Source organism: Microcaecilia unicolor, chromosome 1 (genome assembly GCF_901765095.1).
Source record: "Microcaecilia unicolor chromosome 1, aMicUni1.1, whole genome shotgun sequence".
Lineage (NCBI taxonomy): Eukaryota > Metazoa > Chordata > Amphibia > Gymnophiona > Siphonopidae > Microcaecilia > Microcaecilia unicolor.
In genome coordinates, this window is record NC_044031.1 from 630,737,328 (window position 1) to 630,981,120 (window position 243,793).

At 44.6% G+C, this 243,793-nt stretch overlaps 1 protein-coding gene across 4 annotated transcripts; it reads right to left on the minus strand.

Moving 5' to 3' along the window:
* Nucleotides 1–103,011: 103,011 nt before the first annotated feature.
* MAF1 (MAF1 homolog, negative regulator of RNA polymerase III) lies at nucleotides 103,012–222,135 on the minus strand. 4 transcript variants are annotated; one of them, XR_003943982.1, is made up of 10 exons: nucleotides 222,086–222,135; nucleotides 203,283–203,401; nucleotides 203,087–203,191; nucleotides 181,955–182,083; nucleotides 181,637–181,802; nucleotides 176,923–177,044; nucleotides 146,598–146,717; nucleotides 124,204–124,323; nucleotides 123,022–123,116; nucleotides 103,012–105,908 (listed from the first exon to the last, which is right to left on the minus strand). XR_003943982.1 is itself a non-coding variant. In XM_030220905.1 (9 exons), the coding sequence occupies exons 3-9, from the start codon at nucleotides 203,167–203,169 to the stop codon at nucleotides 105,887–105,889; spliced, it is 762 nt and encodes a 253-aa protein (XP_030076765.1). In that variant the 5' UTR covers nucleotides 203,170–203,191; nucleotides 203,283–203,401; nucleotides 222,023–222,129; the 3' UTR covers nucleotides 103,012–105,886. The 4 variants fall into 4 exon arrangements, 1 of the variants encoding a protein (XP_030076765.1); XR_003943981.1 differs by having other exon boundaries at nucleotides 222,023–222,129; XR_003943983.1 differs by lacking the exon at nucleotides 222,086–222,135 and adding an exon at nucleotides 203,627–203,707.
* Between the last annotated feature and the right edge of the window lie 21,658 nt (nucleotides 222,136–243,793).

Below are 243,793 nucleotides of genomic sequence, written 5' to 3' on the forward strand. Positions count from 1 at the left end.
CTACTTAATTCTTTACTGACTCAAATTAGGCTGGTAATGTCTCATCGCCACCAAGTCATATTACTGCAATTTGACCTATCCACAGCATTTGACTTGGTGGACCATTCTATCTTATGGAAATTTTGGATATCTTTGGCCTGGCAGACTTGGTGATTCAATGGTTTGAGGGATTCCTTAGCAAGAGGGTCTATCGGGACCAGAAGGGGCAACAAGAATCAGAACCATGGACTCCAACAGTGGGAGTCCCTCAGGGCTCCCCCTTATCCCAAATACTTTTTAATATTTTAATGACACCTTTGGGAAGGGTTTTTTTTTTTTTTTACTTTACTAGGGACCAAATATGTGGATGATATTACGATTATTATTCAGTTACTGAATTCTGTGGAAGCAGGTATCAAATGAAATAACAACATACTTTACCTTGATGAAATAGAGGGTGTCCTGGTACAAGCTGAAGTTAAACTAAGATTCTTTGTCTTACCCCCTCCCCCAATCAAAAGAACGCATTAGTGCACTATTAATGATTTTGGGTACGCAATTTGAGTTGGAATCCTCCTTGAGGGTGTTAGGCATAATTCTAGATAGTCAATTATCTATGAAGAATCAAATTAAGCAACTTACCAGAAGGGTTTTTGCCAAGCTGAGACAGTTACAGCGCATAAAAAATGTTGTAAATCAAGAATGTTTTCAAGTAGTAGTTTGTTCAGGCACTGGTACTGTCCCAGCTTGACTATTATAATTCGCTTTATATATGCTGTTCTAAATCTTCTTTGAGGCTTCTGCAGATCTTGCAGAACACTGCAGCAAAATTAATTTTTGGTAAGTGAAAATTAGATCATGTCACACCCCTATTGAGGACTCTTCATTAGCTCCGATATTGCAGAAGGGCTGTCTGGTAAGGTTTGTCTCTTTGTGGATGATACCAAATTCTATAATAAGGTGGACACCTCGGAGGGTATGGTTGACATGAGGAAGGATCTAGCGACGCTTGAAGAATGGTCCGATAATTGGCAACTAAGATTTAATGTGAAGAAATGCAGGGTCATTCATTTCACCCAGGGAACTGAACAGATTTGCAATATAGTCTGGTACTCACCTGCTGAGATAATAGCACTGTTCTTGGGGCTGGATACAAGTCCAGTCACTCTGCCCTTATGGCAGTTCTTCAACTGGTATTGTGCATATCCAGTGTAACTATCCACCATACTAAGTGTACCGTCCTCTCTGCCAATGAACAGCAAGTACCTGAGATGGAATCACAAGACTCTAAATAAATATACAGTATAATGCAAAAGAATGCTTGGTTGTTAACAATTCATATGTTGCCTTTCTGAAACTGTCAAGAGTACTCTTAAAACATACTGTTTTGTCAAGGCTTTTCCCTCTGTGAAAACATGACAAGATATGATGATGGCTATGGCTGCACATCCCTGGAACAGCAATGTTCACACACGTATAGCCATATCTACATAGTCCTCCTTCCATTTTGTATCTTAGAGCAATTATGTTCTTTACATATTATACATTTAATATTGTAAACTAGTACTTCTTAAGTGATTTTCCTTATTTCACTGATAAGGATATTTTGTAAACCGCTTAAATATTTATTTTATTTGCAATACATTAATAGCCAATAGCAGTAGGATTACAAGAGACTATTAAACAACAAGGAATATGCCCAACCATACTCTCCACAGTAACCAATACACCACATCTTTATAAATACAGTTAAGAATAATCCTATCCAATCCATCTTTTCATTATAAATGAGTTAGAAACAATAAATTAATAAAAACTGAAAATAACCATGTTTTAGAGCCTAAATACAAGGGAGAAGCCAGGTCTTGCTCCCCAGAGGGGCCAACAGTGAGGAGCAAGTAGACCAGAAATTGGTGGAGAACCCAACCTGGTACCTGCTGGAGCTTTAGCTCTCTGCCCTAGGGTCTAAGGGAGAAGGAAGGAGGAAAGAAACAGAACAGGGGTTGCCAGTCCAATTCAGAGCTGAGATTATTCAGATTTAAGATCCTTTTTCATATAAACTGCTATTGCTTGGTTCCGCTAGTCTTAGATGTTTTCAGTGCTAAACTCCTCAGAATACTTTTAACCATTGCCATAAAACTGATACTCTGTAATTGGAAAGACCTCTCCAAATTGAAGTATTATAATGGTGGAACATGGTTTGCCTGACTGTCAAGTCTGAACGTGTTGCTGCTGAAAAAAATAGGTCACTGCGCTCTTTTGATAAGGTATGGGCACCTCTGTGCTGATACTCTCAACTCCCTTATTAATTTTCCTATCCATATTTTCTGCCCTCTTTCTTTTTTTTTCTTTTTTTTTACTGTTGTGCTGGTTTTTCTGATGATGTTATTCATTCTCTGATGTACTCTTGGAGGCATATTTTCAAAGCACTTAGACTTACAAAGTTACATGAAGGGGCATTTTCGATAATGCATCTAAGTTGGACTTTGGACGTTTTGTGCTAAATGTCCAAAATCCGAATGGAAAACATACCCTTTTCAAAAAAAGAAGAATGTCTATGTTTTTTGAAAATACCATTTCGAACAAGGTTTTGTGCTTTCTGCATTTATCTTTTCAGGCCATTTTCAAAACAAAAACACATAAGTTAAAAACGCACAAAATCAAGCCATTGGGACGTAAGACGGGCCAGCATTTTTAGCAGACTGCTCCCCTAGACATCCCAGGAGAGCAATGGGGCACCCTAGAGGACACTTCTGTGCACTTCATGAAAATGCTCCCAGGTGTACATCTCACCTTTGCTCCCTTATCACGTTTCCTGAGCCCTCCAAAACCCACCCAAAACACACTGTCCCCCACTGTACACCACTACAATAGCCCTTATGGGTGAAGGGGGCACCTATATGTATGTACAGTAGGGTTTTGGTAACTTTGGGAGGGGTCACAGTTTCCACCACATGTGACAGGTAGAGGGAGATAGGGGCCTGGGTCCCCCACTGAGTACTGCACCGACCACTACACTACTCCAGGGACCTGCATGCTGCTCTAATAGACCTGACTTTAACATCTGAGGCTGTCAAAAAGGCTGGTAAGTCATAGTTTTAATCACATTTTTGGGGAGTGGAGGGGTATTAGGGAGTCACCCCTGATTCCCTCCAGTGGTCATCTGGTCATTAGGGCACCTTTTTGAGCCTTAATCGTTCTGAAAACAGTTCTATTATGGCTGTAAAATGTCCATGTGTTAGGCACACCCTAATCCCCCCTTCAAAATGCCCCAACACACCCCCTTGTGATTTGAACGCACTGCAGACAAATTGTATAAATAAACATCTGCAAAACAAGTTTCGAAAATATCAATTTGGACGATTTGAAAATGAGCCCCATAGTAACCTATGTAGCTTTGTAAGTTGAAGTACTTTGAAAATGAGCCCCATAGTCAGACAATGGCTTTAGTTTGTTGTTACTGTTATTATCTTTAGTTACATGGCTCTCTTATTATTGATACTGCCAAATCTTCTTTGTAATTTTATCTAGCATATTTGGCTTATTATATTTGTAATAATGTAGCTATTACTTATTCACACTTAAAAAATAAAAAAAATATTGAACTAAAAAAATGAAGTTACATGGAAATATTTTTTCACTCAACGAATAGTTGAGCTCTGGAACTTTTTGCCAGAGGATGTTGTAATAGCAGTTAGCATATCTGGGTTTAAAAAAGGTTTGGACAAGTTCCTGGAGGAAAAAGTCCATAGTCTGCTATTGAGACAAACATGGGGAAAGCCACTGCTTGCCCTGGGATTGGTAGCATGGAATGCTGTGTCAGACCTGTGAGTTCTTGTACCAAGTACAGCGCTGCCGAGCCCGGTACTCGGACCAGGTTCTGCTTGGCGGCCGGACAACCCCGGGTTTCACCTGTGCTGACCGCTGTTCCCCAGAGGTTGAGCCCCTAGGTGCGGGCGGCCTGCAGGGCTTACGAGATGGAACAGGAAGCGGGGTGATGAAAGTGAGGGCCAGACAGGCAGCAGGCAAGAGAGTGATCTAGGTACAGGCAGAGTCAGTAGGCAGGCAGCAGGTCAAGAGAGTAATCCAGGTACAGGCAGAGTCAGTAGGCAGGCAGCAGACACAAGAGTAATCCAGGTACAGGCAGAGTCAGTAGGCAGGCAGCAGACATGAGAGTAATCCAGGTACAGGCAGAGTCAGTAGGCAGGCAGAAGACACAAGAGTAATCCAGGTACAGGCAAGGTCAGGAGGCAGGCAGCAGACACAAGAGTAATCCAGGTACAGGCAAGGTCAGGAGGCAGGCAGCAGACACGAGAGTAATCCAGGTACAAGCAGAGTAAGTAGGCAGGCAGCAGACACGAGAGTAATCCAGGTACAGGCAGAGTCAGTAGGCAGGCAGCAGACATGAGAGTAATCCAGGTACAGGCTAAGTCAGCAACAAAGAACAAAGTAGAGGAGAAGCACACTACTGAGCAAGTAACACCTACCAAAGTAGAAGCCAAAGCAAGGAGTTTAGGGAGAGCTCAGCTGATAAAGTACTGGCATCTGACATCAGCAAGGAGAAGGGGCACAGCCATAGGACAAGAGCAAGGGAAGGAGGAACCGGAAGACCAATAGGAGAGAAGCAAGGGAAGCCAGGCAGAGGAAGAGCAGACCCAGGTGGGTGGAAGCAAAGCAATCAAGGAGCCTGCAGCCAGAGAAGAACTACACACACACATGGCTCAGGGCTGTGCCAGTCAAATGTGCATGTCGACGGGACTCTGCGCATCCCGAGGACGCCGCTTGCGTTGAGGTAGGGGACATGACATGCTGCAACTCTTTAGGATTCTGCCAGGCACTTGTGACTTGGATTGGCCACTGTTGGAAGCAGGATACTGGGCTAGATGAACCATTGGTCTGACCCAGTATGGCTATTCATATGTTCTTATGCAGGAGAGAAATTAGATTAGGAAAAATTTATGGTGTTAGTTTGTGCATTCGACATAGTGGACCATGTACACATGAGATTATTAGATCACATCAGAATTGGTGGAGCTGTGTACACTTGGTTCTGGAGCTTTTTAAAAAACAGATCATATCAAGATGTTAGATGTTTCATCTTTGTAGATCTCAGAGTGTGGTGTGCTTCAGGGGTCTCCCATCTCCCGTATTTTGTTCAATATTTTGATGGTTCCATTGGGAATGAAATTAGCAAAGATAGGGTTTAACCCTTTCATATATGCAGACAATGTGATAATATATGTTCCTTTCAGAAATGACATTTTGGAAATACTGGGTTTAATCAAAACATGTCTGGATGTTATAGAATTATGGGCAAATACATTTAAATAGGGGTTATTTATAGTCTTATTGCCATACTTCTTCTAATTTTATGATTGATCGGGTTGTGTATCCAATCAAAACTCAATTGAAAATATTGGGAGTGGCTTTTGATCAACATCTTTTGGCTTCTAGTACAAATGCTAGTTCTATCTCAGGTAGACTATTGTAATGCAGTTTATATGGGCTGCAAAGAATCAGTGATTAAAATGCTGCAGACAGCTCCGAATACAGCAGGCGCCTAATTTACAAAGTTTTACGTTATGAGAGACCAACCTCTTTGCTTTATGCATTGCATTGGTTCCCAATTAGGATACAAATAAAATTTAAAATCTGTTCATTGATGTACAAAATATTTGGATTGGCCCCAGGACATATGATGGATTTAACTGATTTATCAGTCAGAAATGCACAATTAGGCACAAGGGATTATCTGTTTTTTCATCTCCCTCGCTGTAAAAATGTGGTTTACAAATCAGTTTTTATGGCATGTTTTGGTTATTTGGGATCAAGATTAGATCAATTAGTAATTATCTGTTATTTTGTAAAGGCTTAAAAACCCATTTTTTAATAAAAGTTTTAGCAATTGAGGGTCCTTAGGCAGCCTTTATCAATGTTATTCTTTTCTTTTTTTTTTTTTTTTAATGTGATGTTAAAGTTATTGTAAGCCACATTGAACTGAAACATGTTTTTGGATAATATGGGATAAAAGAATGACTAAATGAAATGAAAATTAGCATTCTACTGCATTCTCTCCACTGAGAGAATAACATATTACCAGGGGATTAGAATTGTACTTCATGGCGATTCACCCTCGACTGAAAGGGTAACATACTACCGGGGGGGGGGGGGGGGGGGGGCCCGGAATAGCACTCTACTGAATTGGGAATCATGTTTCATGAAAAGCATTAGAACACTATTAGAGGGCTGGCACTCTACTGTATGAATGGACCAAGATGATATAGATTATATTCTACTGAGCAATCATGCTTCAGCAGGAGTTACCCGGTGCCATTAACAGAAGATTCATGCTGTACGCTGAAACCTTCTGCTCAGTGTGCTGCTGCAGCTCGGAAAGCCAATAGAATGCTGGGTATTATTAGGAAAGGTATGGAAAACAGGTGTGAGGATGTTATAATGCCGTTATATCGCTCCATGGTGCAACATCACCTTGAGTATTGTGTTCAATTCTGGTCACCGCATCTCAAGAAAGATATAGTGGAGTTGGAAAAGGTGCAGCGAAGGGCGACTAAAATGATAGCGGGGATGGGACGACTTCCCTATGAAGAAAGACTAAGGAGGCTAGGGCTTTTCAGCTTGGAGAAGAGACGGCTGAGGGGAGACATGATAGAGGTATATAAAATAATGAGTGGAGTGGAACAGGTGGATGTGAAGCGTCTGTTCACGCTTTCCAAAAATACTAGGACTAGGGGGCATGCGATGAAACTACAGTGTAGTAAATTTAAAACAAATCGGAGAAAATTTTTCTTCACCCAACGCATAATTAAACTCTGGAATTCGTTTCCGGAGAACGTGGTGAAGGCGGTTAGCTTGGCAGAGTTTAAAAAGGGGTTAGACGGTTTCCTAAAGGACAAGTCCATAAACCGCTACTAAATGGACTTGGGAAAAATCCACAATTTAAGGAATAACATGTATAGAATGTTTGTACGTTTGGGAAGCTTGCCAGGTGCCCTTGGCCTGGATTGGCCGCTGTCGTGGACAGGATGCTGGGCTCGATGGACCTTTGGTCTTTTCCCAGTGTGGCATTACTTATGTACTTATGTACTGCAAGTGTCAACTATACCACTGGTGAATGTAACTAGCCCAACCCCCTACTACACTCTATTATAAAGGTTAACTAGTACATAGAAATGAGGTAAAAGATGGTGATTATTTTCCTCTCTGGTTCTATAGTATTTTAAAAATACAACTTCCCATACTGAAACAAAACCAACTCTCCCAATATCTTTTATCCAACCGTTCAGATCTATTCTTACCACTATCTTCTATATCTGTCTCATGCATGTTTTAATTCTGTTACAGTGTTGGCCTTCACAATCTCAGCTGGTCGGCTATTTCATAGCTTGTTGCTTTCCTCTCTAGTGATGAACCTAAAGGACAGGAGGGTTAAGAGAAAGAAGAAATGATGGACCCAAAGGGGGATGTGGAAGGAGAGAGGGAAGAAAGAGTTAGAAATGATGAACTGGGGGTGGAGGGGAAAGAAAGAAGAGAGAGAGAGAAGTGATGGACCAGAGGGGGGGGGGGGGGGTAGAGAGCGGGAGGGAAAGCTAGGACTCCACGATATAAATAATGCTGGGGGGGGGGGGAGACTTGAGGAAATATGTGGCCTAGGGACATCATGAAAATATTATTTAGATACTAAGGGCACCATGAACCACGAAAGTTTGGGAACCACTGTTCTAGTGCAAGAATTAACTAGCACCACCTGTGAAGACTCAAACTTTAAGGCTCAAGTTAATTAGCATCATTGGTGGATTCTTATGATGTAGCACAAGGGTTTCTTACCACACATATCAGGTTCAGCTCTAGAACTGTTAACACAATGGGTGGGCTGGACTGAAGAGGAAAACCAAAGCTGTGAATGAATTATGGTGCTGTATCTCAGCAAAGACTGATTCTGATTAAGCTTGAAACCCCAAAAGAACAAGAAGCAACTGCCAGGTAGAAAAAAAAAGATTTTCCTATCCTAGAGTTGAAGATTATCTGCTCAGTGCACCCACCTATTCTTTTCCTCCAGCATTCTCAGAAGTTGTGCTTGGGTCTTTGGCATCTTTACTCCTTTTTCTTTTACCACCTTTGTCCACTTTGACCAGGCAGCAGAACTGTCCATGATAAAATGGTAAAGACTAAGGCATAGGGCTCGGGAGGAAGCACTCTCTGCAGCTGTTTGACTAACAATTGTCATAGGATTCACTGCAGCATTTGCCCTCAGGAGATTCCCTTGTTCTGTCAGTACAAAGAGAGTTTCTATAGGAAGGCAGTACTCTGCAGCAGCCACCTGGGTCGATCTGTCCAAAAGAAAAGTACAGAGAATCTCCCCAGACTCAGGTCCAACCAGACGCACTGTAGAATCCTCACAGATACATGCCACCCTGCAGGGGAAGGAGCCATGTTCAGTCAAGTTCACCATGCTCATGTGTGTCACTGTAGCCCCCAACTTGGTGAGGAGATGATAGAGGTGATGAATGTGCCAATGGTTTATGTCATAACCAGAGTATGATACAATAGAATCTGCTTGCCAGTGGGTTTCCAAGCTTACTACACGTGTTCCAACCCAGGTTTCATCCACCTGATCATCTGTCTCCAGATTCCAGGTACGAATGGTGCAGTCCTGGGAGGCTGAGAAGAGCAGGGACCCTGAAGGATCCAAGGCTATATCCATCACGGGCCCTGTACATATAAAAGGAGAGCATTAGAACAGAAATATTTTCTGGAGGGATGTCTGAAAGTCTGTTTGGATCCAGCTGCAACCCAACATTGAGAAGGGGAAGGTGGAAAAGAGTAACAGGACAAAATGACAGCTCTAGAGAGGAGATTGGAAATACGTATGGAAAGTCTAAAAGGGCACAGTCAGTGATTCACAACCAGTGGCATAGCCAGATATCTAATTTTGGGTGGGCATGAAATTTTCTCTCCATCTCCTCCTTTCCCTGCCTCACCCCCACAAACAATCCAGCATCTCCTGCAGTCTCTTGACCCCCCCCCCTCCCCTCACCGTCACGGTCCCACCTAAGTGGAAACAGGAATTTGCGTCAGACGTAAGGCCCTGGGGACAGTCACAAGCAGCATGTGTGAATTGCTGCTCACTGCCAGCAACCTCCAGAAATGAACAGTTTTAAAAAGGTACACTGGTGGTGTGGGGAGGGGGGGGATGCGGGATCATCGACCGGGGATGGGGAGGAGAAAGGAGTGATACTGTACCACCAGGGGGGAGGGGAGAGTGAAAGCGAGAGAGAGAGAGAGAGACAGGGGCATAGCCAGATGGCCAATTTTGAGTGGGCATTATATGTCACATCAAACTTTGTTCTTCTCAGAACTCAAACTCAGTCTTGCTGCATGCTAACAACTTAAATAAATCAGCATCCAAAGTTTAAGACATTCCTCCTCTTACCCCTCTCTAAAATCTCCCCCCCCCCCCCCTTTCTCTTTACGCTCAACATCTATGTAGGAAGAGTTAAACCGAACATTGTGAACTTAAGGTATTCATAATGCTAAAGTATACAGCCAGTGTAAGTATTATCTCATAAATGCTACCATCAAACATTCTCCCCTCCCCTTTCCTTCCCCACCTCCCTAGCCGTCCCTCCCCCTCCCCCCCCCCCCCCCCCCCCCCACACTTTTTTCCTCTTGATGCCTAGGTGGATAGGTAAATTGTATTCATCTCATGCAGTAGAAGGTGTCGCTTTATGTCCATAGTTCCCAGACAGCTTGCAAAGGATTCTTCTCTTTGACGTGGGATGTAATGTGTTCATATATTGCTTCCAAACTGTCCTAAAAGTGCTCGGATCTTTCTTTTGAGCAACTAAAGTAGCAGTCCCACACAGTTCCAAGTGCAGCAGCTCTGTCATTTTTGTTCTCCACAGTTCCCTGGTAGGTGGCTGCTCCTCTCTCCATTTGAGCAGTATCACTTGTTTCCCAATCAATGTCATCCTTTGTAGAAAACCCACTAATCCTGATGGTATGGGCTTCTCCATATGAAAGATATCAAACAATAACAACGGGTTGTCCACTACTTTCCGCTTCCAGCATTGTCCAGTTTCTGCCAGTATTCGTGTCCAAAACTGCCTAATATCCGGGCATAGCCAGAACATATGTCCCAGGTTTGCCATTGCCGCTCCACACTTGGGGCAGGTCCCCATTCCAAATCCCGCTCTGTGCGCCCTTGCTGGTGCCATGTATGCCCTCAGAGCAAACTTATATTGTTGTTCCCACTGAAGAATAAATGGTGTCCTATACAAAATTGCTAGCAGGAATCTCTGGAGCATTTCCACTTCTAGCTCAGTCCCTAATTCCTGCGACCAGCAGCTCGCCACTTTGCAATAGTCTATGTCTTCTGTGGTGTCCTGAAGATGCCTGTGATGGAAGCGCAGTGGCACTAAGTTTTGAGATCCCAGTGTAAGCGCAGTTGAGAGCATGTCCTGTACATCTTCACTCAAGTTGAACACTCCCAGGGAGTGAGCGTAATGCTTTACTTGGGCGTACGCGTAGAAATCCACGGTGAGTAAGCCATGTTCCTTCTTTAGCTCTTCAAAGGGTTTGATCTGTCCTTTATCGTTCAACAGTTGATATAGATAATGAATACCTCTCTGCCTCCATTGCACAAAGGATTGTGCCGTGGTTCCAGCTGGGAAGTCAGGATTCAGATTCAATGAGATAAAGAGAGTAGCTGCTGCAGAAAAGTCATGCCTTCGGCACAGCCATCGCCACATTGCTCTCGCCGAGCGGGTAAACCAGTTCAAAGGGGCCATTCCCACAAGCCTCCTGGTAGTATGCAATAGCCAACTCAAATGCACCTCTGGTGTAAGTGAAGCCTCCAACCAGGTATTTGTAAACTGATGACTCCCCACCAGCCAGTCTCTTACGTGTCTCATTGTGCAGGAAATAGTAAGGTATCTCATATTAAGCAAGCCCATCCCCCCATGTTCTTTGGGTTTGTACAGCACTTCCAGGGAAATTCTAGGGCGCCTGCTATTCCATAGAAATTTTCTTAATAATACTTGTAATTTCCTCTCCTCTCTCCCCCACAAGTGCAGTGGAAGCATTTGAAATTTATAAAGCCACTTAGGTGCTATCATCATATTATAGAGGGCAATACGTCCCGCCAGGGAGAGAGGGCAGGAGCCCCAAAGTCCCAACAGGTGCCTGGTGTCCCCCAGTAATGGCCCTACATTTTTTTTATACAGTGTAGATAGGTCAACCGGTACCTCCACCCCTAGGTATTTCAGCTGCCCCTCTGCCCACCTGAAGGGGAAGGGACCCTCCCACTCCTTTCTAACGTTATCTGAGATCGGAAGTGCCAAAGGCTTGGAAAAATTTAAACAGAACCCCGAGTGCCTCCCATATTTCCCAATCTCCTCCAGTAAACAGGCCACCGAGGTCTGTGGGTCATCCACCAGCAACAGCAGGTCGTCCGTGTACGCTAAAAGTTGTACCATTCCACCTCCTGCCCTCATCCCCTTTATTCCCGGGGATCTCCTTATTATACACAGCAAGGGCTCCAGAACCACCAGGAAAAGCAGGGGGGACAGCGGGCAACCCTGCCTCGTTCCTCTCTTAATCAGAATTTCTTTGGTACGGACCCCATTCACCAACAGCCTGGCCCGCGGATCCGCATACAGCGTCTCCACTGCTCTTGCAAACCATCCCCTTATTCCAATCCAGTTTAGGGTCTCTTACATGAATTGCCACCCCACCCTATCGAAAGCACGCTCCGCATCTAAGCTAATCACTAGTCCCTTAGGTGTTTTCTCAAGGACCTCTGTCACGGCTGCTATCAATTTTCTTACATTGATCACAGATTGCCTACCTCGTAGGAAGCCAACCTGCTCCTCTCCAATTATGGAAGGCAACACTTGTGTCAGCCTTTCTGCTAAAACCCTTGACAATATCGTAATGTCTACGTTTATTAACGAGATAGGTCTATAGGCTGCCGGGTCCACCGAGTCTCTGCCTGCTTTTGGTATTAAGCTGATCAGTGCCTCATTGGCATATCTAGGGAGCTGTCTCTCCTCCGTCGCCTTCTTATATAAACCTACCAAGGGGCCCACCATTTGCACTTTCAGCATCTTATAAAATTGCCCCGAGAACCCATCCAGGTCCGGGGCTGAGTGCATCTTTAACGCCTGTATTGCCTTCAGCACCTCCTTTGCACTTAGTCCCTTAAACAATCTAGGCAATCCCTCTGTACTTCTGTTAGCTGCGGCATGTTCGCTGGGTCAAATATTCCTTAATCTTATCCCGCTTCCCGGAGTCTGTGCCCTCGTCACTAGTCCCTTAGGTGTTTTCTCAAGGACCTCTGTCACGGCTGCTATCAATTTTCTTACATTGATCACAGATTGCCTACCTCGTACGAAGCCAACCTGCTCCTCTCCAATTATGGAAGGCAACACTTGTGTCAGCCTTTCTGCTAAAACCCTTGACAATATCTTAATGTCTACGTTTATTAACGAGATAGGTCTATAGACTGCCGGGTCCACTGAGTCTCTGCCTGCTTTTGGTATTAAGCTGATCAGTGCCTCATTGGCATATCTAGGGAGCTGTCTCTCCTCCGTCGCCTCCTCATATAAACCTACCAAGGGGCCCACCACTTGCACTTTCAGCATCTTATAAAATTGCCCCGAGAACCCATCCAGGTCCGGGGCTGAGTGCATCTTTAACGCCTGTATTGCCTTCAGCACTTCCTTTGCACTTAGTCCCCTAAACAATCTAGGCAATCCCTCTGTACTTCTGTTAGCTGCGGCATGTTCGCTCGGGTCAAATATTCCTTAATCTTATCCCGCTTCCCGGAGTCTGTGCCCTCGTCTGAGTATAGGTCCTCAAAATGCTTCCTGAAAATTCCTGCTATCTCCTCTGGATTTGATGTGCATGTGCCCGATGTTCTGAGGAGCCTAGTAACTACATGCGGCCTTCGGGCACCTTTAATCGGCCGCGCCAGCATACCACCTGGTCTATCCCCATACCTGCGAAGATTGTACCTGCGTACAACCGTCGCCCTCATATATCTCTCCTGGTGCAAGCTGTTCAATTCAGTTTTGACATCAGTCAGGGATTCTAACAAAGTCTTGGTGGGGTTCACTGCATATCTTCTCCTTGCCAGCTTAACTTTCTGTTCTAGTTCCACTACCCTCTGCGCTATCTGCCTGTTCCTCCGGCTCACATATGCAATCACCTCCCCTCGTATGACTGCCTTAGCTGTGGACCAGAAGAGACTAGGATTATCTACGTGTTGCTCATTGTTTTTTACAAAGCTTTCCCATCTCTGGGCGAGGTATTCCGCGAACTCAGGAGATGTGAAAAGATACGCCGGGAAACGCCAGCCCCCCACTGTGCGATAATATGGTTGGGCTTCTATATCCACCCAGACCATGGCGTGATCAGAGACCTCCTCTGGGCCCACTTCCGCCCCCAAAATCTGAGGGAACAGAATGTAGTCTATTCTAGACTGGGTTCCGTGGGCCCTCGAGGTATGCGTATAATCACGCTCCTCCTCATGTATCATCCACCAAGGGTCCACCAAGCCCAGCCCTTCGCAGAAGACCTCCAACACCCCAGGTCCCGGAATCCCCCCTCTTTGCGCCCCTGTTCTGTCTAACATTGGATCCATTACTTGATTCATATCTCCAGCCACTATTATGGGGTCTGTTCCATGTCTCTGGAACTGTGCAAAAAGGTCCGCATAAAATTTCTTCCCACCCATTTGCGGGGCATACACCGCCACCAACAGCAATGCCTGGCCCTGTAGATTTAATCGTACCCCCACGTAATGTCCCTCACTGTCCGCGAACAAGAGCTTGGCCTTTGCTGCAGTGGTTTTATTGATCAGAATTGCAATTTCCCATGCTCCTCTGGGGATAATCTCGTTTCCTGAAGACATGCTATTCCCACTTTATGCCTCTTCAGTGCGCTTAAGATTTTGCCTCGTTTAACCGGGGATGTAATCCCTCCTACATTCCACGACACCAGGCGTGGACACCCATTTTGTGACTTAGTTATTGCTATTTATCCCCATTAAATAAAGAAAGCTCTTCTTGTTTTCCTTTCCCAGGGAGCCCAGCCTCCCCCCAGGAATCCTTCGTTCTCGTATTTGTTCCACCCACCAGGCTCTCCACGCATACCTCTTCCCTTGCCTCATCTTCTTCTGCAACTCCCTCCAGTTCTTTACATCCATCCACACTCCATCCATTCCTTCTAATCTCCCCCTCCCTCCCCCCTCTTCCTCTCCCCTCCCCTCACCCCCCAATCTGTCATTCCCAATCCCCCCCTGTTCCCAACCCTTACGTCCCAGACCCATTATTTCTATGGACATAAGGGGTTTCCCGCGCCTCCTTCCCCTGCTCCCTTAAATTCAAGCTGTCGTCCATCACTGCAAATAATCCCACAGTTCTCTATGAAAGGTCTCTAAATAACACAGTCAACATACCTCAGGTATCTGCTTTCACTAGCAGTTCATCCTTTACTGGTGGATTGCTCTCCATTCTGTCCAAGCTGCTCCAAGTCTTGTATGTACTTCTGCATCTCAAGAACATTCTCAAATTGCCTCCATCTCCCTTCATGTTTTACCTTCAATGTGGCAGGATATAGCAGCATAAAAGTCACTTGTTTCTCATGTAGTTTCTGGCATAATGGTGTAAATCACCTGCGCTTCTCCTGGAGGGCCGCCGAGTAGTCTTGGAATATTCTTATCTGGTGCCTGTCGTAATTGAGCTCGTTCCGTTTTTGCCGATATCCTCTGAGTATTTCTTCCTTGTGCATATAGTTGTGCACCTTTATGATCACTGTCCGCGGGAACTGCTTCCCCTCTTGTTTTCGGCCCACTCGGTGGGCCCGCTCAAGACAGATCTTCCCTGCGTGATTCGACAATGCGAACTCATCCGCCAGCCATTTTTCCAAGACCGTCGCAAGTACTCTGTCTGCCACTGCTTCAGGCAGCCCTACTATCCGCAGGTTCCCTCTCCTGGATCTGTTTTCCAAGTCATCTACCTTCGTCTTTAAGGCGTCCACCGCGTCCGCCATGTTTTGCAGTTTCTGCACAACGGGACCCACTGCGTCTTCTACTTCCGACACCTGGCATTCCAGTTCCCCGGTTCTTTGGGTCGTGTCAGTTAAGAGCGCTTCAAGGTTAGTCACCTGATTATACAGTTTTTCTAGTTTCGGGTCCAGTGCTATGCTCACTGCCTCTCTTAGCTGCTTCAGTTGCTCCACTGTAAACGGAGCACTGCTGCTCGCTGGCGGTCTCTCCTCAGTTCCGCTTGGAGCCTTCGGGGTTTCTTTCTCTTTTTTCGCACTTCTGCTCGTCATAGTTCTCCCTGTCGAACTCAGATATTTTTCCATGTACTGTTACGCTGTTGCTCCGCTGCTTTTGGGATCGCGTTCTGAAGAATTTGCAGTGTTTTAATGTTATTTAAGGAGCTTGGGCCTAGGAGCACGCGGGACCACGTCTTCCTCTCTTCAGAGCATCACGTGACCCCCCAATATCAAAGATTATTACTCTATATGTTGTGAACAAAATCTAGTAGCAAAGAGATCTCCCCAACCAAGGGTGTAAAAAGCAGCTCAGACAACTCCTACAAAGCTACAAAAGTTAAAAAAAAGAAAGAAAGAAAAACAGGGAGCTTTTAGCACTTTAAGAGCTAGGGCAGGAGAACCGTCATACAGATTCCAAGGTTGTCCTACACTCTCCTTCTTCTAGCCTTTTGAGGACAGGATCCAATCACAGTGGAGGAGGAGGAGAGACATTAGTTCCCTTGGAGCCCTGTAGAACATTCACCTGAAAGAATGATGCTTTAGTGGAATGCAAACAGGTGAACTATTGTGTGTGTGGGTTCAGTGCAAAAACAAAGGACCTGAGTAACCTTGTTGCTGTGAAGAAGAAAAGAGAGAATTGTTGGTCCCATTAGGACATTAACTGCCAAGGTCTGAACTGACTGGTGGAACTAATTTGCATATGGGCTTACCTGCACCAGTCTGTCCTTTTTCTCTTCTTCTTTCAGAGAGAAAAAAAGACTCTGAAAATTACCAAGAACTGAAAATATCTGGAAACTTTTCAACAGTTACTTTCTTGTTTTATATTTGAATGTTTGAATTTTGCCATGGGAAAAAAAGGGAGTGAAAGTCTCCTGCAGCTGAGATTATCTTTGGGAATTCCTCTGACTATCTACAGTAGAGTTGAGGCCTTAACCCCTCTGTCCTGCTGTGTCAGTGACTGGTTTACATGAAAGCAAGTCTCTTGTTTAACTTGTGAATTAGAAAATCAAGGAAACAAATTTTCATTATTAACATTACTTATCTCTCAATAACACCCCTATAAACTGTCACTCATTCTACTCTCTGCAGCCCTGAACCCTCTTCATGACTTTTTATAACCCACCAAACTTGTCTTGGTGCTCCATGCCCTCTTCTCTATGGTCCCTCTTCAGGTCTTACCAGTGTGTCCTACAAAGATGCTCTGAATTTCCCAACTCTCATTCCAAACCTTAATAGAACGATCCCGGGATGATGTTGCAATGCGCCTTACGGCATTTGAATACACCATACTAGTGATGGGCCTGAGAAAGAACACAAACAAGTGAAGTAAATAACTCACAGATTGTATTTGCACTCCTCCAGGTAACATGTTGAGACTCCAGTATTTGTCCCCCCACCTCCACCCAAGTTGTCAGACTGCCCAAGATCCAAGAGCACAGATCTTTCACAGGCAAAATACACATACCCTTTGATCTCTTACCTCAGGTGGAGGTCCTTCTTAAGTCGTACTAGCTTCCCTTGCATCAGGTTAAACAGCGCAATTCCATTTCCACAAACAGCATAGCAGCTCTGGATCTCCCAAGAACTATCCTTGAGGGAGAGACAGCTGATAACATCTCTATTGCAAAGGCCATCTGATATCACTTTCTGGCACACCAGCTTCTGAAAGCCAAAGTGCCACACACATAGGTTGCCAGCCCCTGCTGTCAGCACTTTGTTCAATTTCTGGTTGTAAATACAGCAGTTAATGTCCTTGGGAGCTTTGACGGTGCATATCAGCTTGAACTGAGTGTTCAGCATCATTAGGTAAGTTGCATCCCACCCCACATATGCAGTAGCCTGAGAGGCATACAGCAAACCAATGATGGGGGCTGGAGCTCGGATGCTGCCTGAGATCCGTCCATCATACAAATGGGTGTGAATTCTTCCACTGTGGTCTAAAGTGATCCAAGACTTTCTGTCACAATTGTAGGTTGTCTGACAGATGGAGGCCTGCAAGTGATCACGCCACTGGTGCTGGAGACCATGGATAAGGTGCTGGGTATTCACGTCATCTTTTCGGAACTAAAAAGAAGAATCACATGTAAGAAATCAGCCACAATATGGTATATAACAATAATCCAGGTCCTTTTGCATCAATTAAAGAACATAAGAACTACCCTACTTAACCTGTATGCTGTAAGAAAATAAATTACCCCTAGGGATAAGCAATGGCTTTGATGAAGTCTATTTGTTAATAATGGTGTTCTGCCCCCATCAAGGAAGCAGGTTACACAGTCTGTGTATATATATATATATATATATATATATATATATATATATATATATATATATATATATATATATACACATACACACAATTACTTAAACAACCATTTTCTTTTAATTATACATCTTTATTCAAAAACATACATAAATAAATTGTTATGAATAAATGAGTAAGTTTGATAAGAGTGAGTGAGTATGTATGGTGTGTTGAATGGTTAGGTTTATAGGGTATTTTTTAATAATTTGGTAGACAATAATGTGATTTATTTATGTATGTTTTTGAATAAAGATGTATAATTAAAAGAAAACGGTTGTTTAAGTAATTGCATATGAGCTAATTGCAACTAATAAAAAAAGTAATAGCCTAGTATAGGAGTATTAGTATATATATATATATATATATATATATATATATATATATATATATATATATATATATATATATATATATATATATATATATATAATTTTTATTCATGAAGCACATTAACAAATATAAACCAGTGCTATCCTTATCGATCCCCGTGCTGAACCTTCACCCTCCCAAACCACCCCTACCCCTTCCCTTTGCTCCCTCCCATACACATGTACACTTATTACAAATTCAACAGACAACTGCGGACTCTAGAGGAAAGGGTTAACCAGAAGGGCTCCCAATTTTGCTGAAACTGCCTCCCTGGGGAGGTATCCAAAGAAGCAATTCCCTGTCTCTGCAGCCACATTTGAAAAAGTAACAGTGAGCGCCATCTTTGTAATATGGGTCCTTTAGATTCCAACCAATACAGCAAGCTAGTCTTAATACCAAACAATGTAGCTTTATGTAAAAAGTTTTTACATCCAAGAGGAACAGGTACGGTATAAGTATATTGACCAAAAAGAATCAACGTGTCTAAACTGACTGTACAGTTCCGGTAATCCAACAGTGATTGCAAAATTGCTTTCCAGAACTGAAATTATAAATGGACAACGCCAGAACATATGGCCCAATGTAGCCGTGGCCCATCCACATTTTGCACAAGCTGCACTTGTGGCAATAGATGTTTGATAAGCTTTGCTTGGAGATATATGTAATCAATGCAAATTTGTATAGCACTTCTCTTAGCTCCATAGCCATTGGTAGTCAATGCAGCCCTAATATGTATTGTTCCAAATGAGTTCGTAACACCTCTCTTTGGAGATCTGTAGTTCAATGATCTTCCAGGGCCGCATAGTTCAAATCAGGTATCTTTCAGGTGTTTGTGATAAAATGTGAGGGGAACTTTCTGTTGTGAACCTAGAGTATACGCCTCAGCTAATGTTTCTGTCACATCTTCTGTTAGATCTGTCCATGTCAGCGAGGCTACAAAATGGTGGAGTTGCAGATATGCAAAGTAATGCGTGCTAGGTAGGTGATACTCCTGTTTAAATGTGTCAAATGATTTCAGGCGCCATAGGCGGTCGGTGGTCCAACAGTTTGGGGAGGCTAAAGGGGGCGGGGTTATGGGTGGGGCCAGGGGTGGAGCTTAAATCCATAATTGTCTGATAACACACAGAAAAAATAAATAAAAATAAAAGTCAAAATTAATACCTTTTATTAAATTTAGATATTAGATATGTATCATATGTCAAAGAATAAAGTGGTTGCTCAAAGCATATTCTAACCACAATCGCTCAATTGCAAAACCACAATCGCTCAACTGCAAAACACTATGCACAACTTTGTCCAAAAACACACTCAGAACCTTACTGTACCATAAATATTACACTGGGCAGACCTAATACACCAATATACCACCCATACAGAAAATGCAGACTGTCAACAATATGAAACAAGGGATCATATCATCACAATTCTCATGTAGAGCCACAAAACACCCTAATTCATGTTTAATGTGGGATAAAATGCCATAAATAAGTAAATAAATATAAACTTTTAATGTTGAGCACCTGGTTCTCAAAGTGGACATATTCCAAACACTATAATGAAAATAAAATGATCTTTTCTACCTTTGTTGTCGGGTGACTTTTTCTGATCATGCTGGCCCAGTATCCGTTCTGCTGCTATCTGTCCTCAGTGCAGGTCAGGAAGTCATCCTCGTTAAATATCTCCCTGGCAACCCAGGACACCTCCAGCCAACCCCCCCTGCTTTTCCAGCAGTAAGGTAAACAAACCATAAACCAGTTTCTACAACTGCTAGAGGGCTTTCACTGCAGCTCCTGCTGTGAGGATGAAGGTAAATCAACAATTTAATCCCCTCAGAGCAGCTGGACTCCACAGCTGATCCATTCTGCTGCAGCAGGGGGGAGGCTTAGCCTCTCCAAGCCTTTCATACTGGGCGCCTATGTCAGGCGCCCTTTCTCATCTACAGCCTGTGCTAAGTACTGCAGACCTTTACTCGCCCAACTTGTAAATGTACTCTGTCCTTGTCCTGGGAGAAAAGTATGGTTATTGCATATAGAAAGATAAGGCGTAACTTTTGATGAAAAATGTGAGCGCTACAAACCCATCTCCAAACCATCTTAAGGAACCCAATACTGGGTTGTAAACCAAACTGCAAGGAGGCAGTTTGCTGGACGTATAGAGTACATTGCTAAAGTGGATACCTGAGACTAATGTGATTTCTACAGGAGTGAGGGAAAATTGTTCTGTGCCTCTATACCAGTTATTAATATGACGCATATCGTTGGCTACCGTTAGATATTGGATGCTAAGCAATCCCATCCGTACATGAGCTTTGGGAGTGCAGAGCAGAACCAGCAGTAAGCGTGGTTTTTTACCTCTCCATAAATATGTTTGTATATATTTGTTCAATAGCTTTTCATCAAGTATAAGGATAATTGTTAGAAAACATAGAGCCACCTGGGGGCTATCAGAATATTGAACAAATAAATATGGCCCCAAAGTGACAAGGGATATGCCTGCCAGAGATTCAGTTTTGTTTTAGTGTCCTCCAATAAGGGTGTAATGTTTGCCCGGTATAAAGTCCACAGGTCAATGGGTAGCCAGATGCCTAAGTATCTCAATGCCGCATCCTCCCAGGATAAAAGAAACTGCCCTTTCCACTGTTTGACCTCTGAGCTCAGTGGCATGGCATTAGATTTGTTGTGATTAAGCGTAAATCTCAAAAAACTTCCAAAGTAATTTATTAGAGACAACATTTTAGGCAAGGACTGTTTTGGAGATGTAAGTACCACCGCAATGTCGTCTGCATAGACCAGTGCCTTAATCTGGTATTCCTGCAAATCAATTCCAAGAATGTTAGGTGCTGCATTTAATAATCTAAGCAAGGGCTCTAACGTTTAAGACAAACAAGAGTGGAGACAGGGGGTACCCCTGTCAAGTTCCTCTCTGAATAGGAAACACTGAAGAGTGTCCACCATTCCCTAATAATTGTGCTTGAGGAGAATGATACAAGGTCCGTAACGCCCGATTAATCCATCCTATGATGCCCGCCTGGTCCAACATTTTATTTTTTGTTACATTTGTACCCCGCGCTTTCCCACTCATGGCAGGCTCAATGCGGCTTACATATTATATACAGGTACTTATTTGTACCTGGGGCAATGGAGGGTTAAGTGACTTGCCCAGAGTCACAAGGATCTGCTTGTGCCTGAAGTGGGAATCAAACTCAGTTCCTCAGGACCAGAGTCCACCACCCTAACCACTAGGCCACTCCTCCACAGGTATGGCCAGGTATTACCAGTGAACCTAGTCGAATGCCTTAACTGCATCTAAGCTAAGTAACACCGCAGGGATTCCATAATTTTGAAAGTGTGACATGGCCAACATTAATTGTCTGGTATTAAGTATGGCTTGCCTACCTGAAACAAAGCCCACCTATGTGGGACTTATTAGTTCAGGCAAGATCCGCGAAAGCCTAGTTGCTAACATCTTTGCCAGCAATTTCAGATCTACATTTATCAATGATATTGGTCGGTAAGATGCAACCTTTACCCGAGGCTTTCCTGGCTTTGAAAGCAAGGTGATTAATGCGGTATTCTCGTGCAAGGGAATGGTCCCTAGGTTCACCGCTGCATTATGATACTCTAATAGAGGGCCCAAAAGTTGAGGTTGTAGTTTCTTATAAAATTCTTCTGAGAACCTGTCCTCCCCTGGTGCAGAATAGGGTTTTGTTTTATCACTTGCTGGAGTTCTTTCTCCTGTAACGGTATATAAAATAATGAGTGGAGTGGAACAGGTGGATGTGAAGCGTCTGTTCACGCTTTCCAAAAATACTAGGACTAGGGGGCATGCGATGAAACTACAGTGTAGTAAATTTAAAACAAATCGGAGAAAATTTTTCTTCACCCAACGTGTAATTAAACTCTGGAATTCGTTGCCGGAGAAAGTGGTGAAGGCGGTTAGCTTAGCAGAGTTTAAAAAGGGGTTGGACGGTTTCCTAAAGGACAAGTCCATAAACCGCTACTAAACGGACTTGGAAAACTCCAAAATTCCAGGAATAACATGTATAGAATGTTTGTACGTTTGGGAAGCTTGCCAGGTGCCCTTGGCCTGGATTGGCCGCTGTCGTGGACAGGATGCTGGGCTCGATGGACCCTTGGTCTTTTCCCAGTATGGCATTGAGTGAGTGAGTTGAGCCACTAACTGGCCAAACCTCGGCTCCATTGCCTTTTCCGTCGCTGTCGTGATCTCTATAAGTTACTGCTCTGAACAAGCAAGTGACCCCTGCGAATCTGCCGCTGCCATCTTGTCTTCGCTGTTTCGCGTTTTTGGCCACTCTTTTTTGTTGCATTTTCCTGTCATTTCTCCACTTGCTTTCAGCAAAAATTTGTCCATAAAGCTAGCACACTATTCTTCAAGGGAGAGATAAGGAATGTTGGCGGTTAGAGTGGGACCCTGGAGATGGACTAACATGCGTCTGTCTCCATCAATGCATCACGTGATCCTCCATATATATATGTTAAGCCACTGGTTCCCAAACCTGGCTCTGGAGGCACCTCAGCCAGTCAGGTTTTCAGGATACCTACATTGAATATTCATGAGAGAAAAATGCATGCAATGGAGGTAGTGCATGCAAATCTCTCTCATGAATATTTATTGTGGGTATCCTGAAAACCTGACTGGCTGGGGTGCCTCTACGACCAGGTTTGGTAACCACTGTATTAAGCACTGTGTATTATGGACTACAAATGCGTGTAGTTCTGTAGTTTTCTGTGATTGGCTCTATCTGAACACATTCCCTGCTTCCAATGTCTTGTGGGCTTTTCTTATTGGCCTGCTTAGGCCACCAAGCATATTGGGTTAGGAGAAGAATCCCCCCTTCTCATCAAGCCAACGTCTGTCAAAGAATCTGCCTCTAAAGAATTGTGCTGTGAGGATCTTATTCTATGAGGATAGCAGTGTGTTGAGGAACAGAAGTACTCCATGCTCTCATAGTAACCCTGCTGCTTGTGCCTTCAAGCCTCTGTTCAAAGTGAGGTACCTGAATTGGTTTTCAAGGTTGATGATGTGGAAAAACTGAAAGAAATCTCGGTGAACCTGGAAGATGTACTGAGCCAAATTGACAAATTAAAGAGTAGTAAATCACCTGGACTGGATGGCATACATCCAAGGGTACTCAAAGAACTCAAGCATGAAATTGCTGATCTGCTGATAGTAATATGTAACCTGTCATTAAAATCATCCATAGTACCTGAAGGTTGGAGGGTGACCAATGTAACACCAATTTTAAAAAGGGTTCTAGGGGTGATCCAGGAAACTATAGACCAGTAAGCCTGATGTTGGAGCCGGGCAAAATAGTGGAAACTATTATAAAGAATAAACTTACAGAATACATAGACAAACATGGTTTAATGGGACAGAGTCAGCATGGGTTTAGCTGAAGGATGTCTTGTCTCACCAATTTGCTTCATTTCTTTGAAGGCATGAATAAACATGTGGATAAAGGTGAGCTGATTGATCTGATGTGTTTCCAGATTTTCAAAAAGATTTGATAAAGTTCCTCATGAGAGACTCCTGAGAAAATTAAGAAGTCATGGGATAGGAGGCAAGGTTCTAAAGTGGATTAGGAATTGGTTATTGGACAAAAAACAGAGGGTAGGGTTAAATGGTCATTTCTCTCAATGGAGGAGGATGAACAGTAGAGTGCCGCAGGGATCTGTACTGGGACTGGTGCTATTTAACATATTTATACATGATATGGAAATCGGAACGACGAATGAGGTGATCACATTTGTAGATGATACAAAACTATTCAAGGTTGTTAAAACACATGTGGACTGTGAAAAATTGCAGGAAGACCTTAGGAAATTGGAAGACTGGGCATCCAAATCACAGTTGAAATTTAATGTGGACAAATGCAAGGTGATGCACATTGGAAAGAATAATCCGAATCATAGTTACCTGATGCTAGGGGCCACCTTGGGGGGTCAGTGCTCAAGAAAAAGATCTGGGTGTTGTTGTAGATAATACACTGAAATCTCCTGTTTAGTGTGCTGCGGCAGCCAAAAAATAGGATGCTAGGAAGTATTAGGAAAGGGATGGTCTCTAGAATGGCGCTTGCCATGATGGAATATTGTAAGCCACATTGAGCCTGCAAATAGGTGGGAAAATGTGGGATACAAATGCAACAAATAAATAAATAAGACCGAAAATACTATAATGCCTTTGTATCGCTCCATGGTGCGTCCCCACCTTGAGTATTGCATTCAGTTCTGGTCTCCGTATCTCAAAAAAGATATAGCGGAATTAGAAAAGGTTCAAAGAAGAGTGACCAAAATGATAAAGGGGATGGAACTCCTCCTCTCGTACAAGGAAAGACTAAAGAGGTTAGGGCTCTTCAGCTTGGAAAAGAGATGGATGAGCGGAGATATGACTGAGGTCTACAAAATCCTGAGTGGTATAGAACAAGTAGAAGTGAATCGATTTTTTACTTGTTCCAAAAGTACGAAGACTAGGGGACACTCAAGGAAGTTACATGGAAATACTTTTAAAACAAATAGGAGGAAATATTTTTTCACTCAACGAATAGTTAAGCTCTGGAACTCTTTGCTGGAAGATGTGTTAACAGCGGTTAGCATAGCTGGGTTTAAAAAAGGTTTAGACAAATTCCTGTATTGTGAAGTCTGCCTTCTGGCTAAAGTTTTTACCATACTCAGGGCATGTATATTGTTTCACTGCAACATAGATTCTCTGGTGGACTGTGAGGCTGTCCTCAATGACGCTTTTACCACACTTTCTATATGCAACTGTTTTAACTTCCGAATGGATTCTATGGCTCATTGCTACACCAGTCCACCAGAGAATCCATGTTGCAGTGAAACAATATACATGCCCTGAGTGTGGTAAAGGCTTTATGCAGAAGGCAGACCTCACAATACACAAGAAAATCCACAATAGAGCGAAACCATTTACATGTTCCGAGTGTGGTAAAAGCTTTGGTTGGAAAGAAAGCTTCACATGGCATCAGAGAATCCACACGGGGATGAAACCATTTACATGCACTGAGAAGATAAAAGCGTCAGTTGCATTGGGACAGGTAATTAGGGAATATACACTCTTGCTATGAAGTATGGAAAAATAGCACTCTGGTATTTAGATATATGTAATGAGACCTCCTTTTTATCTATAGATCTGAATTCAAAGCCCATATCTACTGATAAACAATAGACACAAGGTTCAGATGTTATAAAAAGATAGCATCAGGTAGAATAATGGAAAAGTGACATCCTAGGAAAGCAATAGGGCACCCTAGGGGGCACTGCAGCGGACTTCATAAAATGCTCCCAGGTATACAGTACATCTCACCATTGCCCCTTACCTTATGGTCCGTATCCTAATGGCTGATTTTGTGCATTTTGCATTTGGACATTTTTTGTTTGAAAATGGACTGAAAAACAAAACGTTCAAATCAGAAAACATTTATCAAAACAGTATTTTCAAAAGAAAAAGACAGACTTTTTTGTTGAAAATGACTTTCTTTCCTGTTCAGAATTTGGACGTTTTGTGTAAAACGTCCAAATTGAGAATTAGACATCATATCGAAAATGCCCCTCTATGACACTCATTTTCAAAACAGAAAAATGTCTAAAAAGTGGCATAAAGCAGCATATGGACGTTTTTCTCACAAAAACATCCAAATCAGTACTTTCAAAACCTATTTTTAGACGTTTTTCTTTGAAGTCCGTCAGAAGTGCGTCCAAATCTCATGGAGGTGTATCAGGGGCGTGTTCAGGGTGGGACTTGGGTGTTCCTGAGAGTTAGACATTTTTCAGTCATAATGGAAGAAAACAAAAACGTCCAGGACTAAAACTAAGATGTTTTGAGCTAGACTTGTTTTTATAATGAATAAGGCACAAAAAGTGCCCTAAATAACCAGATGACCACTGGAGGGAATCAGGGATGACCTCCCCTTATTCCCCCAGTGGTCACTAAGCTCCTCCCACCCCCCCAAAAAAATCTGATGAAAAACATTACTTGCCAGCCTCAGATGTTATACTGAGGTCCAATAGAATAGCATGCAGGGCCCTGGAGTAGTCTAGTGGTGGGTGCAGTGCACTGCAGACAGGTGGACCCAGGCTTCTACCCCCCTACCTGTTATACTTGTAGAGGAAACTGTGAGCCCTCCAAAACTCACCAGAAACCCACTGTACCCACATATAGGTGCCCCCCTTCACCCGTAAATGGTATAGAGTTGGGGGTAGTGGGCTTTTGGTGGGGCTGAGCAGACAAGGTAAGGGAGCAATGGTCAAATGTGTACCTGAGTGCATTTTATGAAGTCCACTGCAGTGCCCCCTAGGGTGCCCTATTGCTTTCCTGGGATGCCAGGGGGACCAGTGTACTAAAAATGCTGCTTCCTCCTACATCCCAATGGCTTTATTTTGTGTGTTTTGCACTTGGACATTTTTTTTTAATGGACTAAAAAATAAAATGTCCAAATCACAAAACCTTCTATTTTCGAAAACAAAAGACAGACGCTTTTCTTTTTTTAAAATGATCTTCTGTACTATTCAGATTTTGGATGTTTTTTGCAAAATGTCCAAATTTGGACTTAGACTTCATATTGAAAATGCCCCTCCACATCTTTTTGAGATGCGATGACGAGAATTGCACACAGTATTCGAGGTGCAGTCCTCATTTTTGTTTTCCATTCCTTTTCTAATAATACCTAATATTCTGTGAAGAAACAATGTGTTTTAAGCCTGTAAAATGTATTAGCTATTTTCCTATTTTAATTATGTCCTGAAGTGTATTTCTCCTATTTGGCCAGCAGGTGGTGTTTCTTTGCTGTAAAGCTGTTATAGGGAACTGAATGTTCTTTTTCTTTAACACAAGCAGTAAGCAAGCAGCAGTATACTTTCAAATTTTGTTGACTGGGCTCTGATTGGCCCAGGAGCTAATTTCTTTAGAGTGTACTGATTTTGCCTTCAGTCTTAGCCAGGAAGAAAGAGAAACAGATCTCTTTGCTGAGGCTAGGTGAATTATATGCCCTGATCTCCCCAAGTACTCTCTAGGAAGTATGTGTTTAAGTTAGTGTTATGATTGATCCTTATTTCAGTTACCTGTTATTGCTTGCCAATTGCATTATTTTATTCCACTGTTCAATATTTTTTTAGAGAATAAACATAACTGTTCACCTTGTTTGTCTGGACTGATAAAGAATCCTGATGGTTTGTCTGTTGGGTCTGTGAGTGCTTTCTGGGAACTGTGGGACCACTGGGAGTGTGGTTCCAGTAACCTAGAAATCACTGGGAGGAGGGTGCTAGTGTAGAGCACAAGTGGCAGGTGCAGGCGGACCTGAGCTGTGCTGGGGATAGGCCCTCTAAGTGGCCACGGGGGCGGGTGGCTAGGCATTTCATGACACATTCTATTTGCTTTCTTAGCCACTGCCATCGCACACTGAGCAGAGGGTTTCAATGTACCATTAACGATGACACCTAGATCCCTTTCCTGGTCGGTGACTTCTAATGTGGAACCTTGCATCACATAGCTATATTTTGGGTTCACCTTTCCCACATGCATCACTTTGCACTTGCACACATTAAACGTCATCTGTCATTTAGATGCCCAGTCTCATAAGGTCCTCTTGTAATTTTTCACAATCCTCCCGCTGTTATGATTGGGGTCTGAACCCCTCTCAAACTTACCTCTTTCCTGGGGGTCAGCTTCTTAGCTGGCTTCTGTTTCTTTTCTCTGTCCTTTCTGAGCTGGCTCTGTCTCTCTGTGCTGGCAGCTTCCAGCAGCATGGCTCTAATTGTTTCACTACACTACAGCTGTGTGTGTGTTGCCTGAGTTGCTCTAACTCTCTTTGGGTGTACTGGCTTCAAGTGTTTCACGGTTTTGCATTGGTGTGGGTTGGGCCTCTCTGGGTCAGTGTGCTTTTGCCTAGGTCTAGGGAGTGTGACATCATCAGGGAGGGCCTTGATAAGGAAGTGGTGTTGTTTCCGTCAGGGCCTTTGCAACAGTGGTGTTTGCTGTAGGTAGGGTGGTGCAGTGTGCACTTCTGACGTTGTGTCTAGTTTCCCTGCTTGCTTTTGCTAAGGTCCAGGTTAGTGTTAGTGCAGTGTGCACTGGTGTTTGTGTGTTTGGTCCCCCTGCTTTTCCCTCTTGGTTTTGGAAGCATTGCTGTGTGTAGGGCTTTGGAAGCTCTGTTGTTGATAGAAGTACTTCAGGGTTTGGTGTTGTTAGGAACACTGCAGAGTTTGCTGTTAGAAGTACTTCTGGGATTGTGCTATTGGGAGCATTGCAGTCTTTGCTGTTGGTGTTTGGTGCTTTAGAAGCACTTTTGGCTTATGTGTTAGCTTCCCTTCTTTTTCCTTGTGGCTCCCCTGTCTTCCCTTTTAGGGCTAGGAGCTCTTCTGGTTGCTTGCCAGAGTAGTGCTTAGGAAGCACCTTGTTAGTTGTATCTAGCTTGCTAGAGCAGTGCTTAGGTAGCTGGTTAGTTCTGTGTTTAGCTTATTAGTGTAAAGCTCTGCTTGTAGCTTGGTGCTTAGTAGCACCTGTGTTAGCTTTGTGTTTAGTTCCCTGCTCTGTTAGTCTAGGGCTTAGGAAGTCCCTTTCTTGAGCAGGGATTAGGAGCTCCTGTTTAGTATAGGGCTTAGGAAGTCCTTTTGTCAGTTTACTGTTAGGCACTCCTGCTGGTTTAGGGCTTGGGAGCACGTAGATCAGTTTAGGGTTAGGAGCACTTCTGTTTCCAGTCCTGGTCCCTATGTCATCCGGTATCCAGTAAGTCCTGTCGGCTACTCGAACCCAGGAGCTCAACTCTTGGGGGGCTTAGTAGCTAAGTACAGGTGAAGCTGTTGGACCAGTCCAGTGTGCTCCAGTCCCGTGTTCCAGTCCTGTGTCCTCCAGTCCGGGGGACCAGTCCAGGGTGTTCCAGTCTGGTGTGCTCCAGTCCAGTGTGTTCCGGTCCGGTGTGTGTTCCAGTCCTGTGTCCTCCAGTCCGGGGGATTCCAGTCCATGTGTTCCGGTTCGCTGGGCAGTGCCTGCAGTCCCTGCCGGTGTGCTTACCCAGTGTTGGTTGGTGGGTTTTGCCTGCTGCTGTCGCTCCTCGTCAGCAGCCCAAGGGCTCACGTTTGCTCCAGAGCCCGGCCCCGCGGGCTCTGAACCTGAGAACCTGACACCCGCAATTTAACGAATTTGAATAACTTTGTGTCATCAGCAAATTTAATTACCTTACTAGTTACTCCCATCTCTAGATCATTTATAAATATGTTAAAAAGCAGAAGTCCGAGGACAGATCTCTGCAGAACCCCACTATCTACCCTTCTCCATTGAGAATACTGACCATTTAACCCTACTCTCTGTTTTCTATCTTTTAACCAGTTTTTAATCCACAATAGAATACTACCTCCCATCCCATGACTCTCTAATTTCCTCTGGAGTCTTTCATGAGGTACTTTGTCAAACGCCTTTTGAAAATCCAGATACACAATATCTACTACTAGTACTACTACTACTATTTAGCATTTTTATAGCGCTACAAGGCGTACGCAGTGCTGCACAAACATAGAAGAAAGACAGTCCCTGCTCAAAGAGCTTACAATCTAATAGACAAAAAATAAAGTAAGCAAATCAAATCAATTAATGTGTACAGGAAGGAGGAGAGGAGGGTAGGTGGAGGCGAGTGGTTACGAGTTAAAAGCAGTATCAACCGGCTCACCTTTATCCACATGTTTGTTCACCCCTTCAAAGAAATGTAATAGATTGGTGAGGCAAGATTTCCTGTCACTAAATCCATGTTCACTTTGTCTCATTAATCCATGCTTTTGAATATGCTTTGTAATTTTGTTCTTAATAATAGTCTCTACCATTTTGCCCGGCACCAACATCAGATTCACCAGTCTATAATTTCCCGGATCTCCTCTGGAACCTTTTTTAAAAATCCATGTACTTACATTCCTGCACCACTCAGTACTGCTTGCTGCAAGGAAATTTACATCTTCTCAGATGCTTCTGTAAAAGCCATAGCTGCAGTGGCCTACTTGAAAGCAATAGATGCAAAAGGAATATCTCACATGGGCCTCATCTTCAGCAAGGCCACGTTAGCACCACAGCTCAACCACACCATACCACGCCTGCATTGTGTAGCCCAGTGCTGGCAGTGGAGATAACAGAGTTGATCATGAGTGAATGAACATTCAAGTAGACACAGTCAACTTTTACACCGACAGTAAAGTAGTCTTGGGCTACATATATAACCAAACCAGGAATTTTATGCATATTTCAGCAATACAGTTGAGCATATATGAAATTTAACACATTCAAAACAGTGGCATTATGTGCCTACTGACCAAAACCCAGCAGTTTGTGCTACAAGAATTGTGCCAGTATCTCACTTAATGGAGACAATGTGATTGGCATACGTCCACAAATGCTGAGAACTCTTTTGAGCTCATAAATGCAACGCCAACTCAGAAGTCCATCCAGAAATGACTGCTCTGGCTACAAGCATTGTTTCTGAAAGTAGGTTGGGAGCCCATTGCTTTTCTCATTTCTCAAATTGGACAATATTCAGAAGAGCTATAGCTCACCTTAATAATATTGCATCTTCATTTCATCAATCAACTGATGAAAAACGAAATCCCAGTAACCAAAATGCCATCAGAGAAGCGGAATTGAAGATCATTAATGACAACTTAGCACCACCTGGGAACTTCAACACCAGACTTCCACAGAAGACAATAAACTGCTTCAACGGGACCATGACTGAACCAGTGGTCCTCGTACACCATGAAGAGACTCTCTCTCTCTTTGTGTTATCTGTCTCTCATTTCAGTTCCTGAAAGATAGCATTGGAGGAAGTTGCCTGAACGACAGAGGCCAGCAGAAGTTCTCCATACATGTTTAATAGTTTGGAGAGTGAAATAGTGGTATATACTAATACCAGACATGGAAGCATGTTACATTATCTGTATATATATTAAGTCTATAATGTGTATTATAGACTACAAATCCCTGTAGTCCTGTAGATTTCCTTGATTGGCTCTGTCTAAGGAAAAATTAATTCTTACCTGATAATTTTCTTTCCATTAGTCCCAACAGATCAATCCAGAGACTTGTGGGTTGTGTCCCTCTACCAGCAGGTGGAGATAGAGAGAACCTCTGAGGGTTGCTATATGTGGACCTGTGCAGCCAAGTAAACCTCAGTATGAATGATACCAAAGCAGTGGAATGGAAACAATAGAAAACTCTCCTGACATTAACATAGTAACATAGTAGATGACGGCAGAAAAAGACCTGCACAGTCCATCTAGTCTGCCCAACAAGATAAACTCATATGTGCTACTTCTTGTGTATACCTTACCTTGATTTGTATCTGCCATTTTCAGGGCACAGACCGTAGAAGTCTTGCCCAGCACTAGCTCTGCCTCCCAAACACCAGCCCTGCCTCCCAATCTCGGCTAAGCTTCTGAGGATCCATTCCTTCTGAACAGGATTTCTTTATGTTTATCCCACGCATGCTTGAATTCCACTACCGTTTTCATCTCCACCACCTCCTGCGGGAGGGCATTCCAAGCATCTACCACTCTCTCTGAGAAAAAATACTTCCTGACATTTTTCTTGAGTCTGCCCCCCTTCAATCTCATATCATGTCCTCTTGTTCTACCGCCTTCCCATCTACGGAAAAGGTTCATTTGCAGATTAATACCTTTCAAATATTTGAACGTCTGTATCGTATCACCCCTGTTTCCCCTTTCCTCCAGGGTATACATGTTCAGGTCAGCAAGTCTCTCCTCATACGTCTTGTAACGCAAATCCCATACCATTCTTGTAGCTTTTCTTTGCACCGCTTCAATTCTTTTTACATCCTTAGCAAGGTATGGCCTCCAAAAGTGAACCCAATACTCCAGGTGGGGCCTCACCAACTACTTATACAGGGGCATTAAAACCTCTTTTCTTCTGCTGGTCACACCTCTCTCTATACAGCCTAGCAACCTTCTCGCTAAGGCCACCGCCTTGTCACACTGTTTCGTCGCCTTCAGATCCTCAGAGACTATCACCCCAAGATCCCTCTCCCCGTCTGTACCTATCAGACTCTCCCCACCTAACACATACGTCTCCCGTGGATTTCTACTTCCTAAGTGCATCACTTTGCATTTCTTCGCATTTAATTTTAATTGCCAAGCCTTTGACCATTTCATGTTTTCCACTCCCTCCCTGGTGTCCACTCTGTTGCAAATCTTAGTATCATCCACAAAAAGGCAAACTTTACCTTCTAACCCTTCAGCAATGTCACTCACAAATATATTGAACAGAATCAGCACCAGCACCAATCCCTGAGGCACTCCACTACTCACCTTCCCCTCCTCTGAGCGAATTCCATTAACCACCACCCTCTGGTTTCTGTCCATCAACCAGTTCCTAATCCAGTTAACCACTTCAGGTCCTATGTTCAGCCTGTCCAGTTTATTTAAGAGCCTCCTGTGGGGAACCGTGGGGAACCGTGTCAAAAGCTTTACTTACAAATAAGTACCTGTATACAATAAGCCGCATTGAGCCTGCCATGAGTGGGAAAGCGCGGGGTACAAATGTAACAAAAACAAAAATAAAAATAAGTAGATTACGTCTATAGCACGTCCTTGATTCAATTCTCCAGTCACCCAGTCAAAGAATTCAATGAGATTCGTTTGACACGATTTCCCTTCGGTAAAACCATGTTGTTTCGGATCTTGCAAGTTATTGGCTTCCAGGAAATTCACTATCCTGTCTTTCAGAATCGCTTCCATTACTTTTCCAATAACCGAAGTGAGGCTTACCAGCCTGTAGTTTCCAGCTTCTTCCCTATCATCACTTTTGTGAAGAGGGACCACCTCCGCCGTTCTCCAATCGCACAGAGGACCCGCCTGAACCTCTCTGAGCTCCCTCAATATCCTGGGGTGGATCCCATCCGGTCCCATGGCTTTGTCCACCTTTAGGTTTCCTAGTTGTTCATACACACTCTCTTCTCTGAACGGTGCTAAATCCACTCCACTCTCATATGTACTTTTGTCAGTCCATCGTGGTCCTTCTCCAGGATTTTCTTGTGTGAAAACAGAACAAAAGTATCTATTTAGCAAATTTGCCTTTTCTTCATCATTATCTACATAGCGGTTCGCAGCATCTTTCAGTCTCACAATTCCCTTTTTAGTCATTTTCCTTTCACTAATATACCTGAAGAAATTTTTGTCACCCCTCCTTACCTTTCTAGCCATTTGTTCTTCCGCTTGCGCTTTTGCCAGACGTATCTCTGTCTTGGCTTCCTTCAGTTTCATCCGGTATTCCTCTCTGTGTTCCTCTTTTTGAGTTTTTCTATATTTCTGGAACGCCAACTCTTTAGCCTTTATTTTCTCAGCCACTTGCTTGGAGAACCATATCCAGGGCTTTTTTTGAGGGGATACTTGGGGGTACTGAGTACCGGCACCTTTTTCATTGTCTGCTAGTAGAGAGGTGTGGTAGCCGTGTTAGTCCACTCTTAAAGGTTATCAATAGAAATCAAACAAAATAAAACATGGAAAAGAAAATAAGATGATACCTTTTTTATTGGACATAACTTAATACATTTCTTGATTAGCTTTCGAAGGTTGCCCTTCTTCGTCAGATCGGAAATAAGCAAATGTGGTAGCAGATAGTATATATAAGAGAAACATCAAAGCATTACTTTGACAGTCTGACTAAAATTGACCCATGGTCCCCAAGTTTTAATGAAAGAGCTCAAGCTCTACACACCAATTCTGCCTTGTCATAGATTCTGTGACTGGTTGCAGGGGGCCTGGCTGTTGTGGGGTGGGTCCCTTAGTGATCACCCCACCCCCTGAAGGGTGGCCTGGCATTTGAGTACCAGCACCTTTTTCACTAGAAAATATGCACTGACCATATCGGTTTCCTTTTTCTCTTGCTTTTATTTACTCTCCTTACATAAAGGTTTGTGGCCCTATTTATAGTTTCTTTCAGCCGGACCACTGCCCTTCCACTTCTTGTACGTCCTCCCAGCCCATCAGCTCCTTCCTCAGGTATTCCCCCATTTTACTAAAGTCAGCATGCTTGAAATCCAGGACTTTGTTTTGAATGGCCATTGTCATTGTCAGACCAAATGCCCAACATACTTCCACCACTTCCAAATTTATTTGTTTTTATTATTTAATCAAACGAAGGAACATTCAGAACAACTAAACCCGTAAAAAATTAACCAACTGAAACAAAACCGCAGATAGTAAATCCAGGGGGGGGGCTCTGGACTGATGTGTCAGGACTAATGGAAAGAAAATTATCAGGTAAGAATTTTTCCTTCCATAGAATCCCACAGATCAATCCAGAGACTTGTGGGATGTACCCAAGCAGTCCTCAAGTAGGGCGGGACACCGACGAGCCAAACACCGCATCCTGCCGAGCTGCCACATCCACCCGATAATGACGAGTAAACATATGGACCGAAGCCCATGTAGTGTTTCTGCAGATATCTTCCAGAAAAACCAAACGGGACTCTGCACAGGAGGAAGCCTAAGCTCGCATAGAATGAGAACGAATTTGCGCAGGGGCTTGCTTACCCAATGCCACGTAGGCCGAAGTGATGGCCTCCCACACCCAATGGGCTATGGTGGCCTTGGAAACCATATGACCCTTCTTACTGCCTCTAAAAAGAATGAAGAGATGGTCAGAAAGATGAAATTAATTCGTCATCTCCAAATACCGGAGAAGAGCCCGTCTCATGTTGAGGCAGCAAAGAACCCGGAATTACTCGGGGTAATCTTCCCGGCGAAAAGTTGGCAAATGCAGAGACTGCCCCACATGGAAACGAGAAACCACCTTGGGCAAAAACGAAGGAACTTTTCTAATCAATACCCCTGCCTCCGTAAAATGCAGGAAGGGGTCTCTGCAAGAAAGAGCCTGCATCTCTGAAATTCTCCGAGCTGAAGTAATGGCTACTAGGAAAATCACCTTCAAGGTAAGATCCTTAACTGTAATCCCTGATAAGGGTTCGAAAGGAGGACGTTGAAGCGCTTTGAGAACTAGATTAAGGTTCCAGGATGGCAGAACTGGCACTTGCGGAGGATGCAACTGATTTATGCCTCTCAAAAAATGAACCACAACTGGGTGGGAGGCGATCGAAGCCCCCTGAAGTCGGCCTCTAAAGCATGCCAGAGCTGTCACTTGCACCTTAAGAGAACTCAACGAGAGTGATTTCTGTACACCTTCCTGAAGAAATGCGAGGATGCCGCTGACAATCCCGAACTCGCACACCATGAATTGAAGGTACGACACACCCTAGCATAAGCTATCGAGGTGGATCTTTTCCGAGCCTGAAGCATCGTAGCGATAACCACGTCCGGATACCCTTTCCTTCTCAACTTTGCCCTTTCAAGGGCCAGGCCGTAAGACCAAAGTGGGAGGGATCCTCCATCATGACTATGGGGAGAGTGTCCAAAATTATATATAGGTCACACAAAATATCCCATGAAATACAGAATAACTAAACATTGAGCAAGAGAAGGAATGGTCATATTCAAGTGCCTTTGGTGTCCCACTGGATGCCTTCCAATCATGCCCTTGACGATTTAAAATATACAGTACTAAAAACAGTGGACAGCGGGCAGGGTGGCAATGTATTTGAAACACTGTGGCAACGGGAACAACACTGGATTTTTCATTGGAACACTATAGAACCCCATGGCCTCGACAGAGAAGTGGAATGGTGGGCTTTTTTGTAGTTTATTAAAACACAGGTGACCCTAAGTCTTAGCTGAGTTTCTGCCAAGATTTAAGGCGGAACCACGGACTTCCAGGTTAGCCACGGCGTTTTGTGTCAGTTACTGAACGCATTGAGTGGTAAGACTTTCTCCTATAACCTTTTCCAGAATGAAATGAACTTAAACAACATTTTTTAAAACAATATTTTTACGAATTTCAATAGTTTTGAATCATTTGTGAATACATTTGGTTTCCAGGGGCCTTCACAGCCGAAGAAATACTACAGTTGGGTCTCTTGAAACAGCAGTCTAGTGAAACATGGTCCATGTCGGGACCCAGGACTCTCAAAGCTAAGTGGCATTTCAAGTAGTATAGCATTTGAAATATAAGAATGGACATTTTGGGTACACTTTAAAAATTGAAAATTTAAATTTAAATGTGTGCGATGATTAGAAACAAGTGGACAATATAAGACCTTGGCGGTCTGTGCTAGTCCTCATGAACACTAATGAGCACATCAAAAAATAATTTTACAAAGTATTTAGTTCAAGAAAAAGCTTTTCTATTAGCATTTGTATAGATGGGATTTGCATACGGTGGACCATTTACATATGCTGCCAGAGTAATACTTTTAAAATTAAGATAAAAAGAGAAAAGAGAAGATTACATGCAAATTAGTATTAACAGTAAAATAAAAAATTACAATGTACAGTTTACATTTCTGGGGGTGGCAGGATAAAATTCTGGGATTTGCTGCTAAAGGAGCCATTTCCCCTCTTTCCCCAAGTTGTACAGAGTTTTTTCTGCTCTTTCTTTTGTGAGAAGTCAGGTTTGGGAAATGTCTTTGTATTTTGCACAGTGCAAAAAGAAATGCTTTTCTGTTTCTATTTCTCCAGCATTGTGCTGTATGCAGAGTCTGGCTTCTTGGGGTTTCCAGTTCAGTTCTTGTCTGAATCTGTATTTCTCTAGTCTGTGATCATTTTATTCTGCATTTGCTGAGGGTCTGTCTGTATTTTACATGTGTGATCAAGATCAGATATTCTGCTGCTGTGTAGTTTCTGTGCAGGGATCTTTAGATTAGCTCCGCCCTTTCTGCCTCACCTCACCCTATGCTTGGAATAAACTTCCTCAGCCCATTCGCCAAGCCCCCTCCCTGCCCATCTTCAAATCTTTGCTCAAAGCCCACCTCTTCAATGTCGCCTTCGGCACCTAACCTTTATGCCTCTATTCAGGAAATCTAGACTGGCCCAATTTGACTGCCCTATTTGACTGACTGTACATTTGTCCTTTAGATTGTAAGCTCCTTGAGCAGGGACTGTCCTTCTCTGTTAAACTGTACAGCGCTGCTTAACCCTAATAGCGCTCTAGAAATGTTAAGTAGTAGTAGAAGCTTATTCAGTTTTCACAGACTGCCTCCCAATAGGTGCTCTAGGGCAGGTTGCAGTATTTGCTTGTAGACAGGGCTATAGCTGTTTATGTTCTGGGTGTTTAATATTAGTTTTATAGGGCAGTGTGAGACCCCGAGCAGGAATTGGGTGTGACCGGAGGAAAAAATACAGCCGAACAAAAGATTGGAATGCAAAACATAGTAACATAGTAGATGATGGCAGAAAAAGACCCGCACGGTCCATCCAGTCTGCCCAACAAGATATTCATATGTGCTACTTTTTATTTGTACCTGTCCTCTTCAGGGCACAGACCATATAAGTCTGGCCAGCACTATCCCCGCCTCCCACCACCAGCTCTGGCACAGACCGTATAAGTCTGCCCAGCACTATCTCTGCCTCCCAACCACCAGCCCGTAGCTAACCAGGAATAGATAAGACAGCATTCTGTGTGGTCCAACCTGCCTGGTTAGCTATTTGGGTATGGCAGCGAAAATCACCATGTGGCTTCTGTTGCAAAATTAACTCCAAAACATTCCACAACCATGCATTAAGCAATAAGCATACAAAGCTCATTGCTTAAGAACTCAGCAGTAATCATTGTAAAATAGCCTGGCTCACATACTGACAGGTAGGGTGACATTTAAAAAAATAAAATAAAAGGGAAAGCAGTAGGCATAAAAAGCATGCTGCATCACCCCCCCCCCCCCCCCATCTGAACCAATGCCCTGACAAACCAGCCCCAACCCAACTCCTTCCTCCCCCCCCCCCAAATAAAATACAATTTCAGGTGTCTAGTTCACCCTGCCCCAACTGTCAAAATAAAATCCTTGTGTCTAGTGCACCCTTCATCCCAAGGGTACCTTAAAAGATGCAGCAGAGATATCCACTCACTCCTGCCTCTAGCACCACCATCTTTAGAAATGGATGCACCAACTTCATGCAGAGCATCCTGGGATGCACCGAGTGGGTTGGTCTGCCAAATAAAGAAATTTTCTCTTATTTGGTACACTCTGACCACATTACCAAATAAGAAAAATACCTTATATAGCAGACCAAATTCACTTAGTGCATCCCAAGATGCACTGCATGGGGTCAGGTGCAGCCATTTTTCAAGATGGAGGTGCTGGAAGCAGGCATGTCTGGGGGAAGGGGCTTGGGGGAAGAAAAAGTTTGTTTATTTTTTAAATAGCTGGAGTTGGGGTGAGCTGGGGAAAGAGGGGGTGGAGGGTGCACTAGACACTAAGGACATTTTTTTCAAATACAGGTGGGAGGAGAGAAGATGCTTGGGTTGTGGTGGGGTTTGCCAGATGCAGAGCTATTGGGGCTGGGGGGGGGGGGGGGACGGGTCAGGTCAGGCTATGCTGCCCTGGACCTACTGAAAAACTTCTTGTATTGTGTCCGCATCAAAAGTTCCTGGGTTTTTTTTTTTCCTGTGTACTGAAGTGGAAATCTTAATGGCTTCATTAGCATCCATTTCAATGCAGGGTGAAGCAATGTCTTCAGTTCTCAATCCCTTTCTGCATTGTTCAATCAGTAGCATCCTGCATTAGCTGTGCAGTTAAGGTCACAGTGGCTTTCTACATTACCCACCCCCATCCTCACCCCACGCAGAAGAAGTTTAAAGAAAACTAAGGGCCCTGTTTTCTAAGGTGCGCTAGCGTTTTTAGTGTGCACTAAAATTAGCATGGACTAAGCGCTAAAGACACCCATATATTCCTGTTTCTTCACAGGACCCACGTCGTAGCGAGGGTAAACCTCTGTGGTTCAGGAACACAGTTATTGGTATTTATTTCCATGTAACCTCTTCACAGAGCCCGAGGCATAAACTGGGAAAAACTCTGGCAGTTTCAGCAAATCGCAGTATGCCAGTCTTTGGTGGCAGGCTCAAACACAATCTGCAGATGCGGGGTTGCCTTGCCCCAAACACAGTCATTCAGTTCTATTCTAAGACTTCCAGCAAACTTGCAAAGTTCAATCAATGAGCAACAAGGGTTTAGCACAGCCCGATCACAGCATTTAGATGTATTCAGTCTGGGCATACGCTGGGGTTTCTCCTCTCTCCTGGGGCCTCTCTAATCTTTGCCTGGCCCTTTCCTTTAAATTGGTCTCCAGTCCACCCAGCTCACTTTCTCCCATGGTGAGATCTGTGCTCTTAAGGTGGCCCCGGCTATCCGAGAAACTTTCCTTAAAGCATAGGCGCCCCTTATAAGAGGCTTGGGGAGGTTAAGCCTCCCCAGCCCAAATGCAAGCTCTTTTTGGAGCACTTCCCAATCTGGCGACAGCATAAGGTATTAACTGGAGCTTCCCCTCCCCGCTGCCTTTCTGCCTGAGACTCTCTGCTCCCCGATTCAGTGGCCATCAATAAACAGACTGTGTGCGGGGCCATAAAGCTCTGTACGTTGCTGACAGCTTGCCGGTTCCTGCCCGAACAGAATGTTGCATCATAGAGGGTGGGACCAGAATAGCTGTCAGCGATGCCGTGCAGAGCTCTACGGCTCTGTGCAAAGTGTTTGTTTACCTATGGCCACGGAATCAGAGAGGCAGCGGTTTTGGCAGCAAGGCAGCATGGAAGGGACGTTCCAGCTTCTTTTTCTTTCTGTGGCTAGGGGGAAGAAAAAAGAGAGAGAAGATAATGCTGGAGGCAGGAAATGGGAGGAAACAGAGAGGATGATGGGGGAGGGAAGAGGCAGAGGCACAATGTTGGACTGGATATTTGGTGGGGGGGGGCAGACAGAGAAGCAAGGCTAGATGTTTTGGGGGAGAAGAGGCAGATGGGCAAAGCTGGATATTAGGGGGAGAGAAGAAACAGAGGAGCAAAAGCTAAATATTGGGGGGGGGGGGAAGAAACAGAGGAGCAAAGCTGGATAGTAAAAAGAAAAACAGGCAGTGGAAGAAGAGAGGCTGAGGTGTAGAGTGAAGAGAGAGAGGGAGGGGCAATGCTGGAAGGTGTGGGAGAGACAGAGGTGCATTGTATGGGGAGAGAGAGAGACAGAGAAGAGATCTGTATGGCATGTGAGGTAGGGTGAGGTGGGAGAGAGAGAGGAGATCCTGGGTGCCTGGGGCAGGGGAAGAGAGAGAAGAGATGCTGCATGGCAGTGAGGGGGAAGAAAGTTAGATGGAGGGAGAGAAACACAGAGGAGATTATGGCAGGCAGGGAGAGAGACACACACACAAGATCCTGGATGGTGGGGTGGGAAAGAGAGAAACAGATTTGATATGGCTGAAGGGGAGTTGACACACACACACACCCTGGGTGAGGGAAAAAGATGGAAAACAGGGAAAATGAAGCATGGATAAGTCTGAGTGGTCAGAGAGGCAGAAAAATGGAAGAAAGCAGACAATAAAAATCAGTGTTGGAGTTGGATGTAATAGAAGATGTGAAGAAGACATGCGAAGAGAGAAAAATGATAAATGAACAGGAGATATGGAAAGAGTTAAAAGACAGAAAAGCAGTAACCAGAGATGCGACCTGCCCAATTAGAAAAATTAGATGCCAGATAGCAAAGGTAAAATTATTTTAAAAAGTAGAATGAAATAGCCATGTTAGTCCACTTTACAGGTTAATAAATAAAAATAAAACAAAAAAATGTAAAATGATAGCTTTTCATTGGACTAAACACATTTTTGACTTGCTTTCAGAGGTCTAAACCTCCTTCCTCAGGTTAGTAAACTCCAAAAAGCTAGTCAAAAAATTAAATTAGTCAAATAAAAAGGTATCACCTTATTACCCTAATGTTCTCCTGCTATTGTTCTATCGCCCTATCATTTCCCCATTGCTACATTCCATTGTTCTATTCCCAGATGATACTTGACTTTGACTTTGTCTTCCCATAACTCTTCACAACGTACCCCATAATCGTACTGTGACCAATTGTATTTCGATCATTCACAATGTATTGTAAGCCACACTGAGCCCACAAAAAGGTGGGAAAATGTGGGATACAAATGCAATAAATAAATAACTAAATCAAAGAACGCATTGCTTTCAAAATCTGCACTCTGGTTTACAAAATTATCTACGGTGAAGCTCCGGGATACATGACAGACTTGATTTACCTACCAACTAGAAACACATCCGAATTAACACGAACATACATAAATCTGCACTACCCAAGATTCAAAGGACTCAAATACAAATCAACTTACGCGTCCAGTTTTTCCTACATAAGCACACAACTGTGGAACGCATTACCAAAAGCCTTGAAAACTACATCCAACATAAATGCCTGATCTTTGCAACACAACAAAAGTAAAGAACGTAATGGACATAACACAACTCTTCCGCTGTACAATTCCTTAGTGTGGCTGTGCCACATGAACTTTATCTTACCAGAACATCACTTTGTATTTTACACCGGAGTCTGTAACGCCTCTCCGGTACTATGTAAGCCACATTGAGCCTACAAATAGGTGGGAAAATGTGGGATATAAATGTAACAAATAAATAAATAAAAATAAATAAATTATACATTTTTGTTTCAAATATTTATTCATTTTTTAATTTTGTGAGTGGAATGTGTCAGTTTCTGAAATTTATCTGCCTATTCTATAGAAATGCACTTTCCTTCCAACTATACTGTTCACCCATCAAGCTCTCAGACAGTTTGAGCAACCACTTTATTCTTTGACATATGATACATATCTAATATCTAAATTTAATAAAAGGTATTACTTGTTATTATTTTACTTTTACTTATTTTTTTTTGTGTTGTCAGATAATTATGGATGTAAGCCCCACCCCTGACACCGCCCCTGACCCAGCCCCCTTTAGCCTCCCCAAACAGTTGGGCCACCGACCGCCTATGCTTAAGGGAGAGGAGCAATGTTCTGTAGACTCCATCACAGGCATGATTGCTATATTTGTGTCAAATACATTTTTTTCCATGGTTTTGTGTTATTTCAGAGTGCCTGGAGGGAGTTTTTGCCACCATTTTAATTGTAGTTGGGGGTTGTATTTGTCCAAGGATTTACTTGTTATGTAGAGGGCTCATAGAGTTTTTTTTCTTTTAGCGTCTTTATGTTGGTTTAAAATTCCAAGATGCACTTAATCTCAAGCCAAAGCATATATAGTCTAAAGTGTGGTCTTCATCTTGTTCATTTAAGAAGAAGTAGAAATTGTACAAAAGATTTTCAGTGTAGGTAGCACTGGTCCAGCGTAGACCTCACCTATTCCTTGACATGCCTCTGCATAGCAGCCTCTCATTCACTCAGGTGATGATCACAGTAGTAGACAAATTCTTGCTGCTTTGTTACCTCTTCTGGAACAGCCACTGTCATTCCTACAAAGGATGTTCAATGAATTTGTGAAACACCATTACAAAGATTTGCCAAAAGTGCAGTTCCAACAGCCTAGTGGAATGCCTTCTAATTTGACAGGCATTACTCCAATGCAGAGCAACACATAATTTTCTCAGAAACCTATATCTTTACTATCTACTTCAGACTCCAAGCCAGCGCCAGTACATTTATTGCCAACCACCTCTCCAGTATCCAATCTGTCTCTAAAGAGGAGTTCTTGGACCCATAGATGTCCATTAGGATTTTCTCTATGAGGCAGAAGAATATTCCACAAGAATCCTTTCTGATCTCTCTCTGCCCCCCCCCCCAAGCAAGAGATGAATCTCTGTTTGACGATATCTCTTAGATTCATGCAGAAGATAGCAAAAGCACTGTTTTATCCACCTTGCCAGGATGAGCAGGTAGACGCAGAAATGATAAAAGAAATCAGAGATGCAAACAAAATGGGCAATGTGATAATAATGGGTGACTTCAATTATCCAAATATAGACTGGGTAAATGTAACATCGGGACACGCTAGAGAGGTACAATTCCTTGATGAAATCAAGGACAGCTTTATAGAGCAGCTGGTGCAGGAGCCGATGAGAGAAGGAAAAATTCTAGACTTGGTCCTTAGTGGAGCGCATGATCTGGTGAGGGACATTATGGTACTGGGGCCGCTTGATAACAGTGATCATATGAATATGATCAGTTTTGATAGAAACCTTGAAGTAACTATACACAGGAAGTCAAATACGTTAGCGTTTAACTTTAAAAAAGGAGACTATGATAAAATGAGAAGAACGGTTAAAAAAAACTTAGGGGGGCAACTGAGAGAGTAAAAACTGTACAACAGGCATGGACACTGTTCAAAAATACCATCCTGGAGGCCCAGGCCAAACATATTCCGCGAATTAGAAAAGAAAGACAGAAGTCCAAAAGACAGCTGGCATGGTTGAAAAATGAGGTGAAGGAAGCTATTAGGGCTAAAAGAAACACCTTCAGAAAATGGAAGAAGGAACCATCTGAAAAAAACAAGAAGCAGCATAAGGAGTGTCAAAGCAAATGCAAGGTGCAGATAAAGAAGGCCAAGAGGGATTACGAAAAAAAGATAGCATTAGAGGCAAAAAAACATAGCAAACATTTTCTCGGTATATTAAGAGCAGGAAGCTGGCAAAAGAATCGGTTGGGCTGCTGGATGACCGAGGGGTAAAAGGGGCTAGTGATATGCAACTTATCCTTAAAATCGAGCATGGTACTGGAAGATTGGAGGGTGGCCAATGTAACGCCGATTTTTAAAAAAGGCTCCAGGGGATATCCAGGAAATTATAGACCGGTGAGTCTGACGTCAGTGCCGGGGAAAATGGTAGAGACTATTATTAAAAGCAAAATTACAGAGCACCTCTGAGGACATGGATTACTGAGACCAAGTCAGCACGGCTTTTGTGTGGGGAAATCTTGCCTGGCCAATTTACTTCAATTCTTTGAAGGAGTACACAAACATGTGGACAAAGGGGAGCCGGTTGATATTGTGTATCTGGATTTTCAAAAGGCGTTTGACAAGGTACCTCATGAAAGGCTACACAGGAAATTGGAGGGTCAGGGGATAGGAGGAAATGTCCTGTTGTGGATTAAAAACTGGTTGAAGGACAGGAAACAGAGAGTGGGGTTAAATGGGCAGTATTCACAATGGAGAAGGGTAGTTAGTGGGGTTCCTCAGGGGTCTGTGCTAGGAACGCTGCTTTTTAATATATTTATAAATGATTTAGAGATGGGAGTAACTAAGGAGGTAATTAAATTTGCTGATGACACAAAGTTATTCAAAGTCGTTAACTCGCGACAGGATTGTGAAAAATTACAGAAGGACCTTACCAGACTGGGAGACTGGGCGGCTAAATGGCAGATGACGTTTAATATGAGCAAGTGCAAGGTGATGCATGTGGGAAAAAAGAACCCGAATTATAGCTACGTCATGCAAGGTTCCACGTTAGGAGTTACGGACCAAGAAAGGGATCTGGGTGTCGTCGTCGATAATACACTGAAACCTTCTGCTCAGTGTGCTGCTGCGGCTAGGAAAGCGAATAGAATGTTGGGTATTATTAGGTAAGGTATGGAAAACAGGTGTGAGGATGTTATAATGCCGCTCCATGGTGCAATCGCACCTTGAGTATTGTGTTCAATTCTGGTCGCCGCATCTCAAGAAAGATATAGTAGAATTGGAAAAGGTGCAGCGAAGGGCGACTAAAATGATAGTGGGGATGAGACGACTTCCCTATGAAGAAAGACTAAGGAGGCTAGGGCTTTTCAGCTTGGAGAAGAGACGGCTGAGGGGAGACATGATAGAGGTATATAAAATCATGAGTGGAGTGGAACAGGTGGATGTGAAGCGTCTGTTCACGCTTTCCAAAAATACTAGGAAAAGGGGGCATGCGATAAAACTACAGTGTAGTAAATTTAAAACAAATCGGAGAAAATTTTTCTTCACCCAACGCATAATTAAACTCTGGAATTTGTTGCCGGAGAACGTGGTGAAGGCGGTTAGCTTAGCAGGGTTTAAAAAGGGGTTAGACGGTTTCCTAAAGGACAAGTCCATAAACCACTACTAAATGGACTTGGGAAAAATCCACAATTCTGGGAATAACATGTATAGAATGTTTGTACATCTTGGAAGCTTGGCAGGAGCCCTTGGCCTGGATTGGCCGCTGTCGTGGACAGGATGCTGGGCTCGATGGACCCTTGGCCTTTTTCCAGTGTGGCATTACTGATGTACTTATGTACTTATCCACTGCAGCAAAATGCCTGAATAGGACCCAAACTGTTCCACTACTAACGAGGTGCCAGATTCAGTCAGCAACAGCAAAATATCATCAGCAAACACTAAACATTTAGGGACCCTTTTACAAAGGCGCAGGAGGGCTAACATGCTGGGGTAGCACGTGAGCCCAGCAGTAATTCCAATTTTGGCGTGCGCCGATTCCCATGGTAGAAAATAATTTTCCATTTTCTACCACGGGGGTGTTCCCGGCAGTAACCAGCAGCATGCCCACATTGGTGCATGCTGTATGGTTACCGCGTGGGTAGCATGTGAGCCCTTACCAAAAAGTGAATGGGTGGCGGTAAGGGCTCAGGCAGTAAATCCAGACTGCCCCAATTTGACTGCCCCTATCGGACCGACCGTTCACTTGTCTATTAGATTGTAAGCTCTTTGAGCAGGGACTGTCTCTCTTTGTTAAATTGTACAGCGCTGCGTAACCCTAGTAGCGCTCTAGAAATGTTAAGTAGTAGTAGTAGTAAATAGTCACACACTAGTTTTAAAATTAGTGCTTGGCCATTTCCCGGCCCATTAAAAAATCGACTTTTTCCCAGCTGCAGTAAAAAATGGCCCAGCACACACGTAGAAGACACGCCCACACTACCACAGGCCACGTTTTACTGCAGCTTTGTAAAAGGGCCCCTTAATGTGGTCTTTCCCTATTAGTATACCATGAATCTCAGGGTTCTATGGGACCAGACTCTAAAGATGTCATCTATGAGAAATAGGTCCCAAGCTGGAGTGGAGGAGTGGCCTAGTGGTTAGGGTGGTGGACTTTGGTCCTGAGGAACTGAGTTTGATTCCCACTTCAAGCACAGGCAGCTCTTTGTGACTCTGGGCAAGTCACTTAACTCTCCATTGCCCCAGGTACAAATAAGTACCTGTATACAATATGTAAGCCACATTGAGCCTGCCATGAGTGGGAAAGAGCAGGGTACAAATGTAAAAAAAAATATGAATGAGAAACAGGAAGAACCTCCAGAATCCAAGGAAGATCAGTAGTTTTTCTGTCCTCAGGATGTGACAGTCTGGTTTCAGGGCACAGCATTCTAATCAAAAGTCAATTACAACATGCCCTCTGGAGCTCCTTTTACCTCTAAGAATCCTTGCATATCTGCCAGCTGTTCAAAGTATTTTGTGGTGTTATGTTAAGTAATCCTTAGCCATGAAAAACAAGTCATACTTTATTTCTAAGGCTTTCCATGAAAGGCGTCTTTCAAGAAATTGCTTATGCTATTGCACCATGGTCTTCGCTAAATCAGAGGAGACCAGCAAAATGTTTTCTCTCTACCCTTTCTTGCTTCTTGAACCTTGCTGCCATCAGAATTTGTAGCACCTACAGGTTATCAGAGAATCTGCAAGACAACTGATCTTGGCTGAGATTTCCCTGGTAGTGAGTAGGATGGAACACGGTGAGTGCATTCAATTTCATATCGGTTCTCAAACTGCAAGTCCAGCCAGCAAGGAACAGATAGCATTTTCTAAGAATTAGATTATGTCTGTTCATTCACAACCTTCCAGCAGATCCAGAATTTTGACACTGTTCCAACGACAGATCAGTCAAATCTTGCAAATCTTCTGCACTATCTCTAGCTTTCACATTTTTACTTCAGTATCCCAATCATATTGTTCTATGGTGTATACTTTAATTTATGTGGTGGATAATCTTGGAGGAAAGGAGAAACAGGGGTGACATGATACAGACGTTCAAATATTTGAAAGGTATTAATCTGCAAACGAACCTTTTCCGGAGAGGGGAAGGCAGTAGAACGAGAGGACATGAAATGAGATTGAAGGGGGGCAGACTCAAGAAAAATGTCAGGAAGTATTTTTTTCACGGAGAGAGTGGTGGATGCTTGGAATGCCCTCCCGCGGGAGGTGGTAGAGAGGAAAACAGTAACGGAATTCAAACATGCGTGGGATAAACATAAAGGAATCCTGCTCAGAAGGAAGGGATCCCCAGAAGCTTAGCCGGTGGTGGGAGGCGGGGCTGGTGGTTGGGAGGCGGGGATAGTGCCGGGCAGACTTATACGGTCTGTGCCCTGAAAAAGACAAGTACAAATCAAGGTAAGGTATACACAAAAAAAGGCACATGTGAGTTTATCTTGTTGGGCAGACTGGGTGGACTGTGCAGGTCTTTTTCTGCCGTCATCTACTATGTTACTATGTATTTAATTGTGGAGCCATTGCAGCAAATTCTTTATTAATCTCTTCGGTGCTCTCCAGGTTGGATGGCAGCATTTCTTGTAGTGTTTTCAGCTCCACAAGGACAGGTCCATCTGTGTGTGTCTGTTGTCAAAGACAAAGGAGAAACACCAACACACAATCAGCCACAAGAAGGGCCATGTCAGGTCTCCAATAAACACTACTTCCCCACCTTCTTGTTGAGACTGACTATACTTTTTTCAGCTTGGTACCTTCTGTGTCTATGGCTGATTTTGTTGGCACCTTTTTCTCTGGTGAGAGGGGTTCATGTTTGGAGCATTTCATCAAGGAAGAGTATATGGTGGTTCTGACTCCCAATTTGCTGCCCGGATACCTCTGTGTTTTTTCCCCCCATAAATTGAGCACAGCACCATCAAGAAGACAATAAATCAGGACTTCTAGGTGCACCATAGGGAGCACGCAATTCAGGCAACCATCTTCCTCGGATGTAGGAGTGCTCCCAGTTGGTCTTTTGCTTAAATGCCAGCTGTGGTGACCAAAATAAATCTGGGTATTCAGTACCATTATCCGGATAGTGGCGGATGATGACTATCATGGTTCAGTGGTGACCAGCATCACCATATGGATAGCAGCGATATTCACTCTATCCAAATAGCTAACTGGATTCAGTTAAGACAACTTGTTTATTCTTTTCAATCCAATTATACAAAAGTAGCTGAGATGCTAGTCACTGCCCAGGAAAAGGATTTAAGTATCATCACGGACAGCACTTTGAAATCTTCTGCTCAGTATGTAGCGGTGGCCTAAAGCAAACAGAATGTAAGAATTAGGAAAGAAATAGAAACTAAAACAAAAAATATATCATCAAGCCTCTGTGTTGATTCATGGTGCAACTGCATCTTGAGATAGAGCAGCTTTTAAACTAGAAACTGGGGGAAGGCCAACAGTCGCTCAAAAGCGCATGGTTTGGAATCAGGTATCTTTCAAATATATCACCAAAACAGGGAAGATAGGGTATCCCGATAGTGAGGTTGCAAAAGAGACCATAGTAGATCAGGTGTCCTTAAAAAAAAAATAAAAATCAGACAAAAGATTGCAAATTAATACTGTCAAGTACTGAGCATGATGTAAATAGGAACAACAAAAATAGTTTGAAATGTCTATATGCGAATGCCAGAAGCCTAAGAAATAAGAAGGGAGAGTACGAATATATTGCACTAAATATAAAATTAGATATAATAGATATCTCTGAGACCTGGTAGAAGGAGGATAACCAGTGTTTCACTGTCATACCGGGCTACAAATTATATCGTTGTGATAGGGTGGATCGAATTGGTAGAGGGGAATCATTGTATGTTAAGGAGGGTCTTGAATCAAATAGATTGAAAATTCTGCAGGAAACAAAACACATCTTGGAATCCCTATGGATTGAAATTCCATGTATAAAGGGGAAAAGGATAGTGATAGGAGTGTACTACCATCTGCCTGGCCAGGATGAACAGATGGATGTAGAAATGTTATCGGAAATCAGGGAGACTAACAAAAGGGGCAACGCAATAATAATGGGTGATTTCAATTACCCCGATATTGACTGGTACACCGGGGCATGCTAGGGAGGTAAAATTCCTTGATTAAATCAAGGACTGCTTTATGGAGCACAACAAGAGAAGCAAAAATTCTAGATCTAATCCTTAGTGAAGCACATGATCTGGGGCGGGAGGTAATGGTGATGGGGCCGCTTGATGACAGTGATGATAATATGATCAGATTTGACATTAGCTTTGGAGTAAGTATACACAGGAAATCCAATACGTTAGCGTTTAACTTTCAAAAAGGAAACTATGATAAAATGAGGAGAATGGTGAAAACAAACTTAGAAAAGCAGCTGCGAGGGTCAAAAATTTACATCAGGTGTGGATTCAGTTCAAAAATACCATCCTGGAAGCCCAGGCCAAATATATTCCATGTATTAAAAAAGGAGGGAGGAAGACCAAATGATAGCCGGCATGGTTAAAAAGTGAGGTGAAGGAAGCTAATAGAGCTAAAAGAAAATCCTTTAGAAAATGGAAGAAGGAACCAACTGAAAATAATAACAAACAGCATAAAGAATGTCAAGTCAAATGCAAAGCGCTGATAAGGAAGGCAAAGAGGGACTTTGAAAAAAAGATTGCATTGGAAGCAAAAACATATAGTAAAATTTTTTTTTTTTGGTATATTAAAAGCAGGAAGCCGGCAAAAGAATCAATTGGACTGCTAGATGACCGAGGGGTAAAAGGGCAATCAGGGAAGACAATGCCATTGCGGAGAGATTAAATGAATTCTTTGCTTCGGTCTTCACCAAGGAAGATTTAGGAGAGATACCGGTGCCAGAAATGGTATTCAAAGCTGACGAGTCAGAGAAACTGAATGAAATCTCTATAAATCTAGAGGGTGTAATGGGGCAATTTGACAAACTGAAGAGTAGCAAATCTCCTGGACCAGATGGTATTCATCCCAGAGTACTGACAGAATTGAAAAATGAACTTGCGGAACTATTGTTAGTAATATGTAATTTATCTTTAAAATAGAGCGTGGTACCGGAAGATTGGAGGGTGGCCAATGTAACGCCGATATTTTAAAAAGGTTCCAGAGGGGATCCGGGAAATTATAGACTGATGAGCCTGACGTCGGTGCCGGGCAAAATGGTAGAGACTATTATAAAGAACAAAATTACAGAGCATATTCAAAAGCATGGACTAATGAGACAAAGAGGGGCGTTTTCAATATGACCTCTAAGTCCAACTTTGGATGTTTTGCAAAAAAGTCCAAAATCTGAATAGCATAAAAGGTCATTTTCAAAAAAAAAAGAAAAACATCTATCTTTTGTTTTTGAAAATACAAGGTTTTGTGATTTGGATGTTTTATTTTTTGGTCCATTTTCGAAAAAAAAAAAAACCATCCAAGTGCAAAATACACAAAATCAAGCCATCTGGTCCCCCTGACATCCCAGGAAAGCAACAGGGCACCCTAGGGGGCACTGCAGGGTACTTCATAAAATGCTCCCAGGTACACATCTCACCACTGCTCCCTTGCCTTGTCTACTGAGCCCCCCAAAACCCACTACCCCAACTGTACACTGCTACCACAGCCCTTACGGGTGAAGGGGGCACCTGTATGTGGGTACAGTGGGTTTCTGGTGAGTTTTGAAGGGCTCACAGTTTCTTCCACAAGTGTAACAGGTAGGGGGAGGTAGAAGTCTGGGTCTACCTGTCTGCAGTGCACTGCACCCACCACTTGATTACTCCAGGGCCCTGCATGCTATTCTAATTGACCTCAGTATAACATCTGAGGCTGGCACAGAGGCTGGCAAGTAATGTTTTTCATCAGATTTTTTTGGGGGTGGGAGGAGGTTAGTGACCACTGGGGGAATAAGGGGAGGTCATCCCTGATTCCCTCCAGTGGCCATCTGGTTATTTAGGGCACATTTTTGTGCCTTATTCGTTATAAAAACAGGTCTAGCTCAAAACGTCTTAGATTTAGTCCTGGATGTTTTTGTTTTCTTCCATTAAGGCTGAAAAATGTCTAAATCTCAGAACGCCCAAGTCCCACCCTGAATACGCCCCTGATATGCCCCCTTGAGATTTGGACGTTTTTGTGAGAAAAACGTCCAAATGCTGCTTTATGCCACTTTTTAGACGTTTTTCTGTTTTGAAAATAAGCCCAAAAGCCAACATGGATTTAGTGAAGGGAAATCTTGCCTCACCAATCTATTACATTTCTTTGAAGGGGTGAACAAACATGTGGATAAAGGTGAACCGGTTGATATTGTGTATCTGGATTTTGAAAAGGCGTTTGACAAAGTACCTTATGAAAGACTCCAGAAGAAACTGGAGAGCCATGGGATTTTTTTTTGTTACATTTGTACCCCGCGCTTTCCCACTCATGGCAGTGTCCTATTGTGGATTAAAAACTGGTTAAAGGATAGAAACAGAGAGTAGGGTTAAATGGTCAATATTTTCAATGGAGAAGGATAGTTAGTGGGGTTCCCCAGAGGTCTGTGCTGGGACCGCTGCTTTTTAACATATTTATAAATGACCTAGAGATGGGAGTAACTAGTGAGGTAATTAAATTTGCTGATGACACAAAGTTATTCAAAGTCGTTAAATCGCAGGAGGATTGTGAAAAATTACAAGAGGACCTTACAAGACTGGGAGACTGGGCATCCAAATGGCAGATGACGTTTAATGTGAGCAAGTGCAAAGTACTACATGTGGGAAAGAGGAACCTGAACTATAGCTATGTAATGCAAGGTTCCACGTTAGGAGTCACGGACCAAGAAAGGGATCTCAGCGTCGCTGTTGATGATACGTTGAAACCCTCTGTTCAGTGTGCTGCGGCGGCTAAGAAAGCAAATAGATTGTTAGGTGTTATTAGGAAAGGATTGGAAAACAAAAGTGAGGGCGTTATAATGCCTTTGTATCGGTCCATGGTGTGACCCCATTTCGAATACTGTGTTCAATTCTGGTCACCGCATCTCAAAAAAGATATAGTGGAATTAGAAAAGGTACAGAGAAGGGTGACAAATAAGGGGATGGGATGGCTTCCCTATGAGGAAAGGCTGAAGCATCTAGGGCTCTTCAGCTTAGAGAAAAGACGGCTGAGGGGAGATATGGATGGGACTGGGAGGGGTGGGGAGCAGAGGGAAGATGGATGGGACTGGGAGGGGTGGGGAGCAGAGGGATGGACCAGGAGATGGATGAGATTGGGAGAGGTCAGGCCCAGCAGAGGGAAGGAGCAGAAGATGGATGGGACGGAGGGATGGTGAGCAGAGGGAAGGAACAGAAGATGGATGGGACTGGGAGGGGTGGGGAGCAGAGGGAAGGAGCAAGAGATGGATGGGACTGGGAGGGTGGGGAGCAGAGGGAAGCCTACTGGAAAGAAGACACTGCATAAAATAGAAGACACTGGGACCAAAGCGAACAGAAAAACTAAATGATCAGACAACAAAGGTAGATAAAAGTATTTTATTCAGAATTTATTAATTGAAATCATGTCAGCTTTTTGAAATGTGCATCTGTGATATTTTGCCTGTAAATTTCAATTCCTTCCTCCATATTAGCATTTTCATTTGCATATGTATATATGCAAATGAATATGCTAATATGCTCCGCCCATCCTTTGCCCCCCCAAATGAAACAGTCAAACTACGCCTATGTCGCATATTCACTCTCTCTCTCTCACACAGTCACTCTCACACACACTCTCTCAAACATACACACTCTGAGGAAAACCTTGCTAGCACCCGTTTCATTTCTTTGAGAAACGGGCCTTTTTTACTAGTAATACAATAAACTACTTGGCTGGTTTCACATGTGGTTATATCTCTCAAATAGAATTTATTCATTGTATGTGGAATAACAACATAACTGGTAGTTAGGGCAAATTTACAGTACACACATCGTCCACAAGGGCTTTGACCCCCCCATCAGATCGCACAAATTTAAAGGTATTCAAAAGTTCACAGTCTGAAATCCCCATTGATGTACCTTATTTAAAGTGGCTTTAAGGGTATTCTTCAGCAAGGCCCATAGTTTTTTTCCTCTACTTTGAGGTTTCTCCTCTTCAACTGGTGGTAGCCTCTTGGAGGTGCTATGATAAGATGAAATGGTACTACGCCGAGAAACTGGAGGAGAAAGATACAGGACTACAGCAACCAGGACAATAGTCATTATCAAGACAATAGAATACACACAGATTCTCCATGCATCTTAATATCCTAGCATAGAGGCCTCATTTCAAGGCACTCAACCTTTTCTGCAAAAGGAACAGCTGGTCTCATCAACTCATGTCTGAACAGCTGAGGCCCATGCAGGTATACACTTTGTGGAGGGATCCTTCACAAGGTACAGATGATAAGAGTAGATGGGTTTGAGTCACTGACAGAACTGATGATATAGAATTGGCTACTGTTGGAAACAGGATGCTGGGCTTGATGGACCTTGATGGCAATACTAATGTACTTATGTACTTAATTGTTGATACTAAATATTTATGTCCCTGCTGGCTACAAGACAAATTACTTTGAACCAATATTTCAAAACATATTGTCCAACTTAGTAGGTGATTTCATGGTAGGGGGATATATGAATTGTTTGGAAGCACTAGATAGATATAGAGTAGGAACTGCTATGATATCTTATGAAGGTAAAGACCTGAAAGATGGGGTGCAGAAGTGGGGATTAGTTGATTTATGGAGACATTATAATCCAGGAGTTACAGACTATCCACCTTATAATTGAAAGAGAAAAACGCCTAGATTTCGACCCAAATCGGGAGATAGACGTTTATCTCACAAAAACGAATAAATCGGTATAATGGAAAGCTGATTTTGGACGTTTTCAACTGCACTCCATCGCGGAAGCGTACAAAGTTGACGAGGGGGGGTGTCGGAGGCGTGGCGAAGGTGGAACTGGGGCGTGGTTATCGGCCGAGGAGAGATGGGCACCTTTCGCCGATCATGGAAAAAAAGTATGCGTTTGTAGCTAGAATTTAGGGCACTTTTCCTGGACCCTGTTTTTTCACGAATAAGGCCCCAAAAAGTGCCCTAAATGACCAGATTACCCCCAGAGGGAATCGGGGATGACCTCCCCTGACTCCCCCAGTGGTCACTAACCCCCTCCCACCACAAAAAATGATGTTTCACAACTTTTTATTTTCACCCTCAAATGTCATACCCACCTCCCTGGCAGCAGTATGCAGGTCCCTGGAGCAGTTGTTAGGGGGTGCAGTGGACTTCAGGCAGGTGGACCCAGGCCCATCCCCCCCCCTACCTGTTACAATTGTGCTGCTTAATGCTTAGTCGTCCAACCCCCCCAAACCCACTGTACCCACATGTAGGTGCCCCCCTTCACCCCTTAGGGCTATAGTAATGGTGTAGACTTGTGGGCAGTGGGTTTTGAGGGGGATTTGGGGGGCTCAACACACAAGGGAAGGGTGCTATGCACCTGGGAGCTCTTTTACCTTTTTTTTTGTTTTTGTAAAAGTGCCCCCTAGGGTGCCCGGTTGGTGTCCTGGCATGTGAGGGGGACCAGTGCACTACGAATCCTGGCCCCTCCCACGAACAAATGCCTTGGATTTATTTGTTTTTGAGCTGGGCGCTTTCATTTTCCATTATCACTGAAAAACAAAAACGCCCAGCTCACAAATTGTTGAATAAAACATGGACGTCTATTTTTTTCGAAAATACGGTTTGGTCCGCCCCTTCACGGACCCATTCTCGGAGATAAACGCCCATGGAGATAGACGTTTTCGTTCAATTATGCCCCTCTATATATACCACTTAGCATGATTCTAAACTTACTGTAGGTTAGATTATCTGCTTTGGTTAAATCCTCATTTCTGATCATGATATGATGACCTGAAGACTCCACATCAGTACAAAACCAGGAGGGGTGTGCAATTGAAGGGCAAATACTGGTATGCTTCTTAGGGCTGAGACATAGGGATGGCTCCAGTGTGTTTGGATGGATTTTATAGTTCTAAATGACAATGAGACACCTCTGTGGAGACACTATGGGATGTTGGCAAGGCATATCTCTGGGGTATGCCTAAACCCACCTCTTCTCTTCCCCCTTTCTCTATTTCTGTAGATGGCACTCTCATTCTCCCTGTCTCATCAGCTCATAACCTTGGGGTCATCTTCGACTCCTCTCTCTCCTTCAACAGATTGCCAAAACCTGTCGCTTCTTTCTCTATAACATCAGCAAAATCCGTCCCTTCCTCTCTGAACACTCTACCAGAACCCTCATCCACACTCTTATCACCTCTCGCCTAGATTATTGCAACCTGCTTCTCACCGGCCTCCCACTTAGCCATCTCTCTCCTCTTCAATCTGTCCAAAACTCTGCTGTGCTATGCTTACATTAGCCCTCTCCTCAAGTCACTTCACTGGCTCCCTATCCGTTTCCGCATTCAATTCAAACTTCTCTTACTAACTTACAAGAGCGGAGAGGTACTGGGGAGCAGTAGAGTGAATGCACTTCTCTCTCCAAACGCCCCCACTCGAGTACTCCGTTCTGTGGATAAATCTCTCTTGTCTGTCCCCTTCTCCTCTACTGCTAATTCCAGACTCCGTTCCTTTTTTCTCGCTGCACCTCACGCCTGGAATAGACTTCCCGAGCTTGTACGTCTAGCCCCGTCCTTGGCCGTTTTCAAATTCAGGCTAAAAGACCACCTCTTTGACACTGCATTTGACTCCTAACCACTACTCACTTGCCCTGTACCTTTTATCCCTTACCACTTAGTTGTTCTGTCTGTCCTATTTAGATTGTGAGCTCTTTGAGCAGGGACTGTCTTTTCGTGTATGATGTACAGCGCTGCGTATGCCTTGTAGCGCTATAGAAGTGATAAGTAGTAGTAGTAGTATGCTGATTCAGAAAAGTGCTCAGGAGAAATAAAAGAGAAACGGAAAACTCTGCTGTCAGAAATTGAGTCCTTACAGACCTTGTATAAGCAGAAGGGAGGCATTTCCTTGCTGTCCCAGTTAAAAAATAAGCAAAGAGAACCATCTGTGTACTACTGCCTGTTATATGGAACAAGTTAATAAGGCAGGGAAGCTTTTGGCCTGGAAGCTTAAAAAACTTTCTCTACTACCTTAAAAAGAAAAGGCCACTCGATGTAATTTAATGCCTTTTAGGCATTAAACTGGCAACACTGGCCGCTTTAGTGTTTGCGCACTGCAGGAAGTCAATTAGATCAGTTGCCTGGTACATTGTCAACTAGCGAATGGCCTTTCACAAATCCGGTCTGATCACCTTTAAGTAATCTGGGTAACACTTGTAATCCCCCATTATAATGGAGATTACTAAATGGTGTTGGTTTCTCCCTGGAGTCAGTGAGATGTCCCTGGGTGGGAGGAAAGCCCAGCACGAGGGGAGTGTGTCATGCAATAAGCTGAAGAAAAATAGTTCAAATTTATGTTTGACAGTTAAGGTGGAGTTTGAAAGTAATAAAAGTGCCTGTTTGATTAAGCACATGGTCTTTGGTTGCCTTCACTCCCGCTAGGACCCTAGGAAAGGTGGAACAAACTGAGGCTGAAATAAAGAGGAGTTTCTGTCCCTAAAAGCAGAAACTGTGAGTGTGAAAAGAGCTCCGGGTAACCCAGACTGGGAGCAAGAGTTAGAGCAGGGGAAGCCTGTTACATAAGTACATAAGTATTGCCATACTGGGAAAGACCAAGAGGGGCATAATCGAACGCGAACGCCCATTTGTAAAAACGTCCATCTCCGAGAACGGGTCCGTGAAGGGGCAGGCCGAACTGTATTTTCGAAAAAAATGGACGTCCATCTTTTTTTTCAAAAATACATTGGATTAGGGCGTTTTTTGAGCTGGGCGTTTTTGTTTTTTAGCGATAATCGAAACCGAAGCGTCCCAGCTCAAAAACGACCAAATCCAAGGCATTTGGTTGTGGAAGGGGCCAGCATTTGTAGTGCACTGGTCCCCCTGAGATGCCTCTATGCCAGCCTCAAATATCATACCTAGCTCCATGACAGTAGTATGCAGGTCCCCAGAGCAATTTTACTTTAGTTGGTGCTGCGCGGGACCCATGCAGAGAGGAAAAATCTGAAGAAAAAAAAAACAAGCAAGCAAGTGCAGTCAGGGACGTCCAAATTAAAAGATAGTAAAAGGGAGAATCGAGCCAGCAACCTTTTGATTACAAGCTCAGTGCTCTAGCCAGTGCACCACTGATTAGACGTCCTTCCTTTTCCATTAAGTCTCTCCAAGTTTCTGTCAGCCAATCACAGCTCATTTAGCTGACATCTGTGTCAGCTAAACAGCGATGATTGGCTGACAGAAACTTGGAGGGACTTAATGGAAAGGGAAGGACATCTAAGCACCTGAATAATGTGGTTCACTGGCTAGAGCACTGAGCTTATAATCAGAAGGTTGCTGGTTTGATTCCCCCTTTTACTATCCTGGTAATTTAGACGTCCCTGACTGCACTTGCTTGTTTTTTTTTTTTTTCTTCCGATTTTTCCTCTTGAAACAGGCTAGTAAATCAGAAAACAAAAGGCCAATTTGGTTCCAAAGGCAGGACAGCTTTATTGCTAGCAATTGAACAGCACTGAGTAATCTCAGGATACTGCTCCCTGAGCGTCACCTGACACTCGTTCTTATACACTCTTATCAGTAGTCATGCGCAGTTACAGACAGAGGATCTTACACAGAACCCAGGAAACGAAACTTATCTTTGGCTTTGCACACAACCCTCTATTTCCAACACTGGTCTCTAGTCTATTCACAGTTATTTGGCATTGCATATACCATATAAGGCAATATACAAAGGCAACACGTCAAAACGTCATGACGTCGAGGGCGGAGCTATAACACTCGAGGGCCGAAATGCGAGGCAAACGCGAACCCCGAACAAGTAACGCAAGTAGCTCCGAGGGACGGAGGGAGGGGGCCCCTTGCTAGCGTCCGTTTCATTGCACTCAGAAACGGGCATTTTTCCTAGTATCTTATAATAACTTCTAACATGGTGGTCCATATAGGAATATTGCTATACATTCTCAATTGTAATGATTTCTTTTTGCTTACTTGGTATAGGCATCATCAGTAACGCCTCTGAAGCCACTGATTGTTTCCTGTATGATATTATTTCAAGACATATTTCTATGGTATCGCATGTATTGTCTCATGTTGCAAACACAAGATCCTATCCAGTCCCACACACAGTATACCCTATGCAGCTCGACATAGCAACCCGCCAGAGATCTGATGATGTGCCAGATCAAATATGGACCGGTTGTCCAGTACGTGGGTGACCTGTTGATTGTGTAGTGTTCGCCTGAAGGTTCTTGACAGCGGGCTGCAAATGCCCCTGAAATCTGTCACCTGCTTGAAGCTGTGTGGAAACCAAGAAAAGTCGCTGTGATGCACTGTAGGGCCCACACAGGGAAGACAGATTCCATAGCCCGGGGCAACCGACGTGCGGACGAGGCAGCCAAGAAAGCCTGTCAAGAACCCTATCCTCCTGAACCTACTCTTCATCCATCTCCCTGAAGAAACCCCCGCATTTGCAGAAACTCCCCCAACAGGGAGTCTTGAAATCTACCAGAAGCCAGGAACCCCCGAGTACCGACCCGTCCAGGACCTGAGGAAAGTCAACAACCAGGTAGCCGACATAGTTGCCCTCGTACCGAACCCCTACTCCATCCTAGCCCAAGTGCCAGCCCAGACCAAGTGGTATAGCGTCATTGATCTGAAGGACGCCTTCTTCTCCATCCCTGTTGCTGTTGACAGCCAGAAGTTGTTTGCCTTCACGTGGGAAGACTTACCGACTGGAAATAAGCAGCAATTCACATGGACCCGGCTTCCCCAGGGATTCAAGAACTCACCTACTCTCTTTGGCGACCAACTCGCCCAGGACTTGAAGATGTATCAGGACGAGTACGGGCCGGTCGTTCAATACGTGGACGACCTGTTGGTGGCCCGTGAAACGTATGAAAGCTGAGGTTTTGGTACAAAGCAAAGGTGCAAGTGTGAATGCAAAGTCCATAGGTAATATGCACAGAGCTTGAGGTTGTCCTGCCAGTCTAGTGATGGCTGCAGGCCGTGCACAGTGTTTGCTTGTCCACTCCTACAATTCCCCCCTTTTGATACTTGAACATCCATTCTGGTGGAGAGTATCATCTCCAGAAGCCCTGAAAGGGAAGAGAGAGACAAGAAGCATTAGCAGGGAGGCAAAAAGGGAGCCCTAGTCCCTTGCGCAGCCGCTGGTTACTTCGCCGGGGTTGAGACGGAGGGTCCCTAATGGAATCCCCCCCCTTTGTAGCCGGACTTGTGCTGTCACAAGGGCGTTGGCCCGTTAATTGCCTCGAGAGAATAGAATTCTGCTTCATCCACATCGGATTGGGGAATGGGGGAATACATCTGGAGGGCCATAAGTTGGGCGGCTGCTTAGCGGTCAGCGATGCTTTCCATGGTGGAGCGGAGACACCTGAAAACAAAGGGGAGAGACAAGGGTATTAATAAGCAGGACAACAAGAACAGGCCACCCATGACGAGGATACTCTTGAGGCTCCCAGAGGTCGGTAGCCAGTTGGTTAAAGAGGGATCGGTTAGCTCTCTCCACTATTCCACTGCTCTGGGGTCTCCATGCACAATGTAACTTCCAATCGAGACCCAGCCTTGTACTGAGTTGTTGTGTTACTTCGCTGGCGAATGCAGGACCGTTGTCGGAGTTTATCTGTCTGGGAAGGCCGTATCTCGGCAGGAGGTGATGGATCAATAAGGAAGTGACTTCTTTCGCCATTTCCGTTCTGGTAGGCTGGGCCTCAATCCATCCGGTGTAGGTACACACGGCGACGAGGATGGCTTTGTAGCCCCGGGCTGGGGGCATATGCGTGAAGTCAATCTGGCAGACGTGGAAAGGGCTAGTGCCTCGGAGAACATGTCCTGGCATAGGACCGGGCCCCGTTCTTGGGTTGTTCCGAGCACAAGTTGCGCATTGGCTGGAAGCATTTTTGGTCCACAGGGACAGTTTGTTGATGTAGTAGGTCTTCTCGAGTAGGCGCCCCAGGGCGTCCCTGCCCAGGTGGGTGCGGTCATGAGCCTCCTTGGCCACCGTCCAGGCCAAGGCTTCGGGTATCCATATGCGCCCATCCTGTAGTACCCACCAGCCATTGCGTGACTCCAGGCCCTCTTGCCGGGCCCACTCAGTCTCTTGTGTGGCATAGATAGGGGTCTCTGTGGGGAGGTGAACGACGAGTACGGGGTCAGAGGAATGAGAGAGGTAAGGGAGTCGACTCGCCCTTTTTGCAGCATCATCCGCCCGTTGGTTACCGCGGGCAATAGGGTCCGTCCGGCCGGTGTGGGCCCTGCAGTGCATCACAGCCACCTTAAATGGTTGTGTCCAGGATCCGCACCTCCGGATTTTCGCACAGGAGGGCTTGGTATTTGACCAATCGGGAGTTGGTCATCCATCTGGGTCCGTGGCTCTCGAGTAGGCCGCGGATGGTGTGGGGCGTAGTTACAAAGAGTGTTTGGCCGAAGGTGAGCTTATTGGCCTCGTGTATCAGCAGACAGGCCGCCGCACTACTTCGAAGGCACCCCGGCCATCATCGTGCTACGTTGTCCATTCCCTTGGAGAGATATGCTACAGGGCGTTGCCAGGTGCCGACCAGTTGGGTGAGGACTCCAAGTGCCAATCCCTTCTTTTCGTCGATGAACAAGTGGAACGGCTTAGTCACGTCTGGCAGTCCGAGCGCTGGTAAGTATCCCCAAAGGGGGGAATTGTAGGAGTGGACAAGCAAACACTGTGCACGGCCTGCAGCCATCACTAGACTGGCAGGACAACCTCAAGCTCTGTGCAAAGTCCATAGGTAATATGCACAGAGCTTGAGGTTGTCCTGCCAGTCTAGTGATGGCTGCAGGCCGTGCACAGTGTTTGCTTGTCCACTCCTACACTCTCTGCATGGGTCCCGCAAAGCACTAACTAAACTAAAATTACTTCGGGGACCTGCATACTGCTGTCATGGAGCTGGGGATGACATTTGAGGCTGGCTTACAAGTTGGGAAAAAAGTGTTTAACATTCGTTTTTTTTTGGTGGGAGGGGTTAGTGACCACTGGGGGAGTCAGGGGAGGTCATCCCCGGTTCCCTCCGGTGGTCATCTGGTCATTTAGGGCACTTTTTTGGGACCTGTTCGTGAAAAAAACGGGTCCAACAAAAGTGACCTAAATTCTCTCTGAAAACGCCTTTCTTTTTTCCAATATCGGCCGAACACGCACATCTCTGCTCAGCCGATAACCACGCCTCAGTCCCGCCATCACCATGCCTCCGACACGCCCCCGTCAACTTTATGCGTTCCCGCGACGGAGTGCAGTTGGAAACGCCCAAAATCGGCTTTCGATTATACCGATTTGGGCACCCACAAGAGAAAGACGTCCATCTCCCGATTTAGGTCGGAATTTGGGCGTTTTTCTCTTTCGAAAATAAGCCTCCAAAGGTCCATCATACCCAGCATCCTGTTTCCAACAGTGGCCAATCCAGGTCACAAATACCTGGCAAGATCCCAAAAGAGTACAAAACATTCTATACTGCTAATCCCAGAAATAGTGGATTCTCCCTAAGTCCATTTAATAATGGTCTATGGACTTTTTCTTTAGGAAGCCATCCAAACCTTTTTTAAACTCCGCTAAGCTAACCACCTTTACCACATTCTCTGGCAACGACTTCCAGAGTTTAATTACACGTTTAGTGAAAAAATATTTTCTCCGATTCGTTTTAAATTTACTACATTGTAGCTTCATCGCATGCCCCCTAGTCCTAGTATTTTTGGAAAGCCACCCATTCCACTCCACTGATTATTTTATAGACCTCTATCATATCTCCCCTCAGCCACCTTTTCTCCAAGCTGAAGAGCCCTAGCCGCTTTAGCCTTACCTCATAGGGAAGTCGTCCCATCACCTTTATCATTTTCGTCACCCTTCTCTGCAACTTTTCTAATTCCATTATATCTTTTTTTTTTTTTTATTTCTTTATTTATGAATTTTTAACATCAATCACAAGCATTACATCTTGTTAAGGAAAAACAGAAAAGAAATTAAAATTAAGAATTCTTCTTATGGAAAAAAGAAAAACAATAAATTTTCTTTCTTAGACCACTAACTTATAGAGAGGGGGAGAAAGGAAACAAAAAGGAGTTAAATCTGAAGTAAGTTAAAGCATATGGCCTGGATTACACCGCTTACATTGTATCGTGAATTACATGATCTAAAACTCAAACTGGTTCTATTTGTTCAGTTTTTTTAAATCTATAAAAGATCGCAAATGTTCTGGTTCGACAAAAACATATTTGTTATCAAGATATCGTATTTGACATTTACAAGGGTATGCCAAAAGAAATTTTCCACCCAGAGCATTAACTTCGTCCCTCAGTGCCAGGAAGGCTCGTCGTCTCTCCTGGGTAACCTTCACAACATCTGGAAAAATCCAGATTTTTTCACCATAAAATGGTTTAGCAAGATTTTTAAAGTAAAGTTTTTTAAGCATATTTAAATCTTGTTCAAACACTAATGAAACAAAAAGAGTCCGCCTTTCAAATATCCCATCATTAGAACTTTCCAAGAACGCTGATAAATCTTGTAGACCTGCTTTCCCATCTTCTCCCTTTTTAGAAATTGGTAAATAAAAAATTTTATTTATAGGCGGTATTAAAGTAGGTGAGATAGATAGGTTTTCAGTCAAGTATTTTTTAAATAACTCCATGGCGTTCATCTCTGATGAGCGAGGAAAATTAAGAATTCGAAGGTTCAAACGCCTATTGTAGTTCTCAAAGTTCTCTATTTTCTTGTGGATTATCATTTTGTCCTTAATTAATAAGTCCGTTTTAACAGCCAAAGTAGTTATATCTTGTTGAACCTGCGTTTTATTTAACACAACTTCTTGCTTCAGCGTGTCGAGAGCTGTTGTTAATAAATCCAATTTACTCACAATCAAAGACGTCTCCTGTGCAGCCTGAGTGACTGTAGAAGTCAAAGTTTGTATAGCTGTCCAAATAGATTCCAGTGTAGGCGCCATGGGGGAAACACTTTCCCTTCCGTTGTTACTTCTCGCCGTTCTGGGAGAATCGCCACCGAACGAAGAGTCTGGAGCAACGCATTCCGAAAGCTCCTGAACTTCCAGAGACTGCCAGGCTACGGCGGGACATGGCGGTGGATTCACATCCGGCGAGGACAGAGTTGTTTCCGTTCCCTGTGGGTTTGATGCTCCTTCACCTTCTCCCACCATTATATCTTTTTTGAGATATGGCGACCAGAAGTGAACACAATATTCGAGGTGCGGTCGCACCATGGTGCGATACAAAGGCATTAAAACATCCTAATTTTTGTTTTCCATTCCTTTCCTAATAATACCTAACATTCTATCTGCTTTCTTAGCCTCGGCAGCACACTGAGCAGAAGGTTTCAATGTATCATCAAAGATGTGTTAATATATGTTACAGCTAGAGATCCCCTCCACTGGAATAGTGGGCAGAGCCATAGAGCCCAGGATACTAAGAAGCACTGACCAGGCCAGAAAATCTGATGATGGCTTGAAACTGGGTGCTTGCTGAAGTAGGGCCTAGCTGACGGCTTGAAACTGGGTACTTGCTGAAGTAGGGCCTAGCTGATAAGCCTAATCAGGATCTGGTGTAACTTCCAAATACAGTTTTAAAGTTTAGATGAAGGATTAAATGCAGTGGCGTTCCTAGGGGGGGGCGGTCCGCCCCGGGTGCACGCCGCCAGGGGGGGGGGGTGCCGTGCGCGCCTGCCCTCTGTTGTTCCATGCTTCTTCTCTGCCCCGGAACAGGTTATTTCCTGTTCCGGGGCAGAGAAGAAGCATGGAACAACGGAGGACAGGCGCGCGCAGCACCCCCCCCCCCCGGCAGCGTGCACCCGGCGCGGGGGGTCCTTTCGCCGGGGGGGTCCGCGCTGCATCGGGGGGGGGGGGGGGCGCTGCACCCAGGGGGCGGGGCGAATCGGCGATCCGCCCCGGGTGCCAGCCCCCCTAGGAACGCCACTGATTAAATGACTTGAATAGCTAAAAGTTAGGTCAAGCAATTGAATTTAAAATGGAGTCCTTTTCATAAAATGGATACCAGTCCCTGCATTTGGAGTCAGAAAGTTAGAAAAGTTGTTTATCACAAAGGATGTTGCAGGTATTGAGAAATTGTAAGAAGGGGGATTTTGGGCTTCCGATCTAGCTTGTGGTTAGCAACTGTAAAAAAACAAGATTTGCATAATAAAATATACAGTTTTAATGAGGGAAGAGGGTATTTAAGAAGTGTGAATGTGGGTGGAGTTTGGAGAATTCCCCAACTCTATCCAGAGGTACAGAACTACGGTCGGTTATCCTGAGACTCTGACTGATGAGCGTGCCTGATTGAAATATCACTTGGGTAAGAATAAATTAAATATTAACACTTATCTCCCTTGTCTGGATCTGTTTCTTGGCTACATACCTATTTCTCCTAATACACCTACACCGATAAATTATTCTCTATAATATCCACATAAGCAAGTAAACTCCTACTCATTAACACATTATGTGGGAGAGCAGATGCACAAAGATGCTCTTAGATGTCAGGAGTCAGAAAACAGAGGTCATGTTAAAGGGACTTATCCTAAGCCTTCTAGAACTCCCTCTTCGCCCCCGTGGAAAAAAGTCCAGTGAGGGTCTAGAGAGGGGTAAATAAAAACAGATGACACCTAGATCCTTTTCTTGGTCCGTGACTCCTAACGTGGAATCTTGCAGGACGTGGCTATAATTCGGGTTCCTCTTTACCATATGCATCACTTTGCACTTGCTCACATTAAACGTCATCTGCCATTTAGATGCCCAGTCTCCCAGTCTTGTAAGGTCCTCTTGTAATTTTTCACAATCTTCCCGCAATTTAATGACTTTGAATAACTTTGCGTCATCAGCAAATTTAATTACCTCACTAGTTACTCCCATCTCTAGGTCATTTATAAATATGTTAAAAAGCAGTGGTCCCAGCACAGACCCCTGGGGAACCCCACCATCTACTCTTCTCCATTGAGAATACTAACCCTACTCTCTTTTCTATCTTTTAACTAGTTTTTAATACACAATAGAACACTACCTCCTATCCTATGACTCTTCAATTTCCTCTGGAGTCTTTCATGAGGTACTTTGTCAAACGCCTTCTGAAAATCCTCATACACAATATCAACCGGCTCACCTTTATCTACATGTTTGTTCACCCCTTCAAAGAAATGTAATAGATTAGTGAGGCAAGATTTCCCTTCACTAAATCCAGGTTGACTATCCACCTTATAATCGAAAGAGAAAAACGCCTAGATTTCGACCCAAATCGGGAGATAGACGTTTATCTCACAAAAACGAATAAATCGGTATAATCGAAAGACGATTTTGGACGTTTTCAACTGCACTCCATTGCGGATGCGGACAAAGTTGATGGGGGCGTGTCAGAGGTGTGGCGAAGGTGGAACTGGGGCATGGTTATCGGCCGAGGAGAGATGTACGCGTTAGGGCGATAATAGAAAAAATAAAGGCGTTTTTAGCGAAAATTTAGGACACTTTTGTTGGACCCTTTTTTCACACAAACAGGTCCCAAAAAAGTGCTCTAAATGACCAGATGACCATCAGAGGGAATCGGGGATGACCTCCCCTGACTCCCCCAGTGGTCACTAACCCCCTCCCACCACAAAAAATGATGTTTCACAACTTTTTATTTTCACCATCAAATGTCATACCCACCTCCCTGGCAGCAGTATGCAGGTCCCTGGAGCAGTTGTTAGGGGGTGCAGTGGACTTCAGGAAGGTGGACCCAGGCCCATCCCCCCCTACCTGTTACAATTGTGCTGCTTAATGCTTATTAGTCGTCCAACCCCCCCCAAACCCACTGTACCCACATGTAGGTGCCCCCCTTCACCCCTTAGGGCTATAATAATGGTGTAGACTTGTGGGCAGTGGGTTTTGAGGGGAATTTGGAGGGCTCAACACACAAGAGAAGGGTGCTATGCACCTGGGAGCTCTTTTACCTTTTTTTTTGTTTTTGTAAAAGTGCCCCTAGGGTGCCCGGTTGGTGTTCTAGCATGTGAGGGGGACCAGTGCACTACGAATCCTGGCCCGTTCCACGAAGAAATGCCTTGGATTTATTCGTTTTTGAGCTGGGCGCTTTCATTTTCCATTATCGCTGAAAAACAAAAACGCCCAGCTCACAAATTGTCGAATAAAACATGGACGTCTATTTTTTTGCGAAAATACGGTTCGGTCCGCCCCTTCACGGACCCGTTCTCGGAGATAAACGTCCATGGAGATAGACGTTTTCGTTCGATTATGCCCCTCCACGTTTCATTAATCCATGCTTTTGAATATGCTCTGTAATTTTGACCCTCGCAGCTGCTCCTCTAAGTTTTTTTTTTTTACTGTTCTTCTCATTTTATCATAGTCTCCTTTTTTAAAGTTAAACGCTAACGTATTTGATTTCCTATGTATCTTACTTCAAAGCTAATATCAAATCCGATCATATTATGATCCTTGTTATCAAGCGGCCCCAGCACCATTACCTCCCGCACCAGATCATGCGCTCCACTAAGGACTAGGCCTAGAATTTTTCCTTCTCTCATCGGCTCCTGTACCAGCTGCTCCATAAAGCAGTCCTTGCTTTCATCAAGGAATTTTACCTCCCTAGCATGCCGCGATGTTATATTTACCCAGTCAATATCGGGGTAATTGAAATCACCCATTATTATTGCGTTGCCCAGTTTGTTTGCGTCCCTAAATTTACTTTAACATTTCTGCCAGGGTGTGACCCTGAGAGGTACATCGCTGGAAGGAGAACAGACAGGGAGGCTTGATCCTGAGGGAAACGGATTGTGAGCAGAGACATCAGGAGCAGCCTTGGATTACAAAGCCCAAAGGAACGGGTGATGGACTGGAGGAGCTGTATATTTGTACATAATTTTGGATTACAAAAAGGAAATGTTAAATATCAGGTAAGACTGTGTCAATAAATCTTGGCTGGATTAAAACAAAAGCCTCTTAAACCAAATGCTGACTGTATATAAGTTTGAGGTTTGGATTTACTGCTGTTGTGGAGTTTAGTAAAGGTTGCATAAAAGACAATCCTTCAATGTGCTGAGTATCCTTGGAGAGAGTATAGGAGAGAGTGAAGACCTGACTCTAGAACTGTTGGGGTAACTAAAAATAAAGGAAAAACCCACATTAATATCCTACAGCGTTCCAGATTCTTATTCAGCCTCAGCCTGCGCCCAAGCTCGAATGAAGAAGACTAGACAGTGAGTGGAGAGTGAGTTCTGAAAAGTAAAGGATTTTCTGTTTGTGGCCTGGGTCAGGCAGAACTGAACTGATCACTGAGACCCGGGCTACACACTGTCTCTAATCTAGAGGCTAACACCTTAGCAAAAATTTTCATGTCAGCATTAAGTAACACAGTAGGTCTGTTGCTGGAACATAGGGCTGGATTCTTACCGGGCTTAGGCAAAACTATTACCTGGGCTTTAAACATTGACTCAGGGAGGGGTTGACCCTGCAGCACCCCATTAAAGACCCTAGTAAGCACCGGGGTAATTTGTAAATGTAGAGCTTTATAGAACGCCAAAGGAAACCCATCCTCTCTTAGGCTTTTCCAGTGGCCATGCTTTTAATGGTATCTGTTACCTCTGTGACTTGGATCTCTCTACCAATCTAGCCCTGTTCCTCTTCAAGTAAACATGGGAGCTGCAAAGATGTCAAATAGGCATCAGTCTCAGCCTCGGTCAAAATTGACTCTGCCGCATATAATTTTTCAAAAAAGTTCTAAACTCTGCTGCAATCCTAGTCCCTGGGGCATGCTGTAAGTGGCTGACCTATTGATCACTCCACTTCTTTTTAAGCTGCCAGGCCAAAAGCTTCCCTGCCTTATTACCCTGTTCCATATAACAGGTACACAGATGGTTCTCTTTGCTTATTTTTTAACTGGGACAGCAAGGGAAGGCCTCCCTTCTGCTTATACAAGGTCTGTAAGGACTCAATTTCTGACAGCAGAGTTTTCCGTTTCTCTTTTATTTCTCCTGAGTGGCCCTTTGGAAAGTGGGTCAAAGCCCTATATCTTAAGCCTAGCAGTAAGATCATAGTTAACAGGGTCCAATCAGCAGAATTTTATTTCTACAGAGGGGAACGGCAAGATTGTCCAATGTCCCCTCTATTATTTGTCTTAGCAGTAGAGCCTCTTGCCAGGGTGATACGCCAAAATAATAAGATTCACCCTATAGTGGTTGGAGAGGATGAACATAAGATCCTTCTATATGCAGACAAAATGCTTCTATTTGTGGGTAACCCCAGAGAATCACTGCCAGCCTTATTAGAGGAGCTAAATACCTTTGCTTTCCATTCTGGTTTTAGAATTAATGCTGATAAAATGGAAGCTCTACTGTTTAATACAACAGTTCTGGAGTTGGGGATTATTCTTCTCTTTCAACTAGCATCTCAGGGTTTCAATACTTAGGAATACAATTGACAGGGCATGTTGCAGACCTTTTATAAACTTAATTATGCCCCCCCCCCCCCCCCCCCCCCCCCCCCCACCTTTTGGATACTGTGCAGAAGGATCTGGAGAACTGGGGAAAATTATCTCTAATGTGGTGGGGAAGAGTGGCTACAATTAAAATGATGATTCTCCCTAAATTTCTCTTTCTATTTGGCACAGTTGCCCATTTCTCTCCCAAGGAACTTCTTTTCCCGATGGGACCATATGATGATTTCCTTTTTATGGTAGCGAAAGAGACCCAAAATTGGCAATAAGCAGCTAATGCAGCCCTTGAAGATATGGATCTACCTAAAATGAGTATATACTATAAAGCAACAGTTCTCAAGGCACTGAAAGACACACTATGAGGGGATGTTGCAGGGTGGTGATAGATCTGAAGAGAGGATTGTCCACCTCTTGGGTCCACTGGAAAGGACGTAACAATGTAAAAGAGACTTGGGCACTCAGGGACACCTTCACCGATTTAGTCAGTTAAAAGATTATAGTTCCCTGTCCACTCATACTTTTGTTCCCTTCTTCCAAAGTTGGAAAGAACAGGGCTATCTCACTGTGTTGATTTGTTTGAGCAAGGTATGCTGCTGTCCCAACATCAGCTGCAAGATCCCCTTTTTTCAATACTTTCAGCTGGGAGAGTTGTTACTTGAGACGGATACCAAATGAAATTTACATAGAACTGATGCAATTAAGTACATAACATAAGTACATAAGTATTGCCATACTGGGTCAGACTGAAGGTCCAGCAAGCCCAGCATCCTGTTTCCAACAGTGGCCAATCCAGGTTACAACTATCTGGCAAGATCCCAAAACAGTACAATACATTTTATGCTGCTTATCATAGAAATAAGAATGTATTTTCCCCAAGTCCATTTTAATAATGGCTTATAAACTTTTCTTTTAGGAAGCTATCCAAACCTTCTTTAAACCACGCTAAGCTAACTGCTTTTACTACATTCTTTGGTAATGAATTCCAGAGTTTAATTACACGTTGAATAGCGGGAACTTCCCGTGTCAACCTCCAAAGGTCTGCCAAAAACGTTATTTGAGAAAGTCATTTAGAGATATCTATTGATTGAATCATTTATAGAATTTGTCAAGTGTTACAATCTGTGATTAAGAGAACCATGATTTTTGTTTTAGCTTATTGTTCCCCTGAAGACGCCTGAAACTGAAACATGCAAGCATGTAGGGAACGAAAATAGAAAAGGGGAAGTTCTTGCACAGGCTATTCACCTCATTGGACGATATATCACAGGAGAAACTGGGAGTTAATCGATAAAGACCGAACCATAGCCATGAACCATTAGCCACTCTACACCATCCTGCAGATAAGTGGTTAAGATATCATTTATAACATCTCTTGAAGATACATAATAGTAGAAAACCTTGAAAATATGAGGCAGGAAGGAGGGTACTAATGCTATGATGGCGGGTCTGGGTGACAACTAGAGAATTGATAACCAGTTCAGAGATGCACACCCAGTTTCTGAGCACTATCATGCATAATTCAAAAAATATTTTTAAAAAGTAAGATTGGTTTGTAGGTTTCTGTACTGTGGAGATATTAAATTTTAACTGCCAGACCCTCGACCATTCTTCTAATGTTTGGAGATCCCTTCTCATCGTTTCTACTCCCTCCAGGGTATCCACTCTAATGGCTAGCTTCGTGTCATCTGTAAAAAGGCAAACCTTTCCTTCCAACCCTTCAGCAATATCTCTCACAAATATATTAAATTAAAGTGGGCTACATCAACGCTAGATCCGTAGTAAACAAAACAACAATACTAACAGACTGGATCATGTCCACACTGAGCCCGCAAAAAGGTGGGAAAATGTGGGATACAAATGCAATAAATAAATAAAATAAAATGTCTGAAAACCTTGACCTACTTTTCATCAATGAAACCTGGATCCATTATCAAAGGACCCAATAATCCTAGACTTATGCCCTCCAGGATACAAAATCATACACTGGACCAGGAAGGAAAAGAGAGGCGGAGGCATAGCACTAATCTATCGATCCCAGTTTACCACCGAAACTACTGCCGAGTCCATAACAAATTGCCTCAATCAGAATCCACAGCAAAACCCTGCTTGATCACCTGAACTGTGTCTTATTTTATAGACCTCGTACTCCAAAATCACTGAATAAATATAATTTATTAAACAACATGTGTTCAATCAGAAAACAACCTACTACCCCGAAACTCACATCCACTCACACCGCAGCATTCATACCTGGCTTATTACAGCTCTAAACAATTAATTATGCATTACTATAAACAGTGCTGTATAATAATTCAATAGAACACATGGAATGTCACTTCACGTGCTACCCTGCACTATCTTCAAAAGTGCTTCTTTAAGGAACCTCTGTTGTTCGAAGTCCACTGTATCAAATTGCAGGTCTCTGCACAAAGTCTCTCAATGCTGTTCCAGGTAAAAACTCCTGTCCTGTGCGAGGAAGGCTATCGAGGCAATCATATATATATTATTATATTATATCATTATATCATCAATATATATAAATGGCGAGTGTCGTACTCACTCGCAAATGCGCAGTAGAGACCCTCTCTGCCCCGCCCCCATGTCAATACGTGATGACGAGGGCGGAACAGAGAGGGTCTCTACTGCGCATTTGCGAGGGACACCGCTGTCGCTAACGCTCCCCCCCCCGGAGTCGCCGCCACCACCCACCTTCCACCTGGTCGGGTCCTCGCTCCGCTATTGAAACAGTGAGGGCACGCAGCACACAGCTGTGCTGAGCTGCCGTCGGCCTTCCTTCTTCTTCTCTGCCTGTGTCCCTCCCTCGACGACGTTACATCACACGAGGGCGGGACACAGGCAGAGAAGAAGGAAGGTCACGGCAGCTCAGCAGTAGAGCTGTGTGCTGCATGCCCTCGCTGTTTCAATAGCAGAGCGAGGGCCCAACCGGGTGGAAGGTGAGTGGTGGCGGCGGCTCCGGGGGGGGGGGGGGGACCAACTCGGAGGGGGGGCAGCAGCAGCGAACTCGGCGGCGGGGTGGGGGGCCTTTCAACCCCCCCCCCCCCCCTATACTAGCCCATTTTTACGGGCTGAACGGCTAGTATATATATATATATACAAAGGGTCATTTCAGCTGTTTATCATTTCCACAACCAGTACAAGCGTTTGTTCCTCAATGCGAGACCACATTTCGCTCTTCCTTCATCAGGAGGAACCATCAATCTATCCCACCTTACAAAACAAAACAAATACTCTATTGTGTATAATGATCCTGAACACATACTACTGTCATTATTAACTTACATACAGTATAATCCTCATTTATCAACTATATACGGCTGCTCACCACTGCGACTTGAATCCTGGCGTAGGTTGCGGAGCGCTGCCCCAAAATGCAATGCTCAGAATAACAAACTCCGCCTATATATAGCACATAGCCCCGCCCACAAAGGGATGTACTTCACAGCCATTCAACCTCAAGGTTGAGTCCCCCTGGGGACACCGTGTTCCATCGGTAAATATATCTTTGCTCAATATTAAACAACATAACGTTAGGGTCTCCCCTCCTCCTCTGGCAAGACTCTCGACCTGTACCAACACCACACATTTTAAATCCTCTATGTGGTGTCCCATGGCCATCCAATGTCCGACCAATGGGGTCTCTTTTTTACAATGCCTAATATTGCTAACATGTTCCGCCAATCTGTTCTTAAGCTTCCTTTTCATGTGCCCTATATAATAGAGCATACAAGGGCATATTATGCAATATACAACTTTTTCACTATCGCACGTTGTATTAGATTTTAAATGAAACGGCTTGCCAGAGGTGGGGACAGGCACCCATGTGGTATCCATGGAGAATTTACAATATACACAGTGTCCACAGGGGGAATGATGGCTGTTAAACCCTCCTGATGATGAGCGCTTCAACGATTCACCCATATTAGACTGACGGCGGTAAGCTATTTTGGGGTGTTCACTGAACACAGAGTGCACTCCCAACACATGCCAATATTTATGTATCAAGCGCCCAATATATGGCACCCGGTGGGAGAAAGGGAGCACCCATGCTAGCTGGTTGACCATAGCAGTCCGCCTAGGAGTAAATAACCAGGGCCAATGCGCATACCGCACTCTTTTGTATGCTTTTTTAAGAATGTTCATAGGGTAGCCACGTTCCCTAAATCTAGCCATCATATCAAGTGCCTGACTTTTAAATTCATGAAACGATGTACACAACCTCCTTAATCTCAAAAATTGCCCCACAGGAACACTCTGCCGCAACGCTCTATGATGATAACTTGTATAATGTAGCAGGGTGTTTCTGTCAGTAGGCTTCCGATAAATTGAAGTAGAAAACACTCAGATTCAGTGATACTAATCTTAATATCAAGGAATTCAATCTCCCTCCTTGCAATCCTTGAGGTAAACTTGATATGAGGGTCAGCAGAGTTGAGGCTCTCAATAAACCTATCCAATTCATTTCTAGTTCCTTTCCAAAATAAGACTATCCTGCTTATAATCGAACGAGAAAAACGCCCAAGTTCCGACCTAAATCGGGAGATGGGCGTTTATCTCACAAAACCGAATAAAGCGGTATAATCGAAAGCCGATTTTTGGACGTTTTCAACTGCACTCCGTCGCGGATGCGGACAAAGTTGATGGGGGCGTGTCAGAGGTGTGGCGAAGGCGGAACTGGGGTGTGGTTATCTGCCGAACAGAGATGGGCGCATTTCACAGATAATGGGACAAAAGTATGCGTTTTTAGCTAGAATTTAGGGCACTTTTCCTGGACCCTGTTTTTTCACGAATAAGGCCCCAAAAAGTGCCCTAAATGACCAGATGACCACTGGAGGGAATCGGGGATGACCTCCCCTGACTCCCCCAGTGGTCATAAACCCCCTCCCACCACAAAAAATGATGTTTCACAACTTTTTATTTTGACCCTCAAATGTCATACCCACCTCCCTGGCAGCAGTATGCAGGTCCCTGGAGCAGTTGTTAGGGGGTGCAGTGGACTTCAGGCAGGTGGACCCAGGCCCATCCCCCCCTACCTGTTACAATTGTGCTGCTTAATGCTTAGTCGTCCAACCCCCCCAAACCCACTGTACCCACATGTAGGTGCCCCCCTTCACCCCTTAGGGCTATAGTAATGATGTAGACTTGTGGGCAGTGGGTTTTGAGGGGGATTTGGGGGGCTCAACACAAAAGGGAAGGGTGCTATGCACCTGGGCGCTCTTTTACCTTTTGTTCTGTTTTTGTAAAAGTGCCCCCTAGGGTGCCTGGTTGGTGTCCTGGCATGTTAGGGGGACCAGTGCACTACGAATCCTGGCCCCTCCCACGAACAAATGCCTTGGATTTATTCGTTTTTGAGCTGGGCGATTTCATTGTCCATTATCGCTGAAAAGCAAAAACGCCCAGCTCACAACTTGGCGAATAAAACATGGACGTCTAATTTTTTCGAAAATACGCTTGGGTCCGCCCCTTCACGGACCCGTTCTCGGAGATAAACGCCCATGGAGATAGGCGTTTCTGTTCGATTATGCCCCTCCATGTCATCTATATACCTCCTCCATAACAGCACCTGGTTATATTGGGGAGAGGCATATACATGAGTAATCTCAAACAGAGTCATGTATAGACATGCGAGGGAGGGGGCCACCGTTGCCCCCATTGCCACCCCGCCCCTCTGTACAAAAAATTTCTCTTGAAATACAAAATAATTGTTACGAATGACCCACGTGAGCAATAGCAAGAGTACTTCTTTTTTTGCAATAGAAATAGATGTACGCTCCAAAAAATACCTGGCCACCTCAATAACCTTATCCTGAGGAAGGTTAGTGTATAGGGCTACTATGTCAAGGCCCACCATAAAAAATCCCTCCTCATTCTTAATGTGGATGTGAGTGGATGTGAGTTTTGGGGCAGTAGGTTGTTTTCTGATTGAACACATGTTGTTTAATAAATTATATTTATTCAGTGATTTTGGAGTACTGTGTGTGAGCAGTAATTTTGGTGGTACTCTGATTATTAATTAATCCCTCCATTGGGTGAGTTTATTTTATAGACCACCAAGTAATTGGAATGAAGGCCAGACAGACTTAATTTCAAACACCTGTGTAACCAACTCCAATATACTAGTATTAGGAGACATTAACCTTAATCTAGAAGACCCAAACTTCATTAACGCACGAGAATGCAAAGAATTCCTCCACCTATGGGACCTCAAATGGCCACATATGCAAGCAACCCACATTAAAGGGCACACACTAGACCTCATCTCACACAAACTGTCAACAGACCAGAACCTAATAACAGATATTAAATGGACAGGAACACCATGGACCGATCATTACAAACTAAACCTCACTAAAATGGCGGAAGAAGTGTTCATACCATATACAAGAACACACAACTTACACCACAAGAGGTCAAGTAGACTCGAAAACATTCTGGCAACAGATATACAATAATGAATGGACAGCACAAATGGATTCCATATACTACCTCATGGAATGGGATAAAAGATGCAGAAGCATACTAGATGAAATAGCACCCTTATGAACAAGAACCTCACGTAGGCATAACACGATACCATGGTTCAACGATGAACTGAAAAAGCTAAAAACACAATCCAGGAAACTTGAACGAGCATGGAAAAAAACAAAAGATGAACACACAGAAAATATAAATACGCAATAAGACAAACCAAAAGGTCATACTATAAAACTAAAATAGGGACCGATTACAAAGACACGAAAAACTATACCAACTCGTGAATAAACTACTAGACACCACCTTAGTCACTACAACTAATTCAGACATCCCATCTGCAGACAAGCTTGCTAAATACTTCAGTGAAAAAATTGCAAACCTACGCAACATGCTACCCCACGACACTACTGATATCTCAAACTTCCTCTATGGTTTGGACCCAACCCTTGGAGAATACCCAGCTGACCGAACCTGGTCAAACTTCACACTCCTCACCGTCGAAACAGTTACCCAGGCGATTAGTAGGTTCTCCAACACTCACTGTAAATTGGATCTGTCCCAGCTACCTAATAAAATCCGCCCCTGACCGCTTCAAAGCTGACCTCACATCCCACCTAAACTACATGCTTCAGCAAGGCCTCTTTCCTAAGGAAAATGGTAACATCCTACTCATCCCAATACCTAAAGACACCAACAGAAAAACAAACGAAATCACCAACTACTGACCAGTAGCATCTATCCCACTGGTAGTCAAACTGATGGAAAGCATGGTAACCAAACAACTTACTGATTACATAAACAAATTCTCAATATTACACAAATCACAATCAGGATTTCGCCCCCTCCACAGCACTGAAACAGTACTAATAACTCTCCTAGCCAAATTCAAGAGGGAAATAGCAAAAGGTAAACGCATACTTCTCCTCCAATTTGACATGTCTAGTGCATTTGACATGGTAAACCATAACATACTACTAAGACTACTAGATTACTTTGGGATTGGCGGAAACATACTTAGTTGGATCAAGGGTTTCCTAACCAATAGAACATACCAAGTGAAGTCAAATTCAAACATATCATCACAGTGGAAAGCAGACCGTGGAGTACCTCAAGGATCACCACTATCACCGATTCTCTTCAACCTAATGATGACCCCACTAGCCAAGTCCTTATCCAACCAAGGCCTTAACCCTTTCATCTATGCAGATGATGTCACTATATACATTCCTTACAAATATGAACTGACAGAAATCACCAACAAAATCAAGCTCAGCTTGAACATCATGGATTCATGGGCAAATGCATTCCAACTAAAACTCAATACAGAAAAAACACACTGTCTCATCCTCTCATCCCAATACAATGCAGAAAACCCCACAAGTATACCAGATTACAACCTCCCTATCTCAGACAGCCTGAAAATCATCGGCGTTACATTGGACCATAACCTTACACTAGAGAGCCAAGTGAAATCCACAACTAAGAAAATGTTCCACTCAATGTGGAAAACATGTGAAACCATTCTTCCCGAGAGAAACATTTCGCAACTTGATACAATCAATGGTAATAAGCTACATAGATTACTGCAATGGAATTTATGCGGGATGCAAAGAACAGATCTTAAAGAAACTTCAGACCACTCAAAACACGGCAGCCAGTTTTATATTTGGAAAAACACGACTTGAAAGCACAAAACCCCTACGTGAAAAACTGCACTGGCTCCCAATCAAAATCTGCACCACGGTTCACAAAATTATCTACGGCGAAGCCCCGGGCTACATGACAGACCTCATAGACCTACCAACCAGAAACACATCCGGATCAACACGAACATACCTAAATCTCCACTACCCAAGCTGCAAAGGACTTAAATACAAATCAACTTATGCATCCAGTTTTTCCTACTTGAGCACACAACTGTGGAATGCATTACCAAAAGCCATGAAAACAATGTACGACCACCAAACTTCCAGAAATTACTAAAAACTAACCTGTTTAAAAAGGCATACCCTACTGAACCAACTTAAATGCCTGAACACAACAAAACCAAAGCACGTAATGGCATAACATAACTCTTCCGCTCTACGATTCCCTATGCGTCTGTTCCACATGAACCTTATTCTACCACAACATCACTTTGTATCTGTTCATACCGAAGTCGGCGAATGCCTCTCCGGTACTATGTAAGTCACATTGAACCTGCAAATAGGTGGGGAAATGTGGGATACAAATGTAACAAATAAATAAATAAATATTAACCAGAATAGGCCCCAGCACCGACCCCTGAGGGCTCCACTGCTCACCTTCCTTTCCTCTGAGCGGATTCCATTTACCACAACCCTCTGCCACCTGTCGGTCAACCAGTTTCCTATCCAATTCACCACTTTTGGTCCTAAGTTCAGCCCTTTTAGTTTATTCATGAGTCTTCTGTGGGGGACCGTATCAAAGGCTTTGTTGAAATCCAAGTAGATTACATCTAGCACCCATCCTTCATCCAGTTCTTTGGTCACCCAGTCAAAGAAGTCAATAAGATTCGTTTGGCAGGATTTTCCTCGGGTCCTGTAAACCGTTGGCTTCTAGAAAGTTAACAATCCTTTCTTTCAGCAGCAACTCCATTATTTTTCCTACCACCAACATGAGATTTACCAGTCTGTAGTTTCCAACTTCTTCCCTGTCTCCACTTTTGAGAAGAGGGACCACATCCACTCGTCTCCAATCTCGCGGAACCTCTCCCGTCTCTAAAGATCTATTAAATAAATCTTTAAGAAATCCTACCAGGACCTGTCTGAGCTCCCTCAGTATCCTGGGATATATCCCATCCAGCCCCATAGCTTTGTCCACCTTCAGATTCTCCAGCTGTTTATATTTGTCTATTAGGGGTGCTCGATTGGGAGGGTATACTCATGGATTTAGATATGTTGGGGATTCCAATATCAGAGGCATTAACTTTAGAACATAGTTCAAGGGGCCCAACAAAGTAAAATGCCTTCCAGCATCCTTAGCTAGAAGGAGTACCAGGAAAATACTGACTATAATCAGAGAAGAGACTAAGAGTTCTAACACTGATGTTGTTATCCACCTGGGAATTAATTATCTTGCTAATAATACCCCACTTGTAGCACAAAGAGCTTTCCAAGATGACTGGAAGGTTCTTTTGTATATAATGTATTTGTTCAGACCGTTAACGGTCATATGTAAGCCACATTGAGCCTGCAAAAGGTGGGAAAATGTGGGATACAAATGTAACTAATAATAATAATAATAATTGGAATTTTTATTTTCGAGTGCCATAGAACTGGTGTAAGTGCTCACATGTAAAAAAAGTCAGAGATATGAATATATCTTACAATATTCTATGTCACAAGCGTAAGTGTTAATTTCTCCCATGCTTTGTCCAGACTCTGCCCATCTGTACATCTACCTGTTACACACCCATTTACAAAATAGTGCACAGCTGCAATTTTAGCATTTAAGCCACATGGACAGTGTGGATTCTTAGGGTTTTGACTTAATATTTGTCTACATATTTCTACTTTTAGTTGGTGGTCTCTTATTCTATGTTTGGTGAGGGTCTATCTGTGTTCTGTGTGAGCGACTGAGGCCAGGTATTGTTAGCATGAATTTTCAGCACATAAAACAAAAGCGAACCACCAGGTCTGCCTTGAGGCTTGAGCCCATGGGCACACTGAGGTGGAGGGGGTGAGACACTGCAGAACCACCTCAGCAAGCACATGGGCTCAAGGCAGGCCCACACTTCCCTTCAGTTTTATGTGCTGGTGCTGATGGAATTTTCACTTCTGTTTTATGTACTAGCATTGTGAGTATCCAACATCCATGCTGTGGGGGCAGCAGGCGAGTAAAAAAACAGAGGGAGCACATTGACGTTTCACTGCAATATTTATAGGTAGGGATGGATCCTTATTGTATGACTTTTGGAAGTTAGTGCTTACATGGTGGATTTGCTCTAGTTCCTGCATGATCTTTTTGTAGAGATTTGAATTACTTCACAATAGGCCTGGTACTAAGAAGGTTTCTGATGTTGATTCTGAGATAACACTAGAATAAGAAATTTTTGTGTATGGAAATGATCTAGTCCTTCTCTGCACCCGCTGTTGGGGGGAGAGTTCTGTGGATACAGAATATAGTGGATATATCCACATGTAGAGGAACATATGTATGTTGGGGGACTGAGGAGGGGACTGTAGCTTGAAGAGGGATGAAAACTGTAACCTCTTTTAGGGCCCATTTTAACAAGCTGCGGTAAAAGGGGGCCTAAGGTGGCGCAAATGTGTGGATTTGCCACGTGCTAAGGTCCCATTTTACTGCAGCAGGTAAAAGGTTGTTTTTGGCCCTGTGATAACCACAGGGACTGGCATGTGGTCATTTCCATGGGAAACCCTTACTGCCACCTATTTAGGTGATGGTAACCAGGCAGTGCATGGCGCTGCTCAATTACTACACTACAAAAATAGAAAAAAATTTTGTCACACCAGAAATGGCGTGCACTGGGGGTGGGAATTACTGCCAGGCTCCTGCGGTAGCCAGATGGTAGTCCCAATTTGGTGCACAGCAAAGAGGCTGCAGATCTACTGCCACTTATAAAAGGGCCCCTTAGTCTCCTTTCCTTGATGCAGTCTGTAGATGCTGAAGCCTGCAGTTTTTTTTTGTTACATTTGTACCCTGCGCTTTCCCACTCATGGCAGGCTCAATGCGGCTTACATGGGGCAATGGAGGGTTAAGTGACTTGCCCAGAGTCACAAGGAGCTGCCTGTGCCTGAAGTGGGAATCAAACTCAGTTCCTCAGGACCAAAGTCCACCACCCTAACCACTAGGCCACTCCTTTGCTGCTGTCTCTCTTTTATTTATTGGGGGTGGGACAGAGGTCAGGGTGCAGAGTGGAGCACGGGCAGCAGCACGTGGCTGTTTTTTCTCTTTCAAAAAGTTGGCAATCCTAAAGCAAGGGTTCTTAACCTTTTTCAGTTCCCGCACCCCTTTAACTGATCAAGGAATCCCTCACACTCCCTTCCTAAACCACGTGTCCACTAGTGACTACTAACAGCTATATGTCACTGTCATCTGCTAACAATGTAACTGGTAACATGTCATTATAATTACAGTAGTATTGTTATACTACCAATATCTGTCCTAATAACGGCCTTCAATCTGTCCAGAAAGTTTCATTAAATTGCCTCAGATTTCAAGACCCCCCTCTCTGCACCCCATTTGGGCACAACTGGTTAAGAACCACCCCCCCTTTAAGGAATGAGCAGAGGATAGGGCAGAGAAAGTGATGTTACATACAAAAAGCATTCTGAAATTAAATACATAAATTGGCTATCATCTGTTAGAATTACCATGGCCACTTACAACTTTGGCCTTGGGTCTTTTGTTGCTCCATTAAGTCACGAACTGGAATGAACTTCTTAGGTTGTATTAAAGGAGGTAAAGACCCCACAGAAATGGGTCTCAGGCCTGCTTCCATGTCTTAGCCGTAAACTGAGAACACCTTCCAAGTTCCTCCTCACTCCGATTCAGAAATACTTTGCCTGGAATTCAAATGAAAAGGTAGTAGATCCACTACTTTCATTGTCTATTGAGAAAGAATGACCATGCATGTCTTTAAGTTAATTCCAGCACTATGACTCATGCTTATTCCAGGCTTTACCCCTCACTCCTCCACAGCTAAAGATCCTCTGTGCTTATCTCAGATTCTACCCCTCACTTTCCCACAGCTAAGGATCCTCTTTTCCTATCCCAGGCTTTACCCCTTACTTAGGGTTACCATTTTGTGTCCTCTGAAAAAGAGGACACATGACACGCCCCCGCCACGCCCATCACACCCATACCCCGCCCCACCACGCCCCTTCCGGGTCCTCGTTCCGCCCCCTATTCCCCTCCCCCGTCACATAGTCCCCTCCCCCCGTCACATACCCCCCCCCCCTCACTTACTATCTAGCCCTGGTGGTCTAGTGACATCTTCGGGGCAGGAAAGAGCCCCCTCTTTCCTGCCCGGAGCGCTGCCTGCCCTTGCCTGCATCCTCCTCGGTCTCGGCTAGGGATTCAAAATGGCCGCTGAGAGTTGAAGCGGCCTCGCGAGACTTCAACTCTCGGCGGCCATTTTGAATCCCCAGCCGAGACCGAGAAGGATGATGGACAAGGGAGGCAGCGCTCCGGGCAGGAAAGAGGGGGCTCTTTCCTGCCCCAAAGACGTCACTAGACCACCAGGGAACATGGTAGGGAAGGGGAGGGGAGACGAGACTAGACCCACAGCGCTGATCACCCGCCCGCCCACATGCACGCACGCCCGTGCCCACGTTTGTCCAGAAATCCGGACAAACGTGCGTGCGGGCAAAATCCGCCGGACGCCCCAGACATGCCCTCAAAAAGAGGACATGTCCGGGGAAATCTGGACGAATGTTAACCCTACCCTTACTCCCTCACTGCTAAAGATCCTCTGTATTTATCCCAAGCTTTACCACTCACTCCTCCCACAGCTAAGGAAACTCTGTATTTATCCTAAGTTTACCCCTTACTCCTCCACAGCCAAGGATCCTCTTTGCTTATCCCAGGCTTTACCCCTCACTGTCCCCATGGCCTCCACCTCTACTTCCCTTAGTCCATTCTCTCAACCCCTGCCTCCTTTTCTGAAATCACTGAAGAGGAAACTGCACATTTTCTTTCCTCCTTGAAACTAACTACCTGTTCCTCTAATCCTATTCCCACCCATCTACTTAGCACCCTCTCTCCTACTCTATCATCCCTTTTATCTGTCATATCCTCAATCTTTCACTTTCAACTGCGATTGTTCCTGATGCCTTCAAACATGCCATGATCACACTACTCCTTAAAAATCCTTCATTGGACCCTACCTGTCCTTCCAACTATCACCCCATCTCCCTCCTCCCTTTCCTATCCAAGATACTTATGCTGGTCACTGCCATTATCTTGACATTCATTTCAAACTATTCTTGATCCACTTCAATCTGGCTTTCACCCTCTTCATTCAACTGAAACAAAACTTGCTAAAGTCTACAATGACCTCTTCCTGGCCAGATCCAAAAGTCTATCCTCATCCCTCTCGATCTAAATGCTATTTTTGACACTGTTGATCACCACCTAGTCCTTGATACTGTCCTCACTTGGATTTCAGGGCTCTGTTCTTTCCTGGTTTTCTTCTTATCACTCCCATCACACTTTTATTATATACTCTGGTGGATCTTCCTTCACTTCTATCCCACTATCAGTTGGTGTACCTCAGGGCTCTGTCTTAGGACCTCTTCTTTTCTCCATCTATACTTCTTCCCTTTGTGCTTTGATCTCATCCCATGGTTTTCAGTATCACCTTTACGCTGATGACTCCCAGATCTACCTCTCCACACCAGAAATCTCAGCAGGAATCCAGGCCTGTCTGACACTGCTGCCTGAATGTCTCACCACCATCTGAAACTCAACATGACTAAGACTGAGCTTCTTATCCCTCCCCCTAAACCAACCTCTCCTCTTCCCCCATTCTCTATCTCTGTGGATAACACTCTCATCTTCCCTGTCTCATCAGCTCGTAACCTTGGGGTCATCTCCAACTTCTCTCTCTCTTTCTATGCACATATTCAACAGACTGCTAAAACCTGTCGTTTCTTTCTCTTTAACCAAAATTTGTCCTTTCCTTTCTGAGCAACTACAATAACCCTTATCTACACTCTTATCACCTCTCGCTTAGACTACTGCAACTTGCTTCTCACAGGTCTCCCACAAAGCCATCTCTCTCCCCTTCAATCTGTTCAAAATTCTGCTGCACGACTTATATTCCACCAGTGTCACTATGCTCATATTAGCCCTCTCCTCAAGTCACTTCATTGGCTCCCTACCCGTTTCCGCATACAGTTCAAACTCTTTTTATTGACTTACAAGTGCATTCACTCTGCAGCTCCTCAGTATCTATTCGCTCTTGTCAATCCCTGCACTCCTCTCTGGGAACTCCATTCACTGGGTAAATCTCTCTTATCTGCACCCTTCTTCTCCACCGCTAACTCCAGACTCCGTTCCTTTTTTCTTGCTGCAACAAATGCCTGGAATAGATTTCCTGAGCCATTAAATCAAGCTCCATCTCTGGCCGTCTTCAAATCTAGCCTAAAAGCCCCCATTTTTGATGCTGCTTTTAACTCCTAACCCTTACTCACTTGTTCAGTACCCATATTTTATAATTCCCACCTTAGTAATTCCCTTATCTCTTATTTGTCCGGTTTGTCTGTCCTGATTGTAAGCTCTGTCGAGCAGGGACTGTCTCTTTTTGTCCAGTGAAAAGTGATGTGTACGTCTAATAGCGCTATAGAAATGATTAGTAGTAGTAAGAATCCTCTGTGGTTACCCCAAGCTGTACGTCTCACTCCCCCACAGTTATCTTTACACAAACACTTATTGATACTTATGCATTTGGTCATCTGAATCAGAAATGAAGAAGTATAAAGGAGATGAAATATTTTGTAGGCCTGAGCATGTAGTCCCCTTGTCCTTTTTACACCACTTTTCCCACTTTAGATTTGTTAACTGTTAGCTGATATAATTTGCCTAGGAAGCCTCCAAATTAGCTAGGGTCAGGAGCACAAAATCGCAAAAGAGTAGTTAAAGCTCAACTGAAACTAGTTAGAAATCAGGTAAGGAGCAGGGCTGTTAACCTTTCATCCATCTGCTTGGGAGACAGAGAAATACTGAACATTCTATGCTACATAATACCCTTAAGAGGCGGGTCACATGAGGACCATTTTCTTCCTCTATCTCCATCAGCTGGTAGATGAACACAACCCATTTGTCTGGACTGGTCCAATAGGATGCTAAGGAAGCTGTAATTGTACAGATGTTATCCATGAGACTGGTCCTGCAGCAGCAGGAGATGATGTCTCAAACACTTCTCCTCCTGCTGAGGGGAGGGGAAAGGAAGCTGCACAGCGGGTAGAGAAATCAGACTGGGGTGATAGGGAGGCTGAGTGATGGGGAGAGAGATCCTGTGGGTTAATAGGGAGACTGAGTTGTGGGGTTGGCTGGCTCAGCAACCATACGGAGCTCCAGTCTTTAGGGGGAAGGGTTGAGAAGGAGGAAAGTAAAGGAAGAACATGTGATGAAGGTATCAGCCAAGGGAAGGAGTATGACAAGGGGGGAAAGTATCTGGAGGGAGGGGTGGAGAGATGGTGTGAAGGATCTAGACTCTAGTGTCTGCATTTCAAAGCAGCAACTAGGTTTGTGAGCCCTTGGGCCACTGCCAAGGAGTGGCAGGCAAAACCACCCCAACCAGCACTGGGCTAACACACACACAAAGCAGGGACTGCAGACAGGGATAAGCAAAGCAGGAGCACACTGCGCAAGAACACTTGGACTGGAACACAGGACTGGAGCAAGGCAGGACTTACAGGACTGGGCAGGAACTGGATACCAGCAGGAAACACACAACAGAGTCAAGACTACAAGCTGCCAGGCATCCACTAAGACAGAAACACAGACAGGAGGTAGTCAGGACTAAAAGCTGCCAAGCAGCCACTAATAAAGAACAAAGACACAAGACAAGGAAATGCAGACCAGAAACAAGACTAGGAACTAAACAATAAAACCAAAGCTAACTACACACAAACAAGAACCAGGCAAGAACTCAGAATAAAACTGGACTAGGCAGAAGTGCACAGAGCACACCCACATACCAGGGACCTTAGATGATGCAAAGGCAAACCAGAAGTTTCTAGGTGATTAATAAAACCCATCAGCACCTGAGGCTCAGCTGCAGCAATCTCAAGGCAACTATGGGTGCTGTTCAGGCACAAACAAGAAAGACAAGTCTGGCAGCCTGGAAGATCCGGACCGGACTGGGCTGAAGCTTGGAATGGGTAGGGACCGCAGCCACCAGTTCTGGTCACCAGAGGGCGAGGGGAGCACAAACCAAGAAGCAGGCAGAAAGCATACTGAAGCATAGAGAGGCTCAACACATACAGGTGCAGCACAGTGGTGCAATCAGAGCCATGCTGGAAGCAGCCAGCACACAGAGACAGAACTAACTCAGAAAGGGCAGACAGAAGCCAGCTCAGAAGCTGACCCCCAGAAATAAGGTAAGTCTGAGAGGGGTCACAACCATAGACGTGACATCCAGTGTTGCCAGGTGGGCGGTTTTACCGCCCAATTGGGCGGTTTTCCGCGACCCGCCGCGGGAAATTTTTGCCCGCGGCAGGTTGCGGTTTTTTGGGCGGTTTTTTGGCCGGCTTTTCGGCCGCGGTGGGCGGGGTTAGTGACGTGGGAGGCGGGGTTAGTGACGTTGGGAGGCGGGGTTAGTGACGTGGGAGGCGGGGTTAGTGACATTGGGAGGCGGGGTTAGTGACGTGGGAGGCGGGGTTAGTGACGGGGGAGGCGGGGCCGATGACGGGGGAGGCGGGGCCGATGACGGCGGGGGCGGGGTTGATGACGGCGGGGGCGGGGGTGATGACGCGGGGGCGGGGGTGTCAGGGGCGGGGTTTGAGTTTGGGCGGGTTTTGGGCTGGATTTTGGGCTCCTTTAGGCTGGAAAAAAATTTTCCACCTGGCAACCCTGCGTGGGAAGGACATAGCAGAGAGCCCAGCCAGAGACAGCTAGATGTAATCACTACCGATAACTGCCAATGCTGAAAATCTGTAGGCCTGCAGAGAGGGGGTAGGAATGGGGGTCAGAAGCTGCACATGGATGGAAGGGAGAGGTGGAAATGCACTTGGAAGGGAAGGGAAATGGGGGATCCACATGTATGGCATGGAAGAGAAGGATAGAGGGAGAAATGCACATGGATGGAAGGGGAAAGGAGAAAATAGTGAAAAAGGATAGATGGGAAGTGTTTGTGGGGGAGGGGGAGAGAATGCACATGGATAGAAGGAAAGTGTGTGGTGGGGATGTGAAATACAAATGTATAGAAGGGAAGGGAGAGGGGGAAATACACATAGATGGAAGGTGTGAGGAAAATGCTGCCCACGGATAGAAGAGAAGTGGGGGGGGGGGGGGGGGAATGCACATGTGTAGAACAGAAGAGAGAGGGGGAAATGCTGTTCTAATTTGACCTGCTTAGCTATGTGGGTGCCAACACTGAATATTAGCTGGCAACTGCATAACTTTTTTTTTTGTTTTAGTGCCATGATTCCTCTCCCCCACCCCACCCCCAGCACATCACCCCCTGACCCCCAACCCCCTCTGGCAGTCTAGGTAGGCTCCTCTGGGCTACTTCTGCTCCCTTCTGGTCCAGTTGGACATTGGAGGCACGAGCATAGGTCCCTCACTCCTGCTGATCTGAGGAAATGGCCACAACCTCAGACCAGCCACAAGGGGCAGGAGTGAGGGGTCTGTGCTCCTGCCCACAATGCCCCACTAGGCCACCAGAGCACAGAGGTAAGCTTGAGGGGCTCTTACTAGACTGCAGGGGGGGAGGATTATACATGGCACAGGCAGGGGAGAGGGGGAACCTGGAAGGGGATCACAGCCCTAAAACCAAAAAAATAAGTTATGTGATTCCTGCTTGATATTCAGCCAGGGCCCACATAACTGTCCTATGAGGGCTCCAGCTGAATATTGGCTGGGACCCGCATAAGCATAAGCTCCAGCAGCCAGGGTCCTTTCTGTTAGCCCCAGATATTCAGTGCCGATGCCTGGACATGGCCTGGCACTGAATACTGGTGGCTAATCTAGCTGGCAACAGTCAGCATTTAAAAAAGCAATGACCATGGCGGCTGAATATCGCCCATCAATCTGCAGCCTCCTCCTTCTTCCTCCCAGAATAGATAGCTTTGGGGTAGGAAGCTGTGCCTTTCCCTTCCTCAAACAGGACGGGGTGCAGACTGAACCTTTCTCCTCCCCCTAGAAGAGATAGGAAGGGGCTGCAGACTGAGCATCATCCCCCCCCCCCCCCACCAAACACAGAAGGGGCTAGAAGCTGAGCCTCTCTCCTCCCCCCCAAAACAGAGATGGAGTGCAGACTGACCTTCCCCCCCCACCCTTGCATAAACAGGGGGGTACAGACCTCACTTCTCCACTCCTCCCCCCAGCACAGACAGGAGCAGGCTAAAGTTTGTCCCCTTCCCATTCAGGACAAACCTGGAAGTGGGGTGCTGGCCACCTCCTCATTAGATTCAGATAACTTTATTTGCATGCTATGTAATATGTATGGTAAAAAAATAAAAAAAACTGTTGGTCAGTTAAACTTTACTGTGAAAAAAAACAAGGGTGATGATGCATTTTGGGTGCAGAAATCCAAAGGAGCTATAAGCAACAGGCGGTAAAAGGCTGATGTGCATGGCCCAGGAAAAAGACTTTGGGATGGCAGTGTCTGGGGATCTCAAGGTGGCAAGGCCAGAAGGATGCTCAGCTGCATTGAGAAGGGCAGAAAAAAGGAGGCATTAAGGTCTCTGTACAAGTCGTTGCTGAGGCTGCATACGGAGGACTGTTTTCATTTTTGGAGGCTGTACCTTGCCAAGAATGTAAAAAGAATCAAAGCTGTTCAGACGAAAGCAACCAAAATGGCAGGGGTCTGTGCCAGAAGAGGTATGAGAAGAGAATTGAAGACTTGAATATTATTTAGAGCCATATGATACAGAAATTTCAATTCTTGAAAGACAGTATGGAACAAAACAACCTTTTCCAAAAACAGAGAGGACATGAGTAAAGCTGCAAGGAGGAAAAATTAAAATCAACAATAGGAGATACTTTTTCACAGAGAGGGAGGTGGATGCCTGGAATTCTCTTCCACAGGAACTGGTAGGGTTGAAAACTGTGACAGAATTCAAAAATGCATGAGATAAACATAGAGGGATCCCTAATATGGCATATAGATGGATAAAACTTAAACAACTTTCACACTTGAAAGAATTAAAACAAAAGAAACAAGAGTGACGGGGAAGGGCGAGGGCTTGAGACTGCACCAGGCATCAGTTAGGACACTAAAGGCAAAGGGAGAGATAACCCACACCATCTTGCAGATACAACCCTGGCTGCCTTTCTGGGCAGACTCAATGGCCATGCTGCTCTTTATCTGACCTCATTCACTGTTACTATGCATATGAGGAAATAATTTACTAAGCAGTAAGTAACAACAGTAAAATAAAGTCAAGTACATAGAGCTGAAGCCCAAGAACAAGAACAATTCCCAGGTTCTACTGCCAGTACTGGTCCAGCAGTGCCTGGGTTATGGGTGGGGGGGGGGGGGGGGGATTTCTCAGACTCTCACCTGCTGCTCCACCTGCACTGCACAGCTTGTGGTTTCCATGGAGACCAGACACTGCACTCTGCTCCCTGCCCTTCCCCTCTGTATTCAACATTCCCTAAACTTTATTAGCAAGACAAGACAAGCTTCACAGCTCTTACTACATTTATACATTTAGAGGCTTAGGTAAAAGCCCGAAGATAGTTTACAAAATAATAATTCTGTTTCTATTACTCCTCTTGTCCCAGGACTATACAGAATTTTTCATGCTCATTCTTTGGCTTTTATTTCCGGTTTTGGGAAATTTGCATCTCTGATCTCTTCTGGCCAGATATTCAGCCGGCAGCGATCAACGTTTTGTTGATCATCGCCAGCGTTAAACCCAGAAATTCAAATACCTGGCCATGTCATGGCACCAGCATTGAATTTCCAGGTTTGCAGAGCTGATTAACACATAACCAGTTAAATGCAATATTCAACATGAATGATAGGACTGACTGCAGTTAGTCTGGTTGGTGAAGTGCTGAATATTGGCATTCAACTGGCAAAATTCAGACTACAACCCCATAATAGTTGGTTTTCAGTTCAGCAGTAACCAGTAAGTGCCACTGAAAATTAGTAGTCCAGAGCAAGCGATCTAAGCATCCAGGAGCCATTTCCAGCTAGTTAAATTGCTTTGAATATCAACCTCTTTGTATTTTGCACTGCACAGGAGGAAATGCATTTCAGTTTCTATTTCTTCACTTACCCCCAGGATTATACAGAGTTTTTACTTCACATTCTTTGATTTTCTTGAGAGGATTTGGGAAAGGTGCATCTCTGATATCTTCATATTTTGCACAGTGCAGGAGGAAATGTTCCTCTTTGTCCTCTCTTCCTGCATTATACAGAGTTTTTCCTGCTTATTCTTTTTCTTTCTCAGTTTTGCAAAATGTGCATCTGTGATGTCTTTGTATTTTGCACAATAACATATTTCTGTTTCTATCTCTGGGCATTTCTTCAGCATTATACAGAGTTGTACTGCTCACTCTTTGATTTGTTCTCCATTTTAGAAATGTGAAGAAACCAAGTTCTATTTCCCCCATCTCTCCCATGATTATACAGTTTTTCCTGTGCATTCTTTGATTTTGTAGTAGTTTTGGGAATTGTGCATCTCTTTGTATTTTTCACTTGCAGGATGAAAAAATAAATTTCTATCTCTATCTCTTCAGAACTACACAGAGTTTTTCTTACTCATTCTATGATTTTCTCTCACAGCTTTTGAAATTGTGCTTCTCTTTTTGCATAGTACAGGTGGAAATGGATTTCTGTTCTCTTCCATAATTGTAGTTGTCTGGGCCTTGCCACAGTTCCAGTAATTGGAAACATTTCAGGCACTGTGCTGTAGCTTTCTTCAGTGTATGCTGAGACCTTCCTCAGGAAGGCGGGATATTTTGGCTGATAATTGTGGCAGAAAGGTCCATTGGTCATAAATTTGAATTATGGCCAGAAACTGAGGCAGGACATTGTTAGAGCAGTTCTGGCTCTGTGTGTATGTGTGGGTGAGTGGGGGTGATTTCTGTAGGTCATATTCTGAAAGTCTGAAGGGGGGTGAGGAGAGACATTTGTCCTTGGCACCAGTTCTTTTTGCACTAAACTTCTTTTGAATGAGTGGTTGCCATACATCTCTTGTGTCAATTGTGGTTACTTGAGTGTCTCATTATCTGCCCTGCTGCTTTGATTCTTCTCGGCCACCAACAATCTTCTATTCTCCAAGAATTTTGTGTCCTCAAATCTGATCATATGAGCAGTTATTTTAGCATGGCGGGGGGGGGGGGGGGGGGGGGGGCTTCAGCAGATTTTTCTGTTATTGAGTTTGTGGTATGTCATGTGTTCTTATAGCCTTTTCTCTACCATGCGTCCAGTTTCACCAATGTATGATTGGCCACAACTGCATGGGATTTTGTGAACACCAGGGGTTTGGAGCAGAGGTCCTTCATACGTGTGTGTGTGTGTGGATGCCAGCTAGTGTAGTGTGCTATATGCTGTTCTAATGTTTTGCTTCATTAACAATTTACCTATACGATCCATCACACCTTGGAGGTAAGGATGGAGTAGGAGTTTTTGTTCCCAACATGAGTGGTCATCTACTGGTTGTTGGTTATTGCTGATTTTGCAGGTTGGTTTGTCCTGAAGTATTAGGGCTTGAGAAGCGACCCTTCTGCAGTAGCTATTGGCTAAGAATGTGTCCCAGAGTTCTTTTCTTTTCTTCCTCAAAATGAACCATCACGTGAATACACCAGCAGATTGGTGGATTCTGACTCACTCAAGCCTAATGTTATTGAGACCCAAGCCTAAATATATGTCCTACATAATGTTACATGTAAACAACTGGATGTTAGCAGTTTTAGCTTTCTCATTGCATGTGAGACATATCACCCAGCATAAGACTTTGGTTCCAGACCCTAATTATTTGTGTTAAGCAAAAGTACCTTTAAGATATAAAAGTAATAACATTTCTTTTACTATATAATAATATTTATGTCATAGGTAGGCCCAGCACCCTGTTCCGGGGCAGAGGGAGGGAGCTGCAGCGAACCAGCGAAGTTAGCGTAGCGAACTCGGAGCCCACAGGTGCGCGCCGCAGCACCCCCCAGTGGTGTGCACTTGGGGCGGACCGCCCCCACCGCCCCCTCTTGGTACGCCATTGGGTCTGGGCTAAATGTAACATCGCCTATAAACTACCATCCATTGGCAAACATACCCATTTTTACTAAAGTATTAGAATACTACATCAGTAAACAACTCTCTTTATATCTGGAAACATTTTCTATATTACACTGGTCACAATTTTGGCTTCAGGTCGTCACTTAGTACGGAAACATTGCTGCTAGTTCTAACTACACATGTCAAACAACATCTATGCAAAAGCGACCAAGTAATTCTTCTCAAATTCGATATATCGGTGGCATTCGATGTGGTTGACCACACATTGCTACTCAAATGCCTGGACTGTGATCAAATGGTTCAGTGAATTCCTTTCAAATCAAAGCTATTCTGTCAAGCAAAACAACCAACTTTCCAACTACTGGTCTCCTAACTGCGGCGTTCTCCCCTCTCCAATCTCTTTGTCATCCCTTGCCTCAATACACCTGGGTCTTAATGAACTACTATTATCCTACGTGGATGACATCCTGCTTCTCTTACCAGTGACAGCATCAAACAAAGATACAACTCAGTCTGTAGCGAATGGCATGACTGCTGTTAGCACCTGGGCTCTAACCAATAAACTGAAGTTGAATGCGCAAAAAAACCAAGGTCCTGTGGTTTCCAAATCAAGGAGCTGAGGTCCCATCATCAATATCTTTGTCCAATGGTCAAAGCTTTACAGTCGAGTCTGAAACCAGAGTACTAGGGGTCTTGCTTGATTCTTCACTCACCTTCTCTTCCCATATTAAGCTGCTATGGAAGAAAACACTATTCAAAATGAGACAACTACGTCTAAGTCAGATCATTCTTTGACCAAAAAGCCTTTGCAATACTAGTCCAAATGTTAGTCCTACGTCACTTGGATTACTGCAACGTTCTATTTCTTGGTATTGTGTCAATATCAGAAAAAACCGCAAATCATACAGAATACAGCTGCTAGACTAATATACAGATTGAATAGATATACTAGTGTTTCAACTCATCTTAACAAACTGCACTGGCTTCCCATAGCAGAAAGACTCAGGTTCAAACTGCTTGTTTAGTTTTTCAAATCTTACAGGTTTTCACCTCTGAACTGCTGACTAAGACCACTTCGCTATGTTTGGTACAGTCTAACAGGCTGAAAGAACAACTGATGCTAGTGTCACCATTTCAAAAGACAATTCAAAATCAGATCTTCAGCTATTGCCTGTACTTGGAGTTAAAATATGGAACTCTTGAGGAAGTGACGTCACCGCTGGAAGATGGCAGATTGAATCCTTAGCTCCGCTGGAGCAAAAATCAGCACTGCACTCGATACTTCTGCTCAAAATCCTCCACACTTGTTTTGGACTCCTTACCAGAGATGGCTGCGCAGAAAAAGCTGGATAAATTTAAATACACAGCTGAAAAATGAGCGTGCAGTTCCAGCACGACGCAGAAAGCTTCAGCACTCCAGCTAAGATGGTGGAGGCGGAAACTGACTCCGACCCCAAGCATGCGGAGCTGTTGGAGGATGATGGAGCACTAACCAAAAATGATGTTGCACGCTGGTTTAAGGAGCTTAAGGCAGAAATGCTGGCAGTTCAGAAAGATATCCAGCTTGCCATTTCTGAGTTGTGTACTGAGGTCAGGGAGATTGGGACTTGCTTAGAACAAACTGAAGAGAAGATGGAGGGCCTGGCTGAAGATTTACATACTTTGAGAGCTGACTTACGAACGGAGAAGAAACTGAGGGCTGATTTACAAATGGTGTTGGAGGATCTTTAGAATTGATCCCAGCGCTGTAACCTCCGACTTAAAGGAGTTCTGGAGGAGGACAAATTCAAGGATAGCTCCCAGGTGGTTAAAGAGATCTGTGCCTCCCTACTCAACAATGGAGAGAATAATTCTGTGGATCCTGGGCCACTTACTATAACTCTGGATAGGGCCCATAGGAGCCTGGGGTCTCAGAGGGACTCCCTGCCTCAGGACATTGTTGCCTGTTTTCATGATTATTCGGTGAAGGAGTCAGTATGGAGAGCAGCCAGGACTTCCGGTGACATTACATGGAACAATTGCAAAATTCAGGTGTTACAGGATCTGGCCAAGGCCACCGTTCAGTGTCTAAGAGATATGCGAGAAGTGACTACATATTTACAACAAGCTGGGCTAAGATATAGATGGCTCTTCTCGTTCGGATTACAACTAACTGTGGGTACACAGATATGCAGAGTCCAGACCACGGCTGAGGCCTAGAGGGTTTTGTCTGAGCTGGTCTGCTCGGACCTTCCGGCCCAAGCTACTATGAAAAGTATATCAAGCTCACCTGGTCCTATGAAACCCACTTGGCAGAAAGTTCGTGGGGCTAAGGAACCGCCATATTATTGGAAATCAGCCGGAGCTGACTGCAGCTACCTGACTTGGGACCTAAGTAGTTTGGATTCAAATCATGTAACAAATTCGTGTGGCGGAGCTCTAGAAGCGGCAGTAACTGCAGTTATACAGAGACAGATATGTTTTTATGACTGTGGACTGGATATCAGAGGTTAATCGGTGAATGAAGAATGAGTGAAAAGTAGATTGGGAGGGGTGTGTGACTACAATTTTAAAATCTTACTGCAAAGTGATTTGGACAGTGAGGGTGTAGTGGGTATTAGTGAGTATGATTGCTTCCAGCGAAGGCTTACTTCCTCAGGGATTTAAGTGGCCGGAGGGGGGGGGGGGGGGATGGTCAGTTGATTGGGAATTCTGGGAAAGGGGGAGGAAGGGGGGATGGGTCGGGTTTGAGGGTTGGTTCTTGGAATGTTAATAATCTGAACGATCCAGAGAAAAGAAGTATTGTTTTCCGGGAGTTGAGGCGTCTCCATTGGGATGTCGTCCTGCTCCAGGAAACACATATAAAGAAAAAGGACACACTATTGCTAAGTCATAGGGCTTATAGTGGGTGTTACACACTTGCAGACCCTAGAGGGGGTAAGACTGGGGGATTGGCGATCTATATCAAGTCAGGGGTTCCCTTTGTTAAGGAAAATGTGTATACTGACGCACTGGAGAGATGCCTGGTGGTCAGGGGGAGCTTAAATGATCAACCAATAACTTTTGTAAACTTATATGCTCCCAATGCAGGACAGGGAGCTTTTTTTGAATCCCTTTGAGAGGCTCTTCTTCAATTTGTCTCTGGGCAGGTGATAATGGGCGGTGACTTTAATTTATCATTGACTACTTTGGACCACTCTAGGAGAGGGGAGGGGCTGGACGGGTTCAAAAAGACAAGTTATTGCAATTAGTGAAGCATTTAGATGTTTTGGATGTATGGCATTTACAACATCTAGCCCAGCGCTCCTACTCTTTTTATTCACATGTGCAGCAGTCTTATACTAGAATAGATGCACTTTGGTGCAATTGCACCTTGTGGGGTCAGGTTCAGAACACTGAAATTGAGAATATTCATGTCTCTGATCATGCTCCAGTCTGGGTAGCCTACAGGGTGAGAAACGCCACACATTCTGGAGACTGAATGAATCTTTGCTGAGAGAGGGGAAGATTTGTACAGAAATACGGGAGGTTATAAAAAATTACTTAGACCTTAATGACACGTGAGAAGTTGCAGATGGTATTCTTTGGGATGCTCTCAAAACTGTGGTAAGAGGTCATCTTATTAAGTGGGGGGCGCGAAGGAAGTGGGAGCAGAGTAATAAGAAATTGGAGCTTTGCACACAGCTGGCGCGATTAGAGACACTGCATCAGAGGGGACATGATCCCACGCTTCTGACCAAGCTGTTATCCTATAGATCAGAATTACAGAAGCTTCAGGTAGACCAGATGGAATTTCACAGGTGCTTGGTTCAACAGAGATTCTATGAATTCAGTAATAAGGCGGGGAGAATGCTGGTGCATCATCTCAGGAAGCGCCAAATTGGGCATACAATCACTAAAATTAAGGGACCAGAAGACATTATGTATTACCAAGACAGGGAGATAAGAGAGCAGTTTGTTCAGTTCTACACTAAATTGTACTCCACAGGCGAGGGGGTTAAGCTGTCTAAGATTCAGGAATTCCTGGATGGGGTTGGAATGTGGTGCCTTTCTGAGTGAGGCACCAAAAGCTTTGGCTGAGATTTTATGGGTTGTGAAAGGGTTTAAAGGGGGAAAGGCTCCAGGGGTGAATGGGTACACTTCAAAATTCTATAAGCTATTCATCGTAGAGCTGGCTCCTTTTCTGCAGAGTAGGGAATGCCAGCTTCGTAGCCCATTCCCTGCCACCAAGCATGCATGAGGCAGGGATATCGATAATTTAAAAACCTGGTAAGGACCCCCCAGTTTGTGGTTCCTATAGGCCGATTTCATTGCTTTATACTGATGTGAAGATTTTGGCAAAGATTATGGCTGACCGTCTCAGCCAGGTTCTTCCCAGTCTTGTTCACACTGATCAATCTGGGTTTGTACCCCAACGTCAGGTAGTGGATAATATACGACAAACTATAAATCTACTCTGGGGGGCAAGGATACAGGGAGATTCTTTAACCCTGTTGACTACTGATGCCAAAAAGGCTTTTGATAGGGTAGATTGGTTCTATCTGTGGGAGATTTTACAACTTATGGGGTTTGGCCCTAAATTCATCAGCTGGTTGCAGTGTCTCTATGCAGCTCCTATAGCTCATATAAAGGTCAATGGAGTTTACTCATCACCATTCTCAGTTGGGAGGGGAACCAGACAGGGATGTCCCCTTTCTTCCTTGTTATTTGCTTTGTCTATAGAGCCTTTTGCTCAAAGGATTTGAGCTCTGTCCGACATAAAGGGGATTCAAATTGGGGATACGGAACATAAAATTGCTTTATTTGATGATATCTTGTTTTCTGTGAGAGCTTCCCAGCTAACTCTACCCATTATAATAAGGGAGCTAGACAGTTTTGGGACGCTGTCACGCTTTAAAGTTAACTATGATAAATCTGAACTTTTATGGGGGAGGGGTCACCTTATCAGAGGAGGAGGAGAGAAGCTTGCTGCGGTCCTTTGCTTTTCGCAGATCCTGCATAAGCTTTCGATATTTGGGCATTCAGGTACCTAGAGATGTCAAAATTATATGCATTGAACTATGCCCCTCTATTTCAGCAACTATGCGGGGGCCTGCATAAATGGAAGAATAGCTGGCTGTCATGGTGGGGCAGAATTTCAGCACCAAAGATGAATTTGTTGCCTAGGTTACTCTTTCTGTTTCAGATCCTACCTCTGACACTACCAAGAGAAGAGCTGCTGGAATTCCAATTGGAAATCTCCAGTTTTGTGTGTGTGTGTGTGTGGGGGGGGGGGGGGGGGTCACCCCTCTAGGTTAGCTAAGAAGGTGACATAGGGCTCAGTGGATTTGGGAGGTAGGGGAATGCCCAATTTATTATGGTACTATTGGGCTGCCCAATTAAAGCCAATATTTGGCTAGTGTCAAAAGGGCCCAAATACTACTTTGGAACAGCATTTTGTGAAGGATTTCCTCCTTGGGGCGGTTCTTTGGGCATCCCTCTCTGATAGAGTTTATAAGTGACTGACAACCAAACCATTTGTTTCACACTTATTGTCCCTATGAAGCTACTTAAAACCAAAGCTGAGGGCTTCCCGTGCTCCCTTCTCTTTCAAACATCTTACTCAAGAGCCAGGTTTCCCTGCAGGTCTGAACTGGGGGTTAATGATTGGGCTTGCCGGGGTCTCCTTAAATTCCAGGATTTTTCAGATGCTGGAGAAATGTGTTCTTTTGAGGACCAGCGGGAGTCCTATGGGCTATCTCCTAGATTTCTTTCCCTATCTACAGGTGAAGCACTATATCTCTAGTCAAGGATGGTTGAGATCGGACCCTGATGAAGATGAGAACCTATGGGCTTCCTTGGGGTTGCTCAGGGGAACCATTACTCATCTGTACCGCTTCATACGGGGGACCGACTTTGTTAAATTTCCTTACATGCAGGTGTGGGAGAGGGATTTGAGGTGTGAATTGAGTGTGAGTGAATGGAGGGCAATATGCATGGAGGTGAAAAAAGCTTCTGTGTTTTGATTTTTTAAAATGCTTTTAAAGTATTGAGTAGATGGTATTACACACCAGACAGGATAAGGGCTATGTTTCCAGGCTCTTCTGATTTATGCTGGAGGTGTGGATTGGAGTTAGGCACCTTCTTCCATGTCTGGTGGTCTTCATCAGCTTCAGGGGTTTTGGAAAGGAATTACTCAAAAATTGTCCTCCAACCTGGAAGCATTGTTCCCCTGTGATCCTAAATGGTGCTTGCTAGGCTGGGGAAACCAAAGAGGCTCGAAGTGGCAGGGCCGATTCAAGCGCCTGTGCTTGGCGACAGCAAAGACTGTTATAGTGGCTACTGTTTAAGCCTCAATAAAAATTTACCATTAAAAAAAAATATATAGAACTCTCTACATATTGCCATCAGAACAGAAAACAGCTACCTTAGCTTCAGGAGTTTTATTAACATTGTCATTCCAGGATATCAGATACAGTTAGTATTGTGCAGAGATTAAGTAGGGAAGAGAGAAGAAGGAAGGGAGTTATTAGAGTAGTTATAGAAGGTGGTCTTTCATAACTGAGTAAGCTGGTGAGGTGGATTAGTGAGGTTATCGGTTGAAGAAGTATGTCTTCAGAGATTTGCGAAAGATGGTTATTTCGTTGATTGTTTTCAGGTCTGTAGGTAGTGCATTCCACAACCGTGTGCTCATGTAAGAGAAGGTAGTGGCGTGCATCAGCTTGTATTTGTCCTTTACAGCTGGGGAAGTGCAGGTTGAGAAATTTGCGGGATGATCTTGTGGCGTTTCTGGGAGGTAGGTCCATGAGGTTTAGCATGTATATTGGGGCATCTGCGTGAATGATTTTGAGTACAATCGTGCAGATCTTGAATGCAATTCGTTCCTTAAGTGGGAGCCAGTGAAGTTTCTCTCTTAAGGGTTTTGCACTTTCATATTTGGTTTTTACAAATATGAGTCTGGTGGCAGTATTCTGGGCAGTTTGGAGTTTTTTGATAGTCTGTTCTTTACAGCCAGCGTAGAGTGCGTTGCAGTAGTCCAGATGAATTATTACCATTGACTGTACCAGGGTACGGAAGATGTATCTCGGGAAGAACAGTTTTACTCTTTTGAGTTTCCACATGGAGTAGAACATCTTTTTCGTCGTGTTTTTCATGTGGGCATCAAGAGTGAGGTTTCGATCAATGGTGACTCCAAGAATTTTCAAGTTTTGTGAGACAGGAAGAGAACAGTATGGTGTGATTATGGTGGAGAAATTTTTTGTGTTATGTTGTGAGTTGAGTACAAGACATTGTGTTTTTTCTGCGTTAAGTTTTAGTTGGAATGCATCTGCCCATGTGTGCATTGTTTGGAGGATTTGGTTGATCTCATTGGTGATTTCATTTAGATCATGTTTGAACGGGATGTAGATTGTGACGTTATCTGCATATATGTAAGGGTTGAAGTTTTGGTTGGCTAGAAGTTTGGCTAAAGGTATCATCATTAGGTTGAATAAGGTTGGTGAGAGGGGGGATCCTTGGGGGACTCCACATTCAGGTTTCCATGGGGGTGATCTGTCCGCGTTCGTTGTTACTTGGTATGATCTTGTGGTCAGGAATCTTTTGAACCATTTGAGAACTGTGCCTCCTACTCCGAAGTATTCTAGTATATGTAATAGTATTTCATGATTAACCATGTCAAAGGCACTAGACATGTCGAAGTGTAGGAGGAGTATGTTGTTACCAGTTGCAATTGCTTGTTTGAATGAGTTCATTGCGGACACTAGAACAGTTTCGGTGCTATGATTTGACCGAAATCCTGATTGAGATTTGTGCAGAATTGAGTGTTTATTTAGGTATTCAGTAAGTTGTTTTGTCACTATGCCTTCCATGAGTTTGGCTATAAGTGGAATAGATGCTACTGGGCGATAGTTGGTTAGGTCCATTGTGCTTTTCTTAGCATCTTTCGGTAGCGGAGTAAGTAGGATGTTTCCTTTATCCGTGGGAAAGAGCCTATTTTGAAGCCTGTGATTTACATGGTTCGTGAGGTCTGTTTTGAATTGTTTGGGTGCGGCTCTTATTAGACTATTAGGGCAAATGTCTAATTTGCATTGCGATTTGGCGTATTTTCCGAGCCAATGTGAGATTTCATTTGATGAGAGCGTGTCAAAGTTGGTCCATGATCGATCTGCTGGGTATTCCCCGGGTTTTGGGTCTAGACATTCAAGTATGTTTGTGTAGTCCGTTATATTGGTAGGTATCATGAGTCTGAGCTTTATGATTTTTTCCTTGAAGTAATTTGCAAGATTGGTTGCGGATGGGGTATCTGTTTTGTTGGAGGTAGCCGTAGTAGTATTTAGGAGATTGTTTACGAGTGAGAAGAGTTTGTGTGTATCCTTGTAGTTTGGTCCTATTTTGGTTTTGTAATATGTCCTTTTAGTTTGTCTGATAGTGTACTTGTATTTTCTTTGTAGTTGTTTCCAGTCTTTGAGTGTGTTTTCATCTTTTTTCTTGTTCCATGCTCTTTCTAGTCTTCTTAACTGTGTTTTTAGTTCTTTCAATTCTTCGTTAAACCATGGTATTGAGTTTTTTCTATGTGAGATTCTGGTTTGAAGTGGCGCTATATTGTCTAGTATTGTTCTGCATCTGTTATCCCATTCTTGAAGAAATTGGGGTGAGTCTGTAGGTGTTGTCCATTCGTCGGTGTAGAATTGTTGTCAGAATATTAGTGGGTCTATTTTGCCTCTTGTAGTATAGGTTTGTTGTTTTTGTTGTGTCTTTTTTGTTCTCCAGTGGAGGGAGAGATTTACACTGATCGGACCATGGCCTGGCTGTCCATTTTGTGTCTATTAGTGTGAGATTTGGTTCTGATGAGAATTTGTGGGTGATGATGTCTAGTGTATGTCCTTTGTTATGGGTGGGTTGTGTGTTTGGGCAGTGGAGCTCCCATAGTTGGAGGAAGTCTTTGCATTCGCATACATTGCTTGAGTATCTTCAAGGTGAAGGTTGATGTCTCCTACTATGAGAAGGTTCTGGGTGGAAACACAAGTATTCGATATGAAATCCAGAAAGTGCGTTGTGAGTCTTGCCAATTGCCCAGGGGTCTGTAAAGTAAGATTAGGTTTAGGTGATCATGTAGGTTGGAATGGTTGATTCTGAGGCTATATCGAGTTGGGGGAGAATAGATTCTGCTGTTGTTGTGACTGTGAATTGAGATTTATAGATTATTGCTATGCCTCCTCCTCTTTTTCCTTCTCTTGTCCAGTGGGTAATTTTGTATCCTGGAGGACAGAGCTCTAAGATTATTGGATCTTTGGAGTTATGGATCCAAGTTTTGCTGATAAGAAGGAAGTCAAGATGGTCATCTGTAATCCAGTCAGTTAGTATCGTGGTTTTATTGACTGCCGATCTGGCATTGACGTATCCTATTTGTATTTGTTGGTGGTGTTCAGTTGGGTTTGAGGTAGTGGTAATTTTTATCAGTTGTCTGTCTTCTTGATGTATACGTTTGTTATGTCCTTTCATTCCTTTCTGTTGATGGTGATCGTGGCTACTAGGTTTTTCATGCCATTGTTTAATTTTTTGGATGGGCATGTTGTGTATGGGTTGAGTGGGTGGTTTGTGAATTGTGGGAGTGGTGTTGTCTATATTAGGGTTTGTGGGTGCGTGGTGGGTTAGGGAGAGACAGTAGGTAATTAGGAGTAATAATTTGCTGGGTTTCATATCAGTGTTAGTTATTTAGGGAGCGTTAGCAAATTACAGTTCAAGATGCAGTATGAAACTAACAGATGCCTAATAAGCCTTTAGAAGGTATTTAGCAGGTTATAAATCATGCTTCATTATGGTACTATGAGAAGCGTTGCAAACATTTAGCCGACATTTAAATTACAGTTATAGATGTAATATTATGTTATGAGATGCCTAATCAGCAATTAAAATGCATTATAGATCTTGCTTCAGTAAAATGCTATGGAAAACCTAGCAGACATTTAAAAGGCATTTAAATTACAGTTTTAGATACAGTATTATGTGAGATGCCTAGTCAGCAGTTAAAAGCATTACAGATCTTGCTTCAGTATAATGCTATGAAAAACCTAAAAAACATTTAAAAGGTATTTAAATTACAGATGTATAATAATCATTAAAAGCATTATAGATCTTGCTTCAAGGCTATGAGTTGTAAAGCAAGCAATTAAGAAGCATTTAGATTACAGTTCTAGATGTAGTGTGATACCTCCCGTATGAGTTCTGTCGGTCTTCCGTTTGTTTGCTTTTCCATTTTCGTCAACTAGATGAGATTTTTTTTTCTGCTTTATTTATTCGCTGGCGTCGGTTGGTGAGTGATTTTATCGAAGGAATTGTGGATGCAGCAATCAGAGTCCTTTCCCTGATCTCCGCTGCCTTGATCTCCAGCTGCTTGTCTCGCTGGTCAGTGGGGATTGGGTTCGTGGTTGTTCTCTTTCTTTGCGACGGTCAAATTAAAAATCACAACCCTTACGCCGGAGTCCCAGGAAGCTGTCTCGGAGGTGACATTCGCAGGCTGAAGTTGTTGCGCTTTGTTCGGTTGGGGAATAGTGCTCAGTTTCTCTCAGTAGCCTCCACGTGGGTCCCCACGTGGTCGGATCTAGGGCTTTTGAGGTACTGAATCCAGCTAATTTTAGCGATTCATTTTATCTGTAGTTGGTTCTCGCTGCTTCCGAGGTTGGTGTTGTGGTGCAGTTGAAATCAGCTGGTTTCCCGCTGTGGTCTGCCTTCGGTAGTCTCGCTGATCTCCTCACCGTTGATCTCCTCATCCATTATCCTTTCCTATAATGTTTTTGGACTCATGCATTACACTAATGGTCTCTAATTGTTCTTATACCTCACCATAGGAGCCAACTTTTCAAAATGATTGGGAGTGCTGAAAATGTTTTTTTACAGGTCCCCTGTCCCCCCCTCTCCTTTCCCTCCCCCCGAGTTCCACAGGGTCCCCCTCCCTCCCTCCGAGTTCCAGGGTCGTCATCCTCCCTCCGAGTTCCACAGGGTCCCCCCTCTGTTCCACAGGGTCATCCCCCCCCTCCCTCCGAGTTCCAGAGTCGTCGTCCCTCCCTCTGAATTTTAAAAGTCATCTTGACTTACCTCGTCTGGTTTACGGCAGTCGGCAGCAGCGGTGAACAGTGTGCAGGGTTGGCCCTTAGTTCAGTTTTCCCTTCTCTCTCAGCTCTGGTCCCGTCCTCATTTCCTGTTTCCGCAAGGGTGGAACCAGAGCTGAGAGAGAAGGGAAAACTGAACTAAGGGCTGAGCCTGCACGCTTTTTACAGCTGCTACCGGCCGCCATAACCCCAATGAGGTAAGTCAAGATGACTTTTAAAATTCGGGGGTTATCAATAAAAATTGTTGAAACATAAAAATTCGGAGGGAGGGAGGAAGGGAGGGATGACGACCCTGGAACTCGGAGTGAGGGAGGGAACAAACTTCCGGTGGGTGAAATATTGGGGGTGCTCGAGCACCTTGTCTCACCTAGAATGTAAACCGCACTAGAAAAGGGATATTAGTGGTATACAAGATTTGATTTGATATCATATATGACATTGCTTCATGTACAATTTCTCATTCAAAACAGATCTTCTAAATGTTAAACATTCATAGCTATCCCTGTACGTTTATGATGCTGTATTGTAAAATTGGATTCTTACAACAAATTTGCATTATTCTTTGTTATGTATCCTATACTGTTTAATGTAAGCCACATTGAACTCAAACTTGTTTGGGATAATGTGTGCTATAAATGTCACAAATAAGTATCTGAAGATCTTTTATTTAAAATCTAGTAAAGCGCATGGCTTTATGGATAGGGGTTGTGGTAGGGTGTGATGTAGTAACACAATTTCAGTTTATTCACACCTTTCTTCAAGTAAAGACAACACCCAATAGCTGTTACAAGAGGCCTACTAACAGCACAAACACAGCTCCACAAAAATACAACACAGCCTATCACCCACTCTACTAGGGATGAGGTGTGCTCATGTGTGACTTTCCTAGTGTGAGAGGTGCTGGTGGCTTTGAAAATGCCTTTGGATATTCTTCACCAGGTGATTCAATTATTTTCCATGTCTGTCTTATTGAGCTGTGGTTGCGTATGAAAGCTATGGGAAGGCTTGGCTTCAGATATTCACATTTATTCCTACATTCCAAATTTGGTGACTTTCTATCTCTCTTTGGAGTATTAATGTGCTTATGAACATCAGTCTGTTTTATATAATTCAATTCCAATGTTATGTAGGTTGAAAAGCATATAAAACTAATCATCTCTTTCTAGTACATGCATGGTAAATGGGTTCTCCACTTCATGAAAAATAGGTATCAGCAGTTTTTAATCACAGACACTTTAATGATTTTGTATACAACCAACACAAACATTAAAACTTGAAATGACACAGAGTAAAGGAAAACCCATTGTGACAATCCATCAGCAGTAACACATTCCAGATAAGTGCACGATCCTTTGGTAAAAAGTGCAGAAGACTGAGACTGAACCCATGCCCTCCTATGGATGAACTGGAAAAGCTCGTGTTTCAAAGCAAAGCCGTATGCTGAAGTCACAATCCAGAAAAGCTGTGCAGACCCTCACAGCAGTGAGTCTGCATGCATAGGAAACTGCTGGCTGGCACAGCTGTGCCCTTCTTATAGATCTGCTAGATGCTCTGTTGCCACCTACAGCAAATAAAAGTTTTGAGGTAGCTGGGCAGCAAAATTACACAAGACTCTGGGACTAGGCCCCACTAGCCCAAACCTGGTGCTCTGTTCCTGTTCAAACATGCAATGGTGGAAGGCCTTGTCCCAAATGCTGTACATCTTTTGGCAAACTGAAGCTTCCAGACTTCACCCTTTATAGCAAAAGTTCTAGGCAATGTTGCCTAATCTTATGAGAAGCAGTATAATACGAGCATGTCCAGTTCCAAGGGCATCAAAATAAAAGACAGGCTGATGTTATTCTGAACATTTGCTAGTAAGGGACACCATTTTGTTGGGGAGGGAAAGTGGTTTATGGGTTTAATTTCTTTAATCAATATATAGGAAAAAATAAAAGAAAGGAAAATAAGGCAATACCTTTTTTGCTGGTCTACCTTTTGAAGGTAAAACCTCATTTCACCTTATTTTCCTTCATTTTTTTTATTTATGTTTAATAGCTTTGATCAAAGAAGCCAAACACAGTAAAACAGGAACTGTACACAACATATTTGAAAACCTACTCTAATGGGCTTGGCTCAACCATGGCGAGACATTCATGAAACACAAATGGAACCAGATTTGATAATGTGCTAACATAATATCAAACCCCTCTCTCTCAGATTTCATGGTATGAGCAAATCTGGCTTGAAAAAGGACTCTCTGAAAACTACCAGGGTTGTGTTGAAAGTAATAAGCCTAAATGGATTGTAATTTGACAAAGGGTTGGCTTGGTACTGTTACTAAGACCCTCATATATCTCCTCCCACCTCTTTTTCCCATCTATTGTTAAAGATAGCCATTTCCACAATATCTAGGTTACTGTCAGCCAGTCAGACAACTATTTTTCTGCTCTGGGTGCCATTTTAGACACAAATGAAAATAACAAGAAGGAAGCTCAGAACACACAATGTGGAGTTTGGGCTGTGATGCCAAAAGTACTGCCACCTACCTTTTTGTTATAGTTAGATGGTACATCTGTGTTTTATGGTCCATCCACATTCCAACAGTTTAAAAGATGTGTTTCAAGAGAGACAACACAGTCCACATCTGCCTTTGGACCAGAGAAATATGCAGAGTCTGTCTCTCTTCCTGTATCTCTGTTTGGAGAGGTGAGGCATGTAACCCCAACTATGGATTTATTTATTTATTCCCAAGAGGCAGAGCATGTAGCCTCACCCTTTCCATGGATATATATCCCCAAGAGTCAGGGCATATATCCTCACCCTTTCCAAGGATAGAACACAGTTTATTATCCCCAAACCTTCCATGGACACATCTATCCCATACTCTGCAACGGCTCACATGCCCTTCCCTATGGATTTATTACATGAGGACAGATCATGAACCAATGCTCTGCAAATGAGTCACAACACAGTGATACTGCCAGTGGATTTTTCTTAGAGGGGGCTGACTGCCTTTGCTTTCCAAGCCTTGCTATGCCTCCTGGGAACAGCTCCTCCTAGCACCTTGTTGTACATGGAGGCAAAACCAGTATACAGATCAAGTCTTACAACATCCCAGCACCCTTTAGACACCCCCCCTCCTCCCATTACACCGAGATATGTGAACAAGCCAAACCACGCCATTACAAACAATACCAAAAAAACCTGAACTTTCAAAAACACATGACAAAAAGCTATGCTGCAACACATTAATCGAGGTGAAGTCAGATCATTGCCCTTTCCTCTAATTGTGTTGCTACCAAATCATATGTGCTTAGAAAGAAAAAAAAAAAAGAACAATTCTATAAAAAAGATGCCTGGTGGCCAGGTCAACCTTCACAGTCTTAAACTTTAGCAGACAAACAGTGCTGCCTATGGTACAGAGGCGTCAGTCTGCAGAATCTCTGGGATAGCTGGAGCTTCTGGAAGCCACAAACAGATGACATCAAAAGGAAAATACAATCAAAATTCAGCTTTCTAAGCAAAATCCAGAAGGCGATTCTGAGCAGGGCTGCTGCCAAGTCCTGAAAGGAATGGAGGGGCTGGGAAGAAGGAATGCTCCCCTCTGCTGGTGTTATGCATGGACGGAGTTTGCTACATCTCAACTTGTGAGGAAAGGCGACAGCCACAAAGCCACATCCACAATGGCTGTCACGATTTAGGGTCAAAGTTCTTCAGAGTGCAAAGAGCCTGTTACAATTGTGTCTATACATGCACAAACTATCTGTGTCTGTATCATGGCCTTTGTTAGTACCACAGCTACAAAGCAAATGCCTGGAGGAGGAGCACACAGCAGTGAGAGAAGCAGCAGTTCAGAGGTGACTCCCAAACTCCATCACAAACTGTTGGATATTTTCCTACTGCAGTCTTGGCCTTCACCTGGGTTGCCATGAGTCTGGAGCACTAAGCAGTACTAGGGAGGCTTTGTGCTTCAAACAGCAACTTAAAAGCACAGATTTGACTACCCTTGGCATGAAAAAAAGAGGAAGAAAAATATTAAGAAAGTCTTCCTCAGCAGGCATGATGGAGAGACGACACCTCCTGGGAAGAGTCACAGCTGATCATACGTCATATGCACACAACCAAATGCCTAGAAAGAGAAAAACAAATCAAAATAAACATTTCTCTATGGAGAGAGCAGAAACTTCACTAATCAGTGTTATATCAGACACAAATAAGTTGCATAACCAGGGGAGATATGGCAGTGCCAGGACTCAGTATTAAAGAGGATTCAAGTGAACTCAGACTCTACAAAATATGTGGCATGCCATGACAATGAAGCAGCTTACTTATAGCAGAGGCAGGGCAGGCAGCAGGTAAATCAATATACTATTGGGGTGACATCTGATGGGTCTACATAGACCCTACTCGCATAGCTCAGAAAAACTAAAGTCTTAGCATTCATGTCAGTTCTCACACAGCAGATGCCTTACTACCTTCTTCTGTCTTATTCAATGCTACTACAGGTCAATTCCTCAAGATAGAAGGGGGGCTTACTGTTTGATTTATCCTGCTGTCTGAGAATCCCTATTACAAGTAAGCAACTTTACTTTCTCAATAAATAAACAGGACACAATCAGCCAGAGTAATGCAGAATACCAAGCTAAGGGCTACCTATACTGTTAGTATATCCATATCTGTACCTGGGCAACCTTTGAATAGAACAGTGACAGATCTTAAATTCAGCTCCACAATAGCTGGCTTACCTTTCAAGACTGCTGGAGCTCGTTGCCAGAGAATAAAGTGACAGCAGCTGGCCTTAGGGAATTTAAAGGGGGTTTGGACAGATTCCTGAGGAAAAAGTCCATTGAACATTATTACATTTTTTTTTGTTTGTTTTTTGCCAGGTTCTTGAAGCCTAGATTAGCCACTGTCGGAGACAAGATGCTGGGCTTGATGGACCCTTGGTCTTTTCCCAGTATGGCGGTGCTTATGCTTATGCACTTATGTATGGATTATGGACCACATTGGGGCTCATTTTCAAAGCACTTAGCCTTCCAAAGTTACATGAACTTTGGCCGTCCCTGCAACGGAAATCAGTTGGGGACGTCCAAAATCAGGCTTTCGATTATACTGATTTGGACGATCCTGTGACGAGGACGCCCATCTTCCGATTTGTGTTGAAAGATGGGCGTCCTTCTCTTTCGAAAATAAGCCTGATGGACTCCCAGTCTGCGTAGCGATGCTGTAACTACCACTAGACATTTGGTGAAGACCCTGGGAGCTGACGCGAGGCAAAAAGGCAACACGCAGTACTGAAAGTGATGTGTTCCCAGCCGAAATCAAAGATACTTCTAGTGGGTTGGAACTATTGGGATCCAATCGTTTTTCTGAATCATAGGGAGAAGGATGAGGGAAAACATCCTGAACTTTTCTCTAACTAGGAATTTGTTCAGGGCCCGTAGGTCTAGGATCCCACCCGTTTTCATCTGCAAAAGGAAGTACCTGGAATAGAATCCCTGCCCTTCTTCCCCTAGTGGAACGGGTTCGCATGGGCCTTCAGAAGAGTGGAGAGTTCCTCTGCAAGATCTGCCAGTACTGAGAGCTGAATAAATGAGCTCTCAGCGGGCAATTTGGAGGTTTGCAATACCAATTGAAGGCGTATCCGAGACAGACTATAGAAAAAATGTTAACCTCCCCCCAACCGGCAAGTCATCTGAGATGGACACTTTTACTTTGTGTATGCTCTGCTGGAGCCAGTCAAAAGTTCTTCCCTTGCTTTGCCTGGGGAGCAGCAGGGGCCTTAGGCGCACACTGTTGACGTGAACGAGCGCACTATGGCTGAGCCTGAGTAGGATGGCGAGCCAAAGGATTGAACCTATGCCTAGAATAGTAGCAGGAACAGCTCCTTGGCTTGCCAACAACCCTCTGAGCTGAGGAGGTGGATGCAGAAAGTGCCCAGCAGGAGAGAGAAGAGATTGTATCAGTATGTTTCTTGATTTGGTCAGTTACCTCCTCAACCTTCCTTCCAAAAAGGTTAGCCCCCTGGCAAGGGGCATCTGCTAATTGCTGCTTTACAGAATGTTCCAAGTCAGAAAAACGCAGCCATGAGAGTCTGCGCATTGCTATACTTTGAGCAGAGATCCTGGATGCCACATCAAAAGTGTCTTAAGTGCCCCTGGCGAAGAACCTTTGACACGCCTTCTGCTGCTTGACCAACTGGCAAAAAGGCTCACCGTGCTGCGGAGGGAGCGTGTCTACCAGGTCCAACAGCTGTCGCACCGAGTTTCGCAAGTAGACACTCATGAAGAGCTGGTAAGATTGTATACGGGAGATGAGCATTGAAGCCTGGTATATCTTCCTCCCAAAAGAATCCAGGGTTATAGCTTATCTGCCTGGGGGCGCCGAGGCATAGTCCCTAGTACTCCTGGCTCTTAAGACAGCGGACTCCATCATCATGGAACTGTGAGGCAATTAAGGCCTATCAAAACCAGGCGCACTGTGGAGGCGATACTGGGAGTCAACCTTCTTGGGCATGATAGGGACCAACAAAGGGGACTCCCAGTTCCAGATGAGGACTTCCTTGAGTACCTCGTGGAGAGGTGCAGTCACAGCCTCCTTAGAAGGAGATGTGTAGTCCAGGACCTCAAGCATCTTGGCCCTGGGCTCATCCTCCACTTTCAAAGGAAATGGAATGGCATCAGCCATTTCCTTTACAAAAGATGGAACTGAAAGGCTCTTGGGGGGGAGACCGTCTCCTTTCAGGTGGAGGGGAGGGTTCAGAGGGAATCCCATAAAAATCATCTGAGGAAAAGTATCTGGGATCCTCTTCTGAATCCCATGAGTGCTCTTCCTCAGTGTTGGACAATATCTCTTTATGGGATTGCCAAGACAGAACTTGCCTCGATGCCATGGGACCATGTCCTCAAGAGCGACATTGAGAAGTCGACAACTGCCTCGACTCCAGCGAAGCTTCCTCCACCGACATCAAGGGAGTGCTGGCTTGGGTTGCCGTCGACACTGGGCCTGCAAATGGTGCCAGCGGCCTCACCGCAGGCTGAGGGCCAGGCAGCACAGCAACGGGAGGTAGGGTAGATGCAAGCACCTCCAATACCAATGCATACTGTTGCATAAGGTCATCCAGCAGCTCTGGGAGCAAGGCCTGATGTGCTCATGTGTTGCAGAACTGCTGGGGTCGACATGGGAGTGTCTCGGCTGTTTGTTGACAGGCGCATCGGCAACTTCCTTATAGGGAGTGATCCTCCTGGCGCCAATGCTTCTTGGGTGCCAAATCCTTCGACACCCCAGAGCTCCCAGCACCATGAATTGAGGGTGACTGATGACGATGCTTCTCGACCCTCACCCAAAGCGTGTCACTGAGGCTGCTTGTTGCCAAGTACAACGTTTAAGCCTCACGTTGCCTCGGGGTCGGGTTCAACGATGGACGGTCATTGGGGCCTGCACAGCAGGAGGCCTCGAGAGAGGTGGAGACCCACTTGATGCTTCACTGCTCTCAGTGTCTAAGGGTCTAGAAGCAGCCATGTTTACAGACCCTCCCGATGCCAGTGCGATGCTCCACATCAATGCCAACGCCTCCAACCTCGATGCCAATGCTGATGTCAAGGAACTGGACTTGGCTCCAAAAATCCACTCTTGCTGAGCCTCTCGGTAAACCTCAGTCCTCTTCTTCATGTGAAGACAGAGAATACAGTTAGCAGGGCTATGGTCGGGACCAAGACACTGCAGACACCAAGAATGGGTGTCCTTTCCCAGGATAGTCCAATGCACCGGGTACAGCACTTGAAGCCATTGGGAGTCTTCGTGGACATGGATGGGAAAACTTCGCCGGCTAAATCAATGATGCCTGAAAAAGGGGGCATGGCATGGAAAGAGACCCCGCTGAAGTCAGGGCCTAAAAATGGCCCGATGACATGAGAAAAATAAGTAAACTTAAAAACTGGCTAAAACGATTCTAAGAAAATAAAGGAAGATAAAAAAAGGGGTCTTATAAGAGGAACCAAAGAGAAAAATACAGCCGGAAGGCACAAAATAGCGCTCAGAACGGATGAGTGAGGAGAGGACAAAAAAACAGCACCTTCTCAAGCGGAAAAAAGAGAACTGAGGAAACTGTACTCACGCATGCGCGGTGGAGCACGGTTCATGCTCCACAAAGCTCTCTTTTTAGCTTTGGCAAAATGCCAGACCAGGCGATGTGAATCAGCGTCACCCACTTGTGAGAAGATAGAAGTCTGCTTGATCTCAGAGAAAGTACATTTCATAATTGCCTTGTCCTTTTTAATGGGGTCACAGGAGAACAGCTGAGTGGAACAATGGGACTGAATTCTCTGTAGATAATATGAGAACACTCTATTCTAAAGTCCAGTACATGCAAAGCCTGCTCCCCTCTGTTAGCATGAGGTTTTAGAAAGAAGGTGGAAGAACAATCGTTTCATGTAGAATGCCAAAATCACCTTGAGTAGAAATCTCAAGTGTATGCTCAGGACAACACTCTGCATGGAGATTAGGAAATGTTTATCTAGTCCCCTCATTCTATTGTTAATTCTTCTTCAATGGAGCCTCTAGCTGATTGCATTTAAATAATAATAATCCACCTACATTTTTGGATGGTGTAGGATATAATTTGTTTTAAATAAAATAAATTTTAGATCAATTTCTCATTTCCCATTTATAGGCCTGGTTGAAAAGTGAGGTGAAGGAAGCTATTAGGGCTAAAAGAAACACCTTCAGAAAATGGAAGAAGGAACCGTCTGAAAATAACAAGAAGCAGCATAAGGAGTGTCAAAGCAAATGCAAGGCGCAGATAAAGAAGGCCAAGAGGGATTACGAAAAAAAGATAGCATTAGAGGCAAAAAAACATAGCAAAATTTTTTTGGTATATTAAGAGCAGGAAGCTGGCAAAAGAATCGGTTGGGCCGCTGGATGACCGAAGGGTAAAAGGGGCTAGTGATATGCAACTTATCCTTAAAATCAAGCGTGGTGGAGAGCACGTGACGTGATGAGCTGAGCAGACGTGCTTTGCCTCAGCTCCTGAGCCCTCACTCTATAAATCTTCAAAATACTGCAAATCGCAAGCAGAAAAAGGAAACCTGAGCTCTATATAGCATATGGACAAATACCTTAAACAATCCCCTGCTGGAATGGCGTTGCGTACTGGGAAGAAAGAAAAGGAAAAGAGTAAAACGCCAACAACAGAATCCAAGATGGCGGACGATCCGCTCTCGGCGAACCAAATATTCACAGCGGCGCAGCTCGAGCAGTTAACGCTTGCGGTGGCAAATGCTTGGCAACCCAAGTGGGACGCTCTGGATCAAAAGCTGGACTCTTATCAAATGAAGCTGGAAGGTTTAGGGACCCGAGCGGAGGATTTGGAGACCAGGGTATCTGCCCTGGAAGATGATTCCCAGGGCTATAGCACGGACCTGCGGGAGATTAAAAAACAGCTCCAGGAGCACATGGACAAATTAGAAGACCTTGAAAATCGCTCCCGCAGGAACAACGTGCGCATCGTGGGCCTTTCAGAAAAAGTACCTGAAAAAAACTTGGTTGACTGGCTCACGGAGTGGTTATCAAAGGAGCTGGCCTTGTCGGATGGCTTTGGGCCCCTGGTAATCGAGCGAGCGCACCGCGTGGGCCGTAACAGGGAAAATCAAGAAAGACCTAGAGTGGTGGTGGCGCGGCTCCTCAACTACAGGCATAAATTGGAAATGCTGCAGGGGTTTAAGATCCGCAGAGGAGATTTGAAACATGAAGGCCGCCAAATCCTGATATTTCAGGACTACTCATCAGGTGTCCAGGAGCGGCGACATAAATTTCATCCATTATGCACTGGATTGGTCCAGAAACAAATTCGTTTTGTTCTACAATACCCAGCGGCACTGAAAGTGCTGGTGCATGGACAATGGAAAGTGTTTAAATCACTGGAAGATGCAAAAATCAAGCTCCAGGATCAAGGTATCCTGGAAGGAGACTGAGAACAATGATAAACTCTATGGGAGAGTAGGTTTCAAAATGTTTTCATTTTCTTTCTGTAGCAGTAATAGCTATAAAAATGTTTTCAGCAGGCAGGAGTGGAGGGCTCTTGACACGTTAGGTGCTCCATTGCTAATTCCCGGTTTTGGTTTGGGAATATGGCAAATGGGTTAGTTTTGAGGGGGGGGGGGGAATGAGGGGGATTGGGGTAAAGGGCTTAAGGTTTCTGAGGGAATATCTGTTTGCTATGGGACTAGGGGGATGTTTCGACAGTGTAGAGGGCATTATCACGCAGGCTTAAAAAGTGATCTGCTGGAGTTGTATCTGCAGAGGGTGGATTTGGGGCTGGAGGGCCTTGCAGCATCCCAGGAGTGTAGGGTCAATGGGAGCGGGAGGTTCCAGGGATGACCACTAGAATTGTATCTTGGAACGTAGGTGGTATCAGCTCCCCGATCAAAAGATCCAAGATCCTTTCAGCACTTAAGAGACACAGAGCTGATATTGCATGTTTGCAGGAAACACGCCTCACAGATTTAGAACACTCTAAGCTGCAAAAATATTGGGTGGGGGAGGTATTTGCGGCGTCATCCCAGAGTCGTAAAGGAGGGGTGGCGGTGCTGTTTCGAAAGGGGCTCCCATATAAAGCAACTGTAATAGACAAAGGGGCCCAGGGGGGCCACATATTGCTAAAAATATGGTTATCTGGTAGAGTCATTTTGCTATTGGTCCTCTATGGACCTAACAATCATAATCCGGCCTTCCTTACCAACTTAGCTGGGAAATGCTTACAGAGTAATAGTGGGGATTTGATTGTAGTGGGAGACTTTAATGCGGTCTTGGACCCGAGGCAGGATTGCTCTAGTACAAAAGATTCTCAGTACAGAGGAGTGCGGGCCAAAGAATTTCAGACATTTAATAGGACCCTCGACCTGGTAGACACGTGGAGGATACTCCACCCTGGAGAGAAAGATTACACACACAGGTCGAGGGCCCATGGCACATTTGCCAGGATTGACTATATTCTGTGTGCTCGCTCCTTATTCCACCTAATAGCTGCAGTATCTATAGGCCCAGAGGAAGTAGCAGATCATGCTATGGTGTGGTTAGACCTTGTTAACTTTGCGGCAGCTGGGGGAGGTAGGGGGTGGAGATACCCAGTGGGCCTCCATCAAGATTTACAATTACGGGCACACGTACAGCAAAGTTGGGAACACTATATAGACGACAATCACTGGCATGCAGTTCATCAACCTGAGTTGTTCTGGATGGCCTCGAAGGCGGTCCTGCAGGGTGCCATTATAGCCTACTGTAGTATGAAAAATAGGAAGAAAGCGGCAGGCATCCTGAATTTGGAGCGCCAGTTGCAAAAGGCCAAAAGATTACATCTTCACCACCCCACACCAGTTAACTTAGAGAATCTAAAAGCTACCCAGGCAGCGTTAAATAGCTTATTACATGAAAAGGAGATGAAGTCCGCCCTGTTTTACAAATATAAGTTGCAGAGGTTTGGTAACCGGGCAGGAAGAATGTTAGGTAGGCTGATTAGAAATTCGGGAGCCCCAAGGACAGTGACTGCATTGAGGGATGCAAAAGGGAACTTAATAACAGATAGTCGAAAGATCGGGCAGGCCTTTACAGAGTACTTTAAAACATTATATAAATCCAGAGTGTCTCCCTCAGCACAAAAAATGCAGGAATATCTGACCCAGATTGGGCTCCCAAGACTAACAGGGGAGCAATTGGAGAACCTGAACAAACCGATAACAATGTTAGAACTGCAGGGTGTGATTAAAAAGTTAAAGCTTTGGTCTGCCCCGGGCCCAGATGGATTTTCAGGGGAGTACTATAAAATTCTGTCAGGGGAGGCCCTAGCATCCTTGCTGGAATATTATCAGGAGGTGGTGGGGAAAAAAGAATTTCCGAGGCATGCCAACTCAGCGCTCATAACCTTAATACCCAAGCCAGGGAAGCCTTTGGATAATGTTGAATCTTACCGACCAATTTCTTTGCTAAATGTTGACACTAAAATATTGGCAAAGCTGATGGCTGAGCGTTTGGCAGAATATCTCTCATCCCTGATAAGTCAGGAACAGGTTGGGTTTGTTAGGGGCCGTCAGTCGGTTCATAATATCAGGAAGACCTTGATGGCTATGGCGGCCAGCCAGCAGCTTGGGGCCTCCACCCTGCTCTTGAGTCTAGATGCTGAAAAGGCTTTTGACCAGGTGGGGTGGGAGTTCATGCACCAGACCTTGGCTGCCATGGGTATAGAGGGGTGGTTCACGCATGCAGTTCAGGCACTTTATTGTCAACCCAAGGCAGGAGTGTTTGTAAATGGAGACAGAGAGCCTGAGTTCCAAATAAGCCGGGGTACGCGACAGGGTTGTCCCTTGTCCCCTTTATTATTTATATTGTCCTTGGAGCCGTTGCTGCGGAGGGTCTCTTCAGCCCCAGACCTCCAGGGGGTTAATCTGGCAGGAAAGGATATTAGGATTCTAGCTTATGCAGATGATTTATTAGTAATTTTGAGAGAGCCCGCTAAGACTTTATCAAATTTGCTGCGGTTAATTGAGCAGTATGGGAGATACTCAGGGTTTCGTTTAAATTTACATAAATCTATAGCCTTACCAGTGTTGTCAGAAGAACCAATAACCTGGCTGGGGAGTTTCCCCATCCAATGGACACAGACCTCCTTGAAATACTTGGGAATCACCATCACTAGGGATTTATCACAACTATATGTGCAAAATGTACAGAGATTATTGCGAGACACTAATAGACAGTTGGAGGCCTGGGGGCCGTTGCCACTTTCTCTGATGGGAAGGATTGCACTGTTTAAATGGTTATGGCCCCTAGATGGCTCTACACATTTCAGTCACTCCCATTGTTTCTAAAAAAATCTGATGAACAGAAGCTGATAAAAATGGTACAAAAATTTTTATGGAAGAAGAAGAGGCCACGTCTGTCTTATTACGCATTAAGTGTTCCAGTGGAGTACGGCGGCCTGGGACTATTAAATATCAAGTATATGACAGTGGCAAGTGGAATGCGACATATCAATGACTGGTTCCGTGGATCCCAGGACTATACAGCCACTTCCATAGAAATGCATCTGTACCCTGAAACGCATTTTAGTAACTATCTGCATATGGCAGGGCCTCCCTTGCCATATATATTGCAAACGACAGGAATTCTGAGGTCAGCGAAAGCTGTATGGCAATGGGTCTGTAAATTGCATCAATTCTCTGCAAAAACTACCCCGTTCCTATCGATTTGTGAAAACCCTGCCTTCCCACCAGGCATTTTATATCCAGCTTTCCAAAGGTGGAAGCGGAAAGGGATGATATACTTACTGCATGTAGTCTCTCCAGAAGGACGGATAAAGTCATTCCGGGAGCTCCAGGAGGAATTTGGTCTGCCCCCCTTCGGACGAGTTTCACTACAGTCAGTTAAAGCATTATATCCAGTCCTTGCCCTGGGAGGATTTAGCGGAAGACGTTCAGGAAGAACTGGCCTCAGCATTTTCCTTAGCAGCACAACAGCAAGTACCGCTCAAGTTTTACCACAGGCACATTAGAGACACAGTGCAAGAACCTGATTATGCCAAGTTGTTAGCCCAGTGGAAGCAGGACATTCCGATGGATTTTACAATATCACAGTTGAAAACTCATGTTTTGACTATGAGGAAACACACTTCTATGGTTTCGCACTGGGAAACTCAGTACAAAGTGGCACTTAGACTGTACATTCCTCCTAGGAGGGCTTTCCATATGGGGATCTCTCCGTGGGGGGAGTGCCCCAAATGTAAGGAGCCTGGAGCCTCTCTGGGGCATATGCTCTGGAGGTGCAGAGGCATTGTCAGCTATTGGAAGCAGATAATACACTATGTATCTCATATTTGGCAGGCCAGATGGAAATATGACCCAGGTTTGTTGCTGGGCCACCCTGTACTCGTCCGACCAATACCGAAAGGATTTACAACTTTTGTGCACAAAACCATAGTAGTTGCCATGCAAGTGATACTGTCGGAGTGGGTATCCTACGTTTACCCATCCTATTCCCAGTGGCGGACTCGTATGATCCTGCTGTTGAGAGTCGAAAGGATGGGGGTGCATGACTTTAACTCTGGACCTGGTCTGCGGTTTCTAGATACTTGGCACCCATTGTTAGACACATTGACCCCAGCTGCCAGGAGTAGGTTGCTGAACTTTTAATAGTTCCCAGGCAATGCATAAGAAAAGGGAGGGGGAGGGTCTGTAAAGGGAGGGAGGGAAATTTGGTAAATTGGGGGGGAGGGGGGAAGAGAGGGGTGGTAGGGGGTTGTTTGGGGAGGTAGGGGAATTTATTAACATCTGTATTAAGTTGTGGACATGGTTGATGTTTTTTACTCCTGTTGTGATATGGACTTACAAATCTGAGTGTATAACTATCGTTTAGTATTTTTTTGTCGTACAGGATAACTTGTCTTCAATAAAAAAGATAAATCATTAAAAAAAAATCAAGCGTGGTACTGGAAGATTGGAGGGTGGCCAATGTAACGCCGATTTTTAAAAAAGGCTCCAGGGGAGATCCGGGAAATTATAGACCGGTGAGTCTGACGTCAGTGCCGGGGAAAATGGTAGAGGCTATTATTAAAAACAAAATTACAGAGCACATCCGAGGACATGGATTACTGAGACCAAGTCAGCACGGCTTTTGTGTGGGGAAATCTTGCCTGACCAATTTACTTCAATTCTTTGAAGGAGTAAACAAACGTGGACAAAGGGGAACCGGTTGATATTGTGTATCTGGATTTTCAAAAGGCGTTTGACAAGGTACCTCATGAAAGGCTACAGAGGAAATTGGAGGGTCATGGAATAGGATGAAATGTCCTATTGTGGATTAAAAACTGGTTGAAGGATAGGAAACAGAGAGTGGGGTTAAATGGTCAGTATTCACAATGGAGAAGGGTAGTTAGTGGGGTTCCTCAGGGGTCTGTGCTAGGACCGCTGCTTTTTAATATATTTAGAAATGATTTAGAGATGGGAGTAACTAGCGAGGTAATTAAATTTGCTGATGACACAAAGTTATTCAAAGTTGTTAAATCGCGACAGGATTGTGAAAAATTACAAGAGGACCTTACGAGACTGGGAGACTGGGCGGCTAAATGGCAGATGACGTTTAATGTGAGCAAGTGCAAGGTGATGCATGTGGGAAAAAAGAACCCGAATTATAGCTACGTCATGCAAGGTTCCACGTTAGGAGTTACGGACCAAGAAAGGGATCTGGGTGTCGTTGTCGATAATACGCTGAAACCTTCTGCTCAGTGTGCTGCTGCGACTAGGAAAGCGAATAGAATGTTGGAAAACAGGTGTGAGGATATTATAATGCCATTGTATCGCTCCATGGTGCGACCGCACCTTGAGTATTGTGTTCAATTCTGGTCGCCGCATCTCAAGAAAGATATAGTAGAATTGGAAAAGGTGCAGTGAAGGGCGACTAAAATGATAGCGGGGATGGGACGACTTCCCTATGAAGAAAGATTAAGGAGGCTAGGGCTTTTCAGCTTGGAGAAGAGACGGCTGAGGGGAGACATGATATAGGTATATAAAATAATGAGTGGAGTGGAACAGGTGGATGTGAAGCGTCTGTTCACGCTTTCCAAAAATACTAGGACTAGGGGGCATGCAATGAAACTACAGTGTAGTAAATTTAAAACAAATCGGAGAAAATTTTCTTCACCCAACGTATAATTAAACTCTGGAATTCGTTGCTGGAGAAAGTGGTGAAGGCGGTTAGCTTAGCAGAGTTTAAAAAGGGGTTGGACGGTTTCCTAAAGGACAAGTCCATAAACCGCTAATAAATGGACTTGGGAAAAATCCACAATTCCAGGAATAACATGTATAGAATGTTTGTACGTTTGGGAAGCTTGCCAGGTGCCCTTGGCCTGGATTGGCCGCTGTCGTGGACAAGATGCTGGGCTCGACGGACCCTTGGTCTTTTCCCAGTATGGCATTACTTATGTACTTATCCTCCGTCAGTGATGTCCATGGCAAAGAGGACACATAATGCCGCAACTGTATATAGAAGAATCTATCACTGTCTGGCAGAGCAAACTCTGTCTGCAACTCTGAAAACTTCTTGATGTGGCCATCTCTTGCCACCACTTGTAGTAAATACACAATCCCTCTACTCTTCCACCTGTGAAACACAGAGTACAGCTGGCCAGGTGCAAAGGCACAATTGTCACAGATCTGCAAATAAGGCGTTACACGTGCTGAGAAGTGATGCAGTCTACATATCCACCTCCAGACCGCTTGAGCCGTCTTCATAATCCAAGAGCGCTTTAAAATATATGGTATGGGGACTCCTGCCACGTGCAGGTAATTACTAAAGTGTACCTTCCCCATGCTAAACTTGTACAGCGCTGCGTAACCCTAGCAGCGCTATAGAAATGCTAAGTAGTAGTAGTACCCCTGGGGAGAGACTCAGTTCCAATGAAGTGTTTGTATAATCGTTTGTATTCCTATACCAGTCAGTGATATGCCTCATACCACTAGCAATTGTAAGAAATCTTAAACTCAACAGTCCCAAACCTCCATACTCTACAGGTATACAAAGAGACGGTATAGGGGTCCCCACTCCGTAATTTTGCATCAAACCAGCTGAAATTTTCAGGTTGACGATATCCAGCTACAAGTCTGACTCCTCCGGCATGTATGGAACAATTTCTAGTTCCAACAGCTTCCTGTTTCTGAAAGGTAGGGAGGAACGGAGTATAAATAGATTGATTCAGACATATCTATGGCAAGGCAAGAGGCCTAGGATGCCCCTGGTGACGATTATGACCCTGAAGGAATATGGTGAGATGGGGCTGTTGAGTCTGAGATATTTAACTATCGCCTGTGCCGTGAGGCATATTAATGATTGGTACCGGGGAACCTCAGAATTTTCAATCACCTCGAAAGAGGTTTCAAAATTTAGAGAGACGCATTTCAGCTACCTTCTCCATGCAGGCAATAGACTAACCTGCCCAGGCATTTGGGAAGCATCCCCTTTTATAATCGCTTAGAGCCACTTGGAGGTGGGTTTGTAGGAGACACCATTTCTCATCCAAAACAACGCCCTTGCTTTCAATCAGTAATAACCCAGACTTTCCCCCGGGACAAGGGACTAGTGTATTCAGTCAACGGGCCACTCGGGGGATAACGTACTTAGCACAGGTGATTGATGAGGAAGGGAAATTAAAACCTTTTCAAAGACTTTGCGAGGAATTTGGACTTTTGGTGAGTCAACAGTTTGCATATATCCAACTAAAACACTATGTGTGAACACTTAACTTGGACAGACCTGACAGAAGATGTGGTGGATGTGCTCACGGAAATGTACTCTTTGGGGGACCAACAAAATGTCCCCCTGAGGTTTCATCAACAACAATTAAAGGACACCACCATGGAGTTGAATTATGTGCACTTGGTCCAAGACTGGTCAAAAGAACTAGGTTGTCAGATATCCCCTGATACATATAAAACATTTATAGGGAATATATATAAGATGGGGTTGTCAGTCTCGCAGTGTGGTAAGCTATATCGGTCTCTTTTACGAACACATGTGCCACCGAAGAGAGCAGCTAGATTTATTGAGTCATGCGATGGAACATGCCCCAAGTGTGGGGGTGGATCAGCATCCTTGGGACATATGTTCTGGTCGTGTCCCCTAGTCTTGCAGTTCTGGGGAGAGATTCTTCAGTATATAGATAAACTCTAGGGGGAACATTGGTATTAGACCCTTTACTGCTCTTCTTTAAATATAGTTACACAGGGTCTCCAACTGGGGGTTTTAAACGCTTTGTGCAGTTGGCTATACTATTTGGAATCTCGATCATTCTGCATGGCTGGTTGTCGGACCAGAGCCCCTCTCCGGTACTATGGAGAACGCAGCTGATTCAACAAATGAAATTGGAGAGATGTGGAGTTCGCGCCTTAGACTCTGCCATGGGAAACAAGTTTTGAGCGCAATGGGAACCTCTGTGGTTAACTTTGCCCTCTCGAGGGAGGAGCTATATTTTAAACATATGAGCAGCTCATATGAGGGAGGAGGGGGGGAGGGAGAGAGGGAGGGGGTTTCATTGTAAGAGGTAGAGTGGGTTAGGGAGGGAGATGTTTAACGTCTTAAATTTGTTGGAAAACACCATTGCTATTTACTCTCAGAATTGTGTCATGTTACGCACTATGTATTGTTTTATGCAAGGTTAATAAAAATGATTGAACATAAAAGAAGCCCTCCCTAATTCCCTCCCTCCTACCCCCCTTCCCCTCCTCCCCTGCCAAACCAGCATACCCCAGTCATCTCCTGACCAAATCGGGGGATGAAGATAGGACCTCGGCAACTGCCTGAGACCCCCCACCCCACAGACCAACAACTTCTATTACATAGATTCCGATCTATAATGCATACATATCTTACACTTTACAATCGTTCTTATATCACTTTAAATCTATTGCGAGCTCAGTCAATCCGCCTCAATCACTTTACTATCCGTCAGTGACTTTTTCGCTTCTGTCGCTGACTGGTATAAGTGCCACTTGTCGTGCACAAACACCTTTAACTGCGCAGGGTACTGTAATGCAAATCGAATTTTTTTTCTGCACCAGTGTGAAGCAGAGAGGATTGTATTGTCTGCGTTTTTCTTGTACAATCACTGAATAATCCTGAAATATCAGAATATTTTTTCCATTAAACTTCAATGAATCTCGCTTCATTTTAAAGCCTTGAAGAATTTCCACTTTGTGTCTGTAGTTTAGGATTTTTGCAACTACTACCCGCGGTCTGTTCCGATCCGCTTGTCTACGGCCTACCCGATGCGCTCTCTCTATCACCAAGGGTCCCATAGTATCGGTTAGAGCCAGCTCTTTTGCCAGCCAATTTTCAAGCCAGGAGTCCAAATTCCTGTCAGGGAGCGCCTCATCCAGCCCCACTATCCGGATGTTATTCCTGCGGGCACGGTTCTCAAATTCATCCAACAGCAGGGTTTTTTTTGAGGGGGTACTTGGGGGTACTGAGTACCGGCACCTTTTCCATTGTGTGCTGAAATTGGCCCATGGTCCCCAAGTTTTAATGAAAGAGCTCAGGCTCTACACACCAATTCTGCCTTGTCATAGATTCTGTGACTGGTTGCAGGGGTCCTGGCTATTGTGGGGTGAGTCCCTCAGTGATCATCTCATCCCTGAAGGGTGGCCTGACATTTGAGTACCGGCACCTTTTTTGCTAGAAGAAACACACTGTCCAACAGGCTCCGTTGGTCTTTCACTTGCTGCTGTAAATTTGCAATGTCCGGGCCGTATCCGCGGGAGTCATCTTCCACCGCGGATACTCTAGCTTCTAGATCTCCCACACGCGTGCTCAGCCCATCAATCGATATTTGATATGCTTCCAGCTTACGATCTAGGTCCTTCCATTTTGTTTTATCATTTTACTTAATTACATTCACATTTATCACATAAATGTAAAGAAATACAGAAAGATCAGGAAAACAATCTTAAAGAAAATAAGAAAAACTCAAAATGGTTAATCTTACACTTCACATTTTCTTCTGGATACACTGGAGATATGTTTCAGAAGAAATTCATTACAGACTGAAGAAACAAGTTGCTGTCAATGCTGGTGACACAGACAGACTTGGGTGGCTTTATATGTTTCTGGTACTATTATGTTTTCAGTTGATAGATGGTACAGTGGTATCAAGGTTCTTCGGTTTGTATGGAAGCTGGAGATATGGTATTTGTTGTACCAAATCTCCTTCATGTTCTGCACTATCCTAGGCCAACATCCTTGGTTAGGATGATCAAAGACTCAAACTTGTTAAAACCTTGTACTAGAGACCTACACCTTGAGGATTCTGCTCCCTGATGGAGTCAAACGATTCTGCACTTTAGACTCCTGAGATTGCAGAGCTACATGTACTGTCACTGACCTAATGATCTCCTGCAGGGACAGTTTCTACACCACCAAGGAACCGGGGGCTATAAATGTTCAGGCTTCATGCTCTGCAAGACGACTCTTTAATCACTTCCTATGATTCCTGGAGCTGGCCTCATAAGAAGATGAGTTGCTTTTGTTGACTGCGTGGTACCATCTTTTAAGATGCTTGCTTGCTTGCAGGCAGGCACCAGGGAGTGGAAAACCTGTAGTGACGAACATAGGGGCTCCTAAAGCTTCCTGCCCTGGGGGATATCTGGCCATTGATGGAGGTTGGATACATTGTGGTCAGACCTTGCACTGGCAGTTCGCTGCATGCCCACCTGCCACTGATATCTTCACTCCATAAAAGCATTCATCAAGCTGAAGTCCACATCATGAACAAAGTAGCTGTGAGGTCAAACACAATAACTTCATCTTCTCAGGAGCAGAGATACAGGAATGGGGGATTTCTTTGAAGATAGCAAAAAGTGGGAGAAGAAATGCATTCAAGTGAGGTCACTCAGAAGTTCTTAGGTGACAAGTTGCAAATTTGAGAGAGAAAAGCACAGTATCTGTGTCCAGACATGATTATAGATGAAAACAAACTGAAAAAGGGCAAGAAGGCAGTTGTTGCATAGGAACTGAGGTGCACGCTTGGAAAGACTTAGGTCTTTCTGAGTTGAGAGAGAGAAGGGTTCATGCTGGTGCCTTAGAATGATGTCACTAGACCAGCACAGCTGATTTCATTCAATTTGTTGATGAAGATATGTGTTACATGAACATCCATGAGCTGCATCCCTAGGGGAGACGTGGCAATGCCAAGACTAAGTATTACAAAGCACATAAGCTTGGTCCCATGGCCCTAGTTTGTATACTCAATTGAATGGCATGGTGACTCTTTTTCTAATTCCTGCTTTGACTCTTGACTGGTCATTTGAGTTAAACCTTTCAGAAACCTAGGAGGGGCACAAGGCAAGGCAAAGCAGAGCATGCTAGTTTCTTTCTTTGATGGAGGTACCTTATTACCAACTCAAATCAAGGTTTCACTGCAACCACAAGTGTTTGTTTGTTTTTGAGCTTGCACATGCCTAACCCTATACCCACAATGCCCTCATTTGGTCAATCTCAGTTTTACAATTTAACCCACTCAATAATGCCCCAGAATCCTGAAGGCTTGGAAAAGAAGACATTACATTCTATGCACAGATTCATCATGTGGGGACCCAGGCCCATGACATGCTGCTGCCACCAAAGCCTCAGCAGTATGTGCATAGTGGCAAAGGACAACCACTGAGAAAGTGGCATTGACATTACAACAGTAAGACAGTGGAACATACCAAAGGCCCCTAGTTCTCTGCAGCAACTTGGTGACAGATTCTGCGTCAAGGCTTATGGACTTCTGCAGCCGAGAGTTTTAGATCCTGTGTTGTGCCTATGTTAGAAATGAGGTGTATACATTACCCTGTGAGCAATCACTCCACTCCAACCAAGACGTCTTGTTTAGAGATTCACCAAAGAAGAAAACCAAAAAGGCAGCACTGGAGAATTCTGTAGAATGACAGTTAACTAGAGGCTTTGCAGACAGCTTAAGCTGTATGTAAGCCCTGCTTAATAACAGTGAAATAGTGCATATTTGAAGAGACTCCACAAATGCACTGCTCAGACAGGAGACACCAGAACTTACTCATATTATTGTTTAAAAGAGACATATAATCTAGTCTGACTGCCATTGAGGGTGCTGAGTAAAAGAGACCTGTCACCTAGTTCGAATATGATTGTGGGCACTGAAGCAGACCTGCCATGGGCTGTGACTGTGGGGACTGTGTGAAAGAGACCTACATCTGCCAAGTTATTTTATTTATTTTAGCACATTTGATATACCGCTGTGGCCCACACGTGTGCATGAAGCGGTTAACAATGAATACAAACAATAATTGTGACACTGTGTCACTTTGGGTCCATGGCTGTCTTGTCAGCTTTACAGATCAGCTTTCAGTGAATGGGAACATAGATAAAACTTTTCACATCTCTCTTCGTTCTGGTGGGATTCCATATAATAAACTAGCCAAGGAATTATTATTAGAAGCAGATATTGCTTTCCCTATTCTGTAATATTCCTAGCTAACTGGATCCCACTTCATACCTAGATGATCTATCACAGTTCTCCCACATGCATTTGACAGCCACAGCCAGGGGAGGACTGAAGGTTTCTTCTCATTTTTCACTGGACAAGGAACAAGTAATATATATAATCTAATTAAAAGGAGAGAGGAAGAGTGGATGTTCTGCAAAGCTTTGTGGTGCAAGATCAGAGGTTTATAGCTTCCCTGACCCTGGGTGTGTGAAATCTCAAAACAATACACCCACCATGTAATTCTAAAGCAAGTCTCCAGCTGGGCCAGACTGGTCACTGCGACTGTTACTTCACACATCAGTCTGACTAATCCTTTCTAAACGGTTACTGTTAGCTCTGCGTGACCCTGCTCATCTTGGGATTGAAAAGTCACCAGTACACGGACCTGTCCTCCTCGACGCCAGTCACCTCGTCATCACAGCTGTCCTCTGCCTCTGCTTCGTCATCTTCATCAAGATCCATGTCCAGTTCATTGCTGACATCAGGGCGTGTGTACGTGTACCCACTACAGGCAGAGAGAAACCGATGTTTAGGCATCACATGAGGGACCAACAGATAAGCAAAAAGAAAGCACATGTGCACAAAACCATTTTCATGACCAAATGTCCAAGCAGCAATGCTGTCCTCTGGCCATAATCCACATTCAAGTAACTGTATAAACCATGCAAAAGCAGGACCTATGTGGTCCTAATCCTGCCATGCCTGAGATTACAGGGTCCATAAGTATTACAGAAGAATTATTGTCATCAGAAAAGCAAAATTTACACTTATGTAAGATTGTACTCTTCAGTTAGTGAAATGGACATTACCTCTGGGATGTTTGTTATCTGAAGCTCCACAGGCAACACCTGTTACCTCTTAGAAAACATGCCCGACTGCAGGGAGGATCAAAATGAAAGGACTTCAGTTAGGCTTTGGGTGTTTCTGTTAATTCTTGGAGTCCAGGTTTTATCAGTGAATAGTAACATAGGGCCCGACACTGAACCAGTGGAAATAACAATGGAAATGACTTATCAACGAAAATCCATTCATGGAATAATGAAAAATAGACAATGCTGCTATGTGAACTTTGATTGAATTATAAGACAAACCCGAATTTGAAAGGTGCAGCAAATAGTCCAGAAAACTCGGTAAAGGAAATGAGTATGAGTTCAACCGCCGTGGTGCACACCAATAATGGAACTGTCTCCATTTTAATTCATGGACTCTTCACATGAAGCTAAAGAACTGGATGTTCAGTGGCAGTACCTGGATAATGGCTGCTGCTGAATAGCCAGGTACACCATGAAATGGCCACTACTATACGGGGAGCAGTGACATTTGGCTGCTATCCAGATGGCTTATCTGGATATAGAAACTCATAATAAATACTTTTCTACAGACGGTCAAGAAATCTACCAGCCCATGACACCAAACACATTCAGTAGTGAAGAAAAAAGACCTCAGCGAGTCTATAACCTGATCTTTAACAAGCAGTGCAGACAAACATACCATCAAGGGTCAAAAGAACCCCCCAAAACTCCACTTTAATGTATTAAGGGAGGAAAAAGAACTTCAATGACAGTCTATCGCAGTGATGGCGAACCTATGGCACGCGTGCCAGAGAGGGCACACAGGGCCTTCTCTGTTGGCATGTACTCCCAGCCACTTTCCCTCCATTCTTCGTTCCAGAGCAGAGCTGCCTGTAATGGCAGCGCTCGCAGCAGTGGCCGCTACAAAAAGAAAACAAAGCAAAAATGTTTTTTAAAAGCAGTGAATCACTGCCCCTAGAGTAGAACCCCGGAGGAGCGCAGCGACGTGAGAGGCGAGAGGAGGAGCAGCTGCAGAGCCGAACAGCCAATGCGTGATGGCTGCCTACTGTGCCTGTTGGGAGAGTTAGCTGAAGAAGTTGGGCCCTCTCAGTTCAGTCCCAGGCCTCAGCAGTCCTCCACGGCCACAAACAGGCACAGGAGCCAGCACAGTCAGTGCTCTGTATCAAGTGCACACTGACTGCATAGTGTGCATAACTGCAGTCTTTGGGGAAACTCAACACTTAAACCCAGGTAAAAACAAATGTTTTCTTTTTAGTTTTATGTAATGTAATGCTGGTGGATTTCTTTCTGGGTGGGGGGGGGGGGGGGGTGCTCAGTGCCAGCTTAAAATATTTTAAAAAAAATTGTATTTAATGTTGGTAGGGATGATCTCTGCAATACCGTCATAGGTTAAAATAAAAAGAAAATTTTATATATATAATGTAGGCAGGTTTCTGAGAGGGAGAGGGCTCTGCAGTACCCAGGACACTAAAAAACAAAAGGTTTTGTATTTAACGCTGGTGTGTGTTGGGGGGGGAGGTTGGTAGGGAATAGTACAGGGCTGACACTAGGCTAATTGGAGGTGTGGAGAAATAGGTTAGAGCTGATGTGATTCTGATGGTGGGGTTGGAGGGGAGCATAGCTCACAGTGTGGCATAGCTGCAGGGAAGAAGCGCGCTCAGGCCACAGTACAGGCATTGCGGCGCTGGCCCTGCCTTGTTCACTGGAGGCTCAGTAGGGATAGATTTGTATTGGGAGTTTCATATTATTTTTATTTTATTTTGTTGTAGACTCAGTCTTGAACACCCAAAAATGAGTGCAGCAAAAAAAGCAAAAACAGATAGTGGAAGATCATTCCAAGAGGTCTGGACAGAGTCATTTGGAGTTATTGAACGCAATGGAAAAGCGTTATGTATTCTGTGTAATGGAAGTGTTGTGTGTAGCACATCAAGTGTCAGATGACACTTTGACACCAACCACAAAATGTTACCAAACTAGGTGAAGACGACACTTTGACACCAACCACAAAATGTTACCAAACTAAGAAATGAGTTTATTGAAGGAAAATTGAGGAAATATAGTTCCCAATATCTTAGTTTTTGCAACTATCTTTCTAGAACAAATCATCTGACAAATGCCAGTTTTCAAATTTCACTGTGCATAGCAAAACATGGTAAACCCCTCTCTGATGGGGATATTATCAAAGCGGCCATGTTGTGTGCGAGTAATTCTCTTTTTCATGATTTGCCAAACAAGGATAAAATTATTCAACGCATCTCTGAGATGCCACTTAGCAGAAATACTGTGAAAGATCGAGTCCAGCGCATGGCAAGTGATGTTAGTCAGCAGCTCACCACTGACTTACAAAAGGCAGCCTGTTACTCCATGTGCTTGGATGAAAGTACAGATGTAAATAATCATGCAAGACTAGCAGTAATTTTGCGTTATGCTGTTGGTGACATCATGAGAGAAGAGCTGGTGAACCTGTTGTCTTTGCCTGAAAGAACACAAGGGACAGATATCTACAATGCTGTGATGGAGGCTTTTTTGTCACAAGACATAAGACCAGAAAAAGTGGTTTCAATTACTAGTGATGGGGCACCTGCTATGGTGGGCACAACATCTGGTTTCATACGGTTCATTGTTAAAGAAATAAAACATGAAGTCATTCAGTTCCCTTGTATTATACATCAAGAAGCTCTCTGTGCCAGGGAAAGCAGCAAAAAATTTGAGCATGTCCTCAAAGATGTCACAAAGATGGTTAATTATATCATAGCTCGTGCTCTGAATTTTCCACAATTTCAAGCACTTCTTGATGAGGTTCAGGCACAGTATAATTGTTTACTTATGTACAATAATGTCCAGTGGCTGAGCAGAGGACGAGTCCTGGAGAGATTTGTAGCTTGCTTGGATGAAATTAGGCTGTTTATGAACGAAAAAAGGCAGGAATATCCACAGCTCACTGATAATGGCCTGGCTTACCAACCTCATGTTTTATTTTGTTTTACAGATTTTACACTACACTTCAATGTACTGAACAAACAACTACAAGGTGTAACTGTAGGGAAAACAGCATAAAGGATGTTTTGTGATATCAAAACATTTGAGAGAAAACTTCAGGTTTTTCAAAGAGACCTTGAAAGTGGGCAGCTAAAATATTTTCCAAATCTAAAAATGCATTTAGAAAATTCTAAAACATTTGCAGACAGTCCTACAAGCCAAGCCATCAGGAAATCTACAAGGAATTTACTAGCACTGCACGAGCTGCAAAGGTGAATTTTAGTAACAGATTTTTACAGTTCCATAACATTTATTTATTTATTGTGAACACTTATATCCCACAAAATCCCACTGAGGCAGGCTCCATGTAGCTTACAACATTCAAGTAAAGTAGTAACATAGTAATGCTAGAGCAACAGAGAATAAGGCAGAAGAGGGGAAGCGAGGGAAACAAAAGGATAAAGGGATGAGTTGCAGGAGGTCAAGCAGCAGAGGAGTATGATCGATCACATAGGTATGTCTTTAGGGACTTCTTGAACAGGCTGTGATCGGATATCTCTCAACGATAGTGGTAATGCGTTCCAATAACGGGGACTCATAAAGCTAAAAGAGGATCCAAAAAGTAGCTTGTATCTCAAGTTTCTGCAGTTTGGAAAGTGTAGATTGAGATAGGTGCGGGACGACCTCATGGAATTTCGTGGAGGAAGGTCAATCAGGCTATACATATAAGCAGAAGCGTCCCCATAAACTATCTTGTGCGTAAGAGCACAGAGTTTAAATTCGATACGTTCTTTAATTGGGAGCCAGTGCAGCTGCTCACGAAGGGGTTTTGCTGCTGCAAACCGAGATTTGCCAAATAGAAGCCTCGCCGCCGTGTTCTGCGCAGTCTGGAGTTTCCTAAGGGTATGTTCTTTGCAGCCAGTGTAAATTCCATTGCCATAGTCGAAATGGCTCAGGACGAGGGGATGGAGTAGGGTCCTGAAGAGGTCGAACGGCAGGAACTGCTTGATACGCTTAAGAGACCTCATGGAGAGGAACATACACTTCACAATTGATGATACTTGGAGGTCGAGAGTCAAGTTGGAATTCAGAGTGACCCCGAGAAGCTTCAAACTTGTTGAGATAGGGATGGAGAAGTCAAGCGCAGCAATCGTGCCCTGGATAGACTGTTTGAACGGGGAGGAGAGAATGAGGCAATGTGTTTTTTCCTTATTTAGCTTAAACTTAAATGTACTTGTCCAGTTGACCATAATATTGAGACAGTTCTGAATGTCCGCTGTGATTTTGGCTAAGGAAGTTTGGAAAGGAATGTAAATGGTTACATCATCAGCATAGATGAAGAGATTCAGGCCATGGTTGAAAAGGGCTGTCACCAATGGGGTCATCATGATGTTAAAGAGGGTAGGCGAAAGGGGTGAGCCTTGAGGAACTCCACATTGCGACTTCCAGGAAGGAGATATAGTGGATTGGACTTTGACTCGGTAGGATTGGCAAGATAGAAATTCCCAAAACCAATTCAAGACGGTGCCTCCAACTCCAAATTCACTTAGCAGCGTAAGGAGGAGATTGTGGTCAACCATGTCGAACGCACTTGACAGATCAAATTGTAGGAGCAAGATGTTTTTCCCAAAAGACAATTCCTTCCGAAAGTTGGACATAGTAAGTAGTGGGCTTTTCAGGGAGTGGATGGCTGGTCTTCTGCCAGCGGATGGTAAACCGCAATTGGTAGTGATCAGACCAAGGGACGGCAGACCAGGAAGAATTTGCCACACAAAGGACAGAGTCACTGAGGAACTTAAAAGCAAAGAGATCAAGCATGTGACCTTTAAAGTGCGTTGGATGCAGATCAGGGTAATGAAGATCCAGGAGGTTGAGGAAATTCAGGCACTGACTAGCGTTGGCAGAGTGTCGGTTTTCTAAGTGTAGGTTCAAGTCGCCAAGAATAAGGAGGTTGGAATAATTCATGCAGGAAGCAGAGATAAAGTCCATGAACTCGGCCTGACAGGCGATCCAATTGTTTGGCAGTCTGTAGAACAGAACACAGCAAAGACAATCTTGAAGGGATCTGCTGTGGACCTTGATGGAAGCAATTTCCAGACGGGGCATTATGGATTCATCTAGGGAGTCAACGCGGAGGCTTGAGCGATAAATCACAGCTAGGCCCCACCTCTTTTCCCTGGCCTAGTCCAGAGCACAATTTTGAAGCCAGGGGGGCAGAGGTCAAGGAGAATAGGGTCCTTAGAGTCACGTATCCACGTTTTGGTGATGAAGAGAAGATCGAGATTATCCTGGGTGAGCCAGTCCGAGATTGTTTCCGGCTTGTTGACCACAGATCTGGCATTGATGTAGCCCACTTTGACGGATAGACACGGATCCGGTGGACTGTCCGAGCAGGAGAGATACTTAAGGAGATTTTGCCTTGGCGAGCAACTGCGGTGAGTGACAAGCTTATGTAGAGCGATGGAGTGGTGGCCAGAAAAAGCAGCAGAAGAGCGATGATTTGAAAGTCTAGAAGCTGTCCGAGCAGAGACCAGCACAGGAATGTTACTACAGTCAGATATGAGCGACGTGAGGGAGGCCCGGATGAGGGTGATGAAATAGAGGATGAGGAGAGACTTGGAGGAGGGCATGACAGAGACTGCACTGCTGAAACCATGCAGAATCCAAAGTCAGCAGCTGATGCGCAGGCAGCAGGTGACTGCAGAGTTGTTGGGACGGAGCAGATATCTGGCAGAAGAAGAGCAGCTCCAGGAAGAAGAGAACACTTGAGTCAATTAAAACAGAGCCACTGTAGCAGGAGTTACTGTAAATAATGCACCAAGTTGTGTAGCTCTTCTAGATGAGTGCTGAGGGAGTGAGATCATGGATGACGGCAGCAAAAAGAGAGGAAACGAAGACCGGAGCAGGAGAAGTGTCTAATTGGAGCAGGGTAAACGATGCTCCTCCCAAGGCACCGCCAGATAGGTCCTCCAGCAATGGAGCAAGAACAACAACAGCACAGCGGAGCTCCGAGGTTCCGACAGCAACGAACAGCTGATTGTTGAAAGATGCCGGCGGTCCGAAGCTGAGCGGCGGCAGAGCAGGAAGAGCTGGATGTCAACGGACGGGGCAGGCCGCAGATGTTCAGCGACGAAGTCCAAAAGCCACGGGCCAGCTGTCAGGAAGATTGGGCGTGCAGAGAGGCAGGCTCAGGTTCAAGTTTTTTTTTAATTTTGTAAATTTTTTATTCATTTTATAACAACAAACAGAATACTTATCAAACAATCAGGCACTTACAAAGTCAAAGATCCCGTCCCCCCTCCCTTCACCTCCCTCCCCCCTCCCTCCCATCTAGCAATTTCTACGTTTGTTTTATGTCATTTGGGTTAAGTCCCGATATTGAGTCCATAACTCTGAGGTTTCACTGTAACGCCCCAATCTTTTGTCCGTAAGTTTCTCCATTTCACCAATCAAGGATAACTTTAAAATCCAGTCTCCCTCCGAGGGTGCCTCCAGCTGCTTCCAGTGCTTTGCTATTACACTCTTTGCCGCTGCTAGGCACATTCTTTTAAACTGGCTTTGCCACTTAACTCCCCGTCTATTGCCCAATCCAAGTAAACACCACTGAGGTTCACACGGGAATGGCTTCCCCGTATGGGCTGCTATATTTGCCGCAACATTTTTCCAGAAGACCTGTATTTTTGCACAGGACCACCAAATGTGGAGGAAGGTGCCCTCCTCATTTCCACATCTCCAACACCATTGTGAAGTCCCTGGAAACATAGCGTGCAATCTGTGTGGGGTTTAATACCATCTTGACAGGATTTTAAAAGCATTTTCCTTTATCAACACACAGGTTGAAGCCTTGTTGACTTCAACTATGATCGCCTTCCATTCGGGTGCTGTAAATTCTTTTTGTAAGTCCCGTTCCCACTGAAGCATATAAGAACATTTCTCAAAAGTCCTACCCCTTAAAAATCTATACAATACAGAAATGGTACCTTTCATTTTCCCCAAAGAGCCCCACAAGTTCTCAAGACCCTCATACTCCTCCAGATCTGTCTTCAACCACCCTTGCGTTTGCATATAATGTTTAACCTGTAAGTAGAAAAAATTTTCAGAGTCTAGAACCCCATTTTGCTCCTTAAGCTCTTCAAAGGGTACCATCTGTCCATCATCCAGTAGATCTCTAAAACAGATTAACCCGTTCCCTATCCATCTCTTCGCCACCAGATGACCCATCCCTATTTGAAACCCTGGTTCCCCCCCTATATGTGAATATGTAGAAGTGAGCCTAGTCTGCCACAATTTGGGTCGAAGTGATGCCCATAGTGTCAAAAGATGTCGCACAAATGGGTTGGAAGTCAATGTGGTATATGTCCTACGTGGAAATGAGGCCCATAGGATCGAGTTTAAACAATGGTTAGGCACCATGGACTGATCCAGGTGGGCCACCACTGAAGGCCTGTCCTGGCTCCATGTTGAAATAAACTTTAATTGAGCAGCCCAGTAATACCATTTTAGGTTCGGAACCCCTCGTCCCCCCAGTTCCACCGACTTACATAACATTTTCCTGCTTTGTCTCGGTGCTTTACCCTCCCAAATAAATCTCATAAGAACTCTCTGCAATTTTTCCAACTCCCCCTTAGGCACCATTATTGGTAATGTTTGAAACAGGAATAGCACACGGGGTAGGATATTCATTCGGACAACTGCTATCTGCCCCCACCATGATAACCATTTCCCCATCCATGCTCCCAAATCTATTCGCACTTGCTGAAATAATGGTATATAATTCAAATGAAATAATTGTGAAAGCTCTATAGGGATCCTGACCCCCAAGTATTGGATCTTATCTGGCCGCACTCGGAACTGGAACCCCCGCATGATCTCCTGCATCCGGGATTGCGCAATGGAAACCCCCATCAGTTCTAATTTGTCATAATTTATCTTAAATCCGGACAGCCGCCCACACTCCTCTAGCTCTACCATCAAATTTGGGAGGGTCAATGCAGGGCTCCCCACAAAAAATAACACGTCATCCGCAAATAAGGCTAATTTGTGCTCAACAGTCCCAATTATTATCCCTTTTACATCTGCAGATTCTCGAATCTTCTGCGCTAACGGCTCTATATAGAGCGCAAAAAGCAGCGGTGACAATGGGCAACCCTGCCGGGTCCCAAGTTCTATCTAGAAAGTCGACGTATAACCACCATTGATTTTTAATCGTGCTATAGGTCTTTCATATAATCTGCTAAGCCATCCCATCAGACCAGGCCCAACCCCCATATGTTCCATAACTTCCCAAAGATATGACCACTCTACCCTGTCAAATGCTTTTTCTGCATCCGTACTCAATAAAGCGACCGGTATAGCCTGTCTCTTAGCCTCCCATATAACATGCAGCGTTCGGCGTATGTTGTCTGCCACTTGTCGGCCCTTAACAAATCCAGATTGGTCAGTATGTATTAATTTTGGCAGTATCGCACCTAGCCGATCTGCCAGTACTTTGGATAAAATTTTTATATCTAAATTGATTAAGGAAATTGGTCTATAGGATCCACATATAGCCCTCCCAGGCTTCAAGATCAAAGATATTCCCGCCTCGTGCATACTAGTGGGCAATGATTGACCACCAAAACAAGCATTACCCACCCTCATCAACAAAGGGCCCACTTCCCCCGCAAAAAGTTTGTAAAATTTAGCGGAGTAACCATCCATCCCAGGTGCCTTGCCCCCCTTAAGATTCTTGATGACTCCTGTAACTGTAATTTCATCAAGGCGAAACGGAACTTCTAACTTCCGGCTCTCTTCACTAGTCAGTTTTGGCAATCCAAGCCCTTGAAAACTCTGACGAATCTCTTCCGCTTTCACCCCTAATTCTCTTTTATAGAGCTCTTTATAAAAAGTTACAAATTGATCTCTAATTTCTTTATCTCTGTAATACATCTGGACCCCTGGGCCTTTAATTTTCGTAATGGTATAGTTTCTCTGCTTAGCCCTAAGGCAATGAGCCAACATCTTCCCTGACTTATTACTATATTCATAAAAATTATGTTGGAGAAGTTTCCGCATAAATTCCACCCGCTCCACTTGCAATTTTCCCAGTTCCATTCGACATGACCTTAGTTCTTGCAACGTTTGTGCGGACCCCCCCCCCCCCTGATGTTGTCGTTCCAAGTGAACCAATCTAGATCTCAATGTCAGTTCTGTTGCTTCCCTTGCATGCTTTCTACGGGCCCCCCACTTTATGAGATGCCCTCGTACCACCACCTTCAGCGCATCCCACAGAGTTCCATCCGATACCTCCCCTGTATCATTAATTGTGCAGTAACTCTGGATCACTTTACGAATATCCGCACAAATTCTGTGGTCTCCTAATATTGACTTGTTCAACCTCAAAAAGAGGAGCCGGTCTTCCTCCCGCAACCCCTTCAGCTCAAGATCTACTGGAGCATGGTCAGAAATATTAATGGAGCCAATTTCAGAATCCAATACACTATCCCAGAGTGTACGACTGCACCAAATCATATCTATTCTAGTGTATGTGTTCTGTGAGTGAGAGAAAAATGTGTATGTCTTTTGGCCTGGATGTCGAAGCCTCCAAGCTTCTACTAAATCTAATTGGGAAGTCAGATGTTTCAGCTTTTTACTATGGGCCATGTTTACACTACCTCCTCCTTTTGAGTGATCCACTGGTGTCATATATGTATTGAAGTCACCTCCGAGAATCATATTACCTTGTTGGAATTGGGAAAGCTCCCCTGCCACCCTATCAAAGAAGTCCCCCTGTCCCACATTCGGTGCATATATATTCACAATGGTTACTGGCTTACCAAAATAAAGTCCCTTTACAGCCAAACATCTGCCTAAATCATCTCTATAAGTGTCGTCAATTATGAATGGTATACCCTTCCGAACGTAGATTACTAGCCCTCCTACTTTTCCTCCCCTTTTATCAAAATGTTCTATACAGGACGTAAAAGCCCGGTGTTGAAGTAAGTGAGCATCCCTGCGCCTAATGTGTGTTTCTTGTAGCATTACTATGTCCCAATGTAGCCGCTGCACCTCCCGAAATACAAGACTGCGTTTTGATGGAGAATTCAACCCATTGACATTCCATGTGCCCATTAGCCCCTTACCCCCCCCCCCCTCCCAGTTTAGCTGGTATAAAACCTGCCAGCTGATGGTTCTGAGGAAGTAACTCCTCGCCAGAGCAGACTGCTTTTAAACTACAGAATAGAAACCCAGCTGCTATTAACTTTACCTTTCCCTATCCCTCCCTCCTGTCCTTAAACCTGTCCTCTTAACAGTTCTATTAACCAGCATAAAACACATTAATAGCATATAAGGAACAACAGTAAACTGTCACCGAATATCAACATATTGAACCCACTGACTATTTATTTAACACTGTATAGTTTTCATCAAAGTCTTACAGTCTTATGTTCAAGTCCCACTCGGCTTTGGAGATCTCAGGGACACTGACTCCTTTCTGGAGCCCACTTTACACCATGTGGGTTCCATTCGTGTCGATTTCGTAGGTGTGGAGTTTGTTCCAGAGGCTTCTGGTGGCAGGCCCTTGCAGCCCAGTTCCTTCAGTGTAGTCCACGCTTCTCCCAACCGCGACACCCTCCGGGATTGACCGCCAACTGTAAATTGCAAACCAAATGGAAATGTCCATCTATATCTGATGCTTGATTGCTGAAGATATTGTGTCAGCTCCTTGAATGCCCTTCTCCTTTGGAGCGTGCCTAATGCAAGATCCTGAAATATCATAATTTTCTGGTTTTCCCAGAGGACCTCACCCTTAGCTCTGGCTTTTCTCCAAATCATGTCCTTTATTGCATAATTTGAAAAACACACCACTATGTCTCGGGGTTAGGAGGTCCTCCTGGGTCCCAAGCTTCTGTGGACTCTATCAAACTGGATTACAGAGTCCCCTTGGTCCTGCTGAGCCTCTCCATCCACTCCCAGGATAATGGTACAGATTTCTCTGATGATTTTAGCACAGTCCATATTTTGATCAGTGTCCGGTATTTGATCAGTGCCTTTAAATCTGAGGTTGCTGCGCCTGGAGCGATTTTCCAAGTCTTCCAGGTCCAACTCCATTTTAGCCTTGTCTTCTTTCAGGGACTGAAGTTCAGACTTTAATTCTTGTACCTCGCTCCCCACGTGCTCCAACTCCTCCTCAGCCTGCTCCACTCGATGTCCAATTTCCCGCATATCTTTCTGCAAATCAGTGACTGCATCTTTAATCGTCTTACGAACTGCTGACATCTCCACTTTCAGGGCCTTGAACCAGCGGGCGACCTCCTTCTTAGTGATCTCCGTGTCACTATCAGGCTGCTCTAATGGGCCCTCCATCTCCGACTCGGAGTCCGCGGTGGCCATTTTGGCGCGTGTCATGTGCGGTGTAGTGCTGGAGTTTGCTGCTCCGTCGCGTTTCTCCGCCGTGTATTTAAACTTATCCAGTTTTTTTCGGGTCGCCATTAGCCTGCACTGGCCACTAATTTACACGTCTGGAGGTTGGGTTAACCGGGTTTCTTCACCTTTTTCACCGTCGCCCTAGTCGTCCATCTCTGACGCTGACGTCACTTCCTTGGCTCAGGTTCAAGTTTAAATGTTTTGTTGCCCGATCAACGGTGGACGAGGACGCTACCCGACCATCATGCAGGAAGAACCGCCAGTTCAGCCCCGGACGCCAAACCCAGACCAAATGTAGCCCGATCCGGGCTGACAACCAGCGAAATCGAGGCCCCAGGTGTCAACCCTGTGTTTTCTAACTTCTCCAGAGAGAGCCAAATTTGAAGAACTTGATCTTTCCTGCTTACAGGGGTTAGATTTAGGAAATCTGGAAATGGAGCTATTGAAATTTCAAGAAAGCTCTACCTGGAAAAATAAATTCTGTGACCAGCCCCGGACGCCAAACCCAGACCAAATGTAGCCTGATCCGGGCTGACAACCAGCGAAATCGAGGCCCCAGGTGTCAACCCTGTGTTTTCTAACTTCTCCAGAGAGAGCCAAATTTGAAGAACTTGATCTTTCCTGCTTATAGGGGTTAGATTTAGGAAATCTGGAAATGGAGCTATTAGAATTTCAAGAAAGCTCTACCTGGAAAAATAAATTCTGTGACCTGCGTGTAACACTTGAGAAGATAGAAGGGATGACAAATGACAGCACAGTTAGTTCTGAAAATGAAATCCTTAAAGTGTGGAATTCTCTGCCAAATAATTCTAAGTCAATGAAAGCACTTGGGATTGCTTTACTTACTCTGTTTGGGTCATCATATTCTTGTGAGCAGCTGTTTTCAGCTATAAACTATATAAAATCTGACATCAAAAACTGACTAACAGATGACCTGAGTGCTGCATGTGTTGCTCTCAAATTTACAAAGTATGAGCCAAGGTTAGACAAGTTATCAGTGTGCATGCAACAGCAAAAATCACATTAATTATTCAAAAGCATGCCAAATACTTTTAAAGTTCTGTTATTCAGGTTAAATTGCCCTGTTGGCACTTTGCGATAAATAATTAGATTTTGGGTTGCTGTTTGGGCACTCGGTCTCTGAAAGGTTCGCCATGGCTGGTCTATCGGAACAGAATGAAAAATCAGCCATACAGATGGCTAAAGTAGAGTCTTTCAAACAGCGAAGTTACTTACCTGTAGCAGGTATTCTCCGAGGACAGCAGGGCTTATATTCTCACAAGTGGGTGACACCGACCCACATCGCCCAGTCTAGGACTTATGATTAGCAAAAGTAGAGCTTTATGGAGCACGAGACATACAACACTGCACATAAGCAGTGCCTTCCCGCCCAACGCAAGAGCACGGTTTCCTCAGTTTTATACTACAGCAAAAAAGTAAAAATAAAAAAGGAGACAACTCCAAGGGGAGGTGGGAGGGATTGTGAGAATATAAGCCCTGCTGTCCTCGGAGAATACCTGCTACAGGTAAGTAACTTTGCTTTCTCAGAGGAAAAGAAGGGCATTAATTCTCACAAGTGGGGAATCCATAGCATCTAGGCTCACCCAAAAACAACAAACATTGGTCAATTGGGCCTCACAACAGTGAGGACATAACACAGATTAACCTGAAACTATATACAATCTGAATGTGTGTGCAGTCTGGAGCAGAATAAAACGGTCCTAGGAGGGTGGAGTTGGATTCTAGACCCCAAACAGATTCTGCAACACTGTCTGCCCGAACTGCTCAAGGCAGTAGTGAGATATGAATGTGTGGGCTGAAGACCATGTCGCAGCCTTGCCAATTTCTGCAGTGGAGGCTGACCTCAAGTGGGCTACAGACGCAGCCATGGCTCTGACATTATGAGCCATGACATGACTCTGAAGGTCCAGCCCAGCCTGGGCATGTGAAGGAAATACAATCTGCCAGCTGATCAGAGATTGTGCGTTTTCTAATGGTGATCCACATCCTATTGGGATCAAAAGAAATAAAAAGTTGGGCGGACTCTCTGTGGAGTCTGGTCCGCTCCATGTATTAGGTCAATGTTTCTTGCAATCCAAGGTGTGCAACCTGCTTTCGCCAGGATGAGCATAAGGTCGGGGAAAAAAACATTGGCAAAACAATCGACTGGCTCAGATGGAACTCCGATACCACTTTCAGCAAGAACATATGGTGTGTGCGGAGGACTACTCAGTTGTGATGAAACTTAGTATAAGGTGCATCCACTACTAAGGCCTGAAGTTCACTGACCTTACGAGCTGAAGTAACAGCCACCAAGAAAATGATCATCTAGGTCAAGTACTTCAGATGGCAGGAATTCAGTGACTCAAAAGGAGCTTTCATCAGCTGAGTGAGAATACAGGTGGAGGTTTGACAGTGGGCTTTGACGAAAGCAAACCTCTCAAGAAGTGAACAACTAGATGCTGTCCAGAGATGGGTTTACACTCTACACGTTGATGATAAGCACTAATTGCATTAAGGTGAACCCTTACGGAGTTGGTCTTGAGACCAGATAGGTGTAGAAGGTATTCAAGCAGGGTCTGTGTAGGGCAAGTAAGGGGATCTAGGGCCTTGTTCTCACACCAGATGGCAAACCTCCTCCATTTGAAAGAATAGCACCTCTTAGTACAGTCTTTCCTGGAAACCAGCAAGACCTGGGAGACACCCTCCGAAAGACACAAGGAAGCAAATTCTAGACTCTAAACATTCAAGCTGTGAGAGTCAGTGACTGGAGGTTGGGATGTATAAGAGACCTGATGAAGGTCAGAAAACACTCCAATCTCCACGGTTCTTCGGAGTATAACTCCAGAAGTAGAGGGAACCATATCTGCCTTGGCCAGTATGGCACAATCTGAATCATGGTTCTGTGGTCTTGCTCGAGTTTCAACAAAGTTTTCCCTAGTAGAGGTATGGAAGGATACACATACAGAAGACCTGTCCTCCAGTTGAGAAGGAAGGCATCCAATGTTAGTCTGTTGTGGGCCTGAAGCCTGGAACAGAACTGAGAGACCTTGTGGTTGATTTGAGTGGCAAAAAGATCCACCAAAGGGGTGCCCCACGCTTGGAAGACCTTGCAGACCATGCCCATATTGATAGACCACTCGTGTGGTTGCATTATCTTGCTCAGTCTGTCGGCCAGGGTATTGTTTTAGCCCGCCAGATAAATGGCTCGAAGGAACATGCCATGTTGGTGAACCCAATGCCAGATCTCGACGGCCTCCTGACACAGAGGGCATGATCCGGTGTCCCCCTGCTTGTTGGTTTAATACATTGCAACCTGATTGTCTATTTGGATGAGCACAATTTGATGAGATAACCGATCTCTAAAAAACTTAAGAGAGTTCCAGTTCGCCAGGAGCTCCAAGAGACTGATCTTAAGATTAGTTTCCTGGATGGACCAAATCTATCTCCCTATCCCAGGAGAGATGCATCTGTCATCAGCACCTTTTGTGGATGAGGAATTTGGAATGGAAGTCCCAGAGTCAATTGGATCGAATGGTCCACCACTGAAGGGAGCGTACAAGCTCCAGGGACACTTGAATGGCATTTTCCAGGCTACATGTTACCTGACACCACTGGGAAGCCAAGGTCCATTGAGCTGATCTCATGTGAAGATGTGTCACAGGGTAAAACATACACTGTGAAAGCCAAATGGTTAAACAATCTCAACATCTACCAAGCTGTGACCTGCTGAGAGCCTCGCACCCTGGAAGCAAGTACAACAAGAGTATCCACTCTCATCTCTGGAAGGTAGGCTCAAATCATCTGTGTATCGAGCAGAGCTCCTATGAACTCCAAATTACTGGACATGGTGAAGACGGGACTTGGGGTCATTTAAAATGAACCCCAGTAGCTTGAGCACCCGAAGTCATCTGCATGGACTCTTGAGCACCGTCCAGAGAGGTGCTCTTCACCAGCTAATCATCGAGATATAGGAACACAGACTCCCAGTCTGCGTAGTGATGCTGCAACTACTACTAGACATTTGGTGAAGACCCTGGGAGCTGATACGTGGCCAAAAAGCAACACGCAGTACTGAAAGCGATGAGTTCCCAGTCAAAATCAAAGATACTTCCGGTGGGCTAAAAGTATTGGGATGTGAGTATATGCATTCTTTAAGTCCAGAGAGCATAGCCAATTGTTTTCCTGAATCAATGGGAGAAGGGTGCCCAGGAAAACCATCCTGAACTTTTTTCGAACTAGGAATTCTGCTGGAGCTAGTCAAAAGCTCGTCCCCCCCTCCGAAGGGACACCACCTTGCAGAGGTGGAGGGGCTTCCGTGTTTCAATGACTATGCTATAGGGTTACCCATATCAGACAGGCCTCTGAGGAGAAACCAGACAAAGAGTGTCCCAACCTGGAGGATCCAAGATGGCGTTGAGGGAGGACGTACGCTAGTTGAGTTCCCGTTTTACACCAGAATGCCTGAAGAAGAAGGCGCGCTCCCCAGAGAATGGGGAAGAGAAAAGGCAAAGCCATGGTGTTGTCCTCCTCGAACAAGGCTGGGGTTCCCACCACTTCTCTGTCTATTTTGGAGAGATTCAGGGTCATAACGTCGGGGATATCGGGTCCTGCTTCGGGGAACAGCAAGGCTTTATTGCCGAACTTCAGTGGAGAGGGAGTGACTTTGAGTCCCCCTGTTGGCACGACCCTTCCAAGAGCCGGAAACAGTATTGCTTTGCTATGGAGGTCAATAATGGAAACGCCGGAAGTGGGTTAGGATTTTCACGTGACCCGAGGAGGTCCTGGCACAGCATCGACTCCGGATAATAAACCAACTGGGGGACTGGAGAGTGAGCTCTTCCCCCCGAAGATATCTAGAGCGGTTTCTGTGGAGAAATTGGACTTGGTGAAGCCAATAATGTCATAATGGACGTACTATAGGAACTGCTGCAGAGTGTGAATAACTCTCTTCTTCAGATGTTTAACATTTTTCAGAATGTGAGTTAAAGAATTTATATTAATACTTATCTAACAAAGTGGAAGTCCAAGATATAAAAATAGAGACTTTGATCACGGAAATGGTTTCTCTATGAAAATCAGATAACTTGGTAATTAAGAATAGTCATCTTTCTTGTAAAAAATTGGAATTTCTGGAGAACCAATTAAGGAAAAACAACTTGAGAATGATAAATTTACCTATAATATCTTAAATATTAGCTACTGAATTCTTGAAGAAAGTTTTCTCTGATACTTTGCTAATAATTTCTGATAGCCACCTTTTGGTGACTAAAGTGATTTATATTTCCTTTAAAATTTTCTTTATCAGAGAAAAGAAATGTAAGTTTAACTGACATTTTGGAAAATTCAGAAGTTATAGATAGAGTTATATTATCAGTGACTTTCGTCTTTGATTTAGATAGGAACAATGTTTTGAAATTGTATTTCCGATAATGATCGATAGTTTTTTGGGTTCAAAGATGAATATATTTCCTGACACATCAAGACTGGAAGGTGTGAAGTCTTGGCTTTCAAGCCAGGAATCATTACCCTAGGTGGGACCTTCCTAGCGCAATTCCCTTGTAAGTGTTTTATTTCCTTATTACTTATTTGTTTGAACCTAAGAAATTATAAGAGTTTGTGGAAACAGATGAAGAATCCTCTGCAGCAACTTCCTTCAGTTACCACTTTACAGGCTGCAATAACCGATTAACTGTCCTCCCTCAGAAAATGGGAAGTGTAAGATTAACCATTTTGAGTTTTTCTTATTTTCTTTAAGATTGTTTTCCTGATCTTGGATCTTCCAATTGTGGACAACTGTATAAATATATATATTGTTGAGAGAAAAAAAAAAGCTTGACCCTTGCTTTGCTTGGGGAGCAGCAGGGGACTTTTGCGCACACTGTTGACGTGAATGAGTGCATTGGGGTTGAGCCTGAGCAGGTTGGTGAGCCAAAGGGTTGTACCTATGCCTCTAATAGTAATAGGGACTCTTCCTTGACTTGCCAAAAGTCCTCCTAGCTGAGGAGGTAGATGCAGAAGGCGTCTGGCGGCAGAGAGAAGAGATGTTATCAGTATGTTTTTTGATTTGGTCTGCGATCTCCTCAACCTTCTCTCCAAAAGGTTATCCCCCTGGCATGGGGCACCTGCCAACCTCTGCTGAACAGAATGTTCCAAGTCAGAAACATGCATCCATGAGAGTCTTCACATCGCTATACTCTGGGCAGAGATCCTGGATGCCACGTCAAAAGTGTCGTAAGTGCCCCTGGCCAAGAACTTTCGACACGCCTTCTGCTGCTTGACCAACTGGCAAAGTGACTCGGCCTGCTCCTGAGGGGGCGTCTCAACCAGGTCAGAGAAATTGTGCACCGAGTTTTGCAAGTAGACACTCGTGAAGAGCTGTTAGGATTGTGTATGGGAGATGAGCATTGAAGCCTGGAACATCTTTCTCCCAAAAGAATCCAGGGTTCTAGCTTCTCTACCTGGAGGCGCCGAGGCATAGTCAGAATAAGAGCGGATTTCACCACTATGGAATTGTGAGGCAACTGAGGCCTATCAAAACCAGGTGTACTGTGGATCTGGTACATGGTTATTGTTCTTCTTGTGCAAGACCGGGACTGACAGAGGGGACTCCCAATTCCTAACAAGGACTTCCTGGAGTACCTCATGGAGAGGGACAGTCACAGCCTCCCTAGGAGGAGACGTGTAGTCCAAGACCTCGAGCATCTTGGCCCTGGGCTCGTCCTCCACTTCCAAAGGAAACAGAATGGTGTCAACCATTTCCTTGTCAAAAGAAGGAAATGAAAGGCGTCCGAAGGAAACTTTCTCCTTTCAGGTGAAGGGGAGGGGTTCAGAGGGAATTTCATAGGACTCATCTGAGGAAAAGTACCTTGGATCTTCCTCTGAACCCCATAAGCGCTCCTCTTCGGTGTCAGACAATAACTCCTGGTGGGAGTGTCGAGATCAAACTTGCTTTGACATGGAGAAGCCATGTCCTCGAGAATGGCATCGAGAAGTCGATTCCCGCCTAGACTCCGGCAAAGCTTCCTCCACCGATGTAGAGGGGAGTGCTGGCTTGGGTGGCAGTGGGCACCGGAGCTGAATGCGGCATCAGTGCCAGAGGCTGCACAGCAGGCTAAGGACCAAGCTTGGCAGCAACAGGGGGCAGGGTAGGCACAAGCACAGCAGCTCAGGAAGCAAGGCCTGGATGTACTCATCGAGGGCCGACACCGGGAAAGACTGGAGTGTTGGTTGAGGCACAGGTTGCAGAACTTTCAAGGTCGATGCAGGAGCTGGCTCTTGGCTGCTGGGAGACTGACGCATCAGCACCTCCTGTATGGAGGGAGAGCGGTCCTCCTGGCACCGATACTTCTCGGGTGCCGAATTCTTTGACACCCCAGAGCTCCTGGAACCATGTGTCGAGGGCGATCAATGGCAATGCTTCTTGGCCTTCGCACGAAGCTCGTCACCAAGGATTGACGAGGATGACATTGAATCCATGTTGCCTCAGTGGGCGGGTCCAACAATGGAATGTCCCGGGGGCCCTGCACAGAAGGAGACATCGAGGCAGGTGGAGACTCACTTGATGCTTCACTGCTCCCGGTGTCTAAGGGTCTGACAGCAGCCATGCTTACCAACACTCCCGATGCTGGTGTGATGCACGACGTCAATGCAGACGCTTCCGACCTCAATGCTGAGGAACTGGACTTGGCTCCAAAAATCCTCTCTCTTCGAGCCTCTCTGGAAACTTGTGTCCTTTTCTTCATATGAAGGCAGAGAACACAGTTGGTCGGGCCCGAGACACTGAAGACACAAAGAATGGGTGTCTTTTCCAGATATCATCTGATTGCACCAGGTACTACTACTACTTATCATTTCTAAAGTGCTACTAGGGTACAGCCCTTAAAGCTACTGAGAACCTTCGTGGACATGGAAGGAAAAACTTCCTTGGCAAAATTAAATGAAGCGATGGTGCCTGACAAAGGGACAAGGCATGGCAAAAAGAGAAAAATCTCAGACAAAGTCAAGGCCTAAAAACGACTGAAAGATGACAGAAAAGAAAAGGAAACTTACCGGGCAAAATTAAACTAGAAAATAAAGGGAAAAGGAAAATTAAGGTGGTTTGGGGGGGGTGGGGTGCCACAATGGGAATACAAAAAAAGACAAAAAAATTACCGAAAGGCACAAAAAAGCTTTTTGGACCTAGCGAAGTGAGGAAACGGTTTAAAAAAAAAACAACAACACACCCTCTCCTCACCGTGGTAGAAAAACTGAGAGCATGCTCTCGCTGTGGGCAGGAAGGCTCTTGCACTCCACAAAGCTCTACTTATGCAAATCATAAGTTACGGACCAGGCGATGTAGATCAGCATCACCCACTTGTGAGAATTAATGCCCTGCTTGTCCTCGGAGAAAAAGTTCAACAGTCTTCCAATTGTACTGTTGGTGGAGGCATACTTATGAAGGCCTAGAACGTGCTGCTAAATATCTAATATCTAAGAATTAAATCTACAGATCATGAGAAGTGGAGACTTCTTTTTTTTTCTGTGAATTACAATGATATTAAGCTAGAAGGCCATCTGGTGTCAAGCAAGTACCCCACCCCTCCCTACCTTCCTCGGAGCAGGTAACTGAGAGACAATGAGTCATGCCATTCACTGTTTACATAAGTGTGTTTAAAAGCCTCTGGAGACTTTTAAGGGGCAGAACTAATTTCCATGTGTCAGGGGGCGGGGTACCTGGCAGAGCAGAGAGAGACAATATTCTATGGTCAGGACAGGAGAATGGCATAATGGCGGGGGGGGGGGGGGGGGGGGGGGGGGGGGGGGTCGGTGGGAATGGAGTCCTGAATCCTTCGAAGTAAAGATTGCTTTTATTGAGGATGTGCTGAGGATGTACTTTTTAAGGAAATGCAATATATATATATATATATATATATTTTTTTTTTTTTTAGGTGCCTTTTGGGCAATTGTAAGAAACAAATGACATATCCTGCATGATGTATGATGTGTTCCTGAGAGCCAGTTCTTTGTACTTCAGCCTATATAAATGCCTGATCTGGAAGACGAGGGGGGGGGGGGGGGTCGATGAAAACCTTCCTTAAGTCTATCTCAATAGATTAAGGAATATGCGACCATTTCCATGGCTTCCCCCTTTTTATGTTCCCTCACTATCCTGCTTCTTATGTGCTACTCCTAACTTTCTATTATTTCTTATTTTTCATGTTCTTGGGTAAGAATAAAACTTTGGTAATGTGAAAAGCTTCTCTTGTTTATAGTTGATTTTTGGTACTTATCAGGCCGGTGGAGCTAAGAAACCAGTTGGGGAATTTGTATGGATGAAGTGGTGGGTTTTTGGTTCTGAGACCCAGCACCAATAGGCCCAAACAGTACTTATCCAAATTCTTTCAAAAGCATAGCTGTCACAACTTCTGACAAGGAATCCTTGTTTCGCCTCTGCTGCTTCAGGGGACTGACAGCAGTCTTCAAAATGGCCACAGCTAAGGATTATCTGAGCTTATCCCAGGCTTTACTCCTCATTCCCCCACAGCAAAGGATCCTCTGTGCTTCTCCCAGGCTTTACCCCTCACTCCTCCCACAACTAAGGATCTTCTTTGCTTATCTCAGGTTTCATCTCTCGCTCCCCCACAGCTAAGAATCCTCTGTGTTTACCTCAAACTTTCCCCCTCACTTCCCTATAGCTAATGATCCCAGACTTTTCTGGCTTCTGATAATGTTTTGGTCTCCTATATGTTCCCTGGGAGGTCGTTCCATACCGTCATTACTTTTTTCATCAAGTAATAGTTCCTTATATTACGCTGAGAGTCCCCCGGAGCCTTTTTGTTCCATAACTTAATTTTACATGGAAACAATTTGCCTTATTGACATCAGTGCACTGTTTCAAGGTTGGGTATTTTTTCTCTCCCCTGTCCTGTAATGTATACATATCAGATTCTTAAGACTCATCTCATTGGGTTTATGATGCAGACCCACACTATTTTGGTCATTCTTTACTGGGCTGGCTCTTCTATTTCCTTTTGGCTGTTATAGCCTCCTTGATTTGACAGTATCTCATTTCTTACCAACAGCTTGTACCACTACATTATCGGCTGCCTCCATTTGTTCTAGTTTAACATAGACACAGCAATGTAATAAATGACAAAAAGATTAAATTGTCCCAACCATTCTGCCCAGTTGAGATTGTCTTTAGACATACACTGGTATAGTCTAAGACACAAAAATAAAAATCTGCAGAATCTACATAGTGATTCTATTGATACTCTGCACATTTCAACTCCCTGTTTTGCAAGAGTAAGTTGGAAGCTTTGATGGGAACGTGCAGAAGCGCCAGGCATAGCGCGACTTCTTGGTGCATATGAATTTCTATTCAGTCACATCTTCTAATCCCTGTCTATAGAGGAGAGATGTAAGAAATGAATATAGTTTCTAGTGCTACATTTTGTACATGCTTGTAAGTTGAAAGCTAGGAAGGCAGCTTCATCATTAACTCAGCATCTAGGAATCCCATCTCTATAGGGGACCTCAACATAAAAAATACTTTGATGAGTTATCTCGGTTCAACAAAGTCACTATTCCAAAGGCTGACCTGATAGAACGGCAGGTGAAGAAGACAATCCTTTTCAGTTTCTTGTTATAGAAAAAGTAATTAAAGGACCAAAGGCTGCCCTCTTCTCCAAAAGGATCAGAATCCAAATCAGGGTTGTAGCTGCAAAATATACAAAAGAATTCACAGTGAGACACATCAAAATCCAGGCTAATAAAGTTATTGACACACAGTGACACTAAAGGGAGAGATCATAGTGAGAGGGACAAAGCACCAGACTACAGTTATTGACACATGGGCATGCTGAAGTATCATCATAGGACAGATATCCCAGGTGGAAAAAGATTTTGACCAACAGGATTGTAATACCAAGGAAATTCCTCCATGTTCACCTGTTAAGCTGTGAGTCTCGGACTTTAAAGTAAATATAGGGAAATCAGATTTTAAACACAGAACTTACAGAAAAGAATGAAGAGTCCCTTAGAGGGGGCCTTCCCTTTCAGATGGGCAAATAAAGATATTTGTTGAGATACTTGAAGAGTTTAACACAGTGGTTCCCAAACCTGGGCCTGGAGGCACCCCAGACAGTCAGGTTTTTAGGATATCCACAATGAATATTCATGACAGAGATCTGCATGCTCTGCCTCCACTGCATGCAAATTGTGGATATCCTGAAAACCTGACTGTCTGGGGTGCCTCCAGGATCAGGTTTGGGAACCACAGGTTTAACACATTTTTAGGTTTGATTATGCTCCTTTATTGGATCAAAGTGATAAACATCTTGAGAGCTGGGGAAGTAAAGACCTCTCCTGGATGGTCTCTATGACAAATATCAAAATGAATGTTTTACCAAGACTGCTCTCTTCTCAGCATTCCCCAATGAAATCCCAGGCAAAGCATCAAAGAAACTACAACATAAAATTTTGCTCATTGCACAATTCGGAACACCGCTCTTCAAGCTAATATCAAAGCAGTTTACAATAACCAGTACTGAACAGCAACAAAAAAAAAAAAAAAAAATCAGAAAGTAGTTGACAATCCACAAGACTAAAATAGGCCATAAAGTGCAACAATTAGTTTGACTTTAAAATTTTTAAGGACAACAGTTTTTTTGGAATTGCTCTGATGTGTAGAACAGTAGCAGCTTTAGTGTTTGCCTTTATGTTTCTGTTTACAGTGTTGTATATATTGTGTATGATTTTGTGTGATCCACCTAGCATATTGGCAAAATATAAACAACAATTCATTCATTCAAACCAGAGACCTACATACAACTGTAACACATAGGAGGAAAAAATAATCTTCAAAGATACCGAGAGCAAGACCTCTCAAAGATTTTAGGCCAAATTCAAAACCTAATTTGAATGTTTCATATGTACTTTGTGTATCTAGTGGAAGGGCATTCCAGAACCAAGAGGCCAAATAACTAAGGGGTCCTTTTACAGAGGCGCACCGAAAAATGGCTTGCAGTAGTGTAGGCAGGGCTTTTTTTGAGGGGGTACTGGGGGGTACTGAGTACCGGCACCTTTTCCATTGTCTGCTAAAATTGACCCATGGAACACAAGTTTTAATGAAAGAGCTCAGGCTCTACACACCATTTCTGCCTTGTCATAGATTCTATGACTGATTGCAGGGGGCCTGACTATTGTGGGGTGAATCTCTCAGTGATCACCCCACCCCTGAAGGGTGGCCTAGCATTTGAGTACCGGCACCTTTTTTGCTAGAAAGAACGCACTGAGTGTAGGAGCGGGTTTTGGGCATGTGCTGATACATTTTTTAGCACGCCTGTAAAAAAGGCCTCTTTTTTTTTTTGCCGAAAATGGACATGCTGCAAAATGAAAATTGGCGCATGTCCATTTTGGGTCTGAGACCTTACCGCCAGCCATTGACCTAGCGGTAAAGCCTCAAGCGGTAACAAGGCGGTAATGACCTATGTGCGCCAAATGCCACTTGGTGCGCGTCCATTACGAGCACCTGAAAATAAATATTTTTCAGACGCGCATATTGGACGCGTGCCAAAAATGAAATTACCGCAAGAGCCACGAAGTAGTCGGGTGGTAACTCCATTTTGGCGCGCATTGGGCTCACGTAGATGCTTACGCAGCTTAGTAAAAGGGCCCCTAAAAGTGGCATTTCCAAGATGTATCCAATCTTAGTCTGCATAGTGAAGGAGTGGCCTAGTGGTTAGAGCACCAGTCTTGACATCCAGAGGTGGCCGGTTCAAATCCAACTGCTGCTCCTTGTGACCTTGGGCAAGTCACTTAACACTCCATTGTCTTGGGTAAAAACTTAGATTGTGAGCTCTCCAGAAACAGAGAAGTACATACATCAGTACATAAGTATTGCCATACTGGGACAGACCAAAGGTCCATCAAGCCCAGTATCCTGTTTCCAACAATGGTCAATCCAGGTCACAAGTACCTGGCAAGATCCCAAAACAGTACAATACATTTTATGCTGCTTATCCTAGAAATACTGTTAATCTTTTTGCTGGCACTCTACCTAATATGTATATACTAGGAAAAAAGGCCCGTTTCTGAACGCAATGAAACGGGCGCTAGCAAGGTTCTGTAATAGTAATTTTGTTTTTAAGGAAACTGTTAGGAGAATATGTGTGAGAGAGAGAGCGTGTGAGTGAGTGTGTGATTGAGACAGAGCGTGTGTCTGTCGGAGTGAGTGTAGTGTGTCCTGTCCCCTGGCGTCCCCTCCTGTCCACATCGAGCAATCTGTTCTCTCCCCCTGGTCTCCCATCCTCTCCATATGTCCCTGTATGTTTCCTTTCAGCCATATAGAGTGCCCCCCTCCCTGTCTCTGGCCTCAGCGTTGTAGGCCCTCCTCCCTGTCCCCTGTGAGTTGTAGGCGTCCCCTCCCTCCCTTTCTCTTCCTGCGTCTCCCTCTGTGGCCTTTGATTTCCAGGGCCCCTCCCTCCCTCTGTATCCTCTGATTTCCAGGGCCCCTCCCTCCGTTCCTCCAAGAACAGCATCCCCCCCCCACCCCGAGGTAACCACTCACCGCAGTCCCTCAATGTTTGCAGAAGGCCGGCAAGTGCAACCCCCCCCCCCACCCAGCCAGACACAGAAACACAGGGTCGCGGGGCACTCGCTTCCCCCCCCCAGGGCTGTAGCTCACTGCCCCCCCCCCCCCCCGGAGGCCACCACTCACCTCCTGAGGTCGACGGAGGCAGCGCTTTAAAGTAATGCCAGCTGAGAGGAAGATAAGCACAGTACAGCAGCGTCGCGTTCAGCTTTCCCCCTCTCTCTCTGCGAAACAGGAAATGAGGGGAGGACGCAGAGAGAGTGAAGGGAAAAGGTGAACGCGAGGGTGTTGTACTGTGCTTCTCTTCCTGTGAGCTGGCATTACTTTAAAGCGCTGCCTCCATCGACCTCGGGGTGCGAGTGAGCGACGGCCCTGGGGGGGGGGGGGTGCCCGCCGACGTCGAGGCTGTCTGCCTGCCTGCCTGCCTCCGTACCTGCGTCCCACGTTGTTCCTGGGGGGGGGGGGGGGGTTGTTGCTCCGCCTCCGAGCCTGTGCCTTGTCCGTTTCGCCCCTCGAGTGTCATTGCTCCGCCCTCGACGTCATCACGTTGTGACGCGAGGGCGGGGCAGACACTCATGGGCATACCGGATATCTCGGCCGCCTCAAACTTCCGGCTGGAGGCTTCATTAGAACGTTGGGGTTGCCTTTTATATATAGAGATAACTCAACAAAAACAATTGGTAGAGATATATTGTACGGATCATTCAATGGATTGAGTTCAGGGGAAGTCTCATAACGTCGCTGCCAATGACCAGCTGACTGCCGGTTTAATGCGACAATTCTAATCATAGACAACCCCCTACCGTCCACATTTTTGCTTTTTTTAAACGTGATATGCTCAAAATAATCTCAAACTTGTGCAATTGTATAATTGAGTGACCACCATCAAATCAGTGGAAGTCTTCTTATATAGACATTTGGTGTCACCGGTCCTATGTATTATAGGTACCAGCCCCTCTCTCCCCATTCCTTTTTCTGGGAACTTCTGAGAGCAGGGATAGTTAATTACAAACACTTAACAAACACAAAAGAGCTTCCTCTGGCCTCCCACCTAACAAAGGCATGACTAAGGTGGGCACCTGAATACCCCATTGAAAACAAAGAACTCAGAGGAAGCATAAACAGGACATTTGCTTGTCAAAGGTATACCTGCCCCTCCCATCAGCTTTCAGACATGTGCAGAAAGGAAGGACTTGTAATGTGTATCTGCCCCAGAGACTGAGCAGGACATCAAAAGACCATTTTACCAGCAAAATCCAGACAGCAAGTCTCGTGATGTCATAAGACATGAGACCAACTCAGGGGTCGTGTGCAGACATGAGACCAAGATACCACAATGCTTTGCAAATGCCCAAGGGTCGTGTGGAAACCAGGACAAAGATCCACATGGCATATCCTCCTGCAGCTTGCAAGATATAAAAGGACAAGCTGTTTCCCAAGAATCAGACTCTCTTCAGCTGCAAGCAACTCAGATGATCCACTTACTGCAGAAGCCCTGTTCCTGTCCTGCAAACATGTGCTTACCTAATGCTGTTCATACTGTGTAACAAGGACTTGTAAGTAACATAACTTTTGATCTAGACCTGCTACTTTGTTCTATTTTATGCACAAATTCTCTGTTCTAAGATCTCTTAAAACCTACCTCTCGTGTGCAATTGTATATTAAATCAACCTTTTTGAAGCTAAAAATACGGTCTCTTTGTGTTCTGAGTATATTGAAGCTATATATATTTAATTTATTGCAATTATCACCTTTGGTGATTGGTGGAGAAATTAATATCCTAAAACTTATAAATACAGCGCCTGCTCTTAAATTATAAACAGTGGCGAGTTGCTCTAGAGCTATTTTCCCCAAAATAAATCATTTCTTGTAACATATTAATTGGTACTTTCAAAACACTTATCTGTGTGCATAAATCTCGAGCGATCCCAGGAGCTCTTACTATCCCGACAGGTCCTGTTTCGCTACGGACCCACTAAACCCACTGACAAGAATACCATTCTGGAATACGGGAGTTGCCACCCATGACATTTGAGGGACAGTTTACCTTTCTCCCAGTTTCTTCGATTCAGAAGAATTTGCACCACTGACACAGATTTTTCGCAGCAAGCCGGTAGTTTTGGCAGGGACTTGCTACAAAGAGGCTACCTGAAGCACGTCCTGAAGCGAGCATTTCGACGTGCTAAATATAACAACAGAGCTCTGCTTCTACAAAATAGAGAACGTGAGGATCAAGATCAAGAAATCATGACGTGCATTATGCGCTTTGTATCAGGGGGTGAAAATATTGCCAAGATTATCAGACGGCATTGGGACATTATGCGGGTACACCCCTTATTCAGTGGATTACAAGTCAGAACCGCCTTCTCAAGGGCCAGGAACCTTAAAAAAATTCTAAGTCCAGCAATGTTACCACCTGAATATAAGAACGAAGGACCTGCACAGCGTGGGCATTTCAAGTGTAACAAAACTAGTTGTAAGACATATGACATGACAATTGAGTCTGATACCTTTGAACACAAAGGTAAGAAGTATAAATTACGACATCACACCACCTGTCAAACGACACACATCGTGTATTCTATCAAATGCCCATGCGGAAAAATTTATATAGGAAAATCTAACAGATCTCTTAATGCCCGTATGACTGAACACAGGTCGAGAATTACAGCGCGCAATCTGGAGCTCCGCTAATGTAGCACTGCGTTAGCAAAGCAAAAAAACAAAAAGGCACACAACTGCTTACAAAACAGTAGATAAAAAACAAAAAAACAGTGGAATCAAATGCATTTATTTGGAATAATACGCGACATGGCCACGTTTTGCCCTCAGGCTGCGTCAGGGGTACCCTGAGGGCGAAACGTGGCCATGTCGGGTATTATTCCAAATAAATGCATTTAATTCCACTGCTTTGTTGTTTTTTTATCTGCGTTAGCAAAGGACACACAGCTGATTCTTTACGCTGTCAAGTGATTGAACACGTCATCCCACATGTGAGAGGGTGAAACTTATTGGATCTTCCATTTAGGGACAGTAGAACCAGAAGGTCTAAATACCTATGTTCACTGGGGTTGCTATATGTAAAAATGTGTATCAGCTGATTCATGCGGAAGCTAGTCGTACTTCCGGTTGAACATAAAAATGCTGTCACCATGTTAAAGTACTCAGTGAGCGATGAGTATCCCAAGGAGACAAAACCATAAGCCACAAGCCGAAATATCAGAAGAGAAGTGTAAGATTCATTGAGGTGGTTCCTGATTCTAACATTTATATCTTGTTGTTCGTAGGACTGTCCCTTGACAAAGCTCCATAGCGGAGCAGGACCTGTCGGGATAGTAAGAGCTCCTGGGATCGCTCGAGATTTATGCACACAGATAAGTGTTTTGAAAGTACCTATAATACATAGGACCGGTGATATCAAATGTCTATATAAGAAGACTTCCACTGATTTGATAGTGGTCACTCAATTATACAATTGCACAAGTTCGAGATTATTTTGAGCTTATCACGTTAAAAAAAAAGTTAAAAAAAGCAAAAATGTGGAAGGTAGGGGGTTGTCTATGATTAGAATTGTCGCATTAAACCGGCAGTCAGCTGGTCATTGGCAGCGACGTTATGAGACTTCCCCTGAACTCAATCCACTGAGTGATCCGTACAATATATCTCTACCAATTGTTGTTTTTGTTGAGTTATATATCTTAGAAATAAGCAGTGGATTTTCCCCAAGTCCATTTTCATAATGGTCTATGGACTTTTCCTTTAGGAAGCCATCCTACCCTTTTTTAAACCCTGTTAAGCTAACTGCTTTTACTACATTCTCTGGCAACCAATTCCAGAGATTGATTACATATTGAGTGAAGAAATATTTTCTCTTTGTTGTTTTAAATTTACTACTTTGTAGCTTCATTGCATGCCCCCTAGACCTAGTATATTTGGAAAGAGTAAACAAGCGATTCACATCTACCCATTCCACTCTTCTCATTATTTTAAAGACCTCAATCATATCTTCCCTCTGCAGTCTTTTCTCCAAGCTGAAGAGCCCTAGCCGCATTAGCCTTTTGCTCATAGGGAAGTTGTCCTATCTTTTTTATCGCCCTTCGCTGTACCTTTTCTAATTCCACTATATCTTTTTTGAGATGTGGTGACCAGAATTGAACACACTATTCAAGACGCGGTCACACCATGGAGCAATACAAAGGCATTATAAAGTCCTCATTTTTGTTTTCCATTCCTTTCCTAATAATACTTAACATTCTATTTGCTTTCTTAGCCGCCGCTGCACACTGAGAAGAGGGTTTCAACGTATCATCAACAATGGCGCCTAGATCCCTTTCCTGGTCGGTGACTCCTAATGTAGAACCTTGTATTACATAACTATAATTTGGTTTCCTCTTTCCCACATGCATCACTTTGCACTTGCTCACATTAAACATCATCTGCCATTTAGAAGCCCAGTTGCCCTGTCTCGTAAGGTCCTCTTGTAATTTTTCACAATCCTCTTGTGATTTAACTTTGAATAACTTTGTGTCGCCACCAAATTTAATTACCTCACTAGTTACTTCCATTTCTAGATCATTTATAAATATGTTAAAAAGCAGTAGTCCCAGCACAGACTCCTGGGGAACCCCACTATCTACCCTTCTCCATTGAGAATACTGACCATTTAACCCTTCTGTTTTCTTTTAACCAGTTTTTAATCCACAATAGGACATTACTTCCTATCCCATGATTCTCCAATTTCCTCTGGAGTCTTTCATGAGGTACTTTGTCAAACGCCTTTTGAAAATCCAGATAACAATATCAACCGGCTCACCTTTATCCACATGTTTGTTCACTTCTTCAAAGAAATGTAAAAGATTGGTGAGGCAAGATTTCCCTTCACTAAATCCATGTTGGCTTTGTCTTATTAATCCATGTTTTTGAATATGCTCTGTAATTTTGTTCTTTATAATAGTCTCTACCTTTTGCCTGGCACCGACATCAGGTTCACCGGTCTATTGTTTAGTTGCCCTATCAGTTTCCCGTTGTTTCTTTTCATTGTTCCATTGTTCTTCTCCATTGTTCTATTCCCTTAACGATACTTTGACTTTGTTCTTGCATAACTCCTCACAATGTAATCCTTAACCGAGTTGTAACAAATTGTATTTCCACCATTCACAATGTATTGTAAGCCACACTGAACCCGCAAATAGGTGGCAAAATGTGGGATACAAATGCAATAAATAAAAAATAAATAATAAAAAAATATAATTTCCCGGATCTCCTCTTGAACCTTTTTAAAAAATTGGCGTTACATTGACCACCCTCCAATCTTCCAGTACCATGCTCGATTTTAAAGATAAATTACATATTACTAACAATAGTTCCGCAAGTTCATTTTTCAATTCTATCAGTACTCTGGGATGAATACTATCCGGTCCAGTAGCGCTCTAGAAATGTTAAGTAGTAGTAGATTTGCTACTCTTCAATTTGTCAAATTGCCCCATTACATCCTGCAGGTTTATAGAGATTTCATTCAGTTTCTCCAACTCGTCAGCTTTGAATACCATTTCTGGCACCGGTATCTCTCCCAAATTTTCCTTGGTGAAGACCGAAGCAAAGAATTCATTTAATCTCTCCGCTATGGCTTTGTCTTCCCTGATTGCCCCTTTTACCACTCGGTCATCTAGCAGTCCAACCGATTCTTTTGCTCGCTTCTTGCTTTTAATATACCTTAAAAATGTTTACTATGTCTTTTTGCCTCCAATGTAATCTTTTTTTCAAAGTCTCTCTTTGCTTCCTTATCAGCGCTTTGCATTTGACTTGCCATTCCTTATGCTGTTTCTTACTATTTTCAGTCGGTTCCTTTTTCCATTTTCTGAAGTATTTTCTTTTAGCTCTAATAGCTTCCTTCACCTCATGCCGGCTGTCGTTTGGTCTTCTGTCCTCCTTTTTTAATACATGGAATATATTTGGCCTGGTCTTCCAGGATGGTATTTTTGAACAGCATCCATGCCTGGTGTAAATTTTTGACCTTCGTTACTGCTCCTCTAAGTTTTTTTTTTTAACCGTTCTTCTCATTTTATCATAGTCTCCTTTTTGAAAGTTTAATGCTAACGTACTGGATTTCCTGTGTGTACTTACTCCAAAGCTAATATCAAATCTGATCATATTATGATCACTGTTATCAAGCGGCCCCAGCACCATACCTCCTGCACCAGATCATTCGCTCTACTAAGGACTAGGTCTAGAATTTTTCCTTTTCTTGTCAGCTCCTGTACCAGCTGCTCCATAAAGCAGTCCTTGATTTCACCCAGTGTACCTGAATGTAACACCTTGAGCTACTACAAAAAAGGTGTGAGCAAAATCTAAAAATCTAAATAAAATTTTTAAAATAGTGTTAAGATAGACAAAAGATTTGTCTGTAAGGACCGTAAAATATGAGCTGGAGAATGTGGAATTAAAATGGAATGTAGGTAGGCTTGGTAAGCATGATATTTTAGAATCAGAATCAAACTTATTACAACTTGAAACTGGGTGCAATGTTCCTGAAACAAAGAGGTTAAAACTGTCATATCTTTTTGCAACATATAACTCTGAACAGGTGTATTTTGTATAAGCTATATAACTTTTAACCTGGTATAGTGGAACCCCAGCCATCAAGGAGTTACGATAGCTCAAGCGATGAATAACAAGTGCATGGAGTAAAGGAGGACAGTTAGGGGGTAATATACCACTTTTTTTGTGGTACAACCAAAGCAGTTTACATTTTTATTATATGCTTCAATGCCCAGGAATGCAAAAGCTGCTTTAAGGAATGTATCTTCCTGAGAGTTACAAAATAATATATTTTTTTAAACTGTCAGACACAAGAAGTGCAGAGGAGAGCCTATTGTCCCATATAACATCTAAGGACACAACAGACTCCTTAATCAAAATCAGAGTCCTCCAAATAGTAGGCTGAAGGGATAGTCCTATGCTTAGAAATCCTGAAAGCCTCATATTTAGGTATGTTATGAATTTAACTTCAGAGATTCAATCCAAAATGCAATCTCTTCCAGCCCATCCTCAAGAACTAGCTGAAATGTCAAATTCCAATTATCATATACCATAATAAATTGGATATCATCTGCATAACAGCAGGCACTGAAACCTAAATAGTGAATTACGGTAGCTAATGGTGCAATACATATATTAAACAGGGTAAGGACAAGAATGGATCCCTGTGGAGCACAGTACGTCAAAGAATAAACTTCAAAAGTTTGCCCATTTGTGTACACCTTTACATAGGCCTGTTCCTGTAATGCCAGTCTGTTCAAATCTTGATCTGGAGGTTAAAAACCCTCTGATGTTGCATGACATTCTATACCAATCTAGGCTGGAAGGTGGCCAGGGGGACACCAACATCAATACTTACTATAAAGCAGCCCAATCTAAGACAATACTGTGTGTAAGAAGGGAGGAGAAGGTCAACAATGGATACAGATTGAGCAAAAGTTTTGGGGGAGGGGGAGGGAGGGAGTAACTGATGCTCCTCTTTAGTTCTGAGGTGACAATAGGCCATCCATGAGGTTGGACAACCCATATGTTAGGTTTACCTTGAAAATCTTGGATAGGGCTTGGGTGCAACTGCTCTGAAGAGGTATGGGCTACTCTAGACTGATATATGTTAAATTCAATAAGGAATTTAAAAACCGGGCTTTACCTCTCACATTCCTGCCCAGCTAAGGATCCTCTGGCTTTGCCCCTCACTTCCCCACATCTAAGGATCCTCTGTGCTTATCTCAGGATTTACCCCTCACCCCCACACAGGTAAAGATCTCTGTGCTTATTCCAGGCTTTACCCCTTACTTCCCCCACAGTTAAGTATTCTCTATGCAGAGAGGAAGTGACACTTGATTTTGGGCTCCCATATTCTCTCCCTAAAAAAAAGTTAAAAATCTCACTTCAACGGGAGAAAATAGTCTTCCATCTACATCTGGTGTCCTTAATCTTCCATAATGGCTCAAACAACAAAAACAGCGATATTAATAAAGCACTGAGACAGTTTTGGCCAACGGGCCATGATGACACTCAGAGAAAAACCTCAGGGCCTAACTCTCCGACACATGCCCAAGATGACAACTCACCTAGTGGGTCTGAAAATGACGGAGATCTGGTGCAAGTTATGTGGAGAGGGATAATCGAACGGCACCGGCCATCGGCGCCGTAAGTGGGCGGAGCCAACCGTGTTTTCGAAAAAGATGGCCGGCCATCTTTTTCTTTGCTAATACGGTTGTGCCCGGCCAAATGTCAGAGCTCACCGGGTTTCAGATGGCCGGCATCGGTTTTCGGCCATAATGGAAAATAATGCCGGCGATCTCAAACCCGGCTAAATCCAAGGCATTTGGTCGTGGGAGGAGCCAGCATTTGTAGTGCACTGGCCCCCCTCACATGCCAGGACACCAACCAGGCACCCTAGGGGGCACTTCTAAAAATTAAAAAATAAAAATAAAAATAGCTCCCTTCCCTTGGTTGTTTAGAACCCCAAAACCCACTCCCCACAACTCTACACCATTACCAAAGCCCTAAGGGGTGAAGGGGGGCACCTACATGTGGCTACAGTGGGTTTTGGGTGGGTTCTGGAGGGCTCCTATTTACCACCACAAGTGTAATAGGTGTGTGGGGGGGGGGGGGGGGGGGGGGGGGATGGGCCTGGGCCCACCTGTCTGAAGTGCACTGCACCCACTAAAAATTGCTCCAGGGACTTGCATACTGCTATCAGGGAGCTGGGTATGACATTTTAGCCTGGCATAGAGGCTGGCAAAAAAAGGTTTTTTGGGGGGTGGGAGGGGGGTTGGTGACCACTGAGGGAGTAAGGGGAGGTCATCCCCGATTCCCTCCGGTGGTCATTTGGTCAGTTGGGGCTCCTTTTTGAAGCTTGGTCGTGAAAAAAAAAGGACCAAGTACAGCCGGCGAAACGCTCGTCAAGCCTGGCTTTTTCTTTCCCATTATTGGGCGAAGCCGGCCATCTCGTGAGCACGCCTCCGTCCCGCCTTCACTACCCTACCGACACACACCCTTGATGTTTTGCCGGCTCCGCAATGGAAAGCAGCTGAATCCAGCCAAAATCGGCTTTCGATTATACTGATTTGGCCGGTTTCAGGAGATCGCCGGCCATCTCCCGATTTGTGTCGGAAGATGGTCGGCGATCACTTTCGAAAATGAGCTGGATAGTAACATAGTAGATGACAGCAGAAAAAGACCTGCACGGTCCATCCAGTCTGCCCAACAAGATAAACTCATGTGTGCTACTTTTTGTGTATACCTTACCTTGATTTGTATCTGCCATTTTCAGGGCACAGACCGTAGAAGTCTGTCCAGCACTAGCCCCGCCTCCCCCCAACGGCTCTGCCTCTCGGCTAAGCTTCTGAGGAATTTGAGAAGCCTCAGTCAGGATGTAGAACGCTGTCTCTAAGACTTGAGATCGGAGTTTAAAGAGACAAGAGGAGAGCTGGCAACCTGAATTGACACCCTCCACAGAAGGGCTTTTTTTTCCCTCTGTCCTTTCCTGTTATTGTGCCTCTTTTCCTGTTTCTTTAAATTAGAATTCAGAAAGGTGGCATATCAAGCCTCTATTAAACATTAAATATAGAGATATGAGAGACCTTGGGTTGATATTTGAAGATACGGAGTCCCAATTTGAAGTGCAAGGCGAAGCAGGTTTGGATCTGCAAATCAAATATTTGATACTGGAAACCAGCTATGAAGGCTTGTAGTATTAAACTAGACGATGTTGAAAATTGAGGATGCCGGAAAAAAACTTGTTATCAGGGGCATCCCACAGAGCAACAATCAAGAAAATGTGGGCGTAGCGATCCGGACCTTGTGCTGTCAATTACTGGGCCTTACTGAAGCCACACACTTACAATTGAGCTGGAGAGGGCCTTAAGCTGTGGCTCAGGTGGCCACCCGAGGGACATAGTGGAATGCTTTAATTAGTGCACTGACAAAGAATTGATATTGCAGAAAGCTCGTTCCTGCAATTCTCTAAAATTTTACAATTTTCAGGATCTATCTGCTTTTACTTTGGCCAAACAGTGAGAATTTAAACCAATTTTGGAAACTGCACAAACAGCAGATTAAATACCGATGGGCTTTCCTGCTGGCCCTTTGCTTTCCTATCAAAGGCTCTCTTTGCAGGGTCAGGAAACCAGAAAGAACATGAAAAGCATTGTGAAAGGCTGGTATAGCTCCCGATATGCCTGCTAATAATAAATCTGCTGCTCCTTCTTCAGTGGTGAATACCAAGCATTGGGTTCAGCCAATGAAAAAGGGAAAGAGACTGCACTGCCACCCTGAGGGTGATCAGGGACTAACTGTTTTGTTTTGTTTTTTTGTTGCATACTGTCTATTTTCACTCTGTTTCCTATGCATATGGAGATAGAGCTTCAATGTTAATAGGACATCACCTTGGTTTTGTACTAGTTTACTTACTTGAGTGCTAAGCATTAGAGCAAATTATCTGTAGTGATGAAACATTATGTTGATGCTTTTTTGTGTGAGACTGATTGTTGGCATACATATGAACTAGAAGAGGACTCGGTGTCATGGGAGTGGTTATCTTCCTCTCTTGTTTTGTCTTTCATTCCTTTCATGGGCCTTATTTGGTTTAGGGGGGTTTTGAAACATTGAAATTTTGGTTTGGGTTTTTTCTAGATGTGGGTGGGTGGATGGATGTATAATGGGAAGTAGGGAAAGGTTGTGGGTTTCAATAGTAATTTTTTTTTTTTTTGAGGATGGGATTTATTTATTATTCTTGAGGAGGTTGGATGGAAGAGAAGCATAACAAATCTCTTACTCTTTGCTTTCAGGATTAATGACGGTTTGGATTGTACTGTTGACAGTTTAACTGATTTTCTGATATGTCTCTATGCAGTTAAAATTGTTACAATAATATTGTCTCAATTCACCCAGGAAGCAACGTCTGTTGCTGAAGGATGTGACTCACCAGGAAGCCTATGTAGTGCTTGTGCAAGAGACTCACTTTAAGCATTGCCATGAACATTTGCTCTCCCATAGGGCAAGTGGTTCCCAAATCTGGTCCTGAAGGCACCCCAGCCAGTCAGGTTTTCAGGATATCCACAATGAATATTCATGAGAGATTTGCATGCAATGGAGGCTGTGCACGCAAATATCTCCAATGAATATTTATTGTGGATATCATAAAGACCTGACTGGGGTGCCTCCAGGACCAGGTTTGGGAACCACTACCACAGACAGTGTATCCCCACCAAATATTTACTTCTGATGCCTCTGATTCCAAGAAACTAGATGTGGCCTTACTTTTTAATAAAGACCTTAAGCCACAAGTGCAGAGGCTGAACAGAAACCCTAACAAGAGGTATCTGTTCGCACATATACTTCTGGAGGATATGGAACTGACTTTGGCAAACATATATGCCCCAAATTTTGAACAAGCAGACTTCCTTAATTTGGTTAAAATTCAGCCAGGGGGTGTGTTAAGGGACCCCTGATCTGTTCTGGTGACTTTAATTCCTATCTTAAACCCTGCACTAGATTCTTCAAGCAATTGTTGGGTAGAATTGCTGGCTCTTAGAACTGAACCCGTAGAGCACTGGACTCTCAACACAATCTTATATTAGGAAGAAAATATGTTGCGGGAATATAAAGAATTTTTGAAAGATTATTTGAATCACAACTTAGCATCCGGTCCTTCTGTAGCTATGGTCTGGGATGCTATGAAGGACATGACAAAAGGATTTTTTTTGAAACATGCAGCTAGGAAAAAGAAATTAAAAGAAAATCTTAAACTTCATTATTTAACTCTATTCTCTTAGTTAGATTTTCAACATAAACAAAATGACTCTGAATACTGAGTGCTCTTCGTGCAGCCAGACTCCATTCTTGAGGGTTTGCAATAGGAAGAGCTCAAACTGGCTTAAGATAAGGTTAAGCAAAGACACTATGAATATTCAGGAAGGCCAGTTCTGCCTTGGCTTACAAGTTGAGAAAAGCTCAGGCTGAGAGTGTGGTGGGGAAAATCAAGGACTGCTCAGGTTGGCTGCTTTTTAGGTATTCCCAGATTTGAGCTTGATTTTGGGACTTTTTGGAAGGGCTTTATACAAAAGACTCTGTTATAAAGGAAAGAAATATTATTTCTTATTTGAACTCATCTAACATACCTAAACTTACTCATGCACAGAAAGAAAGTTTGGATGCTTTGATCTAACTGGATGAAATTTTAGATGCAGTTCACCTCTACCCATTCTACTTCACTTAATATTTTATAGACCACTATCATATCTTCCCTCAGCCGTCTGTTCTCCAAGCTAAAGAGCCCTAGCCACTTTAGGCTTTCATCATAAGGAAGTCATCCCATCCCTTTATCATTTTGTTGCCCTTCTCTGTACCTTTTTTTAAATTCCGCTATATCATTTTTGAGATGTAGTGACCAGAATTGCAGACAGTATTCGAGGTGCAATCGCACCATGGAGCGATACAAAGGCATTATAACATTCTCATTTTTGTTTTCCATTCCTTTCCTAATAATTCCTAATATTCTATTTGCTTTCTCAGACACTGCTGTACACTGAGCAGAGGGTTTCAAGGTATCACCAACGACACCTAGAAAACAGGATGCTAGGAATTATTAAGAAATGGATACAAAATAAGACCAAGAATATAATGCCTCTGTATCATTACACTGTACTACCTCAACTTGAGTATTGCATTTAATTATGGTCGCCATATCTCAAAAAAGATATAGTGGAATTAGAAAAGGATCAAAGAAGAGCGACCAAAATGATAAAGGCGATAGAACTCCTCCAATAAGAGGAAAGGCTAAAGAGGTTAGGGTTGTTCAGCTTGGAAAAGAGCTGAGGGGGGGTGGGGATATGATAGATGTCTATAAAATACTGAGTGGAATGGAATGGGTAGACATGAAGCACTTGTTTACTCTTTACAAAAATACTAGGACTAGGGGGGCACGCAATAAAGCTACAAAGTAGTAACTTTAAAACAAATCGGAGAAAATATTTCTTCATTCCACTTATAATTAAACTCTGGAATTTCTTGCCAGAGAATGTGGTAAAGCAGTTAGCTTAGCAGGGATTAAAAAAGGTTTGGATAACTTCCTAAAAGAAAAAAAAGTCTATAAGCCAGTATTAAGATGGACGGGTAAAATCCACTGCTTATTTCTAGGATACACAACTAAATAATGGATGGAGCCTAACCTGCTATATGTATCGTTATATAATTAAATGGAAGTGTCTCATACAGTCACTGAAGCACCATTGCAGTGTGCTGTATCAAAGCGTATGATTATGTGACATTTTCTAATCATAGACAACCTCCAACCTCCGATAGTGCATATTATTGCTTAATCAGTGCCCTTAAAGTCTTAGTCCAAGTGAAAAAAACCGATGAAAAAAAATTTTTTTTTTTTTTTAAAGCACTATCGGTATACATAAAACTTAAAAATATATCAGCAGGAAAACACACTTGTCTTGATATTAGAAGTTCTGTAATCTTGTTATGGTTTAAACTTCCTGCGTTTTCAAGTCTCATTAATCATTTTTCTGTTCTACTCCCGGTATATGCCAAGTCCCGACAGGAGCCTGTTTCGCACTTCAATGCTTTGTCAAGGGACGACTTTATATATACCAACATCTCCTGTTAACGGCAGGAGCAGCTTCCTCCCAACGATCATCAGAACACTCACAGCTGCATGGAGTTCATGTTTCCAAGCCTCGTAGCTGTGTGGAGGGGGACTAGGTGTGTGACGTGCCGAGCTGATTGTCACCACGTCACACACCTTCTAATATCAAGATAAATGTGTATTCCTGCTGATATATTTTTAAGCTTTATGTATACCTATAGTGCTTAAAAAAATAACAAAAAATTTTTTTTCATCGGTTTTTTTCACTTGGACTAAGACTTTAAGGGCACTGATTAAGCAATAGTATGCACTATCGGAGGTTGGAGGTTGTCTATGATTAGAAAATGTCACATAAGCATACGCTTTGATACAGCACACTGCAATGGTGCTTCAGTGACTGTATGAGACACTTCCATTTAATTATATAACGATACATGTAGCAGGTTAGGCTCCATCCATTATTTAGTTGTGTATGTTTCAATAGAATGATTGGTGCGATGCCATTTCTTTAAATGTTTGATATTTCTAGGATAAGCAGCATAAAATCTATTTTACTGTTTTGGGATCTTGCTAGGTGCTTGTAACCTGGATTGGCCACTGTTCGTAACAGGATACTGGGCTTGACTGACCTTCAGTCTGTCCCAGTATGCCAACACTTATGTTCTTATGTAGGTCTATAAAATTCTAAATGGTGTAGAACGGGTAGAAGTGAATCGATTTTTCACTCTTTCAAAAAGTATAAAAACCAAGGGACACTCAATGAAATTACATGGAAATACTATTAAAACAAATAGGAGGAAATATTTTTTCACTCAAAATAGTTAAGCTTTAGAACTCGCTGCCAGAGGATGTGGTAACTGCGGTTAGCGTATCTAGGTTTAAAAAAGGTTTGAATAAGTTCTTGGAGGAAAATTCTATAGTCTGTTATTGATATGGAAGCCACTGCGTGCCCTGGGATTGGTAGCATGGAATGTTGCTACTGATTGGGTTTCTGCCAGGTATTTGTGACCTGTATTGGCCACTGTTGGAAGAAGGATACTGGGCTAGATGGACCATTGATCTGATCCAGTATGGCTATCTATTCTTATGTTCTTTTCCTGGGTGGTGACTCCTAATGTGGAACTTTGCATCAAGTAGCTATAGTTTGGGTTCCTCTTTCCCACATGCATCACTTTGCACTTGCTTAAACATCATCTGCCATTTGGATGCCCAGTCTCATGAAGACCTCTTGCAATTATTCACAATCCTCTTGCAATTTAACAACTTCAAATAACTTTGTGTCATCAGCAAATTTAATCAACTCACTAGTTACTCCCAGACACCTGCACAGACACCTGCAGAACCCCACTATCTACCCTTCTCCATTGAGAATATTGACCATTTAACCCTACTCTCTGTTTTCTTTTAACCAGTTTTTAATCCACAATAGGATATTGACTCCTATCCTATGACTTTCTAATTTCCTCAGGAGTCTTTCATGAGGTACTCTGTCAAATGCCTTTTGAAAATCCAGATACACAATATCAACCAGCTCACCTTTATCAAAGAAATGGAGTAGATTGGAAAGGCACGATTTCCCTTGACTAAATCCATGTTGGCTTTGTCTCATTAATCCATACTTATATATGTGCTCTGTAATTTTGTTCTTTATAACAGTCTCTACCATTTTGCCCGGCACCGTCAGAAGGCTCACCAGTCTATAATTTCCTGGATCCCCTCTGGAACCCTTTAAAAAAATTGGCGTTACACTGGCCATCCTCAATCCTCCGGTACAAAGCTTGATTTTAAATATAAATTAAATATTACTAATGAAAGCACTGCAAGTTTATTTTTCAGTTCTATCTGTACTCTGGGATGTATACCATCCAGTCCAGGCGATTTGCTACTCTTTAATTTGTCAAATTCCCAAATTACATCTTCCAAGTTTACAGAGATTTGTTTCAATTTCTCTGACTCATCTGCATTGAATACCATTTCTGACACTGGTATCTCTACCACATATCTTCCTCGGTGAAAACCGAAGCAAAAAATTCATTTAATCTCTCTGCTATGGCCTTGTCTTCACTGAGTGCCCCTTTTACCCCTTGATCATTTAACGGTCCAACTAATTCTTTTACTGGCTTCTTGCGTCTAATATCCCTTAAAAAGTTTTTACTGTGTGTTTTTGCTTCCAACGCAATTTTCTCAGTTTCTGCCTTCAATAAAGGCTTCTCTCATTTAAAATTAAAAAAAAAAAAATTCTCTATGCTTATTCCAGGCTTTACCTTTCACTCCCCCTCAGCTAAGGATCATTTGTGCTTTTTCCAGACTATACCCCTCACTCTATTTTGGCAAACGTTTGAATTTGGTGAATGATACAGGAAAAATTATGTGTTTTAAGAAGATAATTGAAAAACAAAGCAAGTATCTATCAGCTAGAGTCTTGAAAGAGCTAGACCAGCAAACAGGAAAAAAAAAAAAAGAACTGACAAAATTATAAATAAAATGTGTTGTACAAAGATTGGATGAAGAGGAAGCAGTTTGGTGAAAACAACAACTAAGATAAGTTTATGGCACACTGCTTATTTATTTACTAGTGTTGTATATGGTGGATGGGCGAAGAAGAGTGCCATTTTGTCTCCTTTTTTTCCCCCGTTTTTAATTGAAACTCATTGGTTTGCAATCATTGCGGCAAATCAGATTGTTTGAGGAGAAATGATATATGAGTTGGACATTGGGGAGTTAGTACACTTTTTGATTTTATTCATTGGAAAAAAGTCTAAAAACATTATTTAGAAATATATATATAACATTTTTGTTTTGAAAAATAAGGAAAGAAAATCTTAAAAGGGGAAGCTTATGAAGTATAGAGCTAATTAAGTGAGCCAAAATTACCGGCATTTCTCACTAAAAGCAAGCTCTGCTGGTTACATACAGCCTATACTGAATCCTCCCTTTATACTTTCCTTGTTGATTTCAAACTTTGTTGCTCCACAGTTTCCTCTTATAGATATCATAGATACAGTGGGATTAATTCGACTTTTTGACATTTGTTTATTTATCTTTCCCTTTCCCGCCCCCCTGATAAGTCCCTCCCCTCCTTCCTTACTGACTTCGATGCCTGGCTCTCTGTTTTTATTGAGCCCTCATCCCCATCCCTCATTCTTGGTGACTTCAACATACACACTGATAACCCATCCAACTCATACGCTTCTCAATTCCTCACTCTAACCTCCTCCTTCAACCTCCAACTGAGCTCCACCACCCCTACTCACAAATCTGGTCACTGTCTCGATCTCGTCCTCTCTTCTACCTGCTCGCCCTCCAATTTCTGCGCCTCTGCTCTTCCCATTTCTGACCATCACCTGATCACATTCACACTTCATCATCCTCCCCCTCAGTCCCGCCCAACACTAACCACTACCTCCAGGAATCTCCAGGCTGTTGACCCCCCCCCCCCCCACCTTATCCACTAGTATCTCTGATCTCCTCCCGTCCATCATGTCCTCTGAGTCTGTCGACAAGGCTGTTTCCACTTACAATGCCACTCTCTCCTCTGCCCTAGACACCCTTGCACCATCCATTTCCCGTCCCACAAGGCGCACTAATCCCCAGCCCTGGCTTAACCCTTGCAACCGTTACCTTCGCTCCTGCACCCGATCGGCTGAACGCCTATGGAGGAAATCTCGCACCCATACTGACTTCATTCACTACAAATTCATGCTATCCTCCTTCCAGTCCTCCCTATTCCTCGCCAAACAGGACTATTACACCAAATTGACTAATTCCCTCAGCTCTAACCCTCGTCGTCTCTTCGCCACCCTCAACTCCCTCCTCAAAGTGCCCTCCGCTCCCACCCCCCCCCCTCACTCTCTCCTCAATCACTGGCTGACTACTTCCGCGACAAGGTCCAGAAGATCAACCTCGAATTCTCCACTAAACCTTCTCCTCCTCTTCATCCGATCACCCACTCCCTCAACCAACCAACCCAGGCCTCCTTCTCCTCTTTTCCTGATATCACCGAAGAGGAAACCGCCCATCTTCTCTCCTCCTCGAAATGCACCACCTGTTCCTCAGACCCCATCCCCACCAACTTACTTAACACCATCTCTCCTACTATCACCCCCCATCTGTCATATCCTCAACCTCTCTCTCTCCACTGCAACTGTCCCTGACACCTTCAAGCATGCTGTAGTCACACCTCTCCTCAAAAAACCTTCACTTGACCCTACCTGTCCCTCCAACTACCGCCCCATTTCCCTCCTACCCTTCCTCTCCAAAATACTTGAACGCGCCGTTCATAGCCATTGCCTTGATTTTCTCGCCTCCCATGCCATCCTCGATCCGCTTCAATCTGGCTTTCGCCCATTACACTCGACAGAAACGGCATTATCCAAAGTCTGTAATGACCTGTTCCTCGTCAAATCCAAAGGTCATTACTCCATCCTCATTCTCCTCGACCTATCCGCCACTTTTGACACTGTCAATCACAACTTACTTCTCGACACACTGTCCTCTTTTGGGTTCCTGGCCTCTGTCCTCTCCTGGTTCTCCTCTTATCTCTCCCATCGTACCTTCAGAGTACACTCTCATGGTTCTTCCTCCACCCCTATCCAGCTCTCCGTTGGAGTCCCTCAGGGTTCTGTCCTTGGACCCCTTCTTTTCTCAATCTACACCTCTTCCCTGGGCTCCCTGATCTCGTCTCATGGCTTCCACTATCATCTTTATGCTGACGACACCCAGCTTTATCTCTCCACACCAGACATCACTGCGGAAACCCAGGCCAAATTATCGGCCTGCTTATCCGACATTGCTGCCTGGATGTCCAACCGCCACCTGAAACTGAACATGGCCAAGACCGAACTTCTTGTCTTCCCACCCAAACCCACTTCTCCTCTACCTCCACTCTCTATCTCGGTTGATAACACCCTCATCGTCCCCGTCTCATCTGCCCGCAACCTCGGTGTCATCTTCGACTCCTCCCTCTCCTTCTCTGCGTATATCCAGCAGATAGCCAAGACCTGTCGCTTCTTCCTCTACAACATTAGCAAAATCCGCCCTTTCTCCTCTGAGCACACCAAAAGAACTCTCATCCACTCTCTCATTACCTCTCGTCTTGACTACTGCAACCTACTCCTCACTGGGCTCCCACTTAGCCACCTATCCCCCTTCAGTCCGTTCAGAACTCTGCTGCACGTCTTATCTTCCGCCTGAACCGATACACTCATATCACCCCTCTCCTCAAGTCACTTCACTGGCTTCCGATCAGGTACCGCATTCAGTTCAAGCTTCTGCTACTAACCTACAAATGTACTCGATCTGCAGTCCCTCCTTATCTCTCAACCCTCATCTCCCCTTATGTTCCTACCCGTAACCTCCGCTCTCAAGACAAATCCCTCCTTTCAGTACCCTTCTCCACCACCGCCAACTCCAGGCTCCGCCCTTTCTGCCTCGCCTCACCCCATGCGTGGAACAAACTCCCCGAGCCCATGCGCCACGCCCCCTCCCTGCCCATCTTCAAATCATTGCTAAAAGCCCACCTCTTCAATGTCGCCTTCGGCACCTAACCACTACACCTCCACCCAGGAAATCTAGACTGCCCCAACTTGACATTTCGTTCTTTAGATTGTAAGCTCCTTTGAGCAGGGACCGTCCTTCTTTGTTTAATTTGTACAGCGCTGCGTAACCCTAGTAGTGCTCTAGGAATGTTAAGTAGTAGTAGTAGTAGGGTTCCATAATGTTTTAGTACAAAGATTTACAACAGCAATCACATATGGATGGAATGGAGCATATGGGGGGCCAGTCCCCTCGCACATGCTGAGTTCATAAAGGCTGAGCATGTGCAAGGGGAGTGGTCATCGTGCTAGAAGCCCAGGAATAGTGACACTGCCAGGCTTTAGATGGAGGAGGGCTTCTGCTGGTGGGGCTTGGGGATCCCCTCCAGCACAGGTATGTGGGGTAGCGGGGTAGGGCAGAAAGTGGCAGGGGGTGGGGCAACATTTTTAACCCCCCACACCCACTTTGAGCTCCAGAGTCCCCCAAAATCTAAGGTCTGGCTATGTGTCTGATCTGATATTCCACCTATGCAGACACCAGAAAAAAATTACATGCCAGCCGTGGTGTTTAAACTTATTCTGTACACCCAGACCTATCCATATAGAAACAGTGCTGACTATATATATAATGTGATCACTGTGCTGCAGTATCCATTTTGTTATTGGTTATTCAGCAGGCCTAAACTAAATACAGAACTTATCTGCATAATGGCTGAATACTGCTGATATCTAGATAAAGCAAAGATACTTATATGTACTAGGTATTCTCTGAGGTCAGCAGGCTTCATATTCTCATGCGTGGGTAGATGCCGATCCACGTTATCTGGTCCAGCATGTATGCCCAAGTAAAAAAAAAAAAAAAAAGTTTTGTGAAGCGCAAGACATGTTCCACTGTGCATGCGTGAGCGCCTTCACGCCTGCTGTGAGAACACGGTTCCCTCAGTTTAATTTTAAAGCAAAAACAATGAAAATAAAATAATGAAATAGACAACTCCAAGGGGAGGTGGGCGAGATTGTGAGAAAATGAAGCCTGCTGTCCTTGGAGAATACTTGCTACAGGTAAGTATCTTCGCTTTCTCCGAGGACAAGCAGGAGCTCATATTCTCAAGTGTGGGGAATCCCTAGCATCCAGGCTCACCCAAAACAACAAACATTGGTCAATTGGGCCTTGCAACGGCGAGGAAATTACACAGATTATCCTGAAACTATATATAATCTGTATGAGAGTGCAGCCTGGAACAAAATAAAATGGGTCTAGGCGGGTGGAGTTGGATTCTAGACCCCAAACAGATTCTGCAACACTGATTGCCCAAACCGACTGTAACATCGGGTATCCTGCTCAAGGCAGTAGTGAGATGTGAATGTGTGGACTGAAGACCACATTGCAGCCTTGCAAATTTCCTCAATGGAGGCTGACCTCAAGTCGGCTACCGACGCAGCCATGGCTCTAACATTATGAGCCGTGACATGACCCTCCAAGGCCAGCCCTGCCTGGGCATAAGTGAAGTAAATGCAATCTGCCAGCCAAATTAAGATGGTGCACTTCCTGTTGGGATCAAAAGAAAAAAAAGTTGGGTGGACTGTCTGTGAGGCCTTGTCTGCTCCATGTAGTAGGCCCATGCTCTCTTGCAGTCCAAGGTGCAAGTTGCTTTCACCAGGATGGGCATGAGGTTGGGGAAAGAATACTGGGAAGACAATCAACTGGTTAAGATGGAACACCGACACCACCTTCGGCAGGAACTTAGGGTGCATGCAAAGGACTACTCTGTTGTGATGAAACTTAGTATATAAGGTGCATCCACTGCTAAGGCCTGAAGCTCAATGACCCTACGAGCTGAAGTAATAGCCACCTTGAAAACGGCCTTCCAGGTCAGATTGCAGAATTCTGTGGCTCAAAAGGAGCTTTCATCAAATGGGTGAGAACAACGTTGAGATCCCATAATACTGGAAGAGGTTTGACAGGGGGCATTGACAAAAGCAAACCTCTCATGAAGCAAACAACCAAGGGCTGTCCAGAGATTGTCTTACCTTCTAGACGTCAATGATAAGCACTAATTGCACTAAGGTGAACCCTTACGGAGTTGGTCTTGAGACCAGACTCTGACAAGTGTAGAAGCACGAGCCACACTCAAGCAGGGTCTGTGTAGGACAAGTAAGAGGATCTAGGGCCCTGCTCTCACACCAGACGGCAAACCTCCTCCATTTAAAAGAGTTAACACATTTTGCTTTTGCCATGTGACATACACCTTCACCTTGTGGATGGACCCTGAGAGTTAACACATTTTAGTGGAATCATTCCTGGAAGCCAGTAACACCTGGGAGACACCCTCTGAAAGACACAAGGAAATGAATTCTAAGCTCTCAACATCTAAGCTGTGAGAGCCAGAGACTGGAGGTTGGGACATAGGAGCACCCCTCATTCTGAGTAATGAGGATAGTAAAACACTCCAATCTCCACAGTTCTTCGGAGGATAATTCCAGAAGAAGAGGGAACCAAATTTGTCTTGGCCAGTAACACACGATCCGAATCAAGGTTCTGCGGTCTTGTTGAGTTACAACAAAGTTTTTCCTACTGGAGGTATCAGAGAATAAGCATACAGGAGACCTGTCCCCCAATTGACGAGGAAGGCATCCAACACTAGTCTGTCGTGGGTGTGAAGACTGGAACAGAACTGAGGGACCTTGTGGTTGATCTGAGTGGCAAAAAGATCCACCAAGGGGGTACCCCACACTCGGAAGAAGTTGCAGGCCATGCCCATGTGGAGAGACCACTCATGCGGTTGGATTATCCTGCTCAGTCTGTTGGCCAGGGTGTTGTTTGCAACCGCCAGATAAGTGGCTCGAAGGAACATGCTGTGTAGGCGAGCCCAATGCCACATCCAGACAGCTTCCTGACACAAAGGGCGTGATCCAGAGTCCCCCTGCTTGTTGATGTAATTACATTGCAACCTGATTGTTTGTTTGAATCAGAATAATTTGATGGGACAGCCGATCTCTCAAAGCTTTTAGAGCGTTCCAGACCGCTCGAAGATCCAGGAGGTGATCTGAAGATTCGTTTCGACGTCGAGTGTCGCACTGGCATCAGGAGGGACCAAAGTTCCCTGAGTGTGAAGCCTATTTACATGAGCTCCCCATCCCAGGAGAGATGTATCGGTCGTTGGCACTTTTTGTGGCTAAGGAATTTGGAATGGAAGTCCCAGAGTCAAAATGGATCGAATTGTCCACCACTAAAGAAAGCGTACAAGTTCTGGGGACACTTGAATGACATCTTCCAGGCTTCCTGTGGCTTGATACCACTGAGAAGCCAGGGTCCATTGAGCTGGTCTCATATGAAGCCGTGTCATGGGTGTAACATACACTGTGGAAGCCATGTGGCCCAAAACCCTCAACATCTGCTGAGCTGTGACCTGCGAAGAGGCTCGAACCTTGGAGGCCAGCAAGACAAGATTGTCTGCTCTGGCTTCCGGGAAGAAGGCTCAAACCTTGTGTGTGTCAAGCAGGGCTCCTATGAATTCCAATTTCTGGACAGGATGTAGATGGGACTTGGGGTAGTTTAAAACGAACCCTAGTAGCTTGAGCACCCGAATAGTCATCCGCATGGACTCCCGAGCACCGTCCTCTGAGGTGCTCTTCACCAGCCAATCGTTGAGATACAGGAACAAATGATCTTCCAGTCTGTGTAGCGATGCTGTGACTACCGCTAGACACTTAGTGAAGATCCTGGGAGCTGACGCAAGGCAAAAAGGCAACACGTGGTACTGAAAGTGATTAGTTTCCCGCCAAAATCGAGGATACTTCCAGAGGCTATGAAGTATCAGGATATTAGTATAAGAATTCATTCTCCAGAGAGCACAGCCAATCATTTTTCTGAATCATTGGGAGAAGGGTGCCCTGGGAAATCATCCTGAACTTTTCTCGGACTAGAAATTTGTTCAGGGCCCTTAGGTCTAGGATGGGACACATCCCCCCTGTCTTTTTTGCACAATAAAGTACCTGGAATAGAGTTGAATGAATGAGATCTTGGTGGGAAATTTGGAGGTTTGGAATGCCAATTGAGGGTGTAACCAAGAAGGATTAGTTGAAGAACCCACCTGTCAGAGGTTATGAGAGACCACCTTTGGTGAAAAAATTTTAAACTTCCCCGACTGGCAAGTCGTCCGGAACTGACATTTTTACTGCGGCTATGCTCTGCTGAAGCCAGTCAAAAATTCGTCCCTTGCTTTGACTAGGGAGCAGCAGGGGCATCAGGCGCACGCTGTTGATGAGAACGAGTACGCTGCAGCTGAGACTTTGCAGGATTGCGAGCTGAAGGAGTTTACCTATGCCTAGAGTAGTAGTAGGGAGTACGCCTTGATTTGCCAAAAAATCTCCTAGATGAGGAGGCAGATGCAGAAGGCATCCGGCAGGAGAGAGCACAGATGGTATCGGTGCGTTTCTTGCTTTGGTCAGCCATCTCCACAACCTTCTCTCCAAAAAGGTTATCCCCCCTCCCCCCCCCCCCCCCCCCCCCCCCCCCCCCCCCCGGCAAGAGGCATTCGGATGGCTGAGGGGAGATATGATAGAGGTCCATAAAATAATGAGTGGAGTTGAATGGGTAGATGTGAAGTGTCTGTTTACGCTTTCCAAAAATACTAGGACTGGGGGGTATGTGATGAAGCTACAATGTAGTAAATTTAAAACGAATCAGGGAAACTTTTTCGTCACTCAACGTGTAATTAAACAATGGAATTCGTTGCCAGAGAATGTGGTAAAGGTGGTTAGCTTAGCGAAGTTTAAAAAAGGTTTGGACGGCTTCCTACAGAAAAAGTCCATAGACCATTACTAAATGGACTCGGGGAAAATCCACAATTTCTGGGATAAGCAGTATAGAAGGTTTTGTACTTTTTTGCCAGGTATTTGTGACCTGGATTGGCCACTGTTGGAAACAGGATGCTGGACCTTTGGTCTTTCCCAATATGGCAATACTTATGTACCTTGTGGAAAGGAACCATCATAGCCTCCTTAGGGGGGGAGGTATAGTCCAGGACCTCAAGTATCTTGGCCCTGGGCTCATCCTCCACTTCTACAGGAAATGGAATAGCATCAGCTATTTCTCACAAAAGATGGGCAAGAGAGGTTCTCAGTTGGAGACTGTCTCCTCTCAGGTGGTGGAGAGAGCTCAGAAGGGATCTCATAAGACTCGTCAGAGGAAAAGTATATGGATTCTCCTCTGATTCCCATGAGCACTCCTCCTCAGTATCGGATAAAATCTCCCTACGAGATGACCAAGAACGAGCCTGCCTCAATGCAGAGGAACCATGTCCTTGAAAGCGGCGTTGAGAGACCGTCTCCTGCCTCGAATCCGGCGAAGCTTCCTCCACTGTCGGAGGGGTGCCAGCCTGGGTGGCAGTCGACACCAGGGCTGCACCGCAGGCTGAGGGCCAGGCGGGGCTGCAGCAGGAGGTATGGCAGGCACAAGCACCCCCAATACCGTAGCACATTGCTGCATAAAGCCATCCAGCAGCTCAGGGAACTAGGCCCAGATGCATTCATGGAGGGCCGACATCGGGAAAAGCTGGGGCATCAGCTAAGGCATGTTGCAGAACCGCTGGGGCCAATACAGGAGCAGGATCTCAGCTGCTTGGAGACAATCGTATCAGTACCTCCTGGATGGAGGGAGAGTTGTCCTCCCAGCGCCGACGCTTCTCAGGTGCCATGTCCCTCAGCGCCCCAGAGCTCCCAGCACCATGTATCAAGCGTGACCGGTGACAGTGCTTCTTTACCTTCGCCCAAACCACATCACCCATACTCCTCGGTGCCGACGAGGATGACGTCAAATCCTCATGTCACCTCAGGATCGGGTCCAACAATGGCTGGTCCCGGGGGGGGGGGGGGGGGGGGGCGGGGGGCCTGCACAGCAGAAGACCTCGAGACAGGTGGACCCACTCGATGCCTCACTGCTCCCAGTGTCTTCACGTCTCGAAGTAGCCATGCTTACTGACACTCTTGATGCCAGTGCGACACTCGACGTCGATCTTTTCGCACTCAGCCTCCCGGGAAACCTGGGTTCTCTGCTTCATATGACGACAGAGAACACAGATGGCAGGACTACAGTCAGGCTCAAGACACTGCAGACACCAAGGATGGGTGTCTTTTCTCAAGATGGTCCGACTGAATCGGGTACAATGCTTGAAGCCACTGGGAGTCTTCGTGGACATGGATGAGCATCTCGCCGGCCAAATCAAACTGCTCAATGGTGTCTGAAAAGGGGCAAAGGCACGAAAAAAGGGGTTCCCGACCAGAGTAGGGCCTAAAAGCAGCCCACACTGAAAATAAAAGGAAACAAACGCGGGCAAAAAAAGACTAAAAAAATGAGTACTTTTTTTTTTTTTTTTTTTAAAGAGAAACAAACCGAAAAAAAAAAAAAGTAAAGGCCAAAGGAACTCTGAAAAAGCTCTAACCCGGCCGATTTAAGAGAGACCAAACAAACACAGCTTCTCTTCACACAGAAAAAACGAAACTGAGGGAACCATGTTCTCACGGCGGGTAGAAAGGCACTCACACGTGCAATGGAGCGCATCTCGCTCTTCACAAAGCTCTGGTTTTTTTTTTTTTACTTGGGCATAAATGCCGGACCGGATGACGCATGAGAATATGAGAGCCTGCTTGTCCTCGGAGAACTTTCTTTACCCATCCTCACTGCACCCCAAACCTGGCCTCTTAAACAGATATCAGCTGAAAACTTTTCTAAATAACCCGATACTAACTGTATAAGATTTGGACGTCTATGAACAGAAGTGTCTTCAGGGCTTCAATTAATTATTATTATTGTTGTTACATTTGTACCCCGCGCTTTCCCACTCACGGCAGGCTCAATGCGGCTTACATGGGGCAATGGAGGGTTAAGTGACTTGCCCAGAGTCACAAGGAGTAACAAAGTCCTTCTCCTATGTTAGGATTCTCTGAAAATAGAGTAGCACAGGGCCACGAGTTACACTGAGCTAAATACACATCTCAGGCTGAAAGGCATCACCATCTTTCGCTCTAATAAGTCATTTTTCAATAAAGATTGAGTGTAGCTGAGAAGATGCATCTCCAGTAGTACCAGATGACAGAGCAGTGGAGATGGGAGGAAGGAGTCTCAGCAGTAGAACCAAAGGCAGAGGGAGGGAGGGAGGAATCTCAGCAGTAGCACCAGAGGCAGAGGGAGGAGGGGAGGGAGGAGTCTCAGCAGTAGCACTAGAGGAAGAGTGAGGAGGGGAGGGAGGAGTCTCAGCAGTAGCACTAGAGGAAGAGTGAGGAGCGGAGGGAGGAGTCTCAGCAGTAGCACTAGAGGAAGAGTGAGGAGGGGAGGGAGGGGTCTCAGTAGTAGCACTAGAGGAAGAGTGAGGAGGAGAGGGTGGAGTCTCAGTAGTAGCACCAGAGGCAGTGCGGGAGTGAGTGAGGCGTTTCAGCAGTAGCACCAGAGGCAGAGGGAGGAGGGAAGGGAGGAGTCTCAGAACTATTACCAGAGGAAGAATGAGGAGGGGAGGAAAGAGTGAGGCGCTTCAGCAGTAGCACCAGAGGCAGAGTGAAGAGGGGAGGGAAGAGTTTCAGAACTACTACCAGAGGCAGAATGAGGAGGGAGGAATTTCAGCAGTAGCACAAGAGGCGGAGAAAGGAGTTTTAGCGGTAGCACCAGAGTAAGGAGGGGAGAGAGGAGTCTCGGCACTATCACCAGAGGAAGAATGAGGAGGGGAGGAAAGAGTCTCAACAGTAGCTCCAGAAGCAGAGTGAAGAAGAGAGGGAAGAGTCTCAGCAGTATCACCAGAGGCAGAGTGAGGAGGGGAGGGAAGAGTTTCAGCAAAGCAGGGAAGTGAGGTGAGCGGAGTTTCAGTAGAACCACTTAGTGATGTGAGAACAGTAGGGAAGTCAAGAGCAAGGGACGGAGGTGTCCCAGAGTGCCACAGTGTGACTTTTTTATATTTAGTTCACACCTTTTCATTAGTAGTTCAATGTGGGTTATTATACAGGTTCGGTACATATTTATCTGTTCCCAGAGGACTTACAATCTAAATTTGCATCTGAGCCAACTGGCAGTTAAGGCTGAATGAACTTGCCCAATGCAACTCAAACCCTGGGTCCCAGCCTGTTACTCCTCCAGTCCATGAGAGCTGCTGAGGAGGGAAGGAGTCTCACCTGTAAATATCACACTCTGACAGGCAGATCTCCTCATCTACTGCATTCCACAGATGGGGCTTGAGAGCACTGAATTCTTCCCCCATAGTAGAGGATAAACTGCAATTCACAGCATTTACCACCTGCAAGGGAAGGAGGACAGCCACTGATGAGCAGGAGGGCAAGAAGGCACACGGGTGGCTACCACTCTGTAGAATGAGCAAGACGCCAGACAGGTAGCTACTAGGAAGTGGGAGGTGTAGAAAGGTGGATGGGTGACCACTAGTGAGTGGGAGTGGCAGAAAGGCTGACGGATATCTATCAGTGAGGAGGAGGGGTGAGAAGAGAGGTGGGCAAGTGACTATCCACTAGGGAGCAGGGTGGGGTAGAGCGAGGGCAGTAGCCACCACTCAGAAAATAGATAGGTTGCCACCATTGAGAAGAAAAGGCATGAAGGCAGGTTGTTGGCAACCAGTAAGCAAGTGACAACCACTGAGGAGCAGGAAAGCGAATGGGTGGCTATCAGTGAGCAAGGCAGCAGACAGTAACAAGTGAGCAGGAGTGGCAGGACAGTTATCTTTCATTACAAAGCTGCCCTAAGACAAACCCTGAATCATATCTCTGCCACACTCAGTTTTGAGGGAAGCATACCGAGTAGCATCTTTTCCTTATTGGAATGCTCTCTTTACATTCATTAGTGCCAGCAGAAGACCAGGCACTCCTGTACTCTGTTCTCTCAAATTACATGACAAAATCAGCCCAGCAAGCAGTATAAGGAAGGTGTTCTACAAGTAATATATGGCAATGTAGAGACAAAAGCCAGTTCCAACATTCTTTCCTTTAAAGCATTCCCCTCTAACAAAAACAGAGGCAAAAAAAAAAATCTAAAAAAAAAAAAGAAGTGAGGATATCCAAAAACTTGGTATATAGGACCTTTAATATAGTCACAAATTCAACTCATCAAGGACCTGACACAGACATGTTTCGGCATGTGTGCCTGCTTCAGGGGTCAACAATCCGTATAAAAACAAAATAAATACACATAAACAAAGTATACATAAAAAGGTAACAACACACCTAAATTATTAAGGGGTCCTTTAACGAAGCTGCGGCAAAAGGCAGGTCTTTGGTTTTTTTCAAGAAATGGCCATGCGGCCAGTCAAGAAATGGCCATGCAGCCATTTCGGGAGCACTTACCGCCACCCATTGAGGTGGCAGTAAGGGCTCATGAGCTAACCCAGCAGTAACTCGGCAGCGCACAGCACTGCCTGATTACCGCCGGGTATACTCCGGCGCTACAAAAATTTTAATATTTTTGCAGTACCAGAAATGGCGCGCGCTAGGGGAGGAAACTACCACTGGGCTGCTGCGGTAACCTGGCAGTAATTCCATTTTAGTGAGCGGTAAGCCCATGTTGGGCTTACAGCTGCTTTGTAGAAGGGCCCCTCAAACTTTAAACAAATGAATTAAATGAACATAGCCATAACACCCGTAAAAAGAATAAAATTGTGGTGACAATAGGGAAAATAATTAGGATACAATTATAATCTAATATATTTAAAAATAGATTTGTACAAGTATAAACTAAATATCAAAAATATAAATAAAATAATAATGATTCTATTACTGTAAAATAAAACACGAACATAAAATTAAAAATAAGAGTTACAGAGATGGTGTGACAAACAAGAAAAAGCACTTCAAACAATATGGGGTATGTTTACTAAGGCTAGTTAGCATTTTTAACGTTAACGTTAAAGGCGCGTTAATGTTAAAGTTAAGGTACATTCCTATGGGCGCATTAGTGTTTAATGTGTGTCAACCATTAACGTACCTATTCTGTTTGATTTTGCAGCTCCTTGTGACTCTGGGCAAGTCACTTAACCCTCCATTGCCCCGGTACAAAATAAGTACCTGAATATATGTAAACTTCTTTGAATGTAGTTGCAAACACCTCAGAAAGGCGGTATATCAAGTCCCATTTCCCTTTCCCTATATTCAAAGGCACTTTGATCAACTAATTATAGGACCATTTTCCACCAACATATGCGACAGGTATTTTATTTCCCAACACTTATTATTCATATGTTTTTTTTATCATTCTCAATTATAATTAATTTTACCCTGCATTTACATCCATGAATTTATCCATATGTGGTAAAATACTCTACTCTTTGTTGCTTACCTTATATAGGGCTGCGTTTACTAAGGCGCGCTATGGAAATAGGTGTATGAAATAGTACTGGCGGCAAGGACAGATAATGCCTTACTGTAAATAAAACAATTAGAAAAAAAGAACAACTGAAAGCTGTAGACTCTGTGCTGTATGTATCATATGTGGAATGCTATGCTACAAAAAATAATAATGTCTTTTACATAATGAATAGAACAGGCAAAGGTAATGATTTTAAAAACCTGAGCACTCATGAGATCCCAAATCATTTTAGCAGTGGGAAAAGTCTATGGTATAAAATATATCCCTGCATACATACAAAAAAATGCTGAAAAGATTGCAAGCAACCAAGCATGAAAAAAGAAAAGCACGGTAAGGAACAGGAGGAAATAGGCTAAAGTGAGAAAGATTTTTAAATCACAAAGGACCCACATGCGGGCAAACCGCTGTTATGTCTCCTTGCATGGCCAGAAAAAAGTGCATTAATAACAACAATCTACCAATTTTAGGAAAAAGTAAATACTGTGAGAAACAGGGTAAGGAAAAACGCCAGCATGTAGTTGGACTAAATACTATGGCTAAAGAAGCAAAAATTACTCTTTTGTTTTGCTTTTAGCTAAATTGCTTTCAAGTCACTGCTTTATTTTATGATGACATGTAGTAATACTCTCTCGTTTATTAATTTACATATTATTGTTTACATTTTCTGAGCGCATTTAGTTCGTTTTGCATTTTGGCTCCTTAATCCACGCATACAGCTGTTGTCATCCGATTTTGAATAAGGAACGCTGCCGGGTTTTCCTGGAGCCACAATCCTTCAGCTTAGTACAAGAGTTTCTGTTTAGTACGGGCGAGTGCTTCTCTTTTATTGGCACTTGATTCAATAATGTTTTTCAACTTGACTCCATGCATCGTGCATTTCCTTAGCCATATTTTGTTTCTTTAGCCTTATTTATTCCTACTACATGCTGGCGCTTTTCCTTACCCTGTTTCTCACAGTGTTTACTCTTTCCTAAAATTGGTAGATTGTCGATATTAATGCACTTTATTCTGGCCATGCAAGGAGACATTTATTTATATATTAACAGCGGTTTCCCCACATGTGGTCCTTTGTGGTTTAAAAATATTTCCTCCTATAACTTACAGCGCTTTTCTTTTTACACGCTTGGTTGCTTGCAATCTTTTCAGCATTTTTTTTGTATGTATGCAGGGATATATTTTATACCATAGACTTTTCCCACTGCTAAAATGATATGGGATCTCATGAGTGCTCAAGTTTTTTAAATCATTACTTTTGCCTGTTCTATTCATTATGAAAACGACTATTTTTTGTAGCATAGCATTCCACATACGATACATACAGCACACAGTCTACAGCTTTCAGCTGTTCATTTTTTAATCATTTTATTTACAGTAAGGCATTATCTATCCTTGCTGCCAGTACTTTTTCATACACCTATTTCCATTATGTTTGACGTCCCTGTTGCTAGCACTTCTTTGTCGTTAGTCCCTTTTCCACAAGCTTATTTCTATTATGTTTGTTTGATTTGAAGTCATAATTTTTCACCCTATTGTTTTTTTTACTTTCTTTTAGTATATTCAAAGGCACTTTCATCAACTAAATACAGGACCATTTTCCACCAACATCACTTATTATTCATATGTTTTTTTATCATTTTCTATTAATCATAATTATTTTTACCCTGCATTTGCACCCACGAATTTATCCACATGCGATAGAATACTCTACTCTTTGTTGCTTACCTTATATATTGTTTGAACTGCTTTTTCTTGTTTGTCACACCATCTCTGTAACTCTTATTTTTAATTTTATGTTCATTTTTAATTTTATAATAGAATCATTATTTTATTTTTTTATATTTAGTTTATACTGTTAAAAATCTATTGTTAAATATACTAGATTATAATTATATCTTAATTATTTTCCCTGTCACCACAATTTTATTCTTTTTACAGGCACAACGGGTTATGTTTCCTTCATTTAATTTATTTAAAGTTTTAATGATTTAAATGTATTGTTACCTTTTTAAGTATACTTTGTTTATATGTATTTATTTTGTTTATAAAGTATTGTTGACCCCTGAATCAGGCTCACATGCCAAAACACAGCTGTGTCAGGTCGTTGATGAGTTGAATTTGTGACAATGCTAAAGGTCCTATACACCGAGTTTTTGGACATCCTCACCTTTTTTGTTCCTCACTTTGTTTTTATTGTCTACATGTCCATGAGGTTTGGACTTTTTCCTTCATTTTATTCCCCTCTACAACAACCCAGGGGCAGACAGGGCTTGTTTAATCCCAGCAGGATGCCACTTTTTCATCCTATTAAATACAATCATTCCGTGAGAGCATGGAATATACTCTTAGTAGTTCCCTAGCACCCTGGTATGATTTTATTCTCATACTTGTGGTCGAGTGACTTCAGAAATGCCAAGCAATGAAGATCTGAGTGGAATCAACCTCATAGTGGAGATGGGAAAATTGTGCTGATGTCAGAGTGAGAAGTGGTATAGGAAAGGGAGAGCATGGCCTATTACTTACCCAGTTTAAACTGGGTTCACGACTGAATTCGTGGCTCTTGGCAGCGCTGAAGTCATAGTCAGGCCGGAAGGACTCATTCAGAGTGGCAATCAGGTAGAAGAGGGTCTTTCTGCTGCACTTGTCACTGAGGGGGCCATCTTCATCACCACTCTGACTCTTACTGAGCCTGTGTAGAGAAAGACCGAACATAGACCTTAATGTAACCTGCTGAAAGAAGGCTGAGGGAAGCCTCTACTCACTAGATAGTATCTACTAGCTTGAGCTCAAGATCTAGACAGCAGAGAGAGGAAGGGAGGAACCCTGTAACAAAACTGTTACCTGCTGGGGCTGATTTCGCTGGTCTGTGGGGGCGAGAGTGCTTCCAGCACATGGGGCTGCCCTTCCTGGCAGAACTGTTTAAACATGTGCTTATCATCGCCTGCCATCTTACAAGAGTAACTCTCGATCCTGTGAAGAGACACAGAAACTGGTTAGAGAGAAAGATGAGACAAGAGGCGCCATGCGGCTTTTCTGGGTCTTGAGCACATGAACCCTATATTCCAGAGCAGTCCATCTCCGAGCGTCAGACTCAGAGGGGGGTCTTAATTCAGGTAGAGATCTAAGAAAGGGAACATATCACATCTTTTAGAGAAACTCAGCATTTCACATTCCTTGTCCTTTCCAGGGGCATGGGACAGGAACGTATTCCATATTTTCAGCCTGCTTGAACAACGTGACGGGAGCCCTGGAAGAGTCCAGCACAAGCTAATGATGTCTGCAACTAAGTTTCACTAACCCAGTAAAGAGGAGTGGGGCGTGTGACAGGAGACAGGGTAAGGCCAAGGGAAGAAAAGGCAGAGATGACGGGGACAAGGCAGAATAAGAGACTCCTATACAGATAGGACAGAGAAAGACTACAAGAGTCAGTGACACCAGAAGAAGAGAAGGTCAGAAAGACACCAGAGACAGGGACTGCAGCAATCACACAAGACCAGAAAGCGCCATCTGGAGCGGGGACTATAACAGTCACACAAGGAAAGGCGAGAGTTATATTATGTAAAGGATTTGTATCCAGCCAAATCCCTAATCAATCAAGTTCAAAGCAGGTAACAATACCATCAAGTCTATAATCTTAAAGGAAATAACATATATAAAAATTAAACATCAGTGTATACAAAACTTGGTAAAAAGGTTTTCTGCTTCTCTATAAATTCCATACGTCGAAATTAAACAAATGTTCAAAAATAAAGAATTCCATATACTAATTGCACCATAACCAAAAGCCCTTTCATGGGCAGATTTAAACTTCACTCCCTTCATTGATAGAAAAGACAAAATTAAATGTTCACTATTTCTGCCATAGAAAATGGCACGGGAACAAAGTTTGTCCCCATCCCCATGAGCTCTGTCCGCACCTCCACCCATCCCTGCAAGCTCAGTCTGACCCCATCCGCACAAGCCTTGAACAGTTATTTCATACTTAAATCTTTTATTGAAGTATAAAAAGGAACATTATTCTGTACAACTGTTTATAAATCACAAACAATAATACAGAACAAGGATCTACAAAACCCCTTGTCTCTCCTCCCCCTTTCACAATCATCCCTCCACTATTGGGAAAACTGAACAAGCCAATGCTACTACAGAATGCTAAATAGAAAATTTACACTAACACAATACCTCAGTCTCACACACATTTATTAAAACATAATAAGTGACCATAAACATACATTAAATTGAAATCCCCCAAGAAGCCAGAACTTGCACGTAGTACACCAGAGAAATAGAAAGAGATGCATTTCCTTCTACACTGTACAAAATATATGTACATACATAAGTATTGCCATAGTGGGACAGACCGAAGGTCCATCAAGCCCTGCATTCTGTTTCCAACAGTGGCCAATCCAGGTCACAAGTACCTGGCAAGATTCCAAAAAAATGTACATTTTATGCTGCTTATCTTAGAAACTAGTAAAAAAGGCCCATTTCTGTTTTGAAGGAAACGGGCGCTAGCAATGGGTTTTTTTTTTTAGAGTGAGAATGTGTATGTGTGGCAGAGTATGTGTGTGTGTGTGTGTCTGCATGACCCCCTCCTTCTGTCCGAGGTGCATGTCCCCCCCCCTCTCAGTTCCAAGTTCCTGCCCCCACCCCTTCCTGTGTGAGTGACATTGTAAGTTTGTTCTGCTTGAAGTTCCTCCCTCCCTTTCCAAGTGAACTGCGTTTCCACCCCACTCCCCTTGTGACACCCAGATCAGTTTCATGCTTCGTAGTACTGTTTAAATATTTTTCGTTTTGTTTTTTGAGTTGTGTCTCATGCGTTATCTGTTCCGTCATTGCTGGGTGTTGAAGGCGTTTTGACAGCCCTGGAGCTTTTGGATGGCGTTTTGTGAGGTAGCTTCTTGAGGGCGTCAGTCTTCTCAGTTGTTTGTTTTGGTTTTTTTTTTTTGTCTGTGGCAGTTTTGGGTGTCCGGTTCGTGTTGGCGGGAGTATGTCAGCTGTTTCTTTTTTTTTTTTTTGGAGGGCGGCGGGTTCGGGAGGGCGACTCGTCAGTCTGGTCAGCTGTTGCGTTCTTTTTGAGGAGTATGGCAGGTTCGTGACGGCGGTTCGTGAGGGTGGCAGTCTCGTCGGCTGCTTGAGGGCGTTGGTGTTTCTTTTTTTTTTTTTGGAGGGTGGCAGGGTTCGGGAGGGCGACTCGTCAGTCTGGTGAGCGGTTTTTGTTTTTTTTGAGAACGGCAGGTTTGGGTCGGCGCTCCGTGAGGGTGGCAGTCTCGTCGGCTGCTTGGTTTTTTGAGGGCGGTTACTGTGCGCGTGAGCTTCGGGAATTTGACATCCAGTCTCTAGTCTTTTTTTGTTTTGTGTTTTCGCGTGCCACTTCATTTGATTCGTTCATCAGTGTGGGAGGTATGATGTCAGTGTTATCTACCGCAGGTAGCAGACCACATCCGAGTGAGCCACGGTCCCAGGCAGCGTCAGAACGTTGGAGGTGAGAATTATTACATAGGATAATCAGTAGATTTTCCTCAAATCATAGGACGCTATCCAAACATTTTTAAACCCCGCTGAGCTAGCTGGTTTTACTATAGTCTCTGGCAAAGAATTCCAGAGTTTAATTACACATTGAATGAACAAATATTTTCTCCGATTCGTTTTAAATTCACTGTGTGCCCCCTAGTCCTAGTATTTTTGGAAAGAGTAAACAAGCGATTCACGTCTACCCGTTCCACTCTGCTCATTATTTTATAGACCTCTATCATATCTCCCCTCAGCTGTCTCTTCTCCAAGCTGAAGAGCCCTAGCCACTTTAACCTTTCCTTATAGGGAAGTTGTCCCATCCCCTTTATCATTTTCGTCTCCTTTCTCTGTACCTTTTCTAATGCCACTATATCTTTTTGAGATGCAGTGACCAGAATTGCACACAATATTTGAGGTGCAGTCGCACCATGGAGCAATACAAAGGCATTATAATGTCCTCATTTTTGTTTTCCATTCCTTTCCTAGTAATACCTAACAATCTATTTGCTTTCTTCGCCGCCACCACCACCACCACACATTGAGCAGAGGGTTTCAACGTATCATCAACAATGATACCTAGATCCCTGTCCTGGTCAGTGACTCCTAATATGGAACCTTGCATTACGTAGCTATAGCTTGGGTTCCTCATTCCTACATGCATCACTTTGCACTTGCTCACACTAAACATCATCTGCCATTTGGATGCCCAGTCTCCTAAGGTTCTCTTGTAATTTTTCACAATCCTCTTGCGATTTAACAACTTTGAATAACTTTGTGTCGTCAGCAAATTTAATTACCTCATTAGTTGCTCCCACCTCCAGATCATTTATAAATATGTTAAAAAGCAACGTCCCAACATAGACCCCTGGGTAACCCCACTATCTACCCTTCTCCATTGAGAACACTGACCATTTAACCCTACTCTCTTTTTTCTTTTAACCAGTTTTTAATTCACAATTAAATCACATGGTATAGGAGGTAGTACACTACCGCCTATCCCATGACTCTTCAATTTCCACTGGAGTCTTTCATGAGGTATTTTGTCAAATGCTCTTTGAAAATCCAGATAAACAATATCTACCAGTTCACCTTTATCCACTGCACATGCCGGGGTGGTGTTAGGGAAGTGCAACTTCTCTGCGCATATCCAGCAGATAGCCAAGACCTGTCGCTTCTTTCTCTTTAACATCAGCAAAATTCGCCCTTTCCTCTCTGAGCACACCACCCGTACTCTCATCCACGCTCTCATTACCTCTCGCCTTGACTACTGCAACCTACTCCTTACTGGCCTCCCACTTAGCCATCTATCCCCCCTTCAATCTGTTCAGAACTCTGCTGCACGTCTTATATTCCGCCTGAACCGATATACTCATAGCACCCCTCTTCTTAGGTCACTTCACTGGCTTCCAATCAGATACCGCATACAGTTCAAGCTTCTCCTTCTTACCTACAAATGCACTCAGTCTGCAGCTCCTCATTACCTCTCTACCCTCATTTCCCCTTACGTTCCCGCCCGTAACCTCCGCTCACAGGACAAATCCCTCCTCTCAGTACCCTTCTCCACCACCGCCAACTCCAGGCTCCGCTCATTCTGCCTCGCCTCACCCTATGCTTGGAATAAACTTCCTGAGCCCTTACGCCAAGCCCCCTCCCTACCCATCTTCAAATCCTTGCTCAAAGCCCACCTCTTCAATGTTGCTTTCAGCACCTAACCTTTATACCTTTCAGGAAATCTAGACTGCCCCTATTTGACTGACTGTACATTTGTCCTTTAGATTGTAAGCTCCTTTGAGCAGGGACTGTCCTTCTATGTTAAATTGGACAGCGCTGCGTAACCCTAGTAGCGCTTTAGAAATGTCAAGTAGTAGTAGTAGTAGTAGTAGTTGCCCTAAGCCTGCTGGAAGCTGAAGAATGCACTGCTGGTAATAAGGCTTTGGGGTGCACTCCCAAATTTCTGCCCTGGGCCCCAGCATGGGACACCAGCTCTGGCAGGATGCACATTTCAAACCTGACATATTGTAATCAACAAGCAGAAAAATAAAATTGTTATTTCTACCTTTTGTTGTCTGATCATTTTATTTTTTCAAATCATGCTGATCCCAGGCTCTTGTTTCTGCTTCCCTCTGTCTTCTCTTAACTCATTTACCATGGTCTCCTGCCCATTTGTTATTTCTTCTCTCTCCATGCTCACCATCCATCTTCCATCTCTGTCTCTCTATCTTTCCCTATGTTCAGCACCTCCTTTCTCTGTGTCCCCTATACTTCCCAACATCTTCCCTGTGTCCATATCCCAACATCCAGCATCACTACTCTATGTCGCTATCCCCCTCCCCCTGTGTCCAGCATCACTCCTATGTGTCCCTATGCCCCCAAAGTCCAGTATCTCCCTCTTGTGTTCTTATTCTATGTCTAGCATCTTCCCTCTGTGGTCATATACCCCCTCCCATGTCCGGCATAGCCCGTGTCCATATACCATCCCCAAGCAACATCATCCCTTTGTGTGCCTATCTCTATGCTCCCCTCCATGCCATCATCCTCCCTCTGTTTCTGTAATCTCTCTATGTCCAGCTCCTTCTCTCTCTTCCTCCTCCACACCAATGTGTCTTTCTCCTCTCTAACCCCACCCCATCCAGCTTCTCTCCCTCACTCTGCCCTCTTCCCACTCCAGCATCTGGCTCACCTGCCCTCTCTTTCTCCCGTACGCTGCGTGTTTGATTCCCTCTTCCTTTATCCCCTTGGTTCGGCATCTCTTTTTCTCTTCCCTTCTCTCCACTGGAGGTCCAGCACTCCTCCCCCTTCCATCAAGCCCCCCTCCTGTGGGTCCAAGCACCTCTCTCTCCCTTCCCTCCAGCCCCCCCCTCCCCCATGGATAAAGCACCTTTCTCCCTTCCTTCAAGCAGTCCCCCTTCCAGGGGCCCAGCACTTCTCTCTGCATGCCCCTCTGCAAGTCTAGCACTTATCCCCCTTCCTCCTTTAGCCCCCTCCTGTAAGTCCAGCACCTTTCTCCCTTCCCTCCAGCCCCCCCATGGATAAAGTATCTCTTCCTTCCTTCATGCAGCCCCCCTCCCAGGTGCCCAGCACCTATCTGCCTGCCCTCTAGCCCCCTCCCCCCATAGGTCCAATAACTTTTCCCTACTCTCCAGGCACCTCTCTTCCTTCCCTCCAGACCCCACCCTCTTGGGTCCAGCACCTCTCTTTCCTTCAGCCCTCCCCCCCCCCCCACAGGTCCAGCACTCTGTATTTTTCCCTCCCTCACTCCTGCTGCGTTGATTCTACCTCCCATTATTGGGCTGCCCAACAGCAATTCCCACAAGCTTGCTCCAGGGCCTTCCCTCTGCTGGGTCCTGCCTTCATGAAACAGGAAGTTGCATCAGAAGGCAGACCAGGCAGAGGGAAGGCCCCAGAGCAAGCCTGTGGGAATCGCTGTCAGGTGGTTCAATAATATAAGGTAAAGGCACTACAGCAGAAGGAAGACGCAGAGATTCCAGACCTGCAGGATGAAGGTGGGAGTGAGGTGCCTGACCAATAGGAGGAGTAATTGCGTTTCTTTTTTTTTTTTTTTACTGCGGGATCAAGGCTTTTTACCATTCCCATGGGTCAATAAAATGTTTTGCTCCTGCATCTGCAGTAAATCCTCCAAAAATGTTTCTGTTACTGTGGATTTACTACATGTCCCTATCCCCATGTCATTCTCTATTCTGCCATCTAAAAGTTGAAACATAAAAGAAAATCCCTTCGGTGCATCACCATTTAAAGTTTTAGAAACCAAACACAAAGCTTAAATAAAATACAGGCCTCAACAGGAAGCCAATGAACTCACACAAAAGGGGTGACATTATCAAATCTTGTATTCTTAAATATCAGCCTAGCACCAGTCCCCCCGATATTCGGCCGGCAGCAGGCAGTGCGGTTAGCTGCCACCAGCGGCACTTACCCCAGATATTCAATACCAAGCTGTATCCAGCAACTGGCATTGAATATCTGGTTTCAGTTTTGTCCGTGCCAACTTAACCAGCTAAGCAAATACTCAGCGCTAGCCAGTTTAGTTAACAGTGGTCAACGATAGGCCTGCTATTTAAGCAGTCTCTCTTAACCGCTCAACTTAGCAGGTTTAGCACTAAATATGTGCGCTTATCCAGGTATCTCGTGCTGAATATTAGTGCTTAGCCAGTATTTGACCAGCCAGGTGCCATTCCTGGCCTGTTAAAGAACGCTGAATATCGGGCCCAGTGTTTTAAATCAGACAAAGTTTCCTCTTAAGCGTCACTGAAATACCGGAACACAAAGAACTACAGTAATCCATTTGAGAGAATGATAGATTGAACTAATATTCTAAAATGAGGAATTAAATGTAATTGTTTCAATTTATAGCAATATCTTTTGACAACAGCATTAACCTGAGGATCCATAAGTAAAGAGGAATCTATTAGCACTCCCAGTACTTTAGAAATGTTATCTATTTTAAAATGCGAGCCACCCAACATTTTAACTGATGCAGGAATACAGTCCTTATTCAGACTAAACCACAGCAATTTAGTTTTCTCTGTATTAAGTTTAAGATGATATTCTGATGACCATTGTTTAATTTTTTCAAGATTTTAGTCAATAGAATCAGCGCTTCGAAAGTGCCAAACCCCTCCAAGAAAAGTTGCATTGGCTCCCAATCAAAGAACGGATCATCTTCAAAATCTGCACCTTAGGCCACAAAATTATGTATGGCATAGTCCAAGGATACATGACAGACCTTATAGACTTACCAATAAGAAATAAAGTCAGATCGTCAAGATCCTACCTAAACCTACACTACCCAAATTACAAAGGACTGAAATACAAAACAACTTACGCAGCCGGCTTCACCTACATAAGTGCACAACTATGGAATGGGCTCCCAAAAGCTGTGAAAATAATCCACGACCACTTGAACTTCAGGAAATCACTAAAAACCTACCTCTTCAAAAAGGCCTACCCCAACGACCCCACGTAACCCTCTTCACCTATCAACACAGCATGACTATGATCGAACAGGACATCACGCAATCTTCATCCATTCCAAACCTCTACTTATAACTCTTACGATCACTATACAACTTTGTATTTGTTATCCACCGACTGGGCAAACGCCTTTGAGGTACTCTGTAAGCCACATTAAGCCTGCAAATAGGTGGGAAAATGGGGGGTACAAATGCAACAAATATAGTTAAGTGTGGATTAACAGGAAGAAGCAGGAAAATATCATCTGCATAACAGTATATTTTCTCACCCAAATCTAAAGGAATTGATCTCAATGAGCTCATGTAAATATTATACAAAAACGGAGAAACTGGGGATCCTTAACTCCACAAGGAGGAGTCCAAAAGAGAGATGAAGCTCCATCTTTAATAACTTTATATCATATATATATATATATATATATATATATTTTTTTTTTTAGAAAACCCTCAAACCACTGTACATCATAGACTGACATTCCACTCTCAAGCCAATCTGTTCCACAAAAAATGATTAACAGTGTCAAATGCTGCTGATACATCAAATTGCAGAACCATCATCTGACCCCCTTCTACTTAATTCTTTCTTAACATCTGATGCCAATGCAATCAATAGCATCTGGGTGCTGTGAAATGTCTAAAACTATGTTGGTAACAATATATTCAAATGAATTATAAAATCTGAAAGATGAGAGGACACCAAAAATTCAATAAAAGGGGATACTAGCAACTGGTATAAAACACGATGGCTAAGAAAAATGTAATCCTGATACTTTTGGGATGGGAATTAATAGAATATCTCCCAGAAACGGAGAAAACCAGCCACAATTTAAAATCAAATTCATTACATGTTAACCAAGTAACCAAATACTGAGGAAATTCAGAATACAGATATGTAGGACATTCATCTACTGGGCAATGTGTTTTAGAAAGCCGTTTCACTATTAAAACATTATCAGAACCAGGAACAGCTGTAAAAGATTATCAGAATCTATCCACTGGAATATAATGTAATTCTATTTCACAATTATTTCTTCCACAATACTGAGTATTACTTGATATTTGATGAAAAGACTGAAATATCACCTCAATTTTGTCAGAAAAATAATCAACAGAAATAAAACAAAATTAAACATGGAAAAGAAAATAAGATGATACCTTTTTTATTGGACATAACTTAATACATTTCTTGATTAGCTTTTGAAGCTTGCCTTTCTTCGTCAAATTGGAAATAAGCAAGTGCTGGGAGATCACAGTATATATAAGTGAAACATCAAGGCATTTCAGTGACAGTCTAACAGGGTGGGGGTGGATAGGTGAGAGGAGGGTGACAAACAGAGCAATACAACTTTATGTTTATAATGGGCTAGAAAGCCCAGATCTTTGTTAAGTCCTGTCTGGTGGGTGTCAAAATATTCAGTCATCAGATATATACTCATATAATTTCGAAAAGAAATCCCTACTCAAGAATCCACAGGTCTATATATTAACAAAATACTGAAGGGTCACCATTAAGTTGGCAAAGTAAGTGTTAGAGACAGAAAGAGTGCGAGACACAGAAAGAAACATGGAAAAAACTGTAATGGTGAGTCAAGAACAGGAGACAGTAGAAAGAGACCCTAGCAGTCACACTAGATCAGGAAATAGCACAAGACACAAAGACACATGGGGCAAGGACTGTCATAGTGACACAAGACCAGTGAGAGAGACAGGAAGATATACAAGGCAGAAACTGCGACATGGAAAGAAGTGTGCACACAGGGCGGGGATGACAACAGTGATAGGAGGATAGTTGTGAGATACAGAAATAGGCAGGGATCATGACGGTGACAAGGACAGGAGGGAGAGAGACCAAAAAAAGATATGTGGGACAAGGATAGTGACACAAATACAGGAGAGAGAGAGAGATTCAGGCAGGGATCAAAACAGTGATGCAAGAATAGGAGAGAGAAAGAAGCACATGGGGCAGAGACACAACAGTGATAGAAGAGTGAGAGACGCACTTATGGGGCAGAGACCATAATGACAGGAGAGAGAGAGACCCCTATATCTGCACATGGATTTAAACACATCTAAAACCCTACTTCTATGAAAAAAAAACCCTATTGATCCCGCAGAGCAGAGCTCCACTTTCTGTAACCTTTTCGTCTCTATTTCTTTCCCTCTCTTTTTCCTTTTCTCTCTTTTACTGATTTGTGAAATGTAATTTATTTTTCTATTTTTTTTTGTTTACAATTGTTAACTGCTTAGCTGTGACTATGATAGGCAGTATATCAAAATAAACTCGACCTTGACCTTGATTAGTTGCATATCCTGCAGCCTGTCATATCTTCCCATCTGCACAATACTGGCACACAGCGAGCTGCACAGGAATGGTAGGTAGGCTGTAAAGGTTGCAGAGCTGGCAAACGGTGGCTGCTCCAGGAAGTAAAAGACTAATCTTTTTTTTCTCAGGAAGGAAAGAAAGTAACAGCACCAAGCTCCCTCCTTCCACCAAGCTGCAGTTAAGCCCCCTCAATGACCTCTCCCCCAACCCTCATTACAATGGACTGCCATGTTCTGCTCCAGGATTGCATGGGCCCTGGGTGGGACAGTAGTCCTGCAGCTGGTCAGAAGGGACACACCTCCCTCTGGCATCCCCTTATCACATCCTGCTGTTCCTGTGCACTGGGTACAGGCTGTTCTACACCACAGCGCTATTACATGGCCCACTTCACCTCCCTTTGTTTTCAAGGCCTTTCCTCTGTTTTTTTTCTAATGAGTTTGTGCACTACTTCTAACATCTGATGCTGAGTTCTCACCTTCCTGACATCCAGGTTTCTTCTTTAATGGTTGTTTCAGGTATGTACCCTCAGAATACAGAGCTAGGAAAGGCAGCTCTACCATTAAAAATCACACACTTCTTGAACATTCTGCTCTGCTGTCTCAGATTTGATATTTTAAAGGTGACTAATCCTGGATTTTCCATGAAATCTGCTGTGAGAATTACATGCTTGCATTGCTGGGTTTGAGATGGGAGCACAGCTGCAGATCAGAGCCCACACACAAACAAGTGAGACTAGGGGAAAATGAACCACAGAGGCAGTTTCTAGAAGAGAGAAGGAAGGCAAAGGAGGAGAGAGCAAGAGAAATTACAAACAAAAATCAGATCAGCAGACCCTGTACAGATGTGCTGTTCACTGCACACTTTAAAGCTCTATGCACCTTCACTTGTTCAGTACCCATGTCTGTTTTATAATTCCCACCTTAATTCCCTTATCCATTACTTGTCCCGTTTGTCTGTCTTGATTAGATTGTAAGCTCTGTCGAGCACACACCATCACTTACATGTTCAGTGTACAGCGCTACATATGTCTAGTAGCACTACAGAAATGATAAGTAGTAGTAGCAGCAAAATTGAACCCCAAGCTAATATGCAAATAACTCCCTATGCAATCCAACTGAGAGCAGGAACCAGGCCCCCAGCTCATGTACTGGCTGACTCTCTGACCAATCCAGCTGAGGGCAGGAACCAGGCCCCCAGCTCAAGTGCTGGCTGACTCCCTGACCAATCCAACTGAGAGCAGGAACCGGGCCCAAGCTCACATGCTGGCTGATTCCCTGTCCAAACCAACTGAGGGCAGAAACCGGGCCCCAAGCTCGCGTGCTGGCTGATTCCCTGTCCAATTCAACCAAGGGCAAGACCAGGCCCCAAGCTCACGTGCAGGCTGACTCCGTCCAATCCAGCCGAGGGCAGGAAACGGGGCCCCAATCTCACATTCTAGCTGACTCTCTGACTGATCCAGCTGAGGGCAGGAACCGGGTCCCAAGCACGTGATGACTCCCTGTCCAATCCAGCGAGGGCAGGAACCAGGCCCCAAGCTCAAGTGCTGGCTGACTCCCTTTCCAATCCAGCGAGGGCAGGAACCAGGCCCCAAGCTCAAGTGCTGGCTGACTCCCTATTAAATCCAGCGAGGGCAGGAACCAGGCCCCAAGCTCACGTGCTGGTTGATTCCCTGTCCAATCCAGCTGAAGGCAGGAACTGGGCCCACAGCTCATGTGCTGGATAGCTCCCTGTCCAATTCAACTGAGGGCAGGACCTGAGCCCCAAGTTCATGTGTTGGCTGACTCCCTGTTCAATTCAACTGAGGGCAGGAATCGGGCCCCAAGCTCATCTGCTGGCAGATACCTATTCAATCCAGCCAACAACAGCAAGCGATCTCCAGTAGCCACTGCAAGAAATGGTAGCCACAGGTCCCTCATTCACTTAGAAGGCTAGTAGTATAAAGGTTTTATTTCAATATTTTGTTTTCTGTATGCTTGATTACTCACATTTTGTAAACCACTTTGAGGTTTTGATAAAATCAGTAAAACAAACATGATACAATATTACACATCCCAACTACCATCTATGTTTCACTGAACCATAAAAGCTATGTCTAACTCTTTCATGTTTTAATATATGCAATTGAACTGCAGTAAAAAGAAAAAAAACAAAATGAAACAAATAGAAGTATCTGATTCAACATAACGTGTTGCGTATAACAGATTTGGAGGCGTATTTTCAAAGAACTTAGACTTACAAAGCTACATAGAAACTTATGGAACTTTGTAAGTCTAAGCGCTTTGAAAATGAGACCCTAACTATATTACATTTTTAGGAAGGCAGAAATTAGCAGTCTCCCTACTTTCCTCCCTTCCCACCCACCTTTATATGCCAAATAGATATCCAGAAGCTAAGTTCTTATACCTATGGGCATCTCACTTCTCCATTCCAGTTATAAATGTAAAGAATTTAAAATAAAACTTCTTGCTTTAGGAGCCCAAGTTTGAATCCCCAGGCCTGGCTGACCCCTTGCATCAGATACCTTCGCTCCTGCGCCCGATCTGCTGAACGCCTCTGGAGGAAATCTCGCACCCATACCGATTTCCTTCATTACAAATTCATGCTCTCCTCCTTCCAGTCCTCCCTATTCCTTGCCAAACAGGACTATTACACCCAACTAACTAATTCTCTCAGCTCCAACCCTCATTGTCTCTTCGCCACCCTTAACTCCCTCCTCAAAGTGCCCTCCGCTCCCACCCCCCCTCACTCTCTCCTCAATCACTGGCTCACTACTTCCGCAACAAGGTGCAGAAGATCAACCTTGAGTTCACTACCAAGCCACCTCCTCCTCTTCACCCTTCAACCCACTCCCTCAACCAACCAACCCAGGCCTCCTTCTCCTCTTTTCCTGACATCACCCTTTCCTTCACCCTTCAACCCACTCCCTCAACCAACCAACCCAGGCCTCCTTCTCCTCTTTTCCTGATATCACTGAAGAGGAAACCGCCTACCTTCTTTCCTCCTCGAAATGCACCACTTGTTCCTCTGACCCCATCTCCACCAACTTACTTAACACCATCTCTCCCTACTGTCACCCCCCCCCCCCCCCCATCTGTCATATCCTCAACCTCTCTCTCTCCACTGCAACTGTCACCAACACCCTCAAGCACGCCGTAGTCACACCTCTCCTCAAAAAACCATCACTTGACCCTACCTGTCCCTCCAACTACCGCCCCATCTCCCTCCTACCCTTCCTCTCCAAGATACTTGAACACGCCGTTCACAGCCGCTGCCTTGATTTTCTCTCCTCTCATGCCATCCTCAATCCACTTCAATCCGGTTTTCGCCCTCTACACTCGACAGAAACGGCACTCTCTAAAGTCTGTAATGACCTGTTCTTTGCCAAATCCAAAGGTCACTACTCCATCCTCATCCTCCTCGACCTATCCGCCGCTTTTCACACTGTCAACCATGAGTTACTTCTTGCCACACTGTCCTCATTTGGGTTCCAGGGCTCTGTTCTCTCCTGGTTCTCCTCTTATCTCTCCCACCGTACCTTCAGAGTACATTCTCATGGATCTTCCTCCACCCCCATCCCGCTCTCTGTTGGAGTTCCGCAGGGATCTGTCCTTGGACCCCTTTTTCTACACCTCTTCCCTGGGATCGCTGATCTCATCACATGGTTTCCAATATCATCTTTATGCTGACGACACTCAGCTTTATCTATCCACACCAGACATCACTGCGGAGACCCAAGCCAAAGTATCGGCCTGCTTATCTGACATTGCTGCCTGGATGTCCAAACACCACCTGAAACTGAACATGGCCAAGACCGAGCTTATCGTCTTTCCACCAAAACCCACTTCTCCTCTTCCTCCACTCTCTATCTCAGTCGATAACACCCTCATCCTCCCCGTCTCATCTGCCCGCAACCTCGGAGTCATCTTCGACTCCTCCCTCTCCTTCTCTGCGCATATCCAGCAGATAACCAAGACCTGTCGCTTCTTTCTCTTTAACATCAGCAAAATTCGCCCTTTCCTCTCTGAGCACACCACCCGTACTCTCGTCCACGCTCTCATTACCTCTCGCCTTGACTACTGCAACCTACTCCTCACTGGCCTCCCACTTAACCATCTATCCCCCCTTCAATCCGTGCAGAACTCTGCTGCACGTCTTATATTCCGCCTGGACCGATATGCTCACATCACCCCTCTCCTCAAGTCACTTCACTGGCTTCCGATCAGGTACCGCATACAGTTCAAGTTTCTCCTTCTAACCTACAAATGCACTCAGTCCACAGCCCCTCATTACCTCTCTACCCTCATCTCCCCTTAAGTTCCCACCCAAAACCTCCGCTCACAGGATAAATCCCTCCTCTCAGTACCCTTCTCCACCAACGCCAACTCCAGGCTCCGCTCTTTCTGCCTCGCCTCACCCTATGCTTGGAATAAACTTCCTGAGCCCATTCGCCAAGCCCCCTCCCTTGCCATCTTCAAATCTTTGCTCAAAGCCCACCTCTTCAATGTCGCCTTTGGCACCTAACCTTTATGACTCAATTCAGGAAATCTAGACTGCCCCAATTTGACTGACTGTTCCCTTGTCCTTTAGATTGTAAGCTCCTTAAGCAGGGACTGTCCTTCTCTGTTAAACTGTACAGCGCTGCGTAACCCTAGTAGCGCTTTAGAAATGTTGAGTAGTAGTACAATATAAGCTTCCCAAATAGACAAGAACAACTTTCTAAGTTTAAAAGTAAGATTCAACCCTCTTAATTTCAACAGCACTAGATTATGAAATTGTATATGCCATTGCCAAAAAGATGGAGGTTCAGCCTGAATCTATTTTTGTATAATGCATTTTTCCCCACAATGCATGCTTTCCTGACAAATATACGTGCACCCATATCCTGAAAATTTAACACTTCAAACCTGTCAAGGATAACCTCCAAAGGAGAAAGAGGTATATTCTGACATGTCTAACTCTCTTAACAAATACTTGGCCATCTCTACTGCTTCTTGCATCCCATCAATCCCTAAATAAAAGAATGCTAGAAATTCAAAATGATCTTCACACGTTTGGAGGACAAATTCATTTTCTTTATGTAGTAAAATTAACTGATTGCCAAGCACTATTTATCTGTCTGGAAAACAGTTCACATGCTGCAACTATTTACAAGCCTGACCTTTAACCACACATGTCTAGACAGGTCCTTCCATCACTTTCCAGAGACACCTGCTTCTGGGTATGCAAACTCTGACGGAAGTCCAGCATTCTCTAAAGCACAGCACTGCACAGAACAATTCCCCACAGCTGCCTTGAGAACAGATATCTTACACATGGCAGCAGCTAGGCTCTCTCGAAGAGATATGACCCCCTCCAGCTCCTGGGTATACAAACCTTGAGAATAGAGCTTTCTCTAAAGCAGAGTGCTGCACAAAATAGCCTTTGTATCGCTCCATGGTGTGACCGCACCTCGACTATTGTGTTCAATTCTAGTCGCCGCATCTCAAAAAAGATATAGTAGACCCTGCTCCCTCTGCAAGACAGGAATTGGGACCGATGGACCGTTTCACTGTTCCCAGAGTAGAATTGACTGGGCAACAACCCTTGCTGCAGGAGGGATCGATGAGAGGAGAACCGACCTACCTGCCTGAGGGAGAGACCACTCTGAGCCCAGAGGAACGGAGTCCTCCTTCGATGCCGGCAATGCTGGCAGACCAGAGCCCTGGATTGACTAGACCCGATGAGGAGATGTCTGATCTGGGAGCAGGGGCAGACTCTGCTAGCAGAACGCCGAGTGCAGCAGTGCTGGTGGTTACTGCTGAGAATACCGAAGGAGCAGGAGTTGAATCACAAGAGAGCAAGACTGGCTCTAAGAAAGGAGCTCAGGAAGAGGTAACATTGAAATTATTTCCTAAAAAACCGGAGAAAATAACCCTAGAAAAAATATGGGATGCTTTGGAATGTTTAGAAGATTCTTTAACCCAGAAACTATCTCCAATAGTTAAAGTTACTCAATCAAATCAAGCTAAAATAGCAGACTTGGAAAAACAGTTGGAACAATCTAAAACTTTTGAACAAACAATTATACTTGAAACAAATCAAATTAAAGAGAGTCAAATAACTTTAATAAAAGAAAATGTATACTTACAGAGGAAAATAGAAACTTTAGAAAATTTACAAAGGATGAAAACATTGAGATTTATAAATTTTCCTAAAGTTCCAGCAGTGGCTCCTTTAATAACATTCAAAAGATATCTTTCTGAAGTATTAAAAATTACTGAACAATTGTTTCCACCTGTAGCAAGGATTTATTATTTGGCTCCCTATGTTAAGAAACCAAGTGAGCACATAATACCATCTATGGAAACCCCATTTGAGGAGCTAAATTTGAATTTATCACAAACAATTGAAGATGAACTATGTGGAGTACAACCTGCTACATTAATTATAGACTTTGTTCTACAGCCGGATCGGGACTGGATCTTGAAAACTTTCTTTAAACATAGACATGAAGTCTTTCTGAATTGCAAAGTCAAAGTATTTCCTGATATTGCTAGACAAACTCAGAAAAGACGTCAGTCTTTTTTGAAACTTCGTGATCGTGTATTGTCACAGGGGGGAATTTTCTGGCTTAATTTTCCTTGCAAATGTGTTGTTAAATTTCAATCAATTAAATATGTTTTCTTTGAGAGTGATCAGTTAGCAAAATTCATGGACTCCAGACAAGAACCAGCCATAAACTCTCTTGTGCTTCCTCCATTAGTATCTACTCCGTGATAGGATAAGTGGGAACATGTTCTACTCATTTTTTCCTATGTTAACCAATTTTTGAATTGTGCCTTGCCTACAATTGTGGACTTTAGCAGTAATTATCATTTAATAGATTTTCTTTATAAAATATTTTCTTGTATGGTATGGTAATACTCCTTTTCTGTACAAGTGTATCTTGTAAAATTCATTAAAATTACAAATAAATTAAAAAAAAAAAAAAAGATATAGTAGAATTAGAAAAGGTACAGAGAAGGGCGATGAAAATGATAAAGGGGATGGGACGAATTCTCTATGAGGCAAGGCTAAAGCAGCTAGGGCTCTTCAGCTTGGAGAAAAGGCGGCTGAGAGGAGATATTATAGAGATCTATAAAATGAGTGACATTGAACGGGTAGATGTGAAACGTCTGTTTACACTTTCCAAAAATACTAGGACTAGGGGGCGTGCGATGAAGCTACAAAGTAGTAAATTTAAAACGAATTGGAGAAAATTTTTCTTTACTCAACGTGTAATTAAACTCTGGAATTCATTGCCAGAGAATGTGGTAAAGGCGGTTCGCTTAACGGAGTTTAAAAAAGGTTTGGACGGCTTCCTAAAGGAAAAGTCCATACACCATTAAACAGACTTGGGGAAAATCCACTATTTCTGGGATAAACAGTATAGAATGTTTTGTACTTTTTCGGGATCTTGCCAGGTATTTGTGACCTGGATTGGTCAATGTTGGAATCAGGATGCTGGGCTTGAAGGACCTTTGGTCTGTCCCAGTATGGCAATACTTATGTACCTATATCCCCACAGATGCCATCAGGCCAGTCACCTTATACACAGAGATGCCAGGCTCTCTGGAAGAGATGTGATCCCTCCAGCTCTGATCGACGAGTGCTTCCAGAGACACCTGCTCCTGGGTATGCAAACCCTGAGGGATACAGAGCTTTTTCTAAAGCAGAGTGCTGCACAGAATGAGTCCCCATGGATGCCTTGAGAATATACACCTTATAGATACAGGAGCTGGGCTCTCTGGAAGAGATGTGACCCCTCCAGCACTAATCAACACCTGGTTCAGGGAAGAACCAAGGGCTCTTCAAAGCCTTCTGTCTTCAGCTTGCATGATTCCCAGGATTTTGTGACTGGTCTAGTCATTGGGTGTACAGCATAGGACCAATCCCAAGTCGTAGATCCTGGCTGAATGGACAACTTCCTAAGTTTCAAATCTGCCACATATGAGTTTGACACTTTATTGTATTACGCGGTATATCAAATCAATAAATCAAATTATTTTACATTCTTGGGCTTCATTTCCAAGTGCCCCTCTCCCCCCCCCCCCCCCAATTTATCTCAGTGTATGTGCCAGCTTACAGGCTCCAATGCAGTGCCACCACCTCCTCTGCACAACTGAGCTGCTGTTAAAACAATAGCCCTACAGAATTCTACTCTTGTATAGGAGAAAGGGGTCAGCAAAAGGACATTACAAACATACAGTGTGCAGAAGTAGGGCTCAAGCAGACAAAATAAAAACATACAAGGGCCAGGGACAAGAGCATCAGAAAGTGGGATTACAGACCCACAAGGTGCAGAGACAGAGGGATTACAGACCCACAGGGTACAGAGAGAGGGGGGTCAGCGAGCAGAATTACAGACTTGCAAGAACAGCAACAATGGTGTCAGTGAAAATTGATTACAGTGCAAAGACAGAGGGTCAGCAAGGAAGATGACAAATAGTGATTCTAAAATTCCTCCATTCTTTACTCCCCACAAGGGCAATGCAATCTCTCTTTATATTCCTGTTCCCTAATAATGTCTGTTGCAGGATAGGGGTGTGGCTAAGGTGCATGGCAAATATATATCGTCCTCTCTACCCTGGTACAGCTCTTACTCTCCACGTGGGCGCAGCCCCTTTCTCTTGCCCTTCCCTCATCACTCCCCCCTCACCCTGGTGCAGTCACCTCTTCTTTCCTTACTTGGCTGCCATCTTCTGTCTCCTCTCCCTCCTTCCCTTCAGCTTTTTCATCTTCCTCCTCCTCCTAACTACTGCAGTCATCTTTCTCCTCCACTCAATCCCTGCAGCTGCCTCACAGACTCTGACCAAGGATAGAGGGTCTCCTTCTCCTTTGACTGCCAATGCTGCCATCTCCTGGGTGCCTGATCTCGGCTGAAGATGGTCCCTCTCTTCCAGGTCCTGCAGTCAGGTGCTGGAGATGCTGCTGTTTTCCTGCTCACTGGGGTGTCCACTAGCTGTGAACTTCTGGATACAATGTGAAGAACCAGGGGGTTAGTGAGGAAAGCTACAGGCAAATGATGTAGAGGGGAGAACAGAGATATAAAGGCTGATGACAAAACTGGCAAGATGACACAGTCTGGGTAGGGGCTGTGTCTGTATGGGGGTGGGGGCTGATATTGAAGGGACAGAGAGAGGGATACAGATGGAAAGTCCTGACAGCTGTCCTGCCCTGAAGCCATGTGGCATCCTTCGGTGGATGGTATAGAGGTGCAATTTTAGGTGGGGAGTGAATAGCAGAGCTGCCTGAATGGTCCTGTTTGCAGCTCATGTGGGTAAAGAGTGAGCAGCTTCTAGCAGGTTTTCGGTGGAATTCCAAGGGAGAGACTGAAAACCTGGAAGCAGAGACAGGATCAGTGAGGGAGACTCACTGAATTCCACTGAAAACCTGAGAACTGCACCCAAAGCACCCAGGCTTCCTGCTCTGCTCTCTCAGGGATCAATGCAGAAATCCGCATCTTAGAACCACACACCAGTGGCTGAGTGCAAGTTTACCACCTTAATTCAGTAAGTAATGAGCATGCAAATTACTACTGCACTAAAAAATGTGTGCTGTAAGAAATCTTTCGTTCATTGCCAAAATGTCTCCTTTTCTGTTATTGTATGTGCAGTGACGAGAGACCTTTAAAAAAAAAAAAATCTGCTGCCCCCCCCACACACAAAAATTCCCCCTTCCACGACACTACCCAAAATATCTCTGCTAGTCTGGTGGATCCCCCCCGACACCCCCAAAAAATATACTTGGTAGTTTAGTGGATCCCTCGACCCTTCTGGCCCCCTAGATTTCCCCCCCCCCCCCCCATTCAGTATCTGCCTCAGTACTGCCACCTTCCAAAATGGTGGCACCTGACGCCCTCGCTGTGCACTCTGAGACACACTGCATTTTTCCCTTATTTGGCAGATTTACCCCGCAGTGTGCCCTAGGATGCACCACATGAGGTCAAGTGCAGTCATGGCAACAAGGCAAGAATGATGAGCATCGCCCCTGCCTCTTCTTCTAGGGTACATGTGGGGGGGGGGGGTTGCTGTGGGGGTGGAGGAATCCACTTGATTACCAGGGATATTTGTGGGGGGGGAGACGAGACAGGAAGAGATTAGGCGTCAGAGTGTGGGGTCCACTAGACTAAAAGTGATTTTTCTGTTGAGGGAATGAGATGCATCTCTGTCAGGTGGAGGATTTGGGGCATGGGGGTGTGGTCAGGGAGTTATCTTGACAGTCAAAATAAGATGGTACTATCAAAGATCTTCTACACCTCTTCTGAGGTGGTGTGAAAGCTCCTGCCTTCTGCTCAGCCTTCAAGTCTTCTCTGCCCTGGCACTGAACAGCTAATAGCTTTTTATCAATGTGCTGTGTACCGGTGTCCTATGCACTGATTCCCAAAACATTATCTTGTTTAGGAAACACCTCTTTGCATCCCATAACAACACAATTGCACACAGAAGTCGTGCTAACCCTGTGCCAATGTCTGAGCAAGCTTTCAGTATCAGCCCCTCAGCACAGCCTTTGGAAGACAACATCCAGTATTGCAAAGATACATTTCAGGAGCTGAGCTCCTTCCCCTCCTCCACAACTCATGGGAAGCCAACAAGCTGCAGAAGAATGTGTCAGACATAGGAAACTCAAGTCAAGAGAAGATCATTTCTTCCATCAGAAGCCAATGTGCAGAGTCTCTTTATTCATTGCCTCATGGGGATAACACCCCCTTTTCTAATATCATAGCTCCTCTGTCCTCACATCCCAGCACTGCACCAGACTCATCAAGCTACTTCTCATGCTGGTCTATAAACTGTCACTGGATGTCAATGTCACTTAACACAGACTCAGGCAAGCCCATTTTCCAGCTTCCCCTGGCAATAAGCTCATGTGGCTCTGCAGCCAAACTGACCCTGCTCAGGCAGACTAGAGAATAAAGAACAGGGTAACGGAGGCATAACTAGCAATTCAGTGCCCCAGGCAATCATATCTATGCCTCCCCACTCCTCTCCCCCACAACCCTGCTGGCTTCTCATCTTATGTGCTGCTGAGCTACACTTGCATTTCAGTTCTTTTCCTGTCTCCAACGAGATCTGAACCAGACACACCCCAGCCCACCCCCCATTGAGTAGTCATCTCGTCACACACCTGCCAATGATGTGAGCATCTCCGGTCTCCACACACAGTTGAGAGTTCACAGCCTCAAAACTTGAGTTCTCCAACAGTTTCATCTCCAGCACTCCCAGCCGTGTCCTAGCAAAAGTGAAAAAAAAGATTACTTAGCTTCCAAACCAAGATACAAGAGGCCCTCACATCCACACATATCCACATAACTAGTTTGCACCTGGAGTAATCCAGCCAGAGTAACCCAGATGTCACGCCCTCTCAGCTGGGAAAAGGAACGCCAATTGCACTCAGTCTCTTAGAAGATTCTTCAGTTCATTTAAGATTCAGGTCACAGATCTAATAGGCCAACAAGAATAAAAAGAAAGAACAGCATGCACCCATTATGCCAAGTACAGAAAAAAACTCTCAGATGTAAACAGCTTCAAAAGGACCACAATCTGTTTATAGACCAAACACAGCCCCACCCTCCACTGCTCTAGCCCACATTCATACGCAGTATTTATAGGTCTTGAATATGCCACTGAAGGGCCTGTATCTAATAACATCGAGCCCCTTACTCACTCTGCCAAGTTTCTGGGTGTCTGGAGCTGAATCAGAGGGAGACCATGAGTGCAACACTGACCCTTCCAACCCAAAATCAGCACAGGAGCTGGATTTCTCAGACAAAGAACAATGTGAGTGAGAGATAGAGTGAACAGGGTGAGGTGTCAAACTTGTGCACTAGAGTATAAACAGATCCACTGTGAAACTGAACAGGAAGTAAGCGCTCTGACGCCCACAACCTGCTCTACTCTCTACCCTTAAAGAGCAAAACACATTTTATGTTACGAGTCAATATAAAAACATTTAAAACGGCAAGAATTTAAGACAGTATAAAGAGTGAGGCATCTGCTTGCTTGCTCCTCTGGACATTGGCCTTGATGCCTTGTGCAATAGGGACTAGAATGGACAGGTTATCATTAAAGAAGAAGATCCAGTCCTCACCCCACTGCCTCTGAAGGAGGACTCTTCCTTGATCTGACTGGGCCCTATATGCCAACAGCAGGCAGGGAAGTTCTCGGAGAAAGAAGTAATAGGTGGACCCACACACACACACTAACCCCCAAACGTAGCCTTCTTTTCAGGGAGTTTTTCAGTTTATAACTGTTCTGACCTAACTTCAGGGGGCCAGCTGACCTCAGAACTGGGCCTTACTGGAATGTCCAACAATTAAGACATCTTATGCCATAGGGGGCAGCAACAGAGAACAATGATCATAGCCCCAGAGATGGGGAAGAAACCCACTGGCTATCCCCACCTAATAAAATTAAACTGGCAGCAAGGATTCTTCCTCAAGCTTTCTAAAGCACTACAGGCCACAGAGAAAAGTATGTCTATGTCAGCATTACACTGCCAGGCAGTGGTGATTTTCTGCCTCGTTCTGCCTGGAACCTTTCTGAATTTGCAAACTTTTTCTCACTGCAGCTGGAGTGGAAGGTGGCTGTCACTGACTCTGACCACAACTCCCACTGCAGCTCCAGTTTCCTTCCCTCTTGCACTGCTCAGGATCAGAGAGCCATAGTGCATAGGAAACTTGGAGAGTTCGCTTTTTCAAGATCCTCCTCTAATTCTCCATGCCCCAGTCCTACAGGGCATAAGGAAAGGATGTGGAAACAAGGACTAAGGTCCAGATATGCTGAAGGGATTTCTCAATTCTGTGTCTGTGGAAACCATAAAGGAATGCTGTTCCTGAAGAATCAGATTCCTTCTTTAGATTAATCCCTCTCTATAACCAATAAAGAGTAATTATCCTACCAGTAATTACTACCAGAGCAATTAAGTCTCCAGAAATAAACTAGCTACAAGTGGGATGTGAATAGTCAAACTATGACTCCAGGGAAGAGAATGCACAGGAGTGCAGAGAATGATAGAATTTGCAGCATTCAGCAAGACATGCTCAACATGCTTCCTTGCAGTTCACTTCAGTATGTTTTCTTAGTTCTTTACAATCTCTAAATCAAGTCTGTCATCTTCCAACTATTCTGTTGTGCAAAGGACTTGGGTTCAGTTCATGGGCCTGGTGATGTTACAGAGGCGGCCATTCAGAAGGCAGTCCCAGCCACTGCTCAACAGCCAAACCTATGGATGCTGCTGCATGGGAGAAATGTCAGAGCTACCTAGGGGAGTTTTCCTTTAATCTACCTCTCCCCCCTCCCCCCAGAAAAGGGTGCAGCTGATTCCTGCATTTCTGTGCTGCAAGTGCTGAGGCCTCAATCCTTCTGATATTCTCACAGGTCTATTACGGAAGCAGTGCAACTAAAGGGAAGGAGGTCACCCTTGGGTGTTACTTCAACATTGCTCATTACCCTTCAGTAATGAGCTAGGAGGTCTGGGTGTTAGAACCAGCTGGCTGCCATTTGGCCTGGCTCACAGTATTTGTTTTTAAGGCAGCAGAGATGGTGAGTAAAATTGCATAAAATTTATGTTTTTTCCATGTGTGTTACCTGGTGGGAGAGTGTGTTTGTTATATTTTGCACTGCAGCTTCTCCATAGCAGCGAGTTCTATATTGCTATATATGATGGGGGAGAGAATCGTTTTTTTTTTTTAGGTGTAGCTATTCTGAAAATACAGTATTTAAAATTGACAAAACTCTGGTTAATGACATTCTCTATGCATACTTCCCGTGGGCCACCTAAAATTCAATGGAGGCTGCATTGGGCCCATAGGCAATAGGTCGCCCGCCCTTGTTTTAGGATATTCAAAGGACATTTGCCAATGAAGGCTTTTATCAGTTACCTGGTCTGGGAGCCCTTTTATCCACACTATCTGCCTCTTCAGTATAAACTCCCCAGAGTAAGTGATTTAAAATATTTTCTTTATAGTAAGCTCTGCCAGTTCTTTTCCTTCTAACCCACCCTGAACTCCATTCACAGGAAGATCAAGAAACTCTCCCTGAACACAGGACTCAAGGTTTGGAGGGGGGGTCTCGCCAGAGACCTGTCCAATTGTCCTTCACATCTTTGTAAGATTTGCACACTGGATTCCATGACTACCTTTCTCAGCTATGCCCTAAAGATGCCCAGGTTTCCTTCCTGTCTGGTGACTCCTATTTTTTCACCTCCAAATGGTATTTAGCCCTGGCATTTCTACATTCCAACTGTTTTTGAACTGTAGCTCACTATTTATTTATTTGTTACATTTGTATCTCACATTTTCCCACATATTTGTAGGCACAATGTGGCTTACATAGTACCGGAGAAGCCTTTGCAGGCTCCGGTGTGAACAAATACAGGGTGATGTTTCCAGGTTTTAAATTCATGTTATCAAGTTCCTGCTGGAAATGGAATGGTTTGCCACTGCCTTCTCCCACGCAGTGTGAGGCACCACTACGTTGCCACGGCCCAACATAGGGAGGCAAGACCCAGACTGGCAATGCTGCCAGAACCTGACAAGCATCAGCCCAAAGCTACTACTACTACTACTATTTAGCATTTCTATAGCGCTACAAAGTGTATGCAGCGCTGCACAAACATAGAAGAAAGGCAGTCCCTGCTCAAAGAGCTTACAATCTAATAGACAAAAATAAAGTAATCAAATCAATTAATGTGTACAGGAAGGAGGAGAGGAGGGTAGGTGGAGGCGAGTGGATACAAGTGGTTACGAGTCAAAAGCAATGTTAAAGAGGTGGGCTTTCAATCTAGATTTAAAGATGGTCAAGGATGGGGCAAGACGTAGGGGCTCAGGAAGTCTATTCCAGGCATAGGGCGCAGCAAGACAGAAGGCGCGAAGTCTGGAGTTGGCAGTAGTGGAGAAGGGAACAGATCAGAAGGATTTATCCAGGGAACGGAGTGCATGGGAAGGGGTGTAGGGAAGGACGAGTGTGGAGAGATACTGGGGAGCAGCAGAGTGAGTACATTTATAGGTTAGTAGAAGAAGTTTGAACAGGATGCGAAAACGGATAGGGAGCCAGTGAAGCGACTTGAGGAGAGGGGTAGTATGAGTAAAGCAACCCTGGCGGAAGACGAGATGGGCAGCAGAGTTTTGAACCGACTGGAGAGGGGAGAGGTGACTAAGTGGGAGGCCAGCAAGAAGCAGATTGCAGTAGTCCAAAAGGGGCGGATTTTACGGATATTGTAAAGAAAGAAACTACAGGTTTTGGCGGTCTGCTGGATATGAGCAGAGAAGGAGAGAGATGAGTCAAAGATAACCCCAAGGTTTCGAGCTGAGGAGACAGGGAGAATGAGAGAGCCATCAACAGAAATAGAAAACGGGGGGAGCGGGGAGGTGGGTTTGGGGGGGGGTGAAATGAGAAGCTCAGTTTTGGTCATATTTAATTTCAGGTGGCGTTGAGACATCCAGACAGCAATGTCAGACAAGCACGCTGAAACTTTGGTTTGGATGCAAGGTGAGATATCAGGGGTAGAAAGGTAGATTTGGGAGTCATCAGCATAGAGATGGTAGGAAACGTCATGGGATGAGATTAATGAACCAAGGGAAGAAGTGTAGATAGAAAAGAGGAGGGGACCAAGAACAGAAGAACCCTGAGGTACACCGACAGGCAGAGGGATAGAAGTAGAAGAGGATCCACCAGAGTGAACACTAAAGGTGCGGAGGGAGAGGTAGGAAGAGAACCAGGAAAGAACAGAGCCCTGGAATCCAAGTGAGGACAGGGTATCGAGAAGTATGCTGTGATCGACAGTGTCAAAAGCAGCGGAAAGATCAAGAAGGATGAGAATGGAATATTGACCTCTGGATTTAGCCAGTAATAGGTCATTGGAGACTTTAGTAAGCGCAGTTTCGGTTGAGTGGAGAGGGAGAAAACCACATTGTAGTGGGTCAAGAATAGCATGTGAGGAGAGAAAATCAAGGCAGCGGCGGTGAACAGAACGCTCAAGTAATTTGGAGAGAAAGGGAAGGAGGGAGATGGGTCGGTAATTAGAGGGACAAGTAGGGTCAAGTGAAGGCTTCTTAAGGAGAGGTGTGACCACAGCATGTTTAAAGGCAGCAGGGACAGTCGCAGTGGAAGGTGAGAGGTTGAGAATGTGACAGATAAAAGGAATAAGTGCAGGAGAGATGGCATTAAGAAGGTGGGTGGGAATGGGATCAGAGGAACAGGTGGTACATTTTGAGGAAGAAAGGAGAAGTGTACTTTCCTCAATAGTAACTTCAGGAAAGGAGGAAAGGGAATGAGGGGAAAATGAGAGAGGGGAACGGACTAGTGGAGGGAGAGGTGGCGAGGTAGAGAATGCAAGGTTTATCTTTTGAACCTTGTCGTGAAAGAATTCAGCAAGGGTCTGAGGAGATACTGAAGGGGGAGTTGGGGGAGGGGGCACCTTGAGGAGAGAGTTCAATGTGGTGAAGAGAAGTCGAGGGTTAGAGCCAAGAGAGTTAGTCAGTTGGATATAATAATCCTGTTTGGCACGTAAAAGAGCAGATTGGAAGGAGGTCAGCATGAACTTAAAGTGTAAGAAATCAGCAAGGGCCCGAGATTTCCGCCAGAGGCGTTCGGCGGAGCGGGTACAGGAACGTAGGTAGTGGATATTAGAAGGCACGGAGGGTTAAGTAACCTACGCTGCCAGGGGATTTGAACCTGGGCCTGCTGGTTCACTGAAGCTTTCAATCAAGTAAAAGGGCACAGACAAAACAAATACAAGGTTTTAGAAAATTGATTTACTACAATGAAAGGTTAAAATCAGAAAGGTTAAGTCTGGAAGATCCCTGGGAAAAAGGGGTCCCTTTTCAATTTACAGATTTTTTTTCTTTAAATTTGAAGCACAACATAAACAAGCCCACAAAGTGAACCCAGAAGAGAATCTCTTACATGATGAAATGTTTTAATAAAATGGATTGTTGTGAATGTAGCTTAAGACCATGGCATTTTCCTTTAGACTTTTTAAAGAAGAAGATGAATGTTTGAAATTAGGTCAGTGAAGCTGAATTCTTATAGGAAATTACATCCTTATCTAAGTAACCTGAAAGAATGATTAATCTGATTCCTATCAAACTTCCTAGTTCTGAGTTAGCACTGAAAAAAGGAATTCAGCAATAAAGAAATCAAAAGGGGGGTGTGACACAGGTTTATGACCATTATGATGGCTGTTATTCCCTCCCATGGTGATTAGAGATCCAGGGCAACATTCAAACATCACAAGCAGGGGATGGTGAGAAGCACAGGAGCACCCGCTTAGGCAGTTTAACCCACACCCTACTACTGACCATCCACTCCTTTCCGTTTCCAGTTTAAGTGGAACTGGGGCTAAGGTCCAACCAAACAAACCGTCACTCAACTATGCAATAAATATTCCATTACTATTCATTAGCACGCTGTTTTCAGTCCCTGCTATTTAATGGAATACAAATACCAACAAAATGAAAATAAATACAGGTTTCTGCTTGCACAGTCCTGTCTATTCCATATCCCCTCCCAACTCAAGTAGGAGGGAAACCAGGTTCACAAATCCAGCAAGTCATTTCACCCTCCCTCCACTGCCTCAGGTATAACTTAGATTAAAAATCCACTTGGGAAGGCAAACAATTACTGTATGTAAGTTCAGATTTCCAAACAGCATGAAATTACATCTAAAATCTAAATCTACCTCAGCCCAATCACTATAGTGATAACCCTCCACCAGGTGCCACGCACTGGGGCTTACTGTGAATCCTTGTGATCATGGGACTTAAATTACTGTGGGTGATCGAAGATAGACTCAGAAGCAGCAACAGAAAATATTTTTGCACTGAAAAGATAGAGGTGGTGGAAAACTAGAGACTTCTGAGGTGGCCCATCATTATTCTGTTTGTAGAGTTTTTTTTTTTATTTTTGTTGGGGTTTTTTTTTTTGTTGTTGTCTTTTTTGCTACTCTCTGCCTTTCTATCCAAGCATGCAACAAATAGGTGAAGTGGATGAGGTGGAAGAATCACCTGCTTGAAAGACGAGGCATTTCTCAACAGAGGAAGAGAATGCATTTGGAAACTCCTGCCTCCTTAAAAATAACTCCTCCCCCCACAATGAAAAGTTTGAAACTGGGCTAGAAGGGATGGATGCCATTGACACACACTGGTCAGCAGTGGTATGGCCTCACATGGGAAGATATGTGGCAGCTCTTCTGCTCATTTGGATCTAAAGTGACCCTGACTTAGTGAAGACCACTGGTACAGTCCATTATAATACAGATACCAAGATGAATGGAGAAGGAAGATGGGATAGTCTTATAGAGAACTATAAGTGGATGAAATAATACCAGTAGAGAATAAAGCAGAGATTATTATGTTGCCTCTATATTGTTCCATGGTGTTACTGCACCTTGAATACTATGTAGTTTTACCCACTTCATCTCATAGAAATGGAGAAAAATGAAGGCAGATAAAGATCATATGGCTTATTCATTCTGCCCATCCATGCCATCTACTACCCCTTCTTCTCCCTTAGCGATCTCTCTAGAGAATGTAGTAAAAGCTATTAGTGTAGCTGTCAAAAAGGTTTGGACATACTGAGACCTATGAATCTGTCTCTATATGCTTTATGATAAAGGTGCACAATAGGCCAGAAATGGTCCAAGGGAAGTATTTTTGACATTCCTACTCTAACCAATAATTCAGTTCTGTCACATCCCCAGTTTATCTACTGCAACTGTCCACACTACCTCCAAAACATGATGTGATCATATCATTGCTCAAAACAACCCCTTTCACTACATGGATCATTTCACCTACTTACCCAATCATCCCATACCCCTCCTTTTTATCCTTTTATTGGACCAGACACATGTACACACAAAATGCATCCAGTCAAATATTTACATCCAGCTTCATAAAGCATTTCTCCTACCCTCACTCCCCAATATTGGTAGAAATTATCAGTCCGCTACATTAACATAGACCACACTAGCCAATTATGAGTCTTCTCATTTCCAGTTAGATTTAAATTGTTGCACCTTATCTTTATGTACTGCAATTCATTTTCCCAGGAAGTACATATTCCAAATAATGAGGGCTCAAGAAGTCTTCTGAGGGGAGCTCGGCCCTCTTCCAAACTGCTACAATCTCATAGCAAGCTGCCATAAAGCACTGCATAAATATATCCATTTTACAGGTAACTCCAGTATAGAGGAGCATAGTAGCCATGGATCCTTATTAAATTAAATCTCAGCCATGATAGGAATTCTGCCCTGAACTGCATTATGTAGTGTTGTGACAGTGAAAAGAAATGGGGATTTATGAGTTTGGATCAGCTGATAGCCCCAAAAAAGTTCTGTAGCCTTGACGTTACAGAAAAAATTTCAGCTTGACAAAACTCTACAGATTTAGTTATGTAAATTTATACATAATACTTTTTTTTTAAAGAAATAAGATCAAGCATGACTCGATTTGGGAGAAAAAATTAGGGGCTCATTCCTCAGCTTTATATGCCTTTAAATTTCTCCCTATCAGGAAAACTAAGGAAGTGGGAGAAAAATATAGGTGATATCGTTGCAGACCAATTAACAAGTAGCTTTGAAAAAAAAAAAGAACAAAACCTTGCAATCAGCTAATATGATTGAAAATGGTTAACACGCCTCTCTACAAATGGTTTCTCACTCCCGGTTATTTAAGATCCACCCAAATGTGAAATGGCCATATCAGTCTGTATATTTGGAGGAAATGTACTACAAACCAAAGAAACTTATCTGTAGAAGATATTCTCCGAGGACGGCAGGCCATTAATTCTCACACATGGGTGACATCATCCAAGGTGCCCAGTGAGAAACACTGCCTAGCGTAATACAGTTTTAAGAATTCGCAGCAGCGTGCTTGACGAGTGCCCCCGCCCCACTCATCTCACAAACACGGGACCATCAGTACAGTAATATCTCTACAGAAGACAACTCCAAGGAGAGGTGAGAGAATTAATGGCCTGCTGTCCTCAAAGAATACCTGCTACTGGTAAGTATCTTCACTATCTCCAAGGACAAGGAGCCAGTTGATCCTCACACATGGGAATTCCTAGCAACCAGACTCACCAAAAACAACAGCATTAGAATAATAGGAACTCATAATGGCGAATTCAAAATTCAAATAACCTGAAACTATATACATACTAGTTGTGAGAGTGCAGCCTGAAACAGAATAAAATGAGCCTAGGAGGGTGGAGTTGGATTCCAAACCCCAAACAAATTCTGCAGAACTGTCTGTCCAAACTGACTGTCGCGTTGGGTATCGTGCTCAGGGCAATAGTAGAATGTGAATGTGTGGATTGAAAACCACACTGCAGCCTTGCAAATCTATTCAACAGAGGCTGATCTCAAGTGAACTACCACTCCATGGTGCAACCGCACCTCGAATATTGTGTTCAATTCTGGTCACCGCATCTCAAAAAAGAAATAGTGGAATTAGAAAAGGTGCAGAGAAGGGCAATGAAAATGATAAAAGGGATGGGACAACTTCCTTATGAGGAAAGGCTGAAGATGCTAGGGCTTTTCAGCTTGCAGAAAAGACGGCTAAGGGGACATATGATAGAGGTCTATAAAATAATGAGTGGAGTGGAACGGGTAGACATGAATCGTCTGTTTACTCTTTCCAAAAATACTAGGACTAGAGGGCATGCAATGAAGTTACAAAGTAGTAAATTTAAAATGAATCAGAGAAACTTTTTCTTCACTCAACGTGTAATTAAACTCTGGAATTCGTTGCTGGAGAATGTGGTACAGGCGGTTAGAGTTTAAAAAAAGGTTTGGACAGCTTCCTAAAGGAAAAGTCCATAGACCATTATTAAATTGGACTTGGGGAATGTCCACTGCTTATTTCTGGGATAAGCAGCATAAAACATATTGTACTTTTTTGGGATCTTGACAGGTATTTGTGACCTGGATTGGCCACTGTTGGAAACAGGATGCTGGGCTTGATGGACCTTTGGTCTGTCCCATTATGGCAATATTTATGTACCAACGCCACAATGGCTCTGATATTATAAGCCTTGACATGACCCTCAAGAGACAGCCCATGTGGGGATAAGTAAAAGAAATGCAATCTGCCAGCCATCTGGAAACTGTGTCTTTCCAATTGCAACCCCCATTCTGTTGGGATCAAAAGCAGCAAAAATCTGGGTGGACCGTCTATAGGGCCTAGTCCGCTCCAAGTAAAAGGCCAATGCTTGCTTGCAGTCCAAGCACATTTGGCAGAATGGGCATGAGGTTTGGGAAAAAATGTTGGGAGGACAATAGACCGATTCAGATGGAGCTACGACACCACTGTCGGCACTCTGTTATGATAGTTTATACTTTATTAAAATTTGCTATACCGCTAAAACTGACAAAAAAAGAGCAAAGTACTTTACAATCTAATATATGATCAAATTTCACGCAAGGTGGATCTGCTACTAAAGACTGAAGCTCACTAACCCTATGAGCTGAAGTAACTGCCACCAAACACAAGACCTTCCAGGTCAAGTACTTTAGTAACAGGAATCCAGTGGCTGAAAAGAAGCTTTCATCAGTTGGGCGAGGATGACGTTGAAGTCCCATGACACAGGCAGAGGTTTGACAGAGGGCTTTGTCAAAAGAAAACCTCTCATGAAGTGTAAAACTAGAGGCTGTCCAGAGATGGGCTAACCTTCTACATGCTGATGGTAAGCACTAATTGCACTGTGAACCCTTAAAGAGCGGATCTTAAGACCAGATTCGGAGAGGTGTAGAAGGCATTCAAGCAGGGTCTGTGTAGGGCAAGAAAGAATATCTAGGGCCTTGCCCTCACACTAGATGACAAACCCATTTGAAAGAATAACACTCTTAGTAGAATCTTTCCTAGAAGCCAGCAAAACATTGGAGACACCCTCAGGAAAGTGCAAGGAAGCAAATTCTAAGCTCTCAACATCCACGCTGTGAGGGCCAGAGACTGGAGGTTGAGATGTAAAAGAGATCTCTCATTCAATGTTATGAGGGTTGGAAAACACGACAATCTCCAAGGCTCTTCGGAGGATAACTCCAGAAGAGAGAACCAGATTTGCCTGGGTCAATATGGGGCTATCAGGACCATGGCCCCGCAGTCTTGAGTTTCAGCAAAGTCTTTCCTATGAGAGGAATGGGAGGATACACATACGGAAGGCCATTCCCCCAGTGGAAGAGGAAGGCATCTGACGCTCTGATCCTGGAACAGTACTGAGGGACTTTGTGATTGTAAGGAGTGACAAAGAGAGCCACCAAGGGGGAGCCGCACTCTCTGAAAATCTTGTGGGTAATGCCCAGGCTGAGTAACCATTCATGCGGTTGCATGACCCTGCTCTGTCTATCAGCCAGACTGCTGGATCTGCCCGCCAGATATGTGGCTCTGAAAACTATCCCACTCTGGACAGTCCATTGACACATCCAGACAGCCTCCTGACAGAGGGTATAATCTGGTACCCCCTGCTTGTTGATGCAATACATTACAACCAGAGGGTGGTGGTAAATGGAGTTTGCTCGGAGGAGGGAAAGGTGAGTAGTGGAGTGCCTCAGGGATCGGTGCTGGGGTCGATTCTGTTCAATATATTTATGAGTGACATTGCCGAAGGGTTAGAAGGTAAAGTTTGCCTATTTGCGGATGATACTAAGATTTGTAACAGAGTGGACACCCGGGAGGGAGTGGAAAACATGAAAAAAGATCTGCAGAAGCTAGAAGAATGGTCTAAGGTTTGGCAATTAAAATTCAATGCGAAGAAATGCAAAGTGATGCACCTAGGGAGTAGAAACCCACGAGAGGCGTATGTGTTAGGCGGTGAGAGTCTGATATGTACTGAGGGGGAGAGGGATCTTGGGGTGATAGTATCCGAGGATCTGAAGGTGACGAAACAGTGTGGCAAGGCGGTGGCCGTAGCAAGAAGGTTGCTAGGCTGTATAGAGAGAGGTGTGACCAGCAGAAGAAAGGAAGTGTTGATGCCCCTGTACAAGTCGTTGGTCAGGCCCCACCTGGAGTATTGTGTTCAGTTTTGGAGGCTGTACCTTGCTAAGGATGTAAAAAAAATTGAAGCGGTGCAAAGAAAAGCTACGAGAATGGTATGGGATTTGCGTTCCAAGACGTATGAGGGGAGACTTGCTGACCTGAACTTGTATACCCTGGAGGAAAAGAGGAACAGGGGTGATATGATACAGACATTAAAATATTTGAAAGGTATTAATCCGCAAACAAATCTTTTCCGGATATGGGAAGGCGGTAGAACAAGAGGACATGAAATGAGATTGAAGGGGGGCAGACTCAAAAAAGATGTCAGGAAGTATTTTTTCACAGAGAGAGTGGTGGATGCTTGGAATGCCCTCCCGCGGGAGGTGGTGATGATGGTAACGGAATTCAAACATGCATGGGATATACATAAAGGAATCCTGTGCAGAAGGAATGGATCCTCAGAAGCTTATCCGAAATTGGGTGGCAGAGCCGGTGGGGGGAAGAGGGGTTGGTGGTTGGGAGGCGAAGATAGTGGTGGGCAGACTTATACGGTCTGTGCCAGAGCCGGTGGTGGGAGGCGGGACTGGTGGTTGGGAGGAGGGGATAGTGCTGGGCAGACTTATACGGTCTATGCCCTGAAAAAGACAGGTACAAATCAAGGTAAGGTATACACATGAGTTCATCTTGTTGGGCAGACTGGATGGACCTTGCAGGTCTTTTTCTGCCGTCATCTACTATGTTACTATGTTACAACCTGACTGTCCATTTGGATGAGCACAATTTGGTTGAACAGCTGATCTCTAAAAGCCTTTAGAGCGTTCCAGATTGCCCATTGTTCCAGAAGGTTAATGTGAAGATCTGTCTCCTGAGCTGACCAAGCACCCAGAGTCTGAAGCCCATCTAAGTGAGCTCCCCATCTCAGGTAGGATGCATCCATCGTCAGCACCTTCTGGGGCTGAGGAATTTGGAATGGAAGTCTCATGGTGAAATTTGATCAAACTGTCCACTGGGATTGAACCAACTCTGGTGTTACTCCAATGACATCCACTAGGTTCCCAGAGGTTTGACACCACTGGGAAGCTAGGGTCCACTTGGCAGTTCTCATGTGGAGACGTGCCAAAGAAGTGATATGCACAGTGGAGGCAATGTAGCTTAACAACCACAACATCTGCCAAGCCCTGACCTGCTGGTACGGAACTGAGCAGTGAGAGTGACAAGAGTGTCTGCTCTTGGCACCAGGAGAAAAGCCTGCACCTGCTTTATATCTAGCAGGGCTCTAATGAACTCCAATTGTCGAATTAGAAGTAGATGGGACTTGGGGTAGTTTAGAACAAACCCTAGTAGCTCTAACACCCAAATAGTTCTCTGCATGGGCTCCTGAGCACCATCCTTTGTGGTGCTCTTCACCAGCCAATCGTCCAGGTAAGGAAACACATGGACTCTCAATTCTGCACAGCGACACTGTGTCTAGTGCTAGACATTTCTTGAAGACTCTGAGAGCTGACGTGAGGTCAAATGGCAGGACATGATACTGAAAGTGATGTGTTCCCACCCAAAATCTGAGATACATACTATGGCCTGGAAGTATCAGGATATGCGTGTAGGCCTCCATTAAGTCCAAACAGCTTAGCCAATCTTGTTCAAGAATTATTGGGAGGAGGGTGTCCAGTGAAACCATACTGAACTTTTCTTTGACAAGAAACTTGTTCAGGGCCCTGAGGTATAGGATGGGATGCACCCCCCTGTTTTCTTTGGCACAAGAAGTACCTGGAATAGAATCCCTTCCCTTCTTCCTACGGTGGAAAGGGCTTAACCAAATGGGCCTTTACAAGGGCAGATAGTTCCCGTGCAAGCACTTCCTTGTGACAAAAGCTGATGAAAGATGCTCTTGGGGGGGGGGGGGGGGGGGGGGGGCAATTTGGTGGTCTCCTTCACCAATGTAGGGCATAACTTAAATTGACTATTTGAAGAACTCACCAGTCGGAGGTTACAAGGGGCCACCTTTCTTGGAAAAAAATTAGCCTCCCTCTTACTGGTAGGTTGGCTGGTACAGTTACTTTGACTGCAGCTATGTCCTGCTGGAGCCAATCAAAAACTCATCTCTTGATCTGACTGTGGAGCCGGCAATTATGTGTTGTGTTTTCAAGATCACATAATTTGAAGGAGATATTGAGTCGGACTCTTTTGCCCAAGCTAGAGCTTAATATAGTCAACCAAGGTGGTCATTTTCAATACGTGCTCCATTACATTGGAAACTTCTCAATTTATCAATCCAACTGATGGTAAACTTTTGAAACTCAAGCATACAACCACATATCAATCATGTGGTTTATGTGTTAGAGTGTGTCTTAAGTTTTATATAGGGAAGACCACGAGGAGTTTACACCAAAGGATTACAAAGCATGTTCTTGATCCTGGGGAACTAGGTTTGATTCCCACTGCAGCTCCTTGTGACTCTGGACAGGTCACTTACCCCTCCACTGCCCCAGGTACAAATAAATACCTGTATATACTATGCGAACTGCTTTGAATGCAGTTGCAAAAACCACAGAAGGCAGTATATCAAGTCCCATTCCTTTTCCCTTAAAAGAAGGAAGATAGGAGCACCTCTTGTTGCACCCTGTATGGCCAATGAACATGTTTTTGATATCTTTAAATGTTTTGCAATTGATTATACTCCCCCAAATATTCGAGGAGGAAAATGAGATCAGATACTGATAAGACGGGAACAGCGTTGGATTCACACTTCACAGACTTTGAAACTCAAGGGTTTAAAGTCCCATATAGAATGGACAGCATTTTTTTAATTGATAGTTTTTCCATTGCTTTTTTTGAATGACAGTTTCGTATTGAGCTCCCCGTATTGCTGTTGAGGAACAAATAAGTTATTTAAGGAGCAGAGTTCCACTTCTGGTTAGTGAGAATGTTGGCATCCTGATTGCATAAGGCGCCACTGTAGAAGTCTGATGTTGCAATTGAAAATGCGAGTTGACAATTTTGATATTTTGTGTACACTGATTAAATTATGGGCACTAATATAGGTTTTGATGTTTTATAGGCAGAATTCTGATGAACATGGGATTTCTAGTACTTAGTCCCCTGAAGAAGCGTATAAGAAAGTGAAACGGAGAGCCCCGTTCGGAGGAATATTTAAAGTGCTTATTATATTCTCCACAACAAGAGATTAAAGTGGATGATTATGATTTAAAGTATTGCATCAAAAATTGTGTGTGAAATTGAGTGTACAATTTTGGAATAAGAAGAGATTTTGAGTCTAATAAGAAAAATGAAGTCCAGTAAATGTAGGCACAAAGATATACTTCTTGCTGCCACAGTTTGGACATTTGAGGTCTTTTTCCTCCTCAGCAGTATTTTTATTGCAATTAAGAATGTGATCGCCTGTATATGGGAGTAAGAACATATATTTCTTCAGCTTGGCATTGCAAATCTGAGCAACAGCAACATAAATCTCTCTACCACCAGGCACACTGTAAAATACAAAAACTGGAAAAAAAATCCTAACTCAATGTACATGTAGCAATCCTGGCATACAAAAATAGAACTAATCCTATGATGTAAACAGAAAGAATCCTACTTATGAATAGGCAGCACAACAAATATTACACCAGACCCTGGAACACCAATACACCTATTACTGGTAAAACAAAACAAGTGGGGCTTCTACAGATCTTTACACAAACTGCACGGAAACAGAATACCGTATCTAGGTCATACACAAAATACAGCTACATAGGAGCCAGATCTGTGGATCTAGTTGGTGCTGAGCACCCCCAATATCGAGCAAGCCCCTTTATTGTGTCCAGAGAGGAGTAATATGTATTGTGTATGGCACCCCAACCACTAAATACAGATCACAAATTAGAAATATGAAGACAAAAATTGAACTGGGAACCCCAATAAGTCTAACTCAGCATGTACGTTAACACTGGAGAAATAAAAACAGATACGCATTTCTTTTTGAACTGAACAAAATACAAAGACATTTGCAATGCACACTTCCCAAAACTAGTCCAGTTAATAAATTCAAAACAAAACCAATTTTTTTCTATGTGTTGTCCGGGCATTTGATTTTTTCCAGCCATGTTGCGTACCAGTTTTTTTTCTTCTACTTTCCTGTCCAGCTTCCCCTTTCTCTCATCTCTAGCTCTCCCATTTCCACTGTCTTACTCCTTTCCCAGTCTCCTACTCCTTTTTATCATCCAATCCCCATTAACACATTTCTGCCCTCTATATTCACCATTCACCCATCTCAACAACCCCCCATGGTCTCTCCCACATGGTTCCATCATATCCAGTATCTCCTCTCCCTCCCTCGACCTTTGTAGCCCATCTCCTCTCCCTCCATTCCATTTGTAGCAAATCTTCCCTACTGTCTCTCCCCCTCCACCATTTGTAGTGAATCTTCCTCACTCTTTCCCCCCTAACCATTTGTAGTCTAGCATCTTTTTGTCCCGTTTCCCTTCTCCTCTTCCAACAGTGCAGCTTCTTCCCCCTTCTCCTTCACCCGTCAGCATCTCCCCCTCTCTTCCCACAATCAGCATATGCCCATCTCTTTTCTTTCCCCATAATCAGCACGTCCACCCTCTTTTTCTTCTTCCCCCCCATCCCTCATCTTCTCCTTTCTGCCATAGTAGGCATCTTTCTCTCTCCGTCTTTTCCTTCCCCTCATAGTCAGCTTCTTTCCTTTCTCCCCTAGTCATCTCTTCCCTCCTCCAGTAGTCAGCATCTCCCCACTCTGTCCCACTTCATGCCCAGAATACCCTTGTTGTCCCTTCCTTCAACTGTTTTCCCGGTCCAGCATTTCTCCTTCATTCCTCCGCTGTCTCTCTCTTCCTTGCTTTCCTCCCCCTGTCCTGCTACCCCAGTGGTTCAACAATCTCTCCCTCTCCCTCCCCCTCCCCCCAGATCCAGCATCTCTTTCTTCCCTGTCCTCGGGAATAGTATCTCTTTCTCTCTCGTCTGCTCCCAGATTCAGCCTGGCTCTCTCCTCTTTGTCCCCTGGGAAAGGATCTATTTGCACTCCTCACCTCCTCCCTCTCCCTTCCAGCCCCAGCATCAATCTCTCTGTACCCCCCCCCCCCCCCCGGATAGTACATCTCTCTCTCTCTCCCCCCCCCCCCTTCTCGGAGATAGTACATCTCTCTCTCTCCTCGGTGATATATACTGTCCCCAAGGGGAGATATATACTATTTCGCTCCCCTCCCACTTGGGGACAGTGTATATAGCTCTCTTTTGTGTGTGTGTATATATATATTTCTCTATCTCCCCTTGGGGATAGTATTTCTCTCTCTAATCGGGGATAGTATTTATCTGTCTCTCCTCTCAGGGACAGTATCTCTCCCTCTCTCCTCAGGGATAGTATTTATGTCTCTCTCTCTCCTCAGGAACAGTATTTCTCTCTCTTTCTCTCCCCCCCCCCCCCCCCTCGGGGATAGTATCTATCTCTCTCTCCCTCAGCAATAGTATGCATTTCTCTGTCTCCTCAGGGATAGTATTTATCTCTCTCTCCCCTCAGTAATAGTATACATTTCTCTCAGTCTCCTCGGGGATAGTATTTCTCTCTCTGTCTCCTTGAGGACAGTATCTCTCCCTCTCTCCTCAGGGATAGTATTTATGTCTGTCCCTCTCCTTGGGGACAGTATTTCTCCCTTTGTCTCCCTGTCTCCTTGGGTATAGTATTTCTCTCTCTCCCCCATCAGGGACAGTATTTAGCTCTCTCTCTCCTCGGTGATAGTATACATCCCCCTCTCCTTGGGGATAGTATTTACATCTCTCTCTCTCCCCTTGCGGATAGTATTTATCTCTCCCTCTCCTCAGTGATAGTATATATTTATCCCTCAGTGATAGCATATATTTATCCCTCTCTCCTCAGGGATAGTTTTTATATCGATCTCTCTCCTTGGGGATAGTATTTCTTTCTCTCCCTCCTTGGGGACAGTATATATGTTTCTCTCTCACCCCTTGGAGCTAGTATTAACTCTCTCTCTCCTCGGGACAGTATTTCTCTCTGCCTTCCTCTCTCTTTCATGGATAGTATTTATTTCTTTCCCGTCTCCCTCTCGCAGATAGTATTTATCACTCTCCCCTCGGGGACAATATTTATCTCTACAGTGGAGGAGTAGCCTAGTGGTTTGTGCAGCAGGCTTTGATCCCGGGGAACTGGGTTCAAGTCCCACTGCAGCTTCTAGTGACTATCGGCAAGTGTAACCCTCCACAGCCCAGGTACAAAATAAGTACCTGTATATAATATGTAAACTGCTTTGATTGAAACCACAGAATGGGTATATCAAGTCAGGTATACACATAAAGTATTACAAACCATGTAAAATTAGTTTATCTTGTTGGGCAGACTGGATGGACTGTTCAGGTCTTTATCTGCCATCATTTACTGTGTTAGGATGTTAAAATCCAAAAGCTGTCTTGGATCAAAAATCAAACAACGCTTAGCCTTAAATGTCATAACACATTGACAAAGAAATTTTAACACAAAACTCATGCCTAGGGCCAATTCTCTAGGCCTCAATGTCAGGAACTTCTGGCATCTCTTTTGTGTGTCTGTAGATGTCAGGAAATACACGTATTTTAGACCCTAAAAACTACTCATTCATAAAATGAAAATACAAGCACAAGATATTTTTTCTATCTAGTTCCAGTGCAAAAGTATCTCCCTCTCGCTTTCACGGATTGTATTTATCTTTCCTCATGGGGCAGTATCTCTCTCCCTCTCTCCTCGGGGATAGCATTTATCTCTTTCTGTTCTCGGGGGCAATATCTCCCCCATCTGTCTTCCTCTCTACTTGGGGATGGTATTTCTCTCTCTCTCCTTCGCGGACAGTATTTATCTAGGTCTCTCCTCAGAGACAGTATCTCCCCCTCTATCTTCAGGGAAAGTATTTATCTTTTTCTATCCTCAGGGACAGTATCTCTGTATCTGCGTTCTCCGCCTCCTCCTGTCCCTTCCGGCACCAGGTTTTTATCAAGTCTCCCGCACTCGATGCGGTGTCCCTCTAGTCTCTCTCCTCCGCCTGCCCTCCGGTATCTCCCGCTCCTTCTCCCCGGACTACCTGCAAGCAAGTTTGTGCGGATTTGTAGAGGTCGCAGGCAGCGGTAACGACTCCTAAACAGACCTTTGAGGCCGACTCCGGCGGAGTTTCCCTTTGGCTTTGACGCGCCCCGCCGGAAACAGGAAGTGACGTCGCAGGGAGGCTGGCCGAAGAACAACATGAGCCAACAGGCGCTGCCGCTGCTGTGGGGAAACAGTCTGAGACTAGTCTCTAGACAGTGTTTGAAACTAAGTAGCTACTGATGTGGAAAGGGACTTGAATATACTGCCTTTTCTATGGGTTTTGCAACTACATTCAAAGCGGTTTACATAGTATATATAGGTGCTTATTTGTACCTGGGGGCAATGGAGGGTTAAGTGATTTGCCCCAAGTCACAAGGAGCTGCAGTAGTGGGGATCGAATCCAGTGGGGATGGGGAAAGAACAGATTCTGGAGCGGAATGGGGGGGGGGGGGGGGTGAATAAAATTTAGTCTTTCACTAACACAATTTAGTATGTACTAACCACCCATAATCAAGAGTGATAGAAGACAAAGCTACTGTATATATGAAATATAGCTTATTTCTTTTTGAAATACGGATGCAATTAATAATTTCTCATGGGAGAACAGCCGCTGCTATACTCTGCCTGCTGACTCGCTGAAGTAATTCTGTGCTTCAACTGTTTATATATCCTTTATTTCAAATAATGCCCCACATAGGTTTAATAAATCATCTACCCCAGAGATCATTCTACCTTCCCTCAACATCATCTGTCTCCCTTCAAGTTGCTAGACCACATTTTCTTGTTTATTTACACTGGCCTCCCCTCATGGCTGCTTGCACTCAAGAATGTCTTATCAGATCATGAATCTCCTGCTCACATGTTTATCAGCTTTTGCCTTTTTACTCTGTCCAGGTTCAAAGTGCCCTTTCGCTTTGTTTCAAGATGCACACCCATACTCATTGTTTGTCTGTCCTAATTAGATTGTAAGCTCTGTCGAGCAGGGACTGTCTATTCATGTTCAAGTGTACAGCGCTGCGTACATCTAGTAGCTCTATAGAAATGTTAAGTAGGAGCAGGAGGAGGAGGGGGGCATGGATACATTTGATTATGTTAGCTGGGTTTCTTTTCAACAGAACACAAGCATTATGTTCCTGTCCCACTAGAAGTTCATCATAAGTAAAGTTGAACACACACACACTAAAGACTGACCAAGTGCTAATGAAGTGCTTGTGAAACGATACTGATGTTGTTGACCACAGGAAGAAAGCATAAGGAAGGATGAATAAGAGCGATGATGAGAAGACCTCTCAGAAAGAACAAATGGTAAGGACAAGTAGAGAATGGTCCCCGCCCCATGGGCTATGTCCTCATCTGCAGAAGCCTCAAACACTTATGATTTTATATTTAAATCTTTTAATTAAAGTATAAAAAGGAGCAATATGCTGTGCGACTGTTGTGTATAAATTACAAATAGAAAACAATAATAACGAGCAGCTATAATAATCCTCCTCATTACCACCACACTCTTATCTTCCAACCCCAACAATAGCTGATTTCTACTACCCCAAGGAATCCTAATCCACCCTGTTAAAATGTCCAGGGATAGAAAATACAACCCATTCTTTATGCCCTAGAGGGGAGAACTATGCCCTATGAAGGACTGTTATGATTTTTTAATCTGTAGATGAATAAGAAGTCATCAACAATCTCAGGATTCAGTCTAGTTCTGTCTTTCGCAGTCCTTCATGCAATAGAAGATTGGTAACAGGATGTACAGGATCCCCCGTGCAAATTTTGCTAGTTGTGGCCAGCATGTGCCACGTCTCTGGTCGTGACCACCCTCAGACTTACCTTATTTCTGGGGGTCAGCATCTATGCTGGCTTCTGTCTATTTCTGTGTTAGTCTTGTCTCTGTCTCTGTGTGCTGATTGCTTCATTAGTCCTCACCTGCGTGGGCTATGCCTCTCTGAGAAGCCAGCATCTAAGATGGCTCCTGCTTGTTTTGTGCCAGCTTCCAAGATGGCTCCTGCCTGTTTTCCTATGTGTTCCAAACCTCTCCTTGGTGTGAGTGTGTTCCCTGCTCAACAGTGAGAGCCTTCATAAGGAAGTGCTGTGCTTGCATTCAGGGCCTTTGCATAGTAAGTAAGAGTGTTATGCCATAAGGTCGTGAGGTTAGTGAGAGCACTGTTGCGCTGCTACTTAGCCTTTCTCTGGGGCTCTTGGCTATCTGCTATTCGTGTCTGTGGACTGCCAGTCCTTCTGTGTGGGTGCTGCCCTTCTGCTTTGTGTCTGTGGACTGCTAGTTCTTCGCACCTAACCAAATTGGCTGTTAGAGAAAACGAAACCAAAGCCACAGATGTAATATACTATTTATTCATAGATAAAGAAAATATATATAGAATGGATCAGCAGCAAGGTTTAGCAAAATACAATATATAACTTGCTGCTGATACTAATAAAAACAAATAGATTGCTACCAACATAGACTATGCAAAATGATTCTTACTGGAATACTAGGTGATTATACAAACCTGATTTTGTAATCGTGAAAACTTATACTACACTTCTTATGCAAAATACAACTGTTAGCAGCTTATTCCCTGACCACGAGTCATGACCTAACCAATCTTATCACAGACAAACACCAATCACTAATCCCTGACTATAGGCAGTAAATCCTGTTATCTCACCATGCTGTCTCTGAGGCAGTCTCCCGATGAGGTTGGCCCAGATTTCTCCTTAGACTCCAGCTGGGAGGAGGGGATAGTGCTGGGCAGACTTATACGGTCTGTGCCCTGAAAATCACAGTTACAAATCAAGGTAAGATATACACAAAAACTAGCACATATGAGTTTGTCTTGTTGGGGAGACTGGATGGACCGTGCAGGTCTTTTTCTGCCGTCATCTACTATGTTACTATGTGTGGGCTTTTGCCCTTTTGTTTTGTGTTTGTGGACTGCTAGTTCTTCCTTTGCCTTGCTCTGTGTTTGGAGTCTGAAGCCAGGGCCGGTCTTAGGCCGAGGCGGACGCATAGGGCCTTGCGCTTAAGGGGGCCCCGCGCAGTGCGCCTCAGTCAGCCTGAGCCTCCAGTCCTCCGCTTCATCAGAAGAAGGCAGGGCACTGAGGGAATGAATGAGCGAAGGGAAGGCTGGTGGAGAGACGTCAGACAGGCAGCACTTTCACTGACGCTGCGCAGATGTCGGAGGCGGAGCGAGGTAAATTTAAATAGATGAACAAGAAGCGAGAAGAGGGCGGGCAGGTGGACATGGGAGCGGGAGGGATGGGGAGAGAGGAGCATTGACAAGGATGGACATGGATGGGAGGGTAGGGCCCAGGGAGAGAGGATTAATTGCTGGACATGGAGGGGAGGGAGGAGAATTGCTGGATATGGATAGATGGAGGAGGGAAGGGGAGAGAGGAACAAGGATGGAGATGGATGGGAGGGCAGGGCATGGCCCAGGGAGAGAGGATTAATTGCTGGACATGGAGGAGAGGGAGGAGAATTGCTGCACATGGATAGATGGAGGAGGGAAGGGGAGAGAGGAACAAGGATGGAGATGGATGGGAGGACAGGGCCCAGGGAGAGAGGATTAATTGCTGGACATGGAGGGGAGGGAGGAGAATTGCTGGATATGGATAGATGGAGGAGGGAAGGGGAGAGAGGAGCATCGATGGACATGGATGGGAGGGCAGGGCCCAGGGAGAGAGGAGAAATTGCTGGACATGGATGGGAGGGCAGGGCCCAGGGAGAGAGGAGAAATTGCTGGACGTGGAGGGGAGGGCAGGGGAGAGAGGAGAAATGTTGGGCAGGAATGGAGGGAAGGAAAGGCAAAGGAAGGAGATGCATATGGATGGAGGGGAAGGGAGAGAGGAGAAATGCTGGACATGGAGGGGAGGACAGGGGAGAGAGGAGAAATGTTGGGCAGGAATGGAGGGAAGGAAAGACAAAGGAAGGAGATGCACATGGATGGAGGGGAAGGGAGAGAGGAGAAATGCTGGACATGGATGTAGGGGAAGGGATGCACATGGATGGAGGGGAGTGAGGAGAAATGCTGAATATAGATGGAGGGGAAATTGCTGAATTTAAGGGCTGGATCGGAACACTTTGAAGGCAGATGCTGAAACTGGAGAAAGGATAGGGACAGGGCTACAGATGGTAGACAGGACACAGGAGGATGGTGGACATGGTGAGAGAAAAAATATCAAATGGAAAGAAGACACTGCATAAAACAGAAGACACTGGGACCAAAGCGAATAGAAAAACTAAATGATCAGACAACAAAGGTAGAAAAAAGTATTTTATTCAGAATTTATTAATTGGAATATGTCAGCTTTTGGAAATGTGCATCTGTGATATTTTGCATGTAAGTTTCAATTTTTCTAGTATTGCTGCATGCTGAGTCTGACTTCTTGAGGTAACTTTCCAGTTCAGTATTTTGCCTTCATATCTGTTGTGTCATGTGTTTTTCATGTGTGATCAAGGTGCAGTATCCTGCTAGCGTGTAGTATTTGCAGCCCTTTTTGTTTTGATTTTTTTTTTTCACGAGGTAGTGTATTGGTGTTTTAGAGCCTGGTGTGATTACAGTTCTGCCTTTCCACGCATAAGGTTGTAGCTCGTCCTGTCCTTGGAATTAGCGCTGTTATGGTTTGGTAAGGTTATGAGTGTGTTTTTGCACAAGTTTGTGTATAGTGTTTTGCAGTGGAGAGATTGTGTGTCCGCATCTCTGATCCCCCGGGGTTATGAGAATTGGAACTACTAATTGTAGTGGACTTGAACTGAATAATTTCTGGGGAGGTGGGGTTTCATGATAGCATTGTGCTTATTATTTCAATCAGTTTTTCTGTACAAGTTTAGCTTCATTTGTCTTTATTTGAAATTTCATAAATAAAAAATTTTCTAAAAATTGTGGGGCCGGGGCTAGGACGGGGCCCTACCAAATTGGTCTGCACAGGGCCCCATACTTGCTAAGACCGGCCCTGTCTATGTTTGGAGCTGCTGAAGCTTCAGCCCTGACTCTGTTATCCCTGGCTTATTCCTCTGCCTGCTGTCTGCCCAAAGACTCTGTTTGCTCCTGGTTTATTCTATTGTCCGCTACCTGCCCAAAGACTATGTTTGCTCCTGGTTTATTCTGTTGTCCGCTGCCTGCCCAAAGACTCTGTTTGCTCCTGGTTTATTCTATTGTCTGCTACCTGCCCAAAGACTCTGTTTGCTCCTGGTTTATTCTATTCTCCGAGGACAAGCAGGCTGCTTGTTCTCATTGATGGGTGACGTCCACGGCAGCCCCTCCAATCGGAATTCTCACTAGCAAAGTCCTTTGCTAGTCCTCGCGCGCCCGCGCGCACCGCGCATGCGCGGCCGTCTTCCCGCCCGAAACCGGCTCGAGCCGGCCAGTCTTCTTTCGTCCGCACTCGGTACGGCTGCGTTTTTGCCGTGTCGAGCCCCGGAGAGTCGACCTCGCGCGTCCGTTATCTTAATTGACGTGTTTTTTCTTCGGAAAAGTTCTCTTTTCGTTCGGAAAGTGCTTCGAAAACCCCCTTGGGTTTCGCTTGCCCCTTCCCGTATTTCCAGTTTTTGCCCCGGTAAGTTTTCTTTCGTCGTCGGGGTAGGCCTCTTTTCGGCCTCGGTCGAGATTTTTCTCCCTTAAAGTTTTGGTGCTCAAATTCGTCATTTCGGATTTTGATTTCGCCGGCGTGATTTTTCCGCCCATGACATCGAAGCCTTCCAGCGGCTTCAAGAAGTGCACCCAGTGCGCCCAGGTAATCTCGCTCACTGATAGGCACTCTTCGTGTCTTCAGTGTCTGGGGGCCGAGCACCGCCCTCAGAACTGTAGTCTGTGTTCCCTGTTACAAAGGCGGACTCAGGTAGCGAGATTGGCCCAGTGGAACGTTTTGTTCTCGGGCCTTTCGTCGGCATCGGCACCGGGGTCATCGAGTGCATCGACGTCATCAGCGTCCAGACTTTCATCCTCGGCCGCCAGTGCATCGAGTGCATCGAGGCATCGGCCCTCTGCATCGGCGCCGAGACATCGGATAGCTGCATCGACGTCGGTGGTACCGGGACCTCGTCTCCTGATGTCGTCGGACGGTGGTGCATCGTCAGGAGGGCTGTCCATTCCCCTGCTGGTGGCGGTGAGCCTTCGGGTGGGTCTCCCCCTACCCTGAGGGCTCCTGCAGTACAGCCCCCCCGGGATCGACCTGCTTCGACCTCGGCCCCGAGGAAGCGACGGATGGATTCTACGTCCTCCTCATCGGTGCCGGGGAGCTCCGGTGACATGCTTCGGAAGAAGTCGAAGAAGCATCGACACCGGTCTCCTCCCCGCGTCGGCACCGAGAGCTCTGGGTCGCCGAGGGAGTCGGCACCCAGCAGGCATCGGCACCGAGAGGACCGCTCACCCTCTGTTCAGGAGGTGTCGATGCGCTCCACTCTGGACAGCCCGGAACAGCCTCCTCGCCCGGAACAGGTTCTGACGTCGACGCCTGCATCGGCCTCCATGCCTTTCTCTGCAGCCGCTCTGAACGAGAGCCTCCGGGCCGTTCTCCCAGAGATTCTGGGAGAGCTGTTGCGCCCTACCCCTCCGGTACCGGCGGTGCTTGCGCCTCCGGTACCGTCGAGCGTGGCGCCGGCTGGCCCATCGCCCGGGGTGAGGTCCCCGACGTCAGTACCGCGTGCGGTGCCGACTGCGGCCACCTCCCAGGAAGGCTCCCCGACTACGTCGGCGGAGGGAGCTTCGCCGATGCGGGCGAGGGAGTCTACCTCTCGACGCCCCCATCGTGGACGTGGCTCCACGGAGTTGAGCCGGGCGAGGTTGCAGACACAGGTCCGTGAACTTGTGTCTGACACCGAGGGTGAGGCCTCGTGGGAAGAGGAAGAAGACCCCAGATATTTCTCTGACGAGGAGTCTGAGGGTCTTCCTTCCGATCCCACTCCCTCTCCTGAGAGACAGCTTTCTCCTCCCGAGAGTCTGTCTTTTGCTTCCTTTGTCCGGGAGATGTCTACGGCCATCCCCTTCCCGGTGGTTGTGGAGGACGAGCCCAGGGCTGAAATGTTTGAGCTCCTGGACTATCCTTCTCCACCTAAGGAAGCGTCCACTGTTCCCTTGCACCATGTCCTGAAAAAGACATTGCTTGCGAACTGGACCAAGCCATTAAGTAATCCCCACATCCCCAAGAAGATCGAGTCCCAGTACCGGATCCATGGGGACCCAGAGCTGATGCGCACTCAGTTGCCTCACGACTCTGGAGTTGTGGATCTGGCCCTAAAGAAGGCTAAGAGTTCTAGGGAGCATGCTTCGGCGCCCCCGGGCAAAGACTCTAGAACCTTAGACTCCTTTGGGAGGAAGGCCTACCATTCCTCTATGCTCGTGGCCAAAATCCAGTCTTACCAGCTCTACACGAGCATACACATGCGGAATAATGTGCGGCAGTTGGCGGGCTTGGTTGATGCTCTCCCCCCTGAGCAAGCCAAGCCTTTTCAGGAGGTGGTCAGGCAGCTGAAGGCGTGCAGAAAATTCCTGGCCAGAGGGGTGTATGACACCTTTGATGTTGCGTCCATGGCCGCTGCTCAAGGTGTGGTGATGCGCAGGCTCTCATGGCTGCGTGCCTCCGACCTGGAGAATAGACTCCAGCAGCGGATTGCGGACTCGCCTTGCCGTGCGGACAATATTTTTGGAAAGAAGGTCGAACAGGTGGTAGAGCATCTCCACCAGCGGGATACCGCATTCGACAAGTTCTCCCGCCGGCAGCCTTCAGCATCTACCTCTACAGGTAGAAGATTTTTTGGGGGAAGGAGGACTGTTCCCTACTCTTCTGGCAAGCGTAGGTACAATCCTCCTTCTCGACAGCCTGTGGCCCAGGCTAAGCCCCAGCGCGCTCGCTCTCGTCAGCAGCGTGCGCCCCAGCAAGGCCCCGCAGCTCCCCAGCAAAAGCAAGGGGCGAGCTTTTGACTGGCTCCAGCAGAGCATAGCCGACATACAAGTGTCAGTGCCGGGCGACCTGCCGGTCGGGGGGAGGTTGAAAGCTTTTCACCAAAGGTGGCCTCTCATAACCTCCGACCAGTGGGTTCTGCAAATAGTCCGGCAAGGATACACCCTCAATTTGGCCTCAAAACCTCCAAATTGTCCACCGGGAGCTCAGTCTTACAGCTTCCAGCACAAGCAGGTACTTGCAGAGGAACTCTCCGCCCTTCTCAGCGCCAATGCGGTCGAGCCCGTGCCATCCGGGCAAGAAGGGCTGGGATTCTATTCCAGGTACTTCCTTGTGGAAAAGAAAACAGGGGGGATGCGTCCCATCCTAGACCTAAGGGCCCTGAACAAATATCTCGTAAAAGAAAAGTTCAGGATGCTTTCCCTGGGCACCCTACTACTACTACTACTATTTAGCATTTCTATAGCGCTACAAGGCATACGCAGCGCTGCACAAACATAGAAGAAAGACAGTCCCTGCTCAAAGAGCTTACAATCTAATAGACAAAAAATAAATAAAGTAAGCAAATCAAATCAATTAATGTGACCGGGAAGGAAGAGAGGAGGGTAGGTGGAGGCGAGTGGTTACGAGTCAAAAGCAATGTTAAAGAGGTGGGCTTTCAGTCTAGATTTAAAGGTGGCCAAGGATGTGGCAAGACGTAGGGGCTCAGGAAGTTTATTCCAGGCGTAGGGTGCAGCGAGACAGAAGGCACGAAGTCTGGAGTTGGCAGTAGTGGAGAAGGGAACAGATAAGAAGGATTTATCCATGGAGCGGAGTGACCGGGAAGGGGTGTAGGGAAGGACGAGTGTGGAGAGATACTGGGGAGCAGCAGAGTGAATACATTTATAGGTTAGTAGAAGAAGTTTGAACAGGATGCGAAAACGGATAGGGAGCCAGTGAAGGGTCTTGAGGAGAGGGGTAGTATGAGTAAAGCGACCTTGGCGGAAGACGAGACGGGCAGCAGAGTTTTGAACCAACTGGTGAGGGGAGAGGTGACTAAGTGGGAGGCCAGCAAGAAGCAGATTGCAGTAGTCTAAACGAGAGGTGACAAGGGTGTGGATGAGGGTTTTGGTAGAGTGCTCGGAAAGAAAGGGGCGGATTTTACGGATGTTGTAAAGAAAGAAACGACAGGTCTTGGCGGTCTGCTGGATATGAGCAGAGAAGGAGAGAGAAGAGTCAAAGATGACCCCAAGGTTTCGAGCTGAGGAGACAGGGAGAATGAGAGAGCCATCAACAGAAATAGAAAACGGGGGGAGCGGGGAGGTGGGTTTGGGGGGGAAAATGAGAAGCTCGGTTTTGGTCATATTTAATTTCAGGTGGCGTTGAGACATCCAGGCAGCAATGTCAGACAAGCACGCTGAAACTTTGGTTTGGATGCAAGGTGAGATATCAGGGGTAGAAAGGTAGATTTGGGAGTCATCAGCATAGAGATGGTAGGAAAAGCCATGGGATGAGATTAATGAACCAAGGGAAGAAGTGTAGATAGAAAAGAGGAGGGGACCAAGAACAGAACCCTGAGGTACGCCGACAGGCAGAGGGATAGAGGTAGAAGAGGATCCACCAGAGTGAACACTAAAGGTGCGGAGGGAGAGGTAGGAAGAGAACCAGGAAAGGACAGAGTCCTGGAATCCAAGTGAGGACAGGATATCGAGAAGTATGCTGTGATCGACAGTGTCAAAAGCAGCGGAAAGATCAAGAAGAATGAGGATGGAATATTGACCTCTGGATTTAGCCAGTAATAGGTCATTGGAGACTTTAGTAAGCGCAGTTTCGGTTGAGTGGAGAGGGCGAAACCCAGATTCAGGAAAACGATTGGCTATGCTCTCTGGACTTGAAGGATGCCTACACACACATCCCGATACTGCCAGCTCACAGACAGTATCTGCGATTTCAGCTGGGCACACGGCACTTCCAGTACTGTGTGCTACCCTTTGGGCTCGCCTCTGCGCCCAGGGTGTTCACAAAGTGCTTGGCTGTAGTAGCAGCAGCACTTCGCAGGCTGGGGGTGCACGTGTTCCCATATCTCGACGATTGGCTGGTGAAGAACACGTCCGAGGCAGGAGCCCTGCAGTCCATGCAGATGACTATTCGCCTCCTGGAGCTACTGGGGTTTGTGATAAATTACCCAAAGTCCCATCTTCTCCCAGCACAGAGACTCGAATTCATAGGAGCTCTGCTGGATTCTCGGACGGCTCGTGCCTATCTCCCAGAGACGAGAGCCAACAACTTGTTGTCCCTCGTCTCGCGGGTGCGAGCGTCCCAGCAGATCACAGCTCGGCAGATGTTGAGATTGCTGGGCCACATGGCCTCCACAGTTCATGTGACTCCCATGGCCCGCCTTCACATGAGATCTGCTCAATGGACCCTAGCTTCTCAGTGGTTTCACGCTGCTGGGGATCTAGAAGACGTGATCCACCTGTCCACGAGTTTTCTCGAATCCCTGTATTGGTGGACGATTTGGTCCAATTTGACTCTGGGACGTCCTTTCCAAATTCCTCAGCCACAAAAAGTGCTGACAATGGATGCGTCTCTCCTGGGATGGGGAGCTCATGTCGATGGGCTTCACACCCAAGGAAGCTGGTCCCTCCAGGAACGCGATCTACAGATCAATCTTCTGGAGTTGCGAGCGATCTGGAACGCTCTGAAGGCTTTCAGAGATCGGCTGTCCCACCAAATTATCCAAATTCAGACAGACAACCAGGTTGCCATGTACTACGTCAACAAGCAGGGGGGCACCGGATCTCACCCCCTGTGTCAGGAAGCCGTCAGCATGTGGCTCTGGGCTCGCCGGCACGGCATGGTGCTCCAAGCCACATATCTGGCAGGCGTAAACAACAGTCTGGCCGACAGACTGAGCAGGATTATGCAACCTCACGAGTGGTCGCTCAACTCCCGAGTGGTGCGCCAGATCTTCCAAGCGTGGGGCACCCCCTTGGTGGATTTTTTCGCATCTCGAGCCAACCACAAAGTCCCTCAGTTCTGCTCCAGGCTTCAGGCCCACGGCAGACTGGCATCGGATGCCTTCCTCCTGGATTGGGGGGAGGGTCTGCTGTATGCTTATCCTCCCATTCCTCTGGTGGGGAAGACTTTGTTGAAACTCAAGCAAGACCGAGGCACCATGATTCTGATTGCTCCTTTTTGGCCGCGTCAGATCTGGTTCCCTCTTCTTCTGGAGTTATCCTCCGAAGAACCGTGGAGATTGGAGTGTTTTCCGACCCTCATCACGCAGGACGAAGGGGCTCTTCTGCATCCCAACCTCCGGTCCCTGGCTCTCACGGCCTGGATGTTGAGAGCGTAGACTTTGCCTCTTTGGGTCTGTCAGAGGGTGTCTCCCGCATCTTGCTTGCTTCCAGGAAAGATTCCACTAAGAGGAGTTACTTCTTTTTATGGAGGAGGTTTGCCGTCTGGTGTGACAGCAAGGCCCTAGATCCTCGCTCTTGTCCTACACAGACCCTGCTTGAATACCTTCTGCACTTGTCTGAGTCTGGCCTTAAGACCAACTCTGTAAGGGTTCACCTTAGTGCGATTAGTGCATACCATTACCGTGTGGAAGGTAAGCCGATCTCAGGACAGCCTTTAGTTGTTCGCTTCATGAGAGGTTTGCTGTTGTCAAAGCCCCCTATCAAACCTCCTACAGTGTCATGGGATCTCAATGTCGTTCTCACCCAGCTGATGAAACCTCCTTTTGAGCCACTGAACTCCTGCCATCTGAAGTACTTGACCTGGAAGGTCATTTTCTTGGTGGCAGTTACTTCAGCTCGTAGAGTCAGTGAGCTTCAGGCCCTGGTAGCCCAGGCCCCTTACACCAAATTTCATCATAACAGAGTAGTCCTCCGCACTCACCCTAAGTTCTTGCCAAAGGTCGTGTCGGAGTTCCATCTGAACCAGTCAATTGTCTTGCCAACATTCTTTCCCCGTCCTCATTCCTGCCCTGCTGAACGTCAGCTGCACACATTGGACTGCAAGAGAGCATTGGCCTTCTATCTGGAGCGGACACAGCCCAACAGACAGTCCGCCCAATTGTTTGTTTCTTTTGATCCCAACAGGAGGGGAGTGGCTGTAGGGAAACGCACCATATCCAATTGGCTAGCAGATTGCATTTCCTTCACTTACGCCCAGGCGGGGCTGGCTCTTGAGGGTCATGTCACGGCTCATAATGTTAGAGCCATGGCTGCGTCGGTAGCCCACTTGAAGTCAGCCTCTATTGAAGAAATTTGCAAAGCTGCGACGTGGTCATCTGTCCACACATTCACATCTCATTACTGCCTGCAGTAGGATACCCGACGCGACAGTCGGTTCGGGCAGTCAGTTCTTCAGAACCTGTTTGGGCTTTAGGATCCAACTCCACCCCCCGAGGGCCCTGTTTGTTCTGTTCCAGGCTGCACTCTCAGTTAGTTGGTAAATTTTTTAGGTCAATCTCAGTTATGTCCTCGCCGTTGCGAGGCCCAATTGACCATGGTTGTTGTTTTGAGTGAGCCTGGGGGCTAGGGATACCCCATCAGTGAGAACAAGCAGCCTGCTTGTCCTCGGAGAAAGCGAATGCTACATACCTGTAGAAGGTATTCTCCGAGGACAGCAGGCTGATTGTTCTCACAAACCCGCCCGCCTCCCCTTTGGAGTTGTGTCTTCCCTTGTATTGTCTTGCTACATACTGGACTGGCCGGCTCGAGCCGGTTTCGGGCGGGAAGACGGCCGCGCATGCGCGGTGCGCGCGGGCGCGCGAGGACTAGCAAAGGACTTTGCTAGTGAGAATTCCGATTGGAGGGGCTGCCGTGGACGTCACCCATCAGTGAGAACAATCAGCCTGCTGTCCTCGGAGAATACCTTCTACAGGTATGTAGCATTCGCTTTGTCCGCTGCCTGCCCAAAGACTCTGTTTGCTCCTTGTTTATTCTATTGTCCGCTACCTGCCCAAAGACTCTGTTTGCTCCTGGTTTATTCTATTGTCCGCTGCCTGCCCAAAGACTCTGTTTGCTCCTGGTTTATTCTATTGTCCGCTGCCTGCCCTAAGACTCTGCTAGTCCCTGGTTACTTCTTCTGTCTGCTGTGCCTAGCTTGCTTGTATATCCCGAGTCCTGTTTCTGCCAAGCTTGCTTGTATACCCTGAGTCCTGTTTCTGCCTAGCTTGCTTGTATTTCCTGAGTCCTGCTTCTGCCTAGTTAGTGTGTATATCCTGAGTGTATATCCTGAATCCTGTCTCTGCCTAACGAGTGTATATCCTGAATCCTGTCTCTGCCTAGCCTTTGTGTACATCTTGTCCCCTTGGTCTGTCTTGTGTTTCTGACTTAGTGGCTGCATGCAGCTTTCAGTCCGAGTCTAGTATTTAGCCTAGTCTTCCTCATGTATCCCGGACCCAGGGTGGGTCCTCTGGATCTTCAGTTCCTGCCTTATCCTGCAAGTCCTGCTGGCCACCCGCACTCAGGAGCTCAACTCCGGAGGAACGGTGGTCAAGCGCAGGTGAAGTAGTTCCTGTTCTGCCTGTTCTAGTTGCCTGCCTCAGTACTACTCCAGTCCAGAGTTCCAGGCCTGCTCTTCTGTGTATCCAGTTCCAGGGTGGTCTTGCCTGCCGCTGGCGCTCCTCGGCAGTGGCCCAAGGGCTCACGTATTCCGGTTCTGCCTTGAGAACCCGACAGCATGTTTGCTTGTTTTTTCAAAAAATCAAAATATCGTTTTCTGCATCTCTCAAACATAAATAACAGTCCAGTTCATTAACAGGCTTCAAGGTAGAAAATGACACAGGAACAAAGTTTGTCCCCGTCCCCGTGGGATCTGTCCCTGCGAGCTCCGCATCCCCGTGTCGTAAGGACAAGGAGACAAATCAAAGGAACAGGGCAAGAGTGGTATGGATGGGAACAGAGTGATAATAGGGTGAGGGGTACATCCTGGACATCAGAAGCAGAAAGGAGCGGAGAGCTGCAAGGGATGTGCCTTCGCTCAAATCAGCAACAAACAGAATCAGGTTCTCTGTGTGTTGTGCAGGAGGCAGAGAGCAAGTAAGGAGTTTGGAAAGGATGGAAGAGGAGATGGAGGGGGGCTGGAAGGATGGAATTTTTCATTGTGTAGGGGGGGGTAGAGATTTACAGATCCCAAATTTATGCAGTGTGAAGGGGAGATACGTAAAGGGGCAAGAGGTGTGTATATGAGGAGAGGGGATTAATTTCCTGATTCTTGTGTTATGGATGAAGAGTGGAGAAGTGGTAGAGAAGGAAAAGGGAGTGTTAGAAGGAAGGGATCAGAAGGTGAGAAACTATGAGTCGTGGAGGAAGACTCAGTTACTGGGCTAGATCAGTGTACATAAGGGAGTACTACTAATTAGGTTTCTGCTAGGTACTTCTGACCTGGATTGACCACTGTTGGAAGCAGGATAATGGACTACATGAACTATTGGTCTGACCCAGTATGGCTATTCTTATGTTCTTAGGAGCGGTATAAGAGGACTAAGAATACAGGTCTTTGAATTTTATGTTGTGGAGCAGGAGTAGAGGGATGAGGAGGATGCAGGGGATGGGATAGAGCATTGTATAGGGGGATAGGGATAGAAGAGGGGAGAGAGACGCAGGTGTAGGGGGATGAGAAGGATGCAGGGGATGAGAAAGAGCAGTGTAGGGGGGATAGGGTCAGAGGAAGGGTCCTGGAATTTTGCATTTTGGAATACCTTCACATGGAATCCCTTTAGTATACTATCTAAAGGGATTCCATGGAGGAGTGGCCTAGTGGTTAGGGTGGTGGACTTTGGTCCTGGGGAACTGAGTTTGATTCCCACCTCAGGCAGCTCCTTGTGACTCTGGGCAAGTCACTTAACCCTCCATTGCCCCATGTAAGCCGCATTGAGCCTGCCATGAGTGGGAAAGCGCGGGGTACAAATGTAACAAAAAAAAAGGGATCTTCATGGTGCCTTTTCTCTCAGTGCTGCTGACCCTTTTGCTGGACTGAGGCGGAGGCTTGCGAGAGTCTTCTGCACATTAGAGATGGCAAACCCAGGTGGCTGAGTCCCTCCCTCCTTCCCCCACCTCCCCGATTGCTTAGTGGTGCCTCAGCTGTACTGTGCTATCTGGAGACAGACGGTTAGCCTTAAGAGCCTGTGGGGTCTGCCCAAGACTAAAGGAAAAAAACAGCAACAGACCTGCCTATGTGCTGGGTTGGTACCTTGCAGTAGCCTGGGCCTCACAGTTTTTTTTGCTTCTGGGAAAATTTCCCTGGGTTTGGCAGTCTTGTGGCTGTCTCTGAGTTGCTCATTTCTGTGATGGCTACTTAATGGTGGCATTGCAAAACAAAAACATATCAGTGTTGTAGAGCACAATTTTCTCTTTTAGATGATACTATTCACAAGCTGATTCAGGTAGGCTCTTTTTTAATAATTGGCTTTGTACTTTGGTACATTTTACCATTGCGCTGACATTGCCAACTCTGAAGAGATCCTGCAGGGTGGTTATAGATGCTGGTAAGTTGCAAATCTGGCAGTATTATGTCCAGCACAAGCATAATACTTGTTCAAAATTTCAAGTCCGTATCTTTGTTTGTATGGAAGTTGTTGCGATCTGAATATTGGTCCAAATATGTTCCGATGAGTCGCGACCAATTTTGACGCACACTTTGATTCAACTTGTTTGACTGGATTTTGCATCCATAATGTTAAAATGTATTTCATCGGAATTAGCATCAAAAACTGTACAGGATTTGAATTTTTTAGCCATTCTTATAAATGTGTTTGGATTTTATTATTATATTATTATTATTTATTTCATTTGTAGCCCGCGCTTTCCCACTCATGGCAGGTTCAATGCAGCTTACATGGGGCAATGGAGGGTTAAGTGACTTGCCCAGAGTCACAAGGAGCCGCCTGTGCCTGAAGTGGGAATTGAATTCAGTTCCCCAGTTCCCCAGGACCAAAGTCCACCACCCTAACCACTAGGCCACCCCAAAAATGGCATTTTGGTAAATGTCGTGCACTCATGGACTGACAACCTTTCAGAAAAGGGGGTCTAGATCTGCAACTATTGCAGTTAAAGACCTCAAATTTTGGGGAAACTTCGTTTAACACCTGACTCGCACAATAGATAACATTTGAACAAAATTGGAGAACATGATGGTGGGAACTTTTTTTTAATTTTAGACCACTTGGCATGGAATGGCCCGGCAGCCAAAAATGTAACCATGAAAAGTATACACATAATGCATTTATTTTATAAAATATGCACGTAAATTACTGTCAGGGCTGCCGAGAGACTAAGCTGGGCCCGGGGCAAGGCCACCCTCCCAAACGGCGGCTTGACCCTGGGGAATTTTGTCCCCCTGCCCCCCTCTCGGCGGCCCTGATTACTGTCCAGACTCTGTCCCAGAACACGCCTATACCCATGTCATTATTTTGTACTGGAAGAGTAATCTAGTGGTTAGTGCAGTGGGCTTTAATCTTGGTGAACTGGGTTTGATTCCCACTGCAGCTCCTTGTACCTCTAGGCAAGTCACTTGGTGTGGGGTTTGCGTAGCAAGACGTATGGGAAGAGACATGCTGACGTGACCATGTATACCCTGAAGGAAAGGAGAAACAGAGGTGATATGATATAGATGTTAAAATATTTGAAAAATATTAATCCAGCAACAAACCTTTTGCAGAGACAGGAAGGCGGTAGAACTAGAGGACATGAATTGAAGTTGAAAGGGGGCCAACGTGGAATTTATTTATGCATTCTTGTTACCCCACTGTTATCTAAAAACAAGTTTCGGTTCAAAGTAGCTTACAATATTACATTTTAGGTGTGAAATACAATAGTATAATTAAGAGGTAGAACAATAGAGGTTTAAGGAGGTAGGTGTGTATACGTAGGACATTGATTGAGGTAGGTACTGTACTATAAAGGCCTAATGCAAGTAGTTTATTTGTAGCATTTGTATCCCACATTCTCCCACCAATTTGCAGACTCAAACTGAAAGGGTTAATAATTTTAATTGAAATCTAACTTGCTTCTCTCTCCCCCCCTCCCCAAAATTAACTTGGTTAAGAGTCAGATCTATTTAAGAATACATGGGATTGTCTGCATAACAAAGCTTTTGTGGTAAAAGTACCATACGATATAGCAGTATCCATCCTAAGAACAATAAAAGTAAGCCCTCCCAGTTAAGAAACAATGTATTTGTCATATCCTACAGGGGAGAAATATTTAGTGCCTATAATTGAGAATAAGTTTTAGGCAATTGAACTCCAAGATACCTAATCTATGTACCATCCCACTGGAAAGGAAAAATCCCTCCTCTCCACATTTGTGGATCAATATTAACTGGCAAAACCACTGTTTTAGTGTAATTCAGTTTAAAGCCTGCTAGCTCTCCAAAAGCAATGAACTTATGTAACACTAATGGCAGACCTTGCACTGGGTCTGTCAAGACTAACAGGATATCATCAGCGAATGCCAAAGTACAAATCTTTTGCTGAGCCATTTTAACTCTTAAGACGGTGGGCTCTACTCTTAAGCTTTGTAATAAAAGTTCCAGGAGACAAGGAGCAATCCTGTCTAGTCCTCCTGCCTACCGGAAATGGCAAAGACAATATACCAATGACCAAAAGGGCATCCCAGGGATTACTGTAAAGAGCACATAATTGACTCCACCCCCCTGAAAACCAAAATGATAACAAATATACAATTTCTATTCCACAGTCGACCTTGCAGTTCAATGCAGATAACAGAACCAAGAGACTGGACAATCACTAGGAAGTACAAAATTAATTAACTAACAAAACCTAAACTTTTCTATAGTTGGAGTACATAAGTCAGCCAAATCTTTCGAAGCTGTCATCCTCTAGGATTCAACATATATTTGTGTGCCTGGAACAAATATGGCCATGACACCAAGTCAAACACTTTCTCAGCATCACAACTCACAATCAAGGTCAGTATTTTACAATCCAACCAGTACTCCTAGGTCACCAACTGCTTGCGAACATTATACACTGCATATTGGTTACGCACGAAACCCACCTGATCACTAGATATTAAATGAGGCAAGATGTCCCCTAAATGTAACACCACTGCTTTGGCAAGAATGTTTAGGTCTATGTTTAAAAGGGAAATAGGCCAATAAGGTGGCACTAAAGTTCGGTCTCCCAGACTTTGGAATAAGGGTTATGAGGGCCTGATTCCGGGAAAGAAGCATATTCTATGACCTGAACAAATTAAGCCTCCAAAGACCCTCTAGCTGAACCCCCAAAAGATGGTAACATTCTCTTGAAAACCTATCGGGTCCCACTGTTTAATGTAATTTCAAGGATCAAATCACAGTTTGGATTTCAGCTTCAGTAAGCTGGCCATTTAAATACTGAAGTTCATCCTCGGTAAGTTTAGGGATTCCCAAACCTTCAAAACCATGCCCCTCTGCCTGTGTTGGTGAAATAGTCTCTGTACACACATTTTTGAAAACAGTTTTCAAAACAAGACAGAATATTATTGGGTCCACTGCATTGGATACCTTGATGACGTTTGGATCCTTTCCACGGATGGATTAATCAAGCTAGCAATTTTCCTGATTTATTGCAAGACTCATAGTTTATATTTACAAAAGTTAGTTTTATTGGCCCTTGCATGAAGCAATGAGTTTAAAAACAATTTGAACAGCCAATAATCTTTCCTTATTAGTGGGGTGGACCAAAAAATGCCTACATTCTCTGGCAAAATCCTTTTCCAATTTTAAGTATTTTTGTTCTGCTCTTTCATTTTGTTTTTCACCACAGAAGTGATAATGTCTCCATGCACAGGATTCTGGCTATGGAGTCCATTGTGTTTACAATATGGAATACAACTATCTTAAGTGATGTGCTATTGCAGATGTTGGAATTGTGTGTGACTGTAATCATGGTATAACATGGATTTGCCCAAAAGTACCTGTCATGATCTCCATGGACCTGCTGAAATGCGAAGAAAATTTGCTGTGGGCTGAATAGAGGGCAGATGAGGAATGGGCCTCTAAATAATATTTGTGTCCTACTCTTCATCTCCCTTCACATCCTCTGCAAATTTGCTTGTTGATAGGATGCCAAAAGGGAAAAATATTAGTGGGGGACACAGACACCGCCTTTGAAATATAAGCCAAAACTAAATTCAGTGAAATGATTGAGGCTTTGTTTTGGCAAGGCTCTCTCAGGTGCCTCTGACAAACTCTTTATGAAACAGAGCACAAAATATTGCAGCACAAAGAATGACTATGATAACCACCTCCCCCCCCCCCCCCCCCCCCCCCCCACGAGAAAGAGCGAAATACAGATGATCACTCTCTCTAGCCAACACCTACCATCGGCTGCGTGGACAGGAATACTATAACGTACAACACGGAGGTTGCATGGTTGGGCAGTAACTGAGACACTAGTGTTACTGCTTGTATTTTCTTTAACAGATTAGCTCACACCTATTCAGTAGTAGTTTAAGTCTAGTCGATATTTCCCTGTCTCTAGAGGGCCTACAATCTAAGGGGCCCTTTTACAAAGAGATGGTAGGGCTACCGTTGGGTATACACGTGGCAAATTGGTCCTACGGCCAGGCTTGCCCAGGAGCCTGGCGGTAGTTCCTGGTCTGCTGCGTGCCATTTCTGACATTAGAAAAAACAAATTTTCTGGCGCCGGTGGACAAGGAGTGGGCATGCCTGGTGGTAATCAGGCACCACCATGCACTGCCCGACTAGAACTAGGTTACCACCAGAGCCCTCACCACCTCCTAAATAGGAGATGGTAAGGGCTCCAGCAGTAAATGGCCATGTGGCAATTTTTAAGTACTATACGGCCATTTACTACCCCTTAAAGAATAATCCTTTTACCCGCTGCAGTAAAAGGTGGCCTCAACACCACATTTTACTGCCGCTTGATAAAAGTGCCCCTAAGTTTGTACTTGAGGCAGTGGGGAGTTAAGTGCTTTGTGCCTATGCAAGGGAGAGGTAGATCCTGGAGGAGCACTAAGTTGGGATCTTGTATTCGCTTACCCAAGCTGGTACTGTAGAAAGGAGGAAGACAAAACGACTCTCTTGGGTAGGAAGAAATCTTGCAGTTGCTCACATTTTGTCTCTGGAAGCCAGAATATATCCTTGGTAGTATGGACAGGAGTAAATAGGCAGACCAACGGGTTGATTGGTCTTTTTATGCCATTATTTACTATGTTAGCACCAGTAACTCCTTTTTAGAGGCAAATATTTCATGTCCTCCATAAAGGCAGCCACCCTTTCCCTGCAGTATGATGGGAACTGTGACATCATTGCCTCTTGTCTGTGTATTGTGACATCATTAGGTGAGTCCTGAAATTCTACTATAAGACTGAAAACATCTGCATCAATGTCATATACCATCATCGGGATTTTCCACCTACCACATTGTTTAGAGCTGGAAGTAAGTGGATATTTCATTTTTTTTTACACAGTACTGTAAATTCATACCCTCCACATCTTCAGAATGTTGCAGGAGGCTCCAGGCTTGTGGTTCTGCAGGTTTCTGGCATCTCCAGATCAGAGTTAGAGCAGCAGGCTGGGAACCAGGAAAACCAGGATGTAGATCCTGCCAAAGCTCCTTGTGACCTTAAGCAACTCACTTCATTTTCTGATGCCTCAGGTAGAGACTTAGGTTATAAGTCTTTTAGGTACAGAAAAATAGCTCCTATTACTGAAAGTAGTGAACTGTGAGCTAAAGCCAAATAGCAAATATTTGCCCTTTGGGTCTATGTGCCTCCAGCATTTTATTTTCTGGATGCACTGTCTGCATCTTCAGTGTCTATGTCTGCTAGTGTATTCCTTGTAACATGGTAAATGACAGCAGAAACGTGCCGTTTAGCCCATCCAGTCTTCTCAGTTATTCTGTTCCTGGCTAAGGATACACCCAAACTGCCAGCCACAGAATGTGACCACACAAGATTTTTCCCTATCCAGGATAGTCCTTAGGTCTTCCTGATTTGTATTCCACCATCTCAGGTCAACGAGCATGCAAGATTCCCACTGAGTTCCTTCCACCATACCTCTTCCATGCCTTAACCAGAAGGCTCTAGGCTAATAAAATAGCAATACTAGTGTGGCCATTGCCCACCCAGCCTCTCCAGTCCCCTCTGTGGCGTGCCTGCACTTCCATTAGGATTTCTAGTCATAGAACTTGCAAGCCTGCCAGACAGACCCAGCAGTATGTGGTAGGTTGCAGTGGTAATATCAGACAGCTAGACTACATGGATGCCTATCACCGCGGGAGGTGGTGAAAATGAAAACGGTAACGGAATTCAAACATGCGTGGGATAAGCATAAAGGAATCCTGTGCCGAAGGAATGGATCCTCAGGAGCTTAGTCAAGATCGGGAGGCGGGGCTGGTGGTTGGGAGGCGGGGATAGTGCTGGACAGACTTGTACGGTCTGTGCCAGAGCCGGTGGTGGGCAGCGGGACTGGTGGTTGGGAGGCGGGGATAGTGCTGGACAGACTTGTACGGTCTGTGCCAGAGCCGGTGGTTGGGAGGCAGGGCTGGTGGTTGGGAGGTGAGGATAGTGCTGGGCAGACTTATACGGTCTGTGCCAGAGCCGGTGGTTGGGAGGAGGGGCAGGTGGTTGGGAGGCGGGGATAGTGCTGGGCAGACTTGTACGGTCTGTGCCCTGAAGAGCACAGGTACAAATCAAAGTAGGGTATACACAAAAAGCAGCAAATATGAGTTATCTTGTTGGGCAGACTGGATGGACCGTGCAGGTCTTTTTCTGCCGTCATCTACTATGTTATTGCTAAGACTTCTAATATTTCCTATTAATATCTTCACCATTCTGGCAACTCCAAATCTCATTACTGAGTCAGGCATATATTGCACTGAGGGAGTGATTCAATTTTAGGA

Bases quoted from the DNA above. Each gene is read 5' to 3' on its own strand.
- MAF1 (XM_030220905.1), bottom strand. From the start codon at position 203,169: ATGAAACTGTTGGAGAACTCAAGTTTTGAGGCTGTGAACTCTCAACTG. The intron at 146,718-176,922 runs GTGAGACTCCTT...TATATTTTGCAG, and splicing joins TCAGAGTGTGATATTTACAG to CTACAACCCTGATTTGGATT. The intron at 124,324-146,597 runs GTCAGCCTTTGG...CTCTGCCTGTAG, and splicing joins TTCACCTGCCGTTCTATCAG to TGGGTACACGTACACACGCC.